The sequence below is a fragment of the Tachypleus tridentatus genome, chromosome 7 (genome assembly GCF_004210375.1).
Source record: "Tachypleus tridentatus isolate NWPU-2018 chromosome 7, ASM421037v1, whole genome shotgun sequence".
In the NCBI taxonomy this organism is placed as follows: Eukaryota; Metazoa; Arthropoda; class Merostomata; order Xiphosura; family Limulidae; genus Tachypleus; species Tachypleus tridentatus.
The window spans coordinates 156,532,338-156,760,187 of NC_134831.1; the positions used below are offsets into that span (position 1 = coordinate 156,532,338).

The 227,850-nt window shown below is 32.4% G+C and overlaps 3 protein-coding genes and 1 pseudogene across 12 annotated transcripts; 2 read left to right on the forward strand and 2 right to left on the reverse strand.

Moving 5' to 3' along the window:
• Positions 1–24,174: 24,174 nt before the first annotated feature.
• On the reverse strand, positions 24,175–31,270 carry mTTF (mitochondrial transcription termination factor). Of its 5 annotated transcripts, none has more exons than XM_076514981.1 (3): positions 31,169–31,270; positions 29,713–30,476; positions 24,175–24,653 (listed from the first exon to the last, which is right to left on the reverse strand). In XM_076514981.1, the coding sequence occupies exons 2-3, from the start codon at positions 30,100–30,102 to the stop codon at positions 24,417–24,419; spliced, it is 627 nt and encodes a 208-aa protein (XP_076371096.1). In that variant the 5' UTR covers positions 30,103–30,476; positions 31,169–31,270; the 3' UTR covers positions 24,175–24,416. The 5 variants fall into 5 exon arrangements, 4 of the variants coding, with proteins under 4 accessions (XP_076371096.1, XP_076371095.1, XP_076371097.1 ...); XM_076514980.1 differs by adding an exon at positions 26,857–26,903 and having other exon boundaries at positions 29,713–31,257; XM_076514982.1 differs by having other exon boundaries at positions 31,196–31,237.
• Positions 31,271–38,370: 7,100 nt separating this feature from the next.
• On the forward strand, positions 38,371–72,378 carry LOC143256982 (uncharacterized). Of its 2 annotated transcripts, none has more exons than XM_076514985.1 (5): positions 38,371–38,586; positions 57,326–57,621; positions 57,913–58,142; positions 61,415–61,563; positions 70,863–72,378. In XM_076514985.1, exons 2-5 carry the CDS (start codon positions 57,388–57,390, stop codon positions 71,381–71,383), a joined length of 1,134 nt encoding a protein of 377 aa, XP_076371100.1. In that variant the 5' UTR covers positions 38,371–38,586; positions 57,326–57,387; the 3' UTR covers positions 71,384–72,378. The 2 variants fall into 2 exon arrangements, with proteins under 2 accessions (XP_076371100.1, XP_076371099.1); XM_076514984.1 differs by having other exon boundaries at positions 70,926–72,378.
• A 14,536-nt stretch (positions 72,379–86,914) lies between these two features.
• LOC143256983 (E3 SUMO-protein ligase NSE2-like) lies at positions 86,915–113,087 on the reverse strand. Of its 4 annotated transcripts, none has more exons than XM_076514987.1 (6): positions 112,955–113,087; positions 112,236–112,383; positions 111,353–111,468; positions 100,977–101,139; positions 89,434–89,614; positions 86,915–89,144 (listed from the first exon to the last, which is right to left on the reverse strand). In XM_076514987.1, the coding sequence occupies exons 2-6, from the start codon at positions 112,354–112,356 to the stop codon at positions 89,024–89,026; spliced, it is 702 nt and encodes a 233-aa protein (XP_076371102.1). In that variant the 5' UTR covers positions 112,357–112,383; positions 112,955–113,087; the 3' UTR covers positions 86,915–89,023. The 4 variants fall into 4 exon arrangements, with proteins under 4 accessions (XP_076371102.1, XP_076371104.1, XP_076371101.1 ...); XM_076514989.1 differs by having other exon boundaries at positions 112,236–112,378; positions 112,951–113,087; XM_076514986.1 differs by having other exon boundaries at positions 112,951–113,087.
• A 411-nt stretch (positions 113,088–113,498) lies between these two features.
• On the forward strand, positions 113,499–221,260 carry LOC143256984 (arfGAP with SH3 domain, ANK repeat and PH domain-containing protein-like; annotated as a pseudogene). Its single transcript, XR_013031652.1, has 28 exons — positions 113,499–113,837; positions 116,821–116,893; positions 125,102–125,188; positions 126,122–126,183; positions 145,216–145,290; positions 145,415–145,463; positions 149,454–149,529; positions 149,711–149,764; positions 153,008–153,093; positions 155,931–156,093; positions 157,091–157,264; positions 159,591–159,638; positions 164,857–164,896; positions 170,649–170,697; positions 174,734–174,912; positions 180,145–180,278; positions 183,553–183,641; positions 193,013–193,193; positions 194,137–194,222; positions 194,879–195,062; positions 199,483–199,602; positions 202,241–202,375; positions 202,742–202,919; positions 203,804–204,055; positions 210,754–210,808; positions 211,434–211,510; positions 220,193–220,320; positions 220,997–221,260. The product of XR_013031652.1 is annotated as an arfGAP with SH3 domain, ANK repeat and PH domain-containing protein-like (transcript).
• Positions 221,261–227,850: the final 6,590 nt, after the last annotated feature.

Here is a 227,850-nt window from a genome sequence, read left to right on the forward strand (position 1 = left end):
AATTTCTGTCTAGTGGACCGTTATAACCGTCTTTTCCCATTTCTTGTGTGTTTTTCCAAAAAGAAATCGTATTGGATTTGTTTTTAAGCAAAGGAAACTGACGGTAATGCATTATTGATAAAAATGTTTGGGTTTCGACGCAATGGGTGCGTCTAGCGCAATAGAACGTCCAGGTTCGCTAAGTACTCACGGGGATTTTTTTGATTGATACCACCATTCCTTGTCGCAAGAGGAGATTACTAACTTTTTGACAGTTCTCATTTGTATAAGAAGGAAGTTTCAAACAGGAGATATTCAATTCAAAACAATTTATTCGATATGGTACATTAAAATCATGCATGTATGTACAATACTGACAAGAGAAAATAAAATGAAGAACAACAAACATAACATATACTCAAATATGTTCTTCTTTATACATTTTTTCTTATATTCGAAATATTTCATTCCAACCAATCGACAGAGAATCTTCCTTCTTTATGAAATTCTCTAAGTTTGGTTTTAGTTTAGTTTAGTTTTAGTTTTGGAATTTCCCACAAAGCTACTCGAGGGCTATCTGTGCTAGCCGTCCCTAATTTTGCAGCGTAAGACTAGAGGGAAGGCAGCTAGTCATCACCACCCACCGCCAACTCTTGGGCTACTCTTTTACCAACGAATAGTGGGATTGACCGTCACATTATAACGCCCTCACGGCTGGGAGGGCGAGCATGTTTGGCGCGACTCGGGCGCAAACCCGCGACCCTCAAATTACGAAGCGCACGCCTTAACGCGCTAGGCCATGCCGGGCCGAAATTCTCTCAGAAAAAGAGAAACATTTTTGTTCTTAATATGTTTGTCTCAGATTGGCTATTTAACACATGAAGACTGACAGCTCGTAACCATTCAACGCGTATGAAGACTGACAGATCGTGACCATTTAACAAATAAAGACTGGCAGATCAATGTTAATATCTATATGAAGTTTTTAAGAATTGCAAAAAATTAATAATTTTCCTCTAATGTACTCTTGAAAATAAGCATTTTGGTTTTTTTCTACGATTAGCAGTTCAAGAGGTACAGAGCATGACAGACCGACATTCCGCTATTATATATATATATATACTTTAAAACATGTTTTATGCATCTTCTATCCATTTGATATACATTCAAAATTTTCGTAATCCCTATAAACGCGTTATTGTAACGACGTTTAACAAGCTAACACTGAATTTTTTGAAAATATTATTTATTAACATTAAAGTCGACTAAATAGTTATGCATCAGTCCGATAGATGACAGACACAAACTAAGGTCTTTCTCTTCACATTCCATTTCTCAGATTGAATTGAGCCTGTGAAAAAAAACAACAAAAAACGGGAACACGCAAAGATAACAAGCTGTTCCAATAGGACAAGCAAACCATCTGTTCCATCTTGTGCTCGCCACTTGTAAAGCGCATTGTACGTTAACACCGTACGGGTGCACGGGCTGACCCAAAGAACATTTAAAATGACGTACGTCTGCTACACTTGGATAAGACACATACATAAAACAAAGAAACAAAAATGCATATCACCAAGACTTGAAACGTATTTGTTGAAATGATAAAAAAGTCCAATTAACAAATATAATTAAATTTTTCCAGAATTTTGAAATACATAAATTTCTTCACGCAATAGTCTTGGAATGAATTTTGTTGGTTTGCCAAGGCCGATTAATAAAGCCCTCCAATGTTCCAGCAGTATATTTGCGGACTTACAAAGTTAGAAACCGGATTGCGATACTCGTGGTGGGCAGAGCACGGCTAGACCATTGTGCCTAACTACAAACAAACAAATCGATTAATTATTTTTGCCTCTTGTACTCTTGCGATGATAAATAGATCGTTTTTAAGCTAGGGGTGCAAACACTGTTACTACGAGAGGTTAACTTTCAACTAAATCACACGTTGAAAAATCGCTGGTGCGTATGGTAATCTTCTGTTTTAGCTTTCTGAGTTTGAAATCCGGCTCGAATTCTGTTACACATTAACTGTGGGCTCTTTGAACTATGTTAAACGGTTACTCGACCGGTATTTATTCGTTAGGCATTTTTAACAATTGAAACTAACCATTTTTTCTCTCTACAAGAGACCTGCCCTAATGCTTTATTTCAAGGTTGTAGCCTGGCCCCACGTTGGGAGCCTAGTTCACTGAAGTAATCAAGTTTTTATCTCCTGGGGTTGGAATCAAGCTCTCTTGCACGCCAGACGAATGTTTCACCAACGAAGCTTAGTGTTAACCCTCTAGCATTTCCTACTAAAGTAAACTTTTAAGTCAAGCTACCACACATGTTAGTATGAATAGATATGTTGCTTAATACAAAGAAGCTGTGATGATCAACGCCTCTCTCCACTTAGTAACTAGAACAAGTGTGTAGGAGCGGCTTTCATACATACATACACTATACTAAAGTTGTACATTAAACTAGCGTAAATTAAATACGTTTTATGTGGTATAGAGTAAAAAAGTTGTTCCTATCGTGCTCGAAACACATTACATGTAATGTATGCTATAAACTCACATTGTTTGTTGCAAGTATATGATAAAGATCCAGTCAGTTTTTGCTTACATTATCAAAAAATAAGAAAAACAAACAAAAAACCCTTGTCTTTGTTTTCTAAGGCGTTGATAAAATCTGACAAACTACTTCACCAAAAAATACGTCTTTGGAAATCAAGAATGTTTATTAAGGTATTACTAGCCTCAAAGTCCATCGCTTTGTATTGTAATAAAATTCGAGTCTTGTTTTCAAACTAAGTCGAAGATCAGAGGGCAAGGCAAATAACTTTCTCATTGCCACTTTAGACGAGAATCTGTAATTTCCTAAATATTTGCTACATTACCTTCTGCTTCTACACAACGAGATTCGTTTTACGACGACCCCAGTTACAAGTTCGTAGATATCTTTTTTTCATAAAAAAATTGAGAGTTCTAGAGTTTCCTATTTATTATGTTACGCATGTTAAAGTATTACGATTTCAAATAACTGGAAGTTTTAATTTTAATTAAAAGTTCATTGAGTGTTAATATGTATCAAATTTACGATAGTTGCCAACAAGATTGATACACACAATTTTCTTTCGTAACGTAAGTATATTTTAATATACAAATAACAATACAGTTTATAATAATGGTTGTTACAAATATTTTTTATATACAAGAGTGTTAGAAATTTACAAACTATACTGAGTCTTCTAGCTGATTTAGAACTGAATATTTTATCAACGGTCCGGGTGCACAACGAACAAATTAATTCTGATTTGATATTGTTACACCTCGCTTAAGCTAACTAGCTGTCCTTTCTTGGCTGGCTTCATACTGTTTACAAACTGACTTTTTATCGACGAAGATATTTAATGTCCTCGTAGCAATACTAACGTTCGCAGTTAATTCATTGAAGTTTAATGGTTTGTAATGTTCGAAATCTATAAACTGTTCTATTCAAATTCTGTAGTTATTCCTATCAATAAGCTTTAATCACAATTATAACTTCCTAGGCTCATTGTACACTGAATGCAGCTGACCAATAATAATATTCTGTCTCTTGGCGCATTGGTTTATATACATCATTAGGCAAAATTATCGAATGTTGGACAATATTCGAAGACACGCTAGAATTTTCATAAAATACACTGCTGGTTAAAATCTTAAGGCCAATGAACATAAAGAAAAAAATATGCATTTTGCGTTGTTAGACTCAACCACATATTTGAGTAGAGCTTCGAAAGATGAAAACAAGAAAAAATAAAATAAAAATAAAAAACTTTTTAGTATTTAATAGGAAAAATGTGAACACTATCAAATTAGCCTAAATACTAGCTGGCCAAAAGTTTAAAACCATACCAAAAAAAAGTCCTAAACAGGGTAGGAAAATGCCCAACAAGAGGTCTCAGTAGTGAGTTGCACGGCCATCATTGCCAATAACTGCAAACATTCGCTTTGGCATGGTCGATATAAGCGTTTGCAGAAGACTGGCTTGAATGTTATTCCAAGTGGTGAAGATGGCTTCACAAAGATCAAGCATTGTTTGGAATTGACGTCCATTTCTATAGACTTCCATTGCCATCCACCCTCAAACATTTTCAATGGGGTTTAGTTCGGGCGAACACACTGGATGGTCCAAAAAAATTACGTTATTCGCCATGAAAAAGTCCTTTGTCCTGCAGGCATTGTGGATTGCTGAAAGATCCAGTCATTTCCACACAAGCGAGGGCCTTCAGTCAATAAGGATGCTCTCTCCAACATGCCAATGTAGCCAGCTGCTGTATGACGCCCCTGTATAACCTGAAGCTCCATTGTTCCATGGAAGGAGAAAGCACTTCAGATCATGATGGAACTTCCTCCACTGTGTCGTGTAGAAAATGTCTCCGGTGGGATATCCTTATCGTGCCAGTAACGTTGGAAGCCATTTGGACCATCCAGGTTAAATTTTTCTCATCAGAGAACAAAACCTTCTTCCACTTTTCTGCGTCCCATGTTTGGTGCTTCTCAGCAAAGTTTAACCGAGCTGTTTCGAGGTGTTGAAGGAGGCGTGGCCTTTGAAGACGTTTACGGCTTTTAAAGCCTTTCTCTCGTAGATGCCGTCTTATTGTTTTTGAGCTACATTTTGCGTCTGTAAGGGCCTTAATCTGGTTCAACGATCGGCTGGTGTCTTGTCGGACAACCCGTCGAATTCTCCTGCTCAACGCTGGCAAAATTTTCTTGAGCCAACCACTTGAAATTTTCGTTTCTTATCCCTCAAGGTCCATTAAGAAATTTGCAACAGCAGTTTTACTACGCCCAATCTCGCCAGCGATGGCATGTTGAGAGAGATCTTGCTTTTGCAGCTTGACAATTCTGTCACGTTCAAACTCTCTCACGTTTTAGCCTTTGCCATGTTTTTACCCAATGTAACACAGGAGATGTCAGTGGGAGATGTTGACAACGCTAATGCTTGAACACAAATGACTAAATTTCGTTACGTGTTTACCGATTAACGCTTCGTTTCAGTATGGTCTTAAACTTTTGACCAGCTAGTATTTAGGCTAATTTCATATTGTTCACATTTTCCCTATTAAATGCTATTTTTTTGAATATTTATTTTCCTTTTTCTTATTTGCATCTTTCGAAGCTCTACTTAAATAAGTGGTTGAGTCTAACAACGCAAAATTCATATTTTTTCTTTATGTTTATTGGCCTTAAGATTTTGTCCAGCAGTGTATATATTGTTGACTCTTGCTCTTAAGAATGTTTTACAAATGTACAGAACAGGTGGGACTTGCGCAGTACACATCCAATAGCATACGTCACATACATAAAACTGAAACGAACGTAGACATTCATGATGACAAAAAACCCACTTGAAGTAGAAATGTGTTCTCAAGACGACTGGTATTAGTATTAAAACTTTAATTAAAAGTACAGAACAACGTTTTGACCTTCTTAGGTCATCTTCAGGTTAACAAAGAGAGTTTGCAAACGTAGATAGTTTACAAACGTTGCGAACATAGATATTAAAATAAATGCATAAGAGTAAACCCGTTACAGTGTGAACATTTCGTTTCACGTTCAATGATTTCAATTTTATATTTTTACTCTGTTCGTGTTTACTAACATCATGAATTAGTTTTGTGAAATGTTGGCATAGGGCTGATTAACCCTATTGTTGTACGCATTGATTTATCATTTCTACAACAAAACACGATGCAACGAATTGATCGTTCTTCTTCATTATCAAGCACAAAGGTACACAAAGGGCTACCTGTGCTCTGCCCCAAACAGGCATCGAAACCCGGTTTGTAGCAGTATAAGCCCGTAGATATACCGATGTGCCACTGAGGGGCTATTTTCGCAGAATGTATGATGTTTAAATTAACTTCTTCGCTATTAACATTTGTTAACAACTATTAATACTATTTTCAAAAAAATATGTAAACGTTTAACATATAAATTTAAAACATATTTATATTCAAAATTCATTTAATTTCGCGTGAGTTAAAAAAGTAGAAGTGTGATTCTCACGATGCATGAATTTCGAGTAACCACTGCATACTGTGAATCAGAACGCAAGTAAAATTAATAAATTACTTTTCATTATCGTTTTTACAGCATAAATTAATATTAGTTGTCTTTGGTTATAGTAATTTAACAAACAAATCAAAATCATCAATTGTAAAGTAGACAGCTAACACATAACAAATCAAAACATTAAAATACAAAACAGTTTGTTGATGTGGTATTTTATGTTCAAATCTACTACAATGCGACCTCATTTTGAGCGCAATCCTAAACCATGAGATTCTCATGATAGAGGTGTATCGAGGCAGAGTTTACCATTTTTAAGTGGAACAAGAGTAACTATTATTTATTATTATATTTTGATACAACCTTATGACCCACAGTATCGATTACAGTTACAAAGTAATAATAGTAACGAAGAGTAGATAAATACGCTACTGGGCAACACAAGACAGATTTAGAAAAGTGTTGTTACAACACACTCAAATTCCTAATTTAGCAGATTCTTAAAGATACCAAAATAAGGTTTATACACTGGGTCCAAGGTATTATTTTATTATGTCTTACAAACATTTGCGTAAGAGGAATGGTGGGCTTCGGTGCAAGAAATTATTGTCGGGCTCTCCCCTAGATCGAGATGAGATTAATGCCACCTCTCGGTCTTCATCCTATATTAATATGCCAAGAATAAAAGGCGCTACATTACTCTTAAACACAGCTAAAGTCCATACAGGTGAACTATATTTGTTATGAAGATGAAACAACAGTCGATGTTTTTATGCTAAAAGCACACGTATACAACGTAGACTTTGTTGTTGTTGTTGTTGTTTTTTAAATTTCGCACAAAGCTACTCGAGGGCTATCTGTGCTAGCCGCCCCTAATTTAGCAGTGTAAGACTAGAGGGAAGGGCTAGTCATCACAACCCACCGCCAACTCTTGGGCTACTCTTTTACCAACGAATAGTGGGATTGACCGTAACATTATAATAATGTCTCCACGGCTGAAAGGGCGAGCATGTTTGGTGCAACCGGGATGCGAACACCCTCAGATTACAAGTCGCACGCCTTAACACGCTTGGCCATGCCAGGCCACAACGTAGACAAAAATGTTTAAATACATATAAATATCAGAATTTTAAAAATAACTTATAATGAAAACACAAGATAAAGAAACCAACATGCTCCTGTTACAATACTATCAAATTTGTATTCATTGTGGGTAATTCACCAAAAACTAGAAATCTTTTAACGACATTCTGAGGGCGCTAGTCCTTATTTATGCAGCTGCACAATCTGTTTCTGTGTCACAGCCTGTAAAGAAAGTCTTGCGGCTAAGTTATCAACGTCCCTGCCAATGACGTCTAACAGTCTGTTGCATAACAAAACGTCTTAAGAAAAAGTCGAGGGAGCTTCACTAGAGAACTTTTTATTTCCTTAGTCTTGTTGTACTATTGTTATCAGAGGTGACACTTGTAATTTTCTTTTAAGTTAAAGGAAAATGCCAAAATTCATTAGTGTTTCCAATCTACTTTACACTTATTTGCATATTTTTAGTATACGGGTATTCATGAGGTCACCAAATAATTTGCTTAAAATAGTTTAAAGTAACAGTTTCATTTTAATTTACAGTGATATTTATCAGCTCGCGTAACAGGAAAATAGAGATTTATTAGTTCACATGAGTTGTCTGTTAGACGTTCCGAAAAAACCGCACAAAAACAACAACAAACAAACAGACTCTTTGAGTTCGCAGTTCGTACGTTATTTTCGAAGGAAGGATAACGCCTATACAGAACACAGCCTCCACTTTTACAGAGTACGATCCATTAGAAAACAACAGAAGTACTTGGATCTCTGTACCTTCCGCAGAAATATGATGTGATTTTACTAATTTAAAGTACTTTCCATAATATACAAGTTTTTTATTTATTAAAGCGTGTATAGTATATGTTTAAAATGTTAAGAGTTCTGTAAGTATATTGCATAACAATCAGCTTTGTTATGTCAGCTTTAACAATTGGAATAATTTTTCCATTGCTATTGTATCCAATTTACACATGTGTAAAGACCTCGTTGACCTTATGGAACAAAAGTATTCAAAATCTCGTACCTAGAGGTATTCTCGTAGTATTTCCCTTGGGCAAGCCATAATGCCCTATTTTCTGCATTTTCAATAGAACAATAAATGTTTCGTTGCTTCCCGCGACAGCGAGGCGTTTCCACTTTACGCACTAATTTTGTAGGATTTACTACTTCTCGGGCCATACAATAATTATGGGCTGTGTGCAAGAATTGAAGGTGGAGTAAGTAAAGTCATGTTACCTCACATAAAAGGAAGGGGGGAGGGGGAGAGATTGCTTTTTCGTTTGTAAATAAGCACACAATGGGCCATCTGTGTTCTGCTCACTACGGATATCAAAATTTAGTTTCTAACGTTATAAGGCAGTCTTACCGCTATGCCACTTGGAAGGTCAAAAACAACAACAAAATCCAAGGTCTATTTTTTCCATAAAAAGTGAGGCACTTTGTAATGCTTTTTTAGGGGCTTTTCTACAACTATGTGCTTAATGTATTAAATCCAAGTATAGAGCTATTTTCACTATCGAAGCAGATCAACAGATTCTCTTAAATCTCTTCGTATTTTTTTTCACACGTTACAACGGATCGTATTCTTACTACTTTTGCTGACAAACAATATTTTGATTTTTTTTAAAGATGTTCGTTCAATTCTATTGTTACGTAAGTAATTTAAAAGTTCAGCATTCTCTGTGTATATTGTTCCATGGTTACTTGGCTAATCAACGTTATTTAATCCTATTTATATATTTCAAACATTGTCATCTGTTAATACATTCATTTTGAATGTACTCACTGATTATTATTTTATTTATAAACTACTTTTTATTAATAGCTTTTACAGTAAGGAAGTATTTTAAATACAGGTACGACTTTTCTATCATTGATTCGATCATTTAAATTTATGTACGTTGAAATAAACGCACAAGTCTCATTACTGTTTGGTAAAAAGTAGTCCAACAGTAATTAGTGATGGGTAATTTTTATGAGCTTCTTTCACGCTAATGTCACACTTTGAAATTATGGACGGCTAACGCACGTAGCTCTCGAATAGCTTTTAACTAAATTAAACAAATAAACAAAATAAAAGATTAAGTACACATTACTAGAATTTTCCTCGTTTGAGTATAAATACAATTTACTGCACAAAAGATAAAAATATAATGATCGAAATAATTATGAATTTGATCCTTCCATTATATCTTTAATATATAAAGTATCTAAAATATATCTTTAATCTTTAATCACATATACTCAGATATATTTTCTAAATTTTCGTGTAGATATTCTGATGGTTTGACATGTTACTTTAGCCTTACCCCGCATCCGTCTTCCCTAGGGAGGGACGAGCTCATCTCAAGGAGTGACATCGACACTTGTATGAATTGTTTACGAGTTAGGTCGTTCACCTGTTCTATAAATGTTATTTGGAACAGTTGGTGACGTATGTAGCGTTGGATTTTGATATAACACACTTCAATTGTTGTCGGTATTTGGGCGATAAATCATAACATTTTTTTTCTGTATTGTGAGAACGTGTTATAGAAATGTGCTTGTTCGATGTTGACATGTTTTGAACGAGTCATCTCAAACGCAGCAGCCAGAACAGTCATACTCAAACTGTGAATGAACATTTCTTTATTTATGCTCTTGTATTTTCCTGTGTGTGTGTGTGTTTTGTGTTTTTTTCTTTACTACTTGAGTTAGATTATTTCTTTGCTCAATATTTTAGGAATATTTCGAATTTATCTCATGAATATTAGTGTATCTGAAATTTTGAAATAAGCCTAAAATAAGTTAAACCTTTCCAATGTTACACTTTCAATCAACGTGAAGATTAAATTACCTTAATTCAGCCATTTTCTATATTAAGCTACTGATAATTTTGAAATATGAAATAATTCTAATGTTTAAAGATTACTGAATAAATGAGCAGGTTATGACATAAAAGTAGCTATAAGTGTAAAAACTGCACAAATATAACCATAATTACATTAACATTATATCTAAAGTCAGGAGTTCCCTGAAAGTTATTTATGCAAGTTATTAAAAAACCTGGAATCGGAGATGATTTGCAATTTTTCTTAATTTCAGATATGTTTACTGATTACACTATGTAACACAAATTTTGTTCCTGGATAGTATGTGTTATTTCTTAATTGCTTATGTTGTAAAAGTACAGAAAATGATCATTATTCCCTTCAAACTTTGCTTTTGTGATCTAGATAATGAAATTTAGAAATTAACCTATTTTCTTTGCAAAAACGGGAAAATTTGCACATTTTCATTTACGTAAGGTTTGAGTAAAACAACTTATGAATCAAGATTTACATGTATTTATACTAAAGTTATACAAATATGTTTAGAAGTGAGAAGTTTTTCAAGATTTGCGACTGTAATGTAAATCACTTTCACGTATCAGCCCCATCATGTTTTCGTTATACACTCCTTGGTCACGAAAGCAAAGTTTGAAGAGAAAAATAGATCTTTTCCATTTACTTTAGGTATAAGCAATTGGGAAATAAGACTTTCTGCTCAGAAACAAGAAAAAGTAAAAAATTTGTTACATAGTGTTATGACACGGTCAAAGCATGAGAAGGTTCAGTTAATCCTGCTGTGTGGCAGAGAAGGTTGGTTTCAGCTTAAGGTTGATGTCAAATTTAATTTAATTCTTTTAAATGCTCAAGGTTTGGTTTTTCTTTTATTTTCGCGCAAAGTTACACGACGTCTACCTGCGCTAATCATCCTTAATTTAGCAATGAAATTAGAGGGAAAGCAAACTAGTTATCACCACCCACTGCCAATCTTGGGCTACTTTTTTACCAACGAACAGTGAGATTGACTGTCACAAAATAACGTCCTCACGGCTAAAAGGGCAAGCATGTTTAGTGGGATGGGGATTCGAATTCGCGAACCTCAGAGTGCGAATCTAGCGCCCTAACCACTTGGTCATGTCAAGTTTGAGCTTAACGTATATATGCACAAAAGAAAGCTCAGAGACACCGAACACCTGAAACAACGAATTCTTGACGAATGTCCGACTATTGATAATGACACGAATATGTTTCGCAGAGAATGGAAGTACTGTCTCAAAACTTGTTTCCAATACCAAGGACAGTATGTGGAAAGCACATTCTGAACAATTCGTTAATTTCCCATAGCCCCAAACTTTATAGACACCCTGTATTCGAAGAAGTTTGTTTTATTGCACGTTAAAATTCATTTTATCGTTTCTGGATCAGCTTCTTGTATGAGAGCTATAGATAAATTCTAAGAACTTATGACTGAAAGAAAAAAAGGAGATTGTGTAAAATTAGGTCAACCAGGGCCGACGAGGCCTTTTAAATAATGCTAGAGATCATCAGGCCGGCTGGGATATAACAATTACAGTGGTTGAACTTATTGGTCATTATATAGTGAATATAGAAAATATAATGCCAAACTGTCTATTGAAGCTCTGATTAGGTGATTAACTTGTTTCTATTTGCAACAGATTTTCTATTATATTTGTTTTAGTTCAATATATATTTAGGAATGCATGTAACTTTTATTGGGGCATATATATTGCGAAAATCTCTAGCGTCTAAGTTTGTAAGATTCTCGAGCGTAAGAATCAACAATTTATATATCTAGTTAAATACCAGTATTGATAGGCCAACTGAACATTGTAGAACTTCACCTTAAAGTTTATAAATCATAAGACGTGGATTGACAATTTAATATTGGTGGGTCGCTATAGTTGCTTTCCGCTAGTTTAGGGGTAAGTCTACGAATTTACAACGCTAAAATCAGGGGTTCGATTCCCCTTTGTGGGCTCAGCAGATAGTCCAATGTGACTTTGCTATAAACACACACACACTCGCTCTAGTTAGTATATTACAAGCCTCAGAAGCTTTAATTGTGATAAACGCTTATTAAGCGGAAAACTAATCTTCAGCGGTAAAATGTCAGCTTGTGAACGATGTGAAGCCAGTCAAGCAGGTTGCAACAATATCAACTCAGAATGAATTTGTTCGCCGTGGACCTGGACCATCGATACGATATTCAGTTCTAGACCAGACAGAAGACTTAGTATAGTTTGTAAAGCCCTTGTATATAAAACAATATTTGTAATAACCGTTATTATAAATTATGTTGTTGTTTGTATATCAAAATATATCTACTCTTGATGACGACAAAATATATTTACGTTAAGAAAGAAAATTGTGTGTATCAATCTTGTTGGTAAGTATCATAAATATGATACAAATCCACATTTAATTAATTTCTAAATTTAAATTACAAGTTAACTCATTTTCAGGCTATTTGAAATCTAAATACGTAATATGTGTAACATAATTAATCGGAGAATTGCCCGAGATCTGTGAGATACAAAATTCGAGCTAAATTAAAATTTAAATCATAATTCAGTTTATATTTATTAGTGCCAACAAGAGTTGATCATGTATGATTATCAAAGTTTTCTAGAATCGCTCATCTTCAAATAACTAGAAAAATATAAAGAAAGTGAATTATCCGAAATTGCTAAAATATTAGAAAAGTTAAGAAATCAATGATAAAAAATGACCTAAAAAAAGCATATTATTGAAATACTAGTCGATGACGATTTGCTGTCTGAAGAAGCATTAGGGGAGTGCTCTGGTGTCTCCAGTAGCTAATCAGAGTTAAGTGATAAATATAAATTAGAAATCCAGCTAAAACTCAGACAAATCGAGCTTGAACAAACCCGTATCGAAGCCAGAAAAGAACGAGCTTGTATCAAAATTGAAAAAGAGAAAGAACAAGTTTGTATCAAAACTGAAAGTAAACAACTTGAGACTGAACAAGCTCAAATCGAAGCCGAGAAAGAAATTAGGCTGAAAGAAATGGAAATTTGATAATCTACCAAGAGAAAATTACAACTTTGAACTCATTTGATATATCAAAGTATCATCATTTGATAAAAATGAAGTTAATAAATATTTCTAACATTTTGAGAAAGTTACCCAAGCCACCGAAAAATGGTCATTATTATTACAAACTGTTTTAATTGCTAAAGCACTAGAAGCTTATGCTGTTTCTTCTCTAAAAGATTGCACCAATTATGATAAGATTAAAATAGTTATTCTCAAGGCATACGAAGCTTATCACTAAATGTTTCGAGGTTACTACAAAAAATAATCCAAAATATATGGAATTCGTCCTCGAAAAAGAGGTTTATTTTGATGGATGGTATAATTCTGTGCTTATGAGTATCAAATTCAACAAACTAAGACAATTATATCTAATTGAGGAATTTAAACACTGTAGAAGTGACGGCCTCAAAACTTTCTTGAATGAAAAAAGGTTGAAACGCTACAGGTAGCAGCTGCGCTCTCCGATGATTACACATAAAGCCACTTTTTACAGAAAAACAATTTCTGTCATCTCAGCGAAAACCTGTAGCTGTTCAATTCACCAAAGTTGAATTTGTCATAAAAAAATCCAGCTCCTCCAGTTCAAAATCTTCTGATTAAAGGATTAAATGTCAGCAAGACACGTCTACAATTTTTGTAAAATACTTGGCTGTGTTATGTCTGACTGTTGGTGGTTGATAGGATTGTTTTGAATTTCGCGCAAATCTACACGAGGGCTATCTGCGCCAACCGTCCCTAATTTAGCAGTGTAAGGCCAGAGGGAAGGCAGCTAGTCATCACTACCCACCGCCAACTCTTGGGCTACTCTTTTACCAACGAATAGTGGGATTGACCCTCACATTATAACGCCCTCACGGCTGATAGTGCGAGCATGTTTGGTATGACGGTGATTAGTGCTCACAATCCTCGGACTACGAGTCGAATGCCTTTACCACCTGGCCATACCGGGCCGTTGGTGGTTAGAAAAAAAAAGGAGGTAACATCTCGTGCGTTTGTGTCCACATGTAGATGTAGTTTCATCAGATCACCTGATATTGTAGATTTGGCTACTGATAAAATGGCTGATGTAGTTAGAGAGGAGTTTAGATCTTTTGTGTCTGTTGGCTCAGTGTCTTTAACAAATGACACTACTGATCACGTACCCCTGCATATACTAAGTGATACTGGGACGACTCAGTCGTTGTTGGAAGATATACTGCTTTTAGGTTCGAGTTCTGCCACTGGTGAGTTTTTATTATTCAGAGTATTCAGAATGACTTCATAGCATTTACTTTACATCAGATTTAGCTTCGGGACCAGTTTTGGATGGAGTAAGATCTACTCTGCCAATTAAAGGTGAATCTTTATTGCTGGGAAATGATTTGGCTGGGATAAAATATGTTACTAACCAAAAACGAATAGAAACCGATTTCTTTTTCATCTAAGGGTGAAGTTGTTGTTGAGGAGAATCCAGATTTGTTTTTCTCGTATGCTGTTACTCCAGCTCAGGCTAGAAATTAAGCCCAAAACAAATGATACACATGTATTCAGAGGAAAAAATTACAAATTTGGTTCAGACATTTTTTTAATCTGATGGACGTGAAGGATTTGACTCAACTGACGACGTTCCGTTGCTAAAAGTAAATTTATTACCAAGATAAAAATAATTCACAGATCCCTTCACTATTTAAGCATGCAATCCCAAAGAATGAACTGGAGAAAGTTTCAAATAGTTACTGTTTCAAAAATTGTGTGTTCATGAGAAAATGAAGACCATCAAATATAATAGCTTCAGAGGACAGGTCTGTAGTTTATCGAATTGTTGTTCCAAAAGCATATCGTTTTGAAATATTGATAGTTGCCCATGAACTACCTAGGGAAGTCATTTAGATGCCAACAAGACATGTGACAAAATTATAAGGCATTTCATTTGAACAAAAATTAGGCAACGTGTTTGTTAGTTTTACAAAACTTGTCATTCCTGTCAATTGGTAGGAAAACCTAACCAGAAAATTCCCGAAGTTCCTTTGAAACCTATCCCAGCTTTAAAAGTACCTTTCAGTCATATTACTGTTGACTGTGTTAGGCGTTTGCCAGAAACTCGATCAGGGAATCAATATTTGTTGACTATCATGTGCGCTTCCATTCAATTCCCTGAAGCTATCCCCTTAAGAAACATTTCAACCAAAAAAATCTAAGGCTTTGATTAATTTCTTTGGTTTGAATTTTGCGCAAAGCTACACGAGGGCTATGTGCGCTAGCCATCCCTAATTTAGCAGTGTAAGACTAGAGGGAAGATAGTTAGTCACCACCACCCACCGCCAACTCTTGGGCTACTCTTTTAGCAAAGAATAGTGGGAATGGCCGTTACATTATAACGTCCCCCCGGCTGAAAGAGCAAGCATGCTTGGCGTGTTGGGGATTTGAACCCGAGACCTCAGATTACGAATCGAACGTCTTAACCAACCTGGCCATGCCGGGCCTGATTTCTTTGGTTTTGTCGGCCTGTCTAATAAAATTTAGTCTGATCAGGATCAAATTTTATGCCTGGATTGTTTCAACAGGTTGTTTGCCAGCTTGGTGTTACTCAGAATAAATCTAGTGCATACCATTATGAATCATAAGGTATTCTTGAGAGATTCCATTCTACGCTGTAAATATGATACGGACAATTTATGTCAATAATGAGGATTGGAATGAAGGAGTTAATTATAATTATTTGTTTTTCATGAGTCAGTTCAAAAGTCGTCAGATTTGGTGTTTGGCTATTCAGTACATGATCCTTTGAAGTTGTTGAAAGAAAGGTGGTTGGAAGATGACCAGAAAGAAATGAACTAACTGGATTACGTTTACGAGTTTCGGTACAGACTGTTAGGTGCTTGTAAATGGCGAAAACATTTGAAGTAATTTCAAGCTAGAATTAAAAATGTTTATGATTGCAAGACTGAAGAGCGTATGTTTCACTTTGGTGACATGTTCTTAGTAATATTACCCACTATGGGACATCCACTTGAGGCGAGATATCATGTCTCCTACGAGGTTGTTTGGAAAATCAATGATTCAGACTATGTTTTAAAAACACCTCATCATTGAAAGGATATTCAGTTGTGTCATATCAATGGGTTGAAACCATAACACATCCGAAATGCATCCGGAAACGTTTTAGCCATTGAATGTTCTCCTGATACTAATGATAGTCTTTGACTCATAAGTTTGAAAATATTGGAGAAGAATGCAACATCAAGCTGAGTAATTCTGAAATCCTGGCCAATCTTGATTCAAATCTCGATCACTTTCATCCTGAAAGAAAAATCAGCTTGCTAGTTTATTGATTTAATATAAATGTATATTTACAGACGTTCCTACTCAAACCAACATTGCTGTTCATGATGTAGATATAGGTTATGCTTCTCCTATGAAACAACATGCCTATCATGTGTATCCAATAATGGCTGATAAAATGCGTAAAAAAGTATCTTCTATGCTGAAAAACAATATTATAAAACCTTGTAAAAGTGATTGGTCTTCAGCTTGTGTACTAGTTCTAAAATCTGATGGTTCAGTTAGATTCTGTACAGACTTTTGTAATGTAAATGCTTTAACAAAGATAGATCCCTATCCCATTCAAAGAATGAAAAATTGTATTGGTAAAATTAGAGTTAGATATATCACAAAATTTGACCTTCTGAAGGGATATTGGGCTGTTCCTCTAACTGGATTGCTTTTACCCCTGATATTATACCAGTACAATGTAGTGCCATTTGGGATGAAAAATTCTCAGGCAACTTTACAACGAATAATGAATCAATCAATATCTCAAAAATCTACCAGATGTTGAAATTTACGTTGATGATATTGTAATTGACAGTAAAACCTGTGAAGAATATTTATGTAAATTAAGCAGTTTTTGAGAGGCTTAAAAAGGCCAATCTCACTGTAAATTTGGTAAAAAGGCACTTTAGAAAACCAGAAATTGTTTATTTAGGTCATGTAGTAGGCCACGGTCAAGTTTCTTCAACTCAAGCCAAAGTTGATTGCATTGTCAATCATCCAACCCTTAAAAACAAGAAACATTTGGTGATATTTTAGGAATGGCTGGTTATTACATGATATTTTGTGAACATTTTGCTGACATCATTGTACCATTGACAAACCTACTGAAGAAAATTAAAAAATCAAGTGGTCTGAAACATGTCAATCTGCTTTTGGATGTGCTTACCCAGTATTTATGGCACCTGACTTTGATGAGCCTTTTGCATTAGCTGTTAATGCCAGCGATTGTGGTGTTAGTGTCATTCTATTACAATCATACAATATAGGTATTGAGCACCATGTTTGTTATTTTTCTAAAAATTTGAACTTTTACCAAATAAGTTATTCAACTGTGGAAAAAAAACCCCATTGACTTCAGGGTTAGCTTAGAAACATTTCAATGTGTATCTGCACAACAACAACCTACTGTCAATTACTCTGATGTTTATGAACCAAATGAACATTACAAGAGTATGAAGATAATCCACATCAAAGAATTTGATAACACCTGTGCTGATGCACTTTTACTTGCCATGTAATTTTATGATCATCAAGTTATATGCTGTCATGATTAGTTTGTAAAATTCTTGTATATGGACCATTATTTGTAATAACCGTTATTATCAATTTCACTGTTGTTTGTTTATAAAAACACATTCGTGTTAAGACAGAAAATTGTGTACATCAATGTTGTTGGTAATTACCATAAATTTGATACACAGCGAAATTTAATTAATTTCTAAATTTGAATTATAAGTTAACTCGTTTTCAGGCTATTTAAAATCGTAATACGTATTGTATGTAACATTATAAAACGAAGAATTGTCTGAGATAAATTACAATTATAATACGTAATATATTCCACATTCTCATCTGACTGATCCTTGTTTGGAAATGTAAAGCGCTCACGAGCTGATATAAATTAGATCAACCTGTTGGGATGTTCAAAGTAATGGGATAGAAGCTTGTTGGTTTGGGCGTAAAAATGCACGGAGACGTATGCGCTCTGTCTACCGTGAGAAATCGAACCCAGAATTTAGCGTTGTAAGTTTTAAACTTATTACTGATCCATCAAGGAACTTGAATGGGAATAAAATACAATCTGTGTCATTAAGTTAAAATGTGGTTAAGTTTTGCTTAACTTAATAAATAATATTTAAGCGACTGTGCATATTTGTCATGTTTTCAATTCGCATCTCGAGACCAGAACCAAATATACCCTAAACTAAAATAAAAATTGACAAAACTACTGTGAGAATGGACAATCCCAATTCTGTGGATTTTAAGTGAAACTGCCAATAACAGACATGAATACCAAAAGTACAGGTCAGACACCCGACATCAAAATTGCCCAGTAAAGGTGGAGTGTAATATCCTCCCAAAAAAGGGCGGACGATCCTCTGTTAAAATATTTTTCTTCTTAGTGTATGTTTCTGCTCAACTGCTCCTAATCTTATCTTTTCTGTGTTTAATCCGTGAAGTGGCTACGAAAGTACTCCAATAAAACCACACAATACACTAGAGACGGTATGCAACAAAGTGCATTTATGGTCTAAACCTCTTCACTTTTTAAGAGGTTAAGATCAGATAATAACAGACTTCGTTACTTTTAAATTCCCCATTTGCCGAAACTTTTCGAGCAGATTGTGTATTTTTATCTAATAGTTTTATAATTCACCCCAATCCGCTTTAAAGGGATATTAACGTGATTACTGTGCCTTACATTGATTTAGAAATAAGAGGTTTTTGTTCTGTATATATATAAATATATCAACAATCATTATGATTTGAGTATATATGTTTAACATAATTAAGATACTGGTGTACGTCTAAGTGATTACTGTTTCCCAGAAAAGAAATCGTTTTTAAAACATAACATCAGGACTAGAACCATCCATTTCTCTCAACTATACTGGAACCAGAAAGGGGTGGTTCTAATGAAGTGACTTGTCTACTGTCAATATTTCCTTTGTAACAGGGAGTAAACTGAAGGAAATTGTATTTATTTCCCTCTCGCAACTACTGCGTCATGAACAAAACTATGTAATAACTGCAATGGTTTATCAACTCATTAAATACTTTGAATATATCTTCCTTCACAGTCCTCACTTTCTAGCAGTAATTCTTTTTCACCACCATTACAATATCAATATATTAGGTAAGGAATTCTGAAGCAAATATTGACACTGTCGTTAACATTGTATCTCCACTTTTGATGATCTGGAGAAATAGTTTTTCCCTTTATCCAGATTAATTTATATTTATGAATCTAAGAAATTCATAGGAAGTTTTTGTCCAAAATAGTTGAAAGCCAGTGACCCATTAAGTTTTTTTTTAATCAAAATACAGAACTTAATATTTTTTATAATAATACTTTATATATAGTAAAAAAATAACATTATAAATGTGGCTAGGTGTGCAAATACTTTTTATATAAACATATTACTAAAATTATATTATACTGAACAGTATAATGATGCTCAAATCGTAAGTCTTACATCATTTAGTTAAATATCATTCATCTTTGAATAGCTTTTCACTCCATTAGAAAATAGTAAAATTTAAAGTAACGATATTTTTTGTCTTTATAATAAAATTGCCTATGGAAAAGTTAAATACACTTCTTTTAATATTTGTACATTAATTATAATGCATTCAGTAATTACTGTGTATACACTGACTTTTAGTTTTGACTTGTGTTAAACAGAACACATTTTTCAAATGCTACTTGTAAAGAACCAGATTTATGCAATTTAAACTATGAAAATAACCATTAAGCAAAAATAACCACATTTGACCCTAAATTTTTTACTAATACTCAAGAATATACACATAAATGAAAAAAGAATACTTCAATTGCTCTATACAGTAATAACTATAAATAATGTAAAGTTGCTACCTCTATAACTCTTGTTGGCATTTGTTTATTGTATTTACCACCACACTGGGGAAATAAAACTGACTCAACTGTAAGTGTCTGGCCTTTTTAAATCTTAAAATTACAATATTTTGTTGTTTGGTCAATTACATTAAGCTGTAAAAGACGTTTTGTGATTTGTCAGCTGCCAGTTAAAAAGAGCTCATATATCAATTTCAGTTTGATGTAAACATCAAAGCAAATGAGACAATCTCAGTTTGAGTCTACTAATGTTTTGCCTCTGTTTGCAGCACCCCCACCTCCTCCAACATTTTTCTTACTAGATTTAAAGTAATTGGTTAATACTCAATTTGACAACAGAAATATGCCAAATGATGGCCAGTTCTCATCTATTTAATTAAGAGGATTGCCATTTATATTATCAAAGCTACATGGCCTTTGTCCATTGTTTGTCCAAGTGATCAAATGGTTTATATATCTTCTAATATCATAACATCCAGATGAAAGGTTGTTACTAAGTCAGTTAACTTGCTCAATTTTTTGTCTATGCCCTAACCAATTTTATTAATGCAAACATTAAATAGCAATGTTTCTAAAAAACTCAATGATGCATCTCACATGTAGTATTAGTTCATTTGAACTAAACGCCATTAATATAAACATATAAGTTGGACTTTCCCTCACTTATCCAACCCTCAATTCATTTCAATAATCCCATACACATACTGTGGAATGCTTTTCATTAATCTTTCATACAGCAATTTATAAAAACACCTTGGAAATCCAAGTAAATTCAGTGCTGTTTAAGACAACCTAGAAAATAAATAACATTTTCAAAAAGAAAAAGAGTTAACTGGTTGGTAAGAGAGGATCCCCTTTTCATTAAGTCGTGTTGTTTGTCACACTGGATAATTTTCATCTTCACTTTTAAAAAATCAAAGTAACATTACCCACTTTCCAATCTTCTGGCACGTTATCTCTGTTCAACGACCAACCAAAAATTATATCAAAGCAATTTATGAACCATGATCCTTCATCACTTTTCAAATTATAATATAAATACTATCAGGTCCAAGAACATCATACATTTTCATTATAATAGTAGGAAAACTTCTTGTTTGGAGATGCTTCTTTCCTGATATTTTTGTTTTAAATTTTGAACAAAACTGCAAGACCAGAGGGAAAGCAGCTAGTCATCATATTCATTGCCAACTCTTGGGCTACTCTTTTGTTAATGAATAGTGAGATTGATCATCATATTATAATGTCTCCATGGGTGAATGGGGCGAACATGTATGTTGGGATGGGAATTTGAGCTGTGACCCACAAATTGAGAGCTGAATACCCTAACCACCTGGCTACACCAAGTTTTTTCCTAAGTTAAACTATTGAGAGAAAAGCTTCTAATGTTCTTTAAACGGTTGTAAATTATTGTTTTCTTTCTTAGTGTAAAGTTATATTGTGGATTAACTGCATTCTGTCTAACAAGATAAACTGAACCAAGGATTTTTGTGTTGCAAATTCAAAGACTTATCACTGGAGGACTAGAAGATGACATACATCATAATATTTTTTAAAATTGGGTACTGCTTAAAGGCTTCACTTTAGAACACTACATGCTCAAATACAAGACAATTTATACTTTGTTCTGAGCATACAACTAGATCAAAACAAAGTATTGTGGCGCCATCTTTTGAAATTAATCAGTTTTACTTTTCTTTGAATATTACCAAGTATACATGTTAATCAAGCGATGGATCGACATTTTATAATCTGCGACAATACTTATGCTGTAAATTAACCACTGTAGGAAAATAATAATTTGCTGACTCTTAAAATGTTACAACAAGATATGCTTAATACATGTCAAGTTCCTCTAAAGTAACACTGATGAAGCAGTTCAATGAATTTTCATTGGTAACAAGATGTTGTGAATTGCATAATGTTTTGCTCATACATGCTTATCCTGATGTTAATTTTTTCAATGAACATTAAATCTTACTTTATTCTTACTTTGATTATGCATGATATAATCTCTCCTACTACGTTGCCTTCCTTTCACAAGTTTTTCAAAGTCAACTGGGCAAAACTTTCTACTGAAGTAGATTTTGAGTTTTCCTCTTGTTATTCCCAAAACTGCTTTTACCAATTTTTTAGTCAGATTCTTATTCTGACTGCTTTACTGTTTTTTTCATTCTCTTAATTTTTCCCAGCAACTCCAAAAAATAATTCAATAGTTGAATCTGAAATGCAACAAGCTCATTATTAAATTTATCATCGCTTAACGTGAGAAACTTCATATCTACTAGGATTCCTGTCAACCATTATATTCTGATACAAATATGAGCAAGCTGGAAGTATTTCTGATCATTAATTACAAAGGATACCCAAATTTCCAATTTTTGTAATGTCTAACTGCATTGAGTTCAATTTCAACCAGTAAACATTGTTTGGTTTCATGAAAACCACTACTGGGTCAATAATGATGAGAAAAGTGAGGCTTTCACACAATTCTTATCCTAGAAGGTAGGTGCACATGCAAAAGTTATTCTTTTTATAAAGGCATTCTGATATCTTCTAAGTAACTGGTTGAAAATCCCATATGTTGAATTAATTCCCTTTTATATATAGGTTAATTTGGTGCTGCCTTTCATCAAAACAATATAGTTCTAGGTTAAGATTTTATTACTAATGGTTTGTTACTTCACCTGATAATTCTATCAAAATTTTTTTCTAAACAATTTTAATCATGGTTGGATTACTGGCTGTTATTCTCTTCCAGGGAAATATGCAACAATTATCTCATGGCCATCTTTATCTAACAACTCAATGCCCAGTCTCTGTTACCTAATAAAGCTAAAATACCTGAATGTATGGTGTATAGAATATTTTTTACTCTCTGTTAAACTGACTTTCATTAAAGAAAAAAGTTCTTTAAATTGTTGAAATGTGTAATCCTGAATAATCCATTTCCATCACCTTTATCAATGAAGGTTCCACAACTGCTATTTTCTTCAGTACTGAACCTAGTTCTCTCTATATATCAGTTCAAGCATTAATGTCTTGGTTATAGAGGGCTAGCTTGCACAGATCACACATCTTCTTGCATTTGAATTTTCAGAATCAACACTGGAGATTCTGAGTCTTCATTCTTTCAAAAGATTTATAGCATTCATCAGTTACTTTGTTTAATGTTATCTGAAATATACATACCAACTCTTCTAGCATTTACTCTGATGACATTTCTACTTGGTCTCAAGGAAAAACTAGAGGTGCAGTGGTCTTCTCTTTGACATAGTTTCAGTAAGTTGGAGATTTAGGTCACTAATTAGTGTTTTCATTTTACTCCTCTTGAAAGCAAATATGCTGTTTTAACAAACCACCAAACTCAAGTCCCATAATACTTCTTTTACACTCACAGTGGTGCTCTTGCCATAGTTTGTGAATATTACCGTATAAACATTATTTTTGACATTAATCTCACCTGAAGTTTTCATATGCTGAAACTATAACTGTTACCAGTGCTTCAATCTCTTACAACCTATTTTGGGATCCTTTTGTGAAGTTGATCATTCAATCTTAAATTATTTAAATGGTTAAAAACCATGGCTGTCTTGATTATTGAAATGTCTTTTACTCTTTTAAACAAGCTTCAATAGATATATTCTGATGCTTCTCTGCAATAAAATGCACCTCCATTTCTACCCTTCAAAATATTTTCTCTGATTATCCATTTCTGCCTTCAATCTGATTTTCTCATTGTTTTGTTTAGTTTTCTCTTATGCATCAATAGAGTATCTCACATATTCATTTTGCTCAGGCCTAAGCTAATCTCAGATTCTTTCTCTGGGACTGAATTCCTCTCCCTGTTTTTCTTTTTATGTTCACCAGTCCATTAGCTTTTTTGTCTGTCAATCTCAGCTGTATGACTGAAACTTTACTTTTTTAACTTCCTCTTCCATGGTTGTTCAATGTTGTCCCTTTGATTTATTTCTCATTGACTAAAATTACTTGTGATGCTCACTGTTCAAATTTACCTCAACATTTGAGGATCAATATTTATATAGGTAGCTCCTATGACCCCATACATAAACAAACTGCTTGTACCTTTATTATTTACTCTTTTGGTACTGCTAAGAGTTTTTGGCACCTAACTGGTTACAATTCTCTTCACTTCATACTGAAACAGATACTATCACTTTCTAACTGTTATTTCAGAGAACTGCTATAATGCTTATAATATATAATAAAAAACGTTTATTGGGAACTGTGCAGATTATTAAGAATGTAAACTGAATTAAATAAGAATCTGTGGTTGTTTTTATTATAGTGCTGTATACAAATAAGCAGCAAAAACACATACTGCTGTAGAAATATTTTTAAATTAATTTACTGGCAATTTATCAAAGCTATTACTAATTAGGAAGGGTTTAATTAGCTTTGATCACTAGTATATAAAATGATTTTTTTTTTTTTAATTCAGAGTTAGAAAAAGCTGAACATTGTTGTTACTAGTAGAAAGTATCATTAAATACTGTATTAAGAATCCTTTACACTAAGCTCCATTTTGATTAATGAGCACATTCTCAGCTTTCTTAACAGTCTCTGGTATTCCTTCCTTGTAAGGCACAGTACACGAAGGGAACCAAGTTGGAATCCAGCAGCTTGTAGTTCTGTAACTCGCTGTTTAATGGTTTTAAAACTGTGACTTAAAACTCTGGGAAACTGGCAGATCTGATATGGAGTAAAGCCACTATCTAGCAGAAAGTCCAAAATCTGTGACAAATAAAACAAAAATTAATGCCTAATTAAAGAAAATACATTTGAAACGTACTTGATATTATGAGATGAAATAAAAATGCAGCAAATACTTTGTTCTTAAATAAGTTGGAAAAAACTACTCAAGTTAATTTTATTTCATATATTTAGCTATGAGATGAATATTACATTCTATAATAAGCTATGACAGGTAAAAAACATTGATATTGATAAAATGTGAAAATGTTTTTAAATATTCAACATATGCTTGTTCCTTACAGAAAACATAATGGATGGTTACAAGTGAGCTCATAAAAAGAATAAGGAAAAACATTTACGAAAAGCATTTTAAAATTATGATGCTTAAACTGACTACTTTGACAGGTTACTGAGAAAATTACAGATGATGAAGAATGTTAGTTGAACAGGGTATTAAATAATCACAAAGGGCATATAACAAAAGAGTGGTTTAAAAGATAAAACTTAACACTAATGATTTCTTTAAATATATAAAGAGTACACAAAATGTTTGGATGGTAGTACAGTCTTTGAAGGATGGTAGGGGAAGGATCATATGTGATGATTATGAATTAGTTGCATAATTAAATTTACTTTTTCTTCACAATTTATTGAACTGTTGTGTGAGATGTAAGATTATCACATAAATTCTGAACTTGTTAAAAAAATTGGAAGCTTAAAAATGAGTAAACTTCTGAACTGGATAACATTTCCTAAAGGCTATTTGTTAGGATGGTTAACCATTGGATGTGAAACACTACTAATATTTTTTAAGTCCTTCAATAGTAGGCAGGTACCAGAAGATTAGAAATCAACTAATGTTGATTTTCTTTTCAAGAAAATAGATAGAAATTGTAATGGTCATTATATGTTTATCAATGACAGAAAAACTTTCAAAAATGCGAAAATTCGGCTAACAAAGTTTGTAGGATAGTCAAAATAATTTATTAGGAAAAAAACTGTGCCTTGCTGATTTGTGGATTTGTTATATCTGTACTTTCAGAAAGCATTTGACAAAATGCCATATGAAAGGCTTGCAAAAAAACAACAACAATTATTTCTGTAGGTGAGATAGACATTACAAATGGAGCTCAGTCAAATTAAATCAATGCCATAAGTTGGTAACCAAAAGTTCAGCATTACAATCTTAATAAAAGGATTTAGATTATTTAGTGAGTTAGGCAAATAAATGACAGATGAATTTTGATTAAAATAAATGCAGGATAATATATATAAACTAATTTAAATTATAAACACAATTTTGATATGAATACCTAGTGTAATGGAAGAATAGAATTTCGGTGTTCTGTTTCATCAGTCTCTTAAGCTATCCAAACAGTGTGCTATTGCAATTGGTAGGATACATAACACTTTAAGTTGCATCTATAGAAATACTGAATATAAATGTAAAGAGGTTATAAAGTATTATGTATAGGTAATTGTTTAAGCCCATTTGGAGTACAGTTTCATTCTTAACCTTAAGAAGGATATTGGTCTATATGAAACGGTTCAAAGGAAAGCTGCTAGGGTAACTGGTATAAAAACGTTGTCACAAACAGACAAGTTAAGAATTCTGTAATAACACTTTAAAAAAAAAAAGACAGGTTAGAATGAACCTGAGGAAGGCATTTAAGACTTTTAACTCCATCAGATCTAGCTATTTCATTTTAATTTAGGTTAGGTCAATCTCATCATTTCATTCCAAATATAAAACTAGTTGATGAAATTGTTTGAGTCTTGACAAGAAATTTTCTAAAAGACTGTAGTTGCAGAAAAAAAAATTTAGATTATTTAGTTTTTATTTATTACCAGAAGAATAGGCCACACTTCCCTGATATAGCCTTAAGTAAATTAATAGGAGAGGAACAGTTTTTCAACTGTGGTTCATTGACTGCTAAGAACTTGGTTGATTAAAAAAAAATTCTTTATGCTCTTTCACAATGCACAGTGCTACAGTAATACTAATGACAAGAGGGCAAGACTAGCAAATAACAGCTAATCATGGATAACATCATGTTTATTGGAGGGGTTTATCCTGATGATAAATTTCTCAGTTACTGTGCCATCCCAAGTTTTTTTTTTTTTTTTTAAGTTGCTGATATGTCTATTGTTAATTCTTATTACACAGGTAAGTAATGAGGACAAAGTGCAGACACAAGATATTCTGGTTTGAACTTGTAGAATCCTTTATAAAACCACTAACTTCAAATAGACAAGGGCCTTCTTGTTTGTCAAGTATTCCATCATCAGCTGTCACATGAACATGATTAATTTTCACCTGGGAAGTACTTCCCAGCATTTATGGAAGAAATGAAAAAAAGTTCAAATTATGCTTTCACATAAATTCAACTACATTGATTTGCAAGCAGTACAAAATTCATTTGTATATAATGCACTTAGAAGAGTATCATACTACAGAGATTCTTCAAAGAAGTTTACTTTTTTACTACTAAAGCCAGTTATTACATGATGGCTAAATAGCTTTCTAATTCTTGACAAAGACTTATATAACTATGTATATGTTAGTGAAGAGTGTGCAAAATCATTTTTTATGTACCTTGAATACAATTTTTACTGTGGTCAGTTTTCATTATATTTTTATACATATCTTGTTCTTTAGTTTCTGCTCAAACTTTAAATACAGTTTTCAGTATTTGTTTGAACAGTATACAAATTTGAATGTAAGCTCTTCATATTTCCTGTTCTCTGTGTGAAACTTTATGGTAATGAAAACAATGTTGAACTAAAGTTCTTATTTTCTGCATCTATTCATTTGTATGAAACTGTATAATAAAGTTTTCAGTGTACATCTATCTGAATATTGTATAAATCTACAGTTTTTACATGATTGTTTTACAATTTGGATTTTAGCCACTGACCTGTACTTACTTATTCATCTCCAAATAGCCTCTTACTAACAATGTGAAACTTTTCATTTATTTTTGCATTCTATTCATGATTTATATAAAACTGTATAAAACGTTTCAGTGTATAACAGTTTGGTTTTATTTATTTTTTATTACCAGATAGCTGATAGATTATTAATTTAGCAACAATGTTGAACTGAAGTGTTAATTTGTTTTGTGTTCTGTGCACAACTTTTTTACAGACATACTCCTAATAAGTATTTAGTATACGTGGTCATCATTATGCTCCTGTTTCACATATCTTGATTTGTAAGTTTTGTGTATAATTTTAAGATTATTTCAGTTTTTCCTTCCATAACATTTTTACAAAATACCAAAATAAATTATTTTATAGTGATTTTGTTTTAATTTATACAAATAAAGAAGTGATGGTCTTAGACTACAGTAAGTAAAGATAATAAATTTAACTTCAGAAGATGCTTATTTGTAGTCTAAAACATATTTTGGACTCTTTATTGTTAAACTCCTTTTTAAACATAATTAAATGAAACTATTATAGTAATATGTTAAAATATAAAGCATGGAAGTGAACGTTGAATAACTTCTCTATAATTTTATTAATTCAGTGATGCAACTTTGCTCTTGAGCAGCACAAAAACCTCACCAGGCATGATAAGGTTAAGGGAACAAAAATATATATTTTTAAAGGATAGGGGTCAATTGCATATACAATAATTTTACATTTTATAACTTGATGAAAGGTCTTGGTAATGGTTTGCCTTTGGATATGGTGGATATTTAAGTGACGACCTAACGAGTATTAAAATGGTTTAGGTTGGCTTTGAGGTTGGCATTTTATTACAGAGTATTGGTTCAGTTTACAAAACAGTCTTCATTATGACCAACAGGCACCTGGTTGTCCAGCATACATTATGTTAACACCCTTTTTTAAGGAACAATTTCAAATTCAACTTAATTAAGCTGCAACTTGTTACTGATGGCATGATTAAGTTTCACAAGTAATTGCCATCATCGATTGAACATTAACATGTTTACTTGTATAACTGATACCTTTAGTCATTGGCTGCTAATATAACACTTTTTTACACACTTATTTTACTGGACATTTTGTTTGCATTTATTTCTTCATTCTTTGTAGGTATTGGATAAAAGCTAATTACCTGTATTACAGGGTTGTAGAAATCAAATGGCTGTTATTAAATGGAGTTAATTCGAACTGTACCTTTGTTACTATTATAGTATTTAAAGGGTAAGCAATAAAGCCTTTGATGACAAAAAACTCACTTTGAAACAATAAAGTATGAAAACAACTTGAATGAGTAATAAAGAAAACTATTACAAGTTTAATTGTACAAATTTGTTACCACACTAACTTCTAAGTTTTTTCATTAAACATTCAAATCACTTTCAAACTTTAATTAAACCTTGCCTTTTTCTTATTTACATTAATGATTTTATGATTTGCTATGAGCATGATTAGTAAAGTTTGCTAGTGATATTAAACTCATCAGTATTCATAGCTCTTAAGTCATTACAATTAGAGAATAACTTGGATCATTTGGTAAACTGGACAAATGACCTTCAATTATAATAAATAACACATTTGAGTCATCATAATTAATTACACATTTAATATAGCTAGGAACTTACTAAAAAGCATGACTGAAGAAAAGAATCTTATTCTTAGACAAGTCACTTAAGTCATTAAAATAGTTCTCCATTGCTAGTGGTGACACTAATGAAATTTTAGGATATACAGGGTGTTCGGAAAGTCACTGTGCACTTGTATATGTATATGATTACAAAATTGCACAGTGACTTTCCAAACACCCTGTATTTATTTACCTCTTGATCACAGGTTAACAGAGGTAATTATCTCTATGCAACTTATTAGTTAGTCTCATCTGGTATAATGTGCATGAGTTTTGGTCTCTTCACCAAGACAAAATACTTTCTTACTAAAAAGGGCTCAGAAAAATCAACAAACTCATTTATATACAAATATAACTTTTGTACTTAATATAAGCTCTAAAAGTGACACATATAAATGTATCAATTTTACTTACAAAAATTATTAATATATTAAGACAAAATAATGAATTAGATGATTATTCCGAACTGTGTATTTGTACATAATTATCTTTACTAAAGAAACACAAGCCTTTCTTTACCTGTTTTAATTTTGGTGGATTAATTGAAAGTATTTGATTATTCTTCCCTACTAAGACATTTACATAATCTGTACTACAGTTCAGTCTTTTAGCCAAGTATTTTCTGGCATCAAGATGATTACCAAACACTTCTTTTTTTTCTCTCCAACGTCTGATGGAGTTCAAAAATGTATTTTCTGGGCAACGTAACATCCATGGTTTGACTGGTACATCCAAAGCTTGACAGTAAGCAATTCGACTGTTCATAACTTCTTCATTATGAAGAAAAATCCACAAGTCTTTCTTAATAGACAATGGAGTGACATTTGCTTTAATCAACATTTCCATTATATTCTTAATTCGGTCAAGGTTCATTGTCAAAAGGTATGGATGTTGTTGTAATAAACTCATTACTTGGACTCTAGTGGCCTGTAAATATTGTTCAAAGTACTCAACTCGCTCATTAAGACAAAGAACTGTTGGATTAGGTGTAGAACCAGAAACTCTTTTTATCTGATTTATTACTCTTCTTAACTTAAATTCTGAAATTAACAATAATGGTATGTTGTCAACAATACTGGCTTCCTGTAAAATGCTAAGTTTTCTTTGCAAGGTAAATTTTGAGTAACTGAGAAGCCATGGATGATCAAGTATTTGTCGTTTAGTATATCCTACTTTCTGCAGTAAACACAAAATTTCTAAAAGTTTATCACTAGACTGTTTCAGTATCCTTGGGTAGTTCTTTGTAATTCCTTTCACTTCATCATAAGTACACTGGAGTGATTCTGCTAAGTAAGAAATAACTTCTGAATAGCTAATTGAAATATTAGTACTCAGATACTTTACATATAACTTAGTGACTTTAAAATCATTTCTTCCATAGAGAGAAATGCTAAAAAAACGATGAATCCAATTTTTATAAAATATATTATTATTAGTAGCATTATTACTCAGTTTGGTTGAATACTGAAAATACAGACATTTTACGGTCTCATTTTTTTTTATATAAAATCTCTTGTTCTTCTTAATATTCTCGCTGGTTCCAGATATTCTTCTTCGAACGAATATTTTATTTCCAATACTGTAAATAGTCTTCATAAAAGAAAACATATCACAGCCTTTACATTATAGAAAACGCTGGTAAATATAATTACATTTGTCATCAATTTTGCCTGTACACGAATACAGTAAAAAATTCCCCTTATTTCATAAAATACTTCTAAGTTCAAACAATTACATGACTAGGCCTCCACCTCCACCCCAGTTTTAGACGATTATCCCTAGCATCACCACCGATAATCAAAAGCTAAAATAAAAACATTATAATTAATATTAGGAATAAAAGAATAACTCGGCAGGTGACGAAGTGTTACTAAATGACGAGTAGATCTTATTTGCCTAATTGCATTTATTCAAATTACTGTAGTTCTGTATACTGCTATCAAATACGTTATTATTAACTGGTTACGATACGTACATATTTTCAAACTTTTAGTAATCTTACTTAATAAATACTACCGTTACTATGACCCCATTACAATGACGTCAGTCACGAAAAAATAAGAAATGAGGTTTTCTCTAGTGTTTAATAATCAAACGAAAATATTAATTTGTTACATTTAATGCAGAAACATTTAAAAATAAAAAATATATATCAATAAAAAAAGAAGAAAACAAACAATTAATTTATAAAATTCACGTAAAACGAAACGAATATAATGAGTGTATTTTATATTTCTCCAAAATTCTATTTTGGAATTTTAATTATTAAATATTACGGAAATATTATACTCAATATATGTATATATATCGTATTGGGCCCGGCATGGCCAAGCGAGTTGAGGCGTGCGATTCCTAATCTCGTCGCGCCAAATATGCTCGCCCTTTCAGCCGTGGTGGCGTTATAATTTGACTGTCAATCCCACTATTCGTTAGTAAAGAGTAGCCCAAGAGTTGACGGTGGGTGGTGATGACTAGCTGCCTTCCCTCTAGTCTTACACTGCTAAATTAGGGACGGCTAGCACAGATAGCCCTCGAGTAGCTTTGTGCGAAATTCAAAAACAAACAATATATCGTATTAAAATATAGTGTAGTAAATGTTTGAGCTGCATTTCTTCAAGACGAATCTATTTATTGTCATAATTGCATTTTTGCAATTGGAAAAATAGACTAATAACTATCATACTTTTCTCTCGAAAACATTTAATGTTTTAAGAGGGTAATATTATCGCCTTTTATCAATTTATGCACACAATAAACAACATTGTTAACATTATTAGGTGTTTTACTCGAATATAAATAAATTATTGTTCAATCAGATTACAAACTGAAACAACATAAATAAAGTAAATTTAATTATATGAATTAAAAAAAAACGTTTTACCACTATTTTTTGTACTTGTATTTTATGTAAAGAACAAATAAGTAAAACGAAAAATTTCAGGCTCTTTAAAAGAGAGTTTGTTTGTTTTTTGAATTTCACGCAAATCTACACGAAGGCTATCTACGATAGCCATCCCTAATTTAGCATGCAAGACTAGAGAGAAGGCAGCTAGTCATCACCACCCACTGCCAACTCTTGAGCTGCTCTTTTACCAACGAATAATGGGATTGACCGTCACATTATAACGCCACCACGGCTGAAAGGGTGAGCATGTTTGGTGCGATGGGGATTCGAACCCGCAACACTCAGATTACAAGTCAAACACTTTAATCCACCTGGCCATGCAGGGCCATTTACAAGAGAGAAACATCACAAAACTTCATTGCTATACAATTTCTCTACAAAGCATTTTCAAATGTTTTTTTCATTTTTGTTTAGAGGATCGTGTGTGTTGCTATCTGTTGATGCTAACAAAATCAGTCCAATATAAAAACATTCTGGAAATGTATTGGCCCGGCATGGCCAGGTGGGTTAAGGCGTTCGACTCGTAATCTGAGGGTTGCGGGTTTGAATCCCGGTCGCACTAAACATGCTCGCCCTTTCAGCCGTTGGGGCGTTATAATGTTACGGTCAATTCCACTATTTGTTGGTAAAAGAGTAGCCCAAGAGTTGGTGGTAGGTGGTGATGACTAGCTGCCTTCCCTCTAGTCTTACACTGCTAAATTAGCAACGGCTAGCGCAGATAGCCTTCATGTAACATTGAGCGAAATGTGAAAAAAAACAAGAAAACAAATAAAAGAGTAACCAAGAGTTGGCGGTGGGTAGTGATTACTAGCTGTTAAATTTGGGATGGCTAGCGCAGATAGCCCTAGTGTAGCTTTGCGAGAAATTCAAAACAAACTATTTGGATTGTCATTTACTTCTCAGAATATATTAGATGGTAATAAGAATCCATGTGTATTCGTTTTTGAAAGATCATGAAAAACCTCAACATTGATTTACATAAGTTGCAGTTGTTTTTTATTAAACACTAAAGTGCACAATTGGCAATTAGCACTGTACCCACCGCGAGTTTCGAAACCAATTTTCAGCATTATAAGTCGCTGGATTCATCGATGTGCTACAGATGATAGGGGAGACAATTTGAACTGAACGTAATATTCGAATCTACACTAAGCGTTTCCTCACTTGAAATATTGATATTTATTTCCTGCCACACAAAGTAGGGTACGACAGTTAAACTGTTATTGTTCATAAAAATAAAGTATCATCGCAATTATTTAATAAAAATTGTTAGAAACACCGATCATTAATTAACAAGGAAAAATACTGTGAATGGTAATTGTAAAGTTTTATACTCACTGCTAGATACCATAACATATGGGTTATAAAAGACAGTAGTGTTGGTGAAGAAAAACTAACTGTGTTCTTGATGAGTATATATACATGTATATGTGTGTCTATGATTTCTCTAGGTATGTATATATATCAATAAAAACATTTCAAAATTAGATTAAAAATAAAAATTCAAAATTTTCAATACCATTCCTTGTTGTCATTATTAATTCATAACAGAAAATGTCTGTGATCATAGCTCTCAAATGCTTTAGGGATATTTCACATATCAGACAATGTCTAAATGCAGAGGTCAAACCAGCTAGAAGCTATGAATAATCAGTTAAGGGTTAGAGTTGAGTATTTGAGCCCATAGTGTCTCCCTTTTGCTTTCAGCAGCCAGCTGTGGGAAGGCAGTTATAATTAATATTTAGGTTAAAGTAAAATTAAACCACCATAAATTTCTACATTCTAAAACTCCAAACTACCAACCTTTTCTTTGATATTACACAGTGTTCAAAAAACAAATCTCCCCCAAAATAAGCCGAAATATTCTTATAGTGTAAGTAGACAAACGTATATGTTTACAACTTATACGACATCTAACCTCTACCCTTTCATTTAATAATTAGAAAAAGATGTATTTGTTGGACAGTAGTAAGATTGGAACTAGCGTGTCAAAAGGATGCCGCCTCACGTTTATTGGCTATATTCGAGAAAGTAGAGAGGGGTTATTTCATCAAAGATGTACAGACCATAGTTTCAACGCAGTCACCAGAATGCGCGTTATTAGAAACGCGTTGCTAGGCCACTATGACAGGCGTCCATGACGTCATAGTTCAACATAATATCACCAGATAGCGAAACTAACTTATTGAGGGCTGAAATTATAGTTGATACCAAACAAACAGCCGTGATGGATGATTACGCCTGAAATTAGAGAACTATTTCAAGGCCACCATGACAGGAAGCCATAACTCATATAATACATGCCTCATCGCATCCATATATTCAATTAATTGATTCCTTATTAAAATATTCTTAACTGTGATTTGTTTGTTTGTTTGAAATTAAGCACAAAACTACACAATGAGTTATCTGTTTTCTGCCCATCACGGGTATGAAATCCCAAATTCTAGCATTATAAGTCTGCAGACATACCGCTGCCACTGGAGGGCTAATTCTTATTCATTAAATTATTTATAATTAATTTGGTAAATATATTATAATTATTCTTATAAAATATTCTATAAAATATTCTTAACATTAATTAGTTAGTTAATTCTAAAACGGACAGTTTTAGTTAATTCATTAACTAATTAATTTATTCTTGAAATGACGCTTAATACTAATTTATTTATAATAAATTGTCTTAAGAAGCACGCTTAACACTAATTCATCAGGATTGTATCTTAATCATGTGATTAAATATTTTTAATAATACAATAAAACGCCAAAAACAATATTTAACGTATAATAATGATACACATTTTACCACTTTTACAATACATGAATATAGGTTCAAATTGCATAAAAAGGGCAATGTCATACAATAATTAAAACTTATAATTTTACTAATTTGACTTTATACAACAATTTATATCGTAAATAAAACGTTTATTATGCAACAATACTTTTACTAATTTGACTTTATGCAACAAAATAATTTATACACATTATTTTATCTTATGTTTTTCAGAGTTTTAATAAATGACATTACATTTCTTTGCCAGTAATTAGCTCTAGAAGGACAGTATAGTAATTACAAAGAACTATTCAGTCGAGTGATTAAAGATTTTCAGTACTAAATTATTACATTTTCTTGTTTTGAAAGGATTATATCTTACTAAATCTGACGAATAAAATTCATAAGTATACGTTTAAATTGCCCCACAAAGGGCAAAATATAATACAATGATTAAAACTTATACTTTATACAACAGTTTGAGTCGTCAATAAAACGTTTATTTCACAATAATTAAAACTTTCACTTGTTTCTGACAAAATAATTTTAAAATGTTACTTTATCTCACGTTTTACAAAGACTGAGTCCTAAAAAGAAACATTAAATTTCCTTACCATTTATACGTCCTAAAAGGACGATATCTTAATTCAAACTTATTCTTTTAATTATCAACCAAGTATCTAAAGATTTTTAGTGATATAATAAAATGTCAAAAACAATATTTAATATAAGACAATAATATACATCTTTACCACACGTACAATAAATACATGTGTGTAAGTCTAAATCACCCTAAAAAGTGTATATCACGCAACTATTAATTATTTTATTTTATAAACATTTTACTTCGTTAATAAAAATTATTATGTAATAATACTTCTACTGATTTATGGTAAAATATTTATACGTGTTTTACAAAGGTGGACTTTCATACAAAGTTAATCACAATTATTACAGTAAAAGTTTATCAAATATACTGTGACAGTACAAGCCAACAATCTCTAGATTTAATTATGTTCAAATTCGTTATCTGTAATAAAAGTAATGTATGATTGACTTACTGTATTCGTTCATTTTCTAAATAATCATTATTACTTCCAGATGCAAACAACACTTCTGAGAGTATGAGATACATTTCTAAACTATTCATAGCTACTTTCACACAGCATTCTGTAGGACAGTTTTTCATTTAGCTTTGGACGAATTGTTGGTTACGTAGATGATCTGTGAAAAATGTAAATACCACAACTTTCAGACTGTTTATTACGAAACACACATACAAATTTTTTACATGTTGTTTCTAAGTTTATAAAACTAACAAATCCTTATCTGAGTAATTAATATTTTTTCGTCTCCTCGATGTTTTATTTCCGCATTTACATTTAATTCTGCTTAAGAAATGTTTCTACTTTCAGATAGATATAGGATTCTTCAATTTTTTATTTGAATTGCACTAGAACGTCATTACATTTATTTAACACGTGTATAAACTTTCTTCTTTTGCATTATTTTTCTACAAATCATAATTCTGCATTACATAAAAGCTAAGTGAGATTGTCATTGATTTAATCTAGTAAGAATAGAAGGAAAAACGATCTCTAACATAAATTTCCAAAACAAGTGTAGCACAAAAAGTTCCTTGAATATTTGTCAAAATAGTGAATAAGAGTAATGATAGTTAGTCATTACCACCCACCGCCAACTCTTGGGTTACTCTTTTACCAACGAATAGTGGGATTACCCGTAACATTGTAACACTCCCACGGATGAAAGGGCGAGCACGTTTAGCTTGACGGGGATTCAAACCCGCGACCGTTGGATTACGAGTCGAATGCACTAACCACCTGGCCATGCCGGACCGTTTACTAAAAGAAGGTAAATATTATGCCTGCTTATTCCTTTTATATTTATTTCCTTGATTCATAATTCAATTTAACTTTTAAACCAATTAACTTTATAGTCACAACGTGACCAAGAAACACTTTTTTCCTTCATCTCTATGACCAGTTATACACCACATAGATGACACAATCCATAAACAAAGAATTACACTCATGTACATGAAATAGCTTTTAATTATAAATGAAAATGTTATATTTAATAAAGTAACGAAGTAATTAAAAGAACATTTTTGCTAAGTGTTACAGCAATAATATTTCAAAACATCGTTAGAAGGTGAAATGATGTATTCACACACAAACACGTATATATATATATATTAAAATAAACTTAATTATATGTTAGCAAGCAAAATTACCGGCTCAAAGTGATGGAAAAGTTAAAGTAATCGGTCGATTTGAATTAGTTTATGGACTTTTAAAAGGTTAATTATGTTGCACTCTTTGTTTCACTTAAAGCCAAAGCCCACTGAGGAAAGTAATTAAATTTTGAGCATACCAGTCATGCTAAGAGCCACTCAATGATACCGTACGATAAACCTACAATTTTATTCTTTAAGTCATGTCACATTTTTGAAATGTCAATGACATTGTGATTAATTTTTAACAATTTAGTGCAGAATATACTGCTTGCAAAATAAAATCTGGTCTCAACATTATTATTCATATCGATTCTTGAGTTATTTCAAAAGTGAACATTGAGCTTTGTCTGCGTGCACAGCTTCTCAAACTGGAGACAGACAAATGTACGGACAGACACCGTGATTCGCAACATACACAAGATATTAAAATCTGCAACATCATAAGGAAAATTTTGAGCAAAAAGAAAACCGTTTTTATACACTTCCCTCAACATTCAACTGTTATAATCTACATACACATCTATAATTAAAAAAAGAGACTGTGTATGTGATCACAATAATTCCAAAAAAAAAAAAAATCTAAAAATCTGAAACTTTGCAAGCATGTTCAGAGCAAGCACCATGGTATTATATTTTAAATTTGAATGAAACATTTGTCCAGTTTTTGCTCTATATCCCTTAAACTCCATAATTCCTCTTCCTGAAGATATATATCTTATCCATCCTGGTATTTTTTTACTGCGCATGACACAAAGTTTTAGTGTCTTATATTCAGAATTTTGAAAATTACTTTTTCTTTATGTTATTTCAATTACAATTGCATGAAATTTTAGCTAATGATTCATATTTTAATAGTATATAAGATTTTTCAAATCCTGAATTTTCCCTAGTATGACACATTTTTTCTTAGCATGTCTGTATCCCAATTTTATATTTTATCTACCACACCTTGAAAAAGTACGAAATTAAATGTAAATTACTCTCTATAAGATCATCATTGTTCATATAAACTAAATTTATTATAGTCTTCAACTTTGTTTGGTTACAAAGCTATCGAATAAAAAATCATACCCCCACATGTTACATCCTCTTAATCGTAATTCGTTAATAGCTCTCTCTTACGTTAAATTATATATTATCCATAACCAATAGAGACTCGAGATTTTCAATTATCAAATGGCGTGCTGTATGACATTATGTTCTGAACTTTAAATGTCAATTTCGCTCAGAGCAGCATTTATTTGAGAAAGTGCCCCCAGCGATATAGCGGCACGACTACATACACTGTTACAAACCGGGTTTCGATACTCGTGGTAGGCACAGACAAGCCTATTGTATCGCTAGCTATGTGCTTAATTCCAAACAATCATTCTGAGAAAGTTAACGGCCAGCTTGGATGAAGTTGTAACGACTGTTGTTGCAGAGTTAGAAAAACCGAAAAAATTTTTATAGGTAAGGGATTTTTGTCTACTTTTTGCATATACAGTTTAGAGCAGTATTTAAGTATATACAAATTATTACTTGCAACACTAATAGTTGTACGAAAGTTAGGGTTAATTCTCTTTGACAACCGCAAGGGGGAAAGAAAAGGAGATTTGATAATATTTTATTTCTTGTTTTTCATGCTTATTCGTTATGTGGAATTATAAAAGCAACCAAAATATAAAAAATAAGGACATTTTTAAGTTATTTAAGATTAGGTTAAGTAAAATAAGTAATATCAAAAATAAAATAAAAATGTTTTATTAGGCGCGCATGCGAACTGTTTGTTTGTTTGCTTATTTTGAATTTCGCACAAAGCTACTCGAGGGCTATCTGTGCTAGCCGTTCCTAATTTAGCAGTGTAAGACTAGAGGGAAGGCAGCTAGTTATCACCACCCACCGCCAACTCTTGGGCTACTCTTTAACCAACGAATTGTGGAGTTGACCGTCACATTATAACGCCCCAACGGCTGAAAGGACGAGAATGTTTGGGGCGACCGGGATTCGAACCCGCGACCGTCAGATTACGAGTCGAACGCCTTAACCCACCTGGCCATGCCGGGCCGATTCAGAATGTAGTGTGGATATTGGATGTACAAATACATGTGACGCTATTTATCTCAAGACGGCTGCTATGGGCACTGAATCTTTTATTAAAATAAAGTAGAGAACAACGTTACGACTTTCTTAGCTCTTTGTTCACCTGAGGATGTTTTCTACTTTATTTTAATAAAAAGTTGTAATACCCATAGCAGCAGTCTTGAGATAAATTTTTACTTCAAGTGGGTTTCTCGCCATCACGAATGTGATGCTATTGCTGGGTTAAAATAATGTTACTGAGACCAAGAACGTGTATGAATGATTCTTATAACATTTTTTATATGAAAATGGTTTTTTTAGCGATCTGTTCTACTAGTACAAAACTGTCTCCTACTTTTTGTGTGCTCAAACACTTGCGACTTATAATTTACAAAAGTACAAGAATTGTATAAAGTATTGTTTTCAACACTATTTGATTTGAAACACTGCAAACATCTTACAAGATATTTTATTCAGCACTTATTAGTAAAAGCACGTCAAAGTTATGTTGAAAACAACCTTTACAAGAAAGTACGAGTTTGTTCTTTAGTTAACACATAACGCTGTTAACAACATTTTTCACTTGGTTTGGTACTTCCGGAGTATGACTAGGTGGCCATCCGACGCTTCACGTAGTTTAAACCAAGCAGTCAGTGTTTGTTTTGACTTACTGTATGCTGTTTCTATAACGGATCCTGTTACATAGTTGAATGAGCTCTTGTGTGTTATCTGTCTTTCCAAGAGCAGAAAACATTTGTAAAAATATATCCTTGTACATTTAAAACCCTAATTAAGCAACAGCCAAGATCAAACACTTAATTTCCTCATGCTTGTAATATTAACAATATTTGCTTGCTTTTGATTTCCCTGAATTTCATTGAAAAAAAATCTTGAATAGAAGATTGTTTTTGTTGTATGCGTACGTTCACGTATGTTTTATACATAATAAGTAGAGAATCTGTATATAGAACAAATTTTATTCGAAGACAGATAGAATATGAAAATAAGACTTGAAAAATGACCATTGAAGAAATACTTAAAAACTATTTACTTGTATCTAAGCTTCGTGATTTGAGTAACATAACATATTTATATAATTCTCAAACTATTAAATAACAGTCGCTGTGCTGAAGCTTAAGAAAATTTTTAATATGTTAATTTATAATTATTTTTCGAAGAATGAAATTCTATCTTGGTATAATACGTGTAATAAATGGTTCGTTGGGTGAAAATAATCGTAATAACTTTTGGTTTGGTAGAAATGAACACTTCTAAAATTACATGAACTTTTTACATGTATTTATAAGCACAATTATAGAAGGTAGAAATATATATATATATCAAGGATTATTTCTTGTGAAGCAGCCACGAAAAATAGAAACTTTGTCGATATTAATTTTTTAAAATTTATTTCACATTGATAACACCTTATTTAAAAAAAAACAATGTTTTTTTTCCAATGTTAAAAGAATCCTTTAGTATAAAACTGCGTCATTTTAACTCCAGGAATGGCAGCTAACTTTCGATGAATATTTGTGTTTTACTTATATATATTAAGAAGGTATTAAAGTCTGTTGATAGTTTGAAGCTTAATATTTTATTGATTCAGTTTCAGCTTTTCCAATCATTTTATTAAAACAGAATCCATATCATATACGTATAGTTCAGCTAGCTACTCATGAACACAAAAGAGAATGTTTAGTGAACGTAGATACGAATAATTCCGGATACTAACAGCGAAATGTTCTATATTTACCTCCTTGTTTAGACGCCTTTCGATACAGCTAGTAACATCCAGGAACTTTAAATAAAATTCAAGATCATCAGTTTTGATCAAAATATCCAACTGCACACACACACACACACACACTTGCGAATGTCATAAAAGAATTACATTTTCTGAGAAACGTCACTTCAAAATTATTTTAATTAATTTTATTGACGAACTGTTTAAAGCAGAAAAATGCTTAAAATCGTTGATCTCGAGAGTTCTAACTTTATTACACACACAAGTATATATATTTATATATGCAAAAACGTCCCTTCGCTGGTACAGCGGTAAGTCTACGGATTTACAACGCTCAAATCAGGGATTCGATTCCCGTCGGTGAATACAGCAGGTGGCTCGATGTGGCTTTGCTTTAAGAAACACACATATATGCAAAAATATAACACTTTTATTATAGAGGAACACACCAACAAATACGTGATCACGGCGGCATAATTGTAACAAAAGAAAGCAAAATTGAACCTTATACAAAAATATAAATACCATAATTTTAAAGTGAAAATGTGTACGGTCATATCACTCAAAATCATTAAGGATTCTTCGTATATCAAACATAATCAAAACTAATCGAAATAACAATGCGAGCTGCAGATTTAATAAGGTGATAAGATTTTATTATAGAACCCACAACGTCCTAGCTTTGAGTACCACTCACATCTACAGCCTGTTATAAAACATCAGACATAAAAATAAAATTTTGATACCATCAACCTACTTCGATTTCTTTTAAAAATTATCATCCAATCTCCATCGTGTTTTATAGTTCTAGTACTCTTATTTTATCTACTGAAACACACCATTTTGGTATACACGACGTCTCTCACTAGCATAAAATACCCAACCTACGCTGAGGAATTGAAAGGTCACATCATGATTCACAGAGGCCTCAATGTACCAGTCAAGCGTCACTACTATCTTAACTACTTTTTGACGTCTTGACTATTATATATTTATTTTAATATTGCTGCTTTTTTCAGTTAAATATATACTCAAAATGCATGTAACTTATATCGTTAAATCTGCCTTGCAAAATTCTTGCCTTTTCATTAAAATTTTAAACGATTCTCGAGTATAAGAATCAACAATGTACTCTGTGAGCATATAAATACTACTGACTGCCAGTATTGTTACCTTAGCTGAAATTTCTAGAAACCCTTCTCTCAAGCCTATAAAAGGTAACTAACGCAAAGCGAAGAGACAGTACATATATATATTGTTCATTTGCACCAGATAGTATACTGTAAACCTCGGAAGTTATAATTGTGGTTAATGCTTATTAATCGGGAAAGTACAAATATTTGACTAGGAACGTTTACAGATTAAAAACCGTTTAAATTCAGCAGATTAAACTCGAACGTCAGTATTTTTACGAAAACGTTTGTTTTTAATTTTGCGCAAAGCTACACGAGGGCTATCTGCACTAGCCGTTCCTAATTTAGCAGTGTAAAACTAGAAGGAAGGTAGCTAATCATCACCACCCACCACCAACTATTTAGCTACTCTTTTACCAACTAATAGTGGGAGTGACTCTACATTATAACAACAACACAGCGGAAAGTGCGATCATGTTTAGTGTTACAGAGATTCGAAACCGCGACTCTCAGATTGCGAGTCGAGCGCCTTAACCACCGGACCATGTCGGGTCTTTACGAAAAGACTGTATAACCTCAGCTGTAAAAAAAACTCACGCCTGAAGAGCCAGCTAGTTCCTCGTTAAATGAATAGTATTTATATGCACTCAAAATTAATTCGCTCGTTGTGAAGACTCGATAAGATACCAAGGAACTTCTGGATCGGATTGAAAACTCAATATTGTTTGTAAGTTTATAAAGCTTTTGCATATAAATCATTATTTGTAATAACTATTTATAATAACCGTTATTATAAATTATATTATTCTTTGTATGTTAAAATATATTTGTATTAAGAAAGAAAATTGTGTGGTAAACATAAAACATTTAATACATCGTTGCATTTAATTAATTCAGTTTCAGGCATAATAATTGTAATACGTAACATAATAGATTGAAAGGTCGTTCGGGATAAATTTTAATACGCAACATTTTACAACTACCCTAATGTACCAGATTTTTTTTAATATGTCTGTTGCCATTTCTCGAACCTAGTTCAATCCAATTCCTTTGATGAAGCAAATATTTAAAATTTAACTTCTCAGGTTCGTTTTTCTCTTCCTGTGTTTTTATTTGAAGTACTTTTATTCTCCGAATTTTCCAGTACTTTCTGATTAATATTTGTCTTCCTGTTGTTTGTTGTCGTTTTCCAAATTTGATAAATTTTATTTTAAGTGTCAGATTTGTGTTTGAATTTTTCATCGCTAATATTTCTCACTGTTTTATTTGATACCAGTTCACAAACTTATACATTACTGAAGCCTTATTTTTTAAGATAAATATAATTATGCACAAAGTTACACAATGGGCTATCTAAGCTCTGCTCACCACAGGTATCGGGCTCCGGTTTGTAGTGTTGTAAATCCGTACACATAAGGCTGTATCACTGGAGGGTCTTTCCTTCATCCAGTCTGAGATCGATAGGTCACGGATTGTACACGTACACTAGGAAAATAAAGTATATTTTACAAAATTTGAATGAGTAAGTTTGCATTTTTTTTTTAATTTAGGAAATGACATCAGCAACGGTGGCGATTTTAGGGCTGGCTAAAACAAAACACAACAACTTGAAAATAAAGTTGAAATTATTTTATATTTGCATTAGTGGAAAAGAGAAAATAAAAATTAAAATATAATTTAAAATTCGAATTAATATTATTGCTTTCAAAACGCTGAATTAAATCAAGTTTGAGAAAACTGCAAACAATTTATTTTATTTTTTACACTTCTTTACTTAATGTCTGAACTTTAATTACAGTATCACCTATATTTTTCCACTGTTTCGATTTACAACGTTGTAAACCGGGACTCGATACCCATGGTGAGCAGAACACAGATAGCTTTGTGCATAATTATAAACAAACAAAGTGAATGTAAGAAAAATTAAAAATTTTCAACTCTAACGTATTTTTATGTGCCAAAATTCCTTAACTGTTTTGTTTGATATAAATCCCGAACTTTTATTTGTTAAACCTTTTCTTGTACTCTGAAGGTCTGTTCCATGAGTTATTGGGGGGAAAATACTCAGGCGTACACCCACAGAATCTCCTTACTATGTGTACCAAGTTTCAGGTCTCTTTGGCCTTTGCTCTGAATCTATAAGCAAAAATACTTGCATTTGAAGTTTATTTTGTATTGATGTCCACGGCTAGGTCGTTAGGGCGCTTAATTTATCTGAGAGTCGCGGGCTCGACTCTCGTCATATCAAACATGTTGGCCCCTTCTGCTTTGGGGGCGTTATAATGTGGCGATGGTAAATCCCACAATTAGTTGGTAAAAGAGTAGCTGAAGAGTTGGCTGTGGATGGTGATGACTAACTGAATTCCTTCTAGTCTATCACTGTTAAATTAGGGACGGCTAGCGCAGATATCCCTGGTTTTGTTTTGCGCGAAATTCAAAACAAACGATTGATATGCATAATGAGAAAACAATACGAAAAAAAGAGGGAAGGTAAACAATATTTGATATGAATTAACTTTAACATTTATACATGCATTTAGATTTTTTTTTTTACACTGTGTAACGGATTTACCGTTGTACATTTATTTTAGTGCCTACGCTTGTTTCTGTATAGTTTTCTTTCATATGTTAAGTGTATTCTTGACTGTGTATTGCGCAAGTTCCGCCTGTTCTGGAAACTTGAAAGTAAGAATCAGTGATGTTTGTTTACAAAAACGCGCTAGATCATTGTTGAAAATTCTAGAAACTCGCGTGATTGGTATATAAAAAGCGGCTAGCCGAGAGACGAAAAAGAATATTTTTATTGTCAGTCAGCTACGGTCAGTGTGCTATAGGCCTAGAAAGCTATAATCGTGACTTAACGCCTATTAATCGGAAAACTACATAATGTGGCTACAAACATTTATAGACTTAAAACATCACATTCAACTTCAGTAAATTATCTTGGATGTCAGAATTTCTACGAGGACATTAAGTATCATCACCTGGAAAAGTCGACTTGTAAAGGTGGAAGGCCAATCAATCTAGCTAGCTCAAGAGAGATGTGTAACACTATCAACTCAGAATTAAGTTGCTCGTCGTAAACTTGGATCGTCTATAAAATATCAGTTCTAGACTGGATATTTAACTCAGTATTATTTGTAAGTTTGCAAAACTCTTGTATATAAACCATCGTTTGTAATAACTATTAGTAATAACCGTTCTTACAAATTGTATTGTTTATATGTTTGCATATTAAAATATATTTGTGTTAAAAAAGGAATTGCGTGTAACAATCGTTTTTGACAAATGACAATTTTAATAGATATTAACATTTGACTCGGATATTAACTCAGCTCAAATTAAAATTCCAATTACTTGAAACAGTAACTTAGGTTACGTAATAAATCAGAGACTCGTCCAAAATATATTATAAAATGTAAAAACTAATAGTAATAAAAGTATTAAAATTATATAAAAGCATTTTGTTTTAAATCATAATAAAAATATTTATGAAATATTATCGTAATTACACATTACAAATATCCATATTAAGCTGAACCCAATCGAAAGCTATGAACGGCGTGTGTGCAGGGAAATTTTATGTTGTGTTCCTCAAAAGAGTCAGCGATGTAAATGTGAAACAACATACATTACGACGATGTATAGTTACGGACAAGGATAGAAGTATTTATATATAACTAACCATAATTAAAGAATACCATGATTCTTTAATTCACAACACAATTGACTGAAGTTAAAATTAGGATATTCTATGATTGCTTTTTCTACGTTCACTATTCTACTTCTATAAGAGGGGAAGGTGTAGAGAGCAGTTTTTAACTTAAAGTTTACGATTGTACGTGACATGTTAATAAAATACTGACTAGTAACATTACGGACCGAATTATCGAGAATATTTTAGAATTATTAATAGTCAAAGATGTTAAGTTCTAATCGAAAGTACGTTACTTAAAAAATACACAAACGAAGTCGATTAGTCCATAGTAGCTAAAAAATTAAATTACTTAGAACTACTGTATATATATGAAGTTTTTTGTATAACGTTTTAACTATAATTTTTTATGTTGAGAAAGAATGAGAACAAACAAAATATGTAATCAAAATCACAACTTATTGTGAGCGAAAATGTTAGGAAAAGTGGATAATAAAGACAGAATTAAGAGAAAAAAAGGAAACAGAAGCAAATAATATAAAAATGTAACATGCTGGATTGCAACATCTGTATATTATGCAATTAGCGCAAAAGCAGCTATTGAAGTATAAACTTAATACTACTCTCATACACGGTAAGTTATGTATAGATTTCTTTGTTAATTACTTTCTTTATGATGAATCCAGTAACGAGCATAAATAACAAGACTGCGTTTAAACATACAATACTCTGTTTTTTTTCTTTACTATAGTATTTATGTTTGTTGTATAACGTGTGTTCTATTTACATGCGTTATGTGGATACGGATATAATTTTTTTCACCAAAGAGACAAAGATCGTAACCAAGATGGAATTTTTTTTACGCTGAGACACAGAGAAACACAACAATCAATTTTCATAGTTTATAATGAAATAATTGTACCTTAGATGAATCTGACTCTTGTAGGAGGACCTCCATTACAAGTTGAATTATATTTAGTTAACAATGTTAACCCATATCACGCTTGTTTTAAAAGAAAAGTTATCTTCACTTCAGATACGAGTGCGGTTTCAGTCGCGTGAGTTCCTAATATATTGTAGCATCTGTCATAGATTTTGTTTTCAATTTTGACATGAAATGTAGAATAAATCTGTGATTAGTCACAGCACAATGTAGTCGATATACTTTGGGGAGCATTGACTTCTGCCCTATTTACTGAAGATTACTGGACTGCGAAGTATTTGAAAATGGTGACATGCGCTAGAAATACATAATAATAATCAGATTCACTTGTATTTTGTTTAAATAATTATTACAGCTGTCTTAAAGTTCTGTAACACAAATTGCGAAGACATTTGTACAAAATGTAATAGTTTTTAGTTTTACATATTCATGGAGGTTATATAAAGTTAATTGACTTGATGAAGATGTGCACACTTCATGAATTATATTCTTTGAAGCTCAGAATATTCTAATATACGTAAATATCGTTATACATTGGAGGCAGTGTCTTAATTATTGTACCAAGTATAACATTTTTTAAATTCTGATATAACTTTATAAATTGTCTTTAACTGGTTCTGTGCATTTTCATCACTACATTTATTTGCTAAGCAAGATAGAGAATTTTCAATGAAAACCTTATTATGTACTGTATGTCTTGGAATATTTAAGATGTAACGCTCTAACTAACCATTCTGTGGTTAAACAAACACGTATTTGTTTGGAAGATTTAGTTCATAAGTACAGTTTAAAATATCACAAACAGACATTACTGAAGACATTACGTTTCGGAACCATCCATTATTCTTATCATTAAGACTTTCAGAACTCGATGAAAGAAGTTTTAAAGCCGTTAATGAACTCTTCCATTTGCACCAATCTTCAGACCTGAAGGTACTACACTTCAATAAGAATAGCGAAATCACACAAGAGGCACAGCTCGTAAAACATTTGTTTAATATCGTAACTTGGATTTTAGTTTATTGACTTGTAATTTTTAGGCTTGATGTGAAGTACATGGCAACATTAGAGCTCTTTTACACTTTTGATGCACTTTATCAACACTCATATATACAGTTAGACATATGAAAGCAAATTAATTACCGCAGTGATTCAGGGTGAAAGTTTAGGTCATCGCTGTCACACATTATGAAAAAAGGAATCAGCAAGTATATAATTATTTTATTTTTAATTTCTGTAATCTCGCTTTAATTGAATTTTGCAAAATATTGAGGATGTCTATTTTTTCGGTTTCAGAAAAAAAATTATATAGTAATTCTCAAAACTTGCGAATGAATATAAATAATAATGTATATATAACACGAAGACGAAAGGCGGAAGACTTTTGAAACGTTGTCCTCTACACTTGTGTCTCCACAACAAGCAGTTGCCGTCCATTCTACAAAATTTCAACATGAATACTCTGCCTAAACAATCTATTAAAGAATAATGTATAACAATATGCCAACCACAATATTTGGTATAACTATAATCTACGAGGATTTTTGCCCAATACCAGGGTTCATCAGGTGGACTAGAATATGATAGTGATAGTAGTGGTTGAGACACTGTTTATCAAATACCAAGAACGACTGTGTGAACTAGAGCGGTAAAGTGTTATTTCTATCAATTTGGTATGACTCACTTACAAATCTGAATTAGGGTTAGATTAATAATAAAAATATCATTTATTTATTGTAACACTACTTATTTCTTACATGTTTAGATGTAATGTACAAATATTCAAATTGAAAAATGTAATTCTAAGCGTAGAATCACGTTGTGGTAGATTAACTATTTACTGTATTTGTGTATACTAAAAACAAGATGCTGTTAAACATTAAAGAGACCTGAAATCGATATGAAAATATATTTATAGACTATTGCATACTTATAGAAAATCGAAGAGAGAGAGAGAAAAAACTGAGAAATTATTCTTTTTTTAAGAATAAAGCTGCGCAGTTGGTTATTTGTGCTTTTCTTACTTCGGGAATTAAATCTCGAATTTTAGCATTATAAGTCCTCAAGCATACTGATGGTGGTTTCTATGAAAGATAGGAAGTTTAGCTGTTTGCATATTTATCTCTACATAAAAAGTGTATGTATGTATATATAGCTTGCACTTTGAAGTGCCTTTAATTCCACAGGACTGTGTGTGTTTTTATAGGTTTTCTTTTCAAGCAATTAATATTTATACAACAGAACTGTAGTTTTATAAGAGAGGATCGTGTGTGTACAGCTTATAGTTTGAGGTAATTTTTACACGACAGGACTCTGTGTGTGTGTTTGTGTGTTCCTATAACTTGCATTTTGAAGTGATTTTGATACGATAGAATTTTGCGTGTGTGTATAGATAGTGTTTTAAAGTACGTTTTATATGACAGAAATGCATATTTGTGTATTTAGCTCATGTGTTGAAGTACTTTTTATACGGGAGGAATGTACAAGTGTATGTTATTTGTAGATTAAAGTACTTTTGATACGAGTGGACTGTGTTTGTGTTTAGCTTGAATCCTGAAATACTTTTGATACAGCTATGTGCATGTATAACTTTTCTTTTGAAGTAGTTTTATACGAGAAGATCGTGTGTGTATAGCTTGTATTTTGAAGTACTTTTGGTAAGACAGGCGTGTGTGTGTGTGTTTACGAGTATATAACTGCTATTTTGAAGTTTTATATACAAGACAGGACTGTGTTCTTTTCTCTATAGCTTGCATTTTGAAGTACTTTCAGTACAAGAGGACTTTGTGGGTTTATATAGCTTTTCTTTTCAAATCATTTTATACGACAGGACTGTGTGCGTGTACAGTTACTCTTTCAAAGTACATTCGATACGACAAGCCTATGTGTAGGTGTATATCTTATATTTGGAACTCAATTTTATATGATAGTACTGTGTCTGTGTGTTTGTGTATGGTTTATGTTTAGAAATTATCTTGATACGACGGGATAGTATGCATGTTTAATCTTTCTCTTCAAGCACTTCTGATACGAAAGGACTGTGTGTGTGTGTATAGCTTTCATTCTCATGTACTTTTCATACAATAGGACTGTGTACGCGTGCGTGTGTGTGTATAACAGGTATCTTGATATACTTTTGTTACGACAGGACTGTGAGAGTGCGTATGTATACAGCTGGTATTTTGTGTGTTTTTTAATCTGACAGGACTGTGTATGTGTGTAGATTTTACTTTGTTTGAAGTAATTTTTATACGACACGACCTTGTTTGTGTTGTTATATCTTGTATTTTGAAGTTCTTTTGATACGACAGAACTATGTGTGTATAAAACGTATGTTTGTAGTACTTTTTCTATCACAGGAGTCTCTTTGTGTGTATGGTTTATATCTTGAAGTAATTTTGATACGTCAGGATAGTGTGTGTCTTTTTATAGTTTATATTTTTAAGTAAGTTTATTACATCACACTAGTATATTTATAGCTTTCACTTTCAATTAAGTTTGATACAATACGACTGAGTGTGTAACTTTTATTTTCAAGTTATTTTGAGTGTTCGTTTAATTGTTTCAACACCAAGCTACATAACTGGTAATCCGCACTCTTACCATCGACTCTTAAGGTAACCATATGCCTCGTCGTCTAGTTAGTGACACACGTGAATAGATTAACGAGATTTCTATTGCACTTGTCTAGCGGTATGGGCTTGGAATAAACAACTTTTAATGTTGTAAGTACAAATCTTACAACTGAGCTATAATGTTTATATGTGTTTTAATCTGTTGCTTTCCCACCGTCTGTTCATATTTCATTTTGGATATTCTATTGCTTTATATTTCACATTAATTTAGTAACATTTATTATTCCATGTCTTTGTTCGCTTTTTTTTGTTGATTTTATTGCCCTTCTTTTATTAACCTCAAGTGATTAAGCTGTAAATCTGAAGTCTTATAACGCTAAAAACACGTTTCGATTCCCGTGCTTGGAACACCACAGACAACCAATGGACAGTTAATTTAAAAAAGCAGTCCTAACAGACTATAAATCCATAGGTGTTTTTTAAATAACTGGCATAAAAACAGGTAATCACGATGAAGTTAAAGCAAAAAATTCACATCGCCATGCAGTGCAAACCTTCATAGCGTTTTTGTTTTTTCGTATTCCGTTCTGTGTCCTGACATGACCAGATGGTTAGGGCGCTCGACTCGTAATCTGAGTTTCGAATCCCAGTTCAAGCAAACATTTTCTCCCTTTCAGCCGTGTTGGCGTTATAATGTGACGGTCAACCCCACCCCACTATTCGTTGGTAAAAGAGCAGCATGAGAGTTGGCGGTGGGTGATGATGATGACCAGCTGCCTTTCCTCTAGTCTTACACTGCTAAGTGAGGGACAGCTAACGCACATAGCCCTGGTGTAGCTTTGCGCGAAATTCAAAACCAAGCTCCACTCTTTAACAAAGAAACGCATACCCTGAAAAGGACCAGTTTAAAGTTGATATTATTACATATTAATCAGTCCATTCCAACAATGTAGTGGTAGGAGGAAGAGGTCTGGTGTACCTGACCCTCCTGGATATACAAAAAAATATATATACCCAAACATCAGAGAGAGAGAGAGAAAGAAACGCAATTTCAACAATACATTCACGATTTTATGTTTGTGTTGAAGCTTCTATGCGTTTTTCACTTGTTTGTTTAATGCACTACAAGCGCTTTTCTTGTACAGGTACTTCAATTGAAGTACGAACTGTAATACTTAGTCATCACACTCTCTTAAGTTCTCCAGTGGCACAGCGGTATGTCTGTAGACGTACTTTGCTAAAAACCGGGTTTCGATACCCGTGATGAGCAAAGCACAGATAGCCTATTGTGTGGCTTTGTGTTTAATTCAAAACAACAACACTCTTGAATTTATTTGTAAGAATTCTTATCACTAGATGTGTGTTGAGTTTTTGTAATAGGCCGTTTTAGTTATTTAACATTTTGATCCTTCATTACCTTCTCTTTCACAACTGTCCACATTTTTATTTCACAAAAATATTATTTCAAAACCAAACTTTGGCAGCCTCTGGAACTCTTGTGTTCTTATGTAAACAATAAATAACTCGAGAGAGTAAAAAAAAAAGTAAATTTGTCAACCTAAGTTATTTGGGGTGAAAATTCCACTTATTTCCGGTGGTGAAATTTTAGCTCAACTCATGTTTTAATTTTTCTTTTTTCTGGCGCCCTCCGTTACACATTGTTTTTCGCGGATATATGGATGATTGTTTGTTTGTTTTTGAATTTCGCACAAAGATACTCGAGGGCTATCTATGCTAGCCGTCTCTAATTTAGCAGTGTAAGACTAGAGGGAAGGCAACTAGTCATCACCACCCACCGCCAACTTTTGTGCTACTCTTTTACCTATGAAAAGTGGGATTGACCGTAACATTATAACGCCCCCACAGCTGAAAGGGCGAGCATGTTTGGCGCGACGGGGATGCGAACCCGCGACCTTCAGATTACGAGTCGCACGCTTTGACACGCTTGGCCATCTCAGGCCTAATATATGGATGAGCAGTGCATTTATTGTCGTTTGATTGTCAAAAGGCGTAATAAGAATGGTTGCATATGCATTTAACATGATGTGAAAGCAGTAGTTCTATTTCTAAATAATTACAATGCAATTTTAGAATTCAATTATTGACTGACCTTTGTTGTTTATCATTTTATTTTTGAGATTTATCAATGTAAATATTACCAAAGATAAATTCTACGCCTCTTCAACTTAACTGTTATATTGTAGACTATTTTAAAATAGGTGAATAATGTTTATGGACGAAACTTTGTGTTACTGGCGACTCAGTTTTTATTACTTTGTTAAGAGTTCAAAATTAAGTAGGATATTATTATACCATTGACTCACGGCTGTACTTATTGTCCTCCGCTGGTATATCGGTCATCGGTAAACCTACAGAGTTACAACGCTAAAATCAGGGGGTTCGATTTCCCTTGGTGGAATCAGCAGATAATCCCATGTGGCTTTGCTGTAAGAAAACACACCATCCGTCCTTATTACGTTTAGTAATAATTTTTTTATTTATATTACAAAACTGTTTTAATTAAATTTAACGTTAATATATATTTTAGATCTCTCTTTAAATCTGTTGTTGAATTATGTTTTTTAAGTTATGTTGTAGCAAGAAACGCGTTGATGTTTGTTTTTCTCACTTGTGAGTTAGACTTCAGATGCCAGTTAATTAATGTTTTTCGCAAAACATGGTTGACCTTTATCACTAATCTGTAATTTTATGTTAAAAACCAGTAAAATAATCTCTGACTTTCTTCTTTTTATTCTGCTTGGCACATGCAGATTGCAACATAACTCTGTAAGCGTTAATCTGTTATAAAAAAAACAGCGTGGATGCTATGAACTGCTTCTTAACGCAAATTAAAAAAAACAGCGTGGATGCTATGAACTGCTTCTTAACGCAAATTAAAAAACAACAGTGTGGATTCTGTGAACTGCTTCTCAACACATTAAAAAAACAACAGTGTGGATTCTGTGAACTGCTTCTTAACGCACATTAAAAAACAACAGTGTGGATTCTGTGAACTGCTTCTTAACGCACATTAAAAACAACAGTGTGGATTCTGTGTACTGTTTTTTAACGCACATTAAAAACAACAGCGTGGATTCTGTAAACTGCTTTTTAACGCACATTAAAAAAACAACAGCGTGGATACTGTGAACTGCTTCTTAACGCAAATTAAAAAAAACAGCGTGGATGCTATGAACTGCTTCTTAACGCAAATTAAAAAAAACAGCGTGGATGCTATGAACTGCTTCTTAACGCAAATTAAAAAACAACAGTGTGGATTCTGTGAACTGCTTCTCAACACACATTAAAAAAACAACAGTGTGGATTCTGTGAACTGCTTCTTAACGCACATTAAAAAACAACAGTGTGGATTCTGTGTACTGCTTCTTAACGCACATTAAAAAACAACAGCGTGGATACTGTAAACTGCTTCTTAACGCACATTAAAAGAACAACAGTGTGGATTCTGTGAACTGCTTCTTAACGCACATTAAAAAAACAACAGCGTGGATACTGTGAACTGCTTCTTAACGCAAATTAAAAAAAACAGCGTGGATGCTATGAACTGCTTCTTAACGCACATTAAAAAACAACAGCGTGGATGCTATGAACTGCTTCTTAACGCAAATTAAAAAAACAACAGCGTGGATTCTGTGAACTGCTTCTTAACGCACATTAAAAACAACAGTGTGGATTCTGTGTACTGCTTTTTAACGCACATTAAAAAACAACAGCGTGGATACTGTAAACTGCTTCTTAACGCACATTAAAAACAACAGTGTGGATTCTGTGTACTGCTTTTTAACGCACATTAAAAAACAACAGCGTGGATACTGTAAACTACTTCTTAACGCACATTAAAAAAACAACAGTGTGGATTCTGTGAACTGCTTCTTAACGCACATTAAAAAACAACAGTGTGGATTCTGTGAACTGCTTCTTAACGCACATTAAAAACAACAGTGTGGATTCTGTGTACTGCTTTTTAACGCACATTAAAAAACAACAGCGTGGATACTGTAAACTGCTTCTTAACGCACATTAAAAAACAACAGTGTGGATTCTGTGAACTGCTTCTTAACGCACATTAAAAAACAACAGTGTGGATTCTGTGAACTGCTTCTTAACGCACATTAAAAACAACAGTGTGGATTCTGTGTACTGCTTTTTAACGCACATTAAAAAACAACAGCGTGGATAATGTAAACTGCTTTTTAACGCACATTAAAAAACAACAGCGTGGATACTGTGAACTGCTTCTCAACGCACATTAAAAAAACAACAGTGTGGATTTTGTGAACTGCTTTTTAACGCACATTAAAAAACAACAGTGTGGATTCTGTGTACTGCTTTTTAACGTACATTAGAAAACAACAGCGTGGATACTGTAAACTGCTTCTTAACTCACATTAGAAAAACAACAGCGTGGATACTGTAAACTGCTTCTTAACTCATATTAAAAAACAACAGCGTGGATACTGTGAACTGCTTCTCAACACACATAAAAAACAACAACAGTGTGGATTCTGTGAACTGCTTCTTAACGCACATTAAAAACAACAGTGTGGATTCTGTGTACTGCTTTTTAACGCACATTAAAAAACAACAGCGTGGATACTGTAAACTGCTTTTTAACGCACATTAAAAAACAACAGTGTAGATTATGTGTACTGCTTTTTAACGCACATTAAAAAACAACAGTGTGGATTATGTGTACTGCTTTTTAACGCACATTAAAAAACAACAGCGTGGATACTGTAAACTGCTTTTTAACGCACATTAAAAAACAACAGAGTGGATACTGTGAACTGCTTCTCAACGCATATTAAAAAACAACAGTGTGGATTCTGTGTACTGCTTTTTAACGCACATTAAAAAACAACAGCGTGGATACTGTGAACTGCTTCTCAACACACATAAAAAACAACAACAGTGTGGATTTTGTGAACTGCTTCTTAACGCACATTAAAAAACAACAGTGTAGATTATGTGTACTGCTTTTTAACGCACATTAAAAAACAACAGTGTGGATTATGTGTACTGCTTTTTAACGCACATTAAAAAACAACAGCGTGGATACTGTAAACTGCTTTTTAACGCACATTAAAAAACAACAGAGTGGATACTGTGAACTGCTTCTCAACGCATATTAAAAAACAACAGTGTGGATTCTGTGTACTGCTTTTTAACGCACATTAAAAAACAACAGCGTGGATACTGTGAACTGCTTCTCAACACACATAAAAAACAACAACAGTGTGGATTTTGTGAACTGCTTCTTAACGCACATTAAAAAACAACAGTGTGGATTCTGTGTACTGCTTCTTAACGCACATTAAAAAACAACAACAGCGTGGATTCTGTGAACTGCTTCTTAACGCACATTAAAAAACAACGGTGTGGATTCTGTGAACTGCTTCTTAACGCACATTAAAAAAACAACAGCGTGGATACTGTGAACTGCTTCTCAACGCATATTAAAAAACAACAGTGTGGATTCTGTGTACTGCTTTTTAACGCACATTAAAAAACAACAGCGTGGATACTGTGAACTGCTTCTCAACACACATAAAAACAACAACAGTGTGGATTTTGTGAACTGCTTCTTAACGCACATTAAAAAACAACAGTGTGGATTCTGTGTACTGCTTCTTAACGCACATTAAAAACAACAACAGCGTGGATTCTGTGAACTGTTTCTTAACGCACACTAAAAAATCAACAGTGTGGATTCTGTGAACTGCTTCTTAACGCTAAAAGTTTCAGACGAACTCGAATATTAGGAAAAAAAACGGTACCATCTACAGTTGCACTCGATGACTTGTAGTTAACTGTCTTTTTTTTTTAACGATGTCTCTAAAGACAACGTTCCAAGCAAACCCTTCTTACACACAGATGCATCATGAATTATTTGATTAAATATAAAATGATCTGAGATTGAAGACAAAAGGTTTTGGATATTAGAAATCTGCTAATAGTGTGACGCACCTACCAAATTTCCAGTTGTATGATAAGGTAGACTAAAATGGTGTGTAATGTTTATGGATCAGATAATTTGATAATTGCCCTTTACTTCTGCTTTACTATATGGACAGACATGCGTATGGTTGTATCATTCACAAATCTGATTGACTTTCAGCACTGACTACTTTTCTTATCTTACTAATAAAAACCGCTTATAGAGGGCGCTTCTCTTTCGTCTGATAAATAGAATAATCCAAAACATAATCTTGTCGTTCATTACATTAACAGAAATATTCTCGTTCGAGCTTTTCTCTCATTTAGGAATGGAAACGCTCCACCATTGATCATGTTATGTCTGAATTATTAACACAACTCCAATCTGTTTATTCTTGAGGCATATCATTTTAACAATAACGAGTACAACATAAAAGTAGAGAGGTTGTTAAACCTGAATTTTTCATGACTACTATGACCAGTTTCCACACTGATTGTTGATAGCCATATACAGTTTGTTATAACATCCTTCTCTTCAGAGGTTGAAGGTAGTTAAATCTTTATAATATTTGTTGGAAGGAGTCAAATGGAACACACTGGTGTCTGTTGTATTTATCAAACCTGATCATCATCCTTTCCCTCTGCCATTCGCTAATGACAGCTGCTACACTGTTTCCTATAATGACTTTCTCTCTGCTGTTCCTTACCGGTGGCAACTCAATCAGATACTTTCTTTGTGGATCGCACCTCTTAATAATGGTGACAAATTACATTGAACAGCTGATTTATTATCGTGACCTCTTCTATAAATGCAATATTGCTCCTTCCCATTGTCTACCACAATTTTTAATATCTGAGTTTTATATGTTATTGATATATATTTTCACCAGTTTCGTATACTATTAGTTTTAATGTTAGCTATTAACTTATAGAATATTCATAATGAATAACAAATAAAGCAAAGACCCAGCAATGTTTTCTCTAAACTATAAAAGAAAGGAAAGAAACAGACTCGTGAACTTTCTTAAAAATGTGGATATATCTATTGTGGTAATTTAATAGTAAGTATATATATATACATATATAAACTATTTCAGTAGTTTGTTATTTATATCATAGATAAAAACAGTCGATACAATCTGAAAAACGCTGCAAAAGTATCCCGGACAACAATAAAATATATGCCCATGACAACATTAAAATATATACCCGTGACAACATCCGAAGCAGAACCTCTTTTCAAGCGAACGACATTGGAAGCATCTTCGTTTAAGAAAGGTCTGCTATGGCAGCAAAGAGACAAATTCTTCAGTCGCTGGAAAAAACGTTATTTTATTCTCACCCGAGATTACCTGGCTTGTTTTAAAAAAGGGGCTAAAATTGGAATATCAGAAATGGGTAGCTTCTTGTATAAGGTATGTATTATAATATTTCTTTCTGATATTTCTTGCTTCTCTTCTTCAGATTGACTTTTTAGATTTTTTTTCTCTTTGAAGGAACGTTAATTTCAATATACGTCTTTTTTATGAATGCCTTTACTGACGTGAAAGACAAATGCACACCTATGATATTTGTTGTACAAATATATAAAGTTCACCAATACTTCCAAAAGTAATTATCGCTTACATAAGATGTTATTTTTAAACTTATGTCTTTATATATTTTGTGATTTGTCTTGGTTATAATTACTTTTGTATGACCGATAGATTAGTCTTGTGGACATCGAAGGGCTTCAGTGGGCCAACAAGAAACGTGAAGGCGTAATAGCCATACGTATTAGACAAGAAGGTCAGTTGCTGCTGTGGTCAACGACACGTCTGGATGATTGGATGTTTGCCCTGCAGGAGGCTGTTTGTCTAAGCAAAGGGCGGCGGGAAGTTCTCAGGAAATCTCAGAGTTTAATACCACACATTACAGATAGAAAACTTACTCGCAGGTACTGTACAGCGTGACCACCAACGTTTAGATATGCTGATTAAACACAGAGCACCAAATTGAAATTATAGCTCTATTATTACAAATTTTATTCAGTTTTATACAATCAAGTTATTTTGAAAACACCATAAAGAGTCAGATTCTAACAAAAACAAAAGCTCTACATATTTAAAGGTACGTGATGATCTCTAGTGTATTATAAAATCTGGACAGATTGACATAAATTTAAGCTTAGAAAGAGAAGATAGAGCAAATAACACCAATGATAATTTGTTAATAATTACTTAGTTGTCGATGTAGTTTGTTTGTACCATCAAGGTGTCAGTCCAAACCTTAAGCGTGCATTATGTTATTCATTGAGTCCACATTGACCTAAACTTCAGATCCTGGATCACCTCTGAAAAACCTAAAACTTATATTAAGTATTTTTTTTTCCACCTCATATTCAACGATCAAAGCTCATGTTCTTTTCTTTCTTTACATTTCACAATCGAAGATGTTAATGGCCTTGCTGTAATCTTCTGGTTCATTGTTGGTTTTCGTAACTTAGTGTCGAATTATACTAACATTCTTAGGTGTAATTTGTCCTAGGAACAGAAAATGAAGCGATAAAAACTGAAGGTAGGCACATCACTCTCTTTTATTTAGTTTGGTTTGTTTTGAATTTCGCGCAAAGCTACACGAGGGCTATCTGCGATAGCCGCCCCTAATTTAGCAATGTAAAACTAGAGGGAAGGCAGCTAGTCATCACCACTCACCGCCAACTCTTGAGCTACTCTCTTACCAACAAATAGTTGGATTGACCGGCACATTATAATGCCCCTACGGTTGAAAGGGCGAGCATGTTTGGTGTGACGGGTCTTTTATATACTGACGTTCTAGGTTTATTGTTAGTGCTTTTATTTGATTGTAAAGCTTTCTTATGGTTGATCTAATATATCTTTGGTTATTTAGGGCACACGAACTCGTATGTCATAGCGAGATATTCAATGAGTGTTGTTTGCCTTTAAATATGAATAACCATTTTAACCGAGAGTCCGTAATATAAATCTGTTTCATATCATCGTGAATTATGGCTAAAAACAAACAAATAAACAAACAAACGATAAGCCCAGTCTGTTCATAGATTTTTCACACATCACGAAATTTAACCAATTTCAGATAATCCCACTCCTATCATTTATGATCGTGTATTTTTCTTTACCTGTATCCAGTGTTACTGATCAGGATTAAAATTTTCCAAAGCCTGTCTAACTTTATGCTATGTAACAAATCCACAAATAGGCTGGGAATATTGTTTCTATTTTACGATAAAATTCATAAATTGGGCTTTAAAAATGCACTATTTCAAAAAATTTAACTATTTATGTTTAAGAATGTATATAGAACGTTCAGTTGCCTGTGTGGATGTAGGTTATTTTTAGTTTGTAAACATTTAAAACACCATAAAACTTTTGAATTATGATCAGGTAGTACAACAGTACATTAGAATTACTATACAATTTTCCAAGTACTCTAGTATCCAAACGCTACTTGTCAATAAATAGTTCACTCATTATGACGAATTTAATGTTCAGGCTTTGTGTCCAGTAAATAGATAACAAACTAACTAAAGCAGACCCAGAGGTTGAAAATGTGGCTACAGTACACTATTTTGAAACACTTTAAATGTTTGTTAGCACTTGAATGATGACTTTTGTGGAATATTTTAATTGTTATCTTAAAATGTATTCTTTGGTAATTGGGATTAATAAATGTCTTAACGTGTGATACATATTAAATATTCTAATATAATCAGTTTATCATGTCCATTTTTAAAGAAAAACAGTAGTGACTGGATTTGTTTGGACATATTTAAAGAGACAGGAACGACCTTTCTTTCACTCTCTCGAATATATATCATTATTATTCATTGTTTCATCTTATGGCTATGAGCCTTTGTCAAGAAACTACCATGTTTGTAACTGAAGTACAACTATACAACTCTAAGAATTTGCAACACGGATATCTTTAGCACAAATTATTGGTGTGTTTTTTATTCACCGAAATGTGAATTTAAGAGAAGAAAAGGTAACATAGAGGCTTAATTTGTTGCTTGATTCGCTGTTTCCAATGCAGCAGACTAGTTTCAGTTAATTCATAGCTCATCATGCTGCTTGGCAGAGCGAAACAAATAAGTTAATTAGGCCTTATTTGGTGGTAGAATGTAACCAAATTGTTTGATTTTCATGTACAGCCATTTACTCTCCACTAATAGCCTAGAATACTCCAAGTGTTACCTAAAATATTTTATATTATTACTGGTGAGTAAAGGACTATACATTAAACAAAACAGATTAACACTATCTCTAGTACAATGATTACATCCTTACCATGAGACTACGACAGTGATAACTAATAAATCCTTACACCCTCATCGAGAAACTACAACACTGATAACTCTAGTATACCCATACCACATTATCATGAAGCTACAATAGTGATGACTCTACTACAACTCTATGTCTTCGTCAAGAAGTCACAACTGTGATAACTCTATGCAACCGTACGTTTTTGTAAAGAGGCTAGAATACTGGTAACTCTGATACAGTTCTTCTGAAAATATCGCTGTTGTCTTATCTTGATAAAATGATATAATTGAAGTGTAGATGTGAAAAACAATACTTGAAAAGGAAGTATAATTTTTTTAACTTGTATTTGCTCACTGTTTTGAGGTGATACTGAATGTGAAAAATATACTACGTGTATTGGAAATGTAACTCTGCCACACAGAGACAGTATTTCAAAATAACCAAAGAGACCCGGTATGGCAAGGTGGTTAAGGCACTCGACTCGTAATCCGAGAGACGCGGGTTCGAATTCTCGTCCCACCAAACATGCTCGCTATTTCAGCCATGAGGGCGTTATAATGTGTCGATCAATCCCACTATTCGTTGGTAAAAGAGTAACCCAAGAGTTGGTGGTAGGTGGTGATGACTAGCTGCCTTCCCTCTAGTCTTATACTCCTAAATTAGGGATGGCTAGCAAAGGTAGCCCTCGTGCGGCTTTGCGCGAAATTCAAAACAAACCAAACAATTTCAAGGCTTTTAGTTGTTGAGAATAATATAGGAATAGTTGTTTTTTAATGGTATAATTATTTTAGTTACATACATATATAGAAAGATAAGCTTTTGCTCAGTGTATTTGTGTATCATAACCATTACTGTTGAATTATTTTTCACATAAGCGTGATTGAAAATTGTTTTCAGTTTTAACATAATTTCTGTTCCTTAGCCAGTTGATGATATTAAAGCATAATGTTTACGACAATATATCGTCACCATCAGCCCGATACCGGAATCGAAGGTCAGGCCAACAGGAAAATGTGAATATGCGACCAACATCAACTCCTTATTTAGGGAAAAGAATGCAGAGAATATCGGGTAAAATCGTAGACACTCAATTTCGTTGTTAGAATATTTATATTTCCACGGTTTTAAGAAAACGAGTATTTTAGATAGACTGAGACAGTGTTATGAATGACTTTTTTTTAACTTTACGAAAACCTCTCGTCAACCCTCACCCTTCTAAAAAACAAACATTTCATCATGAAAACAACTGTATGCAATTATGAATTTTCGTAACTATTAAATTACAACTGTGATTAGTACATTTATTGGCTGCCTCGGTAGGAGAGGGATAGTAGCCATGATTTCCACGAAACAGAACTAGAGGGCGCAGCATTGCTAGGGGCAATTTGCTAAGCCATCATAGTAAGTGGAAGGTGTCATGCCGCCACGACAGTGGAAGTCGTCCAGAGATCGAGTTGCTGGGCGTAATATCATAGTTCGAGAGCGTGTTGTTAGGGTCACGAGGGCTTGTTGATATGATAAGAGTGCAGATAGACCAACAACGACACTAAGTTTACAGTAATAATCAAAGTTCTAGAATTAATTATTTAATCTAACTTGCTTCATGTTGTGTGTATAGTTTATCTTTTAAAATAAAACATTGAATATGTTTAACAAAGGTGAACTGTGTTACTAAGAGTAGTTTTTTTTACAAATGGATAGTCCAATAAGATGCTGATCTCATCATATTTTGCATAAAGATGTGACTGTCTAAAATATGTTAAAAGTATGATCGGTTGTTAAATAATAATGCAACTCTTTCTTTCAGTATTTATAAAAATGAAATTTTAGATATAATAAAATAATTCCGGGACAGATAATTATCAAACTATTTAGAGTAAATTATTGGATATATTTGCCTTGTTCAAATGATGGATAGTATGTGTAACAGTATTATAATACCTATATCATTAAAATAATAGTTTTTACTTGTAATTTAAGAATGTAATTAAATCTAGACACTCATGATGTAATTACATCTTTAGACACCATATGATGAGATCATCATTCTATTGAACTATTTATTTCTAGAAAAACTACTTTTAGTAACACAGTCCACCTTTGTAAAAGGTATTCAATGTTTTACTTAAAAAGGCAAATTGTAAACACAATATTAAACAAGTTAGATTAAATTATTAATTTTGTTACTTTGTTTGTTATTATATATAAAGTTAATATCGTGTTGGTCTGTCTGCACTCTCGTCATACTAATACACTTTCGTGACCATAACACGCTCTTGAACTATGACATTATGTTTAGGTAATCAGCGCACAGCGTTTGAAACGCAGGAATAACTACTGTAATTGTATTTTCAAATACTTTAATAAAAACAGAAAGATTAATTAGTTTTAAATTTTAGGCCGACTGTTTAATACTTTCAAAGAAAGAACACCTGCATACTGTGTTACTTGACTTAAATTGCTTAAATATTTTTAGTCTCTTCTGTGTGTATTTTATGACGGGTTTTAAACTGATGATCTCAAAAAGTAGGCATACTCGTGATATAACTGATATAACCATTATAGAAAAGAAAGTTATCATAAGTATCATCCAACTCAAAGGGAAAAATAAAACAAGTGAAAGGTTTGAGGAGAATGTTTAAATCTCTATGCTCATTTATACTATGAACATTAATAGCAATGGCATTTGTTTTGTTGTTTATTTGTTTAGAATTAAGCAAAAAGCTAAACAATGGGCTATTTGTGTTCTGCCCACTGCGGGTATAGGAACCCACTTTTTAGCAGTGTGAGTTCACAGACATACTGCTGTGCCACTGGAAAGCTTGTTGTTTATAAATAACCAACCCTTCTGGACGAGTTGACTAAACATCTGTGAAGGTTTGAGGTGCATCCTAAATATCAATAATGGAATATCTGCCACGCAGTAGGTGTATAGCGTAGTTTTGGTAGCCAAGAATAATCATTATGGCCGAAAATATCGTTAACAGGAAGGGTAACCAACAGATAAAACATTGCCTTCTAATCTTTATATGTAGAAACGTAAAGAAAGTATACTTAATTAACTATATTGGTTACTAGATTGGTGTTTAGTTCCTTTCTAAATGCGTAGTTTATTCCGATCAGAAGTTATTAGTAATTTACAAGGAGCCTCCAATAAAAACATTTTTTACTAACGTTTAAAGGTGTCTGGAAAAACCACATAAATTAAGACATAACTCGTAAATCTCAGTTATTTATTTATTTTATGTATTAACTTAATCATAATTTTCAAACCTGAACTTCAATTTTAGTAGATGAAAACAATTCAAAATAATATCGATGTCTTTACCAGCTATAAAACAATAAGATTTCGTAAAAACGAAATATTTTTTATAAATTAACCTGCAGAAATCGATAATTATATATTTTAAATTAATCAGTATACGTTCGGTGTAATTAAGAAGCTATTCATGAAACTCGTACGATATGATCGACAATACTAAGAGTTTAAAATGTATTTGTGAGATAATGAAAGTTATGTACTACTAAGAGTATAAAAAATTAGACTAACCAGTTATAATATGTTTAGGTTGAGTGTTAGAAAAGTAACACTTGGATTGTAGCAAAGCTGAATAGATTGTTAGAATGTGCCTCATATCCCTCATTTTTTGTCAATTCTTTGTTAACTTGATTTTATACCCAAGAAAAGCTGATTTAACGCTGTGCCATGACAAACGGGGATTATAAAATATTTTAGAAATATAATAATTACTAAATCTTTACTAATTGCTAATAAAGGAGTTTCCAACGTCACAATTACGAAAGTTTATCTCGTATACAGGTTTTTAATTATTATAATTCGTGATATAGTGTTGTTTGTGAAACATAACTCTAATTGTATTATGGCTAGCGCCATCTATGTGAACATTTAGAATATTAAACAAAAGATCCAACCAGAAAGTGTTTTTCAAAAGTCATCGCATTATTTTACAGGGAATAGGATTAAATTTACATAATTGTTTGATATTTAGTTTAACAATATATAATGTACCATTAAAACTCATTGTTGCTACTTGTATGTTGAACTGGTTTTATAGATAACCCGTTTTAAATATTGTAGAGTGGCAAAAGATCTCCATAAATTTAAGTTCAACTGTAATTAAACATGAGAAAAATATATTATAACTAGTTAAAGATTTTTCTATTGCCAGATGCATGATTTGTTTTCCTATAGTTTTGAAATAAGGGTTAGTTTGAAGTTATGTTTCTGAAAAAAAAAGGCTTCCACTTTTAGAAGTTATCATTAAGGAAACAACATGTTTGTGAATGTTTGTTTATTGTTAACAAAGCTACACAATGGGTAAAGTAGTTACACTAGCATTCTGGATACACGCGATGACTGGCTACCTCAGGGAAGAGGGGTGATGTCATCAAAGACGAAACGTTCTTAGTTTCAGAGGTTGCCATTATAGGGCATCACGTGTGTGTGTGAAGGGGACGGGAAACGTTGCAAGGCAGCCATGATACCGATAGAAGGCACCAGGGTCGAGTAGTTAAAATGCGTTTCCAAGCCTCCATGAAAGGCGGCTATGATTTCATAGTATCAAATGTTCTCATTAGAGGCTCTTTGCTTAGCCGCCGTAACACACAATAACGTAATAGTACCGAGAAGAAGAGATCAAAACATGTCTCAACAAGAATTAATTAATTAATTTGCCCTATCTGTTCAGAAGACGAGTACTACAGCTAGTAGGATCACTAATTAATCCTAAATTATTTTAATTTAAACTTATTTAAGTGGTTAAAAATTTCGGTAATATTATTAATATAAAAAATCTGGATACAAAATTCTTTTTAATAATTTATTTTCTCACAATAAAGATTTTGCAAACTAATCTACATCTATTAATGATGTATCTACGTGAAAATTACAACAAAATCATGAACAATCATATCATTACTATTTTTATGGAATCCAATTTTGGATAGGAGTTTTGACATACGCTGACAACAATAATAAACATATACACTTGTATATAAAACATGAATATAGGCCTTGCAATACTTTATGGTTGTAAGTCCACGTTCAACAGTTCTTCTTGACGAATTTTCCTATATCGAGATTATGTGGAAGTAGTCCTAATGAATTACATTATTCTCCTTTTTCATTTCAATAAAAAATAAATACAGACCCAGTGGCTACCAGTATATTTTTCATACACAAATCCTGCGAGAGTATTGAATAAAATTCCAATGTATTTATATCTTTTTAGAGATATGTTTTGGTGTTTCTAAACTTTGGTGTTTTTAAAGGAAATTTAGCTGTTCCTTTCTGAAATTTCCTTTTTTAGCATAGATAGAAACGTGTTGTAGTGTAAATTTGAACCCTGATTCATTGTTTCACATAATATAAAACGAATTTTTACTCAAGATTAATCAGTGTTTTAAACTTACACTTTCAGGCAAGAATTTGTTCCGTAAAAATATATCCAAATGTAAACTAACAATCATGTCTCCTTTTTGAGCACCACATGCATATTTTTTATTCCATCATTTTTACCATCATTAAAATCAAGATTATCAAAATTGCTTAGCGTAACTTTTATTCACACAAATGATGTCAAATGACTTCTCTTAGCTTCATCATTATAAATGATTAATTTTTTTATATGTAGGCTTTATATGCATAAAGATTGTGAGATGAAGAAATTAGTGTATCATTAAGCTGTACATTTACTTGAGAAAACAGAGAATAAAGTAACAAATTTACAGATGCAGGTACATCTTCATTTTATTTTTATATTGGTACCATCAGGTTTGACAATCTTTGCTCTTACAAAATGATACGATTGGGATGAATCTAGATATTCATCCCCTGGTCCAGATATACAAAATTATATAGGTCTTTTGTCGGTTACTAAAGATGAAGGATAATATTCAATCCACTAACCTTCTTCAATCACAGTTTGTGTGTGAGGAAGAGAAAATAAGTCTAACTTATATTTTGTACACTTTTCATTTGGTAGAATACTGATCATTACTTGTCGAAAAAAGTCTGGAGTCGATGTTTATTGTCTTTTAATTTTAAATATTCTAAACATTAGACTTTACTGTTTTTTCCTTTCATGTAGAACTTCTCTAGCTGGATTCTGAGCTCCTTGTATTGCTCGTCGTTTTCCAGCATTGACAAATGGTTTGTCTTGTATGACATCTGATGCTAAATTTATACCTGATTAACTGCCTGTTTTCCTAAAGCTAATGCCCCTTTTTTTCAGAAATGGTATGGCACAATGAAACATATTGCTCAAAATATCTCCCAAGTAGTGTCCTCGTTGCTATGGACTACTTGCAAAATATAGTAATTCATTTTGTACTTGATAATTGTAATAGATTTCATAGAGAGCCTGATCATTACAGTAAGGGACTTTCATGAAAAAAAAAAGGAACTTAAACATTACAATGACTCTCAAGTTTAAATGGTATAATCTGATCCATGTCATCCCTTATATCATCTTAATGGTCTAAAAAGTTTGTTCTCTCTTACCTGCATATTTCTTAGAAATAAAAGATGTACTTTTCATCTTGTCGCTGACAATGCCAGTCCAGGAACTTTTGTCTTAAAGGTGCTGACAAGGTGTTAGGAGAATAAAAACTGTCATCTAGGATAGGACTTTGATGTTCCTCATTTGACTTGATGTTGACAAAATGAAACAAATATCCTTTCTGCATTTCTTCTAATCCAAATATTTTGAAAAAAATTGACAAAGACAAGGGTTTAAAATTGTAACTGCTACTTATCGTTATTACAATACTTTTGATTATCATTATCGTTATTTTCCCAACATTTATAGTAACTTAATGTTTTAACCCTTAATAAATAAGCAAATTAAAAACAACGTTGCAATCATAACCTTTCTTATTATGTGCTATAGCTGTATAATTTCAGGTGTGAAAACATTCTTTTTTTTTTTTTTTTTATCCAGATGGTTGGAATAAACACATATTCTTACTCTGTCTGTACTGTCTAGATGTTGTATCATCTAGAATGTTTTGAATGCTAGTTTTGAAAGTATCCAAAATATTTATGAGTTTGTGTGTTTCAGGATTAAAAGAAATACTATAAGTAGTAGAAGCTGTGTTCTACTTTTTAACTCTTCTACTTACAGACTTTGTAATGAAATATTCTCTGTCTTCCATGCGAGGATGTTTACCAGATACGTGTAACAACATAGAATATTATTAAATATCATTTGTAGAGAAAAATAATTTCAGATATGTGAATTATATATATAAGTTTTAGAAACTTCTTCCACGCCAGATGATCCCTTAATGGCCTGGAAAGTTTGTTTATCTACATCAGTGTGTCTCTGTAAAATAAAAAAGTAAATGAGATATTTTTGTATAGAAATTCGAATTAATCAATATAACTGATATCAAGATAGCTTACAGTAATCAGAGCTTCAGTCTCTGCAACAGATAGAGCCCAAAGAAGATAGTAATTACCGTCTAATTGTTGGCAACATTTCTCTAAGTCGTTAAGATCTTCACTCTTGATCGGTAGAGGGACCATTTCTTACACCATACTATAATCGAACTCTTGCTTAAATGATACTGGAAAAATTAAATTCACGAAGTTTTATCCTGTGTGCATGTAAATTTACAATAGGGGTCACGATTTTCCCGTTTCGCCTCAATTTCCTGTCAAAGAGAACCTCATTTTTCTGCATTCTCAAGATGTAGATATGATGTCATGTATACATCACATTCATCTCTAATGCACTGGCTCCATATATATAAATATACTACTACTATATGTTGTATGTCCATGTAGATACTTCCCAGGGTGTCCATCGATCTTCACCAAAATTGGTATGGAGGTTCATTAGGTCCATGGGAAAATACGCATAAATTTTTAATTTTGCATTTTGCGGTTTTTATTACACTACTTCACTCCCGTTGATGGATCTTCATCAAATTTGGCATGAAGGTTTGCTGAGTATATGAGGAGCTGTATTCAAATTTACGGTTTCACATTTTATGTTTTTCTGTTTTTATAGGTGTTTTGGTTTATTTAAAATCATATACAAGGGAAATAGCTTTTCATGTCCGAAGATAACCTGTCATTAATCATGAACTTACATAACCTCCGTCCAGGGTATGGGTACCTCAACTAGTAAATATTATTTATCTGTTGCGTACTTATTTAGTTTAGACTAATACGTTTTATTTAGTTCAGAAATGTATTCAGAGTAGATCTATAACAGTATTAGATTCATTTAGTTTAGAAATATGTTCAAAACCATAGTTACCTCAGTTGAACTCTCCATGATTATCGCTAGTAGAAGTATGAGATGTGGTATTCCTATTAATATTCAACTCAAACATAATGTAGCTTGAATGACAGCTGTAAAGATATGGTTGAGTTACCCATTTAGCTGTATATTGCGAAATAGACTTTGGCAACTTAGGAGCGACGTTTATTATAATAGGCTCACACGTTTAAGTAGAATTCAAATTTCATTTTATTCTAAATGGATTGACTTTACTAAGTAACAAAAGAAGTACAACAAAGATTGTGTACTAACTTGTACGTAAATTAATTTAATCCATACATATTTAAGGATATTATGCTGTAAGATCAAAACCGTTAAAACTCTAAGATGTGTGATACGAATATTTCTTTACATGCTTAAATGATTACACATTTAAGAAGTTAAACTATGTATCTAAATTTGCATGTTATATTTAAACAATAAATATGAGATCTACATAAAAAATATATATAATGAACGTAACGGATTATTTTGATTGTAAACATACTGGATTTGTAAAACGTGAAAAGAAATGCATGTATTATCTTTTATCATAAAAACTTTAAAGATATTGAATTAGAATTTCTAGATTGTTTGTCTGTTTTGTATAATCGATCGAAATAATTGTTTCTCCCGTCTATTTATGCGTAATAGGTTTGTTTTATTTACATTGTCGTATGAATAAACATTTAAATATTCCCTAATGTTTGAGCATATGTAACACTTCACAAGTGTTGATTTATATATTCAAGGTCAGTTTTAAACTGTTAAGTAAAATGCTGGTTTCTTAAGGGTTGGTTACTTTACGTATTATGTCTAAAGTACTGTCACAATCCTTTCTTCTTAGTTTGAAATAATGTTAAATAGACATCATTTCGTTAGTCCTGTATCTGATCTGTGCAGTTATTAAAAGTCTGTGTTCAGATTGCAAGCTGCGATATCCTATTAGTGCTTTAGTCTGAAATTTCAAATAATTTAAATAATAGTAATCAGTAAGTTGTTCATTTATCATATTTAGTTGTAGGGCGATTATTAGTTATCTACGATTTGTGAAAACTAAGTGTTCTACAGAGCATTGTCTGAAATGTTTTCCATACTTTCGCAAGTTTTGTGTGCATTTGGAGGTGATAAATAGTTATATAGAAAGTGGACGAATGAGTAGTAAGTCACTCATTTATTATTTTTATCACAGATAATGGATTTTAACTTAATTAAATTTAGACAAAGATATCTTGTGTACAGTCCTACTAACAATCATTAAAGTAATGGATTTGACGTGTGAAAATTTCGTGAACCGTATGAAATATTTTCTCATAAACTAATAAAACTTTTAATTATTACACAATAAACGTTTTATTAACGATTTTGTTTTATAAATTACAAGTTTTACCTATTGCTTAATATTGTCATTTTTAAATAGACTTTAGATCCTACAATGACAATACAATAATTAAAACTTATTCAATTAAGTGATGAAGATTAGCATTATTAAACAAATGTTTAACAAATTTAATGTTTTCTTTAGGATGAATTAGTGTTAAGTACCCTTTTGTATGAAGATTTAATTATAATTGATTTAATTAATTAGTTATAAATTAATTATATCAAGATATAAGAAAAGTCTTATTAGGGAAATTTGAACAAAAACAGAATTTGTGAAAATCTACTATAAATGTCGTGAAACATTAATATATATGATATCATATTAATGCTGACAAACATTCGCACCAGAAGCTAATCATACAAAAAAATAAGGAAAAGCTGCACATACGCTACAAACCTTGATATATCCTATTTATCAAAATGTGTTCATTAAAATATGTATCTGAGTAAAAAAGAAAAAGAAAACTATCGTGAAATCGATACCAAATTAGTAACAGGAAATAAGTTTAAAATGAGTTTTTAGTTTGTACATTCCTGCATAAACGTAAGCTTGTTATGTATAATTAAATGTCACTTATTGTAGACATCAACAGCATTTTTTGTAAATGTCATTAAGTGAATTTCTCCGTACTAACACTTATGTAAATATTCATGTGTTCAATTAAAAAATAAAGATGTATTTTGTTTTCGTTTCAGTAAAGATGACCGGCATCGATATTAGTGAGGATATTCATACTAATCTTCTCTTTGATACCAAAGGCAGCACCCCCTGCCGAGCAGTTTCCTCACCAAGACTGGCCCCACAGTGCGCTTCAAGGTCCTTGATATCATTGGTATCTCATGTGAAAAGTCCAGCATCTCAATGCTATTTGGAAAAACCTTCACCTCGTTCCTTACAGGTCTCACCGGCGCTCTCTCAGCGTTCTTTGTATGCTCAACATATACTCTCGACCTCGGAGATATCAACCACCGATATGAAAATGAAGAAAGTTGGATGTGCTACTGCTACCTCTGAATTTTCATACATTCGTTCTGATGCACCACTATCTAGTCTTTCAAGCAAACAGAGCCTTTGTCGAAGATCCATCACCAGCGAGACGAATAATTATGAAAATTCTTTGTCTTGCCCATCAACCATACTTGCTCAGCTTGAGAAACTTCATGTTTTAAGCCCTCCAGGTAAAAATTCTCGTCCTTCTAACATTTACGGACGTTAGAAAAATCAATTTTTTTCAACTACGTCATCTGATGTCATACCTGATCTGATTGGTCACCCGAAATTAAAACAGTTTTATAAGTGCTTTGCGCGTCTATATAATCGCACTAAATCGGACTTGTTGTTTTTCAATAAACTAAGTTTCAATTCGAAAAACTTTACAAAAGGAACACTTGAACTCTTATAATAAATGCTCAACAGACTGTGATAGAGCTATTGTTCAACATTATAGAAAGAAACACCACAACATTGAAAAGGTTCCATGTAAACCTGGCTAAATGAATTAAAATAACGTTAAAAATACATTTTATGTATGTGTTGTATAAAAATGTAATTATTTAAGAGATAGGGGATAATAAATATCCTCAAGTGACAAAATATTCAGGTATAATATTAGATAAATTACACCACATTCTCTATCTCACAATTTTAGATCCCAACAGATGAAAGCCAAATATACACATATCCTGGTCCTACAGGGAATTATATATAATTTATAGGAACCGGTCTTTTGTTACTGTCGCTACTGAAAAGATTTGTTATTTTTTTAATATCCTGGTATTTAAACTAGTTAGTGGCATTGCACACTTTATTTGGGAAACTATCTATTTTAGTGTTGGAGGTTATTTATTATAATTAATCAATTATCCACTAAATTGTTTCTTAGTACCCAGAATGCTCTCCTAACATGGCGTTTATGATAATTATATTATAGTGCTTGTAATGACTAGATTTAGATAATTTAAACACTTTCATCAACAGGCTAATTTCTGTTGTTTTACTTTTCTATAATTTCATCACTGATTTTTAATTCATTGTGTGGAAAGAAATAAAAACTGCTGTGAAGAGAAACACGAGCTTTATAATTACAAATATCTCATGGTTTAAAATCAGATAAACACCCAATAATTATAAGCCCTAAACTATCTTCAACAAACAATACGGTTTCCAGTTATTATCTTTGACCTTGAGATTGTAATAAAAGAATTGATAAAATCATGTCTCTTTTTGGTGGTAGTTAATTTTCACAAGAAAATTGAGTAGGAAAATTATATCTCACCTAACGTATTTTTGGGACTAAAATAAAACAACAACAACACAAGATTAACAGTAAACAAGATTTATTTTTTGTAATACCTTTTGCAAATGTTGATGCTTCTTAATGTGAAATTAGTTTTCGTCAACCAGTGGATTAATTTTAATGTTTGACTTGAATCCGGTTTCAGGAATTTCTTGGGAAACATTTTAATTTCTTCTTCTTTTTTATTACACGATAACTAGAAAACTTAAACAATGGTGTCAAAGAAATTCATTGAGGTGACATAGTTTCAAATGGAGTATCCGTTTTTATAAATATTATTAACTAGTAGTAATTTAAAAATTCATAATTCTAATGTAAACGATGTTATCATTACCGCTTGAGGTTTGTTTTTTTACAGAAATGCGGTGTTCCTTTGAAAAACTTAAGTACAGGGTGAAACAAGAATTATCTGCCAATAATAAATCAACAATAAATATCAAAGTTGAAACCTCATTGCATTTAGAACTTGGTTATAAACGTAACCTTCCTATGTCTATTGAAATATTGCATTACAAAAAAACAAACAACTAAAAGAAACTTTTCAAGAAAGGCAGTAAATGTAAGGATGGTTAATACCAACCCTTCAAAAACAATCCAAAGAAAATAGCAGGAATGGCATTCCTACAACATTATGTGAATTGTTTTAATAGAAATGAAATTAGCCATCTCTACATTTACTACCTTTTTTAAAAAGTTTTTCTTTACTTGTATACAGAAAACGTTCTTAATTTTTCAGTGTGTTTGAGCATTATATTTTTTGATGTTTTGTTTACCTCTTTGTTTCCTACACTCGGGTAGCTAGCTCACTCAGCTACTGTAGAAGACGAACATGTTCGGTGGTAGGGATTCGAACGTGTAATACTAAGATTGTGAACTGAGCACCCTAACTACCAGGTCATGACAGGACTTATGTTTTATACTATCTGCGCTAGCCGTCCCTAATCTAACAGTGTAAGACTAGAAGGAAGGCAACAAGTCATCACCACCCAACACCAACTTTGGGGCTACTCTTTTACCAACGAATAGTGGGATTGATCGTTACATTATAACGCTCCAACGGCTGAAAAGGTGAACATATTTGGTGCGACGGGGATGCGAACCCGTGAACCTCGAGTTACGAGTCGAACGGGCCTAGTTTATGTGAAGGTTTAGTTCTACAAGGGCGTGTGATTTATTCTGATGTTTGTAGGAAGCTAATCTAGTTTATATGAAGGTATAGTTTGGCTTTCTATAAATATCAGAATATATCGCACGCCCTTGTGGAAGTATAAATGTTTTAAATGTCTTTCACTCACATTGCGGTTTTTATGATTATGGTGAAAATTAATGGTATGATTTCAAACATTGCTCTGAAAAAAATTACTAATTTTATTTTTTTTAGTACTATAATGTTTTCAGCACTTAAGGTATCTCGGATGTTTATTATCTTATAATTATTCTGATGTTAGAAAAACGTGGAGGTTCAAGAAGTCTTGATAGAAATGAATAAAAACCTTATAACCCGAGAGCTTTCAGAAGGTGGACCTCTCTTCTTTTGACAGCGTTGGGGCTATAGGGTTTTTATTCATTTATATATTATAATTATGCCAGACATGAGAATAGTATGAAGGTACTTAGTGTTTCTACTAAACCCTTAGCGTAAGTGTTCCTGGTAGACGATCTTTGTTTAAAATTGTTTGTATATTTACAGCAGTTTATTCTGGAAGTTAATTTGTAATCATATTTATGTAATTTTCTGGGAAACTAAAACACATTGTTGTATTTTAGAATGTTGCTCTCCTAAATTATAATGATTACATCATTGTGAAAATATTTTTATTTGTATTTCCTTATTACTTTAAATGAAAAGCTTAATCATATAATAATAATTATTTTATGAGTTTTTCGTGTATCAGCTCAAAATATAGTCAGTCTACCACGGAGAGGCAAACCCCAAATTTTAGCTTTCTATGTTTAAAAACTTATCGCTGATCCGTCTGCAAATTTAGATTTATTAAATCTTACAATATACTAGAATGTGAAACACCCATCTCATTAACAAGAAAAGTGAATTTTCAAGCTTTCTTAATGCTATAAATTTGATTATAAAACTGAGAATTTGCGAGGAAGTGGCTGAATGAACAAAAAAGTGATACCACCAATTATACGTAAAAAATGCGTGTTTTAGTTGTTGTTATTAAAATTATCATTATACAGTCCTTAAATAATACATTCAAATAGTGTTATTCAACAATAAAAATAATCAACTATGCAACGACGGTTTTGAAGATGATAATTATTTCCAGATGGGTAGGGCGCTCGACTCGTGATCTGAGGGTCGCGGTTTCGAATCCCCATTATACCAAATGTGCTCTCCCTTTCAGCTGTTATAATGTTACGGTCACTCCCACTATTCGTTGGTAAAAGAGTAGCCCAAGAGTTGGCGGTAGATGGTGATGACTAGCTGCCTTCTCTTAGACTAGCTGTCTTACACTGCAAGATTAGGGACGGCTAGCGCAGATAGCCCTCGTGTAGCTTTGTGCGAAATTAAAAACAAACAAGATGAAAATTTTTATTGCAAGACCTTTAGCGTCTTGTGTCATAAAACGTAAAAGTACAAAAACAAATTATAAATGTACAATGCAAGATAAAACCTTACATCCAAACACCAGTTATCGCTACAAGAAGGTTAGTTTTACAAAGTTAAAAATGTACAGTGAAATGACTTAATGAAAGTCATTTGCTCGTTTTTCATTATTGTTTTGTTCTGAAAATTTTATTTCTGTGACATTAATAACACACAGATAATATAACATTTTTGAAAAAGTTATCTTTCTTGTTTTCCAGTCTGATTATTTCAAGAATACGTGCAAACAGACATTTACTTTACTATGATAATTTATAGTCTTATGTGTTTCTGTTAAATTTGGGAACGAGGTATTAGGTTAATAATCTATGAAATATCACTAAGTGACCAATTTTTATTTTATTTTATATTTATAAAGTTACTGTTCCACGCTGGTACAGCGGTAAATATACAAATTTACAACACTAAAATTAGGGATTCAATTCCATTCGGTGGACTCAGTAAATAGCCCGATGTGGCCTTGCTATGAAAAAAAACACACACTGAAGTTACTAAAGAATTATTTATTGAGACCATCAGGGAAGGTAATACTTTTTATTTGCATTTCAAAGAAGGGTAAAATGGGGAAAACTTAACAGTACTCACAGTCATTGTGATATCCTATCGTAACGTTATTCTTTCATTGGCGGGATATTTTTAATAATCTGGTGGTAAGAAATTGGTTTATTTTTTCCTTTAATGATCTTAAAAGTTTCAACAATGTGGTAACGTGTAAGTCATGTATATAGCCTCGCCAACCGTACTAGACTAACATAAATATAAACTTACTTGAACAATCCTGATACCAAAATAGAAAATTTCGCTTAACTGTTTATTCGCCAAGTCTTTTTGTTGCTTTTCTTCCGGGTTTGATGGTATACACATGGAACGTTAAAGTTGTACTCCTGAGGTTTATGTAATCGTCTTGATATTTGATTTTCTGAATTATGGAAATCCACTATCCATGTCAATTCTACTTAATCTGTCAAGAACATAAATTTTTGTTCATGTAAATAATGAATTAATGATGAAAATGATTTAATTTTAACAATGCTTACCAGCTCTTTTCGAATTGTGATGCTTCCTTTCTGCATTGCAGCATTCATCGCCTCGTTATTATAGCCAATTAATTGTTCTTTTCCGGATCGTATCAGCTATCAAACTGCTTCCATTGTAAAATCACTGGCAACTGTATCCAAAATGACTGGAATGGATCTTCCAGGTTAGGTATGTCAGTACAGAAGTAGTGGTTTATTCCTTCCTCAGTTTCTTGAATACTTGTTCACAGTCAACAGTCAAACAAAACTTATTCTGCTTTTGAATTAATTTGAGTAGAAAATAAGTTTTGTCAGAGAAATGATTTATAAAATGACAATAGCAAGAGTACCTTCCAAGCAATCATCTAATCTTTTGTGGGTTCGTTGGTGTTGGCTGACTCTGTATAAAGTTAATCTTTATTGGATCTGAGGATACCTTTTCTCTTTGCTGGCAAAATGTACCAAGAAACTCACTTTAGAATAGGATAATTCACAATTCTAGGAATTCAGCTTAAGGTACTCTTTCCTTACTTGATCCAGATTCTTCATTTGCTCTTCATAAATATTATTAGTGGTCTTTTCTTTTGTGATTTTGTCATTCAAATTGATGAGTACAACATTACAGCATAGTTCAGACAAAGCTTCCATTGATTATTGGAATACAAAAGGAGCATTACACAATTTAAATGGTAGGTAACACAATAAAACATCACAATCCCTTTTTTGCAGTAAAGGCTGTTTTGTTTTTGCTTGTTTAGTCAATATTTGTTAGCAAACACTTTTAAAATTCAGTGTTAAAATAATTTTGATCCAAAAGATAATCTAAAGTAGAATCAATGTTTGACAGTGTGAAGGCATTTTTTTGCAACTTAATTTATTTTCTGTTAATTTAAGAAGAAAGCTGTTAATCCGTCCTCCTTCTTCGTAAGTACAATACGAGGTCTGTTTGACTGTGTGGGTATTTGGGTATTGATGTTGTTAAATACCCAGGAGGGTCAGGTACATTTGACCTCTTCCTCCCTCCCGAACGATTATAGCGTCTGCCTTTAGGTTTTTTTTTTTTTTTTTTTTTAAAGCTTGTGGCCAGAGTAAAAGTATAACATCATACTCAGGTCCATTTCAGGGCTCAGTCCATGCATGGACGAACAAGAAGTTTTTTTTTTGTTTTTTTTCCTTCATTTAATTTTTTTCCATATATATTTTTTTTGTATTTTCATATATATATATATATATATTTTGTATTTTTCTCCTTTTTCTCAAATGAGAGAATGCTACTACTACTTGTAGTAACACACACACACACAAAAAAGAAAGTAATAATAATTATTATTATTCAATACTTGAATAATAATTCAAAAAGAGATAAAAAATGATTAAAAAAGAAAATAATAATTATAAAAATATAAAGAAACAAGGACTAAGTGTCTAGTGCATAGTGGCCAGCTTGTGTTACATTTCTTAAATATATGTTAAACGGGGAGAGGTATTTAGGACCATTTACATCATGTACGTGATATCTGTCGAGATCACACATTAAGTCATTTTTATGCCAATTCTTATTGAAATATTTTAGAGAATTATGCAAGAGTCTTTCAGCTATTGTATCTATGTTTGCATACATGTGCATGAATGTGGTTGAGGTGCTGCGTGGTACTTTATATGCTGAAGTTAGTACAGAATTTTGTATACGTTGAAGTTTCTGTACATTTGTGGGTGCTATGTTAATCCAGGCAGGTGATGCATATTCTATTGTTGGTCTAATGTACGTTTTGTAGATTTTAAGTATGTTGTCTGGTGATGTTCCTTGGATTTTACCTGAAAGACTTCTTGCATAGTTTGCTCTTTTCCAGATTCGTATCAGTACATTTTTAATATGTGGTAGCCACGTTAATTTTGAGTCATAGGTTAGACCTAGAAATTTAGCAGAAGTAGCAGTCAGTAAAAGTGATCCATTCATATAGAGTTTTGGTGGATCATTTTTCAGCTTATTCAGTCTGCTGAATACTATGACTTGGGTTTTTGGAATATTAATTTTGATTCTGTATTTCTGGCAGTATTCTTCGATGTTATTTAAAACTGGTTGTAGGTTCGTTGCTGCTATTGACGGAGTGGGGGCACTTTTCCAGACTGCTACATCGTCAGCGAACTGTGATGCATAACCTAAATTTAGGTCCGACAGAGGCATATTACTCACGTACATGATAAATAATATAGGGCTAACAACCCCTCCTGCGGGACTCCTGCTTCGGGTGAAAAGGACCCTGAGTGGGCCCCATTTACATTTATTTTACACATTCTGTTATCCAGGAAGTTGGACAGCCAGCGAATAGTTTCCTGGGGTAATGCCATTTCAAGCAATCTATGTCGTAAGCCGTTATGCTACACTGTGTCAAATGCTTTCTCAATGTCGAGAAAGCAAGCTACAGTGCATTCTTTTTTTGTTGAAGCTGTCGGTAATTGATTCTGTAAGTCGAATCAGGTGGTCTGTAGTTTGGCGGTTTTCGAAATCCGTTTTGAATTTCTGGTAATTTTGAATTTTCTTCTAAGTAAACTGACAGACGATTACTAATTATCCTCTCTAATACTTTGCCAATACAACTGGTTAAGCTAATCGGGCGGTAGTTGTTTGGTTTATTCGCTGGCTTTCCTTCTTTCTGGAACATTAATATTATTGCTTCCTTCCAAGAAACGGGGATATATCCAGCTGATAGTGAGAGATTAAATAACGCTGTTAGGTGTTCATATAATCTCTGAGTGCCTTGTTTTAGGAGGATAGCTTGAATACCATCTTCTCCAGGGGCTTTGTTTTTTGTGTTGTTAATAGCAGTTACGACTTCTGTTACAGTGATATGTTTTACCAGTTGATGAGTGCTCCAGTCTTTTGTTTTTTCTTGGTGTGTAATAGTGTTGACTGGAAATTTAGGTGTAAAATGCTTCTGTTTTGATCAATATAGTTTGTGACTGTATTATAAAAGTATCTGTTCATGTCTGGTTCATGATGTGTTTTGAACGTGTTTTCTAGGTGTTTTTAAATATCTCGGCTTTTTCTGTGTTAGTGTATGCTGTTTCTCCATCCAGTTCCAGTGGTGGATATACTGTGTTTGTTGTTCCTGTGTTTGTAAATCTTTTCAAATGTGTCCAGAATTGTTTAGGATCAGTTTTGTGATTTAAATCGGAACAGAAGGTGTCCCAGTTTTCTTGTTTCTGTTGTCTGATTAAGTTTCGTATTTCATTCCTTATTGTGTTTATCTGAGTTTTAAGTGTGGGGTTGCGATTTTGAATGTACTGTCTGCGGAGTATACGTCTGTTTTTAATTAAGTGTATTATATCTTTATGTGGTTGCCATGAATGAGTTGTTGTGAAGTGTTTTTGTTTCGGTATCGAACTGTTGGCTGCATGTTTTGACACTCAGAGATGATATGACAGTATGCATCTATATCTGATGCGTCCGCGGCAATATGTAGTACTTCTGGAGGTAAGGTTTCATTTAATATAGTTTGGAAAACTGGCCAATTAGCTTTTTTGTAGTTCAGTTGGTCTCTCACTATGATTTTATTTAAGTGGGGGGTGAGACTGAAGATACACCAAACTGGGAGGTGGTCACTATCTATATCGTGACCAACATGAAAATTTACGAATTTGTTAAAAAAATACGCGGACTGTTTGAATTGCGCGGCTCCAGTTGGTTCCAGTGGAATCCGCTTGGTGTCGCTAGGTTTACACAAATCAGCTGATTACGACGCCATTTCCCTTTGCAGATATCTTCATTTGTGTATTAGCTACGCGGTTTTAAGTGAAGTGCGATTTTTTTCGTTTGGCGGATTTCAGAATGAATGACCTGAAGGAGCAACGACTTGCTGTGAAATTTTGTGTTAAACTTGGAAAATTTGCGACTAAAACTTTTGCTATGCTTAACACGGCTTACGGTGATGTTGCTATGAATCGTACGGCATGTTTCAAGTGGCATGAACGTTTTAAGGATGGTCGACAGTCCATTGAAGATGATGAGCGTCCTAGACGTCCTTCCACGTCAACTGACGATCCACACGTCGACTAAATCAACACCCTGGTGCGGGCAAATCGACGTCTGACTGTCAGGGAGCTTGCTGAAGGGTGTGGGATATCAGTTGAATCTTGTTACGAGATTTTGACCGAAAAATTGAAGATGCACCGCGTTGCTGTCTGATGACAGACGAACAAAAAGCCCATCGCGTCCAGGTTTGTCAGGAACTGCTTGATCGTTCAGAAGAAGATGAAAACTTCTTGTCAAGGATCATAACAGGTGATGAATCATGGGTTTATGGTTATGACATTGAAACGAAGGTCCAATCGTCCCAGTGGATGGGTGAAACATCCCCCAGACCCAAAAAAGCTCGCCAAGTTCGATCCAAGGTCAAGGTGATGCTGACAGTTTTCTTCGATGCTAAGGGTGTTGTTCACCACGAGTACCTCCCCGAAGGCACCACAGTGAACGAGACATACTACATTGAAGTTCTGAAACGTCTGAGGGACGCCATCCGTCGCAAAAGGCCAGAAATGTGGAGGTGTGGCGACTGGTTTTTCCATCACGACAACGCTCCAACCCATTCAGCCCTCAGAACTCGTGAGTTTTTGGCCAAACACTCGATTACTGTTATTCCCCACCCCCCTACTCACCTGACCTTGCTCCTTGCGATTTTTTCTTGTTCCCCAAACTCAAAAGACCCTTGAAAGGAAGAAGATTTGAGACGATTCCCGAGATTAAGGCAAATGCGACGAAGGAGCTGGAGGACATTACAAAAGAAGCGTACCAGGACTGTTTCAACAAGTGGAAACACCGTTGGGATAAGTGTGTGTGCGTTGGGGAGGAGAGTACTTTGAAGGGGCCCCAGACCTGTAACTTCTAAATAAAGTACATTTTGTTTTATGACGTCAGTCCGCGTATTTTTTGAACAGACCTTGTAGACATTTATCAATGACTACTCAACTCTATCAGTTTTTGTTCATTCATGACTTTTGCTTTTTTGAAAGCCTTAATCTATTTTTCAATGGAAATTTAATGCTTAACTGGCATTCTACAGTATCGATATTATGAATTATTTTATTCTTTATTCATAATATCCTTGACAAGATGTCTCTATATTCCACAAGCAAGTGACATAACTACTCCCACTTATAAGTTGAAAGTCCTCCATATTTGGTCATGAAACACTTATAAGCGAAGTGGTAAGATATCCTTATACAAGGGTTTGACATCAAGCTACTTACTTCTTTTTCAAAGATAACTACTTTTGATGGTCTTTGCTGTGAAAACACTACTTGTAAAGCCTTACGTACCGTAATGTCCCATCAAATTTGACTTTAATTTAATTTGCTTTGTGTTCATGAGTCTAATAATGACATCTTTATTCTTCAGATCCAATCGAGTTCTACTAGTTATCAATCAATTCAGATAAACTGCAGTGTGTGATTCTGGCTTGGCCCAGTCACTAGATGTAAACTTATTTTTAAATAAGTATGAGTATTTCGCTTTTTTTGTGACACTTTCCTTGTTGTTATTGAAAGTTTAACCTCAAACATAGAATAGCTATATAGTACACAGGGACTGCTTGGTCACAGAATGTGAAGCAATTTGAAGCTAGCCTAACCTAGCATTCATCTGTTTGCATGAAATTTGTTCTTAATATACACTCTTTCTCTATTTACATTATCTACATTACCTTTTATTATCAAATCGGGTCAAACTATTGCAGCTGCAGAACTAATGTCAGATAAAAATGTCGATAAACATACTACGAAACTTCCTTTCAATAAACCCATAAACTCGTAAACTGGTTTGTTCAAGTAATATGAAATCCTTATAGTTGTGGCTGTAATGGCAAGTTACCCTACAGCTATAACAATTCCACCTTTCTGGAATCCTTTGGAAGAAGTTTTTATTTCGTAGAAGTTTTGGACTTCAGTTCTTCGCAGTATGCACTTTCGTGATGACGAGAAACCCATTTGAACTAAAATTGTACTTTAAGACGGCTGGTATGGACATTAAAACGTTTATTAAAATAAAGTAGGGAACAACGGTTCAACCTTCTTGGGTCATCTTCAGGTTAACAAAGAGAGAGTTTGACTATGGCCTCTTGTTTCCCATGTACCCTTTTTCAGAACTTTGCTCTGTAAACCTCTTTCTGGTGCAACACTCTAAGCCATTGGATAAGGTGACTACTAATTCCTGGTAATTGTTACGGTTTTCAGCTTGAAGGTTACTTTGTCTTTTCAAAGCTAGTTATTTTAAAAGAACAACACGGGGAGTAGCTTTGTTCATTATTACATCCATTCACTCTGGAAATTATCTCATAATACCTCTCATAATACATTCTTAGCGTAGTCCATCGGTTTCTTGAATGGTTGATGTTGATTGAGCCAGCTAGATTCTGATCGATCAAGCAGCTGAAAATAAAACACTGACTGATTCATTGCTTGCTGACTAAAAATAACTCTATACTTCACTATGACTTGTATTTATAGTCTACTCCTCGAATTTATTAGAAATTTTGACGTCATTCTTTAGAACTTTCTAAACCTAAATTATTAAACTACTAACTGCGGTACCCGTCCTCTGGAAGAAAGTTATGTAAATTCATGATTAAGTTGTTTCCTTTATATCTAATTTAAACAACAAAAACGCCCATAAAAACAGCAAAACACAAGAAGTGAAACCGTAAAATTACACGTACCTTCTCATACACCTAATAAAACTTCACGCCAAATTTGGTGATTCCATCAAGAGGGGCAAAATAGTGGTAAAAGAACCCCGCAAAAGCACTCGCAAAAACCGCAAAATGAAAAAGTGAAAAAGTTGTGTTTCTCCCCATGTACTTAATGAACATTCACACCAAATTTGGTGAATATCTATCCATTCACATCCTGCGAAATATTTTCACAGATGTACAACAGACAGTACTAGTATATTTATGTAGATGACGCCAGTGTATTAGTTTCGCGTGTGTACCCTGAAAATGGAGAAAAATGAGGTTCTCCGTGACGGGAAACGGAGGCGAAACAGGAAAATCGTGACTCCTATTTCAAATCTATATGCTCACAGGATAAACATTTCGTGAATTTGGGGGTTGCATGTCGCGTAATAAAGATGTTTTTCCAGTACCATTCAAGCAAGAGTACCATTATAGTATGATTTGATGTTTACCATCATGTGCCTTCTAAATAACATTTAAATTACTAGATTAAAAATATTTCTTATAACAATACAGATATATGGTTTCAACCTTTCATAAACTAGAATACACATTTTTATTCAGGCAATATTTCAAAATATTATAACATATTAGATGTGCCTTAACACTGTGTTTGAGTAGAAGGTAATCCTGTCCGTTGTTAATTACGTTCATTATTAGTATTGGTCTTCTTATATGTATGTGGCCAACGCTCTTCAGGGGTCTAATTACTTTTCTGAGTTTAGCATATTGGATATACACAGGTTGAGATGTTGGAAACTATGGTTTCCTTGTTTAAATAATGAGACTAATCTCTTGAAATAGCATCTAGGAAAGTCTTGCCCAAACAACTTTACGCTTAGTTAAAATTGGCATTGTCTTTTTTTTTTAATTAGATTTCTTTCTGTAGTTGTTGCTTGGAAGATAGAGAAGCTGAATAATTAAAGCCTACTTTGGGATAATCATATGCCATTATCGTCATTTTTAATAAAGTGTTTTCATTGTTTTAAAATAGCACAATAGTATCAGTTTTAATTTTGTGGGAGAGTTTGACTTACTCAAATGCAACAAAAATCCTTAACCATTCTTGTTTATGCAGACTTACAATTTATCTTTCAACTTCAGTGTTAATTGAGCCTAGGCTAAAGTTTTGATGTCTTAACTGAGAATTTGTATTTCCAGGGTTAAAACTAAATTTATTTCTCTTTTTATGTTTGTATGTTATCATTGAACCTCTATTTCTATGAGATACAAAGGCCTCTCTAAGATCACAAATTACTTAGAACAAAAAAGGAAAAGTAGCAACTGATGGAATACCAAAATATAAGAATATTATCCAGGGTTACCAGGGCAATTTGATATATTATTTAACAGTCACAACATCAAGCATGTTCTAGTGATGTTTGGTGTAATTCACATGCATTAGGCTGTTGAAAAGATTTTCGCTTGGCTCTCCACAGGAGAATGCATTTCCTGACATAATTTCGATTTAATACTTTAGATAGTGATTAAATTCATTTTAGAAAAACTTAATTACGAAATATGAAAGTTTTTCTTTTGTAGAAAAGCATTATAAATCTTTGCAGTATCTGTTATTTATTGTCATTTTCACTGTACTAAACTTAAACTAATGACATGAAATACTGCACTGGTATTTTAAAAATAAAAGGCTAGTTGGTATGGACACACAAGTCTGTAAACACTATCTGATGCTTTAATTTCAGTTTTAAATCAAATTTCATTGATTTTAGCTTGCTAAAATTTTATAAAATACTAAAAAGAAGTGCCTTTGTTTACATATTACTGTAACTCAAAATTAAAACTTGAATAACAAACATATATTTAGTACATGATCACTATTTGAACAGGTTATTAAATGTTTCTTTTTATACCAAAGCTTAGTGAATAATCAGTTATTTTGATAGACATGTTTTTCCACTCTCTAAACGTTTATAATATAATGGTCTTTTTTGTAAAGGTAAATACATAATTAAGATTATGAAATTTTGTGATAAAGTTAAAATGTTCATATACGTATATACAAGGATATGTGTTACTTGTTTCTGACATTTTAACAGTAGCCTAATATTTTAATCTTCTTTTGTACAAGTAGTTCTGTTTGTTTGGATAAGATATTTCTCATTTATCTTTGTCATTTTCTCCAATGGTATATGTTCTCATTTACCTGGTTATGATTCCACTTAATTAATCACACACACATATACCAATGGAAGTAACCTTGTCATAACTGCATTGTATATTCATGGAATTATACAAAACAGGTTAGGGCAGACATCAGTTTTAGTATTTTACAAAAATTATAACATATTTCTATGGATTAAAGGGATGAACAAAAATTATTTTCAAAGTTATTTTCCTGTATAATGTTGTCTAACATTTTCCTTAGTTTCATGATTGAATAGCAGACAAACTCATGTATTACTTTAAAAGATCTAAACAAATAAACTGTGTACATCATCAACTTAAGCTGCACACCCAATTTATGATATGCTATTAATTTTACTTAGTAATATTACCCAGCAGAAGAAACAAGAGTGAACAATGGCATTGCATTTATTAAGAGCTTCTCATAAAAAATAAGCCAATTAGATTATAAGTTATTAAACATTCACTAAACAGATCCAATATAATAAACTAACTCAGACTTCTAGATACATGTCAATTCACAAAAGATGATTATTAAGGTACATTGCTGTTAACAGTATTTTCAGCCATAATCCCAATTATACTTAATGAAACTTGTTTAGATTTTTCATACATTTAGATACTTTATGATATTTTATAAAGTTCAGTGTTAATTAAAACTCTTTTGACCAACTTGGAAATGCGAGGTAATTAAAGAAGGTGAAACCACATATGCAGAAGAAGATTCCAAATAATCTGTCAAGGATGAGAAAAATATGTGGATTTGCAGAAATATGCCTGTTTCACTTGAAAGATATCTGTCCCAAAACTCATTAAAAGTCTGGGGATTTTGAAACAACCCAGGTGTTTGATAAATTTCTAATTCAACTTAATGAGTGTACAAAATATCAGTTAATTTTGTTTGTTTATTTACATCAAAGCCACATTTGGCTATCTTTTGTGTCAACTGCAGGGAATTGAACCTCAGAGTTTAGTGTTGTCTGCAGATTTACTGCTTTACCACCAGAGAACAATATTATTGACAGCAGCCAATGTATAGTGCTTACTGCAACCCTTATATCATGTCACACAGTAAAGAAAGTGAAAATTAAGAATCTCATGAAATTATGCATGTTCAAAAGCTGGTAATGAGAGTTGCACATCTTAATACAAGGCATACAGGCTTATCACCCCCACTATGTTTGCTATGCACTTGTTTGTTCATTTGCATTTTACATCTCTGATCTGTATATATTTGAGCAAAAGTGCATATTAAAATGGATTAATATCTTTATACTGTTTAATACATACATTAATGTTTTGCATACACAGATTGCCAGTTAAATGGTGATATATTACAAACAGTACAGTTCATTCCAGTGTATGACCCCCATGTTCTGATTACTTTTGTTTCAATGCAATGGTACAAATTTTGAGTAATGTATATACATGTATATAAAAAAACTATGCAAAAATGTGTTAATACTCTGTTAAACAAAATGCAAGCCTAAATGTTCATTAAAAGAGTTGCATAAAATGGTATTTTTCAGTTAGTTTTGAACTTTGTAAACCAGTTAGTAGGTTAAAATTCATGCAAGTACATCAAAAGCAAAAATAGTGTTACATCATTGTTACAAATACATTTGTATGTATCAAAAGACTTGCTTGATAAAACGTTTCAGAATTCTTTTCTATATTTATTAACTTTTACTAATATATTTGTAATACTTCTATAATCTTAATTATTTTTGTCATAAGACAACAGTATTAAGGTTATTTTATCTTCAAACACTACTACATTTTTTATTTGATCTCTGTGCGTTTTTCCATGAAGAAGAGTGTCTGACAATATTTTAACCACTGTGTTTCAGGTTTCTATAGGATTGAAATCTTTATAGTAGGTGTCTGTGACTTATTTGCAATCAATTTCAAAAATTGATGGACAGCACACAATCCATTTATTTTAAAATAATATATTCAAAACAAGTAAAGCATATGTACAAAAATTTGGTACATCATTACAGTTGTATCTATAACTTTAAATAATTGCCCCTCTTTTTCTTTTTGTCAAAGTCCATGCAGGTGGGTTCAGTTACTTTAGAACACCCTTTGACAAGACAAATTATTTTTTATCTCCTCTGTTACCACAATACAATCAGTGATAAATTCACTTAAATTATCCCATGGATTGCCACAATTATATCCAGAGCTGTAAGTAATTTTCTTTTATGTCAAAAGTCCATGCAGGTTGGTTCAATTACTTTAGAGCCCAACTGACAAAACAAATTATTCTTCTCTATTTATGTTATTACACTGCAAGCTGTGATACTTTCACTTTAGAAATCACCTGTTATGACTAAACCAAAACTTACACAGTCTAACTTCACCTTTCTTTGCTTTCACTAACTTACTTTCTCTCTGTATCTTAACATTTTCATTACATGCAGCAGAAAAATCTATCCTCCCAGTATAACAGTATTACAAAGTCTTGTATAACAGTTAAGCTGAACATACAATGTTCAACTCATACAGAGTTACATAAAGAAACTTGTTATAACTATCGGTTTTGAAATAATTAACTTTTAACACACTTGTTACTAAAACTAAGTAATCATTAAACATTACATCAGTAAATAATTTAACTAAATAATAACTGTTAAACTGTTTAATTTTTGTAAATTACTACTGGGATTACCGAAGCTAATATATGATATATGGATAGTATAGAAAGGACCTTATTCATTCATATTACAATATGCAAATTTCTATGCAACTCTCTGAAATCATGTGGAACTAATTTCTAAACTTTGTGTTTCAGTACATGCTTTTGGTATAATTGGCTATTAATGAATTAAACAAATAAACTTATGTCACACATAGAATAATTTAGCATAAATCAATTTATAATTGGAATACATAAAAGTCCTTGCACTGTAAAAATGATTAACATATCTAATAAAATATTTTAATACAATTTTTATCAAAAAACTATCTATAACTGGTAGCTAAAGGCACAATTCCACTAAAGTGATTAAGCTATTTAAGAACTTCAACATTCTACCAATTTCAAGTCCTGGCATTTATCTATTTAACAGTTAGTATCCATAAAACGACATACAAAGCAGCAAGGAATCATCTGTAAAGATTTTCCATAATGCCCCAAATAATACTATGCAACTTAAACCCATTACCTTTAATAACTGTTATTTCAGAATAATGCAAGCTAAATTTCTCTAAATTCTAAATTTTCTGTGTACTGATTATAAATTTCATTCCATCTCTACACTGTTATGATGGAAACTTTCAATCTATTTAAATTTAGATGTCTATTAATATGTCTTGCTAGGTACTTTCAATCAATTGAATCTTGAAACAATTGTTCAAGGTTGAGTCTAACTTTCTTTATTTCCCATCAATGAAAACAAGTGGACATTCATGCAATGATTAAAATGAAATGTATGAGACAATTTTTTTTTCAAACTATATATAATATTGACAGTTTTTGTCTTATAACACTGTAACTGACCTCTTTAAATGTAATGTTATTATTTTTTATAATGCTTACAATACTAAATATTTTCAACTGTTAAAGGAGAAGAATAATGCTCAAATGAGAATGTCCGAGTTTAAAACTTGACTATCATATAAATCTTGATACTGATGAGTGAACTGAGGTAAGCACGATAAACAAGTTTAATCTTGAAAATATAGTTTCCATTGAAATAGAAATTTGTTTTAAGTTTAAGAACTGATCATAGCTGAGGGAGAGGATGATAAAATTTGTTTGAGTACTTCCACAGTAAATGATCAGTGTTCAGAGGATGGGCAGAAAACAATGTCCTTCAGTAGAATATACAAATATCATTATGTAATACACAGATAAATTAGGTTCAGAAAAAGGCATAATACTAAAAATATGCCAAAGAACAATCAACCTCCATGGTGAAATTTCATGTTATTTAAATGTTAAAGTACAACAAGAATGACAAAACACTTACATTTAAAATCAGTATGTGTTTTGTAAACCATGGAGATGTATACTAAAACAGAAAAATAGTTTGCTGTTTCATCTGCCTTCCCATTCCTGTTGTCTCTGTCTACGATCAAGTAATCTTTTAATTTCACTATTTTCCTCAAGATGATCTTGCTTCAAAAACTGTGCATTAGAACATCCTATATAAGGACACCTGAGGGGTTGGAAATCAAAGTTTTTAATTCCAGCAAATGTTACAAAAGCTTATGTTACTCTTACTTTGAATTTAATATTGTGCTTGTTTAATTCATAATGGTAAAGTGTATGTCATTTGATTAAAACATGTATTAACTAGGTATTTTAATAATTACTTATATAACTGAACACAAGTATGTGATGAAATAAGAAATACTGATTAAATCCAGGATGAAAAACAGTTCCCAAGTGTGGCAAAGAAACATTCTTTAAAAACATAGACAATACAGTAATGATATTCAACTTACCTAACATGCTTATTTTTACCAATATACTGTAGGATAGTAGTCCTCTCATAGGTATGTCCACAAAATTTGTTCTTGACTGGTTCATTCACTTCCTTCTGAGATATTGGATCTTTGGGAATGACAACTGTCTGGGTCAGTTTCATATCATCATCTAACTCAGTCTCTTTGACTAAAGCTTCTTCTACAAAGCAGTTAAATAATTTAGATTATTGGAACTTAATAAGTTTACTATCTTAAGACACAGTGCATTATAAAAAAAAGAACCTTTTTAAAAAAGAAAAAGAGAAAGGAGAAAAACATTTAAAAGGTATATTTTAACTGCAGTAAGTTAATGGTTTCAAAAAAAAACATTTCAATTATAACACACAGCAGACAATTAATTAATAAAAATTAGAGTGTGGTACTTGCTGCTCTTTCCTTAATTCACAGGTTCATTAAGTGATTATTACAGTATTCCATTAGCTTCATAAGATTCTGAACCACTGCATTTTCCTATTTTCCCTAAAGCTTTATAAGTTTATTTTTGAGGTACCTTTCATTCCATAGAATGGGCATTTTCTGGAAGTTGCCATTTGTGCATTTTGTCAAAAACTCATTTTTGGTTAAAAAATATATTGGCATGATTTTTTATGTAAATACAATATGGAAATTTCCTACTTGGTGAATATATCATTAACGACAACTACAGATGACCATGAAGTTCCAATTTTGTTTGTATGCAAGATGTGTAGTAATCCCACACTGATTTTATGTATGTCAAATTAAATAATAATTAAATAATGCACTATTACCAATAAGGGTAATAACATTTTTATTTGAAAGACATCAAGATGGCAGTTAAGAATAACTAAGCAGCCAAGTTAGCCAATTTGTTTATGTACATTGTTTAAATAAGATAACAACCAAATAATAATGAATAAAGATTTGAGTCCTCAGAATATTTTGCAGTCACCTACCATACTCATTAACAGCAAATTTAACTTGTCTGATTTAATGAACAAAGTAACAATCTCTAATCATTACATACATTAAAACTAAAAAAAACAAAAAATGCAGTACAACAAATAAAAAGTAAAAGCACTGTAATTTTAAACAAAGCCTTAAGCAATATCCATTCTTGTGACTTCAGTTCACTCTGTATATGAATTACAGTATCTACTTGTACCTGATGATGACAAAACTTTTGTTTCAAATGTATAGTTGTTACTGTGTGAAGTTTGTAATACCTTTATTTGTTATGCATTCAACCAGTCTCTAAACTGTATAAGCTTAACTTACCTGAAATTACCCAGTATGTTCTCAGTAAACATTTTTTAGCTTTCAAAATGAATATTTACATCAACATAAAAAAAAAATTGTTATACCAATATATTTACTATATAGTATGGTAATCTAATTCTCTATTTAATTATGTTTGTACTTTCTTTTTAGTTGTTTTCAAAGTTGTGTTTCATGACACTATAACAAGGTGGCAACTAAGGCCTGTATAAAAACTGAGGGCAATCTTTTAAAATCAACAAATGAAGAATAATTTATTCTCTTATTCTCAGAGATCTTGACAGAAAAAATTCTAACAAAAAGACAACAAGAGCATTGTTTACAAGCAAAATTATTTAGAGCTATGCAGGAGTAAAAATATTTACTGTTGTTTCTTTTCTATTGCTTTTAGTAAAATTTGTTGCATTATTTTAATAAAATTTAAGTTTCTCCTAGTTTCCTTTATGCTACAGTTGAATCTTTTTGTACAGATAAGAAAATTATTTGTTTCTCCATACTACCTAGAATAAATCTTAATTTATGTTTGACATACACATTTTCTTTTTGATCAAGTGTTGTTATATAACTTCTCTTATGCATTCATTAAGGATGCTCAATATTTTTTTATATTGCATATACACGTGCCACAACTGGAAACTTCTGAGATTTTTGTGTTCTCAATTATGGAAAGATTTGAAATATCAAAAAATACCTCAAATGCTTCTCTATCATTAACTTGTTGCATCAGGATTGAACTTGATCTATATGGTATCTAAATGCCATTTTGTTTTGTTTTTTCCTTATTTTCATTAGCGAATCTGTTAAAGGAACATTAAGTTCAAGGTTGCATCACCACGCACATCAGCTAATGTCATAAAATGGAATCTAGTAAGAAAGGATGATATTTCTGTTACAGAAGCTTTTAACAGTGAGTCTAATTTAATCATGGAAGCAGCCACCCATGCCTTAATGAAAGGCTATTTTGAATTTGTTGAAAGTGAATGTGCAAGTGGATCCCAATCCCAAAGTGTGATATTTTTTATTCTTTTGCATTTCAATTACAGTTTCAAGTTCAATCATTTAACATAATTTTATATTTAGTTCATTACAAAAACATTATTCAGTGTTTAGAATTATAATATTTGTGATTTGTACATAATACTTGTCTCACATACAAATTTTATATCTTTTCTTCTTTGTTTTTACTATCTTTACTTTGTAATAAGACCCACACTTCTGTTGTTGTTACTTTATAATTAAAAAAGAGTAATTGATATACAAAGAGTTTATTCTGATATTTTGTAAAGGATTTAAAACTCTGGGTACAAGTGACAACAATAAAACCCATATGTTGGTTGCAAAACAGATTAAATACATTAATCTCAATAATAAAAGGAAAGCTGTGACATTCTCACAGTTGGGATATCAATATACAGAAGAGCTTGAGTTTCTAATTCCAATATAAATTTTGTTTATAATGAGAGGAATGTGACCACAACCAATCATTTTAATTGCTGTAATGTGATTTTCTTTGTAATTTATGATGTTTGTATCCTTTGGTAACTTCTTGTAATAGAATGTATTATGTAACTAGAGTCAGGCAGTATTATTTAAACCAAATTAAAGTTATGTCTGTGTAGTGAAACAACAATACAAGGACATATGTTAAAATAAACTTGTGTGAAAGTTAAAATAAATTATATTCAAATACCAATAAGCTTTCTTATTACCATAACTATAGTAATGCTTAATAATGTCTGTGCTGGACTAAACAAGAGTGATCCCCAATAGGTGTGACAGTTTACGGCAAATGTACGAAGTATATGAGGTTAACCTCATGCTTTTTTGGCACAATATACAAAGGTATGGCTGCAATGAAACAAACATGAAATAAAAGTATGCTCAGGAAACAAAATTAAAATGTTTTTATGCACATATATAAATGTGAAACCTTATTTAAAAATAATAAAATCCTCATTTATTGTTTAGGTTAATTTAAAAATATTATTTTCAGTCTTGTATATTACTTAGAACCATAAGGACATTATATGGTTATTAAAAATTAAAATAGACAAAATTTGCATTTTAACAATAAAAAGTTTTAAAAATTTTGAAATAATGTTCTAAAACATAAAAAGTAAAAAGTAATAATCATATCTTATAAATAATATTTTCTAATGTAACTTTCCAAGATATTAAAGATGATAATGCAAAAAAACTAAATTTATTAAAAGTAACAGGCTTTATGTTCCTTAAACTACATGCATTTATGAAGTTCTTATGACATTTCAAATAATTACATCCACTAGTTTTATTGTTGGAACATAATATAGCAACACTTACACTGATTACGAAGAAAGTTAGTAGCTGGTACTGACTGGGTTGAGAAGAGATGATGTAAGGAAATGAATAACATGAGCTCAATGAGAGGAAGTGTGAAGGTATGGAAGACAACATTTAAGGAGGGAAGTAGGATGTGAGAGATAGTGAAGACAAAAGGAACAAAATAATAAGGTGAGAACTGGAGGAGTAAAGACATTGTGAAATCTTGTGATAAGGAAAGTGGCTGATAACCAGCAGAGGTGAATACCAAAAGCCCTTTGTCACAAAATATAAGGATGTCAGGTGCAAAAGAGTGAGATAGGGTGGAGGAAAATCACAACAAAAAGACCAACAATGGTAGATCCATTTATATTGGTAAACTGACAAGAAGGAAGGGAAAATGGAATGGGAACTCATGAAAATAACCTCTAGAGAAAACCTGATCCACCTGGCTATGGCCTAAACATAAGAGTCCAGAACTGGCAAATACAACCTTAATGGACAAAACAAAGAAAATGCAGGGGAGATGGGAATGTGGAAGTAGGCATCCAAAGACTATCAACAAACAGGGAATAGAAACATGGCTGAGAAGGAGTTACCCATTCTACAGTGCCATTGTAAAGATTTAGAACCATTTTGGAAAAATGCTGGAAGGGAGAAGGACATGGGACGAGAGGAACTGAACTGAAGAACAAGTCCTTTGAAAAACCTTCAGAACCCAAGGATCTGTAGTGAAGAACTCTCAAACAGTTGCAAAGCTCAAAAGCCTAGACTCCCCCAGACTGGTACTCATCATGAGGGCACTGGGATCACCTGGAAGCTGAAGTTGTCAACAAAAGAACCAATGATTAACCTTAGAGACCTATGCAGCAGGAATAACTAAAGAAAAGGAAAGTGGGGACACGACAGGGGAATGGAGGATACTAAATCAAACAGGAAGCCACTGAGGAAAGGAAGGTGTAGAAATGTGGAGACTAGACTCTGTTTTCCAATGGGTTAGGATGACCAACAAAGACATTGTATCTTATAAACAGCATCCCAACCCAACAAATCCAAACTTTAGAGGAGCCATCTGAAGGGAAAGTGTGGGAGAGGACAATTGTGCAAGGGATGGATAACACAGAGCACAAAGCTTCACCAGAAACACCTCAGGGGAACAATGAAGAGTCTCAGATAGAAGATAAATCAAGAAAGGAGAATGAAGAAGGAAGGATAAAGTGAGGTGGATATGGGAAAACTGTGGTTGGGAAAACATTACTAAAATAGTGGAATCCAAAACCCATACAAGCAGGAAAGAATCCAGTTGTTTGGAGTCCAGAAAAGGAAATGCAAGCCTATGGTAAGCCATAGCAATAACTTCTGTATTTTGTGATAGTGAAAGCATACTGAACCCTGAACATAACTGGTCTGCAAATCTACTGGCATGATCCCAACTATCTGGTGAATGGAGGAGAACAAGATATTGGCCTGAAGGTGTCTCATGTAACAGAGAAGGGGAGGAGTCAAAGGAAACAGAAACAAAGACAAAACACTGAATACCTAGTTTATTAACTCCAGGAAAGGAGGAGGAGGCTTGGGTGCTTCCATTGCAGCTAAAAGTGGTTCTCTGGTGTAGAAAGTGGAGAAACAGATTGTCAAAATCATTGCCCTCTTATTCATATACACTTGAACAAGGCATGATATGATAATCTTCAGGCAAATCAGAAACCTGCATGACAGTAGCTAACTGGATGAACCAAGGCTCTTACACTTTCTGCCAACAATTTTGGACCTTAAGCTACTACAGTCAAATGAAGTTTAGATGTAATAGGTACAGCAGTGGAACTTCCAAAGAACCATATATTAAACTAAAAAAAATAAAATGCTAATATGTGCTAAATAAAGTTGCAGAACACAAGTGTAACAAATGTAAAGAAAACTAAGCCCTCCTCATGAAAGAGACATTGATTGAAAATTCTATAAAGGAAAGAAGAAGTGAAAAAATCAAGAAGTGATTTTGGACTAAGCTTATTAAGAGAGTCAACTGTGGTGAGAGTTATGTAGTATTCCTATTGGATCAACTCAACTGTATGTGTAAATTAGTAGTAGGAGACAACATCAACCAGTTTTATGATGGACCAATTCCATTGTATAGTAAATGATACAAGAAGGCCACATCATCCTCAAATGAGATAAATCAACTCCAGCAGTTGTAGTTATTTTTGAATATCTAAATAGTGTTTGGTGGCCATGTCATCCAGTAACAGAGCAATTTCATGGTATTGTGAATATTACTGAATGTGTAAATAGTATAAGGAGGTTGTGTCATCCAGTGAGATAATAGATCAACTCTTGTGAATTTGTAACTAGTTTTAGGAGATCATGTCAATCAACAAGAGAATGGGCCAACTCCTCTGGAGGCCACATCACATCTACACCATCAGAACACCATTATCCCACTCTTAACTGGATGGTTACAGCTAACTTTTTTGTGGAACCATTTAGGAATGTGCCTTTATGGTCAATCACCCCAGCTTGGAATTGGAAAGTGCCAAGTACTCAAAAGAGTAGAGTGAAAATTCTTTGGAAATTCTGTAGGAACATCATCACTAGAAAAATTGTAAAAGGTGACCATGAAACCCTATTTTGAAAAGCAGACCATACTGAGTTATTCATTCAAGACATAGCAGAGATGAACAGTTATATGTTTATAAAGAGACTGTGATATTGTAGAACATTCCAGCCCAAAAATCCAGAAATTAAGGAGATTGAAGACCGATGGTTGAAGAGCCAGGAGAGAAATTATTCCACCTCAGCCACAGTTGGAAGACAAAACCCTGACATGGACTAAAGTGTGATGAGATGAAGATATTTGGAGATGAATGTACTGAGCGTGGCCCTCATGCTAGCATGGAGAATCTTCACCATGGAGTAAACATTGAATAAGACATGGGATAAAGGCCATACAGACCATAACTGGACCCAATTTGTAAAGGAGAAGGAGAAAGATCAGAAAGGGAAGTGGATTTAAGGAAGTAAAAAGATGGTTGTGCATACACTAAAGTGTAGTGGTACATGCAATATCACACTTGAGGTCCTTGACAGTGCACAGAGTCTATAAGGGTCTGGATGAGGGTAAAGAAGTGAGATAGAAGATAGGAAGAAGGAGTAACAACCTCTCTAAGCCACCACAGGCTTGGGGAAAAAGGAGAAGATAACTAGGGTGATAAGAGGAATGCCAAATGCTAATGGCAAAGAAATCAGACTGGAGACATCTACAGGCCAAGAGATGAAAGAAATATATATGAAAAGATAAATGAAAGAATGAGCATGAGGAAAGTTGTTCAAATGAGGTAACTTTGGAGCATGGAGGACCATAAAAATGACCTAATCCAGAAAATAAGGATGTCTAGGAGGCTTCTGAAACCAAAAGGAACTTACTGAGCAGATAATAGGGGAAGTAAAGCTCCTCAATGCACTGGTACCCTGAAGAACAAATAAGGAGATTGAGAAGAAGAACAGGAGAGAAAACAAGGAAGCAATTCTACATATGAAGACAGATTTTCTTGCCAAGGAACAGACAAAAACCAGTCTTAAAGACACAGGATGGTCTGTGTCAGGGATTTCAAGCTAATGCAGAATGGAAGGAAACAGGAGTACACACTAGAGTCTTAAAAAATCAAGGGTTTTGCTGGTCGCTGCAGTATAATCAGGAGGAACTGACAAGAAGTGAAGAGTAACAGAAAATAAATCACCCAATGAAACATTCAGATGGGGTGTACACAAAAGTATGTATGAGATCAATCCTGACTGAAACATCAATAGTCAGTGCCTGTAAATTTGGTATAAGTAACCAAAAAAAAAAAGAGGCAATTGTGCAGTGAGACCCATGGCAAATGCATCTATTAGGGTTGAATTCCCTTAAAGGCAAAAGTCCTTGAAAATAACTAGATTGAATGATCACTCTAAGGAAGAGATTTGGCCCAGATGTGAAACACGATTTGCAACTGGATTGAAAGTTCTCAGCACATGACATATGATAAAACGAATGTGATGTGTCTGAACTCAGTACAGAATATTCAAGGTCCAAAAACAGATGTCTGTGTGGTTTATCAAAACCCCCAATGTAGAGGTGTCTGAAGGATCTAACAATAGAAGGTGATGAGTAAAAAAAAGGAAGTAATGTAATACCTGATGATCCATGAGAAGGTTGAAGAAATAAATAGGCAAGGCAGTCTTGTCTGCAGGCCAATGGCCTGCAGCTTCATGGTGATTAATCTAAGCCCTTCAGCCCCAAACGGAAGTGTCCATGGGTAGATATGTAACTTGAGCAGGGGGAGGAAGTGGCTTGCCCATCAACTTATGAGCTAAGTCCAACCACCACTGCAAATTGTCTCTCAGGGAAGAAGGAAGGCAAATGCTGAAAAAAGAGGATCATGCACAAAATTCTATCAATTCTATCATGAGCAGTAAGTGGCTGAGCTGAGAAGGCACAATGAACTAAAACATACATGAAATGTAGATGTAAAGAAGAAGGTAAAGTGCAGTTGATGGTGGTGTACAATAAGACTCTCAAATGCACAGGAATTGGATGTATCAAAGTATGGACTTCTCTAATGATTGTTTGTTTGTTTCTTTTTTCAATTTCACGCAAAGATACACGAGGGCTATCTGCACTAGCCATCCCTAATTTTGCAGTGTAAGATGAGAGGGAAGGCAGCTAGTCATCACCACCCACTGCCAACTCTTGGGCTACTCTTTTACCAACGAACAGTGGGATTGGCTGTCATATTATATTGTCCCTACAGCTGAAAGGGCGAGCATGTTTGGTGCAACGGGGATTCGAACCCATAACCCTCGGATTACGAGTTGAATGCCTTAACCCACCTGGCCATGTTGGGCTTTTCTCTAATGAAAACAACCAGCCCCTAGTGTTGAGTGTGAGTGATCAGTTCCTGCTCAGAATGAGGTAAAAGTGAAAAAACATTTTACGACAAACTTGGGGTGGGAAATGAAGCAGTTGAGGTGAGAAACTGATGACCAGATGTCAATCCCCAGTTGCTGTGTGGACAATGTTGTAGGGCCAAAACAATTGACAACAAATGGGCAAACATGAAAATTAAATGGGAGAAAATGTCTATAGAAAATCCTACAGGGATCCAAGCAAAGAGCCCTTGACAGGTATATGAGCAAAATCAGCATATTAAAAAAGAAAGAAGTGAATGCCAGGCACCTTTGATGTGTTCAGAAAATTCAAGACCTATCCCCTCAATAAAAAAAATCAAACCTGATACATTTGAGCATATCATTCTCCTACTGGTGAACTAGTGACACATGATCTGCATGAAACAAGTGTCGGAATTTTTCAATTCCAAAAGGGAAGAGCAGAAGGCTTGTGTAAAAAAAATTTTTTGCTGAATGAGAATAACTAATCTTGAGATAGGAGGCAAATACTGTATTGCAATTATGCTTTTCACATTACAGAATGACTACAGATTATAATATAAAAACACTAATGTTTAGCTTAAATAGCTTAAAGCATATAACATCATACATTTATATATATTTATGATTTTTATTTATATTGACTTTCACTTGAGCTTGGCTAACAATACAGAAGTTAAAATTGTGCAGCAAATGCACTCATGTTACTGTATCCAATAATATGAAACTGACATTTAGTTTTAACAAAGTGACTTGTCCTGGCTGTGTTATATTGGACTAGTACATTGTAAAATACAATCACATATCAATTATTATACATTACATATGTATATGAATTATTACTATTTACAAACAAGTTCTTAAAACATAAAACAGAAAATGAAGAAATAAAGCAAACAATTATCTTTTCTTGTTACGACTTTTGTACTCAGTTGGTACCTCTCACAGCTTGCTAAGCATTAAGAAATTGTGCACATGGAGGATGTGAAACAAACTTTTTTAAAAACTTTTATACACATTTAATTGAAAAAAAAAAAAATCATAAATTAGTATTTTGATACCATGGAAATTCCACTATAATTTATCAAGTTGGGCAACTAAGCTGTATTTTGGTCTAAAAAAATGAAATTTTGAATAGACAAAAGACATAACCTATCTCCTTAAAATCTGGTTTCAGAAGAACGAGGTGGCATCCTTATGCATAAAAATGGTTGAGAAAGCTACAAGGGGCATTCTAGGCTTTTGAATGGTTATTCCCATGTCATATACTCAGGTAAGTGTATACAAGAAGCTGTTTCCATAAATGGAAAGATGAGTGGAGCCATTGTGTTTGATTTGGTATTTAAGTGATATTTCAGCAAATACCAAAGATAGGGGGTTCTTATTTTATATTCTACCATGTTAATATCAGTTTGAGATCTAATTCATTCAAAACTTATAAACCTTGCAGTTTGACATCACAAAACACCTAATTTGAACCAGCACTACATTTAACGTACCATGAGACACAACAACTGACTTATTATTATACTTATTGACATAAATTCATAAAATAATAGTTCAAAAACATTTTGAAAGCAAGTTAACAAACACGATAATGAGGCCTTTGACCCATGATCTGTAGTGATAAGGTTAATGCCTCAGCCAATAACTAATTTTTTTCAAAACTAATACAACAATATGAGCAATAATGTTGCCTTAGTACATTTTTCTTATTTGCCTTTCTTTGACATAGTAATTATATGCCAAACTTTAGATATTTGTTTTCATCAGAGTGAGTGCTATTTAGGACACCAACAGCTTTAATAATAAAGAGTTTTTTTTTTTTTGGAATCACTGAATTGTAACCTGACTAATTATTTATTCAAACAACAAACATTAATGAACTAGCTACTTAATTATTTCTAACTGTAATCATGATATGTTTTAAATAAAAAATATTATTGCAATTAATGGTGATACTAAAATATGTTTTCATTACTTATTATCAATTTATCTGCTTTACAGAAGATCAGATTGGGATTATTACATAAACACAAAGATGGCAACCATGTGGTGGTATTAGCTTGGCATTAGCAATTTTTTCAAAAAGAAGGAAATGTCCAGATTATTTTTGAAAACATTTTTGACAAAATACGTTTTTTTTCAGAGAAGTAAAATCCTTTTCACACAATGAAAAAAATGATATATCAGAAGATATCTATCACATGAAACCAAGGAAGATATATATGTAAAAATAGCCATTTTACATATATATTTTTCTCTACAAAATTTTTCTTGGCATCATAAACCAAGGAAGAATTAAAAATTACTTAAAATTACAATTTTAACACCATATTAGAAAAATGAATTTGTTGAAATATTATGAAGTTACCACAGGAATCCTTTTTGTTTTCTTGTAAGGACCACACACTAAGTGATTAATTGAATGTAACCTATTAAAATGCCCTTCAATTAGTCATTCAGCAAATACCACTGATAACCCAGCTCTACTAAGGCATTGTATTGAAAAAACAACATAGTTATTAAAATGCATTGTAAAAAGACAAAGAAAATGGTTAGTCAAAGTAAACACCTAGTGTTTTTGGATATTCTTCAAATACCTCAAATTCAAAAACATAAAATTTAGAATGACTTCAATTTCTTTTGTAAAATAAACTTTTGATAAAAATTTAGCTTAAAGACTTGAAAATCATTGGAGTGAATAAGAACAAATCTAAAAAGTATATTTAAATAATATTTTCAACCAAAATATTAGATAATTAAATTTTTACAGCTGTGGAAAAAATATTTTTTAATTTAAGATTCTATTTTCCCAGGAAATATCTCAAGATGTATAGATTTATAAAAGGCTAAGTTAAAAAAATCTGTACTCATAACTGCTTTACATGGAATGTTTAAAACAAACTTTTTCAAATAACACTGGTTATCCAATGTGTAATCTGGTTTTATAAAGTGAGGAAACATTCTAGAAACAAAAAAGTTAAGGTTATGAAAAATATACAATTTATAGTTCTTTAATAAATTAGGTTGCTTCTTACCTGGTTGAAAGTAGTCATCTATCATTGCAATGAATTTTTTATAATCTGAGGTGTTCTGAAGAGCCTTAGAAGACATTTCTTTACAAGTCTCCTTCAGTGATGATTCCAATATACTAGAATAAGAAACTGATGAGGTTTCATCAGACTCGCACTCTGACAAGATCTGAGTAAAGTAAGGACAAAGAATATTAATAACAAGAAATTTTGTTATAGAGATAATTTTGACATCGTTATAAAGGTACACTATGATACTTAAACTGTTAAATTTTGCCAGAAAAAAAAATTATTACTCGCCTTTAAAATCTGACTGGTTATGTCACTTGACTCACTTATTTTAATAGAAAACTACTTTTAGTTTAATATTGATGATAAAGTTATAAGAACAATAGAAATATTAATATGAAAAGTACCCAACAATAATAATTGTGGTAGCAGTATTTTTAATTCAAAACCTTTTCCTCAAACCATATAAAGCAGAAGAAAATATGTAAAAAGGTATTTAATTCATAAATATTTCTCTTTCAAATATTTTCAATATGATGCTAAAAAAACCAGAAAATTTCTATTTTTATTTATGTAGTGGTAGCTTCCATCACCATCAAAGTACACACATTGTGAGTTGCTTGTTTGATGAAAATTTCACTTTTTGTCCATCTCAAACACAATAAATTGATCATAGTTTGAGATGTAACAACCTAGTTAGCTAATTGCTCAGCTTAGGTTGTAGGCTATGAATTAGGAGTGTTTTTTTTTCTTTTATTATCATTCATTCATCTTTTGCTGAGTCTATTATTCTGAAGTGTAAGTGTCACTGTTTGGTTTTTTTCACTACAGTCTTTGTTTAGGAAGTTGTAAACTCTAGAGTTATTGAAGGGGCTGTTATATCCATGCTCTTTGATGCTGATAGTTAAGGTATGCTAAAGGTAAAACCTTCCAATTCTAATGCATCTTTAATCCAAATTAACTTGGCAATGGTATTTTTAAACTTGAACGATGCAATGTTTAACACACTGGTTAAATGGTTAGATCAAGAATCCCTAGGGTTTAAGTAATTATCCTTAATTTTGAACTACTGATCATAGAAAACATGCTAATCAGCAGCACACACTGCAGTTTCTTCTAGCTTTGGACTGAATAATGGACCCACCTTAAAAAGTGTGGAGAAAATTCAGTAACATAACAGTATGAACACTGAACCTTTTGATTTGCAGTTCAGTACACTTATCACTGTGTCATACTCAGCCATTCAGAAATATTCAAGCAGTTGAAACTAACAGCATAAATCATATCATCACACAAATCACTCCATGACTTTGTAACTGAAATAGAAAATTCTATTGAAGTTTGGACCTGAATTTCTAAAGCTTAAACCTAGCCACTAATATTCAAGTTTGCATTTCATTTTCATCAAACAGACAAAAACTCAGGGGAAATCAATTTAAACTTCTAACACTTTTGAGTACATGAATCAAATATCCTCTTATAGTTCAAGAGAAAACATTCCAATATTCTAGGCCCTTTCATGTGATAATTGCAATAGTAGCATGTTTCAAACTGCATTTCTCATGCAGTACAGGGTTCAGAATACACTGACACATTATATTCTGGGCAAGTTTATATGCTGATACTTCCATTGAGTTCTGAATATTTCTAAGGCTAGAGTGATATACATGAACATTGTACCAAACAATAAGAAATGTATAAATTTAAGAAGTTCAGAGATGCTTTTATAACAGTCACCAAATATCATGACTAATCTCAAATATAAGACCTAAACTTATAATGTTTCACTGTTATTTTAATATCTATCCATATGTTATCCATGCTCTCATCATGATAATAATAATAATAAGAGTACAAGATACAAATAAAAAAACAGTGGTTAAATGATTAGAATTTTTATAGCAGACTATTTCCAAGGAACTGGTGTCCTTTGTGTCACATAGACCAAAACTGTAAACAGTATTCAAAAATCAGTGTTTTGTATAAGTCTACAATTATCTTGTTCTTGTATTTGAAATTCCTACAAAAATAACCAATAAATACTCATTAGATTTAGCTCTAAATCATCACTGCCTTGTTTATACATATATATATGTTTTTTTCCACACCCAAAGTGCATAACTTCACACTACTCAATTTTACAACTCATATTCCAATTTCTAACTTGTGCAGAAGAACAAGCTTCTTCCCAACTTGTTTTTAGTATAACTGCTCAGATAAACAGTGAAGAACAAAATTCCTGAAAGAAACTCCTTGGATTCATTGATTACATTTTAATTGTTATAATAATTTGTCATCAATTTTCTATTTACTCTTAAACATTCCCTCCTAACATATAAGCATCCAACTTACTAAACAATCTTTTATAAAGAACTTTATTAAAAGTTTTGAAGATGAATCAACAAAGATGCCCTATTCCAAAAAGTATGTATAAAAAACCTACAATGGATCTGTAAATCAAGAAAACCCTTTCCTAACCCTTGATGACCTTTGTTATTCATACAAGCATTGCACAGACTTCAGATACATAATTATAAGTCCTTCTTAGTTTTTAACAATAACAACAGGTAGATAACTGGCAGACTGATTTGATGCATCTTGACCATTTATACACACACCCTACTTACAATATCCAGGAGTACAACAAAACTTTTCAAACTTGCTACTACACATTTCAGGAAGGTTTGGAGTCTGTGCCTTGAAGATTTTGAAACTTCAGCTACTCTGGTTGGGGCATTTTAAAAATTAGTAATTTCCTACATTGGAAATATACTTTTGATATTTCACAGTTACAGCTATTCTCAATTTTACCGCACTCTCATGCAAAATTTTTCACTTGCCCATAACCTTGAAATTTCCACGTAATTCCACGATTCAACTGAGTTCAAGTATGTAAGTTTGCATGTGACAGTCCTGCATCTTTTAGGAGTGTGACAAACCTTCCTATTGTATCTGACTCCCTCTATGAAGTTGAATTCAATCTGCATTTGAATATTAGGCAAGAAAACAACACAAGAAGTGGGGAGGACTATCAGAAATATATTTTAAGTGTAGAAAAATGTTAACTTCTGATACAATTATTTACTGCTTCTCAAATTTACAGTTGGAATACCATACTGAGCAAGTGTAAAATTACATAGATGAGCATTCATTAAAAGAACTTAAGAAGTATGCCATCTATATGACAAGAAAACATACTCATGGGAGGCTACACCACATCTGAACAAAGCATACTCTTTGTCTATGTGGAACAAACAAGTGTGGGGTCACAATCAAAGGGTAGAACAAAGTAAAAATTTCAAATCACTACAGAAAAAACATTTGTGTAGAGTGTAGAACCATTAGCAGGAGAGGTATCCTCAGTTTTTCACATCAGGTCTGGGAACCAGAAGGGAAACCTAGCCTCTGTTTGAAGAACCTAAACCATCATGAGTGCAAATCCAGCACAACCTGCAGCTATAAACCTCAGGAATGTACATCTGGATAATGTCAGGAAGATGGAAATGTAAAATGGAGGGTCAATTCCAGCTCAAAACCAATTTACATTGGAGATGTAACATTCAATCCACAGCAGGAGGAAGGTACCAGTCACTCACATGTGAGGATTTATGTTAACTGGTCCAGCTCCAACTAAAATCAGTTCCCATAAACTGACATACAGGTAGAGGGAGGGTTCCTAGCCAGAAAGGCAAAGTGCAAAATAGACAGAAAAATTCAGTCCAAGTCAGTGGCAAGAAGATTGTCATGCCTCATACACAGGCTGAAACCCACCAATCTATTCTCAGCTAAGTGGAACTGTGCCCTAGAGAGTCCAGAGGAATGCTTCACTAGAAAAAGTACAAGTAGCCATGAAATCTTATTTTGAAAAACAGACTATTGTAGATTTAGCAATATAAGAAATGTTAGAGATGGGCAGCAATTTCTTTTTTTCTTTTAGTTATGTTAGTTCCATAAGTGTACATGCTGGTACAAACATAGTTATAATTCAACATACCATGAAAAATACCTCAACAGTGAGCATGATAGACCTTATATATCTTATGGTACAGATTTTGGGTAACAGGTACCACCTCCATATAGCAAGATCCATAACATGTTAAATAAACATGTTTTCTCAAAAAAATGAAGAAATGAAATAAAAATAAATTACCCATTTTGGGTTGGACTGACATATAAAGAATAGTTACAAGGGGAAAATGGTATTTAAATGAGCAGTAAAATATCATATGGTGCAAGTAGTGCAATAAAAAGGAGTTGGGAGTGGTCCACGTGTTAGCTTGGATCATCTCCTCCAAAGAACTACAGAAAGAAGCAGCTGAGGACATTGTGAGGTGATGGATCCAAGGGAATGATACACAGAGCAACTGGCAAAATTCAGGAGAAAGAGATGAATACATAGTACAGATAACCTTACAAACCCAACCAGTAAAAGTGATAAGAGAAATGAACAGACTCCAATGGGGAGTACGAATTATGGAAGGGTGCTGTGTATGTGGCATACAACATTTTAGATCATGGTCTGGATACAGAAGATGGTATAAATCAGAGCTGCAGTAAATATGGGATATAAAAGGAAGGGAAGTAGATGTAAAAGCAAAAATGCCTTTATGGAGATCTAATGTTTTAGGACGGAAGGACTAGTCAAGATATAATAGGATGTAGGTTATGGAGTACAAAATAAAATGAATGTCGATGGTGAATAAGTCCAACCTGTGACTCTACAAAAGAAAAAAAAAAGGATAAAAGGTAATAAAAGGAATATGAGGCTACCAGTTTGAAGGGAAGAAGATAAAGATGCATTAGACTGAAACAAAGCAAAGTATCTGGAGAGGATATTATCACATGAAAAAATAAAAGGTAAACAACTGCTCTATAGCCTGCAATGGTTGGAAATGACAGACCATTGTCAAACAAATATGTATAAAAGATCAGGTATCTGAGAAAGGAAAAGTTAAAATCCATGCTGAATTGATCAACAGTTGAAACTATCTACTTAGGTTGATACCTTATCAGTGTGGGACAGTAGAGATAACTGTATATGTGGATAGTCCTGAGCCATTAGCACAGCTGTATTACTTTGGCTAGTGTACATTTGGCAGTCGCACACAGACTGCTTCACCCAGTCTCACCAAATGCCACACTGCTGCAATGAACATCACAAGTCATGTTCATCTCACACTTAGGTCAGTATTCAGGGGGAGAGCATTGAAATCCATTCTCAGTGTATGGGTCTTCTTCCTAAGTTGTTAGGTGTAACAAGATGCAAGTTACGTACTTTCTCAATACTAGCTAAAGTGTTATATCCAAGAGAGAACTTCTTCCAGACATAACAACAATCAATATCCAGAAAATTGTCAGATTTTACATGTGAAATCTTTATAACCTTCTTAAAACCCCAAAAATAATCAAACTTTTATTTTAGAGAAAAACAACAACTACATTTTATCTGTTATTTTCACTATTATATCTCTGTACAGGTTTGGTTTATTTGACTGACCTCACAATCACCATAAAAAATTAACCATTTTAATTTTTGACAATGTTTCCATGACAGTTCTATTTTAAGACCTTCAATTATAGACACACATAAAATATATATATATACATATATACATACACACACACACACACACACACAAATATATATAGTCAAAAACACCAAGAATAAAAAGAAAAGATACAGCCAAAAATAAATGGAGCATGTAATTTAAATGAAATAAATTAAAATTGATGGCCAAACTGGTAACTATACTTATAGCACTGATAAAAATTTTACAATAAATACTTATCATTAATTAGCCAGGCTAATGGTGGCAAGATGATGAGTAAAACAAAATATGTGGTCTATAATTTACAGAATCAACCAGGTTCTTTAAAATACATGATAGCAGTTTATTCCTTTCTAAAACAGTGTTAATAGCTTCCTTTGTAGTAATGCCATGTAATCCAGATTCTAGATTAACAGTTTCTTGTTATCAGTATACAGCTGTATCAAGCATCATTTAAGCTATGTGCTTAAGTTAAAATCACATAATTCTAAACATCTTAATTAGGATAATTTCATAAAATTTTGTATATTTGTGCTTAGAAGTTGACAATGAATAATAACTGTCCACCCATATGATCCTTTTGAAAACTTGAGCTAGAAACTGCTAATCCAGTTTGCTTGTTTAACCAATACTTATGTATTTGTAGATGCTTTTACCATATAGTTTTGATGCTCTAAGTCTGCTGTCTTTAACTGAAATGACAAAAACTAAAACCTTTCAACTTTTACTCACAGGTCAAACATTAGCAAAAGTTTAACATTGGCTCCTGTGACTTATTTACACAACTATGTGCAAATTTTTTGTCAAATTTGAGCAGTTTTTGTTGAATAATTTTGTCAGTGTAACTTATATTTAGACCAAATTGAACAATTAAATGTAGATTATAAAGACCTATCAGTGTATCAACTTTGAGAAAAATCCATGACAATTAAGTGTGCTTTTCTATCTAATAAATTTATATACTTTCTATGCAAAGAAAAAATCAGAATAAAATTCAATCAAATTTGGAGATTTTGTGTCTCATGTATTTCTTAATACATTGCTTTGAAATTAGGTAAGTGAGATGAGGGTCCATTAGTGCACACCCATTGAAAATACTGGTCAATTTAGAATACTATAGTCCAAGCTATCGAGAGAGGAAAACCATAATTTCTTTTAACTTTTTCAGCACAAGGTTGGTCCCAGTGACTGACCTCATAACCATTTTGTGCTTGTTATAACTTTCATTCTATTACTTTTACCTTTAAATTAGTAAGAGTATGTTCACAAAATTTGGCAGATTATTATTAAACATTATATGGGAAAATATGAATGTCTTTTTTTAATATTAAGTCTTGAGGTTTGTTTTCTTCATGCTTTTTTTCTATTTTTGCATGTTGTCTATCCAACATGTAATTTTCATTTCAAGATTAAAAACACTTTTGAGGATCAGAAAAATTTTCAAATTTCACAAGCAAAATCCTCATTATGTCCAGATAGTTCATTAAAAGTTCTTTAGAAAAAAACTTCATATTTTATGTTATTTTCACCAAGAAATCTCTATATGGGTTCAGTTGATTTGACTAATCTCATAACCACATATAAAATTAAAAAAATTAATATAAATTATGCCTTTTTGTTCTAGGATAACTTCTGATTATGATGGAAACATAACTTTTTAAACCAAATAGCTTAAATCTCATAAAATTTCACATTTATATATATTTATTAGACATACCTTTTGGCCGTGCCTGGTTAACAATACAGAAGTTACAAAGATGTTGTGCATGTGCATCTACATTCCTGTATTCAATGATGTAAAACTAATCTTTAGTTTTAACAAATTGACATATCGTGGCTGTGTTTTAGTGGACTAGTATTTGGTAAAATGCAGTCACATTTAAATTATTGTGAATTATATATGTATATAGATTATTACTAGTTACAAACAGGTTCTTAAACTTATTTCTCTTAAGACACAAAACAGTAAATAAAGAAACAAAGCACATAATTATTTCTTCTAATTACAGCATTTGTACTTGTTGCTGCTTGTCAAAGTTTGCTAAGCCTTAAGAAATTTCACAGATGGAGAATGTGAAATGAAACAATATTTTTTAGGTTTTATATATACATTTGTATAACCAAAAAATATTAAATTACTATATTGATACCACAGAAGTCCATTATAATTTATCAAATTTATTAAATAATCTGTATTTGAACCTAAAAGAACACAAAATCACAAAGAGACTAAAGACTCAATTTACCAGCTCAACTGCTTGTCTTGAAAGAAAGAATGCCCTTTTATCTGAAAATGGCCAAGAAAATCACTAAGAGGAAATCCTAAGCCTCTGATTGATTATTCACATCATAAATAGAAGTAGGTGTGTATGCATATATATATATAAGGAAAGGTTTCCAAAAATAGAAAGAGAGGAATGGAGACCACTGTGTTTGATTCACTAAATATAGTGATAGCTCAAGAAATACAAAAAATAAAAGTTTTTGATTTTATAATTTAACTTGTAATATCAGTAATATGAGTTTCTGGTTCATATACAAATATATACATTGTAAATTTGACATAATAAACATCTAATTTAAACTAGTGGTGTATTCAACAAACCATGTAACAGACAAAAATAGATGTTTAGGTGTGTTTGTTTAATACTTACTTTTATATTAAGAATTTGAATAAGGTATAATATGAAATTTGAATTAGAATTTACAGTTTTGATACCAAATATAAAGAAATAAGTTCATAAAATAGTAGTTCAATAAAGTTTTGAATACAAGTCAACAAACATGATGACAGCCTTTAACCCACGACTCATTGGGATACACACACATAAAAATAAAAAGGAAGAATGGGAGGAATCTCTAGCACACAGTATTAGTGATCATACCTTAGTATCAATGATATTAAGGTACACAAAGGAAAATGAATACAATAATTCAGGTCTTGCCTGATTTCACATAATTGAAAAGTTTAGTAAAATATTAGCTTAACTCTTTCTTCCTGGGTATCCATTACAATGCATGACAGAAAGTTTTAGCATCTTACATTGAAAAGTTTAACTAAACTATTTTTTGTTTATGTTATACCAATTAGTTTAGGATAAGATCTTAGTTAATAATCCATATATTGATAGCATATAAGTTCCTAATTCTACAATAAATTATTTTTAAAAAACCCTAAATTTCCCTTAGTATGACACGTGTCATATTTTCTTTAGTTCTCTGGTCTTCTCTATTATTTCCATCACTCCTTAAAAGAATAGGAAAGTAAACATAAATTACTTACTACTTCAGAATACATTCTTATGTTTAATTATATATTTCAAATAACTTACAGAAAGTCAAGGTTTTCATCCATCAAATGATGTGTTGCATAATGCTGTGTTTCGAAGAGATTACTAGTCAATTTCACTCAAGAGTACAAGCAATGTTTCAATGAAAAACATAATGACCAGCTTGCATGAATTTGTAATAATGTCACAGACAAATTGCAACTGTTAAAGAAAATTGTCTACATTTTGCATGTTATTAATATATGCTCTTTGGTACTTTATTTCATTAAATAAAAATTTAATACATTACTATTAGTATATAATATAAGATTATGTGTTACTAACAATCAACAGCAAAAAAAGGAAGACATGATATGTATTTGATTTCTTGTTTTCCATGTTTATTATTAGAAAAGTAAGTAAAATGTAAAAATAGAGATTTCTTTAGCTTAGTTAAGACTAGATTAGGTAAAATAAATAATAATATAAAAAAAATGTTTCTTGAAGCATGCACATGAACAGCACGTGGATAATGTAATTTGGTAGTGAAACTCAAGTTGCACGTGTCCCGAGTTATTTACAACTGAAAATGGTATGAATTGTAGTTAGACATGATTCAAAGAGCAATCTATATGGCAATAAAACAATAACATTATAAACAGGCATATACTATTACAAGCTTAAAGCTACTTACAGTAAATGAATGAGGTTTCATGTTACATTTTATGTTATTCTAGAAATAAGAATAAAAAGGGTAATTTAGGTTTATTTCTTTTTTTATTGGTGGTTATGAGGTATGTCAAAGTAACTGATCCTATTTTGAGCTAGGGTAGAGAGAACAACAGATAAAATATAGGGAGTACACAAAGAAAATTTGAGATTTTTAAGTTGAAAAACAGTATCTTTAATCTTAACATGAAAATTACTTTCCACATGGACCTGCTCCTCCCTCCCGCTAGTACAGCGGTAAGTCTACGGATTTACAAAGCTAAAATCAGGGATTTGATTCCCCTCAGTGGGCTCAGCAGATAGCTCGATGTGGCTTTACTATAAGAAAACACACACACACACATACATGACATGGACTATCCAAAACAAATATCCAACATATTCATGTACAAGTCTTTATTTTAGTTTATTAAAATAAAATATTTCACAAAAAATATGACTTTTTGTAAATGAAAGACTTATAATGTTAACTGTAAAACTGCCAAATTTTATTAAGATATGCAAGATATACTGAAAGTTAGAAGTATTAAATCTATAAAGTCTTGACCAAATCTATTTTGAGAGAATTACACTTTGCATCAATAAAAAGAAAACAGAAATTCACCATCTGCATTCTTGTTATTGGATGGATCCTTTAAGAATGTTTCTCACTAACTGTTGCTTATTTTTACTTCCACAAATTGAAACAGATGAAAACTAACAACATGAATATTTTCTTGATCCTTAAAGACTATACACTTTGATGAGTCAAATAAATCTACCACTGGTAAAACATATATTTGAAAGTTTTCTTATGAATACACAAAACATAATATTTCTAATATACCTTCACTTTTGTAGTGTTTACAGCTTGTAAATACTGGTGTATATCTTGTTGCATTTGTATGTGTTGAAGCATAACATCTTTTAAAATGCTGAGTTCATCCTGAGGAACTAAATCATCTGAGAAGGGAAAGTAAAAAGATGAAGTAATTAAATGTTTGACAACAAAGCTATAAATCAACATATTGACAATAAGGTACCATCTGATTCTTCAAAGTTGCCCTTGAACATTCATGCTTTAGAAGAGTAAAAATTTAAATACACCTTTTATTTTCCAGAAAAGTATCCACTCCTCTCTTTAACTCCCATTAAGTGTTAGCCTTCACTACTGTCAATGTACCTTTTAAGCTGCACAGAAAAGTTACCATTTTTGACTTCTAATCAATAGATTTCTAAATACACTAGTGTTCATTTAATCATACTACCACCAAAAACAACAACAACAAAAACTGCTGATGGATTTTGGCAGTGGTGGATAAGTCACTCGAGCAATTAAAGCAATAAATTAATACAGCCTTAAATGTTATATGTAAAGATTAAAAGTACAAGGATTACATTTAACTTTACTTTTCAGAAACACCTATTGCTGAGGTTTAATAAAAAAGAAATCTCAGCTTCTTATCAGAAAATTTTTAAAAAGTGTAAAGAAGAAAGTATTTGTTTTTTCTAAAGAATGTGATTGGTACATTACTCAAACACTACAATAATAGGATATCACCATATCTAATATAAACCTCATAAAACAATTTTTTTTTATCTAACCTTAGATGAATCTACAAGACCATTTTTAATTTGGTAATTTCTTGATATAAAAGTGTGACTGTAAACGTTTGACCTCTTACTTCTACATGTAGTTAATTTTTAACTTTACCATTTTAATATAATACCTGACACTTTTAATAACTCTTTTGTTAAATCTGTTGTCATTTCCATTCCAGTACTGATATAATCTTCCACTTTCTTCATCTGTTCAATGGTTTTGTCCATCAATCCAAAGGAGTTGGCCATTATGGAGATTTATAGATGTTATCTGTACTGCATAAGTACAGAAGCATACTTTTCAACAAATCTCAAATCTTTACACACACACATGTATATTACAAAAGTACTAAATAAAATGTTATAAACTTATACAAAGGTTCACATGATGTGGTGTATGTTTGAGTGTTAGTATAAATTACTTTTAAACTTGTTAAAGTATTACCTAACATTTAAACCTATTAAGAAAAACCACCACTTAAACATTCACTGCACAATTTGCTTTTACTTTTTAAACATTATCTGATTAAGTACTATTTTACTGTATTAGTTGTTACATGTAAATTTACCCACAGTACTGTACTAAAATATAACATATTAATTATCATCTAATTATAGATTACATATATATATATATATATAAAGTATAAGGTGTATTACCCTGTACCTTACAGTGTATCTATGATCAAATTTTCACTTGCAATTATATTTTTATAACAAAATTTCACTTTGAGTATTCAGCATTATTACTATAACTCGTAAAGTGCAAAAAATTCCAAAAACAATCATCACAGTTACAAAACTTTTCTGGTCATGTTTTATTTGAAGTCAATAAAAACTTACATGCCTTAAATGTGCGAAATAATAACACACACTTTAACTTCACATCAAGTTCTTATCTTAATTCTGTCATATTACTATCAACTTCTTCAAACAACAATGTATAATCAGCGAAGTTTGTATATAATCTCTGAAAAGGTGAAACCGAATGTTACTCATCTTACACCGTGTTTATTTTGAATTATAAAATGATTCACTAACTTTGATATGTTAAAAAATATATGCATTAATAATGAAAAACGAAAAAACCAAACATACTGTAAGTTGTAGTGAAAATAAGGATATTAAACAATGATTCTTTATTTCTTTCTTCAGTTTACAGTAGATCCTGGTTTTCTTCATCATACTCATAGTATGATATTGTTATAATGTATGGCTGTTAATAAATTCGAATGGCCATTTTATTCATTCTACTTAATAATTACGGTTTTAAAGCTCCTACGTAATTTTTAATTACATCGGAGGCTTTTACTAAGTTTTCAAAAAAATTAAATAGGGTCATTTTAAGTTTTTCTTTGATTCACCTCTGCATAAAGGTGTGTCAGTCGTACGAGGTGTAAGCTACTTTAAGAGTTTAGTACTTAGGATATTTGTAACTTGTCTGGTTATGGACATTTCTAATTCTACAGCAAATAGTAATAGCACTCATTCGTAATAGTAGGCATATATTCGTATTTGTCATTGGTATACACTAATATTTTAATTTGTAAATTATTTAATTTTTTTTTACTGCTAAAACAAAGGTTAAAGGAAGAAAAATGCTCGGGGGCTTAATAATGAACGTTGGAGAGTTTATTTCCGACGTTCAGGAAGATCGTAATTCACCAACAACTTCAAGCTTTGTAATAAAGATGTCGAAATATCGCCAAGCTGCTGGAGCAATAGAAGAGGTGAGCATGCACTTTGTCGTGTTTTACTTTTAATAAAAGTTTTATTAAATAAAATTGTGAATATTATTATATTGTGTGTATGTGTATAATATAACTTATAGCTTATTAGTAAAGTATGAGCAGCAAGGTTTCTGAATGTTATTATAATTTATTGTTATATATAATGCTGATTTTTTGCAAAATATTTTCTATGTATGAACTGTCTTTCTGAGTGGGTTTATCAACATAGTGTTTTAAGACTGATAAGTTGTTTGAACTGATGCATTGAGGATATAAACGTTTAAAATATATTGTGTGTGGAAGAAATATTGACATTGGGAAGAGATGCAAGGATTTGAGTGTGATGATTAATAAAAATTAAAAGCTTTGGGAAAGTTAAGTATTGTGGTAAAAAGATCAAGTAGTGTCCCAGTGCTTTTTTAAAAATTAATTCATGGCTCTTCAGCTTTAACTTGAAGCAAGCACAGTCTGGTGACAAGAATGGTTACCTCATGATTTTAGGGTTGTTTAGTTCAGTTCCCATTGCCACCAAATGTGGCAGTATATTTGTATTTTTGATTCTGATTTATGGCAGAGTTACTAAAGATATCTACTGTATTCTATAACTATTATGAACTGCTGACTAGAGGTAAGGCATTTGGTCAGTTGCATCCACCAGTATTTCGTAGACTATTATTTGTCAACAAAAAAGAGTAACTGTATAATTATATTGACTCAGTATTAGTAGCTTTGACATAAGTCAAGCAAACTTGCTAATAATTTGACAACTAGTTCTTTTGTTTGTTGGACTGCAAAGGACCATATGTACACAACTTGTGATTGTAAGGTTATGGCATAGTGGTCATTGATTACATATTCAGTCACTGATGCTTTTTATTTATTTTAACCTCAGAATAGTATAGTTTTAAATTGTTATATTGCTTTTATTTTGCATGCTACAAATTTAATTAGTGTTATCTAAGGTAAAACTGATAAAGAAACAAAACACTGGTTGTTGAATAACCTGCTCATTTAATTGTGTTTGTAAAAAAAAAAAAGGACTGAGAAGTCTAATAGTACGTAAAACCTTGAAGTTAAATTATTGATACAAATAGGATTCTTGTCTAACTGCAATCAACTTGTGTAAGACTTATGAAAGTAATCAACTAATTAAAGTTAGTATTTACAGTTATTACTGCTTCAGTTATTCAAATTATCCAAGTATCATGAGAATAATTAAAAGTTGAATGTAATTGCTTAATGAGTCCAGTTGTTAAACAGTTATCAAATTCCACTAATGCTGGCCCTCGTTATTGTTGATAGTAGCTTGTTCCATAAGTTGGCCATCCTCTTAAAAAATAAAAGTATTTTAATTGGAGTCTAGTCTGTTTTCCAAATCTTAAAATTGTTTTCTCATTATCTTTTGTGTTATCTTTTGATTGTAGCATAAACTTTATGATAAAGAAGTTGGAGGCCTTTATTTTATTCATTCCTTGTACAAACGTGTAAACCTCTGTAAGAATACTAAGAGAAAATAAGTTGAAATGTATCCCTATAAGATAAAACCCTTCAATCTTGAAATCATCCTACTATCTTTCTTCTGAACCCAAACTAATAGTTTAATATCAACTTGAATATCAGGAATCCCAAACTGTACACAGTATTCAAGTGAGGCTTAACTAGTGGTTTATGAGTATAGAGAGAGAGATTTTTTTTTTTTAAATCAGTGAGCACTGCTTTGATAGCTTCAGTGACTTATCCATTAATAACATAACATTTGAAGGACAAGGTCCCCAGTAGCCAGTGTAATTTATTGCTATTTTTTTTCTAAAGGCATCCACTGGTGAGCAGTTCCCATTTATAATAAACTTACAATACAAAAGATGATGACCAAAATGCATTACTTCACACTTACTGTTATTGAGCTTTACTCATTATGCTCTGTCGACGTCATTAATGTAAATTACAAAAAACAAAAGTCCCAATTTTACATTCTTCTGTCCAACTATCTTATATTGCAATTAGCTAGCCCTTCTCTTATCCGTAACTGATGACTTTTTATTAGCTAATTATAGTCTTTTTATATGACATGTTATCAAGAGTCTTCTGATATTCATAATTTATTAAACATGTTTCTTTTTGTCTGTTTAGAATTTGGTCTGTGGTCTGAACATGAAAATTTACAAGGAATATTGTCTTTTTCAATAAACTTGATAAATTTAGCAAGAAAATCTTGAGTATCAAGTACTTGTTTTGCTTTTTAAGAAATGTTCTTAACTTTAATGAAAAAAGTTTCTGAATGTTAGCCTTTCAACTGTTGTGGGCACAAATAACAGTTGAAGGACAAGAATGGACTGTTTGATTATGGTTACCCCATTTTATTTATCAAACATTCATTTCTTATATCAAGCCTTGATTTTCTAAGTGCTCATCAGGTCCTTTCATGAACTATTTCAATCTTGTTGCATCTATCATTTCTGAAGGCATCCTATTTGAAGTTTCATACTTAACACCTGGTTCCAGAATAAATGTGAAAAGTAATAGCATTAAGTTAATTGGTACTTACATATAGAGACTAGAAAAAATTGTAGAATTGTCTATAGTGTGAAGGTATTGTTAGGATAAACGTTATTGCCAATAGTTTGTTGTTATATAAAATATGAACGCAGAACTTGGATAACTTTTTTTTACGTGCTTAGTGTATTATTTATATGAGATAGATATATAGAAGCTAGATATTTAATTACCTATCATTTTAAAAAACTCACTTATTATTAAACAACTTATTGTACACAATTCTAAAAATGACTGTTCCCAGTCTCAGAAATACAATAACATACCAAATAAGTTATTGTAAAGGATAAAAGAAATATCCTGATGTAACTGAAAACAGCTTCATGCACTCAAATAAGGTTATTACAGTAAAAGCTAAGGCTTAAATGTCTCATTATCTAGATCTTGTAGAATTAAGGAATCATTTTTTTATAACTACAAATTCTTGCAGACCTTAGATTTCGACAGAGATGGATTGGGAAAAATGAAAAAAGCTGTTAAGGCTGTGTGCAACAGTGGAAATGGTAAGTTTAGGCACATAAATTTGTATAAGATAATTTGTTTTTCCTTTTTTGGTGAAATTACATAACCTTTATTTTTTACTATCACTTGGAAGAGAGAGAATACTGTTTATGATTCCAGTTGGGATTCAAGACCAATAGAGCAGTAGAAAAGTTAATAATGTAGGTTGTAGCTGTAATCTTTTGAAACTTAATTCTGAGTTGTGTTGAATGATAAAATAATATTTGCATATTGGTAATTCTATCTTTCATAATGCTCATTTTGTTGTTATTCTAATTATATCTCTTCACTGTGTGTACATTTGTAGTGTGATAGTCAGTAAGATCTTAATATGACCCTTGAATCTAAGAAGATTATAAACAAGACTTGCTTTGACTTAAGAAATAGTGATAATACCATTATAAGTGCCAGAAGTATAAAAAATAAGCCTCACTGTTCATAGTACAAATTTTATTGTTTAAATGAAATGTTGTGTGTTGTTGGATTACTCTATATTTTGATTGAGACAAGACTGCTTTACATCTGCTTGATGTTTAACTTATGCTAGGAAACAATGCAGAAATTTATTGTTAGTTCCACGTAATAATACATTATTTAACCTTTTTGCTACAGGCTTGGTATAACATACATGAGTTCATCTACACATTTGTACACTAAGTATTTGCACTATAACTTTTGATACAGCATGTTTATCTTCACAATGAAAATTGTCTGTTTTGTTACTAGTCTGAGTGCAAATTGATTTTATTTTATGGTTAAGAAAACTATTCTCTGTCCAAAAAATGTCAGTTATTATTTGCATAAGCTCTAAAATCTTCTGAATACATTTCAAATATTTGTTTTCAGTAAGACTATAACTATGTGGGGTTTGTCACTTAACCAACCTTGTGACCATCATAAACAAATTAGGAAATAAATACAACTTATGCTTTTTTATTGCTAGAATGATTACATTTTATAACATGAAAATATGAATGTTTAGTCTAAGTAGCATGAATGTCACAACATTATATATATATATTTACTGCATTGACATGGTGTATGTGCACTTGTGTCACATATCCAGTAATATAAAATGACCTTCAGTCTTCCCTGTCTTGGCTGTGTTTTGGTGGACTAGTATTTTGTAATATACAATGACATTTCAATTATTATACATTATATATACTTATATAAATTATTAGTATTTAGAAACAAATTATTAAACTTATGTCTCTTAAAATATAGAACAATAAATTAAGAAGTAAACAATTATCTCCTCTCTCTGTGACCTTTAAACATGGTTTGTGCTGAACGTAGGTTGCTAAGCCTTTTAAAATTTCAGGATATCAAACAATTTTTCTAGGCTTTATATATATATACACACACAGTTTAAGAACTAAAAAATTATAAATAACTACACTGCTACCATAGAATAGTACCATAATTTATTAAACTTAATAACAAAGATTTATTAGATTTAAAAAAACTATGAAATTTTGAGGATAGTTGACACACAACCTACCTCCTTGAAAACTTGGATTGAAAAAACATGGTAGGCTTTTCACAGATTACAATGGCTGAGAAAACCACTTTGGAAACATTCTGAGCTGTTGATTGGTTATTCACATTGTATACTGTTGTAAGAGTAATCAAAGGACTGTTTCACAAAATGGAAAGAGTTGAATGGGACTACCATATTTGATTCAGTACATAAGTCATATCTCAGCAAAATAAAAAGATATGAGGTTCTAATTTTGTATTCTCACTTGTTAATATTAGTAATTTACATTCCTAGTGATTACACTGAGGATGTCTCTTTATTATTTCTGCCCTTATTGCCACACAATTTTATGTGGATGAAGAATATTCCGACTTAGAAGTGATGTCTCCCATGTGGGTGTTGCCTTCTTGTCTTTTCACTCACCCTTTGGTGTTCCTTTGGGATCTTTTTAAATGGGGATTATCTTTTCACAAGACTCTCCAGCAACGCTATAGGATTCTAGCTATTTGTGATAAAAGGTACGATAGTGTATTGGAAGTTGATGTTTTCTTATAGTGAAAACATATTTTTGATAAATACTTATCACTCTCATATTTTCCACCCAACCTTTCCACTTCTGATGTAGGTGTTGTATGTGCTGGTCAATTTCAAAGTGATTATAGGCTACATGGAAGTGAAGAGTTGTGTTGTACTTTCATTGATGGAAGTTTGCTGCATAATTATTTGCATGGTAACGTGCACATCTCATGTGAATGTAGGTGGGAGTATCAAGGCTAGTGGCAAGTAAACATTTAGGCATACAGAAGGCAGCATAAGTTGATAAAAGCAATTTGTGAGAGGAGGTATGTATCTGTTAGAAAGACATTTTCAGTGTAAGGAAATATTAACTTCTGGTATTTTTGTATTCTAAATACTGTGGTAAAGTATCATGTCCAGTACTTGTTTAGTTGAGATACTATTTAGTAAAGCATCATTTCCAGTATTAAGTTTCTAATTCATATAAAAATATAGAGCTTGTAAATTTTACATCACTGGTGTCTAATTTAAACCATTATGGTATTTAGCATACTAAGTGACACACAAAAATAATGTTTGTGTTTTTTAATACTTGTTTTTAAATAATGAAATTGAATAATATATGATATTAAAATTTGAATTAAATATACAGTTTGATAATAAACTTATTGGCATAAATTCACAAAATAGTAGTTTAGTAAAATTTTGAATACAATTCAAGTGCACTGACATGACTTTTGACCAGTGACCCACTAATTCCACTTTTGGTTCTTATTTTAATTGCCAAAGAGGTGCCTGTTCCCATTTTCTTTGTAGTTGAATACATTATTTGGCTGCACACTGTAGATATTTCTCCTAGCATGTGATGTTCCATGTATTTTCAATCATATGGTGGGCTGTCTTTCTTAACATTCACCCCACAGAGCTGTCCTTTGGCTCTTGGGTTCTACAGTGACTTTACAATAAGTGGGGTACTCTTTATATAGGCACTTATAACTCTTCTCTCAACTCCAAGTTTTCTCTATTTTTTCTTTTTTGTTTGTGGTTCCTCGTTTATGCCTATCCCTCTTATCTGGTTCCTTTCCAGGATGGTGTCTCATCCATGCTTATCATTGTTACACTGCCTGTACAGTCTCCTTTCATAGCTTCCAATCCCATCTTTCATTACCTGGAATCCTTTCTACTTCTACCTCTACAGACTGGGTTTATCAGTGAATGAGACTGACACATCTCTCCCAATCTTCTTTTTCCTGCAGTTTATTCATGGTATTGTTGCATCTGATGTGGCACCTTACCTTTTCTATGACATCTCACTTCCATTGTTCCTTTGAGGAAATTCTTCAGTTAGGCATTTTTACCTTCCACTATTTCATCAGGTAGCTGTTTCTTTCTTATCAGAGTACCACTTTCTGCCTGTTGCTATCCTTTAGATATCTATTTGACTATCACATGATGGGTTATTGTTCTTTATACATTACTTTTCCTTACAGTGGCCTATCTTCTGTATGTATAGGATCCCACTAACTGGTAAGCATTGCCTGTCCAGCTATGCTACTTATCTATACATTCCAAGAAATCCACAATGTATTGTCAGCCATAAGTCATACTGGGGTATATTATCTGTTGCTGTGTGCTTTAGTCACTTCACTTCTATATGATAAGTCCTAGAAAGTTGATGTTTTGCTCTCTTGTGTCAGATCATACTGTGCACTGTGGTTACTTTGAATATTTTCTGATGATATGCATTACAGCATCTGTGGAGTCCTGTCCCAAGGATGGTGATGTATGGGTTGCACACAGCTACTCCTGATGCTCTATTTTAATGGGGTTGGGCCCAAGAGGATGATGTTTTGAAGAGTATCTTGATTAAGATTGTAGGGAACATCTTACTAAAGTTGTCTCTGGGTGGAAGCTAATCTTACCAGCTTCAATTTATATTCATGATCAATAATGCACACTATCAGTGTGGGGTTTACTGTAAGATTGCTAGTAGGTGTTCCCCACAATATTTTTCTCCATCCACAGGTTTGTTACAGATAATACTAATCTATGGACTTTCCTGAGTAAAGCAGAAAAGGATTTCTGCCCACTCTTCTTATTCATTAAGTTGAATAAACAAGGGGCAGTTTGCTTTTCAAAAGATTGTTTTCATGGTCATTCATTGCACTCTCTTTGGTGTTGCTGTTCATTTGTACCCTCCACTGCATTTCTTCCTCTAAATTCTTCTTGTGGCATCCTAGCCACTTTCTGATTCCTAGCTGCTGGGATGGTGGACCAGGGAGTCAATCCCCTGAATGTGATCATTTTCATTCAGTAGAGAGAAGGAAGGTGGTATTCTGTCAGTGTAGATAACATATATCTTTTACTCATGTGCTCCAACTCTGTGAAGTGGGTCGTGGAAGATATTTTACATATATCACAATAGTACATTCAGCAAATTCGAGTAGATCTTTCATGTTGCAGCTCATCCCCATCCAATCTGTACTCCTTGTTCTTCCATCAACTGGATGTCAGGGGTCTATGTTAAGAGTTGGGTTGTGTGTTCCCCCACATGGATTTAAAACTGAACCTATGAATGTCATGTTTTAACACATCTTGTAATTGGGATATCTCATCCTATCCCCATTCAGATGTTGGTTTCTGGGAGTTGAGTTTTGTATTTATAGCTGAACCAATCAATATTAGGTACTCACATGTGTTGAGTGTTGGCATCAAGATCGTTCACTTTTTCACTTGGTATCCCTCATTCAACCCCCACATCAGTGTCAGTTTCCAGTGGTTGAACTTGGATTAAAGCCAGACCAATCAACACAAGTCATTCCATGTGTTCAGTATTCAGGGTGTCCCTACTTTCATACTTGATTTATTTCTGGTGCACTCTGTTGTTGTGCTCCTTGATATCTTTATGCTGGGAATGGTACTGTGTTTGGGGTTGTTCTGGTATGTTTGAATTGAGATGTATATACATGTGCATTTCATTCTGTAACATGTATCCTGTTCACCAGTTCTGGTAATAATTCTCCTTCCAGTTGGCTGAACTTGAAGAGAAGATCGTAAGATAATATTTTTCTACCTACACTTGGATGTCATTTCTTAGTGGTTGAATTTTGGATTGAAGCTGACTTACAGATGGTATGATCCTTATCCTACCCCTGCTTAGATGTTGGTTCATGGAGGCAGAGATTTGGATGCAGTTGACTTGTCATGTATGGTCTGTCATCCCTTATCTACTCTACACTTTTGAGCATGTTCCATACTACCCACATTCTGTTCATCAATAAGATTGAAATTATAATATATTGTGGCTAGGATCATTATGCATCCATTTTCTTTCCAACTGAGATGTGCTCCTCACAATTTTCCATCTAAATCTGTCACACCTTTTCCAGGTCTGGGCAAATAGTATATTTGGTATAGAAATAGTGCAGTCTTTCATGTATTATCTTCTTCTTAGAAGATTTCCTCATGGGAAATGTCCTTTAAATGTTTTCATAGTATGCTTCTGTTTTTGCCCTTGCACTGGTTCCTCCACCTATTTAATATAGTGTTCTAGCTATGTATGCGAGTGTAAGTAAGGTACCTAGTTAGAAGTTATAATTTTATGTTGAAAATGTATTTCTGACAAATATCTGCTTTTTCTCCCTCTTTCCACCCTTTTTTCTAACTGTCTTAGTCTTCTGTGTAAATTTAAAGTGATAGTTAGAAAGAAGAGCACAGAGGGAGTCACAAGTCACATTTGTGTGAGGCACGTGTATTGATCAAGATTTGTTGCATGATAATTTATATTTGAATCAGTTAAATAATGTGAGCTGAGAGGGTATGTGGGAATAAAAGGTTTGTGGCATGCAAAAGACATTTTTACAAATCAATGGCAGTACCGAAAGTGAATATCTGTGTATGTGAATGGAAATAAATACCTGTTAGTAATTGTTTTATCCTGGACATAATGTGGTAAAGCATCATTTCTGGTTTTTCTTTCACCTCAGACACTACATTGTAAAATATTTGCAGTATCTATTTATCCCAGGTACCAAATGATAAAGCAGCTTTAAAAATATTTGTTTATATTAGGCACTAACTAGTAGAGCATCATGTCTAGTGTGTGATTGTTCCAGAGAGCATGTGATAAAGTATCATCTGTAGTAATAATTTGTCCTAGATACAACTGGTAAAGCAGCATTTCCAGTATTTACTTATTCCAGACAGTATGTGGTAAAGCAGCATTTCCAATGTTTGCTTATTCCAGACAGTATGTGGTAAAGCAGTATTTTCAATATTTGCTTATTCCAGACAGTATGTGCTAAAACAACATTTCTAGTGTTTGCTTATTTTAGACAGAACGTGGTAAAGCAGCATTTCTAGTGTTTGCTTATTCCAGACTGTATGTGGTAAAGCAGTGTTTCTGGTATTTGCGTATCCCAGTTACTATTTACTAAATTATCATTTTCTGCATTTGTTTTTCCCAGACTCCATCTCTTCAAGCATCATTTCTGCTTACTTATCCCAAGCACTGTGTGCTAAAGCATTATTTGCAGTGTTTGTTTATCTCAGACACTAACTCATAAAGTATGATTTCCACTATTTATTTATCTGAGACACTATCTGGTAAAGCATGGTGTCTAATGTTTGTTTATCCCATCTCAGACACTAACTGTTACTGCATCATTTCTAGTAATTGTTTATCTTATATATCATGTAGTAAAGTGTCATCTCTAGTATTCAAATTTGCCTCTATTTCTTTCAACATTTATGTTTAGATTTAGATATAAGATACAGATACTGCTAAGAAAGTTAAACTTTATTATTATATTTTATTAAAATATTTTTTTTATTTTGAAACATTAAAATTGCCTAAAATATTTTGTGTGATGATGTACTTTTATATAATGTGTAAATTAACTCTTAAAATCAACACTAAACACTTATGTTTTATTTTTCTCTTCGAGAACCAAACATTGAACATTAAAATCAAAGTTGACAAAGATTATCTAGCAGGTTCACAGTCATGTTTTTTATAACCATATGTTATCTGATACATTAATTCTACTGTTATTGCCTGTAAATAACATGACTGGTTGAACATGTAAGAGATATGTCATTATTTAACCCTCTCATGAGGATTAGGTCATAGTGTGTATATGACAGCTTTTTTAGAATTAAATTTAATTAAATGTTTTTATTATCAGTATATATGAATAAACTTAGGATCAAAACATAGTTATTAAATCAAATTTGAATATAATTTAAGTTTTAAATTCTGTAGGTCTTGTATAGTCATAGTGCTTTTATTTTTACTTATCCAGACCCCCCCCCCCACACACACACACAGTGTTTCTGAAAAAAGCCAAATTACAAAAATATGCTATGGCAATGTTTATTTGACATTCATATTGCTTTATTTGTTTAAATAGTTACTAGTTTAGGTTGTAACTGGACTGCAGTAGACACCAGCTGTACTGATGTCAAAAGTTTCATATACAAATCAGATAAAAACACTGACATCTGATATTTTTTTATGATACTATATGGTAGTATGGGACATTTGGCTTTTTCTTTGTCAGTTTCTAAAACAAATGGAGGAGGTTTGGATCTATCCACATCTGACTACTTGTACAACATTGAATAAGAAATATTTTTGGCATTTTTGAGTCCTTTGTAACTCACTATACAGTAATCTGAATTCATCAAGTGTGTGAATAATATTATGGCATTGTAGCTAATTCATTGTTGTAGAGCAGACCAACTGTTTCATAATTTTATCATAAATTCTTTTCCTCAAGTGTAAACTTAAAATAGAATCTGTGGTGTAAAGGCCTTATGTATAATTTGATTCTCTACATTCTCTGCTGTTGCTGCCACTTTCCCTGATGAGCCTTGAGTAGTTTAAAGCTTAAAATCAGAATTTACATATATAAACAGATGATTAGCATCATAAGCCACATATTTCTTTTGCTGCATTTGATGTCATAAAATGTAGAAATAAATAACTTTATAAAACCAACTAGTTGTTTTTCTTTAATTTAACTTTACAGCTTCTCCAGAAGCATTCCACTAAAATATAAACTGTAATTGACAATACAAAGCTAAGGTCCTTTGTTTATAGTATTAAAATGTCTTGCATACGTTAATATGCACTACAGAAATAACATATTTCTATATGTAGTGTGTAAGTATTGCATTTTCTCCAATTGATTTGTTGTTGTTTTTGTAGCTTTTTTAGATGATCAAGTTTCTCTTTCTAAAGCATTAGACAGGCTGGGAAGCAGTGCTATGACAAAAGATAATGAACCACAGATAGGTAAGTTTTTAAATTAGCTAAAGAGGTAAAGCAAAATGCATGGTATTGTGTGTATGAGGAGTATGTCATTTAGTAAGTTTATAGCAGTGATAAAATGTGTGTAAACAAGTGCACAAATATTTTCTTTGGTTAAATCATTTACCTGTTTGTTGTATTATCAGAAAAGTATTAATGTTTATAAGCTATTGTACATATCAACAGATGCTAGGAAGTGTATGCAATGTTGAATTATATTTTAATACAAACATTTCATACATAGAATTTCATTTTTCATGAGAAATATAAAATAGTGTACTTAAGTATATGAGATGTTTTGTATTTTTTTTCCTTGGAATGTTACAATTGAAGAAAAGGAAAATTTTGAAACTCAAATTCTTAATCTGTCACCATAGTTAGTACAGTAAAGCTAGTCTTCCATTTGGTAAAGACTACAAATGCTCTAAACTTCCGAGGCAAGATTTTGATTTTTTTAACTGTTCATAAAGCATTTAAATTTATGAAACTAAAACTATGAGAGTGGTTTTGTTGAAAGCTGGATTTAGTAACATGCTTAATTGTGTGAAATTGGTAATCATGAACAACTGTCTAATTGTGAGAAAACAGTTTTACCTTTGGAGATTTGTCAAGTGTCTTGCCACAGTTTGTCTTCTGATTTTAGAGGGATTATTATTAGGAGTAACTTAATGTAACAAAATGGATGTCAATAATGTAATTTTAGTAATAAGTGAATATCAAAGTGTTAACATTTAGCAAGTATTTATAACATTTAACAGTTTGTACTCAAGAACAAAGGCAGATTATTTATGGCATTGTTACTTATATTACAAATTTTTTGCAGTTAACTTGTATATTTATTAAATGGAAACACATTAGTAAAAAATTATGCATGTTTCTATTATGTTTGTAGTTCAATTGTTTTTACTTTTTCTCTAGGTGGGGCATTTATAAAGTTTTCAGTTCTAACTAAAGAACTTTCACAATTGATGAAGACTCAGGTATGTGATAATTTTACATAGGTTAAAACTAATGAAGTTTCTTACAATAGTGCATGTTATGTCAGAATATTGTTATAGGTTTTGTTAATTTTAATTGTGCAGTTAAATTTCAAATGAACCTGTACTGATGGATTAATTTATTTGGAGAGTAAGCTAAAACATCTGCTTTCTTGTTAATAGTAGGACAGATTATATAAACAGCCTACTAATAGTTAAAAATGTCTTTTCAATCAGAGCCGAGCTACCTACCTTCAGTGAAATTCAAAATAACATGGTAATGAAATGAGTATAGGTAATTTGATGTATCTTCCAGTATATGATACCTTACTCCCTATCATGTACTAGCTTTTCTCAGTCTTGTGCTGTCCTCTCTATGTGCAATATTTTGTTCACCACTAGCTTTGAGGCTCCTATGTAAACTTGCATTTTTGATAGAGTACATTATCTATTCTTGTGTAGATAGGTATTCTTGTTCAGAGCTGCCTGTCATCTGAATTTTTTTTTTTGCATGCCACAAGCCTTAAACTGCCACCTACATTATGATCAATGTGGTTTGTTTCACATGTAAATCATGTGACAACCTTTTACCAATTGGAATGGAATTTATCCTGAGGTGTGTGACTCCATTATTTAATCAAATGAAGATGTTTTTCAGTTGTGCCATTTTTACTTGTTCATTTTATATATTTATATCTTATGAAATAGTGATTTACTTGATTTATTCATTTACTACAGTTTTCTGTTGTGATTTGCTGCAATAACTAACCTTTGTTTACTGAATTTTGTCTTCTCATTTTGAAATGAAAGATGAATTCCAGAGTTTCTGTTTTACAACTTGTGACAGTTTTACCGCTGCTTCAAGTGCAGTTACACAGACTTCAGTGTGGGGGTCTTGACTGAGGATTTTTCAGCTATCATTCTTTGAGAGATTGATTGTCATGTGAGTTGTCCTTCTTCTCCCAAAACTGAATTTACTCCTGCATCATTGGAACCTGTTCATGGTAAAGAGGAAATTGACAACTCTTTCTCTCCTCATATCTGCACTATGCTTTTCCATGCATCTCCTGGATAATCCACTAGGCTTAACTACCCATTTGGCTGTGCTTTCTCAGATTTGTTCTATTTTCTCATTTTGATCAGTTTTATATGATATTGTCCCTTCCTTGTTACATGACACCTATCTTTAATGTAACTTTATTTTCCTTCCTTTCCCTGACATCAGGATTCATGCTGAGCATTTCATTTGTCTGTTGAGTACTGGTGTGAGCATGTCTTGTCATCAATGGACTTATGATCATTGTGCTTTGGCTTATCTGCAAGCTGATCTGTCAACCTTTTGCTAACTTTGTTGGAGTCACTTTTGTCATTGTGGAGGGGGGGATGTTCTGAAAATTCTTTCCATTTCTTTCATACTTAGTTGTTTTGCTTTTGTGTTACACTTACAGCTCTTATACATATACCTGCATCAATCCCCTGAGGGGTTTTTGGGGATACTCCCCCTTTTTTTTTTCTTACCTCCACAATGAATACTTGTCCTACTCATTCTTATCCTTTTACATACACTTTTATTGATGTTGGAATCTTATTGGGATAATTTTTTTTTTTTTAAAGGTTCATCTACTTTCCACTTTGTGATAGACAGATGGCACCTTTTTTCCATCAGTTTGTTTTTGGTGATTTTTTCCTGAATCTTTAGAATTACATTTGGAATTTGTGAAAACTTCTTTTGATCCTTGATCTCTTGACATCTTCCTTGGTTTTTTTTTGTTCTGCCACCTCTTCTCTTTTGCCAATTCTTTCCAGTTGGAGTTAAAAATTTCTCTGTGTTTCTTGACATTGGGTTCATTTTTCACATCAGTTCTAATAAATCTGAGGTAAAACAGATCCTGTTTAATATAGACTCATGCTGACTGTTGTTCCCCTGTGGTGGGTATTCAATATTTATTCTAGGGTATTCCAAGTTTTCTCAGAAGGTCTTTTCATCTGTTTTCTTTCCCCCCACCACAGCTATTTTTTGTACCAATTTTCTTCTCATTAACTTGAGATTCTGCTCTTAGTCTGCATCTATTTGTGGCTGTGCAGACAATTTGATCACAGAGTTCTGTTGAGTCTATCAGCCAGTGTTCTTTAGAATTTTACTCCATGCTTATAGTTGTCTCCAAAACCAGTCAGGGGACTTGCATCCAATGTTCCTTTTTTTCCTGTCCCTCATCCATTTTCTGGATCTTCTCTAATTGACCATGGATTCCTTTATCACAATCCAGGATTGTGATGACCATGGTAGATATCAAGAATCTTATTTTCCACATTCCTATTTCTCATCAGTTCAGATGCTGTCTTTGGTTTGTCCACTTAAAGGTTGTGTATAAATTTCACTCTTAGCCTTTCAAGCTTGATTCAGGTTGGTATGTATCTTATCAGATGATGAAGGCTTTTTCCTGACTTATGCTTACTTGAGGTTTGCATTTACCACCATTACATGGTTGATTGTCTCCTCTTAGCACATTCTGAAGCCTTTTCAACTCACTCATCTGCTTCTGATAGATGCAGCTCATGATGGTTGGATTTTCAACACTCACCTCATTCAGGCCCAACCTTCTCCATCTCCATTTGATGGAGCTTTCAGTTCTTTGTGCACAAGAACTAATGAGGTTTATCCCACAAAGTGATCTTTTGATCCTCAGGTTTTTAGGTGGCTATGCAGTCAGTGGAGTACTCTTCTCTGGATGCTTTTTGTGATTTCGCACCTTTATTCTTATTCTCGTTTGGATAGGATTCTATGTCCAGTATGTGCTCCTCATTGTTACATAGCTTGCATTGCCTCCTTTAGTGTTTTCTGTTCCTACTTTTTCTTTCCCTGGCACCATTCATCTGTATATATCCTTTCTCCTTCTACTCTCCATAGTTGGGTTTGTCAACTGATTTGATTCTTTCTGAATTCTGTTCCAGATGTCACATCATATCTAGCACTTTATTTTTTCTTGGTGTCTAACCTCAGTGATCCTTTTGAGGAAATTCTTCAGTCAGGCATATGAACTATTCTTCATAAGTTCATCTCCTAACATCTTCATCATGTAGCTGTTTGTTCCTCCTTGTGGTACTACCTTCAGCTTATTGCCATCCTTCAAACTTTGGTTTTGTTGTGTTTGAGAAAGCTGTCTTTTCTATCTCTATATTTTTCCAGTTACATGTCCCAATTAGGATTAGAATCCTGTTCAGTGGCTAGTGTTGCCTTTCTAGGTATGCTTCCTATCTCTCCAGTCTGCATTGTATGGCCAAGATGTATAACCGTGATGAGGTGTTCCACAGGATTGCTAGAAGGTTTAACTTGAGATATATTTACTTCATAAGTACTGATGTTTTGTACTGTGCTAACCCCTAGGCTTATATGGGTGAAGCAGAAGGGAATAACTGCCCATTCCCATTGCACCTTTGACTGAATATATCAGTGGTGGTCTTTTTCTTTTCAAAGAAGGGTTTTTTTGTTGTCACCTGTTGTACTGTCTCTGGTGTTGGAGTTTCTATGGACTCTCCACCACATTTTGTCCTCTTGTTCTTCTTGTAAAATATAGTAAAGCCACTGGGGTTGCGGACCATGGAAGAGCCCTAAATGTGATAGCTTCCATTCAGTTAAGAGTAAGGCCTCTGTTGGTGTGGATGGTGTTTGATACTCCAATCATGCAGATCACTTATATGCAGTGGGTCTTAAAGGTTGATGTTGTGCCCAGCTTTTGTGCAGTTCTGTTTGGAAGATGTAGTTGCCTATATTTTCTAGAAGCAATACACTTTGTTGTAGTGATACACAGAGGGTGGTATTTCACAACAATTTATATGTGGTTTTATTAAGGGTATAATATTGTGCATATCTACAAATAAATGTGTTTCACCTCCAGATGGTGAGTTTCAGAGATTGCTGTTGTGCCCAGCTTCTCTGCAGTTCTGTTCTGAGGGTGAAACTACTTATATTTTATAGATGTGATCCACTTCCATATGGTGGGACTTGAGTTTGTGATTGAGCTCCATCCTTTGTGGTTTCCTATTTGGAGAATGATGTTGCTTTGAAGTAGATCCATCACAGTGCAGTTCACTGTTTTGATTGGGACCCTTCATTTAACCAGCACCTTGATGTCAGTTCCCAGTGAGTAGTTTTGGGTTCAGGCTGGACCAATCAAAGCAAATCCTCCATGTGTGGTTGTGTGCCTCTTCCTCATTCAATTTGCTTCATCATCTCCACCTGCGTGTTGTTGGTTCTGGAAGTTGATATTTTCCCTACCTTTCTGTGTGGTTCTATTTGGGGATTACACCCTTGTGCAAATTAATTGAAACAAGATGGAAAATTATGATTTTTTTCAATTTTTTGCATTTTATTTCTAAGAATCCAAAAATTACTCACAAATTAATACATGATATGACTGCCTTTATTTTTCAGAAGATCATTAATCCACTTTGGCATCGAGTCCACAAGTTGATTGCAATCTTTACTAATTTTTGGATCGCGGTACCACATCTCAATTAGCTTATATTTTGTAGTATAGTCTTTTCCCCGAAGTCTTTCTTTACAAATTGCTCAAAGATTTTCAATAGGATTTAAGTCCAGAGAGTTTCCAGGCCAGTCCAGCACCTTTATTTGCATTGCAGTTATAAAATTCTTCACAAGTTTTGATGTGTGGCATGGAGCCAGATCTTGCTGAAAAATGCCAGATCCATCTGGAAATCTTTTTCAATTCTGGAACGACTTTTCTCTGCAAATCTTCAATGTACTGTGGTCCTCGCATCATACTTTCTACGATATGTAAGCCTCTGACGCCATAGTAGCTGAAAAAGCCTTAAAACATCATCTTCAAGGGATGTCTTACGAACTGATTGATGTGAGATTCTTGAAGTTTCTCACCTGGAGATCTGCGAACATGCAGACTTCTTTGACCCTGCATGAAGAAATGAGTCTCGTCACTGAATAACACCTTCCTCCATTGTTCTTGCATCCAGTTCTTGTATTTCAGACCCCATTGATACCGTTTTTTCTTTATTGAATTGGTAAGAAGTTGTTTTTTGGCTGGTTTCCTTGCCCTTCTAACGCAATTCCGAATGACGTAATATTCCTCAAAATTTCTTTATGTATCCCAAAAATAGATCGACCATACTGCAAAACACAACTAATGACGCCATGAAAAAATGACTATTAAAGGACATCAGCGAGCCTACACTGGCCGCCATGCTGAAAATATTGTAAAATGACCATTTGTTTCAACTAATTTGTACAAGGGTGTATGTTATATTATTTTAGAGATGATATAATTCTGTGATGTGGGACCTTGGAGGGTGGCACTGCATTTTTGGCTTCTGTGCAGTGATATCTGGAGGATGATATTTTTTGGGATGAAGGCTCTTCTTTTTGTGCTCCACCTCACTGCTGTTTTGCTTACGTTGAAGTGTAGATGGTGTGGACCCTCCTATCATAAACCAGAGGTTCTTTTCCTGACACTGCTTGGTTTTGGGTTGGAGGGGACTGGTCACACATGGTCTATTTTTCTCTAACCACTGTACATCTTGGAGCACATCCATTTTAGCTTTTCCCTCATTTCTGCCTGTAGATGATTCTTCTAGTTTTTTTGGTTTTTTTTCCCCATAAGATTGAAATTCTGATATACTGTGGTTTGGATTTCAATCCACCTGATTTTCTCTCCCTTTTTGATAGTGATCCTCCTAATGTGTGTCCTTGCATGCAACATGTTTTTCTGCAATGGGTGAAAAGTTACCTGGTACAAAATTGTTGTTGTCTCTCATGTGTATTCCTCCCCCAATGGGGATCACATTTCAGGGTGTTTTGGGGACAGTTTCAAAGGATAATTTTTTCTATCTCTATGCCTGTTTAATGTGAGACTGTAGCTATCATTGTGAGAAAAGGTGATGTATTGTATCAGAAGCTGTTACTTTCCTATACTGAAAATATATTTCCAATAAATACTTACGTCCATTCATACTTCTGTTACTGGAAGATAGTTGCATGATTAACTGATATGTAGCAAGTTGCAGTTAAACTATATTGAATATAGGGTATATGGGATTTTAAGGCTTTTTGACATGAGAAAACATTTTTGTGTATAGAAGGCAGCACTGCATAAGAATAGCTATCCATGTGAGAGAGGTACATGTTGAAAATATATTTTCAGTATAGGAAAATATCTTCTTGGTATTACTGTGCTGTAACATGCAAATGAGCATATGACTACCCTTCACCAGTCGTCACTTCTCGAGTGTTTTATGTTTTTAATGATTTTTTTCTTCTTTGGAAACTTTACATATGTATATAGGTATTTTTTGTAGTGGAAGTATCTACAAGGACATTACCTGTTGTGAAAGTATTTATTGTTGGATTTTTGTTAACTAACATTTTCTTCACCTTCATGATTTGAGGCCTTTTATTTCCAAATTATTACTTCATAAGTATCTGCATCTTCCATTTTGTCTAGTGTAAGACAATAAGAAATCACACTAATTTAGAACCTATTTTGGCATTGTGTTTGTCTATTGGGAGAAGTGATGGCTTTGGTGTGGCAGATGGTAGAACTTTTCATGCAGTGTGGGCTTTCTTTTGTATGTGACATGTATCAAGTCTTTGTTTGCCATTCATGGTGGAAGTGAATTTGCTATTTTCTTCTTACTGTGTACCTTTGCCTCATCCTATATCCACATTCATTTGAATATACTTAAGCCTTTTTCAGAATTGTAGGACTAGATTTCTCAAGTATGTTTCTTTGATTCACTTTGTAATTCCTTCTTTTGTGTTCTTTACTTCCTATCCTTTTATGCAAGTCCATATTCAATTCCTGTTACTGCTACTGTAGTGTTTGCATGTCTCATCATCCTTCCTTTGTTATCTCATATGAATAGGCATAACTTTATGCTGTATTACCTTTATTCATTTCTTAAACTCTATATGGTTTTCTTCAAACATGGGAATTAGATCACTGTCTTTTGTTTGTCTTTCTTAGACTTGAGTCTTCACATCTTTATCTTGCAGTCTCTACCCTTTTTTTGTTATTTTTCCTCCTTTAATCTTCTTTCTGTGGTAATACACCATTCCCCTGTGGGGTTTTACAGTTAGTTGTTCATTTACCTTCTTTCAATGAAGTATTTACATTCCATAGCCTTATCACATTTTTGATCTATTGCTACAGTTGAGGTGTGATGCCATTATTACTCAAATGCTTATGACTCTCTCATATGCTTTCGTTTGACTTCTTTCATCTGTTTGTGCAATTTTACTGGAGTGCTTGTTAATCTGGAATGACTTATTGGAACTACATGCCAATGTTATCATTTATCCTCACAGGTTTACTGTCTCTCCTGTGCTTCTTCTTTGCCTTTTCTATTTCCTATACTTCTTCTTTGCCTTTTCTATTTCCTATACTTCTTCTTTGCCTTTTCTATTTCCTATACTTCTTCTTTGCCTTTTCTATTTCCTATACTTCTTCTTTGCCTTTTCTATTTCCTGTACTTCTTCTTTGCCTTTTTTATTTCCTGTACTTCTTTGCCTTTTCTATTTCTTGTACTTCTGTTTCCTCTCCTCTTCCTTTCACTACTTCCCATTTTTCTGTTCCCATCTGTCCTCTACTCATAGACTTCAGTGGTATCAGTCTTGACTGTGATTGTTCTATAGTATCAGTAGAGCCTATTTAGTTTAGTTTATGGACTTTTGCCCTTCTTTTAACATGTTACCCAGAAGTGAAAATAATGATGAGAATAGAGATAAAGTAGCAGAAGCTCTCCTGGAAGTATTCTGCAGTATAGATTTTTCAGAATAATTCTTGACTGATGAAAGGACCCAGTTTACCTCAAAACTAATGCAAGAGGTATGCAGATTCATCAGCACTGGACAAATCATTTACTTCCCTTTACAACCCTACAGTTGATGGACTTTGTGAGAGAGTGTGAAAGAGTTTTCTGAACATGTGCCAGTAGAGACCACACAACTGAGACAGGTACTTGCAGGGAGTATTATTTGCTTACTGATAAGTCCTGCAAGCAAGTACAGAGTGTTCATCTTTTGAATTGCTGTACAAAAGAGCAGTACAAGGTCCAATGCACTTGCTGAATGAACTGTGGATAGAAGGACAGTTAGAAGTGAGGAACACATACCAATACATGTTAGATCTTAGAAAATAACTGAAGGAAACCTGTCAACATGCTCAAGAGAACTTGTATCTAGCTCAAGACAGTTAATTATGAAATGAAAGCCAAGGATCAATGCGTCAAGATCAGACAGAAGATCTTAATTCTGCTACCCGCATACTACTGCAATCTTCCTTGCAGTAGAAAAAAACCTTTGAAGTGTAGGAAATGGTCAACAGAATGGACCATAAAGAGAAAGTTGATAGAAGACCAAGATCTATCACACCAATCTGTTGAAGAGATACTCCAAAAGGAAAGAAGACTTGAAGAGTGCAGCTGTTGAGGCTTAGATGGACATGGCAGTTGTGGCTGTCATAGACATATAACCAGAAGATGGTGTCTTTGTTATAGAAGTTGAAGACCTACTAAACCAGAGACTGCTTGGTGGAGATGAGACAAGGATATCAATATAAGTGAAGAACAGATTGGCAAGCAGAGTAAATAAATACCTACAAGAGCTACTGTGCAATTACGCCTTCACAAAGAGACCAGGCAAGACAGACCTTGTGCAACACCATATCGAACCCATGAGCAGGGATCCAGTCAAGATGAATCTCTACCAGATGCCCTATGCAATGAGAGACCAACAAAGAACTGCAAGTGTTATGCAAATTCTAGGATTAGACTTATGCATGAAATGAGAATAGTTTTTGTGTATATTATAAATATTTATTTTGAAGAGGAGCTTATTGTTAGATATATGGGACTGTTCATTTTAAGTTTAATATCAGAGTATTACTTTACTTGTGTAGTGGAAACATTAAAATAAGTAATTTTTAGAAGCAATAATTGTGGCAAGTTTACTTACATAATTGTTTATGAATCATTTGTTGTGTAGTTCAATTGCTGTGAATTGACTTCCTGCTATTCAAACATTCTGAACTTTTCTTTTTGGTTTAAGAGAGTATCGTTACATCATAATGTCTTGTAGTTTTTAGAAAGTCCTAGGTCTCAGTCAAGCAATATATACATAGGTGACCAAGTTGGTGCAAGTGAGTAAGTTTGTGAAAGGAAAAGTGAGATGAAGTTAGTGAGAGATATAGTCATAGATCTAGACTGTGTTTATGAGTTTAACCATAAAGAATGTATAGTAGCCACTTTTAAAGTGTACTAACTGCAGACTGTATTATTATAATAACAGAGTAGAAAATAATAATTTGTCCTGTGAATTGGGTTTTAAATTGACTGAACGAGTTTGTGTGAACTTTTGATGCAAAAGAAATTAATTTAAAGCTGTGGATAAATCTGTGATGATCAATAGTGTATCAATTTTTTTTACATACATGTAACTTGTTTTGAATATATTATCTTTAAACATGGAGATTGTGTGCTGTATGTTTATTGTTGAAATTTATTGCCAATAAGTTGCAGACACATATTATCAATAATCTGGCTCATACGTATATTCAAAACATGACAGTGCTCATGCTCACAACATCCTACATCTGTATCACCAATTAATGTCTGTGATCTAAACATACCAATTATTACACTGGTTAACCAACCCCTAAGGATACAGTAATTAAGAATGTCATTGAAGCTTGAAAAATTTATTTTAAATCAAGTATTTTGTTTTATTTTAATCAATCCTTTCTACATGTTGTACTTAAATTGCAATAATGTCCTATAAAATTTAAGTTAATTTCCAGGTCAGCAAAAACAATTATTGAACAACCAGCCATTTTATTAAATAAATTAAGTAAATTTACATTTAATTATGAATGTTGTTGACAGAACAGCATCATGATCCTGTATTATTTGAACAAAGGTATTTTATCTCCAAAGATATAATTGATGTATTAAGTTTACATGTATATAGAAGTTATATTTTTTCATTAATCAGGCATTTAAACATGTAATAAGAGTTTGAATGGGAACTAACTAGTGTACTTATATAGCATTTTTTTATTTCTGTTTTTAGAAAAGTAAGATTATCGAAGTCATTATAAATTCAAATACTTAAATACATGAAGGGTTATACAGATGTGTGCTGTTGTATACTTGAGCATTATATATATAATTTATTATTTTTATTTTGCTCTATTCTTTATATGTGAGGCTTGACAACTGGATGTTAAGACTGATAGATAATGCATCTCCACCACTATATGGGTCCTATTTCTTCATTTACCTCCAAAGGCTGGGATGCACTTTATGGTTTCTGCCATAATTTATTTCAATTATTTTAGTTATAGGGTATTATATTTTCATAGTCTTTTTTTTGAGCTATAAATTTATTTAATAAATACATTTATATATTGTTTTTAAATAAGTAAACAAAAACACGACAAATCAATTGTCTGCTATTTTGAATATAGCACTTAATCTCCAAAATGCTTGTTTATTCATATAGAACTAGTTTTTTGACATATTGTCAGCTTAAGCTTCTGCTGTGTGGAGACATAACAACCTTGTATGAAATTGATAAGGCTGTAGCAATGTTATATTTCAGAGCACAAAATAAGAAAAGCCTGTTTAAGTGTATTTCATATGAAGGGAGGTTAAAAAGTAAAATGTAGGCTAGTTGCTTTACATCTTATTCTCATATTCCACATAATAGTGCAAGATGGAAAATTCCAGATTTCAAATTTAATGATTGTAAATGAAAATATGAAAGTATGTTTTGTTGTTTATTGTTGAAGATGACAAAATAGAATTGTGCAGACTTAATAAACATTATGCAAAGTGAAAATTTCTCCAAAATTAAATATCATACAGGTACAGTTAGTTGGAACATGAGAGTAGTTACAAGGACGATAGCATTGGAAGAACGTTAAACCATATAAAAATGGAGCATCGTCTTCAGTAGATACAAATGAACAGTTATGTAAATTTATGCTGGTATTGGTAGAATATTATTTCTGTAATATGATGAATGCTTGCTGTCCGATTAAAACGGCTTTATCATATCTTGAATATATTTGTGTTACTTCACTTTTTGCATATATATATGTAAAATTTGCACAATATGCAGCATTGTATATATATTTACCCAATGCTATTTGCATACTTTCTCAATGTTTTTTCCCTAAGATTTTACATAATTAATACATTAATGGATCTGTCATCTCAGTTGGAACCTTAAGTGTTGAATCTTCAATTACATGATTATTTGGACTCTCTGTCAGTGAGCAAGGGAAGTAAATAATAAATTCTTTTAATTTAGATTTATTTAGATTTTTTTGCTGGTTACATGGTTGGTCTAATTGAATAATGATATAAAATATATAGTTTCATTGAAAACAAACACTTGGAATGTACTTAGGAGGCTTTAGAGATTACACTAATGAAACGTAAGATTTGAGGATCAAAGGATAATATTTTTAATCTTAACATGAAAATCACTTTGCATACAGATTATTCAAAACAAGTACTCAATATATTAACAGACAAATGCTTTTTTAATTTTATTAAAAATACTAAAAATGTTCTTTTTTTATATGCGAAAGACTTGGAATGTTTATTGAAACTGAAAGACTACCAAGAGAGAGTATTGGGAGAGTTAAATTACCCAATTCTGTTTGTGAAATTAATTCCATTAGGGATGATGTAAATGTATTTGTTCTGCCTTACCAAACAAAGTATTGTGAAATGTTTAGTGCATTTAATTGTATTAAAAGTTTTATCTCTCTTTTACCACCCTCGGTGTGGATTTTTGTACATGGTTAGGGGACTGACCTCCCAAGGAAGGTTCTGTTCTTTGAGTTTACCTCCTCTAGGATCTAAACATTCACCCACATATTTGCCATGTGTGTCGACCCGTGAAGGGGTGGAGAGGATCCTGGTGGTTGAGGGGTACAACCCCTAACACACCATTTTGGCTTTGAATTCCTGTAGACAGACAGCTTTGGAGTGGCCTCTCTTGTGTCAGTCGGCTGGTCCATTTGGGCTAGAGTCAACCAAGTACCAGTGTTAGATGTTCTTAACACATGTTGTGGACATTGTATCTGATGCTGGTGTTTGGGTATAGTGCTCACACAACTCTGCTGTTGTTTGTGTATCCTTGTTTGGCATTTTGGTGCATCCCCTTGTAGGGCTCCAAGTTGGGTGGGGTCAGTGGGCACTGAAATTTCCCTTTCTTTATTATGGATTCTCCAAATAAAAATCTTAATAAAATAGTGAAAAACAGTCTGTAGGTAAACGACCACATCTTGAGGATTGTGAGCAGCAATCTTCACCATGTTGTATCTCATTTTCTTATATTCCATTCACTTTCAGACAAACCTTTAGGGCAGATGTCTCCCTTTTTCATTCAGAATGGACTATAGAGAATTGCTGGCTCTCCAAAGTCAGTTAAAAAGCTTCAATCTCGTGACATATTGGTGGAAACATCAACATCTCAACTTCTCTTGCATTCAAAGGCAATTGGGGATATACCTATTGAGGTTACACCTCATGCTACTTTGAATTCATCGTGAGGAGTTATTGTTGAGAGGGATTTGAAGAACATCCCAGAGTCAGAGATTCTCATTGGTTTCTCCACCCAAGGAGTTTCTGCAGTGAGGCATATCTCCACTCGCAAAGATGGAGTTACACTGCCAACAGATACCCTCGTTTTGACATTTACATCATCATGTGCACCTGCCACCATCAAGGCAGGTTATCTTAATTGCTGTGTACAGCCATACATTCCAAACTCTCTCTGATAATTCCAGTGTCAGAAGTTCGGTCACTCAAAGATGTCATGTCATGGTTCCTTGATGTGTGCTCATTGAGGTGGCAAGGACCATGATGTCTATGAGTGTGAAATGGACCTTCATTGCATCAATTTCAATGACTCTCACCCATCCTACTTTTGTTCTTGCCCTAAATAGTTCCCCTAGGTGTGGATTCCTGTACATGGTGAGGGGACCTCCCAGGCATGGTTCTGTTCTTTCTGAATATCCTCCAAACACATGGGTGGTGACCTGTGAAGGGGAGGAGATGATCCTGGTGGTTGAGGGGTCCAACCCTAATACACCACTTTGGCCTTGAATTCCTGTATACGGGCAGCCTTTGGGTGGCCTCCCTTGAGTCAATCAGCTGGTCCACTTGGGGTAGAGTCAACAAAGTACCAGTGTTGAAAGTTCTCAACGGGAGTTGTGGACATTGTGTCTGATGCTGGTGTTTGGGTATAGTGCTCACAAAACCCTGGTGTTGCTGCAGTGTCCTTGCATGACATTGTTGTGTGTCCCCTCATAGGGCTCCATGATGGGTGGGGTCAGTGGGTACTGAAATTTTCCTTTTTTCCTATGGATCCTCCTACAAAAAATTTAAATAAAATAGTGAAAAAACAGTCAATAGGTAAACGACCACATCTTGAAGACTCTGAGCAGCAATCTTCAACATCTGTAACACATGTACCTCATTTTCTTATATTATATTCTCTTTCAGAAAAACCTTTAGGGCAAATGCCCCCTTTTTATTCAGAAGGGACTAGAGGTTCTTGCTGGCTCTCCAAAGTCAGCAATGAAGCTTTGATTTGAAGACCTTGGTTGAAACATCCACATACCAACACAGTGAACTCCTCTTGAATTCAAAGGCAATTGGGGATGTACCTATTGAGGTATATCAAGGTTCATGCACCTTGAATTCATCACGAGGAGATATTGTTGTGAGGGATTTGAAGAACGTCACCAAGTCAGAGATTCTCGCTGGTCTCTCCACTCAAGGAGTCTCTGCAGTGAGGCGCATCTCCACTCGCAAAGATGGAGTTACACTGCCAACAGATACCCTCGTTTTGACATTTACATCATCATGTGCACCTGCCATCATCAAGGCAGGTTATCTCATTTGCAGGGTACTGCCATACATCTCCGATGTTTCCAATGTCAGAGGTTCAGCCACTCAAAGACATCATGTCCCTGACATGTGCTCGTTGTGGTGGCAAGGACCACAATGCCTATGAATGTGACATGGACCCGCATTGCATCAACTGCAATGGTTCTCACCCTTCCTACTTTCATTCTCGCCCAAAATGATAGAGAAAAAGGAGGTGCAGAGTTTGAAAGTGACTCATAACATTAGTTATCCTGAGGCTTGGAAATTGCTGTCCTCCACTTCATCTTGGACATATGCTGCTGCACTTCGTTCCACAACTACAGTGGGAGTGCAGACAGATCTCTCTGTGCCTCCAAGAAAATTGTTTTCAAAATAAATGAAAAGCATTTTGACCTCCATGGTTAAAGAGGTTGATGAATCAACTTCTGCACCCATCTCTGTTCCTCCCATACATTCCAACAAACCTCAAGATCCACATCTTCCGGTTTCAAATACAGGTGTTTCTTCAGATACATCTTTTTCTCCCATCCCAGATGCAAAACAATCATTCATTCGCATTCTCAGTCACTGGAATCCCCTTCCAACAACAAAGACCTGCCCAATTGACCCAGGGCAGGATCCATGGAGGTTGATAGACCTCCTCTGAATAAGGACAGTAAGGACAAAAGACGTGGTCGTAAACAGAAGGGTTCTCCAGCCACTTCACCAACCGTCATTAAAAATGGCCACCTTGATACAATGGAACTGTCGAGGTTTACATTCTAATCTGTATGACATCAAAACACTGCTTGCTTCCTACCATCCTGTATGTCTTTCCTTACAAGAAACATTTCTGAAACCTGCCAATACAGTCACCTTTCGGCAGTTTTCTCTGTACAGAAATGACAGGCTGTGTGATGGTCAAGTACATGGAGGGGAGGCACTGTTTGTTGATCAGCATGTGCTCACCCTGTCTTTGTCACTCAGCACTCCTTTGGAGGCCGAAGCCATCCATCTTCCCTTGGGTCATACCATCACTGTTTGTTCTCTCTACCTGTACCCTGGAGAGACATATGATAAATTAGACCTTGATGCTTTTGTTGAACAGTTGCCATCTCCTTTTCTAATCCTGGGGTCTTAAATGGACATCATTTCCTTTGGGGAAGTGCTGTTATTGATATGAGGGGTCGCTCTGAGAGTACGCTCTCAGATCACAATCTTTCTCTTTTCAGTACTGGTTCTTCCACTTTTTTTCACGCACCTCTTCAGTCCTTTACTGCTATTGATCTCTTGGTTTGCTCCCCTTCATTATTCTTCCATTTACAATAATCCACTAGGCAGTGATTATTTTCCTATACTTTTGAGAGAGACTGGCCATGGTCGACGCCACCCTACCCGCATGCCCAGGTGGAAGCTGGATCAGGCAGACTGGTTCATTTTCACTGCTCCCGCAGAACTTGATCCTGCCATTGTGAATCAGCTATCAATAGACGACTGTGTGGCAGTGGTAACTGACTGTATTATACAAGCAGCTGCTGAATGTATTCCTGAAATCTCGACACATTCTCCACTGTATCATCGTCCATGGTGGAATCCTACCTGCCACATGGCATGGAAGGCTCAAAAACGGGCCTGGGATACTTTCCATAGATATCCCACACTCTCGAACTGCATTGCTTTCCAATGGGCCCGTGCACATGCTTGGTGAGTAAGACGTCAAAGCCAGAAGGAATCTTGGATTAAGTTCATAACTAGCATATCTTCTACCACCAGTTCCAAGGTCATATGGAACAAGATTCAAAAGGTCAGTGGGCAATATAATTCTGTCTCCCTCTCAATCTTGCTATCTGGTGGTCAGAAAGTAGCTAATACTCTAGGTGAAAGCTTTTTCTGGATATCCAGCACTTCTGCTTCTTCTTCCACCTTCTTGGCCATCAAGACTCGGGCAGAGCAATCACCTCTTTCCTTTTGAGCTGATTGTTCCTGTGACTATAATTGTCCCTTTACCTTTGTGGATCAGTTGGACCTGGTGATGTACACTATGAAATGCTGTGCCATCTATCTCCTGCTTCTCTTGCTATTTTTCTGATTGTTTTTAACTTCATATCAGTGAAGTTGTTCTGCCTGTGGTCCCTGAGACAAAGTTCTTGGGGCTTATCTTTGACTGTAAGCTTACCTTTACATCACACATCAAACAGCTAGGGTTCAAATGTATAAGAGCACTGAACATCCTCCATGTCCTCTCTTCCACCACTTGGCGAGTGGATTGAAGTTCTATGCTAAAGATATATTGTGCTCTTATTTGATTGAAACTCGACTATGAATCACTGGTCTATGGCTCTGCCAGACCCTCGGCTTTAAAGATGCTTGTCCCCATTCATAATCAAGGACTGCGTCTCTTCACTGGGGCTTTCCACACTTCCCCAGTTCAGAGCTTATACATAGTCTCATGAGCCGCCTTTGCACCTCTGCCATTTGCAACTGTGTTTACTATATACTTCAAAACTTCATTTCTTATCAAAGCATCCTACCTGGTATTGTGTTTTCTTTCCTCGATGGGCCATACTTTTTTAGAACAAATCATCTGCCATTGCTCCTTTTGGCCTTTGTATCCAGGCACAGTTGGAAGAATTGGGTTTGTCCTTGGATAACATTGCTGTGTCCATTGGTCAGCCCATCCCACCATGGCTTCTTACAGTGCCCAAATGTGACATATCTTTAAGTCATCTGAGAAAAGCAGACACTTCTGATTGGAAATACAGTCTGCTATTTGCTGAACATCTTTCGAACCATTCTTCCATTCCTACTTACACAGATAGTTCAAAATCAGGTGACTGTGTTGGCTTTGCCATGGTTTGTTGTGGTTTGGTGGATGCACGCAGAATCCCCTCTACAGCTTTTGTGTTCAATGCTGAATTGTATGCCATTTCTCTTGCCCTTGATTTTATAGAAGCGTAACAGTACTCAAACTGCACTATTTATACTGACTTGCTTAGTTCTCTACTGACCCTGGAATCACTTCACATTAGTTCACACCCTGTTTTCACCAATATTCAAAACTAACTGGCCCGTTTCTCTTTAACATATACTTCTATCCAGTTTTCCGGATGCCGGGCAACATTGGTATTCGCAGGATACAAGGTCGCTGACACTGCAGGTAAATCTATTTGCTTTGGCACTATCACTGCTGTTCCTGTTCCATACATGGACTCCATGATGGAGTATGGTCCTGTATTCAAGGCTCAGCTCTGTGCTAGTTGGCAGTCGACTTGGAGTGAGCAATGCGAAAACAAGCTTTTCTAAGTAAATCCCTATATTGGACTTTGGCCGTCTTGCTTCTGTAAGGATCAGAAAGAGGAAGTTGTTCTAACTAGACTATGCATTGGTCACAGTCTTTAACTCATAGTTTTCTTTGATCTGGAACTGATGCACCAGTGTTTAGTCTGTGTAAAACTCAGGTCACAAAAAGCCACATTTTACTTTCTTGCTGTCATTAGGACTCTCATAGATAGAACCATTTTAAACGTTCTTTTCAAGGTTTGTCCATAATGTTAGACAGCATTGTTGGTGTTGGTGACACTGTCCATCTTGGTAATGTTTTTAGTTTTTTAAAGGCCATTAATCTTTTTAATGTCATTAAATTTTTTAATTTGTACATTAGACTTTTTTTATGTGATTCCCTTTTAAGAATGAAAGTCCATCTAGTTCGATTTGAAATTAGAAAATGGCTGTATCATTAAATAACTCGAAACCAGGACTGGAAAGGCCAACTTCAGGTGACTAACACTGCTATTTGAACTATTTGTTTGAAGTACCCATTAGTCATCCTGGCAAGTTATTATTATGATTTTGCTACATGTCTTTTAAAACTTTTTTATTACTTTTCTTTCTGTAAATGGCCATAACATCAAATAACTCAGAACCAGGACTGGAAAGACCAACTTCAGGTGACTGATGGTGGTTTTTGTAATTACCTGTTAGTCTCCCTAATGAGTTATGATAATTACAGTTATGCAACAGAAAGTCCTTTACAACTTGAATTACTGTAGTTTTTCTCTTAACATTGTAGACTTGATGTAAACATTGATTTTATGCTATTTATGTGTTGTTGTTTTTTTAAGCTTTGTTTTGTTTCACCTTAATTCCTTTTATGAATTTTACTAAATTTACTTTAACTTTTTACTGGATGTTTGGTGCAGATATCCTAGCTGCTTTGTACCATAAAACACTAAATCAACTAAGCATCCAATTTTCTTTTACTGCATGGATGTTCATTACTAAAACCATCCTGCTAGTAAGACCAGATTTCACCAATCTTATGATTGATCAGAATGATAGTAAATTTAATTGCAATTAAATAATAATAAGTAATTGGAATTTAGAATAAATAAAAAAGTATTTTGTTATTAATACATACCCCAATTTTCATTTGTGAAGGGATTAAAATTGATATAATTATAATTATCTTATGTGATCTAGTTCACGATAGTTTTGTTCATGAAATTAATGGTATAAATGGTCCGTAGACCACTTCTGTGCATGTTGTATTCTATCCATGCTCATGAGCTCTGGCACTGGGCAAAATGCCTCTTTGGCATTAGGTATGGTTGGTGTGAGTTGGATAAAATATTATTAAATGCTGATGAAAGTACCTAGCTTTACTCAGGTTATTAGGTTAGTATGTTATAGATGATTATGTCATTATATATGTTATGAACCTATTTTAGCATAGAAGAATAGCCCAAAGTATTTTATTAGCTCTCTAATCTTTGAGATACACTGGTCATAAATTAATTTCTATTTGGTTTTTTTTTTAGTTTACCTCTTAAAGATATGCTTACATGTTGTTAAATAATAATTCCAAACTCCAAACACCCAAGGTCCTGTTAGTATTGATGCAAAAATTTACGTTTATAGGTCCTTTTCCATTGGAGCTATTTTTGCACACAGACCCTAGACACCTCCTTTTATGTTTTTTCTATCATTCATAAATTCTCAAAATTTATTGTTGGGTCACACTATTGAAAATGGAGCTTGAGGTTTTAAAACATGGTAATGAGTTTAACTCAGTTATTACTACATAGCATTCAGTTTGTATTATAAAAAAAAATTCTTATTCAGATGCAGAACATGAACAACATCATCATGTTTCCTTTAGAAACACTGCTGAAAGGAGACCTCAAAGAGGTGAAAGGGGTAAGCTTGTTTTATTACCTAATTTCTTCAGTACTTTTCATGTTTACTTTTCATGCTTATATTTATGAGTTCATTTTTTATTTTTGTTACGTATATACAATTTAAATCATTCTTATTTTTTTAGGATCTCAAAAAACATTTGATAAAGCTTCAAGGGATTATGAGACCAAAATGTAAGTATTGTATTGTACTTTTTGCAAAATGTTTTGAAGGATATCTTATTTTACTTCAATAAAAAAAAGAAAAAGTATACTTGGAAATTTTAATCTACATTTAAGGTAATGTTCTTTAACCTTTGGAGGTGTGTTCTCATATGGGATGCTTAGTATTGCTATATGGAGAAGAGGATACCTTTGAACAGTGTAACCATTCCATTACAAGTTGGGTGAAATCCATCCAGCTTATAATCACAAAGGTGTCCATTAGAGTTATTGTGCTATAATGTTATTTTTGCTATCAGATCAGAATCTCTGTATGTGTTTGATAGATATGATCAATCTTATAACCATCATAAAAAATTAGGAAGTAAATATAAATTGTGTTTTTGTTTCTAGAATGGCTATGAATTATAACTCAAAAACACAAATATTAAATCTAAATATCTTAAATGTCATATTTATTATTTTTATTATATTGACCTCTCTGCCATTGCTGGCTAAAATAGAAGTTACAATGACGTAGCACGTGTAAAGTCATGATAGTGTATCCAAGAATATAAAACTGACTTTAAGTCCTTACAGAGTGACCTGATTTGGTTGTGTTCTGGTAGACTAGACTGGTATTTTGCAAAATACAATGATATTTCAGTTACATTGTATATTTTTATGCAGTTAAGTGTAAAAAAATAATAGAAATAGACATTTTAATTTCTATTGCTATTCCTTTGTTTTGTTCTCATTTTTTTTATGTGATACAGGCAAATGGAAGGTAAGTTGATAGATGGTGTATCCCCACTGCAGTGTGGGTCCTAATTCTTCAGTCACCTCCAAAACCTAAGGTACATTTTATATCCCACATTATAGTATGTACCCTGGGGATACTTTCAATTGAAGCAGCAATTTTATTTTTTGTTGTGGCATGTTTTTGTTTATATACACGTTAGTACTATCCACAAATGAGATTTTAAACTGATTTTTCTTTAAACGTAGAACAGTAAATAAAGAAGTAAAGCAAACAATTGTTTCTTCTAGTTATGACTTTTGTACCAACGAAATATTTTTTTTTTTTTAGGTTTTATATGTATAACTGAAAAATAATAAATTACTATATCGAAACTGTGGAAGTTCATCATAATGTATGTAATTTAGTAACGGAACTGTATGTGGGTAAAAAAAAACAAACAGCTAAAAGACTCAACTTACCAGTACAAAGGGTTATCTTGAAAGAAAGAAACGATGCTGTTACATTTGAAAAGGGTTGAGATGCTACTTGTGGTATATTGTGAGCTTTTGATTGGTTATTTCCATGTCTTTTATATATAGATTGGGTATGTATAAGGGACTATTTCCAAAAATTGAAGGTGGTAAGCAGGGAGTGCTATTGCGTTTGATTCAGTACATTAGTGATATTTCATCACACAGAAAGATAAGAGGTTGTTATTTTATATTCTAGCTTTTAGATATCAATTTGAGTTTATAATTTATATAAGACTATTAGACTTTATATTTTGACATCAAATACATCTAATTTGAACCAGTGCTGCATTCAACATCCCACATGACACACAAAATTAAGTTTAGGTGTATTTTTTATAATATTTAATTTGAATTCAGAAATACAATAATGTATAATATGAAAATTTGAATTAAAATCTACAGTTTGATACCAAACTTAATGACATAAAATCATAAAAAAGTAATTGAATAAAATTTTGAATGTGAGTTAACAAATGAATTGACATGGCCTTTGACCCATGACTCCTGACAAAAGGGTTAAAATAAATCTAATTACAAGCAGTTAGAAAATCAATACATTTTTGTGTTTGATTTTCAGATTCAAGGAAGGGGAAACAAAGAGAAATATTTTTGTGGTTAACTCTATGTACATAATTCAGTCAAACTGAGCATGACATAAGATACCAGGGCTGTTCAAAAAATATGTGGACTGTTTGAATTGCGCGGCTCCAGTTGGTTCCAGGGGAATCCGCTTGGTGTCACTAGGTTTGCACAGATCAGCTGATTACGACGCCATTTCCCGATTGCAGATATCTTCATTTGTGTATTAGCTACGCGGTTTTAAGTGAAGTGCGATTTTTTCGTTTGGCGGATTTCAGAATGAATGACCTGAAGGAGCAAAGACTTGCTGTGAAATTTTGTGTTAAACTTGGAAAATTTGCGACTGAAACTTTTGCTATGCTTAACACAGCTTACGGTGATGTTGCAATGAATCGTACGGCATGTTTCAAGTGGCATGAACGTTTTAAGGATGGTCGACAGTCCATTGAAGATGATGAGCGTCCTGGAAGTCCTTCCACGTCAACTGACGACCCACTCGTCGACAAAATCAACACCCTGGTGCGGGCAAATCAACGTCTGACTGTCAGGGAGCTTGCTGAAGAGTGTGGGATATCAGTGCCGTAGACGAGATAACTTGTCCAAGCTGATTGGTAACACAGTGCCATGGACGAGTTAATTCTTTCTTAGTAATACCTAACTTCAACGCTAGAGTTAAGCACCATACATGCATTTGACCTACTTAAAAATTGTTTCACTTTGTATCCAAAATGATCTCACGAAAAAAGTTACAAAATGAAGAAGCATTAGAGTTGTATTGTAGCAGCTGAAGTACTTGGCAGTCAACAGGTTAATGTAGGAGGATCTAGAGCATGATTTTTTAGCCAGATTTATCAGATGGCCCCCACACCCACGCTTTAGTATCACAACCCTTCCCCATTATATTTACAAGAATGAAAGGGTGTTCTTGGTATAGTTCATCATAGTTCATAACACAGGTGACATGTGCACCTCTAGGACTATAAAAGAATATCTTTGCTGAGAGCAGTTAGCTCATGATCCCCATGGAAACTTGCTCCTCACAACCCCAATACCTGAGCTATCTGAGAAATACTGCTCAGGATGTTATGCAAATGAAATATGAAAATCACTTTTCACACAGGCCTTTGTCAATGTACAGACAAATAAGAATAGAAATAATCTAATAAAATTACATTCACTTGAGGGAACATTATCAGGAAAATTACATTCCCTCAATTAAGTTTGAATTTCCTTGTGAATTGTTCTTATTTACTCCATGCAATATGTTCAGTTTCTTTGGTCATAACTAAGGGAATACAGATTGATAATGTATTCCACATCAAGAAAACCAACTAAAAAGATAAATTCATCAAAGAAAATTAAATTCCTGTGGAATCCAGGAATGTAATATTTTAATCACTGACAAATTTTAGTATAAATACTTCACTAAGATATTTGAATTTTTTTTTTTTTTTGTTATTCAACAAATGTTTACTGTTAACCAAAAGCTGGCCATATTTTCAGAAAAGATTTGGAACTGCTACATTAAAAGTTATACTAGAAATATTTCCTTTGTATAGAAAAAATTTATAAAAATCTGAGGAGAAAAATTATTTGGTAACCAAAGGTATGGTCTTAATAGACATACATTTGCAAGAGTAAATCAGACTTTCCAGAAATGAATTTTGATGGTAGAAAACAAGAATATTGAGGATTCTTGTTGCTTGTTTTACTGTTTTGTGAAACACTTAAAATGTTTATAACGTGAATATTAAGGCCCAACATTTATCTGTGTTTTGAATTTTTTTTATGTATATCAGTACAAAAGCAATATTATTATACATTAAGTAAACCATTTCTCTTTTTCCATTTTTCAAAAAATATATCATTAATTTGATTTTTATGATAAAAATAATGTACTTAAATTGAAAAAAACTTGCTCACAAGTAATACAGTTGTATTGTGAACATTTTAAAATTTTAAGACTAAATTTGTTTGTTCAAACAAACATTTGAGTTTTGAAATATCCAACCTTTTCTAGAAAGTTATTAGGATTGCAAATAAGATAGATGTTAAATGTGTGTTATACAACTTAAAAGTTTATCTGCATTTAATTAGATAGGAAGTTTGATCATTGTCAAAGTAAATGTTTAAAGTAAAAACAACACAAACTATAATACATTGTTCTAGGGCTAAACTTGAAAAAGAGAAAAAACAAGCAGCAAAAGAAGCTGGAATGATAAGAACAGAAATAACACCAGCAGAGGTAAGAATAAAGTTATTTATATGCATTCAAAAATAAATTGAGACTTCTACATGAATTTTATACTAGTTTGCTTTCATTATAAAAGGAAGAGTTACATTGTGCGACAGAATTATGTGAAAGTAGATAAATACATATTAAGCTTGTATTTTTACAAATGTTTTTGTATTTTAATTTGTGTTAGGTTGCAGATGAAATGGAGGAAGAAAGAAGAATGTTTCAGTTACAACTATGTGAGGTGAGATGTGTAATTAGTGGTATCAACTAGTAATATGATGACAACAGTGTAGCATAAAGATGGTATATTTTTGTATAATTGAAGTTGCACTGTGAAAATTTTTAACATTTGCACTCGATATATGTAAAATATGTGTGTGTGTTAATTGAATTGGTGCTTCTTGACATCTCACATTTAATTTGTGTTTTACTACATGACACCCTAATGTTACTCTATTATTTTTGTTATTAGAAGAGGAATATCTTGTATATTATTTAGTAACTATTCTAGAAAAAACTTTAGTGGTAAGTGGAATACATGGGTTTAATGCCAGTCAACCCTCTAAACAAGGATAGGTCAAAGTACAGTGTCACAGTTTTTTTACAGAGGTACATTTAGAAGGTTATTATCATTTGTGTGTAAATAATTTTGGCATCAAAAGATAGTTTACAATACAAAATTTTATGTTATCTAAGCTTTTATTTCTTAGCCCTATCACCCTGGGTATTTTTTTACTGAGCATAACAAAAACTTTAGTGTCTTGCATTCAGTATTTTATGAAACTACATTTTGTTCATGTTATACCAATTGGAATAGAATAAAATCTTAGCTAATAATCCATGTTTTAATAGTATATATGCTTTAAGTTCTTAATTTTACAAAGCAATATCTAAAATATTCTGAATTTCTCCTAGTGTGACACACGTGACACATTTTCTTGTAGCATGGCATTATCCCTATTTTATCCACCACCCCTCAACAATTATGAAATTAAACATAAATTATTCTCTATAAAATTATCATTGCTCAGGTAAACTGAATTATCAACATTGTTTGGTTACAGAACTATCCAATAGAAAATCACACCCCTCCTGCCACACCCACCTGTTGCATCCTCTCTTTCAGAAGTCATTAATAGTTCATTCTTACATTTAATTATATATTATCTATAACCAGTAGAAACTCAAGGTTTTCATATGTCAAATGATGTGTATAATTGTATAATGTGATGTTTTGAACAGTTATATGTCAGTGTCACTTAGAATACAAACATCGTTCTTGAAGAAAGTTAATGACTACCTTGGATTAATTTGTAAAGATTTTTGTCATGGAATTTGAAAGCCAGAAATTACTGAGAGGTAAAGGAATTTGCCTTTTCTTTTTTATGTTATTAGTTTATGTTGTTTGAAATATTATTTAACTACCTAAAAATTATTAATTGCAATACTATGAATAGTATAAAAAATTAGGGTAACTCTTTCCAACAACTTAAAACAAGAAAAAAAAGATTGAATAAGTATTTTATTTCTTGTTGTTCATATTTATTTTTATCTATAATTATAAAAGCAACTAAAATATAAAAAATGGTTATTTTTAGGTTACTTAAGATTAGATTAAGTAAAATAAACAACACTACTAATATACTAAAAATGTTTCACAAGGCATGTATGTGAGGTGCTTATACCAGTTGTAGTAGCTTGTGGATTGTGTAATTTGATACCATAATGTGAGCTGCATGTGTTTCAGGTGATTTACAAATTATAATGGCATGGACAATAGTTAGTTAAGAGCAATAAAACAATAAAATTAAATTATAAATAGATGTATACTGTTACAAATTTAGGGCTACTTAGTATAAATGAATGTGGTTTCATATTACAATGTGAAGTCATTCTAGAAAGAAAGAAAAAAGGCTTATTTCAATTTTGTTTTATGGTTACAAGGTCATTCAAATTGACCAATCCCATTTTAAGTTAGGATAGAGAAAATAACAGATAAACTTTGAAGTTTTACTGAAAAAAAAGTTTGAAACGTTTTCAGGATGTTTTAGGGATTATACAAAGAAAGTTTGAGATTTTTGAGATGAGGATAACTATTTTAAAACAGAAACAGTATATTGATAATCAATTGTTTATTTTATTAAAATATTTCATTAAAAAATGATTTTTTGTATGTTAAAGACTTGTAATATTAACTAAAATACTGCAAAGTTTTGTTAAAATACAATGTATTGAAAGTATTAATTCTAAAAAGACTAAATGAGTACAGAGAAGTTACATGATGAGCCTTATAGATTGGGTCTGTGCTAAGAGAGTTAATTTCAAAAGAAAATATTTAAATAAATTCTCAGTCTTCACCTCTTTTTATCATGTGATGCCTATACTGTATAAATTCCTAATTCTAGATTTTCCTTTTACCTCTGTGTATTTTTTTGTTGATCATACATGTGTAATATAGATATTGTTGAACCAGAATATATATTTTTAGGCTCCAAATTTTGTGTTATACTGATGTATTGAAAAAAAAAATACTCAAAACCATGTGCTACATCTCACCCTGTTGTATCTTTCAAAAAATGTCAGTAATTCTTTTTTGAAATTTGTTATTGGACTGTTCATAACCAGTATGAAAAGCAGATTGTCCTTTATAAAATGCATTTAGAGGCTAGTTGATTTAATGAAATAAAACTAGGATTAAAAGGCTAGTTCATTTAGTCACTAGTGGTTAGATATGTAACCTCAATTTTATTTTTGAAAACTTTTTTTTTTTGGCTCCTGGCAAAAAGTGATTTTTTTACCTTTTTTATTACTCCATTACAAAGCCTCTTAAATAATGTTTTACAATATATTATTATATTGTACTGCTTTATATGTTCTGTGGACATTATTGGCATGCTTGAGGTGTTTACGACTCATTTAAATATCTCCTATTGTGTTTATTTTTTTTTGATGGGAAAGTTAGTGCTCTTGTAGATACAACAATAGAAAGCACATGAAAAATTTAACATTTGAAATTTTGAAAATAGTAACTACATGAAACAAGGGATATTGTGCATTGGAAAAAGGAGGGAAAGGTATTCATTTTATTTCATATTTTTTTCAGTACACATTGATCATGGGTATACAAAATAGCAAATGTAATAAAAGGTTTTGGCAAAGTAAACTTTTGATATTTAGAGATTATACAAATGAAATATGAAAACTGTAACATGTAAAAAGTATTTTGTATTCTTAACATGAAAATCATTTATCATTTAGACTGGCCAATTATATTGAGTCAGGACATTAACGGTCAAATCTTCAGTGAAAATACTTTATTCAAATGTCTAATTTTTTGTGCTTACTAAAACTTACCAACTTTTGTGAAATTACTAAGAGTATCTCAGGTCAAGGATTGGTCCAGTGGTACAATTCTGTAAGGCTAGCTTCTTTTTTAATTTTCAAACATGTGATTAATTTTATTAATTTCTTTTTGTTTTATTAGTTCCTAATTAAAGTGAATGAAATTAAAACCAAGAAAGGCCAGGAACTTGTACAACATTTAGTTGAGTATTACCAAGCCCAGCAAAGGTATATGTTTCGTACTATATTTTAAATGTGTATTATAATATCTGTTGCTAGAAAACAGTAATTTGTAATTGCATCTTCATAGCTGCTTAAATATTGATTGTTACATACAACTCTATTTCTTTTGCAATAAACTACTTTAATGAGCATTTAATGTTATCTTTGAAACAGTATTTGTAAAGTGTTAAATGTATATTCATTTTTCAAATAATCATTTTTATACATGGGTAACTAGAAATGATTGTGTGTTAAAGAGCTTAAGTTTAATCAAAATATCCTGATTTTTGTTATTTTCTATACCTTATTTTCTTTCCTTAACTCTCACTGGAGGTAGGTCTGAATGCACATGTTGCAACCTTTCACAGAGTTAAATTCAACATTTAATTAAACTATTTTATTATCAATGTATACAAACAGACTTGGCATCAAAACATAGTTAGCAAATTAAATTTTAATATAGGTTTTAACTTTATAAAGAAATATGTTAAAAAAAAACTCTAGTGTGAAAATTGTGACATTTGTTCTTTGGGTTTTTTGTTCTGTAAGTTATTTACCACCTCTCTCTGAAGTACAGAATTTAATGCAAATCACTCATTATAGTATAGATATTTTTTCCATGTTCTGATTTTTATATCTCAAATCATATCTTTTTATAGAGTAGTAAAGTTGAAATTCAGGCCTGTTTCACACATTCAAATGCCACATTTTCACTTTCACAAATGGACAATAATTCTGTTTGAAGCTTTATTATATTTATAACCAATAGAATGGTTATAAATGTAATAATCTTGAATGATATATAATACTACATAATTTTCAGTACAGAGTATTATCATTTTCATCTTCAATTTGAGAGTTTGCCTTCTGGTGTTTAAATTGAGGAGCAAAGGAGATTAATTTAAGCCCATCTTGTCTTCGTCAGAAAACCAATTAAATTATAATAGTATTATGACATTTCTTTATGTGGGTTATTATTATTTTTTCTCAGATGCATTATTTAAGTAAATAAAAATTATTTAATGTACTAGCAGCATCATTAGAGAAAAAAAAGTACACTTAAATTTTATTAACAACTGGCACCAGAACGATGAGATCAAAGGTAAGTATCTGTGTTCTTTATTTTGGGTTATACAAGAAGTTAAAATACAAAACTTAGAAAATTATTAGGTTACTTAAGGTTAAATTAGTTCAGACAATGAAAAAATTAAACATTCTTCACAAGGTATATGATAATGTGAGCTACACGTTTGCTGAGTGGCACAAATATTAGTTAGAAACAAGTCAAAGAGCAGTAAAACAGTAAGATTTAAAAAAAATGTACAAACAGAAGTAGGCCTGGTATGCCAGGTGGTTAGGGTGCTTGACTTGTAATCTGAGGGTTGTGGGTTTGAATCCCCGTCACACCAATCATGCTTGCTCTTTCAGCTATGGGGGCATTATAATGTGACAGTCAATCCCACTATTTGCTGGTAAAAGGGTAGCCCAAGAGTAGGTGGTGAGTGGTGATGACTAGTTGCCTTCCCTCTAGTTACACTGCTAAGTTAGAGACAGCTAGTGCAGATAGCCCTAGTGAAGGTTTGCATGAAATTGAAAACAAGCAAACAAATAGATGTAGAAAGAAAAAAAGGTAGTTTAGGTTTACTTTATAGTGTTTATGGTGGTTACAAGGTTGGTAAAATTGAATAATGTTTTATAAAGCTAGTGCAAATAATACAGCAGATAAAATATCAAGTTTTATCAAAAAGAATCATTTGATATTCATTTAGGATGTTTTAGAGGCTACAAAAATTAAATTTGAAAATTGTGAGATGAAGAAAAATATTTTAATCTTATTCTGAAAATTGCATTGCACACAGAGTAGTCAAAACTCTGACCCCATATATTCACAGACAATTTTACTAAAAATACGTAATTAAACAACAGGGAATTTTCAGTAGCCATGTCTGTAACTAAAACTCAAATCAGTCAAGAAATGGAACTGTGAGCTAAAAGTTTGTACCCAAAAATAAAATTTGGAACCATTCTATGAGCCATTATTTTATGGATAAAAATCTAATTTTATGTGTAAAAGACTTGTGATATTTGCTGAAAGCTTGCCAGATTTTCGGATGATGCATAAACATGTACTAAAATATGTAGTGGTGGTTGCTTTGTTGTTACAAGGTCAATCACATTTCCTAACTCCATAAAAAAAAATAGTTAAGTTTTGACATTTTTTCCTCCTATGGAAACTAAAAAGTATTCTGAACCAATATTATATATTATATACAAAATGTATTATCTTGGAATTCTTTGGATTTTATTCATAAACTAAGAGTGTGTAGGAGATTTCATTCCCAAATTTGAAGAGAAGTTCCTCAAATAGCACTATTTTGACTTTATAATGTGAAATCAAATACTTTGTTTTGTTGATATGGTTAAAAAAAATCAGCAATGACACCTTAAGTTATTGGGTTACAATGAATAGTTTTTCTTAACATGATGATTCAAAATTCTAACAAACCAGTGTTATTGGTCAATGATACTCCTCATTTTATCTAAATAATCTTAAAATGAGTGGGTAGCTGCCATATTGACAATGCTTTGTGCATTGTTTTGGATAATGGTAATAAATTCTAATGAGCCAGTTGTATCCTGGAATAATGTTATGGAAGTTATTATTATACATAAGCTTTTTCAGGTTCTGATTTTCATGGTTCAGGTCCTTTTAATTTATTGGTTACTTTTGAGGAGAAGTGCAAGAAGTAACGGCAGTAAATTGTTTATTTTTTTACTTTTTTAGCTTTATAAAAATATATTTTTACTACTTCTCTATTTATAAATTATTCTTTTGTTGTCAGTTATTTCCAAGATGGAGTGAAAATGATGGCACAAATGAAAAATTATATTGAGAATCTTTCTGGTCAGCTTCATAAAATTCGGCTTAATCAAGAGGAAGAAAGAAAAAAATTAGTGGATCTAAAAACTTTGCTACTTAATTCACCCTCTTTAAACCTTTCAGAGGTAAAGAATAGAAATTCCATGATTTTAACAAAGTTTTATGTTTCATCTGATGATCGTAAGATGAATAGAGATTTCAAGTAATGGAATTACTAATATAAATGTAGATTTCACTTTGTGGACGTGAGATTTTATAGGGTTTTTGAAAACTGTCTTTTTTAAATGTTGTCTTTGTCACATCATGTATTATTGAAAGTATCTCATTACTTCTATATTTATTAGTCACTAGACTGTTTTGTAAAAAGTTGCATTATATTTTCCTAAAACCTTCATAATGAAAATCTGGTTCAGAGTTGTTTGGATGAGTAATAAATAAGAAAGCCTTTTCATTTGTAATATTGCTGAAGGTGGATGACCTAAGCCAAAGTCAGACACACATTCTTTATGTAGTCATTTTGTTTGTAAAAGTGATGTAATTCTAATGCATGAATATAATTTTTCTGCAAAATAATTTTAAAGATGAAGTATCTTCTTGTTTTTCACATTAAGATTATCATTTTATGGTTATTAAAGTTAATGTGTATTATATTGATATATTAGTAGTGCATTTGTTGAGTACTGCAAAATATGGGTTTAATATTGAGACTGTAAGCAACATTCAAAGTTGGCTGTGAGATGTTTATTTATTAATATTAGAAAAAACATGAATGCCTACCAGCATTAATAAATTGGATCTTATTTAGTCAAGTTTTTAAGCTCAATCTTTTGAATTTTCAAATGTCACAAGAAAATTCCAACTTGTTAGAATCAGCTGTAAAATTAATGTGTATTTGTTCAGAATCAAAATAACATAGTTTGGTTTAGCTTTAGCTAAATAATTATTTTGTAGTGTGAAAAATACTAAATTTCTTTTTTTGTAGTAGTTTTGTATTGCACATATTTGGTTTGGTGAATGAAAGTTGAGTAATTTCATGACATTATTTATTTTGTGCATACAATTTTTTATAGAGATTTTTATTTTTTTATTTTTTCCAGTCAGAATTATGTGGTGTTTGTTTAGTCCACAGGCTCTGTAGTATCTGGTTACACTTTACATCAGTTGAAAGGAGATAAAACACATGGCTGTAAGAAAACTGGATATCTTTACAAGAAATCTGAAGGAAAGATGAGAAAAGTTTGGCAAAAACGGAAATGTGACGTTCAAGATGGATTTCTGTTTGTTTACCATTCTGATGTAAGCTTATATTACACTTTTGGTTTGGATAAACTTCAGGGTTTATTTAAAAAAGTGTTTTTGAATCTTCAATAAAAACATACTATCGTGATATCTTGAAGTACATTTCCAGTGTGAATCTAACCAAGAAGCATTGATTTGATATAATATGGTTCATGATCTGGTACAAACTGTTTGTTTGTACATCAAACAACTTTGCAAATAAACCCAGGGTAATTGATTCTTAACAGTATATATGAAAGTTTTTTGATTGTTTCATAGTCATTGTGACAATATAGAAATCAAACTGTTATTAACTAATGTCAAAATTATACATGAAAAAGTTACTAAAAAACAGTTGTTACTTCTCACTGAATACCACAGTGAAATAGTGATAATGCTCAATAATTAAGGTGTATTATCATATGAATAACAGGATATTTAGCTAGTTCCCTGGATATGGGCTTGGTCATTTTACCAACTATGTAGCAGTGAAGTTATACATACTGTAACTCTGATGTGTTAAGTGTGCCTTCATGAAATTTTGCAACATTTAGTAAATATTGCACATCTATAAATTTACAAAGCTTGAGTCAGTTTGATGAATGAAAGTTTATTTTTATACTATAGATAAAAATACTTTTTTCATTCTACAGTTTTTCATAATTCATTTGAATAAGCTTTAGAAACTCCTAAATATCAGGATTTTTTATAAAAACTGTATACTTCATTTCATATTTACTTTGTCCCAACACCAACTGTAGTAAATCTATTTATGTACAGTAAAACAAAAACATTTTTATCCAGAATGTTTGCAAATATTAAAAGAAGCTATAGTTATTTATTTCTGTAATTTCAGCTTTCTAACCTTTTGAAAAGTGATTTATTTTAGTTTTATTTATTACTGCACGTTAAACCATCTTCAGAACCATAATGACTAATATGTCATCTAGAAGGAGAGCAGGTAGCTTTGGGTTTGTTGTATGAGATTACATCAAATAATGTCAAACCACTTTCTTCTTGTACATTCCTTTCAGAGTGATCAGGAGAAAAACCTTTTTTTCATACAAGTTTTGTCTTTGAACCTAATTGTTTAATTTTTAATTTTGTACCATTTTTAAAGAAATAAATAACAGTAAGTAAAAACTGTATGTAAATAATAAGAAGCTACTTATTTTAGTCATGAGGCTCTTTTCACTTGAATGCATATTAGTGATGTTTTTGTTGTTGTTACTATGTTGTTTGTCCAAAAATATTTACATAGCTTTCAAATTACCACTTACTCTAGAAGATTGAAAATGATTGCTATATTTCACGTTTTCTAACTAACCTGTAAGTAGGTTGAAAAATTTCACTACTGGTTAGAGCATTCACTTTTATCAACATGCATCAAGCTTTTTTGGTTAACTGTCTTGAGTATGAGAATATATTTGTATTTTCCCATATTTGTATGACAAGAAATAAAAATCATAATAATAATTATAGAATATTTACTTTAATTATGCATAAGAAATTTATGTTTTGACCTTTCAGTTTTTGTTTTAAAATGTTTTAATACAAAACCTCTTTATTGTGTCTAATTTCTGGTAGATGTACTACTATTCCATATTCAGTAGTTTTGCAGTTAATAGTACATGTGTGTGTTATTGTGTTCTCAGATATTGTATTTTACTAACTGAAACTTATTGAAGTCATGTCTCATAATGTATATACTTTAATCACTGACATACAGGATCATGTTGCATAGAACCTTGTTATTATAACTTTTCCTTTTGTAGCATTTCAAAAAATTCTGATAAAGAATGAATAATGGAAATGTAGTTCCTGTTGGAGAGTTGTATTTTTTTATTATTGTTTCTGACCATTTTTTATGTGTGCAAGAAGCAAAATGTTTCATAATAATAAATATTTTCTTTGATAGATCCAAAATTATTTGGATGTTATGATGATTCACAATATTTAGTGTTTATGACTAATCATTGTAAAGTTTCAAAACTTTCCTCATTTACTAAAAGAAAAATTATTTTCATTAAAATGAAGTAGCTCAATTTATTTTAGTTTCTTTACATGTAACTGAGATGTGTCTCTGTAAAGCTTCCAAAAATTACAAATATTTAGTTCAAACACTAGTTATTTGAATGTGATTTACTTCTTGCAAAACATAAAAATCGTTTGTTTGAGTGTAAGTTCAGTAGTGAACAATTAGAAATTGTAAATATGAATAAAAATTCAACTTGCAGTTAGGAACATGTTTATAATTTAGTGCTTCACTAGAAATTTATATAAAAAAAATTTAAAAGAGATACATGAGTTCAAAAATAATCTTGTTTTTGTTTTTATTGTATAGGAAAACAGACCTCCTACCAAGCTTAATTTGTTAACTTGTCAAGTGAAGGTAAGGATTTGTAATCAGTGATTTTTCCCTCTTAGTTCTATATGTTACTAGCACTGGATGATTAGTGGAATTTGCTTATTGATGGAGTGCATTTAACTTGTGGGTTATTTTGACATGAGACTAATATTCATATGATCAGCTTGTTTTTGGATTCCTAAAGATATTTTGAACTATTATTCTCTTAATGTGATAGATATGTTCAGATACAACAATTTTTGATTTAGTTCCTTTAATCTAAAAGTGCTGTACATGAAAATGTATCATATGTACAATATAGTGGGATTCATCTTGCAGAATTCCTTGTCAAAAGTACTTGTTCTTAGATTTTGTATATTCATTTAATATAATACTTTACAGTACAGGCTGGAATAAATTCTAGAATAACTTGTGTGTCCTGAGAAATCAGTGAATTTAACAACCTAAAGCTTACTGTACTAGCAGGCTTTGTTTAAGTGAAATGTGACAATAGTCATACTTTTGTTTTCCCTTTTTGGTGCTTCCTATGTAATTAGAGCTAGCTATAATTAAATAGGACTCCACAGGTTGATGGCTTGGTAATGTTACATATTTTTAACCTGTTATCAGGCCATATCTAAACAACAAACACTTAAATAATCAGATTACAAAGTATGGAAAAGAAAACTGGTTTTTGAGGTATATCTTCAGAGTATGTTGAACAAGTCATATCTCAAATGAAGATATCTTGTCAAGAGCAAGAAACTGCTGACTAATATCAGAAAGAGACAGTTGAAGTTTCTGAGACATTATGGGAGAATAAGAATTTAAAAGTCTGGTTTAACTGGAAAGATTGAAGGAAAAAAATACTATGGAAGATAGGTTGACTTGTGTCAAGAGTCACAAAATAGTTGAATGTATTGAAACTGAAAATTCTTTGTACCTTAAGAAGAAGAGATCTGTGGAAGATCATAGTCACCAACATCCTGTGTGAATATGATACCTAGAAAGAGAGATAGACACTGTTTGATTTATGGGTTTTTTAAATCATTTTCAATCACCAGTTGGTGAAATTGAAAATAAATCTATAACATATATAGTCATTAGAAACTAATTTATTAAATTAAATGTACTTGAATTAATCAGAAATAATAGTGAGATATCATAATGTTAATACAATCAACTTTCAATCATTCAGGGTAAAGGAGGTGGAAGGCTGCACATAATTGAAAAACATATAATTCAGGAATTTCCATTTTTGGGACATCTTTATTGTAAAGCATGTTAAAATTACTTAGTATTTTAATACTACAGGAGGCAGTACTTAATAAAATAGTCTGTCATGCATTATTTATTATATTTGTTCTTATCTTCCTGACCATCTAAATAGTATTGTAATTGAATTCCCACTGTTCCATAAATTCTAAGATGATATCAAGACATTGAATTGCTACACTGTCACTTCTTCTTTTCTCACCTTCTAGCTATTTTAATTCACTCTTGCTCTCATGACTCTAGTTCCCTTTCTCCCACTCTTATTGAACTGCACTTTCAAAATCAAAACTGCCCTTGTGTTCAACCCCTCGGTGTGGATTCCTGTATGTGGTGAGGGGACCTCCCAGGGAAAGTTCTGTTCTTTCACTTTACATCCTCTGGGATCTAAACATCCACCCATGTGTTTGCCGTGCGTGGCGACTCGTTCAGGCACAATTGGATGAATTGGGTCTGTCCTTGGATAACATTGCAGAATCCACTGGTCAGCCCATCCCATCATGGCTTATTACAGCCCCCAAATGTGACCTTTCTTTAAGTCATCTGAAAAAGACAGATACTCCTGATTGGAAGTACCATCTTTTATTTACTGAACATCTTTCAAACAATCATTCCATTCCAATTTATACAGATGGTTCCAAATCAGGTAATTCTATGGGCTCTGCCATAGTTTGTTGCAGTTTGGTGGTTGCATGTAGAATCCCCTCTACAGCTTCTGTGTTCACAGCTGAACTGTATGTCATATCTCTTGTGCTGGATCATATTGAAGCTAAGCAGTACTCCAACTGCACTATTTATACTAAGTTGCTTAGTTCTCTACTGGCCCTGGAATTGCTTCACGTTGGCTCACACCCTGTTCTTGCTGATATTCAAAACCGACTGGCCCATTTCTCATTAACATCTACTTCTATCCAGTTTTTCTGGATACCAGGCCACGTTGGTATTCGCAGGAACGAGCTTGCAGGCACTGCAGCTAAATCTATCTGCTCTGGCACTATTACCACTGTGCCTATCCATACATGGACTATGGTCCTGTATTCAAGGCTCAGCTCCATGCCAGCTGGCAGTCCACTTGGAGTGAGCAATGCGACAACAAGCTTTTTCAAATAAAACCCTATATTGGACTTTGGCCATCTAGCTTCTGTAAGGTTTGGAAGGAGGAAGTTGTTCTAACTAGACTACGCATTGGTCACAGTTTTTTATCTCATCGTTTTCTTTTATGTGGAACTGTTGCACCAGTGTGTAGTTTGTGTAACACTCAAATCACTGTAAGCCACATTTTACTTTCTTGCCATTGTTACGACTCTCAATGTTGGCACTATTTTAAACATGTTCTGTTCCAGGGTTTGTCCATAACATTGGACAGTGTTATTGGTGATGGTGACACTGTCCACCTTGATAAAGGTTTTAGTTTTTTAATGGCCATTAATCTTTTTAATCTCATTTAAGTGTTGGATATTTATTCATTACACCTTTTTAATTGTGGTTCTTTTTCAGAATCTCCATCTATCTAGTTCAATTTGAATTTGGAAAATGGCCAGAACATTAAATAACTCGACACCAGGACTGGAAAGGCCAACTTCAGGTGACTAACACTGCTGTTTGAACTATTTGTTTGAACTACCCGTTAGTTGTCCTAGCGAGTTGTTATTACAATTTTGCTGCATGTCTTTTCACACTTTTATTACTTTACCTTTTAGTACTGGCTATAATGACACATAACCCGGAACCAGGACTGGAAAGACCAAATTCAGGTGACTGATGGTGATTCTTGTACTTACCTGTTAGTCTTCCTGGCGGGTTATGATAATTACGATTTTGTTAGAGAAAGTCCTTTACAACTTCTCCTACTCTGCTTTCTCTCTTAACATTGTAGACTAGGTGTCAACATTGGTTTTATGCTTTTATGTTTTTCAATTATGTTTTGTTTTACCTTCATTTCCTTTTATATATTTCATTTATTTTTATCTTTTCACCGGACATTTGGTGCAGATAGCCTAGCTGCCTTGTGCCATAAAACACTAAATCAATCAATCAATCTTGTGTTCAAAATCTGTTTCATATTTGTCACTTCCAGACAACTCTGAGATTCTTATCATTTACATTATCAAGTACATCTGCATTAGTATCATGTTGCAGTACAACCAGCTCATTGTTGGTGACTTCATCATCATTGAGTTTTTTAAATCATCTTAGCTAATTATAAAATGTTCCATGACCAAACATTTGTTCATGCTTAGGAAACACCATATATTACCTTCAATACCATCAGTTGATTCCAAAATGTCATCAGTTTATGGTCTTCAGCAAGAGTTTTGAGAAGGCCAGCTTTGTAGTGATGTTTCATTGACATAATGACAATGGTCAGGTGGTCTGGTGGTTGAATTAAGGATGTGACATTTGAAAGCAGTGCTTTACAAAAATAAAATCATGAATGGAGGTCAAAATGTTTTTTATATGGAAATAAAGGAATATTATCTAACAGTAGCACAGTTTTGGTGAAGACTTTTACTTTTAAGGGGAGATTCAATTTTAGGAATAAATTTATTTCTTGTGAAATTGCTCTTTAAAAATTTCTCTGTTCATCAATTCATCTTTTTTGTTATAATAATGAATAAACAAGTTGCCAGCTTAAGTCTTTATAAATGTTTTTATTTTTGTTTGCTTTACCAGTTAAAACCAAATATGATTTGAGATTCACAGTTGTATTTTCAAAGCACATGGTTGTAACTGGTTTTGTGTTTGAGAGCATATCTTTCTTTATCGAGAAATAGGATTCATGTTGGTTGTGCTTTCTAGTATGACTTAGTTTTATTTGCATTATAAATTTGTTCTGTATTAAATTTTTATTGGATACAAAGTGCTAGAAGTTGCAACATTACCATCTAGTCTTTTGCCTTGAATGTTGGTTTCATAATTGCTGTATTTTTGCTAAATCTGGTAAGGCACTCAGATGATGTTTTTAAATTCCTCTTCCAATTTTAATTCCTTATGAGAAAAATTACCCTGCTGTACATACAAAGGCTCAGAAATGAGTGTTGCTTTTTCTATTTTTCTGGATGGACCACTGAAGAATAACCACACCAAAAGTTGTGTTTATTTGTCCATAGACTTTCATTCAGAAGTTCTGCTCCAATGCAGCCTTTTTCTGCAAACTTATAGACATTACTTGATTTTTTATTATGCCATGAACAGTTTGTACATCTGTCATCTAGTCTTCAGCTAACTTATTTTTCATTCATTTTAATTTGGGCTTATCACACCACAATAATACAGCCATACAAACTATATCTCATGATTATTTGAGAAACACTAAAGGTACAGTATGGGACTTGACCTTGATTTACTGGCTGGAACACAAGCAGTAAGGCACTGTCATTTTATATGGGAAGAAATAATGATTAGAAAATGCAAGATGAATTGAATGCCCCCCACTCCATCAAATAATCTGGAGTTAACTGTATTTTGAATTTTGGATAATTTGAATGATCAAAAATAGAAATAACTGAAAGCACTAATATTGATTAGTTATAAAGTTATTACTGTTTTATAATGTATAGATTAGACCATATATAAATGTATTTATTATCAAACATCAGTCTAGTAGTCTGCAAGTGTAACATAAGTTACTTTTATGAAAACTCCAACTCATACTTTCCCTATGTTTTTCTATGCATTTAATTATGTATTTAAGGAAGAAAATCTATAATGGAGCTTGTCAGCATAACCTTGTGAATTTTAATTTGGAATCATTTCTTCAACCATTTTTTTTGTTTTATTTTGGTATTCACTTACTTGTGTATTTAGTTCTTAGGTAAAGAATCATTAAACAGCTCCAAGCAGTGTAAAACATTAAAATGTTATTTTCAGAAATATGATATTGGTAGTGTTCTTTGTGTTACTTTATTCAACAGCACTGAATACATAGTTACTCAAAAGTCATGAAAATAGAGATTGATTAGTTTTTTAATAACATTTTTTGTTGTTGTAGCTAGTTCCAGAAGAAAAGAAGTGTTTTGATCTTGTCTCATGTAAGTTAGTTTTTTTCAGTTATTCAACACAAGGGATTAAATAATACTATACATCAAACATATTAACACAACAAACTGTTTGGCTTCTGTTAGTATAAGTTGATGCTTTTGTGGTATTCTGTTTCTGCTATGTCTGCAGTGTTGTAGGATTTGTGTATATAACAATAAAATTGTAGGTGCAGGTGCTTCATACTGCAACTGTCTGTTCCAGTAGATAAAAATGTAATATCTGTCCCATCTATAAAAATAAAAACAAGCAAACTTTACTAAGAAGATGATATCACCAACAATTTAGTAAATTTATTCTCTGTGCTTTAGCTGAAGTAGTTTCAAGAACTTACTGTGAAGTTTCTTTTATTAAATGTGTGTTAATTATATGATAAACACATAACTCTAGGTGATTTACCAGGGTTGCCAGTTATAAGAAGACACAGTGTGGGTGACTCAATGGGTCCTTTATGAATGTCTACTTCATTCTGTCACCCAACTGGGGGTGCTATAGGTACATGCCAGATATGATTACAATTAGTTCAGTAGATATCCAGTTATAAGCAAAAATACACAACCATTTATCAGGTAAAGCTTATGCACAAATTACCTATGTTTACTGTTATTTTGTAAGTCAGTGTTTGTGTTTAAAAGAAGCAAAACTATATCTTAAAACTAATTTGTTAAAGTATCAAACAAGATGAAAGTAAGTAGAATTAAAAGTTAAATAAACTCTGAAAAGCAAGTAAAATCTAAATACTTAACTAAAGACTGCATTTCTAATTAATATTTTTGTTATTTGTGCACAGCTTAATCCTGTGTAAAATTCATGTAGTGGAGGAAATAAAAAAGCAGAGTTAACAAAAATCATGAAATTAGGAAAAATATGAAACAAGAGTAGTGTTTAATATAGTTCCACATTTGTACATATATTGGTTATGAAATATTTGGTATAATATTTTACTATTTCATAAATAGTAGAGAATAAATGTTTGAATTGATAAGGTATATTCAGTTAATTTTTCTAAATTTCTGTGGTGGTTGTTCTGCACATAGTTCACCTTGTATATATGACCTTTTGTAGACTTAAATTAACAATTTGATTAAACAACTTTATTATTATTATATGTTGGTAAACTTGGCATCAAAACATAGTTTGAAATTCAAGATACCCTCAGTGGCACAGTAATCTGTCTATGGACTTACAACTCAAGAATCAGGGTTTTGATACCCGAGGTGAGCAGAGCACATGTACCCCATTGTGTAACTTTGTGCTTGATTCTAAACAAGCAATACATAGTTTGCAATTTAGATTTAAATATTATTTATGTTTGAATTTCTTATAAACAGTTGTATCTTCATTTCTCTGTGTTATGTAAGAAGTCTAGCTTTGATTTTTTTCATAAATAGGCTGCTGATGTTCAAAATCAATTAAACAAACAAATTACATGTACTGACAAGCAAGAATGTAGAAAATTCTAACCTCATATCTTCTTGATTTACTGAGTTATCATTACATTTGTTATACAAAGTAGAGAAGCCTCATCTTTTTATACATTTCATATCAATTATCAACATTGTTTTTCATGTCTAGTGGACATATTAATATTATAATATAAGAACATTTTAATACTTTTTATTATAGTTGATAGTTAAAAATCCTCCACTGATTGAGTTGTTAATCTGAGTGCTAATAACACTCAAAGCTGAGTTTCAATATTTATAGTAAAGACAGCCCATTGTGTAGCTTTTACACTTAGGAACAAAACAAGTTTTAAAGAAGAGCTTGATGTGTTAAATTACTGTTCTTGGTAGCAATGGAATTTTATAAACTTGTTTATAGCTTTGAAACTAAATACATTGTTCTAGTTTTCAAACATTATTTGCTAGTGCCAATACAATTCCTCTGTCATAAGATTCTTCTTTGATAGCTACACAAATTATTTTTTGGGTAACTGATATAATGAAAAAAGTAGAGTTATTGGAAAACATCTTCCCGAGTGCAAATGGGATTAAGGTAAGTATTAAGATAAGTATTCTAAATTTAGTTCAACTATTTATTTTTCTTGGTATACCAACAAATGTAGCATAAAAATGTATTTAATAATCCATACTTTGATAATATGTAAATTGTACATTTTAACTTCTATACTTTTATAAGTGAGTATTTTTTTAAAAATAAGAAAAGAATTTCCTTTGGTGTAATAATTGTGATATTTGCTCTAAGGCATCTACTCTCCTCTAATTTATTTACTAACCCTCCAAGAAGTATAGAATTCAATATAAATTACTTATAGTATTGTCATTGCTTAGGCAAAGCATAAATGCATTCTCAAAATGGCTGGATGGATATTAGAACTTTAATTAAAATAAGGTACAGAACAACGTTTTAACCTTCTTAGGTCTTCTTCAGAAAATAACAAGGTGAAAATGTTGTTCCATACTTTTATTTTAATTAAAGTTCTAATCCCCCATACTAGCCTTCTTGAGAATACATTTTTACTTCAATTGGGTTTCTCGTCATCCGAACAGGCAAGGCATAATTTTCATAACCTTTAATCTTATTCAGTTACAGATCCACAAAATAGACAGCCAGACATTTCTTGCCATGCCCACCTGTCACATTCTGTTTATTAGAACTTGCCAAGAGTTCTCTCTATTGTTTAATACTACTTTATTTATCACCAACAGAAAGCCAATGTTTTTATTTTTCAAAACAAGCATTACACTGAATTTTCTGTAAAGAGAGTTGTGAATTTGTCTTTCAGTTCAAGCTTTATTCCCACAGGAAACACATCAGTGAGCTTAGAGGAAGTTTTAACAGCTCTTGTCATATAGCTAGAAAGCCAAAAAAACTAATAGTTATATGATATAGTGTGCTTTTTACATGTAATTATTTGGTGTTTTATGGTTCATTATTTAATTAAATAAAGAATTACTTAGTGCACTGTTACCATTAGCATAAAAAATAGGGTTAAATATCATCAATAGCAACTAGCAAAAATAAAAATAAAAGATCGAGGTAAGTACTTTATCTTGTCGTCAGATGTGTAGTCTTGATTATTACAAAAATAATTAAAATGTCAAAATAGAAGAATTTTTATGTCAGTTAAGGTTAAATAAATAATGATATAATAAAATTTTTCATAAGTTCATAAGGTACTTCTCAAGGTGGATTTGTGCAGAACTCCCAGAGATTGTTCATTACTTTCAGTTTACCTTCTGTGGGATCTGATTGAGCACCCATTTGTTTTTTGTGCATATTGGCCAGGAGAAGATCCTGGTGATTGTTTGGTAAGCAAGTGGCCTTGGGGTTGCCCCTGGAGGGCCAGTTGGCTGGCTCTTTTAGGCTAGGATCAACTGTATACTAGTATTAGATGTTTTCAGTGGATGCTATGGACATTGTCTTATGCTAGTGTTTAGGTGTAGTTCTCCCAAAGATTAAAAGAAATGGATGCAGGAGAATTTGATTATGCATGGGAAACATTACAAAATGAATGTTTTGTTGGGTATATTCATGTATTTATTAAATTTTCATATGGAGGATCTGCATGTAATTAATAGCATTATTGTCAACTGGTTGTAGAAAGATCATCTATTTAAATATGTCTTATGGTTACAAATACCCCCTGGATAGGATACTAATCTATCACAAGTTAACCCACAGCTATCAGCTTGTACCAATTATACAAGTGAATAAACTGAGACAGTTGGGGCAAAATATCTTGCTCAAAGACAACAACAACATATTACAAGTACGCCTAGAACTTGTACATTTCTGATAATGAGTGTAAGGTACAAAAGAATACTGTAAACTTGCACTGCTCATCATCTTTACATAAAACTTATTTACTGCTAAACTTGTTATATGTGCTTATACTTGCTTAGACCTGTTTCTGTTTCATTCTGCCAGGAATGAGACCATGCACACTGTAAGAGGCAGTACAATGACTTGTCCAAGTTTTTATGAGTTATGTATTTATATCCTTGGAATGGTTGTTGATGTATGTATTGAAAAGATTGAGGGATACTACAGTGGAATTCTGGTTCAGTGTAAAATTGGAGATTTTACACAATTGTGGATCTTTTTTATTTCCTGTAATGTACAGACAGGCTTTCTAATTACCATCTTACCCTAGCAACCAATTAGCAAATTGCAGTCTTTATCAGTGAAGTCAGAGGACAGTCAACTCTTTCTGCACTAAGTAGGTCAATTTTATCCACTGGGAAATATAAAGCTTAGACATATTGTAACCCTGAAGTTACTAAGTATTACTTTCATAATATTTAGCAAACCTTTTGTAAACATTGTAATACTCATGAAAAAAAATTTTTTTTTATAAAGTATTATTACTAAATATTTGTTTGTGAGGTTACAAAGTTTTTACAGACTAAATGGGTGAAAGGTGATTTTAATGTTAAGAATAAAAATTCCATATTACAGTTTTTATTTTCCTCTATAATTACCTCTATAATTTTCTCAATGAAAATGAAACGTTTTTTGGTAAAACTTTACATTTTCTCTTTGTTTATGTATTTTAATACGAAATGTAGCAAAGTTATCAAGTTAGAGTGAAATTAAAAATTTTAAATATGTGAACTATAATCAATGCCTTTTCTTTTTTCTAGGGTGTTTACAAATTAACCTTCTAACCTTTTCACTTTTTTTAATTTTCTGGTTTTATTACTGCAACTTTCTACTCTGTCTTTGCATGAAAAGCAGTGCAATGAATCATAATATTAAGGCTTAAAGTAAATAAATAATCAGTTCACAGTCCTGTGTGCTTACCATGCACTACCACTTTTCATTAAAAGTTATTATTTAACCTGTAATCTTTTTAAATTTTAGGTAGTTTTTTTATTAACAAATATATAACTATAAAAACTGTACATAGAATGAGAAATTTAGCACTTCTGTGAATTTTGAGGCCATTTTCCATTTGGATGCCACTCTTTAGAAACCTTTTTTTTTTTTTCCATTTGCATAGTCCAAAATATAATTCATGAACCTCTCAAGTGAGCATAGTAAAACCAAAAAAAAATAATGCTCCAAAACTTCTTTAAGTTACCAGGTTTTCTTCTGGAACCATTCTGAAAAATGAACTGTAATTACCAAAAGCAAATTTTTTTATCTACTAATGGTTTACATGAGAAATCTCACCAGTGGTCCTCTGTGATATCTATATAGAAGAAAATGCTCTTTCTGTTGGTTACAAATATACTCATCGGCCCTCTAAGATCTATTAGCAAAGAGTATAAAAATGAAAGTGGCTTTTCTAGTGGTTTTCATAAACTTGTTGATGTCTCAGAAATTCAAGAAGGTAGTTCAAATTTTAGATTTGTGGTTGTAATTGGTTGACAGAGATATTAGCTTGTTATTGGAGATTATAAATTTTTAAAGTAACAAATCATAATGCAGAACTTCCCTATGACATAGAATATGTAGAATGAGGGTATTTTAAATATTTCATTTTGAAATTAAGAAATTAAAACTTAGATAATATAAAAATATCAATTATTAACTGTACTTTAGTGCCTAATTTGTTGAAATACATCAATAATAAAATTGTTCAATTAAATTTTTAATGTAACTGAAAGGTTGCAATAGAGGAAAAATATTCCTTAACATTATTAGAGATTCTTTTGATTTTTTCTTTTGTGTCTTTATATTTCTTCTGTTTTGCATGTCTAAGTTTATTCATTGTAAAACATTTCTAGAACCTGTGATTTGGGAATGCTTGAATTTTTTAAATTTTACTTTCAGATAACAGAACTTACCATTTTCAAGCTGATGATGATGCTGAAATGGATGTGTAAGTCAGGAGTAATAAAGTTGTCTGGGATTGTGGTGTTCATATACTTACATGATTCTACTTCAAACCATTATTTGTATTTCTCATTGTTATTCTCTTTTATGATTTCTTAGTAGTTCTTTCTTATGTTTTGTTATATATTATCTAACACCAGTAGAAAGCCAAGGTTTTCATTTGTCATGTGATGTATTGCATTATGCTGAACAGATAAGCATCAGTTTCACTTATAATACACAAATTATTCCTTTGGGAAATTTATGACTAGCTTGGATGAATTTGTAACAGCTGTTGTCACACATTTAGAAAGCCAGAAAAAATTACAGCTGTTAGAGGAAATTGCTTTTTGCATATTATTTTTTGTTCTTTGATGCATTATTTCATTAAATAAAAATGATTTAGAACATTACTACCATTAGTATAAAGAAGTAGGATTAAGTGTCATCAACAATCAACAGCAATAAAAAAAAGATTTGGTAAGTACTTTATTTCTTGTTTTTGATGTTTATTTTTTGATTTTTATTATAAAAGTAATTAAAATATGTAAATAAGGATGTTTTTAGGTTAGTTAATATTAGTTGAGATATATAATAATAAAATGTTTCATGAGGCACATGCACAGGCAACTCTTAGTAGTTCATGGGTAATGTAATTCAGTAGTGTAACATGAGCTGCATGTTCTTCATGTGATATAATTGCGTGGATAGTAGTTAGACGAAATTCAAAGGTTAATCAAAAAGGACAATAAAATAAAATTTATTATAAGTAGATGTGTAATGTTACGAGCTTAGAGCTACTTAGAAGAAATTAATGTATTTTCATGTTACAAATTTAAGTCATTTTAGAAATAAAAAAAGTAATTTAAATTTATTTTAATATTTTTTATGGGTACAAGATAGGGTAGAAAAAATGACAAATAAATGTATTTAGGAGGTTTTAATAATTACAAAAAGTAAATTTGAGATTTTTGAGATATGAATACTATTTTTAATCTTAACATGAAAATTACTTTGCATATCGACTACCTAGTATATTCATGTACAAATTCTTATTTGATTTTATTTAAGTGCAGATAGCCTTTGAGTAGCTTTGGGCAAAATTCAAAACAAACCAAACTGATCACTAAAAAAATATTTTTTTTGTGGAAGACTTATAATGTTAACTGAAAGACTGACAAATTTTAAGTATACTCACTATATTGAAGTATTAAATCTATAAAAACTTTAAACAAGTACAAAAGTCAAATTGACTGAACCATGTTAAGAGATCTAACATTATTGTACTGAGATTCTCTTTTTTTGTAGTTTTAAGAGGGTTCAGTGTAATAAGTATGCTAAGAGTACTTTAAATTTGCATTTAGCAGTTTGCATGAATGTTGCAAATGTGTATGTATATATCAAAATTAGTACAATTATGTGTGTAACGTAAGGTTTTGGAACAAAATGGGACCCATTGATCCATTTTGGCTGTTCCATTTTCTAATCTTCTAAACTAAACTAAAACTATTAATTAAAGAATTTAAAACAAAATCTTAAAGCCAGCCCTTATAATTCATATATTTAAGCTTTCTCTTAACTCTTTACAGACAGGTCATGGGTCAAAGGCCATGTTGCATTTATTGACTTGTTTTTAAAATTTTATTGAATTACTATTTTATGGATTTATCTCCTTAAATTTGGTATCAAACTGTAGATTATAATTCAAATTTATTACTCAATTTCATAATTTAAAAGTAAATATTAAACAAACACATCTAAACCTATTTTTGTGTATTGTAGTGAATGCAGCACTGGTTCAAATTAGATTTTTGTGATGTGAAATTTACAAAAGTCTATATTTGTGTATGAATTAGAAATCCAAATTAATGATACTGACAAGCTAAAATGTAAAATAAAAACCTTTTATCTTTTCTGTTTGGTGAGCTATCACTATGTTTAGGGAATCAAACACATTGGTCTCTGCTCACCTCTTTTCACTATTGAAAATGGCCCCTTATATGAAAATTACTTTGCATATGGACTAAGTATATTCATGTACAAATTCTTATTTGAGTTTATTTAAGTGCAGATAGCCTTTGAGTAGCTTTGTGCAAAATTCAAAACAAACCAAACCAATCACTCAAAAAAATATGACATGTCAATAACCAGTCAGAAGCTCAGAATGTTTTCTTAGTGATTTTTTTCAGCCATCTTTAAATATAATGTTATCCTCTCTTTTTTTTTAAGACTAATTGTTGAGCTGATAAGTTGAATCTTTAGTCTCTTTGTGATTTCTTTTTTAGATTTGAATACAGATTAGCTATTAAATTTGATAAATTATAATGGAATTCCATTGTATCATTGAAGTAATTTTAGAGTTTTTGGTTATTGGTACGGATATATAAAACCTAAAAAAGAATTTTGTTCCACTTTCTTCACTCACAAAAGTTCTTAAGACTTAGCAAGCTAAGACAAGCAGCAACAAGTACAAGGTTGTAACTAGAAGAGACAATTTTGTGCTTTATTTCTTTATTCAGTGTTCTATATCTTAAAAAAAATAAGTTTAAGAACTTGTTTGTAAATAGTAATAATCTTAATACAGATATACAGTTTATAATAATTGAAATATGACTGCATTTTACTAAATAATACTTCACTAAAACACAACCTCTGTAAAAACTAAAGGTCAGTTTTATATTATGTCACAAGTGAATGTGTCTCTTGTCATTGTAACTTCTGTATTGTTAGCCAGGCATGGCTGAAAGGTTAATATAATAAAATGAATATATATATATATATATAAGATTATAATGTTATGAGATTTAAGCTATTTAGTCTAAACATTCTTTTGATTTTATAATCTGTAGTCGTTCTAGGATGAGAAAGGCATAATTTATATTAATTTCATAATTTTTTATGGTGGTTATGAGATTAGTCAAATCGACTGAACCCATATAGAGATTCAGTGAAAAGGACATAAAATATAAAGTTTTTCTTGAGAAACATTTGGTAAAACTATCTTGCATGTGAAATTTGAAAATTTTCTGAAGTGCAAAAGTATTTTTAATTCTTCAAATGAAAATTATTTTGCATGTTGGGTACACAACATGCAAAAATAAAAAAGGCTTGAGAAAAACATTGTTTAACAAACTTTAAGACTTTAATAATAATAAAAAATTATATTTTGGGTATGAAAACACTCAAATGTTTGCTGATAATCTGCCAAATTTCTTGAATGTGTGATTAATAATTTAACATGATAGAATGAAAATTATAACACAAAATGGTTACTTGACTGTCCCTGAACTGAAAGTGTTAATTAATCCCACTTAAATTTACTGCTTCTATAACATCCAAAGGGAACCCATTCTGAATGCTGACAACCCTTTTAGAAATATAAAACTGTCTTGGCTGCAGATGTCTCTTATCCTGCCAAAATTTATATTTGTGTCACCTAGTCCTTCTGTTCTCACTTTTAAGTATGAAAAATATAATCCATCAACACTATCAATTCTTTTTACAAGCTTAAACACTTCAATCAGATCTTCCCACAATAACTTTTCTTTTTTCAAGAAAAAAAAAATTTCAGAGATTTTAATTTTTTACATGACAACCCCTTCATCTCAGGCATCTTTTTAGTAACACTTCTCTTAATCCTTTCCAACAGTTCAGTGTCATTTCTAAGGTAAGAAGCTCAAAACTGAACACAATATTCCAAATGTGGTCTAACCAGTATGAACTATAACAAAGAGCTGAAACACAAACATTCACCAACAGAACTTGGTACACAATTGTTTATTTATTTCTCTGAATCATAAAAAAATGATTATTAAATGACATTGGATAAACCACTTCTGTGAACTATGTTTGCCTGGAAATTGGTAATATTTTAGTGTTTGTAAAATAACAAGTATCATAAGTCCTGTTACTTTTTGCTATCATGTAGGACTTATTATGAAAGAATTCTCAAGTACTTAAATGTATTTTACTGTTGATATGTAAAATGCCAGTGAATTTAAAAAAAATTGATCATATATACTATTGATATTAATTTTTAATAGCTGGATGTCTGTACTGGTGAACTCTAAAGAAGGGGCATTACGAAAAGCTTTTGATGACTCTGAACAAACTGGTGAGGACAAAGTTAGCCAGAGTTTGATTGAAGTGAAGCAATGCATAATAAATCAGATACAGGTATTACCTGGGAATGACCGTTGCTGTGATTGTAGCTCAACAAAAGGCAAGTTGATTTGTAATGTTGTTTACAACATGGTCTTTCTGTAAGTAATATGAGATTTTTTTGTCTGTGTAGTAAGTGAATTTGACAAATCGCTTTCTATGTTCAGTAATAATTTGAAATTTTATTTCTGAGAGATAGTGAGTTTGTGATTTCATTTTATGTTACAAATTATACTATATCTTGTTGATTGTGAATTACAATCCTTTCTTGATTTCTTCCTTTAAGCACTTGTTGTCCAAAAACTAATACGTTTCTCCTGTCTTGTACATCATTGTTGATGTGTTCAATGACAGGTAGATGATTCTGTTTCGGCCTTATGTCTAAACAGTGTTTTTTTAACACAGGTATTGAGTTTTTGCATAGTTTTTTTAGTATTTGTTGTAGACAGTAAATCAAATTTGTGGTTGCACACATCATATGTTGATTGAATTTGGGCCCTTTTCTCTTCATGAAAATTTTTAACCATAGAAAAGTTGGATATCTGTTTTCATGTTTTATATTGTGGATGTTTACAAGGAAAGCAACCAGAAATCTTAGAATCTTAACAGCAAGCTAGAACTGAACAGTAAGTACTTTACACTCAAGGGATGCCCAAAACACATTATAGGTAGGTTTTTAATGTTTCTTAATGTGTTATAATTTGTGAGAAGAAATGGTAGAAGGTTGCATGTTATCCTGGAAAGTGGTGGTAAAGGTAAATCTGTTTTCCATGTGGTGGATATGCTATACTTGAATTTAGCATTTCAACTCTAGAAGGAGTCTTTGCATGAATCACTTTTGATATTTTAATGTAAATAACCTTTTCCTATGACTTGTTGTTTGAGTTCTTTACTGATTGAGTTTCTGGTATGAAAAGTAGCATCAACACAAAAAATGGATCATATTCACAGAACTGGACTGTAAGGAAGATCAATACATGGCAGCTAGTAGGGAGAAGATATTGATCTGTATACATGAGTTTCATATACATAGTGTGAAATATTGCCTTCAACATTTTTTATTATTTATATATTAAAAATTACAGTAAGAAAATTTATTCATTGAATAAAAAAAACACACCCAAATATGATTTTCAGTAGTTTTGAAAGATCAAGAAATATTTTATTTTAATGTGACATACCTGGTATTAGACAATAAAATTAGATTAAAAAACAGCAATGAATAATTTATGTTGTTTGCAACCTTTTCTGTATTAATGAGAGAGGTTACAAAATAATGAGAGATTTCAGGAACACAAAAGAGATGTTATTATTGTAATATGAGTCAATTTACCAAAATTTAACACTGACAGACATGATCTCTTATATCTCAAACTAATGTGTTGTTTTAAAGTACTCCTGTTGAACATTCATCATGTTTTTCTTAGGAGTACACCTTGCATAATTATCAAAATCATCTGATACTGAAACAAGCATCCCAAAATGCATCTCCTTTTGTAATATTGCATTATCCCAATGAAAGATCCTCTTCTCTACCCATATAAGCATTGGTATGAATCTTACTTCACTTACTCCAGCTTTTTTACTCTGTATATTGCCCAGTGCAAGTAAATTCAGGTGATTCTTTCTACACACATCATTGCTCCCCTCTATCTCTGATCTGTATATTAGCTCCTCGTTTTTTACTTCTAATGCACTTTTCTTGATCCAAGAATGTTACAATGACAGTTTAACGTGTTGGCTGTGGGTTTCTCTTCAGTGTTGTATAGCTTTTGTTGTATCTTTGATTTCTTTTGTTGTTTGTTTAGACCTGTCTTCTTGGTCTTGAGCATGTTGTCTGTTCTCTTTCTTTTAAAAATACTTTGACTTTTAAGATATGAATTTACTTTTGTGTCACAGAATTTCATAGTGCTCATACTTTACCACCTATGGAGTCTAGCATAACCTGGGTGTCAGGGAATGGACTCCTTACTGCAGAGGATATCCATACCCTCATATGCAGAGAGGCAGAGTCTTATATGCAGTCTTATGCTTGTTTTTCTTTCTACTCAGAGGGAGGTTAGGGAGTTGCAGACTGGGGAGAACTAGAACTGTTTTTCTAGCACCATCCATGGCTCAAACAGTACTTATAAGCTGAGAATAAACATCGTACCTCCTGCATTATTTTGCCAATTGTTTTGTTATGTTTGTAGCATATTAAACGTTTTTGCAGTTACTTATTACTCTTTTTCTTTTTTGTTGATAGAAAGTCATTTGAATGTTTACCTGGTCTTTGCCATATATTGTTGTGCATGCTGGTGATTTGCTAAACAGTTGAGAGAGGATACTGTCATTTTGTGTTTTTCTCATTTATCAGCTCATTATGCTTTAGCTTTCCATCATCTGGAGGTCCCATATTTTGATTCTAGGAGATTAGATCATCACATTCTTTCTTGGAGTCCTAGGCCTGATGCCAGTATTCATCTTAGCCAAATTCAGCTCTACCAAATTCATCTATCACTTACAACAGTTTACATATTTTATCTTCCTTGCAAGTGTTATCTGAGGTTGATACATGTTATCTGCTCAATTTTTAGAGGATCTTGGTCATTTATTGACTTCCACTTTGGTTGAGGTTATTGGCTTAAGGTTCTCTCCTTGGTCTCTTGGTTGGTTGTTTGCTGGGATTAATTGGTGGGAGATGGCTTGCTTGAGGAAGTTTAACTCTTTTTTTTATACCTTAGTGATATCAGAGAAGCTCCTTTTTTCAGGATTTAGCTTGTACAGGTATTCCAGATCCCATGCATCTCATTAGGATTCCACAGCAGTTGTCCATGGATAGTCCAAGTCTTAGCCTAGAGCTTTTTTGACAATTTGTATGAAAACATAAAAGCAAAATGTGTCACCACCGTATTAACTTCTTTTGTATGGGTGTCAATTTCTTGGAGCTCATAATAGTTCAATGAACTATGTCTTTAGGTTTCATAGTGTTGTGAAGGCAGATAGTAATGCTTCATCCAGACAATTTCACAGTGGTGTCATCCATTTCCAAGCAAGGGAGCACTTGCCCCTGGTCTCTTTGTTTTTAAACATTGGATGTTCTCTTTTGACCCATCTTCCATCTATTATCCTTGGTTGTCATGTTTCGGAAGTAATGACTTTAGTGGCTTATCAGATCTCTCTTTTTACCAGAGGTTTTTGGATGCTTAATTCATTGACTCTGTTCTTAAAAGAAAGTTACTTTTGCTACATGCTGAAATGCCCTGCTCTAGTCTTTCTGGTCTCCAGTACCTCACCCTCTGGCTTCAGTGTAGGCAATTTCTACATTGGCTGGCCAACTGTTTGTGACTGGATAAGTCTGATATTCCTTCAGTATTCTGGTTTCTAGCATAGAGTGCTCTAAATTCATGCTTTCTTCTCATAGTTTTAGGGTTTTGTATCAGAGGCCCTTCAGCATTTACTCCCAGATGTTAGATTTCTTGTTGTCCAGGCAAAGAGCATACACTAATGTACTACTACCTTGTCTCAATTTTGAACACCTCTTTTATTCACAAATGCTTTTTATGGAGATTTTGCCCTCACTGGCCTCTCCATCTTGTCAATGTGGGATTCTACTTCTTGTGTGAATGGAGATAAGTGTGTTTAGAAGTTAAAATTTTTCAATAATTCTTACCTCCTCTCACACTCTCCTGACCTTCCTCCCCTGAAGGTAGATTCCTGTATGCGGTGAGGGGATCTCCCAGAGAAAGATCTGTACTTTCAATTTACCTCGTCTGTTATCTAAACAATCACTCACATGTTTGCCGTGCATGGCTACCCATGAAGAGGAGGAGAGGATCCTGGTTGTTGAGGAGTTCAGCTTTAACTCACCACTTTTGGCTTGAATTCCTGTAGGCAGGCAATCTTGAGGTGCCCTCCCCAGTGTCAGTCAGCTGATTCACTTGGGCGAGAATCAATTAAGTACCAGCATTGGACATTCCTAACAGGGGTTGTGGACATTGTGTCAGATGCTAGTGTTTGGGTAAGGTGCTCACAAAACCCGAGCATTGCTGCAATGTCCTTGTTTAGCATTGTAGAGCTCTATGGTTGGTGGGGTCAGCAGGCACTGAAATATTATTTCTTTATTATGGATCCTCCAACTCAAAAATAAAATAATAAAAAAGCAAACAATAAATAAATGACCATGTCCTGAAGATTCTGAATAGCAGTCTTCAACACCTGTACCTTATTTTCTGATATTATGTTCTTTATCAGACACATCTTTAGGACAGATGTCTCTTTCTTCCTTTCTTTCTTTTTTTTTTATATTCAGAAGGGACTAGTATAGTAAGACTTACTTTGGCTACATGGAAAGTTTGTAGCTTGTAGTGATTGGGTTAAATATTGACTTTGAAAAGGAACTGCTTCAGTAGGAAAGCTTATTAACTTAAAATTTCAAGTGTTCCATGTACACCATGTCTGTTGTTCAAAAATGGAAAAAAGTAGTCAAGTACATTTTCTATTTTCTATTCAGAATGATTGTTCAATAAGAAGGAGTTGTATTATGTGCAGCTGCACTTGCCAGCATCTTAATTGAAATAGAACAAAAATTACAGCTAGTAGTATTTATAAGAAGGTGCAAAGCAAAAGACAACTATCCTTTTTGCAACTTACAAAAATTAATAAATTTGCATAAGGTAGGCTTTAAAAGTGCCTGATATCCAAGTAAGTTGACCAACATTTTGGTTTTCATTTTATGCCTAATCAAAGAATAGGACCAGCAAAATCTTTGGTGAAATGAATACTTTTGAATTGAGATAGGTACTTCATAAGCTGTTGATTGGGACTGTAGAAGGTAGAATCTTGTTATTCACATCACCATGAAGGTGTTACTTGTGTCAAAGATATTTACTGCTAACTGTAAATAGGCACAACCAACACAAAGAAAGATGGAAGGCATATTTTTCCCAAAAATCTTATAAAACTTGTTTTATTTTCACCATATTAGCCTAAAATTAGTTTTTAGCAAAGTGGTGAATAGGTTGTGTGAACTCTGAGCTAGATAAATCTATTTAATGTTTAATGTTGATACTATATCTTGTTTCACAGTATGCTATATCAATTGGAATGTATTTGATTTTTGTTAGAAACTCCATAGTGTCTTGAATGTTGATTAATATTAATATATTTACTAATAATTTTCCTAATCTCTTAGCTCAATGTTTTTGGTTTTATTTACAAATTGTTAACACTTTCTTGTCAATAGATCAACTATAAAGCACATAATTTGAATTTAATAATCCTCATTGTTTAAATGTAATATGCTGTATTCCAGATCCAACATGGCTGTCAACAAACTATGGCATTTTAACCTGTATAGAATGTTCAGGAATCCACCGTGAACTGGGTGTCCATATATCTAGGATTCAGTCTCTTACTCTAGACAATATCGGCACATCACTACTGTTGGTAAAAATTAATATTTTAAGTTAGAGATTCTTAGCTTTCTTCTCTGCTGCTTGAGAAAAAGATAGTTACTTAGGCTACATGTATATTTACAAGTGTTCTGTAACAAATTAATTTTAAGAACTAAAAAGAAAGGGTAAAATATCAGCACCTTTTTATCATTGATATTTTAATACAACTCTTTACCCATCAAGTCTAAAAATAAAAATAGGTTGCATCTAAAAGCACATAAAACATGGTCACAAGCTACAATGTGGAAAAGTACTTTAACCCTTTCGGCGCTGAATAACAACTTTATGGTATCAGTACTAAAAGCATGATATCTCGGCAATAACTCAACAAAATCCATGAAATATTCAGTGATTGTACCCAATACTATATATATTAAATTCAATACATAAGAATAACAGGAATAAAGGAAGGTCGCCTGCTGCGCTGAGCCTTCAAGTCAACTGAGGTCGCCAACCACGCTGAAAGGGTTAAGGAAGTACCTTTTTAGCATAAGAAAAGAATCTGTAGATATAAGACCTACATGGCAGTAAGAATCCACTGTATATCCAGAATTTTAACATTTATTTGCACACCTTATATGAAGAAGAAAAGAATAAAACCACAAGTTTACAATGTTCCATGTTTAAAAATTACTATTTACAGCCAGTTACAAGAAGATAAGTTACTCCTAATGAAATACAATATACAAAAATTAATACAAATAGATCTCTAGGAGTACTAAGTTATATTCATCTCTAAAGAATGTCACATACCTATAGTACTATGCAAAAGTGTCAGGACAAGAGAATATGTTGTCATTCTTTCTATTTTATGGGGCTAATTCTTCCATGCCATTACAGAATGTAAATTTCAACATTATAACAATGTTTCACTGATCCCTGTTAACAATTGAATCAGTCAGGGTAAGGATACTCATCATTAATTTCCATATACTTCTATCAGTGGTATTTCGTAAAGTTTCTGCTTCAATGAGCATACTGATCAAATCTACAGTCTGAAATAACTGTCATAGTACCCCATACAGTGTCTTAATTAAAAAAGAAAAAGCTGGCAAGTAGCTAGTATATGATATCAGTATATGCTAAAAGAAATAAATTTAATGCACCCAGTAAATAAACCTAGATAAAAACATTATTTAAAACTAAATAATAAGTTTTATTGACATACCATGACCTAAGAAGAAAATGCATAGAGAATTCTCAGTACAGCAGAGAGTTCACATAATAGCTTTACATTATGCTGGTTGGACTTTCCATCAAATTGCTGCAGACTTGAAATACTCCCCAAACATTATCAATACACCATAGATCATGTAACTGAGATGAGTAAATTTGAAAATGGAAAAGGAGGAGAAAGAACACCTGAGCTCAATGATACTGATGTTAATTATCTTTACATATATAGGATTCAGGACAGAAGGAAGGCTGCCACCAGTTTCAAGCACAAGATAAGTAACCATGTATTAAATAATAGAAAAGTGTACAGATCTACAGTATCAAGAAGTTTCAAGGAGAATGGAATATTTGGTTGTATAGCAATTAAAAAACCTTTATTTCAATGTCCAAATACTGTCAAGAGACTGAAATTTGCTAAAAAGTACAAAAACTGGACTGCTGATGACTGGAAAGAGATGTTATGGACAGAGGAGTCCAAAGTTGAAATATATGGTTCAAAGCATAGGTTGTATGTCTGATGGAAGAAAGGTAAAAGATATTTACCTCAGTGCATAGCACCTAGTATAAAGCATGGGGGAGGCAGTAGGATGGTTTGGGGGAGTTTTTTGCTGAGGTAACAAGAGATATTTGTTATGAAATACTCAGTGGTTTTGTATTATTGGTAAAGGATTCACCCAGAAGATAATGATCTCCAAATTCTTATCCAACCTATGGAGAAATTATTGAGCTAAGAAAGAAACTGCTGGAGTCATTCAAATGATGCAGTTAGCCCCCACAGAGCTTTGAACTCAGCCCAGTTTGAGCAAATCTGGGATTTGATAGATCAAAGACTTGATAAGTAAAAAGTTACTTCCAAAAAAAAACTTTATGGGAGTGTATTAGAGACATATGAAGTCCCAAAGAACACTTGGATTAAATATGTTGCAGTGATGCCTGAAAGACTGTCTGCAGCTACAAAGCAAAAGAGAGACATACAAAATATCAACTGTTTGTTCTACTCTAGCACTTCCGTTGAGTGTCTGTTGTACTAAATATCAAGATTAATAAAATTTTAATGTTTTACCTATGATTTACCTTCCATCATTTTTTGAAAGTAGCCTCAAATCTAAATTTTGGCTTTGTCCTAACACTTTTACATAGTACTGTATGTGAACAATATAATAAAATTTATGATGTCAAAATTGAAAGTTATTTCTATTATTGATCACAAGTTGTTGTTTTTTACATGCAAGACTTGCAGATGGTAATTATCTGAAAAAGAGTGTCCACAACTACTTGGGTCCCATTTTTTACTTTTATAGACACGTATTTTACAAAAGAAATTATCATTTCCTCATTTTAGTTTGTGTCTTTTTTTTATTATTGTGTTATTTGTGTGTGTATGTGTGTTTAATAGATCATTAATGTCAGGTATTGTGTGTATGTCTAAATTTTTTTTTATTCTAGCACCAAACTGATAAATATGTTGCAATGTTATATTTCTAACTGTAAGTTATTTTTTACATAGCTTGTCATATTTGCAAAAACTTTAAAAACAGATTATTGGCTATAATTGTATATTGTGTAAGTTGGTCTACAACAAGGGCTATATTTGTTTAACAAGATTGGTGGAGTTGTGACTTAATATTTACAAATAGAAAAGTGGCTAAACTGTTCATATAATATATTCTGCTTTCTGAGCTGTTACTGGAATAATTAGGACATATTTCTGTTTTCTCATTACTATATAACATGAATCAGAAGACATTTAAATCACTTTTTGAAGTTTTAAATGTTTAGTGAGGTGTTAAATCTCACCATTATTTGTTATTGTGCTATAATCTCACTCTGTATTACTTGGAAGTTTATTGTGCATCATAGTAATTCCAAGTACAAATGCCTGTAAAATTTTATAAATTTATACTTTTTATGAAATCATTTGATGATATTATCTTCAGAGGTAATATCACAATTATCCATTGTTGGTTTTATTATTAGTTTGATAATTATTTTATCATTGTTAATATAGTGCTTGTCCATTTGTAAAATTAACATTCATTAATTATTTTGTTTTTACTTTTTTGTTTGTTTTGATAACTGTTATTCCACAGCTAGCAAGAGAAATGGGTAACAACAGATTTAATGAAGTGATGGAAGCAACATTAAGTTCCTTATCAAAACCTTCGAAGGACAGTTCCATGTGAGAATTTTACTTTTTGAGTTGAAAGCATAGTCCAGAGCAATTTAATCAGTTTAGAAAACAAAATTCAGAATATAAATTTACATTTTCAGACATTATAAGTGTCTATAGAAAATACAAAGATTCAGAAAAAATTATAGAAAATATGGGGAAAAACCTAACAAAAAAAAATTTTTTTTTAATGGTAAACTAGAGTACTAAACATTAATTTCCTGTAACTGCATTTAGAAAGATTAACAGTGTTAACCAGAAATGGTATTACCTTCTGTACAGAAGTAGTTACAGACTTCCAGTGTAAACTGATTATCATATGCAAGATTTTTCTCATTGCTTCATAACACAAACAACTGGTAATTATGCTGTCTGTTTGAATAGGCCATTCTTTATTATGTGTATAATCAAATGTACATCAGGGTACTAGTTTACTTCTGTTAGGATAAATTTAATAAAGATGGTTTGGGAATTGATTCCTATGAAGTTTTTATAATAGTTTTATTTTTATTGATATTATTTGTGAATGTACCTATTACATTATGAGGAAGTGCAGTTTTGGTGGTGAGTGATTCCAATATCAGAATATGCAGAAAAGGATACATTTGTGAGGAGAAATACAATGTGATAAAAGAATAGCAAAATGTTTTCTTTGTAACAAGACTTTCAGGCTGGGTAGTACATGTAAAGAGTCTCTCTTAATTTGCATAACTGGAACAAAACATTCAGAAATTTTGAATTAAAAAAAACAACCCTGAATTTGCTGATGTAGATTTTTTGTTGGAGAAAAATTTACATTTTGTCATATATCATTGCAATGTTATAAAGACACTCATACAAGACTTATACAAATAACACTACATAACAATCTTGTGGCTTTGAATGTTTTCAACAGTCATTTGTTGTTGAAGTCATGAACAAGTTCTCCAGAGTGTTTTTTAATACTTAAACTGCATTTAACATTACATTTAATAAAAAAAAAATAAATTCACTTCTCTAATTGCACACTAAGTCTTACACCAACCTTTCTGGACATGAAGCAAGAAGAATGATTAAATTTTTATTTCTCATTAAAGCACGGTTATGAGCTTGTAGGTAAAACAGTTAACTTTACATTTTAGACACTGGGAGATAGTAATATTGTCACATATCATGTAGGATCAGAGTTTATGGGCTATGCCACTGCTTCTGACTTATATGAGAGTTTATCTTTTCAGAATGAAAATATTGATGTCAAAACTTATTGCAGTTGTCCATGGATAGTCCAAGTCTTGGCCCAGAGCTTTTTTGATGAATTGTATGAAAACATAAAAGCAAAATGTATCACCACCATATTAACTTCTTTTGTATAGGTGTCTTTTTCTGTGCATGTCTCAAAGTTTTACTAAGTTACATTCATAATTGAATTAAAGTATTTTATTATCATGATGTATGAATAAACTTGGCATCAAAATGTTGCTAATGATCCAAAATTAATATTATATAGGTTTTAAGTTTTGATTATGTAAAACAATATTTAAACAAAAATTCAATTTCTTTGAATGAGAATTGACATAAACACATTTAGTTTCAATTTACAGTTAGAACTCACTCTAAAAGAAAAAAGTGTAGTTTAGATAAGAAATGTGTAATAAAATATTTTCATTTTTTATGGTGTTTATGGTAGTCAAATTGACCAACCTCATTTGAAGTTAGGGTTGAGAAAATAACAGATAACATAAATTTTTCACTGAGAACAAATATTTGAAATTTAGTTGTGGTTTTTTTAGAGATTATTCGGATGAAGAATGACAATTTTTAGATGACGAAAATAATTTTTACATTTGGAACAATCAACACTTTGACTCCATGTATTCACAGAGAAATTTTTAGTGAAAATATTTCATTAAAATTTCTTAAATTTTTATCTACAAAAGACTCAATGTATTTTGAAATCTTGCAAAATTTTGTGAAGATACACAAGAACATATTAGGAGTTATAGTATGAAAACCATAAAGATCAATTTGCTGTTCCAAACTTGGCCAATTCAATGAAGCCCATAGCAAGAGGGTTAAATACTGGCTCACATGGGCTACATACAGTACACAATGCCAATTCTAACAGCATATCTGGTAGGTCAACCCAAGCTATCTTCCCTACCATTTGCTTTGGAAAAATTTATCTGTATGTTTATGGTCAAAGTGATATTATGACAACAGTTGTAACACTAATAAATTTTTTCAACTAAAAATAAAAATAAAAAACTTACACAGAAATTGATGTAGGCTTTGATGTCAACATTTTTCTGAAGAAATTAAACTTCAATAATGAAATAGGAAATAAGAAAGTTCTTGAATTCAGAGCAGAAGTAAAATTATTTCTAAAATGATAAATGAGTTAACTGAGAACTTGCCTTTAAGATACTATCTGATTATAATTGAACTGTTTTGACTATTCAAACTTGTGTCAAGATATAGAACAATTGAAAAGGTGGAAAAATCCAGACTTCAGAGTGTGACAAAACTTTTATGCAGTACTAAATTATTGTAGACGTACATTTGAGTAATGTTTTTGGCAGAAACACATGACTTAATCAGATTTTACTTTGAATATTTGGTAAAAAAAAAAAAGGAGGGAGAGAAGTTTCTACATTAGGCAGTGGAGGGAGCCAGAATATTGAAGACAAACTAAGATATAGAGAGTGGTATAGTGTGGAAACAAGGTACATAGGTAGTTTTATAGTAGCTTGAACTGTTATAAAAGTAATGTTAGAAGTACAAGAAGTAAAGTTGTTGAGTTTAGAGCGCTTGGTAGAACAGAGGATGTTGATGTAATGAGAGTAACTAAAACTTGGCTAAATGTATACAGTATTGATGACAAAAATGTTTTTGAAATATAGGGTTATAGGTTGTTTGTTAGTTCTAAAAAAAATAAGTAGCTTTATATGTAAAATATCAGCTACAGTCTGTTCAAGTGGAGGATATCAAAACTAAATATCTATTTGTGGTTTTGTAAGTGATTGTAAGAGGATAAGACTTTTAGTTGAAATTTGTTTTATATCACCTGATGAAACTAATAAAATTAATCAGAAACTCTACAGTGAGATAAAGAATTCAACTATAAAAGAGGTTTTAAGTAATGGATATTTTAATTTTAAGCTTATAGATTGGGAAAAGTTTGTCAAATTATGAAGGAGACAGTTTTTTAGAAACTATTCAGGATGGTTTTCTCAACTTAGAAACAGTGTTATTCTAGATTTATTGGTAATTTCTAGTAAAGAAATGACTGATAGGGTAGAGACTGGGAAACATCTGCCTGCAAGTGATCATTGCTTAATTAAATATTATATTTTGTTTAAAAATAAGAAATAATGATATTTTGGTTCCAAATTTCAAAAAGAAAAATTTTTTTGAAGAGATAAAAATATCTGCTGTGATCTGGAAGATATTTGAAGATACTGACCAAACGTGTAACAATTTTAAAAATAAATTCTTAAATATTCAGTATAGGCATGATCCTCATAGAAAAACAAAGGTTGTTACAAGCAACAAAAACTAGGTTGGTTCACAAAGGGAATAAAGGATAACAATTTTACAAAAGCATTATAAATATCAGAAATTATTTTAAATGGGCTACAATGATAGAAGATTTGGAGGATTACAGAAGATTAAGAGAATTGGTGAAATGGGAAATTAAGAAATCGAAATAGTGAATGAAAAAATGTTGACTGAAAATGTGAAATAAGGATTTCTTCACAACCATCAGGATAGGAATAGGACCTTTGAAGGATTATATAAGAATATTAATATTTGATGATTATAAGATGGCTGAGTTGTTAAATTCTACATTTTCTTGAAATTTTACTAATGAAGATTTAAACAATACTCCTCATCTTGGACTACTGCTAGATATTTATAAGATTGAAAAGTAATTGTGCAGAATACAGAATGATCAAGCTTCTTGACCAGGATTAAGGATTGGATATGTAAGCCACTTTCTACTGTTCTTTCCTAGTCCTTGAATAGTGGACATGTGCTAGAAGATTGAAAGTTGTTTAATGTTGTTCCTCTTTTCATAGGAGGGGATAAAAACTGTCTCGGTAATTGTTGGTCTATTAATCTTTTGCCAATGGTAGAAAAAGTTTTCAAAAGTCTGTTAAAGATGTTTTGCAAAGTCACTTAAGAAAGTATAAAATTTTGTTGGAGAGTCAGTATGGTTTCATAGTATGGCTTCCCTTGCTAACATTTTCTTTGAAGATGAGGTTACAGGTATGAATTTGGTGTATCTTGATTTTCAGAAAGTATTTGACAAGAAGTTATATAAAAGGTTTGGTAAAACAATTATAATTTTGGTAAAGGAAATAGGTTGGCTCATTAGGTAGAAAAACTAGCTGGATGGACTCAAACTCAAACTAACGTGGCAGGGGTTTAGTTTAGAGAGAGAGAAATCAGAAGAGTTCTCTCTCCAACTGGGGTGTTCAGGAACATTGTGGTTCCTCTTTGTCCCCTTTCGTGAATTGTTATTGGAAATAAGTTGGTTTTCTTTTTTATAATTAATTATTATTATTATTTTTAACTCTTCGGGTGGAGGATGTCTCTCTAAATGTTGTCTTGGGTGGAGGCAAAGGCAGCACCGGAAAGAAAGGCCGAGACCTGTCCCGAAAGGAAGAAGTCAAGCAAATGTCAACATGAATAGAATTTAAATCAAATCAAACGGCGCGATTCAGGGTCTGGCAATAAAGTTGCCTGGGATCTATAAATCCAATGCCCAAGTTTTTTGCTGTGGGGGGAAACGGGAGTGCCCCGAGAAAACCTACTTTCACAGGACAGGCGCCGAAAGTTTTGCCTGTCGTGTGCCCGGTATCTGAAAAAAAAGGAATACGTGTTAATGACATGGGTTTATTTATTTACATTCTTTGTTGAGTAATTTGTGATTCTTGAAATATGTTGTAAGGTGAAATGTATTTTGTTGGTGCACTGGATAATTTGTGTAGTGATGCCGTTAGTTTGTTTCTATTTTCTGCTTTTAGATAATATTTAAGTGATATTTCCGTTATTCTATCTCTTATTGTTGGTAAATTGCTAATTTGATGTATATAATTTGTTGGCGTGAATGATGGTAGGCTGAATGCAGATTTTAATATTCTGTTCTGTTGAACTTGGATTTTTTTGGAGTGTGTTGTTAGACATATTGTATGTTACTTGACATCCATATTCTATTAGTGGACGGATGTAAGCCTTGTATATTTGTATAATGGTGTTTGGTGAGCATTTCGATTGTTTATTGGTTATAGTCATTAGATGTGAAATCCTTTTTCTGATTGATGAGTGTATATTGTTTATATGTTTTTTCCATGTTAGTTTTGTGTCGAAAGTGATGCCAAGGAATGTGATGTTTTTTGCTTATGTTAATGGTTGTGTTTCCGAGTGATAGTTTTATTTTTCTAGATTTTTCTTTGCTTCTTTAATTTCCTATAGAAGGTGATTGCTTGTGTTTTCGTTGGATTTAACACGACTCTCCACTTGTTGCTCCATGTTGAGATGTTATTTAGTGATTCTTGTACGCGAGACATGGCCATCACTGGGTTTCTGGAGGGGCTCCAGATAGCGATGTCGTCTGTGTATTGTGAATTGTGTGTGTATGTTAGATTTGGAAAAGGTATATCACTGACGAAAATTATGTATAGAAGTGGAGAGAGGACTGATCCTTGGGGCACTCCTGCAGTTATATTAAATGATTTGGATATAGTTTTATTGACTTTTACTTGTGCTGTTCTATTGGTTAAGAAATTTGAAATCCATTTAACTATCGTGGGATTTATTTGCAGGTGATTTAGTTTGTATTTGATGGCATTGTGCCATATGCTGTCGAATGCTTTTTTGACATCTAGGAAAACCCTGATGGTTACTTGATTGTTGTTGAAAGCTTTGTAGATTGATTTGGTGAGTCGTGTGAGGTGATCTGTTGTTTGCCTATTTTTTCTGGAGGCATTTTGAGATTCTGGAAGGATGTTATTGGCTGGATTGAAGAAAGCAGAGGGTTTTTTATAAATAGAGTTAACCTTACTGAGACAGGTCTGATGGATCTTTCTGTGGTCATTTGTCAAATTGACTCATGGTATCAAATTGTAGATTATAATTTAAATTTTAGTAGCATACATTAGTTAAATTCTTAATTTAAAAGTAACTATTAAAAAAATAAATATTGATTTTTGTGTGTTACATGATATATTGAATGCAGCATTTGGTGATATCAGATGTTCAGACACAAAGTTGATAATTCCTTATGAATTAGGACCTGAAATTACCCATATTAACAAGCTAGAATACAAAAAATAACCTCCTATCTTTTCTATTCGCTGAGATATCGGTAAATTTAGCAAATCAATCACTGTGATTCTGCCTACTTTTTTCCATTTTGGGAAGTACTTGATTGCATACACTTACCTCTATCTGTGATGTATGAATAACCAATTGAAAGCTCAGAATGCCTCCTATATGGTTATCTGAGCCACTACAAACTATTTATGCAGGAAACTCTTTCTTTTCATGGTAGATTACAAATGGTAAGAGAAGACATCATTGACTTAAAAAATCAATTTAGATGCAAATATGGATTAGTTACTAAGTCTGATAAATTATAGTGGAATTCTGTGGTATTTATGATGTAATTTAGAATTTTTTGGTTATTTCAAATGTATATATAAAACCTAAAAAAATGTATTTGTTTCACATTCTCCAAATATGGAATTTTACAAGACTTGGCAGATATTACTTTAATGATCTTTATACATGTAAATTGTTATGATATTCGAGATATTTAGACTAAACATTTATGGTTTCATTTTGTAATTTGTAGTCATTTTAGAATGGAAAAAGCATAATTTGTATCTGTTATTTCATTATGGTGGTTGCTAGTTCAGTTGAGTCTACCAAACCTATATAGAGATACAAGAGTGAAAAGAACAGATAAAATGTTTTTTTACCAAAAAAATGTATGACAATTACTTGGAGGATATTGTGAGGTTATAGAAATTTTGTATGTGGAATTTAACAATTTTCTAGTGCATGAAAGCATTTTTAACCTTAAATTCAAAATTACTTCTCATCCTGAATATTTAACATTCAAAAATAAAAAAATTAATAAGCAAATAATTAATTTAAAAATTTGATACTTTGTGTACAGTTTTTAATGTCTTTTAATGTTTACTGATAATTTACAAAATTTAAGGAAAATATTTGTATATTTTAAAACGTTAAGCAGTACAACTACTTTATGGTTACTTTGGAATATGGGCTGGGTGGAATCTAGAAATATTAAGTTAAATTGGGCTAACATCATGAATAGGGTACCTCAGGGCCAAGTGGTGGGATTTTTACCCTCTTGATTAACATCAGTGACATAGATGAAGAAATGGTTAATATGTTATTTTAATTTAACAATGACATTAAGGTTTTGGGTGTTTCTGGCTGTGAAGAAGATGCTAGTGATTTACTAAAGCATTTGGATATTTAATGAGTTGGTCAAATAATTAGCAGATGACTTTTAATTTTAATAAGTATGGGTAATGCATGCGAAATGTCCCAATTAAAATTATAAGTATAATTTTGACTGTAATAGTATTAAAAATGTTATGGAAGAAAGAGCCCTTAGTTCATCAGTTTCTCAATCCATCCAAGCAGTTTGCAAGTTGTAGAGAAAATAGGATATTAGGTTATATCTACAGAAGTAATGAATACAAATAAAGAAGTAATAATGCTATTGTATAGACCAATGGTTAGGCCACAAGTTGAGTATTGTGTTAAGTCTTGTGTTCCTTACTTTAGAAAAAACAGTGAATTGTTGGAAATGGTTCATAGAAGTATATTAGAATGATACTTGGAATGGAAAGCTTGTCACACAAGATTTAGTTAAGATTTTTTTAACTTGTTTTCTTTTTAAAAAAATAGAGTTAGAGGGGATCTGATACAGTGTTTAGGATTTTTAAGGAAATTGACAGTGTTGACGCATCATCTTTTTTACATATTTAATGTTGAGAATGGTAAGACTGTGGGACACAAATATAAATTTTGACAGGGTGAGAGTCACCATTTCCAAAGACAACTTTATTTTTTTAACAGTGTGGTTAACATTTTGAGCTGATGAACTTCAGATGTAGTGGATGCAGCTAATTTAAGGGATTTTAATGGAAAGCTTGATAAGTACTTGTATGATAAAGGCTGGCTTTGAGTTTTTTATTATTTAGTTTATTGGTTAGGATGACCTGTATGTACCAGAAGGTCCCTTGTTGTCTCTTTATGTTATGTTACTTTTGTAAAATACTACAATTAATAGTACTTTTGTATAACAGTACATTAATTTTTAACACATGATCGAGGAAGTGTCAAAAAAGGTTTTTTTGGCAATAAATAATGGAATTGAAAATATACACTGATTGAATTTAGAGCTGTTGCTAGCTATTCCAGATCTATTGTTTGGACTCACAACATAATCATCACTCCACAGTTAATACCAACAAGCAGTGTACATTTGAAACATGAAGCACATCTTGAGCAACAAACCACAGATGAGAAAGAAGTTAATCATAGTGAAAAATGACAGCAGACATATAACGAAACTTAAAGCTAAAAAGAAAAACAACACTTAAACCACACTGCTAATGATTAGACAGCTGAATAAAATTGAATAGTGGCATTTTCATCCACATAAGAAGATAAGAAACAAAGCTGAGCTTAGGGAAGTAAGAGAATAGAGGATAAGCTTTCTTAGACTGATTTACAGCATACTTTAAAATAACCAAACTTTTGTATATAGTGTAAAGTGACAAATCTTTTGTAAATAATGTAAATAACATTTTCTTTTCCAAAAGCACATTATCTATTAATTGCATAATTTTTAATGTTTCACACATCATTTAATGTTATGTTATTTTTAATTAGTAAGATATAGAATGCATGGACATTATGAGAATGACATAAAATATACATGCATGATAAAATCATGTGACATAAGATTGTGCTTAATTTGACTGCAAGCATGATGGCACAGTGAATATGACTTATGGCATATGAGAATGGCCCGTATGACTTCAGACTTGCGGACGTACTGTGTATAACTTTTGAGGACATACAAGCATAATGAAAATGATCTACAGCGCATGAATATTATAACTGTGATGTATCTATCGGAGACATTGTGTAGATGCTGAAACTAATCAAAAACCATTGTTAATGGTGTTATAAAAAAAATAATTTGACCTTAAAATTTCATCATATTATTTTGAGTATTCCCAGTCTATTTGTTACCATTTCATTTTTTTTTAAATTTTAAACAGATATTTACTACAGTATTTTTCAGGTAAGTTGATCTATTACCTAATGCACTGATAATTTGTTTATAGGGAGGAAAGATGCAGTTTTATTAAAGCAAAGTATGTTGAGCGTAAATTTGCTCTTCATACGTGTAGAGATGAAAATGACCTGAAAAATGATCTTGAGCATGCAGTCTCATCAAAAAATTTGGTTCAGCTCTTAGAAGCTTTTGCTGAAGGAGCTGATCTCACTTGGACTTTACCCAGTAGTGTAAGTGTACTTTTTATTAAATGGACAATAAAAGCATAAATTCTGATACAATAACTTCTCTCTTTTCACCAAACAAATTTCTTCAATTTTTACTGCCATTAGCTTTTATACTCCCACTGGGCTCCAAATGTTTCCCACTTGATTTAGCTATGTTGTTGCATGCAAATAAGCATGTGACTACTTTCCACCAATAGGAGTGTGACACACCCTTCTAGTGCAGCAGATGTACTCTATGTAGTAGAATCCAATCTTCAGTTCTCGATTTGGTATGATGGTCATCGTTTATTTGACATACCTTTTATTTTAATTTGGTGCACAACATTTTTTGAACTTTAAACATTTTGAAACTTATTCATATAGAATTCAGTACAAATTGAGGAAAGCTGTTTGGTGAGTTCAGGTATTTATGGAAAATTTATTTGCAGTTTAGTAAAATGTTAACTTTTCAGATTTTTAGATTTTGTGCAGTTGTTTCAGGGTTAGAAACAATAACATGAATAGTCAGTTAAAGTAATCCATGTGTAAAAATCATTGTCTTGTGTGAGTAATTCTTATGATGTTATTCATGGTATTTTCACAAAACTTTTAGAAAGTTTTTGGAAACATAGAATTTAAAAAAGATGCTTTTCTTTCACAGTTCCTGTATAATAATAGTGTCTGCAGGATCTGATGCAACTTTGAAATTTTGAAGTATTTTGTTACAGAACTATACAACTTGTGCTATATTTATGTGTGCAGGGTTCTTTTTATTTAAACTTCTTTGGCTCAGAAGCTTATTTGTTAACAGACCAGCTATGTACTAGTATTATATTGAAATATTAAATAAAGATACAATACTATTACTTTACAAAGTATACACTTTGTTGTAATTATATTAAATAGAGTAATTCTAATAATACATTTACTATATTTGAAATGTTATTTATATACAATGTTTGAATAGCAATGTGGAGAGACTGCACTTCACCTTGCTGTTGACCAAGAACAAAATTCTTCACTGCATATAGTTGACTTTCTTATACAAAATAGGTAAGTGTTAATCACATGTAACCCCTTGTTAAGGAGATTTGTATCTGCTGGGGAATAAGGTTGCTGTACTTTGACTTGTTTTATTTATAAATTAGCCAATCAATTCAAGATGATCTTAGTTGTGAGTTTTATTTGCTGTAAAACTTAAAACTTGCTGTAACAACAGTTTACTTAAAAATACATCTGTTGTAAACTAAGAGAACTGAACCAGACTCTTTTGTTATCTTTGAACAAATATTTTTACCATAATTTAAGGATTAAAGACAACTGTACTACTCGGAAAAGATTTACTTAGGGAAAATGCTATGAAATGTTTAAACATTTTAAAGTGTATACTGCTGTGAATGAAACTGTATTACACTTGTATATTAATAGAATTCTTGTGAATTATTTTTTTTTAACAATGTGTAAATTGATAAATAAGTTTCAGGAGTAAATCTGCCATGCGCAAATGTTGTTACAAAAGTTTTATTGTACTATTTATTTAAAAACTGAATACACTTAATATTTATGCTAATTTGGATTCTTACTGTATTACCTACTTTAATTGTTTGTGTAATACAGGTGTGAGTGGCAAATTTAGAATGTCATAATATATGTATGTGTATTACATCACTTTTGAAATGCTGATAGTGAAAGTTTAAACTTGATTTCAGTAAAAATCTGGACAAACAAACAAGGCAAGGAAACACAGCTCTGCATATTTGTGCCATCCACAACAAAACTGAATGCATGAAACTGTTGTTACGAAGTAATGCAAATTCTCATCTGAAGAATGTTGATGGCAAGACTCCTCTGGATCTTGCTAAGGAGATGAACTTCTCTACGTGTATTGAACTGGTAAGTTGAGATCTACCAATTCAACACTGGAAAAATTATCCTACAAGCAGAAAATTTCACATTTCTTTAGTGGTATAAAATTTAAATAAAAGTATAACAAGAATGTATTGATCTAAAAATTATAATTAATATGACTCAAATATTATGTAAAGAACCCTGTTATATTAAACAACATAAATATTCATTAAATAATGTTCTTTAGACAAAAATAACTAACTTCATTTGAAGAACAGTCTTCGTATCTTAAACATCACATAAAAAATACACTGTTAAAACTAATATAATTTAAATATTCTTTGAATAATGCTCTTGAGATTAATTGAACTCAGCCATCACTGATTTTTTCAGTGATTTAAAGATATAGTTATATAAAAATACAGCTTAAGCATCACATGATTAAAATTCTTTAGACTAATAACTTAAGGCTGTGGCAATCCATTATATCAATCACTGATATGATAGTAAGTTGTAAAATTACTGGTTTAATTACCAATTAATTATTTTTGTATTACTAGATACAATTTGAAGTATTTCCATTGTTTCAGCTACTAGTATGCTTCCATAACCAGAAAAATCCTTAAAAGACCAGTATTTTATTACAAGAGCCAGGGTTAGATCATGGTCTTCTTGTTATAAAGATAGGTACTTATATTATCTGCTTGTTCAAACTTTTATTCCAGTGGAACTTGAATCAGCTGCCTGAATGATTTCAAAGGAGTTATTCATATTATGCTGATTTATATGCTAGCTTGACTGAATGCAGTTTTTAGTTGGATGTGGAAGGTTCATTTTTCTTGTGTGGTTCATATCTTGTTATTTTACCAATATTCCATTTTATTGTATGATCTTTGACATTATGGGTTACTGTAGATTGGTTGATGTTGCAGTCTTGTGTTCCTGAATTCTGACTTTATGCTGCATGCATTTCTTTGTACTTTTTCTGAGATTATTGTGACATCAGGCAGAACTGCTATTTTTAAATAATTTTCTTTCTACTTAATCTTGGTATTGGTTTTCTCAAAACAGATATTATTAAACCAAAGGTTTGATTTAGATATATTTACAACATGTTATTTGGCTACACACACTGCAAGCAAGAGTTGATTTTATGAGCCACCTGAACAAACAACATCAAATGATGCATTACAGTAGATGTACAAATTATAATGAACTATTGATTCTAAAACATGATAGTTACTACAGTAGTAACTCATTTATCAACATGATTTACAAGAACTTTCAGATATTAGTAAGTACTCAACTATACATCAAATTGTTTCAACAATGAATAAGATTTGTAATATAGAAGATGCTAAGAAGAATGAAAAGAAATGCCACTACAGTGGTCATTGTTAATAGATACTGGAACACTTAGTAGGAGAAGTAAGATAAACACCGAGGCTAACGAGGAAGAAAGGTGCATGCCCATATTTCTCTATGTAAAAGTCTCTAGAAACATACAGAGGACTTGTATAAAGTCAAAACAGTATTGAGAAACTACAACACAATGTAATGACAGATAGTACATATCAAACCACGTAGACTAGTAAAAACACAAAAAAATATCACATTACTTATATGTTAGAGTGGACTTCAGTACATCATAGAAACCAAAAAAGACTAACATAAACTAGAATTCAAGAGCGCAACATACATTTAAAATAATAATTTTCTTACTATAATAACTCATCATGTTATTGAAGATTACACAATGAAGAGAAAAAAAATGTAAAATAAAAAGAGATGAACCACATGTGAAAATTGAAAAATACGATGATAATATCTGGAACAACTTAAAATAGATGTGAGTACCATCTGGATACTCTTTTTAACTCCAAGTTCCCACAAGGAGTGATAATCAGGAATCAGGATGTGTGGGTAATACATTCTAATGGGAAGACACAGGATTAAATTCCAGTTTCTATCAACATATAAATTTCTTCTCAGGACTGACTTGAAGACAGCATCATATTACTTGCTGAAATATAGGATAGTAACTACATAGTATTTAGATTTAGGTGATTGTGCAAGCTATTAACCATGACAATATAACTCAAATGTCATTGAAGTATTCAGGTTAGTATAGTTAAAATATTACTTAAAGACAAATTTATAGCTGAAACATTATTTGAATAATGCTCTTCACACTAATATGATTCAAACTTTATTTTGAATATTTTTTTCTCAAGTTAATAAACCTCAGGATACCTTCAGATTGATATAACATCAATAAAGAATTATTTTCAGGTGAAAACAGTTTAGACATCACCTGAATAATGTAATCAAAGTTCTACTTCTAACATTACTGAAGAATTACCTTCAGACTATTATAACTCAAATGTTACCTCAAAAAATAGCCTTCAGACTATTATAATTCAAATGTTACTTTAGGAACACTTTAAGCTAATATAACTCAAACATCAATGGAAGAATAGTCTTCATGCTAAATCAAGCAATATGTAAAAACATTCTTTGTACTAATATAAATTAACTATCACTGAAACATTATCTTTAAGCTAATATGATTTAAATGATTTTTGTGAGACTAACACAACTCTAGAATCACTTGAAAAATGTTCTTTATACTAATATATCTAAAACATCAGAATACTCTTCAGACTAATAAAACACAAACTATTTTGAAGAATAATCATCAGACTTTTACAATTGGAATACAATTCAAGCATTACCTGAAGAATATTTTTCAACCATCACTGAAAATTCCCTTAAGACTATCTGCTTCAGACATCACTGAATGAGTACTCCTCACTCACACTTCACAATAATCTTTATACAAAATTACTCTGTCCTCATAATACTATTCAGATTAATATTGCTCTAACATTAATATACTTCTCAGAGTAATATGTTGAAAATATACATATTCAGCAGTTGGTTTGTCCTTGGGATAGTGGTAATGTCCTGAACTCTAAGTTGTCATTTTAAGTGCAACTAAGACATTTCTCATGAATTTTGTTAAAGCAGATAAATCATTGCTAAGAATTACTTTCAGACTAATGTAATGTTAAATGTCTCTTGATGAATATTGTTTAATAAAACTGAAATCTTATTTAAAGAATACTTTTCAGTGCATTATAACTCAACCTTCACTTCCACATATAAATCAAATTTCAGTTAAGGATGCTCCTCAGACAATTTCAAACATCATAGTAATTTATACACTAATATAACTAAGACATGCTGGATGAATGATCTTCATAGTATTACAATGCAACCATCTCTTGAAAAATTCATAATACTAACTCAACTATAACTTAAAAAATATTCTTTATAGCACTGTAACCAGTGTCCCCTCTAGGTTCTGTGGCTTCACAACAGCCAAACATCTACTGCAAGCATCCTCAGTAATGATGAGGAGTCTCAACACAATGATGGCTTTAATGACCTTTGCAACTGATAGGTTTAAATCCCAAATAAGCACCTGGTAAAATTGCAAAACAGCCTAATAATTCAATAGGGTCAATGGTTTAAAAATACTCATCCATCTAAAAAGAAAAAAATGTAGTGGAAATCAGCACACTGCCTTGATGCTGGTGTGCATAAAAATATTCATTCTGCACATGGGTTGAAATAACACTATGTAACAAAATTTTTACTTTTTGTTGTTCCTGGGCAGAAAGTGTTATTTCCCAGTTGCTTATGCCTAAAGTAAATGGAAAATACCTATTTTTCTCTTCAAACCTCGCTTTTGTCACCTGGGAGCATATAACGAAAACATGATGGGAGACTATGTTTGGGGGTTGATACATCAAAGTGATTTATGTTACAGTTGCAAATCTCAAAAAAAAACCACTCACTTCTAAACATTTTTGTATAACTTTAGTATAAATATATGTAAATCTTGATTCATATGTTGTTTTATTCAAACCTTACGTAAATGAAAATGTGCAAATTGGCCCGTTTTTACATATAAAATAGGTTAATTTCTAAATTTCATTATCCAAGTCACAAAAGCAAAGTTTGAAGGGAATAATGGCCATTTTATGTACTTTTACAACATAAGCAATTAAGAAATAACTCATACTATCCATGAACAAAATTTGTGTTACATAGTGTAACAAGAGAGAGAACACTGATTTTAACTTATTCATCATTTAATGAATGCTTTTCAAAATTGATATAACAAAACCCTAAACTGATGAATGATCTTTGTATTCAAGTAAATGTTTTTCCATACAACAGTTGAATTCTATATCAGTAGATGAAAAACCTGTGATGAATATAAGTTGATATTCTTATTCAACTTAATACCCAATTAACCTTTATTATGCAGAACTGTTCTAAATAAGACATGTTTTAAACATGTCTTTATGTACAAAAAGCTGCAATTTTATGTCCATGTTAAACATTGTCTTTGCTACTCAAGATGCAATGTAGACAATATTTGCTGTTCATATAGCTGGAACATGACTTGCAGAACAAGAAAGCCCTCTTTGAGAATGTCAGTGTAGATTGTTTCTTCACTCAAGATGATGCAGATGGTTGGGTGGACTTCAGTGATGATGAGCTAGATGATAAGGTAGGTCATATTTTGTTCCAGATGTTAAAGAATTAAAATCTCTAGTTGTTGATACAAGTATCTAGCTTTCTTTATAATACTCTTGTGGAAGTTTTTATTTATTTTTACTTAGTATTATTCAAGTTATTTTGACATAAAAACAAAACTAGTCTGTCATTTTAACTCTCATCACTGGCTCAGTTCAACTGACTGACCTTGTGACCACTTTCTACTTGTTGTAGTTTCAGTACCACTAACTTTTAATATAGTGCTTGTATCCTCAAAAAAATTAGCATATTTTCAGTAAACATTCCAAGTCTTTTAAATACAAAAAATCTGAATTTTTAATGAAGCATTTTTGCTATAGACTTGTCCATGAATATATTAATTTTGTTTTTTACTTGTCTGAGTGCAAAATGTTTTTCATGTTAAGATTAAAAGTATTTTTATTAATATCAAAAACCTCAAGTTTAATTTGGCTAATTTTAAAACCTCCTAAACAATTTCAAAATTATTATTATTTTTTAAACTAAGACGTTACATTCTGTTATTTTCTTTACCCTAATTCCATACAAGATTGGTCAGTTTGACTGACCACGAAACCACTAAATGAAATAAATCTAAGTTACCCTTTTTTTATTTCTACATGGACTTTAAGTTATAATATAAAACTACATTTGTTTATTGTAAGTAACTTTAAAGTCATGACATTATTATACATCTATTTATACTTAACCATTATTGTTTTATTGCCCCTTGAACAATGCCCAGTTACTATTTACTCCATTATAAGCTGTAAGTCACTTGGGGTATGTTCAGCTCATGTTTTTCTACCAAATTACATTACCCATGCACTACTCCAAGCTTCTTGCTTGTGTGACTCATGAATATTTATATTATTATTAATTTTCCTAATCTAACTTTGACTAACCTATTGAGTTTTCTATTTTTACATATAAGTTACTTTTATAATGATAAATAAATAAACACTTGAGAAAAGGAAATGAATTAATTACCTGAGCATTCTGTTTTTTTTAATTTCAACTGTTGATGACACTTAATTCTACCTTTTTATACTTACCGTAGTACTGCGCTACATAATTTTTACTTAAATAATGTACCAAAAATATTGAATAACAAGAAAGCAAACAGTCTAATAACTAACAATTTTTCTGGTATTCTAACTATTAAACAAGAGCTGTTACAAATTCATCCAATCATAGATCAAAAGTTTTGTATTTCTGTTGATTATAAATAATATAGTATTGAACATAAAAGACAACTATTGACAAATCCTGAAAGAGAGGATGCAATAGGTGTGGCAACAGTGGCCTGATTTTCTATTTGATGGCTCTGTAACAAAACAAGATTGAAGGCTATGAAAATTCTATTTTGACTGAGCAATTACAGCATCATAATAAATAATTTACATAAAATTTCATAATTTTTAGAGGGGTGGTAAATAAATTTGAGAAGAGAACAAATGTCACATTTCTCATATTAAAGGAAATTCAGGATTTTTTTTTAAATATTGCCTTATAAAACTAATAATTTAAAACTTAAAAACTATTAAAATATGGATTATTAGCTATGGTTTTATGCTATAATAATTGATATAGCATGAAAAATTAAGTTTTGAATGTAAATCGCTAAAAGCCTCAAGAAAGGCACAGTAAAAGATGCCCATGGAAAGAGGGTTAAATAATTGTTCTCTGGGATATATTGTAGAAAGTATTTCATTATCAATACAAACTTGTTCTTAATTATTAATTTTCTTTTATTCACCATACCTTTTTGAATAAATATCCAGATGTTAGATATTATTGTCCACTCCAATTTCTTGTATGCTTGAAAAACAGGTGATGATACTTATTAATAATACCGTTTAAGTCCTTAATTCTATTTACATGGATTTGGTTATTTTGACCAACCCAGTTGATTTTTATTCTTCTAAGCTATTACTGAAACAGAAATTTATGTACATCTCAAGTAAATATAATTTAACTGGCTTTTTGAGTAAGCTATAAATAGGTTAAAAAATTTAAATGCTGTGAACATCAGTTTTGCTTTCACAGACATATTGGTTACTTTCTCTGGATCATTGTCTGTTGCCAACAAATTCATAAGGACAGTTGCAAGCTTGAAATAGAAAATAAGTTCTTCCTATTGGCTATAATGCAAATGGAGAAGTTGGAACATTGAAACTACATTTGATTTTGTCATTATTTGTAGATTGGTGTTTACATTACTTAGACAGTGTAAATGCTATACTACTGAAGTTGCAAACTAAAAAATGTGAGAATTGAGAGTACTTATGTCATGTGCTAACAAAAGGTGAAAACTGAGAATTTTTCAAGTATTTATTTTGTGAAATTAAGAAATTAAAACTAAGATAAAATTAAAATTTGAATCACAAATTATGTTTTGATACTTATTTTAATGACATTATTAATAAAGGTGTTTAATTTAGTTTTTTGTATGTAGTTCTGTAAAATGTTGTGACTTGTACAAAAGAGCCAAGCCTGTATGGACCTGGATACATTGAATTAAATAGTGCTATTAATGGAATAATAGTAAGAAACTTACAAAAGTAATTTTTATCTAATGTACTTGTAGATCTTTCTGTAAGTAAAAGGATTTCATGCTTGTGTTCTCACAGTCATCTGTCTCAGAATATGGACAGGGTAAACCCCTGTCAAAAGCAGCATCTCGACTATCAACATCTATAAGAAAACTTTCTCTACCTTTATCTGATGGAACCAACTGTGAGGGGAAACCTTCAACAAGCCCACTGGTAATATGGCTGGTGACTCTACTCTTTGCATGCTTGGCTGATAGACTATTTAGAATATTAACTGTGTGTTGATGATGCACAGTAATAGTGGAATGAGGTGACAAAAGCTGCATGTGTGAGGACTTTGAAGAATTTGAAATAATATCACTGTAGACACAACTTCTTATGAATGCTTTAGTTTTTGCTTATTGGTAGCATAATAATGATTTGAATTTGGTAAAAAATGTGGGAATTGTTTCTTCCAAAAATAAAACCATTGTCAACCATGACTGTAAGTTAAGTTTTCTTCAGAGAAAAAAAATCCAAACACAGCACTAGTAAACGTGATAGTACTTGATAATATTAATTTAGTATTTTTCATACTAGGTGTCTCAGACATCATCTACTAGGTGGGGTTTTGTTGACTCATCAAGTAGGTTAAGCTATGAACCAACAATCAATGGAGAAATTTCTGTTGAAATACCATTTCAAGATATGACTTCTTCTTGCTCTTCTTTGCCATTATCATCTTCAGTGCATCCTCCTCTATCAAATACAAGACCTGGTGAGTTGCTCATATTGTATTACAATGTACGAAATAACTATAGTTAGATGGAGACTGAAGTATCTTAACTTTAAAGGAAAGTACACTTAGAAAAATTAAGTTGTTTTGTGTAATTGTTGAAATGCTAGTTCATTTAGTTGTATATTGACTGTAGTTTTGGAAATACAATTATATTCTGAGAACAGAGAAGTAAAACTAGTGGATTATGTCCCAGGTAGGTATCTAAAAAGACAACTTTTTTCAAACCAGAAAAAATTTAGTATATTTACTTAATTGTATTCAGAAACAAAAAGAAAATCTAGTAGTTATGAAAGGATTTAACAGGAAAAATTTATTATGTGGCAGTAAGTAGGCGTGATTATTCGAAAATTTTATTTAGTAATAGAAGAAGAAAAAATATTTGATAAGCTGAATTTAAAAAATATTATTTGAATATTTCTATTTAATTTCCATTTTACTAAGAAGTTGTGCATTGGAGTAGAACAATAAATAAAAAAGTTAATTATTTCTTTGTGAGTGAAGTTGATTGGTGCATACTGCTTTTAAAAAGTTTAACCTTCAGAGAACCAAATTGCTTTTCTGTTGTTCAATAACTCTGTGGTTTGTATATTGCATAATATACACACACACACACATGTGCATGTGCATAATAATAATAATAATAATAATAATCTTTGTAAATTACATAGGTGACCCCAACTTAATTAGTGAGACATGAGCTACTGGGGACCATATAACCAGCAAAGCAGTTTGGTGTACAAAAGTTTAGAAAAATGTGTAATTCTATAGAATGTACAGGACACATAAGTAAAAAGATTGCATAATAATAAGTATACTAAAGGTAAAAATAGTTATTAATTGTTTCAAAATTTTATCTTTTCCAGGTCTGGTCTCATATGGAAGTATTAAGAAGCGAACAGCACCACGACCCCCACCTATTCCTCCAGCCTCCTCATTGGGAGTGAAAGGTCATGTTCGTAGACAGTCTAACCCTGAACCATGTACAGTGCCTCCTAGTGGAAAGGATAATAAAAAAGTATTGACAGTATCCACAACAGAGATCAAAAGTTCTATAAATGATAACATTGTATATGGGAAAAGTAATCTAGGAACTGCATCAGCTGAATCACAAAATGGTAAGTGTATTAGTTATTTATCTAGCTGGTGTTTTATGTTAAGGTTTGTCTAGGGTAAATATCAAAATCAAATCGAAGTCTAAATGTGTGAGACTATAGAGCAAGAGTTTCATTATTGAAGAACTAGATTCAAAAACATTATGAATACTAAGTATACTATTTGATGAAAATGTATGTTGGTTTGTAATTTATGAATTTAATGAATTATTTTTTATGTTGTAATGATAAGAGATGTTTTAGCAAAGTTATGGAGGTTTTTACATTTGGGTATTTATTACTTGGATTAGATGTTTGCTATACTAGTAAGTTCAGGGATTCATACACAATGTCATGACAATATGTTGGTACTTTTCCAGCTACAAATTGTTTTAATAATTTAGAGTATATGTTTTACACTCAAGTATTAGTTCCTTGGAGTGGATACTTATTATATTAGTAAGGCCAAGGATTCAAACAGAAGTAATATATAAACATGGAAATGAAAGAGTGAAAATAAATCTGACAAAACATTTATTAATCCTGAAAGTACTTGTTACAGGTGTGATAAAAATAGTTAGTCATCTTTTGAGAGATTGTGTTAATTTTAAGTTATGATGAGTGTTTTCTCTGCTTTCTGTTAGTTGACCCCTTGGTGTGGATTCCTTATGTGGTAAGGGGACCTTCCAGGGAAGGTTCTGTTCTTTCAGTTTACCTTCTCTGGAATCTAAACATCCACTCACATGTGTGCCGTGCATGGCTACCCATGAAGGGGAAGAGAGGATCCTGGTGGTTGAGGGGTCCAACCCTAAAACACCACTTTGGCCTTGGATTTCTGTGGAGGGGGCAACCTTGGGGTGGCCCCCCTTGGGTCAGTTGGCTGGTCCACTTGGGCTAGAGTCAACCAAGTACCAGTGTTGGATGTTCTCAACAGGTGTTGTGGACACTGTATCTGATGCTGATGGTTGGGTATAGTGCTCATGAAATCCTGGCATTGCTGCAATGTCCTTGTTTAACATTGTAGTGCATACCCTCGTAGGGCTTTATGATGGGTGACGTCAGTGGGCACCAAAATTTCCATGTCTTTATTATGAATACTCCAATAAAAAATTTAATAAAATAGTGAAAAACAGTCTATAGGTAAATGACCACATCTTGAAGATTCTGAGCAGCAGTCCTCACCATCTGTACTGCTTGTTGTACCTCATTTTCTTATATTCCATATCGGTTTCAGAAAAACCTTTAGGAAAAATATCTCCTATTTTCATTCAGAAGGGACTAGAGGTACTTGCTGGCTCTCCAAAGTCAGTAAAGAAGCTTCAATCTGGTGACATATTGGTAGAAACATCCACATCTTAACACATTGAACTCTTCATGCATTCAAAGGCAATTGCAGATATACCTACTGAGGTTACACCTCATGCTGCTTTGAATTTATCACAAGGAGTTATTGTTGAAAGAGATTTGAAGAACGTCCTATAGTCGGAGATTCTCATTGGTTTCTCCGCCCAAGGAGTTTTTGTAGTGAAGCATATAACCACTTGCAAAAATGAAATTATGGTGCCGAGCAATGTCCTCATTCTCACATTTACATCACCATGTCTGCCCACCACCATCAAGGCAGGTTATCTTAATTGCAGAGTATAGCCAAACCTTCTCAGATGTTTCCAGTGTCAACAGCTCGGTCACTTGAAGATCTCATGCTGTGGTTCCTTGACGTGTGTTTGTTGCAGTGACAAGGACCATGATGCCCACAAGTGTGAAATGGATCCTCATTGCATCAATTGCAATGGCTCTCACCCATCCTACTTTCATACTTGCCCTAAATGGTTGGAGGAAAAAGAGGTGCAGCATTTGAAAACAATTCATAACATTACTTATCTTGAGGCTTGAAAATTGCTGTCCACCACTTCATCTTGGACGTACGCTGCTGCACTTCATTCCACGTCTACAGTGGGAGTGTAGACTGATCTCTCTGTGCCTCCAAAAAAATCGTCCTCCAAACAAATGAAAAGTCTTTTGAACTCCATGGTTAAAAAAATTGATGAATCAACTCCAACATCAATGTCTATGTCTTTTACATGCATTCTAATAAACCCCAAGATCCACATCCTTTGGTTCCAGGTACAGACATTTCCTTGGATACATCTTCTTCCATCCAAAGATGCAAAACAATCGTTCATCCACGTCCTCAGTTACTGGAATCCCCTTTCAACAGCGAAGACCTGCCCAGTCAACCCAGGGCAGGATTCATGTAGGTCAATAGACCTTCTTCGAATAAGGACAGTAAGGAAAAAAGATGCGGTCATGAACAGAAGAGTTCTCCACCCAATTTGTCTACACATGAATAAAAATGGCCACCTTGATACAATGGAACTGTCAAGGTTTACGTTCTAATCTGGATGACATCAAAATTCTGATTGCTGCCTGCCATTCTGTTTGTCTTTCCTTACAGTAAACATTTCTGAAACCTGCCAATACAGTCACCTTTCGGCAGTTTTATTTACACAGAAATGACAGGCTGTGTGATGGATGAGTGCTTGGAGGGGTGGAACTGTTGATTGATCAGCATGTGCCCACCTTGTCTTTGCCACTCGACACACCCTTGGAGGCCATAGCCATCTGTGTTTTCTTGGGTCATACTATCACTGTTTGTTCTCTCCACCTGTTGCCTGGAGAAATATGTGATCAATCAGGCCTTGATGCTTTCGTTGAACAGTTGCTGTCTCCCTTTTTAATTCCTGGGGAACTTTAATTGATATCATTCCCTTTGGGGAAGTGCTGATATTGATAGGAGGGGTTGCCCTGAAGAGTGTATGCTGTCTGATCACAACCTTTCTCTTTTCAGTACTGGTTCTTTTACTTATTTCCATGTGCCTAGTCTGTCCTTTTCTGCTACTGATCTCTCAATTTGCTCCCCTACATTATTCTCTCATTTTTCATGGACGATTGACAATAATCTACGAGGCAGTGATAATTTTCCTATAATTTTGAGAGAGACTGGCAGTTGCCGATGCCACACGACCCATGTGCCTTGGTGGAAGCTGGATTATGCAAACTGGCCCTCTTTCACTGCTCTCACAGAACTTGATCCTGCCATCGTCTGTAAGCCATTAATAGATGACTGTTTGACAGCAGTAACTGACTGTATGTTACAAGCAACTGCTCAATGTATTCCTAAAACCTTAACACGTTTTCCACTATATCCTTGTCCATGATGGAATCCTGCCTGCCACATGGCATGGAAGGCTCAAAACTGTGCCTGGGATACTTTCCATAAATATCCCACACTCTAACCACATCTTTTTCCAGCAGGATCTGCACATGCTCGGTGGGTAAGATGTAAAAGCCAGAAGGAATCTTGGATTAAATTTGCAACCGGCATATCTTTTACCACCAATTCCAAAGTCATATGGGACAAGATTCGAAAGGTCAGTGAGCAATATAATTCTGTCCCCTCTCGATCTTGCTCTCTGATGGCCAGGAAGTAGCCGATACCCGGAGCATTGCCAATATTCTAGGTGAAATTTTTTTTCTGTGTATCTAGCACTTCTGCTTCTTCCTCCACCTTCTTAGCCATCAAGACTCAAGCAGAGCAATCACCTCTTTCCTTTTGAGCTGATTGTCTCTGTGACTATAATCATCCCTTTACACTGGTGGAACTCAAACTGACCATTCATCAGTCTCTTAAGTATATTGGTTGGACCTGAAGATATACACTATGACTTGCTGCACCATCTATCTCCTGTTTCTCTCGCTATTTTTCTGATTGCTTTTAACCAGATCTGGCAGGAGAATGTTTTCCTGATGCCTGACACCAGGCTATTGTCTTACCTTTCTCTAAGTCTGGGAAGGATCCCAAAATTCCTTCAAACTACTGTCCAGTTGCTTTGATGAGCTGTCTTTGTAAGACCTTAGAAAGGATTGTTAATGCTGGTCCTGTTTGGTTCCTCAAATCAAAGAACCTCCTCTCACCCACCCAGTGTGGGTTTCGACGACAGCACTCCACCATGAATCATCTGATTCGTCTTGAAACATCAATCAGAGAACCCTTTCTCAAATAATAACACCTTGTATCAATAGTCTTTGACATTGAGAAGGCTTATGATACAACATGGAGGTATGGCATTTTGTGAGACTTCCATATATATGGGTTACGTGGCCATTTACTCATGTTTATTAAAAATTTTTTTAATAGACAGGGATTTCATGTTTTTGTGGGTTCGACACTTTCCCGCTCTTTTGTACAGGAACTTAGGGCCCCTCAGGGCTGTGTTTTGAGTGTCACACTTTTCAGTATAAAGATAAATGCCATCACTGAACAACTTCCTCTCACTGTTGTGAATGGACTCTATGTCGATGACTTTCACATCTCGTGTCAGTCATCGAACATGAGATATATTGAGTAGTAACTACAGACTGTCCTCAATCATTTACTGAAGTGGACCACAGCAAACGGCTTTAACATCTCTCTCCTTAAAACTGTTTGTGTGCACTTTTGCTGCCAACAGGGTATCCACCCTCATCCTGAACTCTGTATCTGTGAAGTTTTGCTTCCTGTGGTCCCTGAGACAAAGTTTTTGGGGCTTATCTTTGACTGTAAGCTGACCTTTATACCACACATCAAGCAACTACAGGTAAAATGTACAAGAGCACTGAACATCCTCCGTGTCCTCTCTTCCACCATCTAGGGAGCAGATTGATGTTCCATGCTAAAGATATATTGTGCTCTTATTTGTTCAAAACTTGACTATGGATTACTGGTCTATGGCTTTGCCAGACCATCAGCCTTAAAGATTTTAGACCTTATTCATCATCAAGGACTTGGGCTCTGCACTGGGGCTTTCCACATTTCCCCAGTTCAGAGCTATACTTTTTTCAGAACGGATGGTCTGTCATTGCTTCTTTTGGCTTTCGTATCCAGGAACAGTTGGATGAATTGGGTCTGTTGTTAGATAACATTGCTGTATTCACTGGTCAGCCCATCCCACCATGGTTTCTTACAGTTTCCAATTGTGACCTATCTTCAAGTCATCTGAGAAAAGTAGACACTCCTGATTGGAAATACTGTTTGCTATTCGCTGAACATCTTTCATTTATACAGATGGTCCAAAATCAGGTGACTGTGTGGGCTCTGCCATGGTTTATTGTGGTTTGGTGGTTGCATGTAGAATCCCCTCTACAGCTTTTTTGTTCACTGCTGAACTGTGCGCCATTTCTTTTGCTCTGGATCACATAGAAGTTAAGCAGTACTCAAACTGCACTATTTATGCTGACTTGCTTAGTTCTCTACTGGCCCTGGAATCACTTCACGTTGGTTTACACCCTGTTCTTGCCAACATTCAAAACCGACTGGCCCATTTCTCTTTAAAATCTACTGCTATCTAGTTTTTTTGGATAACAGGCCACATTGGTATTTGCGGGAAGGAGCTCGCTGACACCGCAGCTAAGTCTACCTGCTGTGGCACTATTACTGCTGTGCCTGTCCCATACATGAACTATGGTCCTGTATTCAAGGTTTTGCTATGTGCCAGCTGGCAGTCAACTTGGAGTGAGCAGTGTGAAAACAAGCTTTTCCAAATAAAGCCCTATTTGAACTTTTGCCGTCTTTCTTCTGTAATGATTGGAAAGAGGAAGTTGTTCTAACTAGATTACGCATTAATCACATACTCATCGTTTTCTTTTAGTTGGAACTGATGCACCAGTATGTAGTTTGTGTAACACTCAGATCAAAATAAGCCACATTTTTACTTTCTTGTTGTTATTACAACTCTCAACAATGGCACCATTTTAAACATGTTCTGTCCCAACATTTGTCCATAATGTTAGACAGTGTTATTGGTGATGGTAACATTGTCCACCTTGGTAATGTTTTTAGTTTTTTAAAGGCCATTAATCTTTTTAATGCTATTTAAGTTTTTTAATTTATACATTACACCTTTTTCATGTGGCTCCCTTTTAAAAATCACAGTTCATATAGTTCGATTTGAAATTAGAAACTGGCCATAACATTAAATAAATTGAAACCAGGACTGGAAAGGCCAACTTCAGGTGACTAACGCTGCTGTTTCAACTATTTGTATGAAGTACCCGTTAGGCATCTTGGAGAGTTATTATAATTTTGCTACACGTTTCTTAAAACTTTTTTATTACTTTCCTTTGTGAAAATGGCTATAACGTCAAATTACTCGGAACCAGGACTAGAAAGGCCAACTTCAGGTGACTGACGGTGGTTTTTGTACTTACCTGTTAGTTTTCCTGGTGAGTTATGATAATTAGTTATGCTACAGAAAGTGCTTTACAACTTGAATTACTGTAGTTTTTCTCTTAATGTTATAGACTAGATGTAAACATTGGTTGTATGCTATTTGTTTTTTTTAAACTTTGTTTTGTTTTATCTTAATTTCATTTTATGAATTTTACTAAATTTACTTTAATTTTAACTTTTTACTGGATGTTTGGCACAGATAGCCTATCTGCTTTGTTCCATAAAACACTAAATCATCCAACCAACTGTTAGTTGATATAAAAAAATGAGTATATAGATATGATTATTGATCTATTATCTTTCTATATGTATTTTATGTTAAGATGTGTTATAACAAAGTGATAAAATGTTTGTTATTCAGTCTTATTTGATAATAGAAAGTATTCATTTATCACACGTGTTTGTATGTGTGTGTATATATGTTTCTATTAGTGTATTCTACATCATATTTTAGGGATAAGCAGCAAAGTCATACCTCCCAAACCGACAGAAACCCAAACAGCCAAAAGGTAAGATTTATCAAAAATGTTTCTTTAAGTTCCTTCTTGAACCAAAATTATTGAGATAATTTCTATTAATTAGGACTTGTATTAGATAAAGTATAGTCAGTCAGGACTTGTATTAGCATTCACAGTTTTTTTCATTTCTGAAGAGAATTTGGTACTAGGCAAAAATGTTTTATGTGGCAAAAGACAGTGGACAAAAAAATCTTGGGTTCATAAATTTAATCCACTAAAGTTGAAAGGCTACACTTGTGTAAAATGACAGAATTTGCTTGAGCAAGGAAAAAGTGAAATTGATATTTAATTATTAGTATGTGTGTGTGATTAGATATTAACAAAGTACTTATATGCTGTTTAGATAAGTCTTTCAAACATTTTAAGAATGTAATGTTTCAAAATAATTTTTAGTCAAACAAGTGTCTACTAAACTAAAGTATACTAAAAAATGACTTGCCATCTTTCAGGTTTTGTATTTTTAAATGGCAGCAAGCCAGTGGACAACTTTTAATGACTTTATACAGAGCTCTTCAGTAAAACATTTTTGGAGTATAATGTGTCTAATACCTGTTTACATTTGTTCAATAGCAAACTTGTATTGTATTGTCTTGACTGTATTATTCTGTCTTTGTAGCACTTTTGAAAGGCGATCATCGCAGCTGTATAGCTCACTACGGAGACCAAAAGCTCCCCCACCTCCAGTACCACCTGGTAAGTTAGCTACTGTACATCATCTAGGAAATGACTTGCATATCAATAACATTCATTAGTTTACTGTTGGTAAAGGTTTTTTTCTCAAACCTTTCCAGAGGATGGAAGGATTTATTTTTTTATCCAATAGTAGTTTGGTGTGTAAAGTTATTATATCACAAGTAATTCTCACTTTCCTAGAGTAGCAAGCCTTAATGAAATTCCACACAGCTGATTCAAGTTAAATTTTAATTTTCCTCCCATATTTTCTTGCATGTAAAACTTTTCTGCTTAATATACATAGGAACATACCACAAAAATTAATACTGATTAAACATTAAAGGTTGTCGTAAAACCTTTGAACAGGGTATTATTACAAACCTTGTAGTTTTGTGTTCTAAAGAAAAATGTTCACTCTGAAACAGATCTGGATTTACTATTTATATAAAACATGATACAATACATAGTTGTTTTATAACTTTGTAATGCAGCGATATTCAAAACTAGGATGTAGAACCATTTTTAGGCAACAGTGTATTTGATTTATGTGTTTGAAAAGTAATTCAGAAAATTCTAATTTCCTAACACTACTTTTGAACCACTAATCAATATAACTTGCTTGCTTCTGACTACAGCAGGAAATCATGTTTCATTTACACGTGTGATATACAAACAATTTAATGCTATTGAAAACATATATCTTGATATTGTGGTTAAAAAAATATAGAAAAATTCAGTAATAACTAATGTTAATGTTACTGATTGATAATGTTGGTTTTTGGTTGGTTGGTAGTTTGGCATTTTATGATGTAAAGCAAGTAGGCTATCTACAACAATGAATCTGTAAAAAAATAAAGTAACAGTAAAATTATTATAACGTGTTAAAAGAAATCAAGTTAAAACAAATCAGAGGCAAAAATTTGAATAAAAACCTTAAATACAATGAAAAAGGCCAATGGCCCTTAAAATTTAAAAACACAAGTAAGGGGAGCAGTGTCACCATAGTCAATGGCACTGTCCAATGTTATGGGTAAACCCATGGTAAAAGTGTCTAAAATGGTGCTGTTGTTCAGTCGTAATGACAGCATGACAATAAAGTGTGGGCTATTTTGACTCGCAAAGGCCACACATTGGTGCATCAGTTTCAGATAAAAGAAAATGATGAGTTAAAATACTGTGACAACTTCCTTCTTTCAATCCTCATGGAAACAAGACAGCAAAAAAGCAACAGAAGACTTGATGTGGAAAAGCTTGTTATCATCTTGCTCACTCCAAGTTGATTGAAAACTGGTGTGTAGCTGAGCCTTGAATATAAGACCATAATCAGTGTATGGAACAGTGATAACACCAGAACAGACAGACTTAGTTGCTGTGTCAACAAGCTTTTTCCCACAAATACTGACGTAGCCTGGTATCCAGAGAAACTTGATAGAAATGGAAGATAAAGAGAAATGGGTCAGTTGGTTTTGTATATTGAAGAGAACAGGATGAGAACTTATACAAAGCAATTCTAGGACCAGTAGAGAGCTAAGCTAGTCAACATAAATATTACATTTAGTGTACTGCATACCTTCTGCATGATCCAGAGCAAAATAAATGGCATGCAAATGAGCAGTGAACACAGAAACTGTAGAGAAAATCCTGTGTGCAACCACTGAACCACAACACACTATGCCAGAACCAACAGAGTCACCTGAATTCAAACTATCTGTATAAATGGGAATGGAAGGCTATTTGATAATGTTCAACAAATAGAAGACAGTACTTCCAATTGGTTGAATTGAGACTGTCCCTGGAAATGAAGACCAAAAGGAACAGTAGATCATTTATTCTGAAAAAGTGTGGCCCACTGAAGAAGAAAGACACAACCCCATGTGGGATGCTATGGTAAGGTTTGAAGCTTTGAAGCATTCAGTAAATTAAGTTAGAAACAGCAGAGGTGTAGAAGATGTTTGTGAGACTCAGTGTACAAACTTTGGACTGAAGAAGTGCAGAAAGCCTTTGAGCAGAGCTAAAGCCACAGATGGTGAATGGGCCATCTTTAAGACCAAGGTTTTGGAAGAATCATAGACTAGAGAGCCATAGTCTAGTTTTTATTGAATTAGTACATTATAGATATTTAGTTTATAACATCAATCCATTCCCCAAAAGGTGGAAGAGAGGACACATAGGATGTTCAGTGCCCTTGTATACTTGACACATAGCTGCTTCATATGTGGAATAAAGGTCAGCTTATGGTCAGAAACAAACCCAAAGAACTTTGCTTCCGGGTCCATGGGAAGAACAAGATCACTGAGATGGAGCTTGAGATCAGGGTGAATATCCTGTTGATGACAAAAGTACATGCAAATGGTTTTAGAGAGAGAAAAAGGAAAACAGTTTGCTGTGGTCCACTTCAATAAGTGATTGAGGGCAGTTTGAAGCTGCTGCTCGATAAACCTCATGCTTGATGACTAACACAAATTGTGGAAGTTGTTGACATAGAGCCCGTTGCATTGGTAGGAGAGAGTTATCCAGTGATGGCATTAATCTTCACACTAAATATGTGACACTCAAGATACCGTTTTGAGGGACCTCAATTTCCTGTGGGAGAGAATAGGAAAGTGTTGAATCTACACAGATTTGGAATTGTCAGTCCATTAAAAATTTTTTGATAAAAATGGGTAAATGGCCACACAACCTGTATGAGTGGAGGTCTCGCAAAATGCCTTACCTCTACATAGTATTGTAAACCTTCTTGAGGTAAAAGAATAGTTACACAAGATGTTGTTCCTTAAGAAATGCTTCTCTGATCAGCATTTCAAATTGAGTGGGATATCCACGATAGAGTGCTGTCATAGGAACTCACATTGAGTGGACAAGAGGATGCTGTTTGGTTTAAGGAACCAAACAAAATGAACACTAACCACCCTCTCTATGATCTTACAGAAACAGTTTGTCAAAACAATTGGACAATAGTTTGAAGGAATTTTGGTATCCTTCCCAGGCTTAGAAAAAGGGAGGTCAATAGCCTGGCACCAAGCATTAGGAAAAGCATCCTACTACCAGATCTGGTTAAAAACAAACAGAAGAATAGTAAGAGAGGCAGGAGAGAGATGACATAGCATGTTATAATGAATAAATATCATCAGGTCTGACTGTATTGCCACCAGTGTTCCACCAGTGTAAAGGGGCAGTTTTTGTCTTTGAGATGATCTGCCCGAAAGGAGAGAGGCAATTGCTTTGCCTGAGACTTGCTGGCCAAGAAGGTGGGGGATGAACCAGTGGTGCTAAGTACATGAGAAAAGTTCTGCCAAGAGTATAGGCAATGCTCTGGGCCTCAACAACTTACTGGCCATCTGAGAGCAGGATTGAAAGAAAGAGGGAAGTATAATGTCTACTGACCTTCTGAATCTTGTTTCACATGATTTTAGAACTGGTGGTAGAGGAGATGCTGGTTGTTAATGTAATTCAAAATTACTTCTGGCTTTGATGTCTTACCTACTGCTACCACACAGTCTTCTGTTAATGGCGTAAAGGTAATGGCAGGATCAAGTTCCGAGGGAGCAGTGAAAGAGGGCCAATTGGCTTGGTCAAGCTTCCACTGAGGCATGTGGGTTGGGTGATGTCAACCATGGCCAACCTCCCTCAAAATTATAGAAAAATTATCACTTCTCCATGGGCCACTGTCAACCTTCTTAGAAAGGTGAGAATAGTGAAGGAGGGCAGGTAGATCAATAGGAGTAAAAGACTGACTAGGTGTATTAAAATAAGTATTAGAACCAATACTGAAAAAATAAAGGTTGTGATCCAAAAGTATATGCTGTACAGAATGACACTCTCCCATCAATATCAGCACCATCCCGAGGAGATAATGTCCATCAAAGTCCTGCAAAATTATAAAGGGAGATGGCAACTGGTTGATGAGAGTATCAAAGTGTGGTTGATCATAGGTTTCTCCAGGATACAGGCAGAGGGAACAAACAGTGATGGTACGACCCAAGGAAACACAGATGGCTATGGCCTCCAAGGGTATGTTGAATGGCAAAGACAGCATGGGCACATGCTGATCAACCAACAGTGCCATCCCTCCATGCACTCATCCATCACACAACCTGTCATTTCTGTACACAGAAAACTGCTGAAAGGTGTGACTGTATCAGCAGGTTTCTAAAACATTTTCTATAAGGAAAGACACACAGGATGATGAGAGTCAATCAAATCCTTAGTGTCATCTATATTAGAATGGAAATCTCAACAGTTTCATTGTATCAGTGTAGCCATTTTTATTTTGGTGGAGAACCCTCGGTTTATGACTACATCATTTTTCTTTATTAGGAAGAGGTCTTTGACATCCATGGGTTCTGCCCTGTGTATCTAGTGGGCAGGTCTCTGTTGGTGACGAAGACTCCAGCGACTGAGGGCATGAATGAATAATCTTTCTGCATCTTGGAGTTAGAGAAGTAGATGGACCTGAGCATAGGCCAGAGCCAAAAGAACTGGATGCAATGATCCACTGGAAGGATTGGTGGGAATAGAGGAAGGAATAGATGTTAACTCATCAACTCTTTTAACTATGGAGGACAAAAGGCTCTTCACATGGTTGGAGAACAACTATTTCGGAGGCATGGATAGATCTCTCTGCTCTACCATTGTAGCAGTGGCACGGAGTGATTCCATTTTGCACTCATAGACTTTATTGTCTTTGCCACCACAACAAGCACACATTAAAAATTCATTATAAGATGTCTTTGAATGACTGAACTGCTGGCACTGGAAACATTGGAGAGGTTTGGGAATATATGGTTTTACCTTACAGTTCAGATAACCTGCCTTGATGGTGGCAGGTGGATGTGGCAATATAAAAGTCAAAATCAGAACATTATTAGGCAGCATTATTCTTTCCTTACGAGTGCAGATACGATGCATTGCAGTAATACCTTGGCTGGAGAAACCAGCAAGGATCTTTGATTAGGGAGTGTTCTTTAGATCCCTTTTAACAATAACTTTTTGAGGAATTCAGAGTGTCATGGGAAGTAACATTGATGGGTATATCCTCAATGTTCTTTGAATTCACGAAGAGTTTAGTGTGTTATGATAAAGATGTTTCCACCAAAATGTGTCTGAACTGCAACTTGCTTACTGATTTAGGGGAGCCAGCAAACCTCTCTAATTTCTTTTGAATGAAAAAGGTAGAAATCTGCCTGAAGGATTTCTCAGACAATGAATGCATAGTGAGAAATCAAGGCATGGAATGGGACGGTGTAAGTATCATTCATACGTGGTTGTTTTCCGATAATCTGTTGTTTTTTTTTCATTTTTACTTATTTATTTTTCTTTGATTGGGATATACATGGTGAATAGAATAGATTTCAGTGACAACTGTCCCCACCAACAATGAAGCACTGCAATGCTGAACAAGGACATTGCAAGAATACTAGGGTTTCATGAGCACTATACCCAAACACCAGCATCAGTTACAATGTCCACAACATCTGTTGAGAATGTACAAAACCAGTACTCTGCTGACCTTAGCCCAAGTTGACAAACTGATTGACCCTGGGGGAGGCCACTCCAAGGTTACCCATCTACAGGAATTCAAGGCCAAAGTGCAAAGTGGTGTGTTAGGGTTGAACCCCTCAACCACTAGGATCTTCTCTTCTTTAAGCACTGCCACATACAGCAAACATATTGGTAGATGTTTAGATCCCAGTGGAGATAAACTAAAAGTACAGAACTTTCTCTGGGAAGTCCCCTCACCATGTACAGAAATTCACTTTGAAGGGTTGGTCTTTGTACTTAATATTACATTTACTCAAATGCATTACCAAGAAATTTGATGTAGATGTCCAGTGAAAATATTATAAGGCATTAAGATCCATTTTGGTGAAAAACAAATATAAACCTACCAATGAGAAACACAAAAACATCATTTATGAAATTCTATGTTCCTGCAATGAAACAGACATTGGAGAAAAAAACAAGAAGAATAAAATAACATACAGACAGTACAAGCCTTTTAAAAATACAAAATTCAGGCATTTCAGAATACATAAAATAAACTGGGGGACAAAAAAAACTAGGATTATTGACACAGACAAATTTTGGAAAGTAATGAAAATTAAAGAATCATTTTACATTAGCACAATAAAACTTTCACTAAACAGATTCTGGATTAGAGGTAAGTAACCTGTGGCTACCATTGGTTGAATTTATAGGAAACCCTTCCACCACTCATAAACTTGGATAAACCAACCAGTCATAACATGGACTTCATAATCCATCAGTATACAATAGACAGACAACACTAAACATACTGACCAGAAGATGAAAGATGGAACCTTTCAAAATATTTTCCTTTACACTTGTGTTTCTACAACAAACTGGCTGTCCATTGAAGTTTGTTTCATTGCATTTACTGATTGAGAATGTTGAGTAAGTCATAAGATGTATTTTACTTGCCCATGAATGTTTGAAATTTGGCATTTCCTGTTTTCTTTCAAATTTTCAAATATTTTTAACCTCTATTTTATATATATATACTTTTTGAAATTCCAAAATGCTGAACTATTTCCTCAACCCATATCTGAAATCTGTGTAACTCATTTTAATTTGCATTAAGTTGTTCCTTTCTGTAGTTTTTTGTAATGAGATATTTCAGTTAAAAATCAACTTCATCATTGTAGTCAGATTACATGGTAAATGTATGAGATATTTCCATAACTAGGGTAACTCAATAGAACTGCTCATATCTTGTTACTTCATCATGATGTAAAGTTCTGGAACACTAATGTGTAGGATTTGAACATAATTTAGTATTTTTAAAAAAGAAATGTTTATGTTAAGCCTTTTAATATGGACTTGGTAATTTTTATTGATATAGTAACTTTCATTTAACCATGAAACTGTGCATGCTATAACACTGAATGTACTCAGTTTATCTTCATGAAATTTGGCAAACTTTTAGTAAATATTAAAAGCCTGTTGTAGATTTTTTTTTAATTAGATGTTTCTTAATATTTTACTCAAGAGTTCTGTGAATATTACAATGCCTATAGTGAAACAGTTTGAATAAAAGATAATTTTTGTATTGAGAACAAAAATACCTTCATTTTACAATTTTCATGTTTCATTTGCATAACTTTTACAATTTCCTAAGTGAACATCAAGTTTTTGTCAGTAAAACTATACCATATATCTTATTTTCTCCACTCTGGTATTAACTGTAGTGAAAGTTCTAAAATATGAAAAAAAAAAAATGAAAATATGTTTTTCTTTCTAGAATTACACTTACCTACCTTAAGATCTGTTTGTAGGCTTCTTAGCTTTTGACAGTTGCTCTCATTTAATTTTTTATTAAATTGCTCTTTAAATAATTTAAAGCAATATATTACAAAGTGGGAATGCTCAGTTTGAAGTAAACGAAGTTTCAGGGTAACTAACATGACGTCATTCATTTTTTGAGTGGTGGTCATGAAAAACCTTTTAATTTTGTGACTTAAGTTTTTCTATATAATCTAACAAGTTTTTAAATATTTGAATATTAGTCACTTTTGTAAATATATATATTTAAAAACAACTTTATCCTTAGACCAGTTTACACTCAAAACACCTGCTTTTTAAAGCATTTTTTCTGACTGGTTATTGTTCAATGAATATTAATGTAACTTTCATATATGTTTTACAAAAAAAAGTATATCAGGCACTAAAAGAAAATACCCCCTTTCCCTAATTACTATAACTTATCTGGCCTTCTAACTAAGCTACATATAGGTTTAAGAAAAAAAAAAGCATTACTCTCTGTATCATTGAGTTTAGTATATATACATCAATATTTATTCACAAACTGGTAGTTTTTACTGTGAAAACAAAACAGACTAAAAATAGTCTTTTGTAGATCAGAAAATGTCCTTCATTTTAGTTAAAACATTGACATATAAGCATGAGCAAGTAAATGAATTCAAAAGCATGATGATTTGAAAAGAGCTTATGTTGTAGTTGTAATAAAGGTATTGATGTCTCAGAAAATAAAGAAGATGAGAAGTTTGTATTTTATTTCCTGATCTGTCAGTATATATATAGTTTGTGTATCTAATTGGTGTAAATTCTGAAATATAGAAGGAAAGAAAGAAAAATCTAAAATGAAAATTCAGAGTGCAGATGGTCACATGATAGGAAAGTGTAAAATTAGAATGTTTTAAACATTTTTTTTGAAACTTAGAAATTCATATAAACATTTGAACTGTAAACTGTGTTTTATTGTTAAGTGTTGTAATTAAATCTTGAATGTGTGTGTTAAAATAGTCATAAAATGCAATTGACAAGTTACTGTTTAATGTTCAGATTGAGTAGTGCACAAATCTTGGTTATTGGAAAACAATTTGCTCATGAATGTTAATGAGTGGTTGTTTTTCCATTCGTAGAACCAAAGAACCTTAGCTAATAGATGGAATACAGTACTTAACAGCTTGTAGAAGACATTGTTTTTGTATTTATGGAATTGTACAAAGTTAATCAAATAATTATTTTTGAATTCATAGATTTTAGTGATTAGCCACTTAGTCAGTAGAGGATGAATACAAAAATAACTAACCAACAGAGTAGGATACAAATTACAGTTTTTTGGTTTTATATATTTTTGGAATTGTACAACTCTTGCCAATTACAAAGGAATTGGATATTTGTTTGTAATAGATTTTTACTTCTCTTAATGAAACTGTACAGCTTTGGCCAATCAACACTGCAAGATAGGTCTGAACAGTGGCAGTTCTACAGAAAGTCTGCCTACATGTGTTTCCAGCAGTGGCCAGTCACAGTTAATTGACCAGCCACCTGTTCCACTTCCCAGAAAAGTAGGTTGTCATGTATAGCAGTAAAAGATGAAGTGACTGAAATTTAAGGAAGCATAGTTTAATGTGTCATTAAATACAGATATATGTATACATGTATTTACACTGAAATAATTGAATTTACAGTATTAATAGTGGAAAACATTGGAAATTTAACTTTTTTGTTTTTTGGACTTTTAAGAAATACAAGCTTGATCTTTTGACTAGTTTTAGGTTTTTATATTTTGCTTTAATTCTTTAATAAATTTGTGCATTTTGTTTTTTAAGAACTTTAAATTCTAAGAGAAAAGAAAATGTTCTTTGTAGTGTTAAACTGTTTTTTCAAGAAACTTCAAATATGTATAGAAATACTAAATCAAAATATGTGATTTTTTCATGTAGAAACTAGTCTTTTAGAAAGTTTTTATTCCAAGTTTCATGAAATTTTATATGTATTTTCATGTTGAAAACAAAAACAACGATATAATAGTGGCAACAGGAAGAGATTGACTGCAGCTTTGTCTGAAATTTACTTTTATTTGGAAAATTAACTGTAATATTTTACTTTCAAACAATCTATATATTTTTTGAAGAAACAGAAAAAATATACATGCTGGGTAAATGCAATTAGATAACAAAAACCTTTGCACACAGCAATAATCAGTATATGAACTTTCTGTTTTAAATATTTACCTTGAAGCGACCTGATCTGATAAAGCCACGTCGTTGTCAAACACTTTATGACTGTGAGGGTGATGAAGAAGATGAGCTATCATTCAAAAAAAGGTGAAATCATCATAGTGCTTCGAGAAAGAACAAAAGATGATGACTGGATGGAAGGTATGATTCAGGGACAACCCAGTAGAAGAGGTCTTTTTCCAACCAGCTTTGTTCACATGCTTTCAGACTGAAAAACTAATTTATATAAAACATTGTGTGAAACACAAATCTTGGACAAACTTGCAGGTATGCATACTTCTTTTTGTTTTGTTATTCATAGAGATTGATATTTAATAATGCTGATTCATATTCTTGATCAGAATTTAAGTAAGAGTTAAAATACTGAAAAACATGCAGTAATATTGCATCATTTAATTCAATCTTCTATTTTCTGATCTAATGTGGTCACTGTTTCATTTTCATCCTTCAGATGATGATTGGTTGTAGGAAATTGATAGAACTCCTACACCAATATTTAAACAACTAAATTAAAATAGTATTTTGAGGCTGGTTCAGTTAAATAAAATTATATTACTAAATTAACCTCAAAGTTTATCTTTGAAAAAGTTGTTCTTAGGTGTAATAGTAAGGTTATCTTTGGCACAGTGTGAAATAGCAGCATGCAAAACATAAGTTTAAAAATTGAAGTTTAAATTTTGATTTTTTTGCACTATATTAAAGTGTAAAATAATCTAAAATGTTTAAAACTTGTTTTTCAAATTTTGATGAAATTCACAGGTTATGTCGCATCAACTGCAACTAGTATCTTCCCTGCTTTGAACTGCAAGAATCTCCTACCTTAATAATGTGATTTCTTTAAATTTCTTGATGAGCAAGAAGTTGTAAGAATTGATCAATCTCATTGGATTGTGTAAGGTGTATTATATAATAAGGTAATATTATGAAAATGTTAATTAGCTGTAAAGATGTGTTTCTAGGATTCTTTTATAATGCTGTGCTTTAAATGTATTTTGATAATTTATCTGGCTTAGTAAAAGTTTCATAAAAGTTCACTGATTACTTTAAATATTCTGTTATTGAGTAATGTGGTGTGGTGCTTCTTTAGCAACTTAAATCAGAGTCAGGGCATAAATCTGTCAGTCTCATCTAATGATTTACCATAAGATATTTCCGTTAAGAAGAAAGGGTTTTTGTAAAGAGTGACTGTTAGTGTACAGAGCATTCATTTATTATAAAAGAAAACTATGAATTAGTGTAGTCAGCTAAATAAGAGTGTTGCAAGGAACCTGACATTAAGCTTCAAGGGATCACCAAATAATTTATATGTGATTATGGGACCACCCCTGAAAGAAAATCTTAGATCCAGCATTGATCTCAGAATGTTCTCAGGTGTGTTGAAGTATTATCATATTGAACCAAAGTATGAATTTTATATAAATGTAGAATTGTGATGTTTGAAGTAAGTTTGATCACAGCTGGGTTATTTGGTTACTTTATTACCAGATTTTACGTTTCTAGTCACATACAGCTAGACAACCAAATGTTTATAGAGTAAAATAGCAAACTAGTTATATTAGATATTAAGACCTAATGTTTAGCTCTTTTATTGGGGGAAAATATACATTAGCTGTTGTTTTCAAATGCATAATATCTTTTACTTGGATTATTTATATATATCATTATATTCAAAGAGTTAATAAGTGTACTGAATTTTATGTCTTTATCATTTCAATATCAAATTCTTGCAGAAGTTAATAGCATATGATAGTCATCAACACTGAAGGTGTGAATTGTAATCACCTTCTATACTCATTCTATAATAGGTCTCTGAAGCTTAATATAAGTATAAAAGCATAATGAAATATGAAATCCTGTATACAAAAAAAACTGTAAGTAGATGAACTTTTCTTCATCAGGGCAAACTTGAATTCTCATTTTATTACTGATGGATAAATGTCTAACTTTGGAAATCACTTAAGTTCTTTTTCGGTTTTGTATTGTTGTCTTTAATTGATTTTTTTATTCTATCTTTTCCAACTAGTGTGTGCTATAATTGCTTTTAATGATAAAAGCTGATTTGTAATAACATTTCAGTATGGGGTAATCCAGATAAATATACATTATTCTAATTTAATGTTTATTTTATAATTTCAAGCAAGTATAAGTTGAACTAGATATTGTAAAGAGAGAAAAAAATTCTTTAGTAGAAAAATGAAAAATATTTGGTCACCAAGTCATTTATTTGCCAGATTAATGGGCATTTGTTATACCAATGTCATTCTAAACTATATCTTTGTCACTTATTGGAGGTAAAAAAAAAACATTACAGAATCACTCACACACAATGTAAAAACCTGCTAATTAACTTTACATTACCATAATTACTCTCTCTCTTTTTGTCAGAAACAACTTTTTAAACATTTACTTGTGTCTTTCAGTTTTGACATCAAAGTCATTTTGTTTAGCAGTTTTAAAATTTTAAGCTAAAGTGAAAATGGGAAGATATAAAATTATATCAAACTTGTTGTAAGTTGTAAAAAAAAAGAAGAATCAAGAATGTTGAATTTATTAGTTTGCTAGTAGTGCTGTTATCAAAACTAATATAGATAGAGAACAATGGAAATTGTAATACTGGAAACAAAAATATTAGCTTTAGAGAATGTTTTCTCATTGATAGATATTCTTCTCATGTTACAGTTATTTAGATAACAGGTGATATTACCACTAACAAATCTAGTATTAAGAGATGATATTGCTTGGGTGAAATACCAACAGTAATGTATTCGATTATTGCTTATATGCTTTATATTTTTTTATTTATATTAATTTTGTTGATAATATGATGTATAAATTTTTAATAATCCTTTTTATTTCATGGAATGTATTGATTATCTCTATGGTGTCAACATATGGAGGAAACTTTTTTATGATATTCATAATGATAATTCACAGTCCACCTATCATGATGTAACAAACATATTATAGTAAGTAGTTTGGTTTTAATATACGGGTTTTTAAATTTTCCCAGTTGGTTGTAATCCATTATCATGTTAATTATTTGTGAGTTTCAGGCTAAAAGATGTAAAAATGAGTGGGCAGTATTAGTTTGAGCATGTAAAGCTTTAGCATCAATGTATAGAAATGTTCATACCAGTGTGTGGTATCATAAACTTTTTGAGAAATCAATTTTTGCAAGTGTAAGACATGTTTCTGTAATGAAAAGCTAAGTTCACCTTTTACTAATGAGAAAACAGTGAAAAAGAGCTAATAAGAAAAATATCTTTCTGATAATGATATTTTGCATTATATAATAATTTTGTTATTAGGTATACCAGAGTTTTGAAAATTTAAAACTACACTGTTTGCATGACCACAAGTTATACAGCAAAGTGGGTGAGTTAGAAAAGTTATTTTCTGTACAGAAATTTTCAGAACGACTGTTAATTGTAGGCATAAAAGATTAGGTATTGTCTTGAGTTGAAGCTATTTTTTTCAAATATTAACAAATTTGTTGGAAGTCAACATTATCTATAAAATGTTTGCCTTGACCATTAAATTTTGATGACAAGTTTGTATATGTCATACATGGTCTTTCTTTTTATATTTGGAAATGTTAATTTACTCAGCATAGATTAAATTATTTCCTCTTCAAGATGTGTGATATTATGAACTTTCAAAATCTTGTCAGTGGTTAGGTATTTAATTAAATAAGAATCTGATATTTCATTCATATCAGTAATTTTTTTTTTCATTAGGGTTCACTGTGCCAAAAGTGTACAATGTCACGTGGTTTCATGCATTGAGCTTGTAAATAGCTGATAAGATTTATGTATTTGTGACTTTCTTTTTTGTACATTCTGCATAGGCAACAACTACTTCTGTTACTGACAGACAAATAAAATGTTAGAAACATTCTATGTGTGGTGATTTAAAGTGTTTTTTTCACAGTACAATTCCTATAAAAACTTTATAAACATGGTGATAACTCAGAGTTGATTTACGAGCATTAGATTTCCAGGAGAAATTGATATTGTTTGTAACTATTTCAGAAATAGTTTGTAGTACATCAGCTTAAAAACTTCAAGCTGCATAACTTCTTGAGAAGCAACCTTACTAACTTTTGCAGAATGTCCCTTTACAAAAGTATTTTTTTTAAATGTTTGTCAGAAATTGGTGCTTTATATATTTATATAAAGTATATATTTAATTATATATTTATTTATTTGTCCAATGGGGATATTCCTGGAGCATTAAATAATAAAGGCTATGATGGAACTCTTTCACTGTTATGTTAATAAAAAACGTACATTCCACTTTTTTATTTTGAACGTTTCGATGAAAGATATGAGGTGGAGTGTGGTAACAAATTTACTTTCAGTTATACAATTTCTTAATTTTTTTTCTTTTTACTAATGTTTCAACTATTTTTTATTTCTAGTAAAGTAGTTTTTACATTTCATTGTATGTGTTTATTTTATGTTAAAAACTTGATGTTTGATGGAAACAGTTTAAATGGATAACAAGTTAAAACTTCCCTAAAATATTAAATATTGCCCTTGGCATTAGCTGTTCACTTTGGATTCATTTTATTTAATTGAGACATAAGAAAACTTTCGTTTGAATCTTATTATTTATATAAATCACCTTTTAATTTACTAATCTGCTAATTTTTTTGCAATGTTTCAAGATACCATTTTCAGTTTTTGTAGAAGATGGATTTAAACTGCAAGCAAATTAATAATTTCACAAACTCAAATGCTTGGTTAAATCTGCTCTAATTACTCTCAAAATTCTGTTTATATAAAATATGTCTATGGTATTTTAGGAATTTTATGTTATACATCTTTCTATTTATGTAGTTTGTTATATGATGAAATAAAGTTTGTAAAGTGATAACATAATAGTATCTTTGAATTGGTGTGCCTCTTCTAACTATCAGCCTTTGAAGCAAATATAATAGTATTTTAGAATAAACACATTATCATTACAGTTTAATAACTAACATATTGTTTTATTGTAAGTATTTCATATTTTTCTTTATATAATAAGACAAACTGTAGCTTGAGAATGCTTAATATCTCTGAGGTAGTTATGGAATGAAAGAGATGACAAGTTTTCATTTTTTTTAAACCATCATAAATATATAAACAGAGGATACACATTTGCCTATTCTATCAGCTACAATGTTTTACTTGAGAGCTAAAATAGTGCTATTTTTTATGTTTTAAATATATTTTGTAAACTTCAAATATTCTCCAAAATTAGACAGATGGTTGAGTGTGCAGTGTTAGAAAATTATTTTTGCATCCTAGTCTCCTTCTAAAAATATAGGCCTGCAGCATAGTTTCTAGTGCAAAAGACTTGTCATGAGTCTGTTATCTTCAAATTATACCACTTTATCTTGTAAAATGTCCGTGCAATGAATGTCCACGGTTTCTTTGCCCATTTCAACAGTTCAGTTGTACAGACATCCATAGTTGCTACATCCAGTGATTTGACTGATTTATGTTTTTATAGAGTAGCATGAATACTCATTTCATTTTCCAGCTTGAGAAATGTGACAACTGAATGGGAGATACAACTTGAAGCTGCATTTTAGTGAACCCATACCATGTCAGCCTTGCTTTTATACAGATTTGGTGCTTCTGTGTTCTCTAATGGTAATCCCTTCTAAAAAGTTTAGCAACATGCAGCTTTCCACTTTGTGAAAAAAAAGTTCATCCATTTACTAGTAGAAAATTCCATGAGACTTGTTACAGTTATTAAGGCACTCATATTTTGTTGAGTATCATCAAGTATAGCCATGTTCCTAGGCTAGATTGCATTAGTGTATTTTTCTGCAGTTAGTCTCCCCTTCCTGGATATGGCATGTAACCAACTTGTTCATGTGTCTTGTATCGCTTTTCCAGGCAAGATCCTTCATGATTATGTTACATAGAGTACCTGGGTGGCTTTTGTCACTGCCATTTGTGATTGTGAATTCTCACCTCTTATGGAATGCCAAACGTTTCTCACCATAGTTGTGATATAAATTGTTGCTGGTCTTTTTCTGAATGGTCTTGGTTCTTCAGCTTAGTCCATATTCCTCAGTTGTTCAATGCTGTTGTATATTTTTCAGTTACAACAATCCCAATTTTCAGGAATGAAGTTATATTTTAATATTTAAACAACAGTGACAGATAAGTTTCTACACCATTAAAATTTGTATTTCACTGAAAGTACTTTATAGCTTTCAACACCCACCAATTACTCATTCTGTTAGATCTTAATGTATATTATAAGGTAATTTTTGCACACTAGTCAATATTTAGTCATACATAATAATGATGTAGTAATTAGTGTTATGATAAAATTCACACTCACCCCACTACATTTGTTAATTCTATGACAGTCAATAATTAACTCAATTTCTCTTGTCAGTCTTTCCTTTCCACCATTTGCAGCATCCATGCTCATTTTGATGCCTGAATATATTACCGCTGATAATAATTCTTAATCTTAATGTTATAAATAAATATTTACAACTGTAAGAAAGAATACAGTGCTTTTTTTAGAAACATAATACTCAACTAACAATTAACCTTTCCATTACAGGTGAAAAATTATGGTTATGACGACTTAGGAGATTTACTCCAAAATTAAGTCTTAAAAATAGTGATATGTAATTTAGATGTAAATGTTTATTTTTTTTTTATCCAGTTATCTTAAAATGCCTTAAAATACCTTGGAAAATTTTTAGTTGTAATAATTTTGCTGTTTGTATGTAATTTTATTTTCCTGTATTTTAATACTTCTATTGTTGTGATACTTAGGACTTCATTGTTTATTCCAGCTATTCTTGAACTTATCACGTGGTAAATTATAAAATGATCA

Excerpts from the sequence above, each read along its gene's own strand:
- LOC143256982 (XM_076514985.1), top strand. The coding sequence starts at position 57,388 with ATGCCCATGACAACATTAAAATATATACCCGTGACAACATCCGAAGCA. Across the intron at positions 57,622-57,912 it reads TGGGTAGCTTCTTGTATAAG|ATTAGTCTTGTGGACATCGA; the intron begins GTATGTATTATA and ends TATGACCGATAG. Across the intron at positions 61,564-70,862 it reads AAGAATGCAGAGAATATCGG|TAAAGATGACCGGCATCGAT; the intron begins GTAAAATCGTAG and ends TTTTCGTTTCAG.
- mTTF (XM_076514979.1), bottom strand. The coding sequence starts at position 30,801 with ATGTTTTCTTTTATGAAGACTATTTACAGTATTGGAAATAAAATATTC. Across the intron at positions 24,654-29,712 it reads ATCCACCAAAATTAAAACAG|ATTTTGGACTTTCTGCTAGA; the intron begins GTAAAGAAAGGC and ends TATTTGTCACAG.
- LOC143256983 (XM_076514987.1), bottom strand. The coding sequence starts at position 112,356 with ATGGCCAACTCCTTTGGATTGATGGACAAAACCATTGAACAGATGAAG. Across the intron at positions 111,469-112,235 it reads AGAGTTATTAAAAGTGTCAG|ATGATTTAGTTCCTCAGGAT; the intron begins GTATTATATTAA and ends TTCCCTTCTCAG. Across the intron at positions 101,140-111,352 it reads TAAACACTACAAAAGTGAAG|ATCTTGTCAGAGTGCGAGTC; the intron begins GTATATTAGAAA and ends TACTTTACTCAG.